This window comes from Colletotrichum scovillei (assembly GCF_011075155.1).
Source record: "Colletotrichum scovillei strain TJNH1 chromosome Unknown Contig00003, whole genome shotgun sequence".
NCBI lineage: Eukaryota > Fungi > Ascomycota > Sordariomycetes > Glomerellales > Glomerellaceae > Colletotrichum > Colletotrichum scovillei.
Genome location: NW_023336261.1, coordinates 1,006,701 through 1,236,254, shown reverse-complemented (window position 1 = coordinate 1,236,254; position 229,554 = coordinate 1,006,701). Strand labels below are relative to the sequence as shown.

Below are 229,554 nucleotides of genomic sequence, written 5' to 3'. Positions count from 1 at the left end.
CTCCATGGCTAAGAATAGTACTTCTTAAATGAGGATCACCACCAACCCCCTCAAAACCCCAAAGCTCTGAGGTTCTAATGTCGAACTAGGAGTCTTGCTGATTATCTGGACTGTGAGCCTCGTCTTGCCCTTCGCCGGCGTAAATGGCAGATGTCCATAGTTGTAGAGGCGAGCTATCACAAAGGCCGCGGTGTTTGTTTACTTTCATTACATTGTGCTCCTCCTTCGCGTCCGTAACTACGCCTCAGGTAAAGACGGTATCTTAAGGGGAAGCGAGAACCACGTGATCGAATTCGGTTATACTCCACGACAAAGTCGGAAGTCACCACGGAGGAAGCGGGTATGCATCCCTCCTTCCCAAGTTCTCGCTCCACGGTGACGCACCTGCCTCACCAAGATCAGACCTTCCTTCCCCAAAATCCACCACCTGAATACAACCCGAAGACGTGGAGAATCGAAGCGCTCATATAGCCCTCCAAGTCAGTCCCCGTCACCAGCACAGCAGGCGCCCTCTAGGTCGGGGGTCGGGTCAAACTGTGGCGTGGGTGGTGGAGTGGTCCAAGGGGGATGGTGAACTCTTTTGCCTTTTTGGATCCATCGATGTTTTTAGTATATGGCTATTAAGATGAGTTTGAACAGCAGAAGGTGGAACGGAAGGTACAGAATTGTAACAGGACACGTGTGTCCAAGTCTATTATTATGAGTGGTGTTGTTTGTTTTCTATTCATCCGCATCCTGCCTAAAGGCATCATGCTCCACATAGCGGCTGATAGCAGGCAAGAAAGCCTGCGCCTGGCGGAACTCGCCCAACTTCACCCTCATCTGATCCCACGCCATCAACACCGCCTGATCAGCACCGTCATCCGTCTTGCGATCCTCGACGAGCGGCAGCTTAGCATACCGCTGCGAAAAGTGTGTAAGCAGCACGCGGCGCGCGCCCATGTTGCTCGCCACCTTCAAAGCCTCGCCCAGCGTGCTGTGCTTCTTGGCCACCGCGTCGCCCATCTTATCATTGTCAAAGGTGCTCTCGTGAATCAGCAGCGTCGCGCCCTTGCCGGCCTCGACGAGCCTCTCGCTGGGGCGGCAGTCGCCCGAGTAGGCGATCTTGAGACCCGACGGCCAGGTCAGCACGCCTGCGTAGGCGTCCTTGCAGTGGTTTACGGGAACCAGCTGGGCGGAGGCGAGGCGCGTCGGGCAGTCGGCGGGGAGGAGCCCCTCGTCGTGGGGGAAGAAGTGGCCCTTTCTGATGAGCTTGACGCGTCCGAAAGCGATGGGCTCGATGCGGCTGTACTCCATCAGGAAGTACTGCATGGCGGCGGGGCCGATGAGGCCGAGTTGAGGCTGGGGAGAGAGGTGGATGGTGGCTTCGTTCCAGGCGCGGAGGAAGCGTGCAGTTCCGAGATGGTGGTCGGCGTGCATGTGGCTGATGAAGATGCAGCGTGTCTCTTGAAGAATCTTGTTTGTTTCTTCGGCTCCGAACGTTCGTTGGAGCTGGCCCAGGGTGTTCTCACCGCAGTCGAAGAGGTAGTTGCCGTACTGGGGTACCCGGACTAGGGTTGCCGAGACATTGCGGTACTTTGATGGCACGGCAGATCCGGTGCCGAGAGGGATGATCTCCGTGTCGCGATTCGGGATGTCCTTCTCCGCTTCCTCAATATCCCTGAGGAAGGCAGGCTCCTTGATCTTGTCTGCGGCTTCCTTGGCGAGTTTGATGACTCCCTCTTCCATTCCGTTGCCCTTAAACTTGTTATAGATTGGGGGAACAATCTCATCCTTGACGAGCTCATAGGCAGGCGACAGCTTCGCCTTCATGCCCACACGCGCAGTCTCCACGTTGGGGCCAATGTGCGAAAGGTCCCGGACAGTGTTGTTGAAGGCAAGCTGCGGGAAGCGGTCAGGGTCGATCTGCCTCAGGTAGCCGTGGAGGATGGCATAGGAATCCAGCGCCAGCATGTTGGGACTGGTATCGGTAGACATGACGAGATGCTGGACATCCGGGCGTTCCTTCATGAACTGTTGAATTCTCGGGTCGTCGATGACGGTCGGCCCAAGGATCCAGTTGAAGACGTGTACGCCATCCATCAAGTTTGCATTTTGCCACTCTGGTCTGCCAAGGAACGAGTCAATGTAGGATGCGTCTGCGATATCAATGACTGTGAAACCCTGAGGCTTGATCGGCGCCTCGAGAACCATCTCGGGCGTGACAGTAATACCATCCTTGCCCTGGACGGACACTCCGTCGGTGAGTTTCTTGTTGTCAGTGGGCTTAACACCCAACTCCTTCGCGGCAGCCGCATTGAACTTGCCTCTTCGGCCCTTGTTCTTTACGATATAGGTGACGGCAGTGTTTGAGATGGAGGCGCTGGGCAACTTCTCAACCGTGGCCGCCGGCCAGGGGTACCGCACCAGAACGTCAAGGTCAGGCACGGGCTCGTCGCCGCCCGGCATGGGGCCTTGGTACTTCTTGATGTTGCCGTCTTCTCTGACAAAGATCGTGGCGGGAAGCTGGACCTGCGAAAGTTTCGTCTCGTACAGCTTGTCCATGGTCCAGCTGGAATTGAACATGCTCTCGACAACACCCTTGATCGCTTCCCGGTCAATGACGGCCTGCTCCTTGGCGGAAACAGCGCCGGCTGGGTTCGACAAACCTTCATCTTCCGCCGTCATGACCTCGTGGCTCCTCTTACGGGACTGGTTGACATGATCGGAGGCGATGGGGACCTTCCACACCTGAATGAGCTCATCCTGCCAGTCAGGAGTGTTGGCGTCGGGGTTGGCGATTCTCGGATCCTCGTACAGTTCGACGGCGCGAATCGGAAGTCCCTTTCTGAACACAAATCCTCTTGCTGTTGCAACAGAGTATGCGAGGTTCTGGGCACCGTGAATCTCGATCCGCTCGGGACCCTTGGCCGCGATCAACTTCTTTCCGGTGCCCTTCCTCGCCTGATTCCTCTCGTGCACCTCTCTCCTGCTACCGTCGAGAACGTCCGCGACTGTAAGCATCATGCCAATCATGCCGCCAGTGTTCTGCTGGATGGTCGCGCCCGAAATGAACATGACCTCCAGCTTGCCCAAGCTCACTTTACGTTGGCTCAGCGCTCGTTGTGTTCCTTCCGCAATGTTGCCGAAGAGGTAGCGGCGCTGATCAAAGTGCAGCATCAGGGCCGGGCCCGTATCCGCCGTCGGCGTCGCTGCGATCTGGAAGTAGTTCGTCATGGCGGCGCGGATGTCCTTCTTCTCTCCAGCTGGCGGTAACTTTGTATACTGTGTCTGTTCCGTCTCTGGCCCCTGAATCAAGTCGGCACAGTAGATCCAAGAATCTGGGATTTTCGCCGAGACCTTGTTCCAATTGGCCGGTAGGCAGAAAACCCTCTTGTTGGGGAACGATTCTGGGTCACCACGGACAACGTCTCTCCTAGCGATACCACCGGGGTGCTTGTGCCCTACGATTGAGGCCAAGAAATCTGCTGTGGGCAGGGGGCGTGTACCGCGTTTGTTGGTGTTCAGAGCGTACTTCTGCTGGAAGGGCTCGCGACGCTCTTTATTCCTGCCAAAAGGCTCGTCGTTCCTACGATAGGGCCGGTCTCTGCGAAAAGGCTTCTCGTCGCGACGAAAGGGTTCGTCTCTGTCGTCCCTGCGAAAAGGCTCGTCTCGGTGGTAGCGTTCCTTATTCCTGCTAAAGGGCTCTTCGTATCGGCGGAATGGCTTCTCGTCTCTGCGAAAGGGCTCGTCTCTGCGGGAGGGTTCTGCGTCTCTGCCAAAGGGCTCGGCGTCTCGTCGAGAAAAGGTGGCGGACGGTGTCCTGGTAGATTTCGGGGTGGCGAGCGGGACGTCCTTATTGTAGGTTCGACGCTTGGCTCCGTTTTCTCTGTTGATGAACCCAGTCTTTGCCTGCCGAGTATCGACGATATTCAGCTTGAACTTGGAATCAAACTTGCTGTCGACCCTGTTCTCGAACTTTGACTCAAAGGCGTCAGCCAAGGAATCTCCAGGCTTTGGTTTCCTGTTATTGGATCGGCTGTGGTAGGATACTCGAGAGGAGACAGCTAGGAGGAACGGAGATGGCAGAGCTCTGGCTGAACCTTTCCGGGGGAGCAGCGAGGTGTATGGGAAACGATTATTCAATGTTTGCGCCACATGCCTTTGGGTATACGGGCGGTACATGAAGTTGAAGGAGTGTGGGGAGCGCAGAAAAGGCTCACAAAAAAAGGGCAAAAAACGGGCGAAGACCAAAAAAAATTAACCGGTGGATATCAACACATTGGAGAAGGGGCAGCGTGCAGCTACGGAGAAAAAAAAAGATCGACTTGACTGGCTGGAATTTTGGTGACTGTTGCGGCGACGTGGGACGGGACGGGGAGTGACTGCAGTCGGCCAGAAAACTTTCCCACAGAAAGGACCCTTTGCCGATAAGAGCTTATCGAGTGCACGTGATTTCTGTCAGATCTGGCTCAGATCTTTGAGGTGATTACATAATGCAATGGGCCATGAACAGGGACATCGTGAATCTCATTCCAGTTTGCCCATCTTGTAGGTATTCTAAGCCCATGACAGTTGATTCCATCAATAGTTTCAACGTCATGGGATGGCGGCAGCCAATCTCTGTCCGCATCGCTCGCTAGAAAGTCAACCTTGCGAAAGTAGCTGTTTTTCGCCAAATGATTCCTTGAACGCCAAGTTCCCTTCCCCTGACCTTGACCAGCAATTTTGATGAACCCAAGTCTTCCATTTAACCACTTTTCAATCTCCCCTCACAGGTCTCGAGGATGAGTATTTTTGATACTGTCGATTCCTTCCGAGAACAACCGCCACAATCACCTCCGCAGAATTATACCGAAACCCAGCCTCCGTACGGTCATCTCTCACCCTTGGCGATAATGGTGCCGCCTGAATCGTCGTCGTAGACATGGTAACAACCTGCGCCGCCGCCCGGGGCAGTCATAACGCTTGTGTAGCTTGCCATCCAAGACCTGAAGCAGCACCGCCGCTACGCTTCGAATTCGCGGCCGTGTGGGTCGTCGTTCGGCTGCTGGCGGGGCCGAGTGGTTGCTGCATGTACCCCAGCTCGGCCTGCTCTGCCGCGGTAGTGGAGACGGTGGTGCTGCTCCGTTGCGGGAACTGGCTTCGGACTGTAGCGGCGCCGGGGAGGGTTGCGACGCCTCCGAGGAGGAGGAGGGCTGATGATGAGGAGCGGATTGCGCTCATGATGTGATGATTTGAGTTTTTTGCGGTTGCCTGTTGTTTTCAAGGTGTATTTGTTCTCTCTCTTCCCTTGAGGGATGGTTCTCTCGAGTTCAGAAGGGGTTTCTTTTCTTAGCTTTTTGGCTATGGAGGTTGAACGAGGGCGTCCTGTCGGCATATACCTTATATATCTTTCGTTTTGACCAAGGTACATACATCTGCACGCACGCTCGGATTGTTGAGGTTGCACATACCTGCTCCCCACGCAAATCAGAGTAGACGTGGGAGAGTAGCGTTCCATTCCTGCAAAGGCGTGGCCAAACACCCGGAGGCATTCCATCGACCGCCGCGGTGCGTCCTTGCATGCGAAACAGAGCCAATGCCCGCTGCGGAGGAGGGCCGCCATGCCACGCGCCCAATTGACGGGAATGGCGGGGGAGGCAGTAATCAAGTACATACAAGGGACCTCATGGAAGAGCACGGTGAGTACCTAGAGATGGGGTTGGAAATACCTGAGCACTCGAGTGTGCTGAGGCGGCTTTCCGTCCCCCCACGGAGCTTCTCCTGTTGGTTGATGATCCATACCAAAGGTTGGTAACCATTGCCTTCTGGAGAGGAATTTCTTGTCTCCAATCCCCTCGTCTCTGCGTTCCTCTGCCCCTCAACGCGAATCTCAATGGAAACTTATGCACTCGACTGCATATGGGCTTTCACCAAACCCATTGAATCCATGTCTCAAGGAGAAATGTCTCGCATCCCATCGCTTGGCATCTCCCGTGCTACCGCCCCCGCGCTCAGCCGTTGAGACACTTCCATCTCAGAGCAGATGCGCACGCGCGCTACAACCAGCCCTCAACAACATAACAAGCCAGCATATAAGCCTGTGCGCTCCAGAGATAAGAAGGAGAGACAAACACACAGCCAAAGAGCCTTGATCCAAACTCAGAATCAGGTGCTTTGAAATTCTTCAAGGTCAGAGTGGATGATTTGCCAATCGATCAAAAACAGAAGAGACAGTGGTGTTTTCGCATTCTCTGGCCTCGAGACATCGCATCATGTCTGGCTCACCTTCGCAGTCAATACCTGTATATACAAATGTTCAGCTAGGTACTCACGTCTCCTCTTTCTAGAAAGTATGTGTTCCATTGGAAAGGTTTATCATGAAAAAGGAAGTATCTGCACCTCAGTGTGCCTGACAGCTGACAAAGAAGCTTATCTTGATAACTCTATCTTATCAGCCAGGCACCTGGACCTCCTCCACACGCTCCAAGGCAAGTCTTTCTTCTCTCTCCACATGCAAGCATCCATCACCCATCACCCAAGACCCTTCCGAGTTCCGATTTCCATCCCCCGACTCTCTTCCGGCCCGGCGGACGGAACGATAGCTAATTACCAATAGCCAATTTGTCAATCGCCATGTGGAAAAAGGATCGGAACCTGCCAAGGGACCTACTAGGTGTAGATATATTTCCAAATACCGTCGTGTCGACCAGTCAAAATTCATCACCGGGTAATGCATCAAGCGACCCCAACCACCAAGTCAATTGCATCATTAGCGACAAGGACCGCCCTCCGATCCCTGCACGTTACCCCTCCAAATGCCCCTCGTTGGCGACTAACTCGACATGGTGAACTTTTGGTGTGAACCTCCACGTCACCCCACTACCGTTCCCTCCAGGCTCCCCCTCGGCATCTACTCCACCATCCGAGAAGGGGGGTCCGGCTCAGGGTATCTATGTATCGGGTGCCTTACGGCAAGGTCAGGTAAGCTAGCAAAGCAAGCATCCGTAAGCAACACGCCGCAAGTTTGAGCGAGTAAAGTAGACCAGAAAGAAAGGGGAGACCAAACCCAAAGCTTCCACATCCCATATCATTATCCCCCCCGTCAAGAAAGTGAAAGTGGATTCCCGCATCCCGCAATCGCAGTTCTGGCTTGCCCCATCCCCCCTTCCTCCACTCCCGTTCCGTAATCCCGACAATATAAAGACCGGCGCAAAACCGCAACCTTCACATCCCGCAATGTCATCGCGCACCGCACTCCGTACCCTCACCAGACCAACCATCACCACCAACCTCATCCGCCCTCCCTATCCTCAAACAGCAGCAACACCGCGAACCCTCACAATGACATCCCAAAACAACTCCAAATTCTCCGGCGGCACCCAAGCAACCCACAACCCCCACCCAGACTTCAAATCCGTAGAATCCACCCGCCCGCCCTTCAACACCGAAGCCTCCATCACCTTCACAAAAACAATCTCCCCCGACTGGTCCTTCGGCTCCGGCGCGAACCCCCTAGGCCAACCCGGCCTCTCAACACCACACGTAGCAATCGACCCCCACGCCGAGGGTCGCCCAGCAGGCTTCAACTACAAACTCCTCATCTCCGCCATCACCCCGCGCCCCATCGCCTTCCTCTCCACCCGCTCCGCAGACGGCACCGTGACGAACCTCGCGCCGTTCAGCTACTTCAACATGGTGAACCACGACCCGCCAATGTTCGTCGTGGGCTTCGCCGCGTCCATCGAGAAACCTAAAGATTCGCTTAAGTGCCTGCTCGAGAGTAAAGAGTGCGTCATCAACATCATCTCCGAGGGCTTCCTCGAGGCCGCCAACTCGACGTCCGTCAACGCGCCGTACGGGAAATCGGAGTGGGATGTGAGTGGCTTGACGCCCGTACACGACTGCAAGCATTTGCAAGCCGCGCGCGTAAAGGAGGCCGTCTTCAGCGTCGAGGGGAAGCTTGACTTCGTGAAAGAGTGGGATTCGCGCGCTACCCCGGGCAAGAAGAGCGGTGTTACTGCGTTTATCGAGGGTGTCAACTTTTGGGTGAGGGAGGATGCCATCAACGAGCAGAAGAACATTGTCGATCCTACTGTAAGTCTTTGTCCATCTTAAACTGTGAATTCCCGAGCTCTTTTGGGTGGGTTTTGTGGAAAACTGGAATCTGACTTGATATCCTTTAGGTACTGCGCCCTGTCAGCAGGTTAGGAGGCATCACTTACGGCCGCACCATCGACGTCTTGGAGATCCCGAGAGCGGACTGGGATAGCAACATTGGTGGTGAGGAAGGCTACGAGAAGCTCAAGAAGAGTAAGCAGTAGAGACTCAACGAAATGTCATTCGAGAACCAAGACGCACAATTGTGTATCCAGGTAAATGTGGTGTTAGAGAAAACCAACAACAATACGATGCGCATACGCCCCCGAGATATAATATATAGAAATTAGGTGGCATTCAAGCAAGACGCGGCAGCCCATCATCATCACGGCTGCCGATGGATATATAGAATGCGACAAATGGTGCGCGTAAATACATGGTATATATATCCCCTTGCCTCCTCCTATTTCCCCATGAAAACTCCAAGATAAACCCCCAATCGCACTCATCCTCATCATGAGAACTTCATGCATATCGTATCTTCGTGGAATCGACATCTACAACATACTGCGCCCAAACGCCACCCAAAGCATTTCAAAGGTAGAGACTTTGCCCCGCGTGGGAGACAATGAACTCGCAGCCCAGCTGGGCGTCGGCTTCGTAGGCCTCGAGTTCTTGCAGAATGAGTTTTCCTTGGTCCCTTCCATCTGGGCGGTCTTTGACGTGGATAATGACAACTTTGATACCCTTGAGAGGTGGGCCCTTGGAGTGCCCATCCTCCGTCTCGCTCCATCCTTCAGCCTCGCGCAAAGACAATTCCTGTGTAGGAGTCGTCAGATGTGGGCTCTCTACCGATGTTGCAGCGGGCGGCAGTGGCGGTACGTGGCCGATGTCTGCAGACACAGCACGCTTGGCCACTGATTTGGGGCTGATTGGGGACTCATCGCCGCCTGCAAGGCGCGAAAAGGCGCCTCCTGTCCTTCTTCGTGGTATCGTGTCGGGTTCTGCTACGCGCTTCCGCTTCCGCGAGGCATGGGCATCTCCTCGCGCCTCCTCAACAGTTTGAGCCAATGCGTGCATCTCTTCCATCACATAGCGGGGTTTTAGATGACCAAATAAGCGATCGTCAGAGTGCGAGTCGTCATATGAACATTCGATGAAAATGGCAGCAAGTTGGCCAGCTACAATCTTTGGAGCAGCTTCTTCCCAAATAGTCAAGTTACGAGGGGAGAGTGACATAGAATCCGGCTCGACGTCTCCAAAGATGAGTATCTCTAGGTTAGTAGCCATATCGAGGATGAAATAAGCCGAGGAGTCGTAAACGCAAACACTGGCCTGCGGCTCCGGCGCAACTGATGGCGCTCGAGGGATAGGCGCGGTGCTCGAGGCCAGGCCGTATGGCAGTATGCGCGGTGACGCCATGGATGCGGCATCGACAGAAGGATATCGTAGAGGTGTTGCAGTAGAGGAGGCCGAGCCGCGATGTGGATGTCGCTCAATGCAGTGACCGTGTGAAACAGAATACGCCTTGATAGCGAGGCGATCCGCAACCTCTAGATATCCTTTAGACTCGCCATCGCCAATGGCTGGCGACCCTCCTTCGACTAGTCGAGTATACGTGACTAAGCCCGCACCGTTACTTTCATCGGACAAGTTGGGCCAGATCACATTGTTAAAGATGTGAGTTTTGAGAGCGTTAACCGTTGAGGGCAACGCGGCAAGGCGCTTGGGCCTGGTAAGACCTGCCGTGTTCACGACGAAGCCGGAGATGTGATCGAGATGAGGATGAGTAATCACATACGTGTCGATAAGAGTACGAGTGATGAATGAGGCGATGGACGATGGATACACTGCGCCTGTTGCGACCTCCAACTGACTGTTTGGTGTAAGCTGCAGGCCTGCAAATGGCCCGGAAGCAAGGGTGTGGGGGAGCGGAAGCTGGGTGCCGAGGCCTGGAGGTGCCGTTTCCTCAAGAATGCGAGTAATAGCCGAAAGATGAACACCGGCATTTACGGCGATGATGGAGCCTTTTGTCCACCCCGAGGCGACTGAGCGGACTAGAAGAGCGGTAGTATTTGATTCCTGGGGACCGCCGCCGGCACCCTAGAGATTTGGGTTAGCGGAAAGGTGGACGTGATGGGGCCACTCTTTGAGGGGATCCCGGCCAAGAAGCGATAGGTCACTCCCGTCGCATTGAAAGATGTGTCTTTCTTCAGTCGCTTGCGCAAAGTCTTGAAGAACTGCCGGCTCTCCCTCGCCCAAGGCTGCTGCACTTGCAAAGGTTTCAGGGGTTGAAGCGCTTGCAGCATGGATTTCCCATTCGGTGCGGTTGGCGCAACCCGAAAAAGTTGACTGCATGAACGACGAGAGGATATGCGCCGGGCGGCCGGGTCGGGATGATCTCGTGGGGGGACTTTCCCTCACTTCAGGAGAGACACACTCGAGACGTCGGGGCCCAACAAGCCTCGGGGATGTGAAAGAGAACACGCGCGATCTGCGACGTTGAAAGTCGGCAGTGAGGCGCATCAAAAGACGTGAGATGTGATAGTGGAACGTACCAAGACAATGACCTGTAAGGCCGGCCGACGGGAATTCTCCGACTTCTCCCCATTTGTGTCTTCCATGGTGGGCTAGCTGTTGATGCGAAGCGAAAGAAGAAGTCGCGAAGAGGATTGACAGAATTAGAATTCCTTCCAATGCCGAGAGCGCAGCCAATGCCGCCTCTACGAAGCCACCACCCCGCCTAGACGGGCTGCCAATGCCACGATGAGGTAATGGGGCCTGTGGTAGACAAGACGGAACGGCACGGCAGATGAGAATTGGCATGCGACGCAGCGACGGTCCTCGTTCTGGGTTGGTGGAAAAGATGCGATCAGTCGTAGTGTACAGAGACGCGCGCTCCGGTGGGATTTGATGGTTGGTTTGCAGGGGCTGACAGATCTGGAATCTGCAATGTGAGTGAGATCGTCGGTGAGCGCGGGGTGAGGGTGTCGTCGGTGAGTGGTTGGTTCGGCGTCTTTACAGACAAGGTAGGTCGGCAAAGAGAGGTAAGTAGGTACTCGGTAGGCTTGGCGGATTGGATGCTGATGTGCGTGGAGACGCAATGACGGGCGTAAGGTTGCCGGGAGACGAAGTATGTAAGAAGGTTGAAAGAAAGATTAAGGTAGACGATGGACGGGAGAAAGACACAGTTTTGCGATCTTGATGGAGGGAGGTCGGAACGAAACAGGGCTGGGGCTTTCGTCAGGTCTGATGTTTACGCCCACCACCCCCTTTGCGGTTTCTGGATCTTGTCTCTTTCAAAGATCCCTTTTTGACAGTCTTTTCCCCACAGTCAAGCCAGAGAGGGAAAGAGAAAAGGCGAAGCGGATGGATCTCGAGATGAGATGGACGGCTTCTCCGAAGGCCGACGTCGTGGCTACCGGGATAGGTGGGTTTGAGTGGTGACCCAGCCGGCGGTGCTTCTGTACGGTATTAATTAGAGAGTGGAGAGCTCCTGGGAGCTGGAGCTGGAGCTGGTGCAGCTGGTCGGGTCTTGTCTTTAGCGGGCGCGGTGCGGGCGTATGGAATCGGTGCGGATGGCAGCGGTCAAGCGTTGTTTAAGTCCGATAGCCAGGGTGATTTCTTGAATGGTTCTGTTGCTTTGGGATTGTTCAGGATCGAATAGATGGGAGACGGAGAGAGTCCAGACCAAGTTGCTTTGACGTGACGACAGAAGGGCAAGACAACGCGGGTGCGCGGTGCAGTTGAGTTGCAGCTGCGAATGCGATGCAATGTGCGAGAGAGTGAGCGTAAGCGACCTCGGTCGGGTGCAGCTGCTGTGCAGTACGCAGTACAGTAAGGTATTATGCGACGTGCAGTGACAATGAGGAACGTGGATGGGTCAGGGACTCAAGGGGAGTCAAGGGGAATGCTGTGTTGGGTGGTGGGATGGATGCCCAGGTGGAGGGATTCGGGGATGGATGGAGGAATGACTTTTGGAGGTGCCCTGCTAAGGTAAAAAAGCGTGTAGGAAGCGCAAAGTGGCCACCAAGTGTTTGCGACGGCGATTTCTTCTCTCCCACAGACAGAAGGAAGATTTGCGCTTGCTGAGTGTTGTCGGAATGCGCGGGAAATGATACCACAAACACCACTACGATAATGAGTATTTGCAAGTACCAATCCTGAGACGTGATGACAGAACACAGCAGCAGCAGCAGCAGCAGCTCTGACTTTTTACTTCTGCCTCCTGCTTCCTGCAAGTCAACCTGGTGAGCCGCTCCTGCTTACTGGCAAGGACCAGAACTCTGTTGCGGCAACAACTCTCGTGTGCCACTGCTCGCACCTGCAGCTTTAGGTCCGATAGGTCGGGTAAAGGTAGGTGCTCACTTGGCTCGTGCACTATGATCGTGCTGCTCTTGCTGCTTGTTGTCTGTTTTCTCTCCCTCAAGGTACCCAAACCCTCTCCCAGCATGGAATCAATAGTCAGAAAGAGGAAAGCACAATGACAGACCTCCTGGCTGTGACTTCCCGAAAGATGTCGGATCGAATGTCGGGCCAATGTCTGGCAAGGTGTCTGTAAATGGGCGGAGCCTTCCAGTTGTAAGTCTCCAACGCGTAATTGCCTAGAGGCAACAGGTTAAGGTGCCGTATCTTGTGAGGCAGGTAGGTTCGTTCCTTTGATGGTTTCCCCAGTCCGTGAGGTGCCTTCCAATCTTAACAACAGGTGCAACTCGTTGCGCAACGTGACAAGTACCTTCCTCGCAAACTCTCAACTCTGCGCAACGTGGTGTCGACGTGTCGTAGCCTTTTTTTGTTCTTTGGTGTCGTCGCATCAATTCTCGCTCGTTGTTCTTCCAAATTCAATCTTGCTCTTCGACTGCACATCTGCCTCTTTCTGTCTTGGAGCCTCTCGTCACCGCAAACTCAATTGCAGCCAATGTGCTCCCTAGGCTATTTTCGTGTCGACAACGCCCTCTTCGGCCAATACTGCCAAATCAAATCCTGTTTCGGCTTTCGTGCTTGTCGAATGTCGGCAAGGTCCCATCCAAGACGCTGTCGAAGATCACCCGATGCCCTCCCTTCGGGGCTAAGCTTCAGCCCAGTGTTCCAGTTCTGTGCCGTCTGATGTCCGATCGCCGACTGCTCGCGGGGATGAGCGGGCTTCGATGCCGCACCAAGACAATCCCAAGTTGCCCCTCGAAGCTCGATAATGGGATGAAGCGAATCAGGCACTCTGAACCCTCTTCCCGACGGCAACCACCGCCGTGCTTCCCGTAGCACGTATCTGGGATCCTAATGCGATGAATCGTGACTGGCTTTTGCCTTTTGTCGCAAACTGTCAAAGCCAAAGAACAAGAATGGAACGATGGAAGAAGAGGGGGAAACAAGGTAACAAGTCAGTCAAGATTTACTTTGGTCGTTGTCTGAGTCAAAACTACCGCATCGAATTCGTCGAGAACAACGCTCCAAGCCGACTGGCTTCCTATTTCGCAAGGATGGGCAGACTATTCTAATCAGCCATGACTGCCTCTCTATTTGTACTTTCACATGAGCTCAATACCATCACACTTTCCCATCCCCAACATTGACTGACATGTCTTACACATCACAGATAGACACCTCTTCGGCCGCCGAGCTCCCGCCCCCGCCAACGCGCACGCAGCCTTTTGCCCTCCTGTCCCTCCCAGCCCTGCCTTACATCCAGAGGAGCACGAGATCCATAAGCCATTCAATAGGAATCGATCCAGCGGCTCTGTCGAGACGATGCAACTCCATGCCATCTTACTTGCACGGCGCCCTCCTGCATCGTAGCATCTCCGTTCAGGACTAGCGCCCCTACTTCCTTCGGCCTCGCCGCGCTTTCGCACGCCAACGTTTCTTACCCGCGGGGCCGCGAGAGCTACGATTCATTCGCACCAACACCGCGGCCCGCTTTCACCTTTGCCGACCTGCCCTTTCTTCATCTGTCCTCCTCGAGTCTGTTCAGCTTCTGCCCGTCTATGGCTACCGGGATACTTTGTACGGACCACGGCGTTGCCAATTCGCTGCCCAAGTCTCCATCATTCACGCAGAGTGGCCTTCACACCATGTCACCGCTTCCGGTCATCCCCAGTTCATTCTGCGGCCCCTCCATCCCGCTTCTCTTAATCGAAACTCTGTTATGTTGAGGGCTCCGCAGCTAAAGTGCCCCAAGCCATGGCTCCTGAACCAAAACCTCATCCGGCTCTTTTGGCGCCCGCTTCCTACCACCTGTGAACAGCACTTGTCCGAACTTTCCCATCTTTCTGGGGTCGATTTGAGGCCCTTTAGCGCGGGCGCGTGCTCTCGGCCGCAGCCTGCCGCCCGACCGTTTGGAACCGTCGCATGGCGGCCGCGCCGGCCCCAGCTCCAGGACCCTTGGCAAGAGCCTGGATTGTGAGTCAGGATTCACGCTTGTCACTTGGGAAATGCACTCAAGTCTCGGGTTAGAGATCTGTTATTAATCATGTTGATACTAGGTTGGTCTGTATCGCTGATTCGTCAAGGCCTCAGACCAGGCCTTTTATCCTCTTCTCCTGCCCGCCTTCTTGGGTGCATCTATATCTAATATGGGGTATCAATCCTATGCTAACCGCAGTCGTGTGAACAAACCCCCTTGCTCCGGTCCAGAAAACAAACATCCCAATGTGGCCACAAATTACAAAGACTTTTTGGGGGGCGCATGGTTCTTCACCTCAGGGTAAGATAGACAAAGGCATCAATGATCAACGTCTTTCAACGGGTGAATAGCACGACTGTTTCACACGTTTGTTCCAAGTAGCGGCTGTCTGGGGCTGAGAGGCGGCGTTGTCATTTTCGTCATACTCGTATTCTTCGCGCTTTCTCTTCTCGATGATACTCGGACGGGCTGCCCTGGCAGCGGGGGTCTTTCGGCCACCTTCTTCGTCGTCGCTGTCAAGCTCCTCAACGATGGCGTGCCCCTTTTTGGATACCTTTTTCTCGTTGACTCTCTCCACGTACCAGTCGAGGTCGCCCTTGTGCTTGTCAATGGAAATGCCGTTTCTCTTCTTCCGCATGTTGCTCCGCACCGGAGTCTCCAGCGCCAGGTGCTTGGTCGTCAGCATGTACCATAGCTTGGCTTCTCGGCCGACCTGGCGGTTCTGAATGGGGAGACCCATCATCTTGTTCGTCTCTGCCGACCTTTGCCATTCTTCGTAAGCGGCCTGCTGGGACGTGCGCCACTCTTCAAACTCCATCACCAGCTCGTCGTGATCACGGGTCATGGCCATGGGATTGCGCTCTTCCTTTTCAAAGTAGCGGGTATCGGGCTTCAGGTCGAATGCTTGGGCAATCTCGAGGAGATCGAAGCAGCGATCCATACACCACAGGTGCATGTAGCCCGCGTTGTGGTACGGATCGTGCTGCTTCCCCGAGGTTTCGGGCCGCTCGTCGAAGCAGACGCGCCAGAAGCCCTTGAGGATGGTGCCCTTGTAGGCCGGACAGCCTGACCAGCGGCACGCGCGTAGTCTGTCGTCGCCCACGCGCGTCTTGCAGCCGTGAGGGACGTTTTGGATCCAGAGGGTGAGGGGTAGACCTCGCTGCTTCCGTTCCCTGATGTAGTACAGGATCTGCTCACGGGTGAAGCGCAGATTCGGCAGCAGCTCGCCCTCCTTGTTGTATTGGAACATGGGCTTTGTGAGGTCGTGGCCGCCCCAGGGCGCTGGTGCCTCAGGGAGGGAGTCATACCAGTCTGATGCGTCCACGTCCTTGGCCTTGGCGGGCTTGGGGATACGCTTGAGGATCTTTCCATTTACCACGGGGGTTGTGAGGTCTCTGGATGGAGTGTGAGCTGGTGTCAGGTATAATGGGGGATTGGGGGTGCCGGCTTCGAAGAGGCCCTGTCTGTTGAGGATACTGTAGGGTGTCACGTCTGTCGGTGCGGTTGACAGGCTGCGGCGGTGGATGAAGTCGGCAGGGAAAGGGGGTGATCTGGGCTTGGGATGCACCAGTTTCGCCGTGGCGACGGCGGCGGGGGTGGGAGTGGTAGCGGGCACACTGCGCGGAATGGACTGTGGAGTGGTCAGAGGGGTGAACAGCGGAAGGGAATAAAGGAAGTTTACCGATTCGTCGTCGTAGTTGAAAGAGACTTGACCGGCGGCCGGAACGTGTGCCAAATCAGGGACCAAGGGAGGGAACTCGGGCTTTGGGGTCAGATGGTGTTGAGATTGCGGCGGTGGAGGGGCGGTAAAGACGTCGGTAGTGGTCTTTGGTGAAGGATGAAAGAAAGCCGTCGAGGAGGCGGGCTCCCGTTTGACGTTGCTGAAGGCGAAGCCGTCAAAGTTGGGGGCTTCTTGCTTGACGTTGGCAGGGCTGAAGGATTCGAGGCCGCCATAGGTAATCGTTTCCCTCTTGGAGTCGTCGAAATCAAAGGTATCGAGGTCAAAGACCTCGCGGGCGTCTCCGAGTACAGAAGATGGGTGGTCACCGCACGGTCGTTGGTAGGCAAACATGTCGTGGGGAGGAGGGGAGGCAAAGAGATCTTCACCACCACCACCACCGCCACCGCCAAGCCCGGTAGCCGGGTTGCTGTTCACGTCCCATGCCGTGTCACCACTGGACTCGAGGCCGTCGAAACAGGGCCAGGGAACGCTCGGCGGGGGAGAGGGCCACGATGTGCCGACGCAGGGTGCTGCTCCTGGGGCCGGAGTCGGGGCCGCTGTGGGGAGTTGGAGGGCTTCGGCGATGGGGCCTTCGAATTCCTCGAAGAGGGACTGGAGCTTCGGGTCGTCGACGAACGGCGTAGGTTCTTGCTTGAAGTCTTGCTGGAAGTCCTGCTGGTATTCTGGCTTGAATTCATGTTTCAATTCTGTCGGCTCTATGCTCGGTAGCACGAGAGCTGTGGCGTCTGTGGTGGGAGGTGTTAGTTGGCGCTGCTCCTGCTTTAGTGGCGGTGGTGTTCCTGGCAGTGTGATGAATAGGACGTTGGGGTTGATCGTCGCGACCTGCGCGGGCTTGGCCTCTTCTTGCTCGTACTTGAGTAGGGAACCATCGTTGGAGTTGCCATTACCTCCAAAAAGCGAACCGTCCGAGATTTGGCTCTCGGAGAGCTGTGATATTAAGACCTCCTCGATGGCGGTCTCTGGGTTTTGTGCAGTCTTCTCCTCCTCAACTTCAGGGACCGGCCCTTCGACGCAAGCGTCGTTAAAGTTGAAAAAGGAGTCTGCGTCACCGTAGGAGTCGCTGCCGTAGTTGAAAAGAGTTCCCGGGAGCTGGTCTGGGCTGAACGTGTCCATTACCGGGGTGGACAGTATCATGGCCATTATGTCTCTGAAATAGTTGTTGTAGCTTTACGAATGGAAATCTGTGGTGCTGTTCGTCCCTTTCTGCTTGACTTTTGCTGCTGTCCTCTTCGAAGATGAAAATGAGAATCAAAGTTGTTCGTGTAGTTGAATGGTCTGTACTTGAACAACCAGTAGTCGAACTTGCCTGTAGTTAAAGGTGAGTATATACGACACAAGAGTGAAAACGAATCGAATGTCTAGATAGGTAGTCCGAGGTCGGGGAGAGTAAGGATGCTGTGGAGGGTGGGAGCACAACACGATATATAGGCATAAATGTGGTAGTCATCCCTTCCACAGTGGCAGAGCAGCCTCGAGGTCAATGAAGAAGGACGTGCATAAAGAGACTCGGTGATGGACAACGGGGACGCGAGGAGACGACATTGTTTGATGTGTTTGAAGATTGTCAAGCTGACAAAGGTTGATATTGCTATTATAGATACTTGATTGGTACGGACAAAGTGCGAAAAGAAGAAAAATTACTAAAACAAGACGCTGGCGGAAATAGACAAGAGGCTCAGCCCTGAGAGAACAAGAGATGGGCAACAAGAAATGGGCTCCTCTTGTTCTTCAACAATGGCCTTCTTGGACTCGAGCCGGGCCAATCCAGCTTGGTGCTATGCATAGATGTTCCTGTCTGAGTTTTCGTCAGCGACTGAAGCATGATCAAGATGTTGAAGAAATGATTTGGTAATGATTTGATATCAGGAGTAAGATGCTCGTTTCTCGACAGTAAATTCCGAACAGGTCTGTGAATAAATGCTTTTCTCATCATTTGATGGGCATGAGGGTGAAAATGAAGGAAATGTTTGACATACCACTTGACTAGGTCCGACGAATCATGAGACGCATCACCTCATGTTTGCCTGTCTGGGTTAGTTAGGCGCAGCGAGACTGGGAGCGTGCCGTCGATTCCTGATAGCCTAGACTCCCAAGCCTCGTGCGTCCCGTGTCGCATATCGAGGAGTCGACCCCACGGGATGCAGACCTCGAAAGGCCCGTCTTTCGTCGAGGAGTTTCGGCCGTAGCCGCGCCGGGGAATGAACCCGTGGTCGTGCGAGCTCCATGACCCTTTACGGCGGGCGGTAAACGATGATCAAAGGCGCCTTTCGCCTGACCATTCGTCATGCCATGCCGTACGGTAAAGGAAACGCCAGGGGATGAAAGAGCATCTCGGTCCCTCAATGGAGACGATGTCTACCGCCGCACGTTTCGAGGTAGGCGTGACTGTGATCCCATGCCCGCAAATGAGCGTGAGACCACCGGCCAGAAGCTGATTGCTGCCTACGCTGATAATTCCATCATGATGCCATCCCGAACTCCCAGCTTCGAGGATGGCAAGCAGATGATGAAAAGGCTGTATGGTGAGCATGGAAAGGAAGAAAGAAGAATTTGTTTCATGGATAAATAAGCGTCGAGGACGACGTTGGCCAAAAAAGGTCGGCGACGAATGAGAGGGCCCCGCAGCCCTGTTTTGGCCCGTGCGCTCATGACGCCGTTGGGAGGAAGGAACGAACCCCTGCTCCTACCTTAGGGGCTTTTTAACGCTAATCCATTCTGGGAAGAGCAGCTACGCTCGATCGGGCCCTCAAGGAACATCGAGTGAGAGAATGATCCTTGATCACGCTTCGTAGCCGGGGAGGGTGTTTATATGTTACCAAACCAACAACGAGGTTGGGTTTACTCTAATTTCATACCCGGCATGTCTATGATCTATCACTCTTCCCTCAAAAGCATCCCGTATGCCCACCTGGAGAACTCTATCGACTTCGCGTCTACAAAGGTGGTAGTGAGATCTGCAATATATATCGCCGCAGGCGCCCAGAGTAGGAATGCCAACAAGATGGCAAACACATAGGATACCTGAGAGTCTCCGCCACCGACAAGACCTACAGTCCAGCGACCAAGCACCAAGCCTAAAGAGTACAGCAGTGGACCATGGATCATGTACAGCGAGAAAGAGATCTTGCCCATGTACTGCGAGAAACGGTTCGTGAAGAGAATCTGCAGGAACTCGGCATGGTCGACGACGAGCACTGTCAGCACTGCACCGACTGGTATCACGAGGCACTCCTGGTATCGTGCTGGAACCAAAGATACGAGCGTCACGTAGCCGGGTGCCTGCGCTGCCTGCTCCATGTCCTCGGGCATGCTGAGCAGCCAGAGCGAGATCACGAATGCAACGAGCCCGACGGCACGTCCGAGAACGCGACGAGACAAAATGCTGCCTCTCTTCGACGTCCGATGCGCGTCCCTATCCAAGGGTTGTGGTTCGGGCCGCGGGGCCAGCCACCGCCATTGCCTTTCCTCGAGCTCGAGATGCAGATCGCACAAGAACATGCCGCTGAGGAACAGGAACATCCCAAAGTAGACGAACAGCCATTCGAGGTAGATCGCCAGGCCAAGCGCGAAGAACATCCTCACTCTGTTGCGTACTCTGGTGAAGGCCGATAGGAACATGAAAACCACCATAGAGCTGATGAACTCGAGCGGGATCGTCCACTGGTGGGGATCGTATATCGGTTCCGGTATGTCGGAATCGGCCCGGACATGAGGCTGGCCGATGGGATCGGTAACCAATGTCTCGGCCATCAGATAATGCCGCAGCTGGCCCCAGAGAGAATCAAAGTGCGGCGGAACCCTCGTCGGGTACGCCACGCCGGGTAAACCCTGATCAGGAAACATATTGAGCCAGGTCATGATGGCGACGACGAAGCTGACCACGGCAGCGGGGAGGAAGAGTCGGGTATGGCGGCGGAAGACGGATGATGCGATGGCCGAGCCTGCCTTGTCGAATTCCCCCCGGCGAGCCAACGTCAGGACGCGGTGCGATATTGTGTAGCCGGACACGACGAAGAAGACGGAGACGGGGGCGAGGCCTGAAACGACGAGCCGGAGGATAGGAAGTTGGTACAGCCACCATCGCCGAGGTGGGTTTGGTGTCCATGCTAGTTGGATGTCCCATGAGAACCACACCAGACCGCAGTGAACAAAGACGACACATAGCGCTGCGATACCTCGCAAACCGTCTTTGACAACACGTTAGCCCGGGCAGGTAGAGATGATGAGGATAGTTCTTGTTTACCTAGCCAAGCTGTAGAGCGAAGCGGCTTTGCCTTGGTTTCTTTTGGTCCAAGGAAACTTGGGACCAGGAGGGAGGCAGCTTTTGAAACTCTTCTCCAGGTATCCTGGCGCCGTGTGTTGATGGGAAGTAGCGAGCCTTCCGCCTCTAATGTTGAGCCATCCTCTGCCTGATCCGCCACGGGCTTGTATTCTTTGCTCGAGTCGAAATCTCCCAGTGGAGCGTACGCGTGCCGGCCATCCATATCGTCGAAGTCGTAGCGTGGCCCGGGGGAATAACAATAGTGTGACTACACCCAACCGAACCTGCTCTAAAGGGGAGCTGAGCTGAAGCTGGGGAGGCAAGGGAGGAAGTCTGAACTTATCACGTCCGGCACATGTGACTGCCGATAACGATGATGAGGGAGGGAAAGCAGGTGGTGTAAGAGCACGGGAATGGTGCTCAAGAACTATCGCAGTGCGAATTGGGCAGACAATGGGTGCAAGTCACTACTCTTAAGGGATGAGACCGAGCTGCGCAGCCACAGCAGCGTGTGATGGGCTTCCTGGACGAAGTAACCCCCACCATGTTTTACTCGTCCGGTGAGAAACGAGCAAGTTCCATAAGCGGTAATTCCAGAGAGGCGTTTCATGATCAGCAGAGTTCGAGGTGATCCTGAGGGAAACGAGTTCAGACGACCCCTGGGAAGGCTGATCGCGAGACACGGGGTGTTCTCATTCGTCGACCCGGAGCCTCGGGATTCGACCTTTGCAGTTTGCACCGCCTGGAAGGTGTCACGACCAATATGAGCGAAGTTGATTCCATGTTGACGGCAGTAGAGAATGCAGAGTTGGAACTTGGGATTACGAGCTTGCGTATTGCAAACAAGCTTTGAATGCCGCGTGGTATCCACGATTGGCACTGGATACCTTATAATATGCTTAAACCCGCCCACTTAGTTCGAGGCAAGATGGTCTACGGTGCTCGGTAGAGACCGAATGATTTGGAAAATCTCCCGTCGTCTGATGTGAGTTAAATGTGTCTAGGTACTTGGCTGGCGCAGCATCCGAATGCGGCCTTGAAACGGTGGTGCGGTCGATCGCCAACGTGTGATTAGTGGGCTGCCGGTCGCACTGACTTGACCATGCTGGGCAGTCGCACTGAGCTCAGAAGATCATAGTAGCTCATGTTATCTGTTATGGATGGAAACAATCTCAATATCTAACAAGTGACTGGAGCTTGATGTTGAAGGAAGCTCAGAGGCTTGGCTAAGATAGTAGCTGGGGACGACGGGATGGAAGAAGTCCAGTCGCGTGGGTCTTTCAGCCACAGCCCATGTGCCACACTTGTCCCAGCCACATAAGTGAAGGTTTTGTACCTGTCAAAGAGTTCTTCTAGGTACTGTACGGATACGGATATCTGATTCTCTCAAGTAGTCCCCAACAAAGAAGAGAAAAGGAAGCTAAGCCAGTACTAGAAGCAACGGGGAAAAAACTTGAGAAAAAAAAATTGGAATCTCATCATATAACCAAGACTCTGGTGACGAGAGCCATTCTACTGACAAGGACTTGAAGACCCGCGCCTTCATCCGTCCGGCGGTAGAATACCTATCAATATTGGCCTGCTTTCCCCAAAAAATTCGTGCCCACCAGCTGGGATAGGACACCCAATAAGGCTAGCAGCGAGACATGCGCGGGCGGACGCTGCACTATACTGCATTGCTGGAGAATTCCACTGGATTAAGCTCTCAAGTTCTGGAGAGTTAAGACGGTCTAATGTGGTCCCTGGATGCAGGCCGACAGAAATAACTCAATTCTTCTTGGTGTTCTGGCTTCTCTCTTCCGATCATCCACTTCTGGCCACTGGTGTTGACCATGGTGGGTGCCACAAGTGTGTGCCATTCCGCAATGGTAGGTGAAGATCACCACGCAACGGGGAGACGGGGAGACTTGCCTTGAGAGCGAAGACCGAAGAGGGGTGGTGAGTGGGTGATGCTCAGATGGGGCATTGGGAATGTTGCAGGGCATGGCAGTTGGGGATTCTGTTCCCGATCGGGTATGCCTCCGTCGAGCGTCCTGGGGCCGATTTCCTGATTTCGGGGGTTCCTGAGCGGCCACATCCCGGGGCCCATGTCGATGGTGCTAGTCCTGGGTTATAATGCTGGGCGATGCTGGGCGTCGATGACGACGTTGTTAAGACTTGCTGTTTTCTTATTTCAGGTATTCGTTTCAAAGACTGGGGTTCGATGAAGGTCTCGATGCTCTCATCGTACCCACTCGTTGCCAGGCTGGGCGTTTGATACATTGAGGAGAGTGAGTGTGATAATGAGAATGAAAATGAGAACGAAAATGAGAATGAGAGTGAAGGTGGGAGTAAATGTGAGAGTGAGTGTGAGATTTGCCTTGCGGGTACCTGAAAGTCTGTTTGGATGGCGATTCCGGGATCTCGATGCTAATTCATGAGTTGACACCCGCTGTCGGACCCGCCAGGATGAACTTGATGCTGCCCGTCTCCCAGAATGATTCTCTCATCTTTCCCGGGCCAGTTGAAATGCCGAACATTTGGACACACACACGCACACTGAGAATAACGGCCACTATGATAGACGGTTCTGCTTGGCCATTCTTGGGATGCTCAGGGTAGATCACCCCCCTCCTTGTTCTAAACTTGGATGAAATACGAAGTACATGCTGCACCGATAATCATTCACCACACCGGGCTCTTACGCCTTCAGTGAGGTGTACAAAAGTACGAAGACCTGCACAGTAAAGCTAAGGTAAAGTGAAGTAGGCGCCCGTGGCCGCACTACCAAATTCCCCGTGTTCCTGCCCGGAACCCTGACTCCCTGAATCGTCCCAAGGAAAGGTGGGAAGGTGGGTGGAAATGTGGTGGAAAGTACCTTCAAAGTTAGCTGTCGCCGCCGCCGCCTCTCCTCTCGGGCTTCCTCTCCCGCCCACCCAGCCCAGCCCAGCCCAGTTGCCCGCCAGCCTCTTCAGGTTAATCTTAACACACAAACTCGACCAACCTTGCCTGACATCCATCCCCTTAGCCCAACCTGGTAAAGCGACCGCACTTCTTGCTGTCCTGGTCCAACCTACGTCACGAGACTTTTCTTTGACTGGGTCGAGGATGCTGCCAGCACCACTACTACGGAATTGCTGCTGCTGCTGCCATCACCAAGACAAGACAGACGAGACAAGACCTGGACAAGACTGGATGAGGGGATCCGACCAAACACAGAGTCAGAGACATCGACAGCTTGCGATCGTCCCTCCTTAAACTCCTTACGAACGGAACCTCCCACCCCTCTCCTCTCTATCTCTCTTTCTCCCCCCACAGTCCCCTTAACCCCGGGGGTCTCGGCCCATTCTACATTCTAGACCCTATTCTCTCCCCTTCCTTTTTGTCTTGTCGCTGCTGCATCCTGCGCTTCCATTGTGCATAGTTACCAGCATTGTTTTCGCCCACCATGGCCGCACAATTAGATCCTGAATTGCAGGACAAGCTCGAGGAGCTGGAAAAGGAGTTGGAGGTATGTTTGCAACCCTCAAGTCTCCGTTTGGCACCGTCCCGTCTGGAATCGCGCAACTTTACGTCTATCTCGAGACGACTGCCTTGCGCATGCGCGCATGTGCGCATCGTGCTCGAGCACCCGCAGCCTTGCCTGAAATGTTTACTGTCCCTTTTTGTCGCACCGACTGACACATTCTCGTGGCTGTAGGAAGGCGACATCACAGAGAAAGGGTTGGTGCTAACCCCTCCATCATGACCTTCCCCTCCCCCGTTGCGAACAACCCGACAGTGGCTAACCGATTCCCTCTGCGTGTAGATACCAAAAGCGACGGACGCAACTCTTTTCCCTATACATGAGCCCTGGACCTGCTGCCGCTCCAGCTGTTGCGAAACCCCGAGGCGGCTTAGGCATTCACGACCCTGACAACCCAGGACATCCTTCGAGCGATGGTCACCGCGCAGCAGCTCTAGCCGCGCTCGGCGGTAGAGACTCCGACCCCAACAGCCCGACCTCTCCCGGCTCATACCGTCCACAGTCGCCATTTGGCGGTCATGGTTCGGGCCATGGTTCCGGCCACGGCTCAGGTCATGGCTCTGGTGGCTACGCATCGCCTGGGTACCAATCGCCCGGAGCTGGCTATACCTCGCCCGATATGAATCCTGCGGGTCTCCTACGACCTGGCGGCCCCCTTGCCGACCAACGCCCGAACATGAAGCAGCACGATTCACTCTTCCTCGGCGCCGGTAACGAGCCGCCCACCCGATCAGGCACAATGGTCTCGACCGACTACGCCTTTAATCCTGACCAGCAAGGACACTACATGGACCAGCACGGGCAGAACCCATATGACAGCCGGACAGGCACGATGCTTGACTCGACTGGATACTTCTCCGGCTTCACCGGCGGCGGACAGAACTTTGAGCAGGGACAAGGCTATGATCAACAGGGCTATGACCAGAACGGTCAAGAAGAATACGGCGGAGGACACAGATATTCGTCAGGAGAGGCCTTTTCGCCAACGGCCGCCATGGCGCCGCCTATGCTCACGGCAAACGACTTGCCCCCGCCAGAAGTGCTCGAGTACCAGATGCCACTGGAACCCCGCGACCTTCCGTTTGCGATATCCGACCCGCACGACAGCAATACCCCAATGTCCAAATTCGATAACATCGCCGCAGTCTTGAGACACAGGGGAAAGACGATGGCGAAGCTGCCCGCGTACTGGGTGCTGGACAGCAAGGGCAAAGAAATTGCCTCCATCACGTGGGACAAACTCGCGTCAAGAGCCGAGAAGGTGGCACAGGTCATTCGGGACAAGAGCTCGCTGTATCGCGGTGATCGCGTTGCCCTGATTTACCGCGATACTGAAGTCATCGACTTTGCCATTGCCCTACTCGGATGCTTCATTGCTGGCGTCGTTGCAGTACCGATCAATGATTTGCAAGACTATCAGAAGTTGAATTTGATCCTCACATCGACGCAGGCGCACTTGGCGCTCACAACGGACAACAACCTCAAGGCATTCCAGCGTGACATAACAACACAGAAGCTTAATTGGCCCAAAGGCGTAGAATGGTGGAAGACGAACGAGTTTGGCAGTTTCCATCCCAAGCGCAAAGACGATGTCCCGCCTTTGACAGTACCAGACTTGGCATATATCGAGTTCTCCCGCGCGCCTACGGGTGACCTGCGAGGCGTGGTCCTGAGTCACAGGACAGTCATGCACCAGATGGCCTGCTTGAGTGCCGTCGTCACGACAGTACCAGGAAACGGTCCCGGCGATACCTTTAGTCGAACCCTGCGCGACAAGAACGGCCGGCTCATCGGTGCTGGTGCGACCAGCGAGACGCTCCTTTCCTACTTGGATCCTCGACAGGGTATTGGCATGATTCTGGGCGTCCTTCTGACCGTTTACGGCGGCCACACGACCGTTTGGGTTGAAAACAAGGCTGTTGAAGTGCCGGGTCTCTACGCTCATCTCATCACCAAGTACAAGGCCACACTCATGATTGCCGACTATCCCGGCTTGAAGCGTGCCGCTTACAACTACCAGTCGGATCCCATGACGACACGAAATTTCAAGAAGGGCATGGAGCCCAACTTCCAAACGGTCAAACTTTGCCTAATTGATACCCTGACGGTTGATGGTGAATTCCACGAAGTATTAGCGGACAGGTGGTTGAGGCCACTCCGAAACCCACGAGCTCGCGAGGTTGTCGCGCCAATGTTGTGCCTACCAGAGCACGGTGGCATGGTGATCAGTATTCGCGACTGGCTGGGAGGCGAAGAGCGGATGGGCTGCCCCTTGAAGCTGGACATGGGTTCCGATATCGATTCCGACGAAGAGGAGAAGGAAGAGGTGAAGCTTGCGCCCTCGAATGGATTTGGTAGTCTCTTGGGAGGCGGCGGCACCACCACCACAGAGCAGCGCGCTAAGAACGAACTGAGTGAGGTGCTCCTCGACAGAGAGGCTTTGAAAACGAACGAAGTTGTGGTAGTAGCAATCGGAGACGAAGCGCGAAAACGAGCTGCTACCGAACAGGGCACTGTCCGTATCGGTGCTTTTGGATACCCTATACCCGATGCCACCCTCGCAGTCGTCGATCCGGAAACCGGCTTGTTGGCATCACCACATTCTGTCGGAGAAATCTGGGTGGACTCGCCATCACTATCAGGAGGCTTCTGGGCTCTGCCAAAACACACGGAGCAAATATTCCACGCCCGGCCTTACAAGTTTGATCCCGGCGAGCCAACACCCACTGTTGTAGAGCCCGAGTTCCTGAGGACCGGTCTGTTGGGCACCGTCATCGAAGGCAAGCTCTTTGTGCTTGGCCTGTACGAAGATCGCATCCGTCAAAAGGTCGAATGGGTCGAACATGGCACCGAAGTCGCCGAGTACCGCTACTTTTTTGTCCAGCACCTGGTCGTCAGCATCGTCAAGAATGTGCCTAAAATCTATGACTGCTCTGCCTTTGACGTATTCGTCAACGAGGAGCATCTGCCAATTGTTGTCTTGGAATCACCAGCTGCATCCACCGCGCCTCTAACTTCAGGTGGGCCGCCCAGGCAACTCGACACTGCGCTGCTCGACTCCCTCGCCGAGAGATGTATGGACGTACTTATGCAAGAACACCACTTGAGACTTTACTGCGTCATGATCACGGCACCAAATTCTCTGCCCAGAGTAGTCAAGAACGGACGTAGGGACATCGGTAATATGCTCTGCAGAAGAGAGTTTGACTTGGGCAACCTGCCTTGCGTTCATGTCAAGTTTGGTGTCGAGCATGCGGTACTCAACCTCCCCATTGGAGTTGATCCCATCGGGGGCATTTGGTCTCCCATATCATCGGATTCGCGTGCTGGAATTCTGATGTCATCAGACAAGCAATACTCGGGTATCGACCGAAGAGAAGTTGTCATTGACGATCGCACATCAACACCACTGAACAATTTCTCTTGCATCACTGACCTGATCCAATGGCGCGTTGCCCGTCAACCCGAGGAACTCGCATACTGCACCATTGACGGTCGTGGAAGAGAAGGCAAGGGCGTGACTTGGAAGAAGTTCGACACCAAGGTTGCCGCCGTGGCTCTGTACCTGAAGAACAAGGTCAAGGTTCGCCCTGGCGACCACCTGATTCTGATGTACACGCACTCAGAGGAGTTTGTTTACGCCGTCCATGCCTGTATCAACTTGGGCGCGGTTGTAATTCCTCTGGCCCCTCTGGATCAGAACCGACTTAACGAGGACGTGCCGGCATTCTTGCATGTTGTCGCCGACTTCCGTGTCAAGGCCATCTTGGTCAACCATGAAGTTGATCACTTGGTCAAGCTGAAGCTGGTTTCCAACCACGTCAAGCAAGCGGCTTCCATCCTCAAGATTGGCGTGCCGAACTACTACAACACTACCAAGCCGCCAAAGCAAAGCAGTGGCCTGCGCGATAATGGCATTACCATGCAGCCTGCCTGGATCCAGACTGGTTACCCTGTAATCATCTGGACCTACTGGACGCCCGATCAGCGCCGCATTGCGGTTCAGCTTGGACACGATACCATCCTGGGCATGTGCAAGGTCCAGAAGGAGACTTGCCAGATGACAAGTTCCCGCCCCGTGCTGGGATGCGTGCGCAGTACCACTGGTCTCGGTTTCATTCACTCATGCTTGATGGGCATCTACATCGGCACCCCCACATACCTACTCTCGCCAGTCGAGTTTGCACAAAACCCAATGTCGCTGTTTGTGACTCTTTCTAGGTACAAGATCAAGGACACCTATGCGACGCCACAAATGTTGGATCACGCCATGGCCACGATGCAGGGCAAGGGATTCACGCTTCACGAGCTCAAGAACATGATGATTTCGGCCGAAAGCAGGCCACGTGTGGACGTGTTCCAAAAGGTGCGGCTTCACTTCGCGGCTACTGGCCTCGACCGAACCGCCATCAACACTGTCTACTCTCACGTGCTCAACCCCATGGTCGCATCGAGGTCCTACATGTGCATCGAGCCTATTGAGCTCTGGCTGGATACAAAGGCACTCCGCCGCGGTCTGATTTACCCCGTAGATCCCGAGCAGGATCCTAAAGCGCTTCTGCTCCAGGACTCCGGTATGGTGCCTGTGTCTACACAAATCGCCATCGTCAATCCCGAGAGCCGACTACTCTGCCACGATGGAGAGTACGGAGAGATTTGGGTCGACTCGGAGGCTTGTGTCAAGGCATTCTACGGCTCAAAGGATGTGTTTGACGCCGAGAGATTCGACGGCCGTACCGTCGATGGTGATCCCAGCATCCAATACGTCCGCACGGGCGACTTGGGTTTTTTGCATAATGTCAGCAGGCCTATTGGCCCTGGAGGCGCTCAGGTTGATATGCAGGTCTTGTTCGTTCTCGGCAACATTGGAGAGACGTTTGAGATCAATGGTCTCAGCCACTTCCCCATGGATATCGAGGCCTCTGTGGAACGGTGCCACCGCAACATCGTGACTGGTGGATGGTAAGTTCGATATCTCCCATGAGTAGAGTCTATCATATTAACAACACACAGCGCCGTCTTCCAAGCTGGAGGTCTCGTCGTTCTGCTGGCCGAGATCACACGAAAGGCATACCTCGGTTCCGTGGTGCCAGTCATTGTCAACGCGATCCTGAACGAGCATCAGATCATTGTCGATATCGTCGCCTTCGTTAACAAGGGCGACTTCCCGAGGTCGCGTCTCGGCGAGAAGCAGCGCGGCAAGATTCTGGCTGGTTGGGTCACCCGTAAGATGCGTACCCTCGCACAGTTCGCCATTCGAGACATGGATCCCAACAGCATCGTTGGTGGCGACCCTGGTGCAGATGACCCCAACCCTCACAGGGCCTCTGTTAGTAGCCAGAGGAGCATGACCATGAGCGGCCTGGCGCCTGGCTCTTCAAGCCTGCGCAATGTCGAACATGCACCGCAAATTCTGGAGCAGGAAGAATTCGAGCATCAGGTCGGACAGATGGCAGCTCTCCCCCCGCAAAGTCACGATGGTATCGCGGAGATGCCCGGTGACGAAGGTCCTGCGTTTGCACAGCCAGCGAATGCGCCGCCGGGCCACGGCTACGTCTTGCCTGACTTTGATTCCTTTGGTCGCGAAGATGGTGGCCCACCGCCTGTGGGTGCCAAGCCAGGCCAGACCCCGCCGACGATCCACCTCCCCGGAGTCGACGGCCGAGAGAGCATGGATTTGTGGAAGAATCAGCAGGGCGGTGGTGGTGGCCAGAGTGAAGAGGACTGGACAGCCCAGGCCCTCATGCACATGAATCTCGCCAACGACCTGGAGAGAAAACAGGGCCAGCAGCACTGAGAGAGGCGGTCTTGTAAACAGAACCATGTCTCTTCTACGCTGATTGTTTTGTCTTCTTTTTGTTACCATACGGGTCTGGGAGGCATTAGCTGCGGGCGTCTCTGGGCGTCTCTGAACTCATGGATACACTGGTTTCGCAGCATAGGAGGTAGTGGTTGGATAGAGGATTCCCTGTGCATATATGTACTCACTCGAACCTCGAGAAAAGATCATTGTTAATTCATTCTTATTAAACTTTATGCCATCTCTCGTACGGGAAAACATGAGAACGTCATGTCGGCCCTAATGCTGTTGTTCACTACCTCGGATTCCTCATACTCTCCTGGATGAAGCTCGATTGAACAACAATCGACCCCCCATTGATGTTCTCCTCGGACCCGGACTCGGTAGACAAATTCTTGGCCCCGCCAGATCCAGCCGTGATTCGATTCGTAAGTCCAATCTCGTCATCCGACTCCCCGCCCAAATTGCCGTCGCCCGCTCCGCCGCCAAAATTAAACCTCGACCCGCCGTACGTGAACAGGGCACCCGTACCATTTTGCGAGCTACTATTTTTTCCTCCGCCGGCGCTCTGCTTCGATTTCAGTCGCCATGGTGCGCTGTTAGATGAGGGCGCTCCACCTCCGGCATTGCCACTGGAGTGGCCCAGGGAAGACGAGATTTTGTGACGAACGAGGCGGCGGAGGGGTGCGAGGTGCGGGAGGCAGGCGGAGACGATTGCGATGGAGGGTTCGATGGCGGACCAGATGAAGACGGGGCCCATTTGCCAGGTTATGTCGAGGGCGCGGGAGAAGGTTGAGAGATGGGTTATGCGGACTATGCTTGCTACGCAGACGCTGGAGGGGGTTTGAGTTAGAATGGGTTGTTTTGTTTTGCGGATTGTAGTGTATCTGTTGTTCAGCGATGGTGAAAAGGGGGAAGGGTGGAGTGACTTACAAACTTCCGAGCAACATGATGCTACAAACAGCAGCCTTTTTCCTACCCGACATTTGCAGGTTTAGAATCTGCGGGATGGGAATCAAGAGGACGATGACGTCGTTGACCATGTTGATGATGGCGAGGGCGAGGTAAAATGTGTTGATGTTGATGCATTTCCCCTGTTCGCCGACAAATTGATTCCAGTAGAACGAGAGCGGGCGACACGCGTTGGCCATGGTGGCCCAGATGATGATGGGGTAGGCGACGGAGAGGACGTACCCTGCGACGAGGGAGAATTTGAAGGACTGGGAGGAGGCGGTGGAGAGGAGGAAGATGCGTTGGTAGAAGAGGAGGATGGAGATTTTGGTGGCGGCGCAGGCTGTGCCGTAGATGAAGGTGTAGGCGTAGAGGATCTATGGTTTAGGAGTTAGTTTGAGTCTGGGGCTTGCTGAGGAGGAATTACTCTTCTGCTGAGAAGGATGCTGATGAATATAGAGTCAAGAAGGGGAAGCTTGCTTTGAAAACTTGTGTTAGGTCTGGAGGTGTGAATGACCAGACGTGGTTTCCTGCGCCGTAGGCTCCGCCCGCGATGCTTAAGCCGACGGTGGCGCCTACGAGGAGCTGTGATGAGACATCATTAACATCTTGAGCCTATTCACACAGTATCTCACATGGGGAAGTGTTCGACTAAGTTCTTACCAGTGAGAGAAGGATCGTCCAATCATCCGCCTTCAGACTGTGACCTTGAAGAAACCTCGCCATCAGCCGCAGCACCACGGCGACGGACGCCAGGACGGCCAGGATTATGACAGTGGCATTGTTGCGAACGACGCTACTTTCTGAAATGTCGAGGCCATCTGGAGGTGGACCGAAAATGGCGATGATGTTGGGATCAGGTTCCATTATCGACGACCAGAGAAATGGGACGGTGGTGTGAAGCAGGAAGGGGGGACCGATATCACCACATTGCAGGAATGCAACGAACTTTCAGTTCCTTGGACGACATCCTCTCCTATGAGATCCTTAGAGTCTACTTTTCTTCATGGCATCTGAAAATTGGGTCGAAGAGTCGTTGCGGCACAGGCTGGCATCCCAGGAGGCACAAAAAGGAAATATGATGCATGTTGGAGGAGTCGAACATGTACCTTCGGATACCCTCCGACCAAGGTAAACCCGCGGTATTCGCAGTTGCTCTGCGTACAATCTCCACCGCGATGCTTCCGTGCACCGTTGCATTCACGTTGGACCAACGGTCTAGTTTCGTCTGCATCCAGAAGAGCGCAGGGTTCAGAATGCTGTTGGTACTGGGCAGACAGGCCCGGAATTCCGCATGGCCTGATGCTTCCCGTTCTGGCTCGCCAAAGAGCCAACAATGTGGATCATTCCTGATTTCTTCCGTTCAAGGATTATATGCACAGACGGGGAAGTTGTTGTTGGAAGGCATGTTTGTGTACTCCGTAAATCCCCTGGAGTCTTGACACTTCATCTTCGTTGGTGCGCGTCTCGTGCGTGCAGGAACAGGAACGTGTTTTGAGCGGGCGTTGATGGCAAACTCGCTTTTCTGGTGAAGTGCCAAGTTTGCCACCATTTAGCAAGACTTTGATATGACAGAATACGCTCATTGTCAAAAAGTCATGCTTGCTTCAAAGCGCAAAACGGTGACTCGAAAATGAGATGGCGCGAGTATCTCTAAGAAGGGAAGACGTGTGAACGTTGTAACGTCGAGGAGCCGCTGATCCTGCCGTCCTTTACCAACGGGCCGTCTGACTGCTTTGTCTCGGGGAACCAAGGGTACGAGTCCCGCATACAAGGATTAGAATATCACATGCGACTTCCTCTTCGTGATCCACTTGTATTTGAATGACGGACATGTCCAGCATGCTCCCTGATGCTGGAAGTTATTTGATATCAAAACACGACTTCGTATCATGAGAATACCTATTGAGCCGTATATAGGCGAGAGCATCAACTAAGTCCGCATCAGATGTCCCTGAGTCTTTGACAGGATTTCGAGTTTAAGATTGTCAAGGTCAAATGAACCCTTTCTCTATGGTTCCTACCACTTGTGGAGTGAGGGAGGCCGATCCTGGTTCTTGTTGGAACCAGGGCTACGAAAGAAAGAACAGGGGCCGACAGTCTACCTCACCCCGTCAAGGCAGGGAAGAGAACACCGGCAGGTTTCTGTCTCTGTTACCAAAACTTTCAAAGGAGCATCTTAATGCAGGTCCCCGGGTGCCAATGCCTCCGTTGCTGGAGGACTGCAACATGATATGACCTGATTTGAATGTATGGGTGCGGCGTGGTCAACATGCGTTGCATGGTGGTCTAGAGCATACGGACAAAGACACAGCGATGGTTTACAAGGGTCAGGTATAATTACAGTCGCCATTCTCGGATATTTTGCTATTACAATGCTCTTCTCAGCTAAAGGCTTTTTTGCAGCAATTTCTCGCACGTCAACAGCTATGGGTTCCTTGTCAGGCTTCACAGAGATCCCGGATCTTACGCCCCTCGAGCGTATCGGACCCAAAGGCTACCTTCGATATGTCTTCCCTTTCCAGCTTCCCGAAGATTACAACCTGGATCAAACTGCTTCTATTCTGCGCGCGGGGTATGAAGCCGCGCAACGGCGTATCGCTGTTTTGGGGTGTGAAGCCGTCCCAAACCCAGATGCAAAGCAAGCCGGCGTCTTGAAGCTTCAGAAACTTCGTCATGGAGACATTGAAGGCATCACCGTCAAGGACCTCCGAGCTCCCGGTGCTTTCCCCATAACGTACTCGGAACTCAAATCCAAGAACTTCCCGGTGGCTTCATTTGACGCAATTACTATCTGCCGGCGCTCGGTATGGGCAACACCAGACGAAAGGCTGACCGTGTCTCTTCCGCAAGCCAACTTCATTCAAGGGGGCCTGATTCTATCCTGGTGCATCTTTCACATGTTTGGAGACGGGAAGACGTTCCTGATCTGGACCAAGATCTGGGCAGAAGAGTGTCGCAGAGCCCAAGGCCTCGAAATCACAGACCCCTTCAAGCTCGATGAGGCATTCCTCAGAGACCGCCAACGCATCATGAGCCCAACCGGCAAGAACCCGGGTCGTGCTGAAAACCACCCAGAGTACACCATCATCCCCTTCACGCCCGAGGGCATGCCGCCAAAGATTCTTTCCGAAGACCACCGCGGTCAAATCTTCTACTTCTCGCCCGAGGCCCTCGCCAGACTCAAGGCCGAAGCCTCTCCAGAAAACGCAACGGAACCCACGAAGCAGAGATGGGTGTCCACCAACGACGCGCTTTCGGCACTGCTCTGGCGCACCGTCATGGCGGTGCAGTCACCCCTCGAAACCCTCAATGGCGACCCGGTGTCAGTCTTCAACATCGCCGTCGACGCCCGCCTGCGTACGGACCCGCCAGTGCACCCGGACACCATGGGCTGCTTCCTCGGCTACGTGGCGGCTTCGGCGCCGATCCGCAAGATGCTCGGCTCGGCATCCTTGGCTGACTTGGCGATTCTGGTTCGTCAGGCGTTGATTCGTGCCGATAATCAATTTGTCGATGATGTAGCCACGCTCATTGACACGGTGGAGGATGTGAACCGTATCATCCCTACGGCTCTCTTGGATGTGCCCGGCAACAACTGCATTCAGACATCATGGGTCAACTTCTCTCTTTATGACGTGCAGTGGGGACCGGTGCTGGGCGACACGATCCAGGCCGTTCGCGCGCCGCATGTTGGTGTGATCAACGGGTTGCAGGTCGTCATGCCTATTTTGCCGGACGGTGGGATGGAGATCCTTGTAGGCGTTGAGAAGAACTGCTTGGACAGGTTGTTGCATGAGCCCTTGTGGATGAAGTATGCAGAGACGAGGTGAATGGAAAACAGGAGTATCACTGGTTGGGTGTGTGAATGAGTTACGTGACAGACTGCGTCAGTTATTTCTATCTTGACTAATAGTGTTTTTCTGCAATGCGGGTTGTCATATGTTGCGGTGGTCTCCCTAGGACTTTCAATGATCTCCTCACCCAATGCGCACTTGTTTCATCTCAAGACTGTACCAGACTCAAGCAAAGTCCGGAACCTTTTGTCGTCGAATTGAAGACAAGCGAAATTTCTGTGTGGTAATAATATTGATCAGCTGTTACACGGCTCTTCTTCGTGAAAGAGTCTCTCAATTCGGGAATCCGCCGCAACTAGACGATATATCTTTGAGGCCAAAAGTTCGCTCAATCTCCATTCCTCAATATCCCTCGTTTTGACACGAGGACTACGATTACATCCGGCTCATGCCACATACATGTTCAACATCCCACCGGCCTCTCTGATCTCCAGAGAAACTTTTCATTCTATAAAAATGGACCAGGGACTTTTACCAAACTTAAATCGTAATGAGATTTACTGAAAATGTTTCAAAACGGAAAGACAAAGACCCGGAGTAAGTATATGGTTCTTCTGAGCCCTTTTCCTTTCTTCACCAGCATTCAGCTAGAAAAGCTCGCTGAAACTCGTCCGAGTCAGCTTCCTCGACTCCTATTTGTCCACATATTAGAACCGACGTGAGTGCGCCGGGTAGAGTATTTGAACCATATTTTGCTGTAGCCGTTTGAATGATGAAATCTTCTGTCATCGACGAATCGGATGGATTACTAACGTTTGGTGTTTGTCGTCTGAAGTTAAACGAAGCATTTCGATTTGAGTGGATGAGAGGACTCGGACAAGACATGGATATGAACTCAGATTTGAGTTCACCGGGGTCCGAGATTGGTACCGCATAAAGCTGTTGATGGCGATAAACTCAAAACCCCCTGACGGCCCCTCAACGGGGAATACCCATCGGCTCCCGCCCCCCAAAGCAGATATTAGAGATGAGGATGGCCTTTGGTCATGTCGATTGAAGGTCTTCATTGATTGTTGTCTTCATTTTCCGTGTAGCCTCGTTAGAGGATTTTTCAAGTCATTCGTTTTTGTCACTCTTTTCGATTATGTTCACCCAAACCGTTGTGGCAGTCATCCTGCTATTTGGAGGCGTTCAATCCCACCGGCACCATGGATTCCACAGCCACGGCGAAATGCGACGCTCGATCATCCATAACGCGAGGGCAGATGGAGAAGCAGCGAGAGGAGGATCAGACAACGTTTTCGTGAAAATTTCCCACGACCGACCAATTCTAGTTCCGTCGAGAGCAGATCACCCACAAAAACCTGTCGGAGTCGATAACAACGACAACCCCATCCAAACCAACAAGTTCTACGCCAACTTCTTTGCCAACAACCAAGACAACGCGACATGGACTCACCCTTACTCCGTCTGGTGGTCCAACGATACCGTCAAGCAGGGCCACGGCTTGTCCATCTCCCATACGGATCGGCGCAACTTTATCTACGGGCCTGGCGAGCCTGTCCAGTCTTTTGAGGATCCATTCTTTGACCAATCTATTGCGCTTTCGGCGCGGGAACTGCAGAATGGAACGATTTTGACCACGGACACATTGAAAGCATTTTCCGCCAATGTCAACCTTGCAACAAGAAAAGGCGCCAAACCGATTGTCTCATTTCCCGTAGTCCAGGGCATGGCTTTCGTCACAGGTGTTTACAACGACGCCACCGTTCTCATCCAGTCTCAAAAGCACTTCTCGAACATCACCGACCTTCATTTGAGTTCCAACGGACTCGGAGCTACAGTGTATGGGTGGGAGGCGCGGTTGGGCGATGGATCAAGCTGGTTGATTTACATCAACCCAACTTCCACGTCTGAGAGACCAACTCTTCGAATGACTGATAAAGGAACCATTTTGGGACCAAAGCAGTTCACGGGAACTGTCCAAGTCGCCAAGAACCCAGCAGGTAAAGCCGGTATCGACATCTTCAGTAAGGCTGCTGGAGCGTATCCGGTTGGCGCCACGCTATCGGGCTCTGTCTCCGGCAAGACTGGAACTTACACCTTGGCGTGGCAAAAGAAGGGAATGAAGGAACGGTCACTTCTCATGTTTGCTCTGCCGCATCATGTCAAGTCATTTGACCAAAAGACCGCCAGGTGTCTTACGAACATCACCTTGGCGAGTACGACCAAGGGAATTGCCACGGCTACGCTTGCGGACGAGTTTACCATGGTGGAGCCCGGGCTCCCGACGGATATGGGTTTCGACCCTTGGTCGCCTCGTCTTGGATCGGTGGGATCCGCGGGCTCAGCGGCAACCGTTTCCGAAGACGCCAAAGCCGCAATCATCAGTGCAGCAAAGATCGAACTTGCTCGGGACATTACAACCCTGACCAACTTGACGTCCAAGTATTACGCCGGAATCGCCTTTTCGGTTTACGCCAGGGCGATTTATGCCGTCAACAACATTGCCGGAGATACTTCATTCACAGCCAGTTCACTCACCAAGCTTGAGGCTGCGTTTGATAGGTATATCAATAACCAGGAGCCGAACCCCCTATTCTACGATGATGTGTGGAAAGGCCTGGTCTCTTCTGGGTCGTACGGGAACAACGACTCTTCGATCGACTTCGGTAACACGTATTACAACGATCACAACTTTCACTACGGCTACTATGTGTATGCTGCTGCAATCATTGCCCATTTCAATCCCTCCTGGTTGACAAAGAATGACGGCCTCAACAAGATTTGGGTCAATAATTTGATCCGTGACTGGTCCAACCCATCCACTGAAGACCCTTTCTTTCCCTTCTCACGAAACTTTGACTGGTTTCATGGCCATAGCTGGGCCAGAGGTGTACTCGAAGCGCCGGATGGCAAGGATCAGGAGTCCTCAGCGGAAGATGCTTTCTCAACGTACGCGATCAAGATGTGGGGCAAGGTGATTGGAGACGCCAAACTTGAGGGCCGAGGCAATCTCCAGCTTGCCGTGACGGCACGCAGTCTACAGTCATACTTCCTCTTGGCCAGCGACAACGATGTGCAACCGCCCAACTTTATCGGAAACCGCGCCACAGGTATTCTCTGGGACAGGAAGATCAACCACACGACGTACTTTGGCGACGAAATTGCCTATATTCAGGGCATTCATATGCTGCCCATCGTGCCGAGCAGTGCGTATGTACGAAAGGCATCCTTTGTGAGAGAGGAATGGGATCAGTATTTTGCCGGCAATAAGTCGGGATCTCTTACTAGCGGCGGCTTCGCAGGCCATGTGTACGCCAACCTCGCGATTGCGGACAAGGCTGGTGCGGTTGAAAGTTATGAGTTCATGAGGAAGCAGACTCCTGACAGCCCCTACCTGAGCGGAGTGAGTTTGACGTGGAACCTCGCCTACACGGCGGCGCTGGGAGGCAGTTTGGGATCGAACTCCACGGTGAACTCAACAAGTCGGGCGGTCTGAAGTGAATGACCAGCTATTCGTCTTGAGGTGAAAGTTGGAGTGAGCTAGATTTGAGTTCACGAGGCATGTCTACGTCCTTGTAAACAGGAAGGGCCTCGTGGAGTTGGGATGCGATTTGAACTGAGAGAGTTAGTCACATCTTCATATAACAACGCAGTAGACAAGATAGCAAGATCTGGCAACCTACGGGCAATTTTCCACCTTCTTGAAATTCGTTCCGAGAGCATCTGAATCACCTCTCGTAACAGAGTCTCGGTGTCACGACCGTAATGTTTCCCTAGTAGAATTGCTGCTAAGCCGACCTTCTTGTATAGAATGACTGCAGTAAGAGGCATCCTGTCGAGTTTGAGAATGTCCGCAGTCTTCTCCATACGCATCAGATCATGAGCAATAGTAAGGGCCATTTCAAGAGCTGCGATGGATGATTCCTTGACAAACAAAGGAAGTTCTTGAGCGACATTCAACGCCAGCCTCTTTTCGTGAAGTTCTATCAGTGCCCTTTTCTTTATCAGCTGCCGCTTCTTGACGTATTATTGAAGAATTACTTGCAAGAGATACACAGTGACCACTGTGTACTGGTGCTCAAGCCGTCTCCAGCTTATGGTCAGGGTTTCTCGGATTTTCTTTTGTATCAGCATGTCGAGCTTCCACAATTCGTGGTCAAAGAGTGTCTCAAACTCGACGGACGGATCTCTGGTGCGCTGCATGACACTCTGCAGCGCAAAGAGCGCCTGAATTTCGCTGGCGAAGACCCCGCAGGTCTGAACATCGTCTGCAGAAAATACAAGCGGTTGAAACGGGCCGCTGATATTGAGGTCTTGACTCCATGCGTCATCCTCTCTGGGAAGCATCGCGCCGAGTCGAGCATCGCGAACAAGTGGTGCGCGATCAGAGTTCCCAGTAGAATAAGTGTCAAGCCGATCGAGAAAGAAGATAGCCCACCATACACGCATCTTCTCCTCACTGAACACTGTAGCAAGATTCAAGGATTGGTATAGGCCGGTTACATGGCCAAGACTGGCACATATCGCCAGCGTGGCATACGCATCAGATACGAAGCCTCGACCCTGCTCGTATATGGCGAGTAGTAGGCCTGACTGGATGGTCTGTAAATGACCTCTCGAATAATTCTGTAACAGTATGAATGCCAACTTGCAATTGTCATAGAGCGACGGTAAGAGAGGTTCGTTGTATGGCGCCGAAGCAGAGGGTATCACCGGAGTGATAAGCAAAATGTGTAAGATAAGACAGGCGAGCTCGGCAGACGGTGTGCTCTGTAACGACGCTGCTTGTCTTCTCAAGCCGAGTGGGTGAATGATTGGAATCCATTCGTGGATCGATCTCAAGTATCCATCAACCACCACCTCTATTCCAAGGTCGAGGACTTCTAGGGTGGCGAACAAGTGCGCTGTTAGCAAGTCGTCATGGTCTTGGCGTGTTGCTAAGTTTGGTCCTAGAAGAGAAGAAGAAATCGGGTGTGTCCCCTTGTAAGAAGAGCCGTAGTGACAAATACTATTGTGACTATGTAGTATCAGTAGTTTGAACGCCTACGCCTTATAAGACAAATATGCTTGATACTTACTCTGTGCACCGGCTACAAGCCGGTAGTAGCCGATCGCAGCCCTTCTTCTTTGTCGAGCACAAATGACAGGCGTTCGAGGATAAACTACTTGTCGACATACTCGCTTTAGTACAGGATTGAGTTATCTTGAAAAGCAACCGATCGGAATGAGTTCTAGAGAAGTTTCGGAGGAGCCCGCAGAGCACTCCATTGCGCGAGTTGTTCCTGGAGAGTCAGCTTGCTGACAAACTGTTTCTGGTAGAATACTGAACTAGTCCGCCGCTAGTCCGCCGCTGACCCGCCACTTGCAGGGCCAAGACCGGGCCAACCCGCCGGAGTAGTGTCGGACAAGTGGTGTGCCAGGGCGTAGCAATGCTACGGTGCTCTTAAGGGGTTACAGCATTGATTCCAAGACCAATTGACTGTCAAAACCATCTCTCGTGATGGATACTAGGAGTCGCTACTGACTGGAAACTGGTCACAACGATTCATGCCGATGGGGTTTCTGAAGACTCTGGGGCCGGTGTCATAAATAGCCCAGCTTCTTCTCACTCTTCCCAACGCATTTAAGGCGGCACATAAACTTCATCAACTACATTATCTGATCTTCTATTGCAATATAAAACCAGCCCTCAATTTCTATCATAATGGCAGTTTCACAGGAGATTCGTGGCCCTTCCCTTTTCATCAGCCATGGAGCAGGCCCCCTCCCCCTTATCCACCCAGGCTTAGAGGATTTCCGGCAGCAAGTCGCCAAATTGGGCAGTAGGCTCAATGGAGTCAAAGGAATCATCCTTCTTTCAGCGCATTGGGAAACCGATGAGCCTGAAATCACTGCCCTCGAAGATCCTGGTCTCTACTTCGACTACGGAACTGTGGCCGCAGCCCAAGCCCTTGTTCCACCTGAGGCCTACGAGACCAAGTATCCCGTCCTCGGAAACGCAGCTTTAGCCGCGGAAATCAACCAACGACTCCAGGATTGCGGCTTCAAACCGGTTCTCGACTACAAGAGAGGCTTGGACCACGGCGTCTTTGTCCCGCTCAAGATTATGCGGCCCAAGGCAGACATACCTGTTGTCCAGGTATCTGTTCTCACTGGAAAAGACGAGGAGGAGGCCACAGACAAAAACCTGCGATTAGGTCGCGCCTTGGAGTACTTCAGAGACTTTGGGTACGCCATAATGGGGAGCGGCGGGTCGTACCATGACTTCATGACCATGCAAGACGTTCTCCAAGGTTCTGGCAAAATTCCCTCGGGGGCTGAGGAGTTTGAAAGCTACCTCGAATCTACGGCGGCAATTGCTGATGCAAACACTCGCGAGGAGGCTCTTAAGCACTGGCGGGATACCCCGTCGAGCTATGTGGCTCATGTGAAAGCCGAGGCTGAGCACTTTTGGCCGTTTCTAGTCGCAGCCGGTAGTGGCGGAGACGTTTCTGGGCAGCGAATCCTCAAGCTTCTGTCTCAGGGCTTGCCCATGAGCTTCTATGAATGGTGGGGTTAGAATTTGAAGCTATCTGGCATATTGAATGCTAAACGGGGGAGCGAATCTTCCAAGGGGGTTGTGTAACTTTGCTCCAAGTCTATGTCACGATATTAGTGTCGTTACGGTCATAGTGTCAGGTTCTTCATCATGTCTTGGGAAGATCCCCGCCTTATGGCCTCCGAACTTCAGTATCAAAGAGAATAGGCTACGATTCAAGGAATTTAGGCGCCACGTTCTTAATGCGAAGTGCTCAGAAGTGACGAATGACTCAAGCCGACCGCCTTCATTTTGTTAGCAGAAAGCGAAGACTGCAATCATATTAGTTCAAGATGCTTTAGTACCTAGTGGCTAGAAATCTGGGCCTTCGTATGGTAACCAAGGAGCTTTGATGAATTGTTGTTTCTCTTTCTATTACTTATATGTAGTCTTTAACCTCCTGGGTCTCAGACTTGGGGGAGGGGGTAGATGTTTCACCCATTCGAAGTCTTGGCTTGCTATCTGAGATACTTAATCCTACTTCCCTCGCAATGAGCAGCACGACTTGCTGTAAGGAACCAGATCACTGGTTCCAGTAAAGTACGGACGATGGGTCGGTGCTACTAGGATTCCTATTTCAGAGAGTTCTCCGAAAAAAGCAGCATAATAATTACCTGTGTGTAGTGAGATAAAAGTGGTGTTGATGGCAAAACCGCTCAGTCTTTGTCCTCAATTCACTGAATGGTCAATGCTTGTGCCTCAGCCCGAGAGAATGGACCACAGACCCACTGGCTTTCAGAGCCCGCCCTGCTGTTTTTCCATTTGTGAACAAAAGTAGACATGCTGTTTGTCTCTTTTCGTGTTTCATCGTCGCTTGGTTTATTAATGTCACGCACGGCTGATTAGGTGCTGTAGCCTGTCTGACGTTTCTGCTTTTAGGAGTATCTCATGGCGATTAGCTTATTTAAATGCCGACAGATCCCACCAGAATGGCATCAACGATCGCAGCAAAGTGACAACGGGAAAAGGTTTCCATACGGGCTGTTGCAGAGGTATTCTGGACGTCTTCGTGAAGTTTTTTGTTGAACCAGGGGGCACCCCTGGCTGTCTGGTTTGCAAACAAGGGGTACAGGAAATGATCCAATCATGCTGCCTGGGTTCATGCAGTCGCCATCTGCAGCTTTGAACTAAAAGCAAACCAACGAGCGCCTCGTATCGCCAAGCTACATCTTGGCTTATTTTGGTGAGTGCTTCAAGTCCAGCTGACGCCGTCTGCCATGTGGAAAGCAAGCTCGCGCCCAGCTGAGTGACTCTCTTCGCGTCACCGTCCATCCGCGGCTATGGCTGCATGTGGATGTGATGTCTATCTGGGACATCGTTGGACGCGTGATTGCTTTGGTGAGCTTGAAGCCTTGAACAACAAGATTACCTTGATTGCAAACAAAAGCAGCAGGAAGATCTTCTGCTCGTTCCAACGCCGTCCCATGCATAATGCGTCTCAGTAAGCCGCCATGCCTATTTGTGACTTCCTTTGGGGGCTAGCTGAAATTTGCATGGCCCCGTCCGACCCTCCCGCCGGCGGCCGAGATTTGATTAACCAGCCCACAATGCAGCCGCCAGATACGGGATAACTAGCTCGCTGTTCAGGTTCTTTATTCTTAAGGATCGAGTCCAATGGATGACTTGCTGGCCCTTCGCTGTTTGTGAGAGTTTTCCAACTTTCTACCTTCCCTACCTCATTTCTTCATGGCTATCAAATCTAAAATGCATTTTTTCCCCATAAGGCCAACGTCCAGGAGGGACTTGTGCATTATCGGAGGAGTCTTCATTACACTTGCATTCTTTTTGCGCAACCCGTTCCTCAGCCAGATACGGCAGAGAAGCGGCGCAGCAACGTCAAGCATACTGAGTGAAATTCAAAATAGCACATTAGGCGTAAGTCCAAACCGTCCAACCCGTGTGTGGCCAATACCAAGAACTCATTCGCATCTCGTCTCTAGTTCGAAAAGATATTCGTCGTCGGCCTACCAAGCCGGACAGATCGCCGAGATGGCATGATTCTACAGGCTGCACTCAGTGACATTGAGATCGACTTCGTCGACGGTGTTCCGGGCAAGGAGGTCTCCGACAAGGCGATACCAAAAACATCTGAGCACGACCGCTTGGGTGACGGCGCCATAGGTTGCTGGCGAGGTCACATGAATGCTCTTGAAGAGTGAGTCTTGCTTATTCACACAATTGTTTACGCCCCAGACATCTGATAAGTTCCCACAGGATCGTTCGTCGCAACTTGACTTCAGCCTTGATACTTGAAGATGATGTCGACTGGGACATCAGAATTAGGCAACAGTTACACGACTTCGCCAGATCGACCCAAGCGCTTACTCAGCCTTTACTTGAAGCGCCTTCGTCCTACGTCGATCGTTCGTATTCGAAACTGTCTCGCGCAGCACCTGAGGTCGCACCCGATATTTCATTTGACCATCTGCCAGCTTCAGTCGCACCAAAGATTTCGCCCTATGGCGACGACTGGGACCTCCTCTGGATTGGACACTGCGGCATGCATTTCCCCTTCCAAGACAGCCAGACTGTGCCCCAAACTCGCATCATTCGCTCCAACGATGTGACCGTTGCCCCACGGAAGAATCTGTGGACGCTCAACATCCCGTTCACCCTGAAGGAGAAGTACCCGGATCATACGCGAGCATATCACCATGCTCAGGAGGGAGTGTGCACCCTCGGTTATGCAGTCAGTCAGAAGGGAGCACGGAAACTTCTGCATGAGGTGGCATTGAAGGATGTGAGCGATGCCGTCGATATCCTGCTCAGATTCTTCTGTGAGGGCGCGAAAGGCAGGAGACCGCATAACTGCTTGACAACGCAGCCGGCTCTTTTCCATCATCACCGCACAGCCGGACCTTTGAGCTCAATGAGCGACATCGGGGACCACGGAGGCGGCTTTAGGGAAGCAAGCATGACTGACATGGTGAGATGGAGCGTGCGTTTGAACGCAGATGCGCTGCTTGAAGGAAGAACAGATTTTGTTGACCAATATCCTGACGATAAATAAACTAAACTTAGATAGACCAAAGCTACACACCTGTCACTTTTCTTCTATATTTTGTAGCAATCTTAGATACCTTACGTTCTATTCTTTTCAAAGCCAATTACATTTCCAGTACCGATTCTTTCGCAACAATTCTGCGGCAACTCCTCAAGTCAAGCTGGCAGTCTCACTGTTTCAGAGTAGAAGAGCTTTCCATGCATTTGTGACCTCGAAGGTAATCAGTCTATTGAGATAGGCGCTGTCATCTAGATCCATGATTGACTATTTACTCTAAGTGGTGTGGACAAGATTTCCTTCGGGACGTGATAAATGACACCGTGATATCATAAAATTACCAGTAGAGAATTCGTTATGAAGCCATTTGGAGAAAGCATGCTAGCCAAATACATTTATGGACGGAAGCCATGAGGCTATGCCACACAATCTCAAGCTCCAAATCTTGGCAAGAAGAAAGTTCATAAGATGCGCAATAGTTTTACCTGACGCCTAGATGCGTGTCAAATCGCATCCTCAAACATCTGTCGGCGATCCACTGTTAGAGCCCTAACCTGAAATGCGAGAAGCATGATCTACCTAGGGCGTTGTAGACGAAGGCGCCTCTTTGAGAGGCTTTTGTCCGTAAACAACATGGCTTTTAGACCGTCAGTAACAGCTCGAACCTTATTCCTTGGATGGTACAGCTAGAATCATTACTCACAGGTCATAGATACCGTGGTAGGCACCTTCCTTCATCTCCTTCCGAACTTGCGCGGTCTCAACTAGCACCTCTTCCTTGGTTCGGCCGAGGACGCCACAAAAGACTCTCAAAGTAAATCCCTCGAGACCTTCGAGCATTTGAGCCAAATTGAGCATACCCAAGTCCTTATAATGTGGCTCCTTAGGCCAGGGGCCGAGAGGTGCTTTGAAACGCTGGTGGAAAATGTTTTCAAAGCCAGTGTCCGTCACCCAGCCTTCCAGCCTCGGACCAGGCGAGGGTTCCCGCCCGATGTTCCTCATTGTCTTCAAGAAAGTCTGGTTCCAGGGCCAAGTGGCATGCTTTTCAGTGTAAGTGCCATCGTCTGAGTAAATTTCAGGGTCCATCTCGTGGAACTCGGCCCAACCTCCCGGGTTCAAGTGACTTTCGATCTTTGTTAGTTCAGGTGAACATGTGGCGATTGCAAGGAAGAGACCCTTTCCCGCAAATGGTTGGATCTGCTTGGTGCATCGACTTACTCGTATATGTTCTTGACCAGCTTGGGCCAGTCTGCTATAGACGCAGCCATGAACCGGCAAAATATAAAGTCGTACTTTGTTTGATGGACCCACGGGCTCTCGACGTCATCGATTTCGAATCTGACATTGACAGGAACCCTGGGACAGTGTCAGCGATAAAGTGGTCATAATCAGCTCGGACAGTTAGCCATGAGCTTACCAAGACGGCTGGATGGCGCTGAGATCGACTCCAACAACCTCAGCATTCTCAAAGATATCGCCAATCTCAACAGCCCCTGCGAAAAGGTTTGTCAGTCTTCCGAAAGAGCGCCGAGAGTAAAGAAACAGAACTCGGGCCTTACAGATACCAGTCCCAGTGCCAACATCAAGAATTTGCTGAATCTTTTCTTTCTCGAGCGGAGCAAGGAATAGCCTATTCTTGATGGCCTTGACCATCATGGCATGTGTCATGTCAAGTCTTTCCATTTCTACCTCATCGTTCGGCATTATGTATGCTACATTAGTTAGCTCATTCAGAATTTCCCAGACATTGAATACTGGCAAACATACAGCCGGGTCTGAAGGCATGATATCGTCGGCCATACTCCATAGGATAATCAATGACACTTGAAGATAGAGACGCAGTGTAATTAGAGCTGTGCGCGCAGAGGGAGTCAGTCATGCTATCTCTAAAGTGATCGTGTTCGAACCTACATCCGCTCATCAATGGTTGATGCGTTGTCAGTCTAAAATGTGGTTAGCAAAGATCTCCTGCGGAGACCGGAAGCTTGTGGTGACCGCTATGATCGACTTACAGTCTCTCCTTCATCTGCCTCAACTATCACATCGTTGGCAACTTGTTGCGTATCAACTGGCGAACCGGTGGGCGGACTGGCTTGGCTTTCCGCTGGAGGCGACGTTGCTTGCACAGGTGGTGTCGTTGCGGCTGGTGCAGCTGGTGCAGCTGGCGCCCCCGGAGCTCGACTCTGGTTGTCCGTCTCCTCAGCCATTGTAGGCGCAGACGCCACGAGTTTATAAGGTTTCGAAGAACGAGCTCACAAGGCGGCGGGTTTGCAGTCGACGAGAATTAGACGACACGGAAAGTTCCCCTTAGGTGTTTCGGGGGGCCGGGCGATTGTCCAGCCTTTTTGTAACTACCCCTCCGTTGTTTGTCGTCCTCTCTTTTGGTTTAGCGAACTTGGCATGTTTGCTGCAGACATCTCTGTTCCTTCTCGTTGGTGCTGTGCCTCCAAGATGCATTAAAATGGAGAAATCCTGCAGCTTGAGATCTTCAGATTGGTTGTCATTCGAGCTCGCAGAAAGCTGTTTCGTGTCCTGTCAGGGTCCGCATCGTCGTAATAGGCGATCAGGCCAATTAGATATAAGCGCTTAGTTCTCGCCGGATATCCGGCCAAGTGTGAGCACCCAGCCGGAATAACTATGCAGCAAGTGCATGGGCAATCAACATTTCACATGGTTTTTCAAACTTGCGCTTGGCCAAAAGATCCATCAGATCTTCTCAAATTCACAGGGCCCGAATCGTTCTGACTAAGGCCACAAGAAAGGCACATGGGTTAAAAGGAAGAAGTCATATTAAAATAGACCTTGTTGTCAAGCCAGGAAGCCATATAGGGGCAAGACAGCAACAGTTCGCACTTGCTGGAGCAAAAGCATACATGTAACTCGACGTTGGCCTGATTCGAACAGACGCTCCCGAAGGAACAAGATTTCTAGTCTTGCGCATTAGACCACTCTGCCACAACGCCGTGATCCACTGGAGGTGGAGTTGAGATCTCCTCCTCAGATGCGGATCATGATCGGTTCCGGCTAGCAACAACAGCTTGATTATCATTCTGCATCGTGTGCCGAGGCCTTCAAAAATACCGTAGGCGCATCGCTTGTTTGTGATTGGATTTGAACATCATGAGGTTTGAGGGTAAGCACCTACTTTAGGTGACTAAGTATATTGTCCATGACAAGATGTCCTTGAGGAGTTGCCCCCATAATCGCTAGTCAATAAACTGGGTCTGCTCTGACGAGCCGTTCCAACTTCCAAGCATCCTCGACCCACCTTCAGTCCCCCAAAACCCTCACTAGAAAACATCTCGATACCTTCTAGTATCCACATGAAATGGCTGGTACAGAGGCTCTTAGCGCCCAAGAGTCCAACTTCATGGTCGTGAGTGCATTGAATGCCAAGGTATCGTCATGGATAGTCTTGGAGCTCGCAAGCCGAAAAGATTTGACCATCTTCATCCACTGGGTCACTTATCACTTGCAAAAGCCGGCAAACTCACTCTCAAAGGCCAAGAGCCTCCTCATGATACTTGGAAATGGCTAGATGATAGTGATTGATATCCATAAACTCCACGGGTTTCTATTCCAATACCAGCTTGTAGTATCTCATGTCGCTCACGGTAAAAGTGACGCCAGCGCTGCCAGTTCCCATGGCCGTCCGAATACATGCGAGGGGGCGATAGCAGGTTGCACTGTAGCAAGCCCTTCGCCCCCTTGTATGGAAAAAGGTAGCATCCAATTGCGAAGTTATCGCGAATCTTGATTGCTAAACACAACTTGGGCTCCCGGCTCCTTACCCACATAGTATTTGCACCGAATCCTCATGGTCACGCGGAAATGGCTCATTAAGGACTTGCGCTGGATGTTACTTTTCTCTGAGCTCGCCCGCAAATGAACGCTGTAAGCTGATGTTGCTCTAAACATCAAGATGGCGATAGATAAGACATGTGTACGGTTAGCAAAGACGCAATGCGCATGTCAACGGTTGTCCTTCGCTTCCAACTGATTGTTGGACTATGTAAACATATCGTGTATGAAGTGACTGGCTTTCTTCAGGCTATCCAAGAACTGGGGCTGAATTTCTATTGCAGATAATAATCCTCAGGGGCATCACGTAAGGTGAACCTAACTCACAGGGGATATTTGAGATTGCGTCCGGATCAACTCGCCCCCGATCGGATGAGTTTTACTCACCGCTGCTGATGCAAGATCCAAGCCGGAATGCCAATCACCCATGCCCTAATCTCCGAAGTGATGACTTGCACCGTCCAAGTGAAAATACGGCAACAGCTGGATAGCTGAGCCAGTATCGGGAGGATAGAGAAGATCGCCCCAAGGAAGCCCTTCGTATCAGGGTTTGCTCCTCATTATCTCTGTTAGCAGCTATGCTTCCCTCACTTGAATCAGGCCTGTCATGAACGAAGCAGCTTTTCAGATGTTCAAACGAACGCTGACTGTGTGGGGAGGGCAACACCACATGACGGGATCGCGCTTATCGGCACCATGTATCCGTATCAGCGCGGTAATCGTTCAGAATTGAGAGAGCTACGGGAGTGGCCACCGGAGCTCTGTTGCGATCCAAGCAAGGAGTACTTGCAGTATTAGTTCGTCTGGCTTCTTTTCACATATTATCTGTGCAATAGCAACGAAAGCCGGCCGATAAAGTTTCATAAGTTCTTCCCTTACGACGCACCAATGCATGGTCCCCCAAAAGCTTTCGAATTATTCCGTGGGGGTATGCAGGTTGCAGCTGTGCAGGTATCAAGGTGCGTGCGCCATGCCAGGGGTAAAAAGGGGGATCATTACGAGATACATACTGCGTACCTCTGCGCACATAACGACGCTATTACCAGAGATGTTTTACCCAATGGTCTAAACCACAAGAACCCGCGGATCGCGGAAAGAATTTTCTTTGGTACTGTTGCCTTTAACTGTGTTAGTTCAGAATGCTTGCCTGTTTCTGTGACCAAACCATTACGAACGTCCAACCCGATAGCCATGGCTCCGGAACCAATGTCATTTTGACTATCGATCATCCCAAGTTGCAAGAGTCTAAATCACTGAGACTCATCTCGTTCGGCGGCAAACGGAAAATCATAGGCAAATGTTCTGCTCGTAGCTCTGCCCACTTCAGGAACCGGAACCCGAAGGGAGGGTAATTAGAGTTCACGGTATTTCAACCCCCGGTACCCCGGGGGTCAATCACGGTTTTCTGTCACTCGCCGTGCCTCTAGACAAGGGAACGAGTGGGGCTTCAAGAGTTCGCATTGCAACGTCACGGCCTTTGGCCACGCTCACTGGGGTAATTGGGGACAAGGAACCTGACTCGGGTCGTCCGAAACACAGAGCATGATAACCAGTTCTTGCTGTGATCAAGTACGCGCTCCCGCCTGAGAGAACCTTGAGTTTTATCAGTGGCAGATAACTTCCTACCCCCTGCGGCACTGCCATGAATGCTTGAATGCTATCCTGTTTTATCATGGTAGTGCTACTACCATTGCAACGCGGTAAGTGCCACATGCTACGCCAGCACACTCGATGGAAGGGAAAAGGTTGTCTCTCGCGGGAAGGCGACTGTAACAATCTGCACTTTCTTCACTGCACCTCCGCTATCATCATGAACAGGATGACCCCTCAGATCTTTGTGATACATATCTCTGAGCATCTCCAGTGACATTCCCGCATTTGGATTGTCTGCTGTGCAGATTGAATACGCTCCTTGCTTGCAGCCTCGACTTTTCCCGACCATCTTGCGGCGGCGGCGATCGAAATTCGGCGGAAGTTTGTGTTTTTAACATCGCGCAAACAGTCTCAAGTCGCCCAACATGGTGACGATGAACCATGACTACACCAAGGGTCAAATGATCGGCCTGGCGATTGGGTTTATGGTCATTCCTACAGCGTTCTATGGACTTCGAGTCTGGGCGAAGCTACTCGTCAAAAGATTTGCATGGGACGACTACCTAACGGGAGCAGCGCTCGTAAGTCTACAGATGGAGCTTGGAGCCATTGGTTGAATGATATCAAATGCTGACCGATGTCTCCTTTCAACAGCTGGTATCAATCACCTGCTGTACTCTGCAACTAGCTAGTATGTCTGAAAATGCCATGATCACTTAGCAGAAGAAGGAACTGACGCGAAGGCAAGCTGCGATTCACGGTCATTTGGGACAACATCAGCCCACGTTCCCCGACGGCTCCCCAATTATGGACGATCCAGGGTTGATCTTCTTCGAAGAGGTGAGTTTATCTCTCCAGCTCGCCGGCGTCGCATCTGGCACATAGCTAACAAGCTTTTCGCACATCAGACAAAGTTTGCACTTAATATGATTTCAATCCTGGGCTTAGGGCTCGTCAAATCATCTATTCTCTTGTTGTATTACACCCTCTTCCCAAGCCAAAGGTTTCGATACGTCGTCTTTGGGATACTAGCCTTTGTGATCGGATGGACAGTCAGCTTCTTCTTCTCTCATCTCTTTACTTGTTTTCCCATCACGGTGTTCATCGAGCCCTACTATGGCAACTCGTGTGTTCAGACGGTACCGATGTTCCTCGCGCTCCTATTCACCGACGTCATTGCCGACTTTGTTATCCTCGTACTACCTGTCGCGATGGTTCTCAAAGTCCAGATGCCCCTGAAGAAGAAACTTGCAGTCATCGCAATGCTAGGACTTGGCGCTGCGTAAGTTTTCCAATGTCGTTGGTAAGGGCAAAGGTTGCTGACAAAAATGTAGCGTCTGTGCCGTGAGTGTCACGAGGGTGGTAGCTACTTTTGCTATCGCCGAAGAATATGTCAAGCATCCTAACGATGTCATCTGTAAGTCACACTTGAACTGATCAACTCTAGCTCCTTCTCTGACGATGACACAAGATTACACCGCTCCCGTCTTCTTCTGGACCAACATTGAACTGTCGCTGGCCATTGTTTGCGCCTGTCTCCCAACACTCCGGCCAATCTGGGTGCATTTCTTCCCCAAGCCCATTACGACAGGAAACGATTCTTACGAGTACGGATCATCACGACGTATTGGAGGGAAGAACAGTATGAGAACACCGAGAACGCCATATGAAGAGCTCGATGAATTAGAAATGATTCGAAACGACGACAAGACGCGCTCAGGCTCCCCAGAAGGACGAGAGATTCTGAGGGAGACGACGATTCATCAGACGATTGAGCCTTCTGACAGCTCGAGTACTGCCAACTTAAGGACTAATGGTGTTGGATTATGAGCAGGAGGACTAATTTGAGGGAGATATGTGTATGAGTGTTGATTTTTTTGACAGTCGTTCATGGTTCTAATGAGACCGATTCTTGTGTGTTTCCTTGATGATACCTCATTTGTACTTTTGCCGACTGCTATCGAAACTCCAGATCTGAGCTAGACTTTGGCACTTGTCTTTTCTTCTCAATATTTGACCTAATCAATGGTATCCGAACCAACTTGCAAGCGGCGATTTTCCCTATCAAATGTCACACAACCACGATTCTCAAATTTGGTCGTCAGTTGCAGGACTTTGTTAATCAATAAGCCGCGTGGCTTCGAGAATCATACGTAACCCTAGCGAATTGCTAAGATTGCGCTTTGGAGAGCAGCGTTGCCGCCCTGCCGAGGACTTACGGACCTGACCAAAGCACAGTTCTTGGTGTGCTTCAGATGTCCAAATAACCTCTCCATCCACAACCTCCACAGTACGGGCCAGCGGGGGCAAAGAGGGGATGATTTTCTCGCCAAGGGGGTTTTTCTCTTTCGACAATCGGTGCAGCGGACCCGTTTGATATCGTATGTCCCGCAAGACAAGGTCGAACCCAGCAACAAGCTCCACCTGCAATGCCAGGGTAACCGGACACGACCATGTCGCGGTCGGGATTCCGTAATCTTTTGCCAAGGATGGGAACGCTTGCGTCGTTTTTCTGCAATGGAATTCCAGCGCCCTTGTCGTATGATGGTAATATTCGCCCAGAAGTCCGCTCGTTAGTGGCCGCAAGCTCCGAGATGCGACGGTCACATTGGAGATGGGTTGACTGATGGAGAGCCTGGAGAGGATTTACCCCTCTCTCTCCTCTTCCCCCTTTGATAGTGGCATGGTGTAGACCCTGACCAAGATGGAGAACCTCATGTCCGTTTGATCCCTACCAAGACTATGCGACCTGGCAGAGACCAACACCAACGCAGCTGCATACCATGGTAACCGGGAGAATTAGTCGGCATATGCCTCTTCTATAACGATCCAGGATTTGACGCGTGGATCCAAGGGGGTCATGTGGCTGGGAGTCTCATTGCATCCTACATCATACATGTAGACGCAGACATGAACTCGTGCACGTTCGCAGACCCTTAAAGAATCTTGTCCTGCTCTGTGGTTGTCCATGCACAAGCTTCTTGGCTATCACAGCTTCTCGCCGACGATCACCTGCCACTGCTACCCCCGGACGACACCATGCGGTCCCTAATCGTCGGTCTGCAGCTCATCTCAATGGTAGCATCTGCTGCCATTAGCATCAACGCCCGTTCCGTAGCCGAGGATTTGCAAAACCTTGTCTCGACTTCCTCCGTGGCCGTCGAAGTTCGAGAACGTTGGAGTGACTTCGATGTACCTCTGCCATCAGTCATTGTCAATGCGACATCCGAGAAGGATTTGAGTGCTGTGGTAGGTTCACCGATGTTCTCGGCCAAATCGGATCACTCACTACTGTGCACATTTATGCTAATGTTTATCTGCCATACAGGTCAAGTACTGTTCGACAAACAACATCGCTTTCCTCCCCCAGAATGGCGGCAATGGTTGGGCGACCAAACAATTCAACCTGGGCAGCAATGGCGTCCTGATCAATCTCGCCGGCTTCAACCAGGTTAACATCAGTACCGACAAGAAAACAGCTACGATTGGTGGAGGAGCGCTCATTGGCGACGTCGTTGCTGCTGCTGACGCTGCAGGTGTCTTGGTCCAGACAGGCAATTGTAATTGCGTCGGCGCTCTTGGGGCAGCCCTGGGCGGTGGATATGGCAACATCATGGGGGAACACGGCTTTGCTGTTGACAACATCTTGTCTATGCGCGTAATCACTGCCACCGGAGAGGCTCTGACAGTTTCAAGCTCATCTAACCCAGATCTTTACTGGGCTCTGAGGGGCGCAGCACCCAACTTCGGCATCGTCACTTCCGCGACAGTGAATGCATGGGCAACAACGAGTCGTACATCCTGGATCATGTCTCTGACCTTTGACTCCTCAAAGATCGCCGACGTGGCTCAGACCATCCAAGATCTTCCGTTGCTTCCGGAACAAGTCGTCTACCTGGTGCTGACAAATTCCGGCGACTCTTTGAATTCGCCAATGGTTCTTGTCACTGGCTTCCTACGCGAGGGAACCGAAGAAGCTGGTCGTGCCGCCTTTGCGCCTCTGTACAACCTCGGACCCCTGACCAACTCCAGCGTGGTTACTCCTTACCAACAATGGAACGCCGCCAACGACAACTTCTGCGCTCGCGGAGGCCGCAAACCGGCATACAGCACGACCATCAACAACATGAAGTCGGAAACATGGCCTGAGATCTGGACTCTATACACCGACTTCCAGAAACAGACGGGCTCACAGAATTCAGCTGTGTTGATCGAGAGATACAACCTGACCACGGCAAAGTCGGTTCCTTCTGGGTCCGCAGCGATGCAAGATGAGCTCCGTCAAGAAGCGTTCGCGCAGGCGATTGTCATCCCGTGGTATGAGGACGCGAGCCTCGATACTCAAGCTCTGGAGTTCGGCGCAAAAGTCCGAGATATATGGAGCTTCTCTTCAAGTGCCACCGTGAACCCGACGTAAGTTAAATATTCAATCAAAATTTCTCTGTTGTCGTTGTGGTCAACTAACGGCCATTTCAGGTACATCAACTTTGCTCACGGGGATGAAGAGCTGCAAGCTATCTACGGCTCAAGCTTGGATAGACTCAAGACCTTGAAGAAGCAGTTTGATCCTTCAGGAGCATTTGGTCAGTGGTTCAAGATTGCGTAAGCATTTCTCGATGACTGTGTTTTGAAGTATTGTAACATGCAGAGAAGCACTGTATCTACTCTATAATTAGTGCACACTGGACGATTCACAAGAGATTCAGAGAAGGTACGACAGGTATGGTCCCAGCCGTCGTCTACTCGGTTCTGCATTTTGACTATTGTCCATCGGTATCGAGATGTATATAGTAAGATACCGATCAAATTTCACAGAGTAAAAGTGCCTTAATCATTTCCAACTACCTTTCGTCTTGTCGTTAACTCCTTTCGATGATGCATAGGTACCTGACGTGACCGAACTCGATCATTCATCTCGAAATAGCTTGAAGTGTCATCTGAAAAGTGGTTCGTCTTGGGGAGAGTGTATGTCTGAATTTTATTGATGTATGCGCTCTCATGCCTTCATTAATAAATTGCAAGAACCTCTTCGAGGACGCCGGGGGCTAAGTTGAATCCTCGATTTATCAAAGTCCGTACCCATGCAATAATGCTAATGCGCCGTTCCAAAGTCATTCCAAAAAGGCCGCTTTTCATTGGACACCAATCCATATTAGGCTGAGCAGGCAAATGAGTACGAAACACCACTGAAGTGATCGCTGCAAGCTCCGTATGTAGACTCGCCGTTAAGCGAGACGGGGACGCAAGTCTCCACAGTCTTGTTCGTCTTCGTGTCGACGACGGCGGTGACCTCGGGATTGGCGTACAATGGAATATTGTCGTCCACACATGCCAGCTCCAAGTTGTAGTATGTGGTGTTTGTCACAGCGTCAGTGACGTTGAAAGGGTTGCGGCAGATGGGCTTGAAGACGTATGTGTTATAAGCGCGGATCGTGGTCCATGTCGCGGTGCCCTTTACGGCGCCGCGAGTGTCGCAGACCTCAGTGACCTCTTGCGTCGTTGTGGGAGTGAAGGGGGACCACGCGACGAAGAGATTCCCGTGGGGGTAGCTGAGGTAACCCAAGTTGATGGGAGGGAGGGCAGCTGAAGCAGCGGCGACGAAAGAGGCGCCAAGAATGGTGGAGAGCTGCATTTTAAGAGATTTGGGTGGGAAGAATTAGGTATTACTAGTCAGTTCAAAAACAGTTCAAATCCGATGGTAGCTGGTTCTGGCAAAAACGAGAGTGGCCTGGCTCATCGGATTCCGGGACGATCGGTCTATCGCACTGCTGTTAAATACTCAGGACAAGAGCCATGGCAGCCCCTAGTAGCTGCAGGTCTAGAATCTCGTTCCTTGCAGTTTAGTGGTCCGTTTGGATCGGCCCTCACTTACCGTCCGTGCCGTCATAGTTTCCATGGACCTTTGGTTGGCATAGACAAGGGCGCTGCAGGAAACATTTCAGCCGTTGCGCGATCATACCTTGTCCTAGGCCCGTTGAACGACCCGCGCTAGAACCAAAGTCCCATTTGATCCCATCAGGTTTTTTCGGGCAGTCGGCCAGAGAGAAAATCTCTATCGCTAAACTTCTGCCTGGTAAAACATGGAGAACTTCCTTTCCCGTGCGGCTTGAATCTTTGGTGAGAACTGTTGGTATTCAAACAGAATCAGAATGCAAAACCCGTATTTGAAAATCATGAAGAAGAGATGGCCAATGGCAGATACATCGTGACATCATTGCTGTCCATTTGAACCCTTAGATCGCACTAGAGTGCGGCACAGAGGCGGCAATTGTCAGGCGGAACAGGGCTGCAGATTCAGCGGTCAAATACGAGCTGTTTTGTTGCCTAGACGCGGAAGCTGACGGCACTTAGTGGGGACCTCATGCAATCCTTCTCGTGTTGTCGCCCCGATGGTTCCACAGAACGCATCGAAGTACTTAACTCTTGTAAAAAGCGGTAAGGACAATTTGTCTTTGTTGATAACAAACTCGTACTTTTTATATCGAAATTACTGTCGATGGACTTGAGCGCGTCCTTGGGGCACATTGCGCGTACCGTACAATCAACAAGTATAACTTATCGTGTGATTTCCCTTAGAAGTCTGATCCCGCCAAGATCGATCTTTTGCGCCTGTAGAGCAGGGGGGGAAACGACCATATAGCCACAAATCCTGACCGGCAATTGATCTCTTCGTGTAACTACCGTATGTGGGTACTGGAAGATAGACTCGAGCTTATAGGTTTTTGGCCTATTCTAGCTCCCTATCATTGCTGAGAATGGAGGTTGGCTGGTGGAACTACAACTATCCAGTTGTTAAAATCTTGGGCAGAGACCGGGGTATTTAACATAGTGATGTTCATCGAAGTCTGCAGTCTCTGATGGTGTGATCCGACTATCTTGGGAAGTGATTGCTTAGAATACACGAAAGAAGCATAACAAAAAGAGAACTAACATACCTGATTTTGCAGAGCACTGAGTTTGACAAATAACATAAAGTGAAATGAGGCCAATGATTGATAAGAAGGATTACTTCTGTCCAAAATCTAATCAGGCTACAGCTGCAGCTGGTGCAGCCGATGTTTGCTCATCGGACTCTTCTGGCTTACGTCCGTAGACAACATGCCTGGTGAGCGTTGTTAGTTATGATCTTGAGCTAGTGGTAGGTACGATAGCTTCGAGGGCAGGCAATTCACTCACAAGGTAAAGTACGTTTGAAGTTTGAGGTCCCTCAGGGCCTTGCGCATCTCGCTCATGAAAACAAGAATCTCCACATCCTCCCATCCCATCATTTGTCTCAAAAGGAAAGTTCCAAAACCTTCCAGAGACTGGTCGATGTACTGCAGGTTGACAGCCCCGACTTCTTTCAGCTTGGGGTCCGAAGCCCATCCTCCGATAGGAATCGGCCAGCTTTTCTCCACGATATCCACGAATCCAGCATCTCTCATGCCGTTCGCAACGCCATGATCTCGAGTCTGTTTCCCAGTTTTGCCGAGCCTGTCCATTGACTCGAACATGATTTTCGCCCACCTTCTGTAAACATGATCCTGGGGCAAATTGTCGCCGAGTGCTTGAGAGTAGTCTTCAAGATCTAGTTCGTTCACCTCAACATAACCGCCAGGTACGAGGTGCTCAAATGCCTGAGAATAGAGCTTCGGCCAATCAGAAACACATCCTTCCAGATGTCGGATGTGAACGTAATCGAAGAACTCAGTAGGCCATGTCCAGTCCGCCTCAATGTCGTCGATCTGAAATTTGCAGTTGGGTGGAACCCAACTAGGTTGTATAGGTGAAATGTCAACACCGATGACTTCTGCCGATGGGAATTCGTCGGCAAAATCACTGACAAGAACATGTGAGACCGTTATCTAACTATTATCTTGACTCAATAGCAAATACATTACGGACAGCTGAAAAGAAATAAACTCACATAGCCCAGATACCCGTTCCGGTACCAATGTCGAGAACTTTCTGTTTATCGTTTGAGCGGCTTGTGAACACCAGGAACTTGCGTGCTAACTGACATGGGGGCTGTCTCCTATAGGCGCCAAGAACAGCTTATCGTCAAAGAAGACGCATTCCCAATAATGGCTTGATGTATATGTCAGTAGTGTGTTCGATTTTGGAACAAACCGAGCCGCTTTGTGAAGAGAAAAGTACTTGATGTGTACTGGAATAGACGATGTTTACGTACGCAAGATCGAGCCCTTCATTCTGCTTCTCGTCGTTTGGCCCCCAGTAGTCAACCTTTTGCGTGTATGTACGCCCAAGGATGCGCCGATACTCTGTGATACTTTCGGTCAACGAAGCCGTTGAGGACGTGTGAATGCTATTTCACGAGTCAGCTTACACCCCAAATCCACTGACGTGCATTCTGTCAGTACTCACCTCTCTGTCTCGGCTTCAGTCAAATCATCATGCTCGAAAGCCGGGTCCTATGGAAAGAAGGGTTAGCTGTCGGATGTTCTGAGATTCACCTGAGCTACGTATGTATGCAGGTATCAAGAAGTCGGCGATTCGACTCACAACGACGATTGGGCCTGCCTCGGTCCCATTTGCATTGCCAGCAGGTGAGCTTGCCGCCGCTGGTGGCGATGAACTTTTCGCGGACGGGCTCTTTGCAGCCGGTGTTGACGCGGAGACCTGCGGCCCTGAGCCCTCAGTTGATGCCATGTTGTAATTCGTAGAATTCTCCTGACAGATGATGAGATCTATCTGTCGGCAAGACGTCGCAATGAATAGCAATGATCTGGAGTTTGTGAGGTTCAAGACACGAATATGGGCTCAACCCCTCTTTTCAACGAATTTTCTTATTCTTCTGTTGGTTCTGCGACATGGATGCTCATCTTACAGCCGAACAGGCGTTCGGTTGGTCTGTTGGTGGCTGCAAACCGGGGCTGGAGCCGCCAAGTATTCTAGCGAGAGCCCGCCTCCACGGACGAATAGGATGATATCTTTCCCAATATCCGATGCGTATTCATGGCACTCTAGGCTATGTCCGGAAGGTATGGAAGGTGCCGGGTAGGTTTTCGACACGGACATAGCATGCAACCATAATCTATTGTTCTCACAATCCATTGTTCAACTTCCAGCAGACAGGCAAAGTCCGAGGGGGTCAATTCATTGTCAGATCCGCTCAACTGCAATGATGAATCCTCGCACATACGGACTTGAGTCAATGGTTTAGGGCTGATGTTGCGATCCGCACATATTTGGCTAGTCTTATTGCTATTCGATTTCTCGAGTCTCGCACTAGATGGTAGTGACTTGTGATCCACTCGAATTCCAGCCAAAGGCTGTTGTGTTCCATGATGAATAAAGACATCAGATGCCTCTCGAATACTGATATCTGATAAAACATTTTATCTCACGTCGCAGTGGGGTTAGCCTTTTGGCACAGGTTTCTAATGTAACGGTCAAGTCGCTCGTACATGTAGAGACCTGTTATTCCGCTTCCATGGCACAATCAGTCGAAATACACAGGCTATCTGGACTTGAAGCGGCCTTTGAACCCGGATTTAAGTTGCTTATTACTGACCTCATGTTGCCTGCAAAATTCTCATCCGGCCTGTTATCCCTCCTGCCTGTTGAGAGGTAACCCCCATCGTCGTCGAATGTTCCATCAACAGTGAAGGGTCTCGATGTTGAAGTTCAAACCTAAATCTTCAGTGCCATCTGGACTAAATTGACTCTGAAGCGGTTCCCATCAGTTCTCAAGCTCAATCATACAGTTCATCACTGCATCACCTGGTTCAATCTTCATAAGTACTTAAGTCAGTATACCTAGCATGTAGGAATCCAAGCTAAAATTGAAAACTAGGATCACGAGGGCAATAGCAAGTTGTCGGGGAGGATATCTATTTGTGTATACAAGGGCAATGACTATGATTCTCCTAGCTGTGATGCCATACACTTACCTCCCCCCCCCCCCCCCACATCCCGAACGGCGAAAGCTAATTCGTGGTCTTCTATGGCTTTCTCGCATAGACAACATGCCTAAAGGTGATACATTCAGTCAGGCTGACAAAGTATTATTTTGTCTCCAAACAATTGAGTGGAAATGGCAACGAAACTTACAGCTTGATGTAGGATTGAAGTCTTAGGTCTCTAATGGACTTCCGCATCTCACTCATAAACACCACGATCTTAGCGTACCCCCAGCCCATTACCTCTTTGAGTAGAAAGGTACCAAAGCCTTCAAGCGATTGATCGAGGTACTGTAGATGGCACGCACCCACTTCCTTGAGAGTCGAATCCTATGGCCAAGCACCAATAGGCGCAGCCCACTGCTGCTCAACAATGTCAACAAAGCCTGCAGCATCTAAACCTTTGGCAATACCATGATTGCGGCTTTGGGTTCCCGTCTTTCCCAGTCGATCCATTGCCTCTAGCATCACTTTGCCCCACCTTTTGTAGACGTGGTCTTCGTTCAGTTCAGGAAGTACTTGAGAACACAGTTCCACGTCTATCTCCTTGACCTCGACAAACCCTCCCGACTTGAGGTGGGCAAACGCCTGGGCGTATAGCGCGGGCCAGTCTGCCACGCTACCTTCGAGGTGACTTAAGTGCACATAGTCAAAGTGGCTGATGGGCCAGGTCCACGGCTGTTCGATATCATCGATCTGGAACTTGCAATTTGGTGGGACCCAACTTGGCTGACTCGGCGAGATGTCAACTCCTATCACTTCGGCGGAGGGGTACATATCCGCAAAGTCTCTGGAAAATCTCGTCAACTATGTGCTCAAGCAACGCATGCACACTGCGCAGACTCATTTTGAAAGCATTGAGTAACACTCACATAGCCCAGATACCAGTCCCAGTGCCAACGTCGAGAACGTCCTATGGCAATTTTAGGATATCTCTTCGAAGTTGACATTTGGTAATTTGAAAACCTACGTACCTGGGGGGAATCACCTATAGGTGCAAGAAATGACTTGTCATCTAGGAGGAGTGTCTCCCAGTAATGGCTATGGGAGCACACCATGTTAATTACATGTGCGCCCAAAGCAAATGAGTTTTAATCGGTGACTATAACGTACGCAATATCAAGTCCCTCATTCTGCCTTTCGTCGTTTGGCCCCCAATAGTCGGTTTTCTGAGTGTAAGTACGCCCGTGAATACGGCGATACTCTGTAATACTTTCACTCAAAGAAGCGGTAGAAGAAGTGGAGATACTTCGCGGTGCCGTCAGCTCGTGGTCTCTACCAGCAGCCATCCTCAGTTGTTGTCTCACCTCTCAATTTCGGCATCAGTTGTTTGCTCATTTTCAACAATGGGGTCCTGGAAAATAGTTAGATCAAGGCTGTATATAGTAGGCAACACCTTTCATGAGAGTAGACTCTCTAGACCCTTGACATACTACAGCAATAGCGCTTGTTGCAGGCTCATGGCTGCTCGCAATGAGAGGGCTCGCGGCTGTCGTGTCGTCTAGAGACACAACCATGGTATTGTCTCCGCTTTCTGTGTTTGGCTAAAGCGATTTAAAAACTAAGCAAAGGTGAAGTACTCAGACTTGTAAATGACTGTGAGACTCTGTACAAACGAGCGGTCACACGAGTTTTGTGGCAGAAGGTCCAGCAGCCCCGACCCCTCACTTGATTCTGTTGGTTTCTCTTCCCATTCCGGCCTGCATGTTGTTCTGCAGGCTGTATTGGAGCAGCCCAGTTCACTCGAAGACTCCTGTTGTCACCCGCCCAGACGAGTGAAACCAGCCAGATTCCTCAACTGTCATTGTGGACTTTAGGCCCGTTCCGGAAGGTCCAAGAAACATGCATAGCGACAACAGACGCCCCCATAGGGAAACAAAGAAAGAAGCGGTTGTACCTTGCCCAACCAGCCGGATGGACTGCATCACATCGCGTGTTAGTAAATCACAGACAAAGAATGGAGGGGAACGTTGACCCGTGTGCGGATCGCGCCGAAGACCCATTCAGAACGAACGGAGCGCTGGCCAATGAGAAGCTTTCGAATGTTATAGCTTCTTCACTCCGCATTTCGGAAAATGGTCTGATAGTGCCCGATCATGAGAGGCGCCCAGAATATCATCGGCCTTGAACCACATTGACTGCAAAGTGGGCTTCGATCTTGGCGTTGGAAGGTTGATGACAGACGCAAAGACGCACGAACATGTTGGCACCATTGAACCCCATATTTTCCATTAAAACAAGCCGTTTTGTGCAACCTCTGCCATCTCGTAAAGCTGCCGGTCTGGCCAAGATAGGACGGATGTTTTCAACACAGGCCGATGCTCGGAACGTGATGAGGCACCATCCAAACGCTTATCTTTCCTCAAAAGCCAAGAACAGTTGTTTATCTGTTGTAGATCTACACGTGGAGATGTCTCCAACTCTCCGCAAAATATGACGTTCCGAGGTCATCACAGCTGCTCAAGAGTCGATTTGAGTCATGAAGGTCCTCATTCACACAGTGACCTGATTCTGTCAGGAGTAATTTTCTAGAGTCTATTCTCGAGAGACCAGACCATCAAACAAATAAGACAACGCGAAACAAACAACGAAGCTTGGCCGGATGATCCCCCACCAGCCGTTGAATCGCGGTCTCGGTCTCTTTCCCGCTGAGAAACGCAGTGGTGCCGGACGGACGATTTGGAACGAACTCTTTTTTAGGCCCCATTGCCTGCCACTAATGACGACAATGCAAAACCCTGACTCGCATGCAGCACCGAAACTTCTGCACCCTCGTGCTGATCTCGATTGGAGTGACGCACGTTCCTGCGGACTAAAAGTCTATTTTGTGTGGGTGAGTGAGGGGTCCCATTACCTGAAAAGAGTTGAATCCAAATGTCTGTGTTTTCGGGCCGGCCATGTTAGAGGTGAGAAGGAAGAGCACAGAACGGAAGCACACCGCTCTCAAGGCTTAGGCAAAGCTATGATTGGAATCTCTCGCGGCTACGGTATATGCCGCTACTAGTTGCATACTAGTAGCCGCGGCTGCGTAGGAATCGAGGACTAGCTTGAGGCCGGTCGCCCCGGCTTCTAGTCCGATCATCGCACCGTCGGACAGTCCACGGCATTTGCCTCCGCGCCATTACCAATTTCAAGACCGTGCCTTGTTCTCTATGGCAGTCTCCATGTGTGGTCCAGGGGGCCCTGGTGTAACTGCCCGGAGATCATCGCTACCACCCTCGAACTCGCGACGGCGTGGCAAACCCCCAGAGTGGGAGCCGGCAACCGGCTGCCCGGACAGAGGGAGTATCTCTGCTGCAGCGAGCTTTCAAATGCCGACCCCTGCGTAAACAGGCAAATCTACGACGAACTGTGGTCTGGCAAACCGGGTCCAACGGATGGAGAAGTAAAGGGTCGGACAAGTTGACGCCTGCAGGGTCCAAAGGTCAAGAGATTTGGTCCCAGCGTCTGACGTTCCCGAGTCGGGGTTAGGACATGATGGCTATCCCAAGCGCTTGTGTCGCTCTGCCCTCCACCCAACCTTCAAAATAACCCTTCCCCCGTGCTGCCACTCACCGTTGCATGCGTTAGCTTCCTACTTGCCCGCCATCGCGACTAGTGCGGTTGGTGAAGTTCCGACGAGAGCAGCGGTCAATGGGTCACGTTCCTCATATTGGCTGCCCTGCCCCAACATTTTGCCAAAAGCTTGTCAATTTTCTCCTCCACCTCTCGATCACACCCCTACCGCCGGGGATGAAGGTGGAACAGCAACACCAGAGAATCCACCGTGACCGTCGACGTCCGATGAAAAGCGAGACATAGCATTACGATGGCGGGAACACTTATACCCCCGTGGTATGTCGGCTCGACACCAACAAACGATGAACAGAACATAGCGAGCATGTTTTGGGGGTTCACGCTTGGAGTCGGCCTATGGAGCGGAGTCAAGGGCTATCGACAAAGTAGGGCCAGTTGGAACAGGACACACAGAGTCAACATCTACATATGGTTGATTTGGGCGGAATGGATCGCCAGTATAGTCATCGGCATCATATCCTGGTGCTACTTGACATCCATCATTGATCCAAGGTAGGCTTCTCTCCTTCTTCTGAGTAATCCCCGCATCTAATTTCGAGTAGCTTTGAATACTTCTTTTTCCTACGTAAGTATCGTGAAACGTCAATTCGCATGCCTTTTCACACACTAACGGCAATCGATTGAAGTCGTATTGTGGACGATCCAGGTAAATTTCCAGCAGGTTCCTAACCATCATTCACTGTGGACATTAGCTGATCAGTGCTTCATCAGGTACAATGTCTCATGCAAATCATCGTCAACCGAATCGCAATTTTGATGCCGATACCTGCACAAGCCACAAGACTGAAATGGGGAGTCTTTGGCATCCTTTTGGCGGTCAACATCAGCGTCTTCTGTATCTGGATTCCAGCTCGACTGCAGATCAACGAGACTTACATTCACATCAACGAGATCTGGGACAGGATAGAAAAGGGCATCTTTCTTCTTGTGGATGCTGGACTGAACCTCACCTTCATCTATTTGGTCAAGTCGCGGCTGATTGCTAGCGGCTTGACCAAGTACACGGCGCTCTTCAGATTCAATCTAGCCATGATTGCAGTCTCAATGTCACTTGATGTAGGTTTGATCGTTTTCCGACTGCATTTGATCTGGTGGCTTACCATTCACACTGTAGGTCATCCTCATTGGACTCATGTCCCTGCCGAATACTTTGATGTATGTGATGCTGACTCTTGTGGGCTCGTGTCATCGCTAACAGCCACAGCTATGCCCAGTTCCACCCGCTAGCCTATCTACTCAAACTACATATCGAGATGGGCATGGCAGATCTGATTGCAAAGGTCGTCAAGGCCTCAAACCCCATGCGCCCACACGCCGAAACGAGGAGAGACAGCAACGAAGGAGCGCCAGACGCGAACAAGAACTCATTGTCAAAGTCGAGATCCAGACGATTCTCGATGCCCTACGTAGCTGGCAGGTGGATGTTGAGCTCGGAGAATGTGCAGCCCAAAAGAAACACCACAGGGCCAGAACTCGAGCTCGGTGTACAGGCCAATACATTCTCAGGAAGAGCGACAGAGCCAGAAACTACGCCCCGCCCTCGTTCGCTCTCTCGTCACATAACTGAACCGAATGGTATACCTGGGCTGGGTATGACTCCACAGTCAAAGACTAGTCGCCAGGATTCTAGTAGTACTGTGAGGGAGCAGGACCAGGATGTTGCGTGGTATGTTTAATTGAAAAGCCCGGAATAACATGATACCCAGGGAGTTCAAGGAATCAAAAAGACGGCGGTCATGCGGATTAGAGCATTTAGCGGAGTAGGAGCATTGTCACACAACTGTGAAAGCGATTTATCTTTATCAACAAAAGTAATTTATGTAGAAAACTCAAGGCTTCTTACCGAGTACTCTTCACAACTTGAGACTTGGAATGTTTATGCATGCTTTTTCTTTCATTTATGACCTGTCAAATGATTAGGACTTCTCCATCGTTCGCTCCTTGAGGAGAAATCCAGGAGATATGTGCCCCCTTGCTCAGAGCAGGAACCTCCACCAAGTACATCATCTGTCTTTCTTTTGCGTATGCGAAATTACTTCAGTTGGTAGGTGAAAAGTCGAATTTCAAAAGATGCTGGAAATATGTTTCGCGCTGGTGGCAATTCTCCTCATATCATTGCGAGTCGCGATGGGCGCCCTGCAAGGCTTTCACTGCCAAAGCAGTAATGGCCCCTTCGCTTCCAATTAGAATCCCAGAAAACCCATACCGGTATAAGTATCCCATCCAGCTGCCATCACTTCTCTGCAAGTCCAGTAGGACCCTTCTGTCCAATGTGTTAGTCAGGCGCATGTTATTCGATGCAAGCAGACGAAGCCCGACACTTGACGCATCGTTTGTAGATCCCATGCGGTCTCTCAACCGCTGACAGAGTAGATCGCGCAATATGTCAAGCTCACTGGCATTAGGATTCTTGGAACACAATTCACTGAGATAGTAGAGCAGGAAGTCTGGTAGGTGGTAGTAGCGAGTTCCATGCTCGAAAGCGCCTGTGCGGAGCATATCCTCCATGAAGTGTAGCGCGGGCTGAAGTTGATTGCCTCGTCCACTGGCGTAGAAAACTCGCAGTACATTGGCTGAGATAAAAGGATCAAGCCTCGGCCTGCCTGGGTCGAAGTAACACTGCACAGAATCAACTCTTAGTTGGTTTCAAGAGTGCATCCAAGGGGAGCAACCTACATATGCTAATCCATCTGGATTCAAAAATTGGAGAATATTATCCATAGCCTTGTGCTTGACATCAACATCAACATCAAGCGTGAGAAGAGCGATAGAGGTAGTGTCGAGGTCATCAGGAAAGACTTCCGTTGTCAGCACTGGAGGCCCGTAAGGAAAGCAGTTCCATTGGCCTGAAGGAGGATTGAGTTGGGCGATATCGACAAGTCCCCTAGGAAACATGGAGTAGTTAGTATTCCAGGCGAACTTATTGTCCGGGGTGACTTCGTACCAGTCGTTCGTCCAATGCAACAAAAGAAGCTGCTGGAACTGCTCCCGAATCTCAATGCCAGTGTTGGATATACACCACATGCCCTTTGCGTGAGCTCGAAGCCAGGATTTACCACGCTCAACGGGATCACCAAAAAGGCTGTTCAGCTTTTGGATCACTCTGTCCGTATTGTCAAATAAGACCCCTTGCATCCCGCTACATTGGGCGCAGATGACATTCTCCGGTCGATCGTCGACAAACACAGTTGATTTTGCATTCAAGCCTGCATCTTTGAGAGCTCGATCAAAAAAGCCTTGCTCCGGCTTTCGTACACCCAGGCTGGCTGACGTGTAGACATCATCAAAGATGTCCCAGCCTCCAATCTTGGAGCGAACTATGTTAAAGCTTTCGGTAGACATATTGGTTGCAGCAATCACGCGGAGTTGGCCGTCGGAGTTCTCTTTGAGGTTCCTGACGGCTGCAACAAAGTCTTGGTTGAGTGTCAAGGTCGACGATGCCAGCTGGATGGTATGTTGCAAGGCACCGTCCGCAAGGGCGAACCTCTTCGTCAAGGCTCTGAACACCTCTGATTGCGTCGCCTTGCCTGCCTCCAAGCTGTGCCATTCGGATGATTCAAGGATGCGCTTGAACACCTTTGTTGGAATTGGAGCATCTGGGACGGCGGAGAAGTTGCAGAAAACTCCGCCAATGTCCAGTATCAACGCAGTAGGTCTTCCATTTACACTACCCTGCTAGCACAATGATTACGAAATTAGCGCGCTACTCTCAAGATATCCCGCCACGTTACGCATTTTGGTCATACCTCGGGTGTGCCGTGATAGCTCTGGAAAATTGGGGTGGGCGATGAGTGATGCAACTTAGCCATGGTGAGAAGTATAACGAAAAGAAGAAGTGCTTGGTAAAGGAAATTTGGTGTTCTCGACAAAGATGAGAGGTCTCAACAAAGAGCAGACCTACCCTGGCAGCAGTATCATTGAAGTATATATATTCTTTGCCATAAATTGCCCACTCTAAAGACAAGACATTGCGACTTCGGAGGCAAGTTTAAAGCTTGAGTATCGTTCGTTGGGATCAGACAATTGATCGAGATGACCCGGGTAATTACTTCGAAGATTTGGAGGATCTTGCCAAAAGGTCCTGCATAGCTTCCTTCAATAAACCCCTGTTAAAGGCTCTTCATGGAGCTGACGAGACACTACTAGCGATCTTCGCTCAACCCCCGCGCCAAGTCGAAGATCTAACGTAAGCGTAAGTTCAATCCTACGTGAACTCTGACATGATGTGGGTTCAAGACACAACGGTCTGGCTTCTCTCAGTTCATTAGCTGAAGATACGAGGAATAGGAAGCTAAATCAGACATCCATGCTACACCTGTTACAAGGGGTCAATCAATAATGCCATTCTGAGTGATTAGGAATTTAATACACAAGTTTTCAGCAAACAGCTTACCTGTTTATAGACAACATTGACTCTCAGGATGTATCGGAGAGGCTGGCAGTTGGCCAGGTGGAGTTCACAGAGCAACCCACTGCTTACTCGGTATCGGACGATCATGCATTGAGCGTTCTCTTTAGCTGGAACATCTCAGAAAACAACCTATGAGATGCCCAGGTAAGAAGGACGAAGTAAATTGTGTATTCAATGACAAAAGAAGGTTCACCTCAGTTCACAGAAAAGTCCATGCCGTATATCTGTTTGATCGGTACTTAGTAAGTATAAAGCAAGTCAATACGTTGAAACATGAAATTACAACCAGCCTTATATAATCTCTCCTTAAGTACACATCGGACCAGAAAGTATTAAGAGTAAGCACGGCAAAGCAGGAACGTAGCGTCAGATTCAGGGGGACTAAGCCTATCCTCCAAGGCCAAGGGGATGAACATAGTCTCCAGGTTCTCACCGTCTCACAGCTAACATGAAGGCTTTGTCTTCGTAGCAGACATAGTACTTCAGTGAAGTAGTCCCTTGGTCAGTTTTCAAGTTGAATTCGTCATTTGAGATGCCGAGGACACAAGGTGGAAACTACAACAGCGGCCTTCTCGGCGTTTTCAAAGTCCAGGTAGGTTGCACCTAGGCATGTTGTATGCATGCCCTTTCAACTCGTACATTCCCTCCCAGAAAGCAATCAGATTGAATCAATTCAGCAAGACTTGACCACTATGATCTCTCAGCTTGTAAGATGTCGGTCACATCGGCCAATAATTCCCAACTCTGGTCATCAAACTCCGCAATGCCCTCTTCCCTCGTGGACCAGCTGCGCGACATGCTGAATTGTGACCCCTCGAGAATGGATTGAATTTCATGACCTGCTAGTGGCCCAACCATCTCAAGTCCAGTGAGAAAGCTGTAGTCATCTACAGACTCTTGTGCCACAGGCGTTCCCGATACCAAGGCACTTTCGCCTACATGGGCAAGATCGACTGTTTGTTGGTCCTGCTCACTCGTGTCATAGCTTTGAGTTTTAGTACCTGATTCTGAAGTTGGGGTCCTCTCCGGAGCTGATGACGCCTCGTAACGATTACGACTCGACCGAGACAGACTCGCCGCGATTTGTACCCGGCAAGACGCCAGCAGCTCTTCCACCACAGATTCCAATGTCTCGGCCAGGAAGCTCTCAAGCTCCCCTTCATCGTCTGAACCGTTTGGCTCTGGTATGAGTCCTCGCTCCCGCAGAGCATCAGAGACCAGAGCCTTTCCGTTCGCATCCCAGAAGTCATGGATCATGACCATAGACTCCTCGATTTGGTTTCCCAAGTATGCTGACTCTGGACGTGGCATGTCAGGGAACACGATATCCCAGACACTGAACCATTGCTGCTCCTCGGATAATCGTCTGTCTACCTTCCGAGTGAGCTGTCGGCTTTGATCTTCGGATAGTCCCTCATAGTTGACTTGATCTTGTAGAGAGCAGCCGCGTTGAGAAATGTGGATGTCTCGGTCGGTTGGCTGGTCGAAGATTATCCAGCATGTTGGACAGTAATACGACGGTTGACGGTGTTTTCGATTGAGGTGCTGCTTGACGTCTTTGATTCTTTTAAGTTCGATTCTGAGGCACTGAAGATGCTTCAAAGGATCCTCCTTATAGAAGGGGCAAGCAAGAATGATGCTTCTGCTCTTATTGGACGGAGTCATCGTCGAGCCGCTCACAATATTTGCGTTGGAATCTTCACCCTCCTCATTTCCTCCATTACCCTCATTGTCGTTCTTGTCGTTTGGCTTGTCATATTTCCTAGATCTCTTGCTTGATCGCTGGGTTTGTGTTGCCGGAGGATTTGCTGTTCGCTTATTCGAATTCTGGGGGCAGGTTTGCCATTCCAAGAAGTTGCTAAGACAGTCTTCTACTAGCAGCTTTTCGATCGACCGAAACCGATGGTCTGACGGCAAAGCATATATAGGCGCTACTTCTGAGGTTTCAGAAGGCGATGAGCTCTTGTCTTCACTTTCATCGGCGATCGGTGGAAAGGAAAGCTCCTGATCAGTATATCGTAGTGGGGAGATGTTGCAAGGCTTGGGTGTTTTGGAAGAAGACAGGTACAGGTATGCTAGGTCTGAGAATGGACTGGAGCGCGATAGTAACTCGTTTTCGTACTTGCGGGATGAAGATTTCTCTGTAGGAGCAAGCTGTCCCTCATCACATGCTCTTTTTTCCAGATCCTCAAGCCTTCTCTTCAGCTTCTTCCCTATATGTTTGTTAATACATGGCTTACTCTTCCAATGACTGATTAACTTCTTTAATCTACTTACTGTAGTTCCTTTGAGCTATTCGGTTTTGTATTCTTCGGCGCTCTGCCAGATCTGAAATCTTTGTCCAATCTTCTTCGCCTTTCATGACCCTGCTCGCCTTGTCCAACTCTTCTTCATCGGTCTCTCCCAGAGGGTTCCGCGGACGAAGTGGGAGCGCTGAGCTCCGCGCCTGGAAGCTGCCCTGTTGAGAGGCACTAGCCCGATCGTCAGAGAGAGCAGCTAGCATGTCGACCTTGTTGTTGTGTTCTTAGACTCTGGGCCCTTCGTATGACATTCGCGTCTTCGGCGTAGCATATAAAGTCGATCTCTAGTCCAACGAGGAGCGATTGTGAGTCTTTGTTCTCAACGAAAATGCAGCCTGATTTCTCGACGAAAAGCACGAATGTGCCCTTGGGTCTTATTAGTGGCCACTGCACAGCCACACATATGCAGCAACGTAGCAGATTTGCTCCAATCGCTGGGTGGTAGGTAACTGTCGATGACCAATGAACAGCAATAACGGTGAGCCTGCATGTAGAAACGTCTGCATGTAGAGTATGGTAGGGTACGTGATTTATGAAGGCGTTCATCCCATGACATGCTCTTCGAAGACAGGTCTGTAATTACCCACAGAACAAATATTCAGTCATTAAGTGGTACGCTCAGTATTTCTACATACGTCGGCCCTATTGCACGGTAACTTATGTACATTATTCTAAATCTCCTTTCCTTGCATTTATTTATTCAGACGAGGAGCTCTCTCGGGATCTCTCCAGTAAAGACACGCCTCTCTGCGAATATCATCCTTCTCAACCTTGGTTCCATTATTAGGCTGGACGATAAGCTGCAACGCAGGCTCCGACTCAAGTCCGTACCCAGTGGGCTTATACTGAGGCCACTCGGGGCTGCCAGGGTACCTGAAAGTGTTGGGATCGCCGGACAGAACGAAGCTGGACAGATATCCGTGGTAAATGTGGCTGACCTCGGGGTACTGTACCACCGGCTCGTCCCAAGTGTACTTGGTGTCGGCGGTATGCGGGATACCCCTCCACGCAGGCCACGAGTTGTTGGTGTTGAAGTGCAACTTCCACGTCGGCACGCCCGCGATCGAAGCGCGGTACGCCGTCTCCTGTCCAGCGCAGATGTATGCGTAATCGCTCCATGCCGCCGAGAGGCGGTTGTACTGGGTGCTGTTGGGGGAGTTGGCAAAGGGCGAATCCGGGTGTGTGGCGGGATCCGGGTAGAGGTCCTCGAGGAGCTGGAGGTCGGTGCTGTTGAGAGCGGGGGAGATATTGTGGAGGTAGTCGAGGAACTCCTGGTTAGTCTCCTTGTCGCCGGCCATGTAGTACTTGGCCTCGTCGTTCACGTTGGAGGTGATGACAGGGACTTTGAAGAATGTGCCGTCGTAGCCGGACTGCGAGCCAAACTTCTCCAGCAACGGTCCGCCCTGCGTAGGCTGGAAGGGCCAAGTCAGAGCCGGGTCGTAGTCGTTGTAGAGCTTGGTGCTGATGTTGCGGATCGCGTCGATGTCCGCGGCACGGAGGCAGGCCAGAGTCGCAGCGTTGTCGGCATCAAGCGGGCAGGAGAGGTAGTTCATGTACTCCTCATACTGCTTAATGTAGAGCGGGTATGTGGCATTGGGGAACGCACGAGCGGTAACGGCACCGGACTGGTGGATTGCTCTGGCGAAGAGTGGTTTGCCCTCATCCTCGTTGTAGTTATGGAAGTAGAGGATACCGACGGAGTGACCGCCAGCAGAGCGCCCACCGATGGTGACAGCCTCCGGGTCGCCGCCGAACGCGGCGATGTGCTTCTGCACGAACTGGAGGAAGAAGTGCTGGTCGCGCATGCCGAGGTTCAGCAGACCCTCCTCATCGAAGAGTGCAGACGGCAGGAAGCCCAACGAGTTGATGCGGTAGTGGAAGTTGACGACCGTGATGGGCTCCTTTGACGACGCGGCAAACGCAGCGCCATCGAAGCTCTTGTAGCTACCCGCGTAGAACGCGCCGCCATGAATCCAGACCAGGACGGGCGTCTTCTGGTCAAGCGGGATGCCGCGCGTACGGTAGACGTTGAAATTGAGGCAGGCCTCATCTTGTGTGCTGACGTCGGTCGAGGTCGGGTCCTGGACGCAGGTCTTGCCGTACTTTGTCGCCGCCTTGGTGCCGTTGAAAGACGCAGGCCAGGTGACGGGGTTGAAGCGGCCTTCGCCGACCGGTTGTGTTGAGTAGTCGATGCCGAGCCAGGCGTCCACGGGGGCGGGGAGAGCGCGTCCGCTATAGGTCGAGTTGACGACGGTGCCGGTGAACTTGCCGTAGCCCTTGAGTTCAACCGGATTGTACGCGGTGGCAGGCGAGATTGCTACCTGCGACGCCGCGAAGAGCGTGTTGAAGGACGTTGAGAACTTCATGTTTGGCGACGTGCTCAATCCCTCGTCTCCGAATGGGGCTGCTGCTGCTGCTTGAGCACAAGGAAAGATGGTAGCAAGAGAGCACACCACCGCTAAGAGGCAGGGCCGGCCATCGCAGAGCTTTAAACGCATTTTCGAATCCCCTCGTCGGTGTTTTGCCCCTCCTTTCTCTCTTTGCTATCGAGTAAACAATTTCCCAGCGACCCGCCCAGAAAGCAACCTCTCGCCGCTCGACAGAGACGGCGTTAACCCATTCGAAGCATTGTTCAGTGAAGATGAGAGGTTTAACAGAGCTAGAACCCTTGACTCAGGTACCCGCGGAGCCCTCAGTGCGGAGAAGTCCCGAGCGACTGGGGCAATGAGCACGCTAGAATGGCGCAGATCGATGTCATTCAACGAGGGAAAAACATGTCGGGGTCGCTCCGATATCGTCGGCCTTTACATCTGGGGTCCGGGATCCCTGGGGTTTTCTCAGTGAATTCAGTGTAAGCAGCCAGTTGAAAGTGATTTAATGTGATAAGACGCGTGAATGACTAAATCAGCTAACGAAACATTCACCTATGGGCCCCGCAACGTTATCCTTGATTGATGGGCCCAACCTCCCCGTTCAAGATGCTGGTCAACGACACAGTTGGAGAGCTTCAGCTGGAGTTTGTGGGGTCGAAGAAGGCTGTGTTGTTGAGAGAGAATAGGAGACAGGACATGATAACATCGTCTTGATACGAGAAACTTCCGTCACCCGATCCCATCTTCCGCGATCCGAGATCTGTTATCACTGTTCTCGTGGGTTGAGGAAGCCACGCACACTCTTGAGTTCAGCTAGCTATCGCTGCGATCGAACTTGGGCTCAGGAACGAACATCTACCAGCATGGCCGTGCGCTAAAAGAAAATCGTCAATAGGTCTCTATTATTGGCCAATTCGTTATTTCGTGTCTTCAGACTAAAACCATGTCCAGAAGTCTGGTCCATCTAGCCCGTCATTTCATCATCCTCGTCATCATCTTGTCCCAGCCCAGCCTCAATAAACGCCGCCCGAGTTCTCTCGACGGCCTGAATAAATTCTTCTCTACGAAAAGCATTGGGCCATCCGTGTTCAACGTACAGCCGTCTGATCTCCTGTACAACACGAGGAAATGCTTTGATCAGTCACGAGTTTACATTTCCTGTTGCAGATGAACTCACCTGGCCTTCCTCGGTATACTCCTCGACAACTCTCGCCTCCCACTTCCCAGAGCGGGGCGCTGGCACAACATCCAAGTTGCCGACCTGGGCATAGATCTTGTCAAAGTAAGCCTGGATGGGGACCGGGTCCACAACAAGCCACTGCTTGTCCGCGGGAACATCCTCCTCGCGTTTGTCGAACTCGGTCCCGTAAGGGTAGATGCATCCTGTGATGGCCTATGCGTCAGCTTCACAGAGCACTTTTGAACCAAAACAGCTCTGCGCATAGTCCAGCTAACCTTGATTCGTATCGATCAACCACCAAATTCCCTCGTCCGCATGCGTCAACGAGACCATGTCCGCCGGCACGGGCCCATCAAACGGCGCAAAGCCAAGGTCCAAGAGCGCCGTGTTGGCAAACACTTCCGCGCCGTCGCCGTGAATCCCATTGGCGCCGCCGAACCACCGCCCGTCTCGCAGATACCGCAGCGGGAACGTCTCGGTATAAATCTCGACGGGGTCCGACTCTTCGTTCTCGTGGACGAAGGGGATGTGCCGCAGGAGATCAATGACGGTCTCGGAGCGGCCCATGGCCCGGAGAGCATCCACGCGGAGCTCCGTGTCGCTCCAGCCGGCGGCGGGAGGGAGTTCGACGGCTGAAACGTCCAAGTAGCCCATGCGCACCAGCAGCTCGTAGTGCCGCTTGAGGCAGTTGACGACGACGTCGCGATCGTAGCTAGTCATTTTTTTCGAGTCTTGCTTATTCTGCTTTTGCTGAAGATATGAGGCCGATGCAATAAGCAGACGATGAGGAGTTGGAGAGCCTTGCAGATGAGATTTTCACTGAGCGGTCCCTGTGTGGGGCATATCATTCGAGGCCCAAATGGACTGGTCCCTCACTGAGCCAATGACTGGATTCGGCGATTATGTTTGATCCTGTCTACATGGTGTTTTGGCAAATCTCCTCGAGCAATTCTTCATGTTTTGCCTACACAAATTGAGTTTCATCATGACAACTACATTGTACTTTTTATCTCAACTGCGCAGAAAGTGGGCTTCCGGCTGTACCACGACGAGAAGAGGGACATGAGTAATGCCTGCAGGCTTGTTCTTTGGGTAAAGAGAGGGAGCTGAAGGCGAACATATTTGAAAAAGACCCGAACCTTCACCAGTCCACGCAACCAGCAAAGACCCGATCGCCGGGTATGAAGATGACATTACCCACACTGAATGTGACTTACTTCGGGCTTCTCGTATTTTCCAGGCTGTGACAGAAGGGTGGATGCGAAATTCTGTTCCCTCGTAATTGCACTTGCCCAGACACTTCAAAGGGTCATGGAGTTTACCTCTTCATTTCACATTACTTATTCACAGCTCATTAGCTCGAAGACACATTGTAGTTAAATTTACCCCTTCCCATTTGCGACACCGTTATCAAAGTCCGTATAACCAACTTTTATACTCTCGGCGGCACCTCTCATGACCTCATTCAATTTGAATCAGCCAGTGGCTCCACAGGAACTCAGCCGAACTATAATATGATAATGAGAGTGAAGTCGCGTTGATAGGAAGGCATTCGTATTGATCATGAGTTTTCCTCCTTCGGTTTCGTTTTACGGGTGGTGTCGTGAGTCGAGTCGCGAATATGAGTCACCCTCAATCGCAAGCTATCACAGAGCTGCAGCGCTGATATTTAATGCACTGCAGTTACTAATAGCGGATATTTAATCCGCCGATTTTAGCACCTCACATATCTCTCACATCATTGCTGCAGCATACCACACCATCACACACAAATGTCTCAAAAAGGCACTCTACTTTACATCACATAGACAGGTATTGAGACTCATCAGTTATAATGGCAACGATACACACCTCCGTCCCGGAAGGTCTCATCCCTCTCCTGGAATTTCACCTCCCAAATTCCCTCGTCCTCCTCCGCCGCCTCCAGTTCACCCGCTTCAAGGACGGCATGCGCCCAACAGCCCGCATCATCCTAGCATCAGACGCACCACTCTCTTCGACTACCTCACAAGGAGAAAATGGCATGGCCTCTGACGAACAGCCGCGCAACTTCTGCGCAGCATACCTCGACTTCGGCAGTACCAAAGAAACCCAACTCTTCATGTTCTCAACACTCGAAGACGCCCCCAACAAAACTTTCACGGATGAGGACAAGGAAACAGCTGAAAACCAAATCGCAGCAGTCCTCAATGCTGTAACACAAGTAAGCAAACAACAACCAGACAACAGAACGCTCCCTGGTGCGTGCCTCGTCGGAACCCTCGCCACACCCACGCGGGACGCCATGCTCCGGGCCGGCGTGCGCGTGACACCTCGCCAGGACTATGAGTACGAGAAATGGCTGTTCCGCGTCGATGACATTCCGGATTTCGAGGGCCGTGTGACGCTGCCCGAGGGAGCTACGTGGGGTCCGGCTACGGAGAGGGATTGTGAGATTGTGATTTCCAGGACGGACATTCCGCGTCAAGTGTGAGTCGTCATCGTCCTCCCTGTTTATTTGTCAAGTTAATTTCGAACTTTCCAATGATGAACACAACGGCTGACAAATAGATAGAAAGACGTTGATGTCGTGGCCAAGTTTGTTTCTCAAACTAGAGGATGGAACGCCTATCGCATGGTCATTCCTCGGTGAGTATTCAATGTGTTCTAGATACACAAGGCCTCTTACATCTATCGCTCCCGCCACGATCTGTTTACCTACATCAACCACCGATCCTCGACAGCATCACAACTCTCTAACTCCTGCTTAGGCACCGATGCATCGTTATCAAGTCTCCACTGCGAGGTAAGTTATGCAAAATATCGACCCAAACCCAACACGAAGAGAATACTTCGATACTCTGCAATCATGGTCTTTCAATCTAACACACAACCCCGCTCAGCCACCCTACCGACAGAGAGGCTACGCAAAGGCTCTGGCATCGAAGTTGATCAAGAGAGGTACGAGCGAGTACGGCGCCGATGGTTGGGCGTCCGCCGACGTGGCGCCGTATAATACGGGGAGCAAGAAAATGTGCCAGAGTCTCGGTGGGAGACATACCTGGAACGTTTCGTGGTGAGTCGTTATATTTTCCGCGTAGTAACAAGGTTTATCTAACAGTGAAGCGGCTAGGAATGTCATTCATCTTCACGAGGTATAGATGAAGATGTGAAAAACATCAATCTAGAAGTTTGCTTCATATTACCTATTACATAGTAGATGTACATATCAGCAACCTTATAAATTGCATTGATGTAGTCAAAGATTTACCTAGACAACCTGATTGGTAGACAAAAGCTGCGATTATTCCAAATGAGATCGAGCTTTTTTGCGCAGTGATAAGGCAGACATTATTCGCAAAATACTCAGTCAAGAGTTAGGGTGATGGGTAATAAAATATTATTTTTGCGTTTTCCCTTGATATGTCCTACTCCGAAAAGACTGCCAGCTCCAAGAATCAAGTCTTTTGGCTTTGTGCACCTCATTTCTTCACCAAATCTGCTCCGATCCCCGAGGAGCTCCCGCATTCCATTGAAAAAAACTCGAATCCTCAACTCCGGTACAATCCCGCCGGTGACAGCTGTTTGATAACCAATCTCTACCGCCACAACCTCTCAATCTTTCCTCCCTCGGAGATGCACGGTAGTGGGGTCCCCGGCTCGTTGACAGCTCCAGGTTCCCACTAAGCTAAACCGGATGAACGGTTGTGGTGGGGTGGCATGTCTCGGTCAGAACCTAAGAGTATTGCCAACCAACCCCATCCGGATCTGCAACGGGTGTGGAAGATGCCGCCCTCAACAAGAAAATTTTCCCCATGTCGCGATGGGCGCCATGCAGCGCGCGCACACAAACGGTAGCCGTCGAGAGCCGAGACTCCATCCGTGAGTCACCCGTGAGCAAACGCTCCGGTCCACCCCTCCTCATCCCATCTCGCCCGTTCCGTTCAACCCCGCACTGGGACAGCGTATAGCTTCCCAGGGTAGGTCGGTCGATCGGTCAGTCGCGCTTAGAAGTCGGCACCGGGGAGGTGGTAGAGCTTCTGAACGTCGTGCAGCATCTTCTCGTGATCAATCTCCAGGTCCTTGAGGAGACCGTCGTTGAAGCCAAAGACCCAGCCGTGGACAATGGGGAACTTGTTCTTGGCGTACGACTGCTGGATAGCGGCCGTCTTGATGACGTTGCGGCACTGCTCGAGAACGTTGAGCTCGACGAGTCGATCGTAGCGAGCATCCTCCTCCTTGATGGCGTCGAGCTCGGCCTCGTGCAGGCGGTAGACGTCGCGGATGTTACGCAGCCAGGGGTTGAGCAGGCCGAGATCCTTGGGTGTCATGGCGGCCTTAACACCTCCGCATCCGTAGTGGCCGCAGACGACGATGTGCTTGACCTTGAGGTGGCGGACGGCATAGTTAATGACACTCATGACGTTGAGGTCAATGTTATTGACCATGTTGGCGATGTTGCGGTGGATGAAGGCTTCACCGGGCTCGAGGCCGGTGATTTGCTCGGCGGGGATGCGCGAATCGCTGCATCCGATCCAGAGGTACTCGGGAGCTTGGCCCTGGGACAGGCTGATGAAGAAGTTGGGATCCTGCTTCTTCTTCTCCTCGGCCCATTTGCGGTTGTTCTCGAAGACGCGGTCGTGCGTCTGCTTGAGGTACTTCTCAATGTCGCTTTCAGCCATCTTGCGGTCGGGTCTGATAGAAGGAGGGGTAGACGATGACGATGACGATGATGGTGGTGCGCGTTGATAGGCGATGTGGGAGAAGCTGGAGGTACGGTGGCTGTTTAGGTGTTGATGCTGAGATCCAAAGATGGTGTTGGTGAATCTGAGAAGACGACGTGAAGGTTGCGCAGGGGAGGAGAAGAGGCGGAAAGGGAGGGAGCGCGGGAATGGGCTTGCTTTAAACATTAGAGGAGATTTATTTATGGAAAGATCGAGAGAGAAAGAGTGCGGTGCGAAGCTAATGGAGGAGTCCTAATGGAGGATGTAGCTCGGTGTTTGCTGCAGGTAAGCGGACCTTTGAGCTGGCGGGCGGGCGTGGAGGTTGTCAGATCGGAGCAATGGCAGCCAAGGAAACCCAAGATGAAGGAAATGTCGCACCTTTCCTTCTTCCCACGGAAGATTTGTTGGGAAGCTCCGGCGATCGCGCACCGTTGGCGGCTGCACGCGCTACCGCTAGTTAACAGAGGAACCACAGAGACCACAGAGGAACCACAAAGACGTCACTGCGCGCACCTCAGCGTTCAGGACGGTGTCGCGGACGGTGCGTGGACGGTGCGGCCTCCTTCTCGATAGTCCGGCGCTCCGGGCGGGTTGTTGGGGGGACGGGCGGGCTAATTGCTGTTCAACTTGGGTCAAGATCATCGTGGATGGGGGACCTCAGCCACGGTGGATGACTCAATTCCTCATTAGACATACAGTGCAACATGGAAAAGAGCCGGGGGAGAAATGTCAATGCCGGCAGATGCGATAGTAATCTTGGCGAAACGGATGAGCAAAGGTTGATCTAGCTTCTAATTGCCCATGTACCCAGTCAAAGGCAAGGAGCAACGGGACGGGAATGATCGATCTCAGGTGGCTAGATCTGATTGATTATCTTCCACTTATCCTCGAGTGCCTTATGATGGGATGCAGAGCAGCGATGATCCCACCAGACTATAGAGCAATGGCCACACAAGTTTCAACCATCTCGACCGCTAAGTTTCAACTGCCACTCTCGATCTCTTGGCTTATAGCACCCGACGGGATATTATCCAGTCTTTACTCCAGCCAAGACGGTCAATTGTCCTTACCTAGGCTGGCCTCGATCGAGTGTTTGAGCTACAATTGGCATGTGCAAATACCTGGTCATCTTTCGAGTTTACCTGAGGTAGATAGAAAAACAAACACTCGCAGGCTACTTCCCGGCTAACCAAGCCTAGCCGTGCATCAGTGCGGCACGATCCCGAAACCCCGGCACAACGGCCCCCGAAGAATGCCCGGAGTGTCTCCACAAATCCCGATGACCCGGCACCAAACGCCACCGGCCGTTGCCTCCCTTGGCCCGGTCGCCAAACCGTTCCATCTGAAGCACCAAGTCGCTTCGCCAGAGAAATCCCATCAAAGTGCCGAACCTTGCAGGTGATACCCCTCCATTACCTCAAAACTCAACGGGTCGCCGCGGACGTGTGAACGAGCGCATCAAGGGGACCCAGCGGGGTGTGCAAGCGCCAGGACCTCCATGGGCACAGTGCCGACTCATGTTGCCATCCTCCCTTCATCACTCAAATCCCTCTGAGCAGCTCAAGCCCCAACGGTCCCCGGGCTCTGGACCATCACGACGGCACGCAACCAACACGCCCAAGGGTCACGCCAGCAGAGCCACTCTGCGCACCTAGTCTGATCACTCAGTCCAGTGAGAAACGAGACTGCTTCTCGCTCTTGAAACCGGAACCAGGGGGGAACCCCTGCATTGTCAGTGTGCCGGCGCCGGTAAGCTTGTTACCTTTCTCGGCCGACGCCACCACTGGTTCGTCTTGTCATCCACCAAGAGCCTCACAGAGCTACGGGCACATCCCTCGATCCTAGGCGGGTATTAGTAGCTATCACGATGAAAGACAGCAGCATGTACGGCAGCCAAAGAACCACCATCGAGCCATTAAGAACCCAAAAGATGTCCACTGCCTAGAGTGACAGAACATTGAAGATGAAGTACTTCACCTTACTCGCAGTACAGTTGCCACGAAGTTTCCTGGTTGCATTGCAGGTCGCTCAGGTTGAAGGCAAACTCATCACCGTTTCAAGACGTGGAAACAAGGCGTCCCGTGAGCGCAAGTCACGCATGATAAGCAGTCGTCGCATTCTCGCATACCAGTGTCCAGTGCTGATTCCTGATACATAACCATGGCAATCCCTCACTTCCGCTCCCTAACTCTGACTTGCTCCTCGAGTGAATCTTCATTTCCTTCATAGATGCCACCAGTTGGTACATTGTAATACAACCTTCGTTCTGGTAAACGAGTCTTTTCTCTGGTATACGAACAAAGTCATGGTCGCTTTGGACTACTCAAGAGGCCTCGGCCTGGCCGCCACAGTCTTGGCTCTGTCACAAGCAGTCAACGCCGCCATCCTTCCTCGGCAGAGCAATGATGCCCTTCGACCTTGGGTGACGGTCCAAGCCGACGGCGCAGCCAAGACCATTACCCCGACCGTCAACGATGGCAAGACCACGTCCGCCTTTACTGGCAGCTCTACTCTCCCCACGGCCGATGCCAACGGCGCCGGATCATTCCTTTCATGCAACCAGGCTGCGGGAGCCAACGGCGTCAACCAGCCCTTTTGCTCTCCCAAGGCCGATACTAAGGTTGATGGAGGCAAGACCTACTGGAGTAAGCAAATCCTTCACGAAGAGTATTCGACTTGCGAACAAACACTAACACGAAATCTAGTAACATGGGACACGAGCCTCTTCCCCTTGCCCAACACAATGGTCCAGGTCCAAGGTGACTACGGCGTCACAAACGCCATCGACCCAGGCCACGGCTTCACCTCCCAGATGCTCCCCGCATCCCAAGGCCACTTCGCCTGGGCAGCGGTAGGCTACAACATGGCCGCCAACGAATCCCTCACCGTCCAAATCTTCCTCGCGCTCCCGCAGACCAATGGCTCCATCACCGCCCGTCACCCAGGAGCCAAAGTCAGCATCGTCAACCGGCCACAAAACGACAACAACAACCAGAGACGCCGTGGACCCAACGTGTTTGGCATCGTTCTCCCCATCGTCTTTGGCGTGCTTTCACTGGTCGGCATCGCCTGGTTCGTGTGGTGGTACGGCCGCAGAAAGGGCATGTTCTCATCCCGCGGCGGAGGCTACGGCGTTGGCAAGAGCCGTGGCCAGAGAACGGCTGACGTTAAGATTGGGCTTGGAGACAATGCGTTCTCGTCGCCTGATCGGGGCGTTGAGATGATGCCGCCCCCGCCTAGACCGCCTCCGCCTTCGTCTTCGGAGGGTAATGTCTTCCGCAATGAGATGAGCAGGCAAGAGAGGAACGAGAGGGCGCAGACCATGATGTGAGGCTATAATTGTTGTCACTAAAAGAATGACAGATACACAGATCGTACGGCTGTTAGTCCTGTACACACTCGCTTAGTTCTGCTTGAGGTGTGGATGGGCGGCAAACCATACTTAATCCAATGTAATAATACCCATGGCGAAAAAGAACAACCAAATAATAAACCAAGAAAATCACTGGAGAGGTTCCTTAAAGCAGAACTTGTATTTCAAAGACATAATAGTGAGATGAGAGCCTGGCTTATCACGTATTGTCTTCAAATTCTGAATTCGAAGCCAGCGACAGAGGAATACTCCCTATCAAACGCTTTCCTGTTGCATCTTATGGTTGTGTCTCACAGGCAGGCATTAAACAGTCTTCACCACCAACGCCACAGAGCCAAGATGTACGAGAGCAATGCTTCAAGAGTTAAAGTACTTCCAAAAGTGATTCGATCACTCGTCTCATATGGAAAGCTCTAATGCAGAAAGCCGAGTTGGGCTATGGGAATCATCACCCAAATTGATACTTGAGATCTCACCGAGCCCTTTCCTCGGTGAACAATTCACCGAAGCCAAACGAGGACTAGCGCAGTTCTGAGGGTGGATACAATGGCGGGTTGGACGGTCCACTCAGAGGCTTCCAAAAACCTCTGGGATATGCTGATAAGCACAGACTATCTAAGGGTTTTCAAACCCCAATCACCCGGGAGGATCCACCCACCGGAAATTCTGACGGCGCATTTCGAATTGCGTGTGGCCTGCCGCGATCGACTTTGTGAACTTTTTCCTCTCGTCTTGACCCCGTCCGTTACAGCATCGACTAACCCGACCGTCAACCACCCATCGACAACAGTCAAGATGTCCGCCGCCCTGAACAAGATCGCTGCCAACAGCCCCTCGCGGGCCAACCCCTCCGAGCTGGAGCAGAACATTGCCCAGGCTCTGTACGACCTCGAGAGCAACACCGCCGACCTCAAGGTCGCCCTCCGCCCTCTGCAGATCGTCTCTGCCCGCGAGGTGAGATTTACCTGAAGCGACAACCCCAAAGTCCTGAAGACTTCCGAACCCGCGAATTCTCCGGAATCGAAAATCCTGTTCCCAGCCGCCACGGAAAGCCCAAGCATGAACAACCCCGAACATGGGCGACACCACCCAATTGACGAGCGCGATGCGAAGCAATGGAATCCCCGAAGCCTTTCTCTCGATTGAAACACATCAAGATTGAAGAGGACTCAAGGGAAAGAAGTTGCTGGCATTGGCATCGCGCGTTCCAGTCTTGGGAGGTGCCCATCGTTGGTGTCTTCGGCTTCACCGTGGCGGCGGAGATTTGAACGCTGAAAAGAATGATGATCTCAGGAACAGGACGGGAAGCGGTCCAAGGCATCGTCCTGGAGCTCGCATGCTGACTTGTGATCTTCCTATAGATCGAGGTCGGCCACGGCAAGAAGGCTATTGCCATCTTTGTCCCCGTTCCTTCCCTGCAGGGCTTCCACCGCGTCCAGCAGCGGTAAGTTTCTCCCTCTCTCTTCGCAGACCTTCTCTGTCCAATACTAAGACCATCCCCAGCCTCACCCGTGAGCTCGAGAAGAAGTTCTCCGACCGCCACGTCCTGATCCTGGCCTCCCGCCGCATCCTGCCCCGCCCCAAGCGCTCCGCCCGCTCCCGCAACAACCAGACCCAGAAGCGCCCCCGCTCCCGCACTCTCACCGCCGTCCACGACGCCATCCTCACCGACCTCGTCTACCCCGTCGAGATCGTCGGCAAGCGCCTCCGCACCAAGGAGGACGGCTCCAAGCTCCTCAAGGTCATCCTCGACGAGAAGGAACGCGGCGGTGTTGACTACCGCCTCGACACCTACTCCGAGGTCTACCGCAAGCTTACCGGCCGCGGTGTCACCTTCGAGTTCCCCCAGTCCGGCTCCGCCGAGTACTAGATTATCGTATCTAGTGTCTTGCGCATTGGGCGGGTGTTTGGTGAAAAATTAAAAAAGGAATCATGGTCAATGATGGGTTTGGCATTTAGTCTGCTGCAATGAAGGCATGGCAATGACTGGTTGATCAAAAGGGTCTGGCGTCTACAGGGATATAAACTTGGGCGATTCCATTACAGGCTGCCCAAAAAATGCATATACCAAAACACTTGACCGCTCCTTCTTAACTATTTGTTCCCGCCTCTCCGTGATTATGTTCACTGTGCTTGAAGCCATCGTCTAATATGTAAAGGAATTGGGGGTATCATTTTTCATTTGACATAAGTCTAGTCCTGGTTGATGCGTCCAACTCCCAAGACACACCAGTAGGCCAGCTCCCTCTTCTCCCTCGCCTCCTTCTCCCTGCTTGTCGCAGTACCGACATCGCCTTGAGCTTCCGTCTCCCACTCGATACGCACAAACATGGGTATCTCCAACACATCCTCATCCTCCCGCAAAGCACTGTCACCACCTGGCTGCTGCTCAAGCCTTAACGAAGCCGGCACGACCTCCAGCACGATGCTGACCCAATTGCGGCCGCGGTCGTAAATCTTGCCTACCTCAGCCTGCTGCATCCCGCCCTCTTCCCCTCTCCTGCGCTCCTTATCGCCGTCGTCCTTGAGGGCATCGTCCCACATGTCCGTGTTGGCATCAATCTCGAACTGCGGGCACAGCACCGTCACAGTGCTGGCGAACCGCCCAGGGGTGCTCGACGGTGTGGCCAGCGACACCTTCACCGTCTCGAAGATGGGGTTCTTGAAGGTCAGGAGATACTGCACGGGCTTGAGTGGCGTAAGCCACAGTTCCTGGGGTATCGGCGGCCGAGCGGTCGAGGGGAGGTTCTGGACCTCCGACTGCAGCGGTCGGATGGTGATTGTGGGGATGTAGCTGCCGGCCACGAGGCGGATGCGGAACCGGGTGTTGGAGATCTTTGCTTCCGGCTTGCTGATGATGTGTCTGCACAGCGGGCATCTCTTGGATCGTTTGGTCCTGAGGAGATAGGGGATGGGCCGGAGCTGGTCACGGAAGCGTACGTGGTCTTGCTGTAGGCAGTTCTGGGCTAGAGTCGTTGTGTCGTCGGGATGCGTATGTCTGAGTTTCTCAATCTCTTTTGACTCGTCCAGGTCGGTGGTCTTCAAGCCCTCGTCAGGGCTGACGGCCTCCCTCATGATCTGGACCTTACCGCGAGCCTGTTTGTTGCCAAAGTTGTTTCCGGTGTATAGGCTCATGATGCGTGACAATGAGCCAGGCGAATTGATGCCTAGATCACCTAGTGATGATAGACCGCCCGCCGAGGGGTTCGAGCTGGCCATCTGGTTCTGGTAGAAGGACTTGAGCTGCGCAAACTGCAGTTCGGCATCCATGTCCTCTGGGTTCAGGTGATATTCTCCATTGGTCTCCTTTTTCCTCTCCTTGTGCTCCTTGGGAGTCAGCTTGGGTTGGCCTCCATTCTGGAGCTTGGCCAACTGCCCGTGGATGCCATTCGGTCGGTCGAATTTTACTCCAATCTCGGTTGAGCTCCAGTTACAGTATGAACATGACAGCACGTAGGAAGCGCCCTGAGGAGCCGTTCCATCAGCCGTGAGAAGGTGGCTCTCGGGCGGGGTATCGAGAGCTGTAACAGCGAGGGGACCAACGCAGACGGGACATTGGAAGCAACTTCGTGTGCACCTGCGATAGTGTTAGTCAACGCCGGAACTCTCAGCCAAAAGCAAACCTTGCGCATACCTGTTGCCTTCGCTTTTAAGGTTGCTGCTTGGGACCTCAAACAAGCAATTGGGGCAGTAGTAGGTGACAATCTCCTCATTGACGCATCGCGGGCACCGGATCTGGTGACAGTCTTCGCAGTACATCAGATGCTCCAAAGGATAAAGACTGAAGTTGGCGCGCGGGGCGCGCGGGTCGAATGTCCGCTCATCGTCCTCTGGGCTCCCCGGCGTTGACGACCCGTCCTCGCTGGACTGGTGAGTCTCGGAGCAGGGGCAGCGGATGTAGGTGTAGGGGGTCAGAGGTGCCATTTTCGCTCCGACATAATGCTTTGCGGAGTGGATTCCGGGATTGAAGAGTATGTGGTTTACCACGAGGAGAGGAGGGCGACTGTGCCGCGCAGAAAGGCTCGAGGAAGGGCGTTTGAGAGTCTGCACGGAGCTGTCTCCCGGACGCGACAATGCTCCTCCTCACCGAAATCCCGCGCGGCCAGAGCCCAGGAGGATGGGCTGATAAGACCGATAAGAAGGTGAGTCTCTCGTTATCGATAAGATCAACCCTTAGCAGATATACCATTACCTAAGCGGCCTCGAACGATCCCACCCTCCATTTCGGCATTCCAGACTCACGACTTACATGGACTTCAGCTTGGTCCCTCCGAAGGCTGCTGTTAGCCCTCGGTCCATCGCCTATTATTGCGCTCGACTGCATAAGAAAATCGCCTATTGAACCGAGAAAACTATCTCTATGGACGGACGTTATTGATCAACATGCCTCAAGCTTGTCAAACCCACGCGAGACTGAGAACCGGTTCTTATCAAACCATCGTCGATTTCTCGCCAAGAACGCCCTGGGGATGCTGTCACGACTGTCATCTCACTCCTCGCCACGGGCTTCATGTCTTCAATGATAGGCTTCGGTGTCTCCGGTTGGGGACTTCGAGAGGCTTCCCGCATCTGGATTACAAGACTTGCACTTGTCTTAAGCTTCTCTCTGCCGTCCGCCATGCCGGCGGCCAGCTTCGCTTGGCGCACTCCGACTCGTCTGCGGTTTCCTTTTACCGTTCACCTTGGTCCCACCGGGCTGGGTCTTCTTTCTTCAGCTTCGACGTTTTCGTTGCGGCCCGGCGCTGCGCTAATTTATGGCGGTCCAGACTTCCTCGAGTGCGACAGGACGCCAAAAGCCAGCCGCGGGGGTCTAGGTCGTGCAAGCCCTTCCGAAGCGAGCGAGGGCTGAGAGGACATGGATAATGGCTGGGCCTGTCTTGCCTCCGGTCCGGTGGTGGACGGGAGACCTTGCTAAGCGGTGGGATCCGCCTCCGGACCTCCTTTGTGCCTCATGACCCTGAGCCGATTTCTGGAAAGATGACTGTCGCCCCGCATGAGGGATGGCTGGACTTGGACGAGTGTGGTCAGCGCAGCTTCTGCCTTGCAGATGCCCTGCATCCCCTCTTGGAGCCGCTGTTCCACGTAGGGCAGAGGCCCGTCAAGGCGTCGATGACTGTGCATGTGTGTAAGTGGCCATGTCCTTCTTGCAGAATGTCAACGCCAGTATTTTGGGTCCCGAATAACTTGCAGCTTTCGTCGAATCCGTTACGCGAGGCACACCGACGATGGAAATCTCGGGTCGGAAAATATCTATCTGAAGTCGAGAGAGCGCGGCCAGCAACAGTCCTGGGGCTGGCCCCAACCACGGGAAAGAGGGTTTTTCTGTCGGCCGACGGCATGAAGCTAGGGAACCCGAACGCACGCTCATCGTTCCATGGCGATGGTTCTCTAACTTGGTCTATCCTGGTAGATCCCGAGCACCGGCCATCACTAGCAACCGTCTGGCTCGGTAGCACAATATCGGTCGCAAGTGAGAGAGACGGAGAGGCACGAAGTTAAACCTATCTGTACTACAAACAGTAATTACGGAAAGCGGACTGATCTAGCGACGATGAAGCGTCCATGGCGGCCGACCTTTCAGAACTCCCCATCCACATCATGGAGTTTCCCGCCGTGATGAATACCCTCATGAGGTGTGACGTTCTTTGGTCCCGATGCTGTCTATCACCAGGCCTACGTGGGTGCAAGACCTAGGTTCAATGTCGCCTCTCGACAAGATGAAGACGGTCAAATCCAGTCCACACCTCCCGGATGCGATCGTGGCCGTTATATCACCTTGGGATGACTTCACATCTTGGTCGCCGTGTGACTGATGATTCAGCAGAAGAAAGCCGATTGCGATCGTCCCAAGACAATTAGCAAAGGGAAGCCCAGCTCCCGGGGGTTTAGTCGCCAATTTTCATGAGACATTGCTCAATCGAGCAAGCGGGACGCGATTCTGACCAATCATTGAGCTTCCTTGTCGATGCAAGCCAACGCCGAAGGATGCATCGAGGACGGCGATCCCCAAAGACAAGCCCCCGGAGTTTGGGCTGAAGGTGGGCAGAGGCAAGCCAGCATCGACGCTTTGCATCACCACCCTATCACTAGCATTCCCCAAATGTCACAGGGAGAAGGGACTGCATACGCAAGAATGCTCATACCAGCGAGGAAACAAGTCACATCTGGCGCCATGCCGATCACTTCAACGTCGACTACCTAGGCTTCCGTCACAACAGCGTTTGTGGAGACGCAGAGACTGTTTGAGACCTCCAGACATCATACGTCGCCGTTGAAAGGCAAAATGATGCCTCTCGCCGTCCTTCTTTGCGAGAGGTCGGCTCACGGACGGGGAGCCTGCAGTGGCACAGCCTGGAGCTGACGGATGCTGCAGCAGCAGTGTTCCTCAGGAACAGACTCACTACGCCTGTATGCGTATGCTGCTGCTGCACAGAGTCTGAGAAGTCTGAAGAGACTGCCAGCGCATCAGAGCTGTGGATGACAGGCACATTCGCTTGGCTGTCCTCGAAGAAGCTGCAGACCAGGGTAGGGTCCGGACTGAGGGGTTCACCCATTGCTCTAGTGGCGGCCCGGTCTAAAACATGGCTTGGAGCTATCCCTCTGTCTCCCGCCGCGTCACTCGACACTCTACGACAGGCAGCTCGGACCGTGGGCAAGCTGGCGGGTCTTTGCCAGGACGCAGCCCAGTCCCGGATTCTGGGTCAAGTCAGTTCTTGATCCGGGACAAGTGACATAAAGCCATCTAGACGCCCACCCGAAGACGTTTTGTAAGGTTTTCGGCGTCCATTTCCCCATCCAACCACAGCTCTCTCGCCCATCCGGACCGGCTGTTTTCGACCAGGTTCGACAAGGCCGTGGACAAGTGACGATCTCAAGTCATTGTTCACTGCTACGGGCGTACTGGGTACATCCGCTAGCTACCTCAATCACTTCAGTGATCAACGCAGATCTGACAGGGGTTTTTGTGGACTATTGGCGGTCCGGAACATCTCCTCTGCAGTCATCGGCGCCATCCACTCCTGTCAGCTTTCAATCTCAGTGAAACTCTCTGGCCGCATTTAGCTGAGGGCTAAGGCTTCCCGTCACGGGAGCTATTCAACGATCGCCCATATCAACGTCCTTGATCCCGCGACTTGTCTCGCGCTTGAAGTCTCACAATGTACGGCCGACGAGATTCTCGAAAACGAATGTCTCTACCGCCCACTCGCACAATGTCAACAACATCAACACAAGGCTGGACGCCTAAGACGCTTGGGAACCCTATCATCGAGGGAAGGATGCCTCAAAATTCAAAAGTCAAGAGGTGGGACGGAGCGGCAAGGTCTTGCAGTGATTGGGATAATCTGAGAAGAGTAAGCTGATCCTTTTCATCGTCATGAGAGAATTCCGCTGGAGCGATGTCTATTGACCTGCGATTCTTTGCTAACGTTGTTGTCTCAGGACCCTGAATTATGGTTCCGCGGTGGGAACTGCTTCGTACACTTGTACGGCAAGGGGCAGTCCCGCAGAGGACCTGCATTCAAAGTACCATTCGGTGCTTTACTTTCAGCAAAGTGCCATCCGTTTGTCAAGAGATTTATGGCCCGCGATATGCCTGAGACGCCAGGTTCATTCCATGACCAGTATGATGATTTGGACCGGTGGAATGCTCTCAACCCCAACGAGCGGATCGAGCTCTACATTCCAGCACCCCCAATGGCCGACAAGGAACAGGCATTTTCCTACCATCTCGCAACGAGAAATTTCTTTGCATGGATCTTCCGTCGCTCAGTGGTCGGCGAGCATCTCGGCACCGCGCTCATCGGCCTTCTCAACAGCATGGCGGAGTTCAGAGGCAACGAACAGGATAACGTGTCGGATCTCACTTCTTACTTAGATGAAGAGGGCTACTATGACATCAAGGGTGTGCCGCAACACGCACTCGCTATGCTACATCTGGCTGAAGTCTTCCAATTGAGAGACTTGTACGTCGACGCATTCAGCCACTGCGTTGGAATGAGCGAGGAGCTCTTCTACAGTCCAGAGTATCAGGTATGTTTTGCTCATCTCTAACGGCTGCACGTCTGACTCACAGAACATAGCACATTGGCTCAGTCTCCAAGACGCTGATTCGACGGGCGCGGACTGAGATGAATTCTAGACTCAGTCAAGCTGGTGGCATGCTCAAGAACTTCCTGGAAGAGGAGCTCTCTGAGACACATCTTGGCCTTCCAGCAGGCGGACGTGCCCACCTGGACCGATTCCGATCCTTTATCCAATCATTTTACACAACAAAGTTTGGCTATTATCCGCCATTGTCCTTCGACACTCGCAGTAGCACCATCTTCGACCCTGAGATTTTCAGTACCATGTGCAAGGACTTCAAGGCCGTTTATGACTTGCTTGTAGACGAGGAGTTCACTTCAATCGAGAGCAGCCCGCTACTGGCCCAAGGTGGGATCTGCGCCGTGCAGAGTGTCCAGGAATTCGATGAGCGATGCAACTTCAAGTCTCTGAGGCATCCGCTGCCATTACTGCCCGAGACTGTCAGTGACAAGGCATCCCGTCGCATGTCACTACAGTGGTTGGCGAACACCGCACGAGGCGATAAGCTAAAGCCTGACCAACGCCTAGTGGCCCACAGTGCCATGATCAAGGCAATGAACATGCGTGACCCAGCACTCTTGGACAACGACTTTGTCCGCGCCTACCGCAAGTTCGAAGAGGATTCCGTTTCACCTCTTATCCGCGTCGACAAGGCCGAGAAAATTAGTCTCGTGGACGCCCGCAAGGTGCGCTGGATTCTGATTTACGCGGTCTACCAAGTGCTCCTCAGCTGCACGCAGGCACCATCAGAAGTTCGCGACGCTGCTGGTGCGGACTATCACCTCGCAGTGTCGTGTGAGAAACTGCCGCCCTGGAAGGAGGGGCGCCGATTGCAAACCCTCCTCCGCAAGCAGACAGACATCGCAGTCGATACTAAGCGATCGCAATCCGTCACGGACTGGGCAACGGGCTGCCACGGCACACCGTCTGTAGTTGTGTCGCCGACCATCGAGATTCGACCAGACGTCGACTACACTGCCAGATCCCGCCGTGACGAAATAGCCACCCGTCGGCAGTCAACATGCGGGATCCCAGCCGCGGCGGCCCCGGCCCGCTCACGGAGCAGGAGCTTGTCCCGCAACAACCCGTTTCGACGATCTCTCAGTATCTTCCGCAAGCTGGAGGAGCAGTGCGCTCCGGCACCCCGCAAGGCATCATACTGTGAGATCGTGGTCCACGGCTACGGCAACGGCACTAACGCCGTTAAGAAGTGGGAGGGCCCTCCCGCGGAGGTCTCGCCCCGGACTCATGTCGCACCGCGTTCCTTCTCAACTTCGTCAGAGTCCAGCGGCGCCTCTGAGGCTCCCTCGATGGGTGGTCACAGCTACGCGACCGTGGACTCCACGGCGCCGCCGACCTCGCCCGACGCGCCAAGCAAGAACTGGCCGAACCAGGAATCGCCTATGCTGAGCCCTGTTCCTCTACGTGGTCGTCGGCGCATGAGAAATGTGCTTTCCTTTGCGGGGACGCCGCCCCGCGCCAGTTCTTCGGAGTGGACGGCAAACAACCGGCGTCACAGTGTTATCGGGGGCGGCGCCGGTAGCTATGCTCATGACTATGAGGAGCTGATTAAGGAGCAGGAGGCGGACTTCCACCGCCATGAGCTGGAGCCTCTTCCCCTGCAGATCCGCAAGTCTTCGGTGCCGATTCACGAGTCCCCCGTGTTGGGCCAGATGGATGTGCAGCCTGTGTGGGAGCAGTTCAAGGACCTTGGTGGTCTTACTAGCTGCTCGCCTCTAAATATCTAGACCGGCTGAGTGTACTGAGTACTACTTTGGCCGGAATGTACGAATGGTAGTGGCACACTACCATTTGTGTTGTTTTCTTTGTATGTATTGGTTTGGAAATGACGAGATACCCTGTCGCACCCTCCTTATATAGGCCTGCGCATGGCGATGATTGAAATGAAGGTTGGGGAAGGAGTTCAAGCCTGGATTGTCATGGCACACTGTACAATATTCTTACCGGAAAATCGAAGAAAAGAGAACGAGATGAGAACCATGGGCTTCGTACACTTGAACGGTGACTTTCATATCACAGATGACGTCCGATGACACGAGGCGATTTTTGGACTGAATACGTCTACGCTCCACTACGTTTGTAAGGAATCAAAAGGCTGCTACCGGCTCGTCTCTTCGTAAGCTGTGTGTATTCTCATTCGCCGTTCACCTGTAAAGCAATCATCATGTAAAATGGGCGTAAGTGCTGACAGCAGTGACGTTTCTGCGCATGGTACCTGCAGGAATGCAGCCATCGTGGAGTTGGATGTGCACATGTCAAAAAATGCGCGACCTATCGCTCACACGCTGCATCGAATCAGGCTCGACACCCACTCGGGAGGGGTGTAAACGGGGCTGTTATCATTTCAAAAATTACTGCATATGTCCATTTATCCTTGTCCTATATTTACCGTTGCCTTACAACTCAGGTTCCGGGCCTCCATCTACGGCTGGCATGCTCGCGCAATGCTCGCGCTTTTTACAGCGCTGAATGCACAGAATAAAGGCACCTGGTTGTGCCTGTGCGGATGCGATCATACGAGAGTCTGAGATTTCAACGCTGCGTCGCAAATACCAGCAAACGGCTATTACTCAGTCTTGGTCGTCTTTGACGCGAGGGCCAGCCCGTCGACGATCTCGCCACCCATGGAGAGGATCATGTAGCCTGAGCCGAGGAGCCATGCGCCGCTAGAGTTGCGATATAAGTCAGCTTCCTTCACATATTGCGATTAAGCTTGTCTGTTTCAGGGAAGAGCTTACTTGGGAATGATCCAGAGGAAGAGGAGGTCCAGAGGGGGGTTGTGGCCAATGTTGTCAAAGCCAGAGAAGTACTCATTCGCCCCTGTGGCATCATCGTCGTTAGTACATCATCGCTTCACAGGGCTCCAGGAGCAAAAGGAAAGAGAGTCGCGCTCACAGTACAACACCGTCTTGCTCAACGTCATAACAGCCGCGCTGAACCCAATAACAATAGCCAACGCGCCCGCCTTTCCACCAACAACCTTCTTCAACCCAGCCGGCCCGTCAACGGCGCGTCCCCGCGAGAAGTACAGCCAGTAGTAGGCGAGATACATGATCGTCTCGACGGCGTTCAGCGCGCCCTGCGCAGAGGTGAAGCCGTTGCCGGCGTTGAACGCCTTCCACCCGTACACGTGGTCGACCTCGCCGTAGAGCTTGTAGGGCGCCCAGACGGGCCAGTGGAGGTGGCCGCCGGGCATCGTCCAGGGGCGGAGGAGGACGTAGCCCGTGTCCCAGATGACGAGGGGCAGGGAGACGAGGAGCCAGAAGCAGGTGAGGGATGTCGGCGCGTGGGACCAGCCTTGCGGGGTGGACTTGTTTTCGGGCGTGGTTGTTGCGGCGGTTACGACGGCGCGGGCTTTTGAGGGGATGGTTGGGGAGGCTTCGGGGCCGGTTGAGAGGGCGCGGGAGGAGGATCGTGTTGAGACCATCTTGTTGGCGGCGCTGGGTCTTTGGATTTGGGTAGCTTTCGCGATGTGAGGGTATCGTGGGGGAGGAAGCGTTGGCTCGGTATGGTCCGTCGAGTCTTTGACGCGTTGTTTATCGGGTTGTGTGTATGTGTCTTCGTGTACGTGTGTCTTCGTCGAGAAGTAGTAGGAGGGAAGCTTCGGAAAGGTTAATTGGACCGAGAAGGACAAGGACAGGTAAAGCAACCGGGATCAAGTCAATTAGACTGCCCGTCCCAGTGTCCCAGGGACCAGTTCACAAACGGCCAGGGGCCACAGAATAGGTGATCCGTGCCGTTACACTCTCCACACAGGAACCGACCGGCAGTCCTGGGGCTTGAGGCTTGAGCAACGGTGGGTGGCACCCGAATACGACAGACGGGCTGTTGTGTCGCGACACTCGCAAACCTTCTTTGGCCCCTCGGAGTGGTCTTGCGCAGTCTTCCCGAAACGGTTCGCGCCTTCGCAGTACGTACATACATACATAGTGTAGAGGGGCAGCGGCGCGATTAGTCAACCCGAGTGCCGTGTCCCCACTCTTTGGACGGATACTCGGTGATCCGTGCTTCTCTAGCGAATTGCGGGGGAGGGGCAGACATGTCAAGATACAAAAGGAAACATCGCGAAGGTCTAGCTCATCTTTGCTTTTAAAAGTCGATTCCTGGCCTGGATGCAGCTAACGACTTTAGCCAAGCCTGGGGGCACCTGTATCGATGATCGAAACTTTGCGAGCTTGTGCTGATGCTTTTCCATTGACTAGCACACATTTGCTTTTATGGGTTTCTCCAGTTTGGCTGACGAGGCTGGACGAAACGAAGAGTGCCCCGTGAACTGTGTGTCGAGTGATCTGACAACGGTGCCTACGGAAACCAGAGCCCTCGGGCTAATTGTTACTAAGACATGTTTTCATTCCTTCAAGTCCGATCAGGCGAGTGCCTTCCGCTCTTTCTCAGCTTCGACGCGTAATCTGCACGAGATGAGCACCAGTGTGCTCTTCTTTGGTGGCCTCTCTTCACCGCGAGGCCTCGACATGGCTTGTGGGGGAAAAGACGCGCTAACACTAGCTCGTTGGGAAAGAGGCGAAGGGAGAAATGCAAAATTGCTGACTAGGACGAACTAACTCGTCATGGGACAATTCGTCTACCTTGCCTTCAAAAGTAAGCCGTCTGCCCATAGCACAAATCAGGCAACCCTTTCTTTCCAGAGATCCAAATATTTACCAACCACAGAAAACTTCTAGAACCCGCAAACTCTGTTTCCAGTTGAAGCCTCAAGAAGATGGACATCCAACGGATGCATCACTATCGCACAGGGAGCGGAAGCTCTTCACGCACAGAGAATGGCTCGGAGAATGACTGGACGAAGATAGACGCGCAGAGCGACGCGCAGAGTGACGCGCAGAGTGACTCGGAGAGCGGCGACTTGGAGAGCGACTCGGAGACCAATTGTGGAAATGACTTACTCCCCGAATCGTACAAAAGCAATCAAGTGCGAAGTTTCACACCGACTTACACACCGATTTGGGGGTTGGCCCCGACGGTTCAAACGTGCCCCTTTAAGAATTGCGGCAAGGAATTCACCTCGAATGCGATCTTCCGAAGACATTGGGTTGTCCGACACGGGCCACTACCCACCTCGCAACGTGCGAAGAGCAGTTCCACCAGTCGTGATATCACAGTGCCTGCATCTACCAAGGAATTGTCTGATAGGTTGTCGGGACTTCAAGTTTCGGATGTCCCTCAACGTTCTCATGACCCTCATCCAGCACCTTCGATTGCGTCCACTTCGGATGCATTTGCCGGATACCCTGGGCCGGAGATGAGGGACGGCCCTGGGCACAACATCTTTCCAGCAAAGCCTGGATTCGAATCGACAAATTCTGGACACAAGCTTCGTCCGCTCGAAAATCCACAAGTTCAACTCGACGAATCAGACGCACGTCCACTGGCCACTGCACCTGGAGGACCGTCGATGGCAAAGCAGGGAGACCGAGATACCCATCGCATCATGAATGAATTAGTCTTTAGAGCTTTGTATGACCTTGAGGTCAAAGTGCAAACCACTTGTTACCAGAAGACCACGGTCCAAGGCGAAGGGAAAGTGCCAACAAGGAAACGCACTCGGGGTCCTGCAAAACAGCAACAGCCACCGAGCCGGAAGCGGCAGGCATTTTCTCAAAGGCAAGGTGAAGAATATAACCAAAATGACAACGACCAATCAAGTGACGACGATTTGGACGGCCACGGTCCTGAAGACGGGAAAGATGGTACGGGTGTAGGTGATATGGACCTGAAATATCTGGCCTGCCCTCTCTTTCGAAAGGACCCCCGAAGATACGCGGCTTGCGCGAAAAGCCGACTCAGGCGAATTAGAGATGTCAAGCAGCACATGAGAAGAAAGCATACCAGACCGGAGTACTACTGTCCCACTTGTTGGGAAACATACTCGGGACCCGACGAGCGGGACAACCACCTTATTCAACGCTCTTGCAATGCCTCGGAAGCATCAAGCCCACCATGGATTTCACAAGAGCAAGACACTCTACTAGAAGGAAGAGTCCCAAATGGATCAACGGAGGAGCAATGGTTCAGGGTGTGGGACATTGTCTGCCCTGACCGTACACGCCCGGAACCTCCATTTTGTTTCTTGGGCAGGATGGTCGAGGACATCAGCATCATGCGGCGAGAGCTCTGGGAAACCAAGGGTCCCAAGATCATCGAAGACCTCGTATCTCAGCGAGAGGCCACGCTCCGAGAACCTCTCACAGAGGAGAACAGGAGTCTGCTTCAGAGATGCATCATGGAAGCTGTCCGGCATGTGCTGGAGCATCCTGATGTCACGCAAGCGAGAGAGGTTCAATGGAACCAGGGCGACGGTCTTGCTGTATCCGTCCCCGATATCCCTGAAGACGTTTCCCACGCAGTTCATTTTCAACCATGTGGGACGCAAGATACCGGTAACTCCTTCCAGGATGGTTCTTCTTCCATTGCAAACCTCGGGCAGGCATTCCAGTCGGATGCCGCTCAGCAGGTCGAGTCATTTTTTACGAATTTCTGGCCTTCCAGTTTGTAGACATCCGAACATGAAGGATCCGGTGCGGACAACCGCAACGTCCTGGATACATTTTCGCCAAAATGGATATGAAACTATTTTCGAACGCGTTGCGGATTAGTGCATGAAGCCGCCAGATAGGATGGTCTTTCGTTTGCTATTTGTTTGCATCTAGTCTCAGCATGCAATCTTGTACATGTAGTCCTGTTTCCGCATGGCGGCTGGTACAACAAGGGTTTGTTGTTGTTGTGGTCGTGCTGTTTATAAGGCAGGCAGGGCAACCTCTCACGAAGTTTCAGTACTTAGAGCAAATGTAGATTGTCACTCGTTAAATGAACTGGAACCGATTCTATCGCTGGGAAGCCCTTGTCCCGAAGGCTGAGTCCCTATGGCATCTAATATCACTCTAAGTATTGCTCGATGAACAGACCAAAGTCTCGCACTAGCTGGTGCGGGTATGAGGACAAAGTTGAAAGTATTGGCGCCTAATAGATTTGAACTCCCGTCCATTTCCCATGGTCGTTACGATTAAAGCAAGAAATTGAGAAAACAAGTAGACAATGGAAAGGACAAGATGAGAAAGACCAAGCCAATTGTGTAAAAAGCACGTCTTTGGAGGCTATCCTGGCTCGCGCTGGCATTTTCAGTGTTCTGGCGGGAGGAGATTACTTGGTGACTGGTAACCTTCTTCGTTGGCCGCGATTGTATGTTCGTCAAGGATACGCGCCCAGGTATCGGTAATGACCGGGTTGATGGTTCGTTGTCGCTGGTTCAGCCCTTGCGGAAAGAAGTTGACGCCAGGTTCTGGCGAATGAAAAGGCGTTTGGGCTTGTCCGATGGCCGTGTAGTGCACTCGAGGGAAGGTGGTGTTGAGCATGGGATTTGTTCTGGAGCCAGACCTGTTGGTTTGGTAGTGCTGCTGAGCACCGGGGCTATGGTGATTCATTAATGCCAAATTGTATGAGATGTGTGCTGCTCGAGCCTGATGGGAGTTCCTCGGAGCATTGAACGGTTGATACGGGCTCTGAAAGGGGTCAAACGTTGAGCGGGGTTGCGATTCATCGATGTAGGTTATGTTTGTCGGACCCAATGAGCTTGGGGGAGACATAAGAGAAGCCGCCGCCGCGGGATTGGAACCGGGAAACACCTGGCTTTGGACAGAGCGCGAGGATGGACTGGAGGGGTGGAATGAAGCTGAAGTTGGTGGCCCCCGAGTGCCGTTGGCAGCTTGAGAATAATTGTGCGGCTCGATTGGCCGTGGTGACACTACCGGGCGTGGACCCCAGCTGTTGTCCAACACGCGAATAACTGCTTGGACGACGTGATCACTCAACCCAAGCTGTAGCCCAAGCTGCTGCACGCCAACGGCCATTCTGGGAGCCACTCGTTGTCTTGTCGCAAGCTCTTCGACGTCGTCAGAGTAGGGCGACTCAGGTCTCTGCTCGCCCGGAAAGATAATGTCCCAGATCTTGAACCAGAATTCCTTCTCATCTCCACCGCGAGGCTTCTTCAGGTCTCGAATAGAGGCTATTTGGTCTTCATTGAGACCAGAAGCATCGAATTCACAGACACCAGGACGGCATGTTCGTGCCCTTATATGGGCGCTACGTTCTGCGAATGTGGTGAATAAGGAAAAGCAAATGACACAATGAATGGGTTGACGGTGATTGCCTCTCCCCTCTTCTGTCAAGTGTCTCCTGATGTCCCTAACTTCGTCAAATTTGTAATGGCGGCAGCACTCATGGGCGACAGTGTCGTGCGCGTAAAAGTGGCACGCGAAAAGCCTCCCCTTCCTGACTGCTTTGGCTTTGGGGGCGACTGCGACACGCGGGCGTTTTCCACTACGCCCGCGGCTCGTGGTGCTAGAAGCAGCGCTCCCGCCTGACTTTGTAGCTCTCTTCCTTCTTCGACGTTCATCGGTTCCAGAGGCCACGCCCCCGGATTCGCTAGTCTTTTCTGAATTACCGCCTGTAGTGCTGCTCTTTGGTATGCAAACTAGATGCTTAAGGTACAGTCCAGGCGCGGTGTACAGTTCTCGAAGGAGCCGTGGAATTGGCGGGCGACCGAGTAGATCAGTAAAAGCTCGCCAGCCTGTGGACAAATGTCCACTGGGCTGGGAACTTGGATTCTCGTTGGGGCACAGCGCTGCTGGCACCCACTTGGCGAACAGAGAGACGGCAACCGGTTTCAGCAGGTAAAGACCAGTGCCACAGACCGCGAGTAAGTTATAAAGGCCATGGCGAATCTTGACGTCGTCGAGTCCAAAGACTGGCCACTGAGAACATGTATGCTGTGCGAGGGCTGGACCGAGGTGACGGGAGGGTGTTTGCAGTACTGCAACGCCGGCCGGAGAGAGTTGAACGTAGGAACGGTTTAGTTGTGACGAGTCCGAGAGAGAACCAGAGAGCGAATCAAAGGAAGTCAGACAGCCTCCCAGGGCGTCTGCAGCGGTGGAACAAACGTCGACTACGGTACACTGGCTCGATGACTGGCCCAAACTGTTACCCCCGACGGTTGACAATCGGTTGGCTACAGTGTCTGAATAGACGATCAAGCCGCTTGAGAGCCTCAGTAGCAAACTCATCGACAAAGGTTGTTGGAAACGAAAACGGAATGCTTTCAGGCTGTTGGCTGAGAGCGTCTATGAGGCAAAAGCTATATGATATGCTTGTGGAATTGTAGGAAATGAGAAAGGAGGAAAGAAACCAGCAACGGCTTCCGTCTGTGAGAAATCCTAGACTCCAGTCGCCTCCTCAACCAACTCCTCCCTTTAGCGCGGCTGCCTTCCCGTCTCCTGGTAATCAACATCTACTCCCAAGTTCTCACACCCCGATGAGGACATCCGATGAGGCTCTTCGGCCGGGCAGCTTGTATTCTCAATGTACGGAGCTCTGTACAGCCATCGTGATTTTGCCGGGGCGGACTCGGAGGCGTACTGTTCCGTATCCATTCCGTCGAGTTGCCCAGGATCGCGCTCTCCCTCACCGCTGCCGTGCTCATGGTGAGGCTGTTCCGCCTTCTGACTCCTGATCCAACGATCTAGACTCTCTCTTGATGTGATCTTGTCGTCAGTCATCTGATTCGCCAGGCCATCGAGACATCTCTTCCGAGCCGCCCAACAATCGAGGTCCATGCACAAGGCAAGCCGTTGCCTCGCGCCACAACAAGCCCCTAAGGTCTAGAAAACCTGATCCGGATGCGCGGAGTTACAGGACATTTTTCTACTTTGATCCCCCCGTAGACACGATTCTACGTCACTCCTGAGCAGTTGCGCATGACAAGCGAGCGGATTTACTGATTGAAACGCGCGATTGCTCGTTTCTGCAATCTTGGAAATGCGCAATGTACGTACAATAACGACACACCCCAAAGGCGAACCAATTCCCACAGTACACACCAGTTCGCCAGGCCACAGTTAGGAAAAGAAGCGCAGCTGCTCATGGAATTGCTTTCAATTGCGCACAACTGCGCTGCGCGATAGTCTGGGGAATTGCGCAGTGAAGCAGAGACTCCTGATATGGGCCACCTAGAAAGACGTAGAAAAGATGGGAATGAGCGCTCTGAACTTGAGCACAAGGTGTTCTCTGGATGTGTTTGTCAGTCACAAAACTTTCGTCAAAGTAAGAACAAATCAAGTAGTCTTGAAGAATCAGCCAAAAGAACCATTTCAGTTAGAAACTCGAGATGCCGAGCAGCGATGCACACTCCCTCCGTACAGGAGACTCGAAGTGGGTGCTTCAGTCCTCCACCGACTTTCGTCATGCTCATTGTTTAGCAGGTCGGGCAAAAGCGGCCAGCGGGCTATGCGAACCACCAGACTTGAGGCGTGGATGACGGAGGAACCACCAATCCCACTCGCAGCTTACGGTCTCGCACAGACAACCGGCAGAAGGCAGGGTACACAGTCAGGGATTGAGAAATTTGATCAGACGTGGGATAAGGCTGCGAGGAAATAATAAAGATACCCAATACATATCATACAAGCAGCGAATGCTGGCTTCAAGTTTCTTGACTTTGACTTGAGGCCTGAAAGTTGGTTCGCCAACAAAGGGACCTGGGCCAGGTGCTCTCAGACAGTTTCTTGACTTTGACTTGAGGCCTGAAAGTTGGTTCGCCAACAAAGGGACCTGGGCCAGGTGCTCTCAGACCATCATACGGACACTGTGCATTTTCTGGCTGCAAATGCCTGCCCTAACCTAGCTAGGGAGGCTTGTCTAAGGTTGCACAGCCCTGAAGCCCTGAAATCTGCAACCATCTCGCTCCCTTTCAGTGGGGGAGACGTGCTCCAGTCCAACTTGTCACACCCACTGCATCTCAATATAGGCCTGGTACTTCTGCGCCGGAATCTTTGACACGGAACTAGGTGGTGTGGGATAGATAGAAAGGATAGTTGGTCATTTGCGCGTCTGAAAGTTCCGAGAAAATAATGAATCGAGGGCTGAAATTGACCTATAAGTTTGGAAATCCCACCCACCATTTACAGAGGCCCCTGAATCGCGAGAAATGTTCTGGGACTTCGAAGTAATCGCCTTAGCTCTGCTAGTACCTAGCTCGAGGGCCCGATCATGGACCTAAATCCTCACCATCGAGAGGTTCTCAGCGACGTAGACGAGACTTCCCAGCTATCAGGCTCCTACTTTGTCGTTCCCTCGCCCGCCACGATGTTTTGGGATGAGCTTGAGTCGTCTTGGCCCTGGCTTCCTTCTCTCCAGGACCAGCCACAGACGTGTTACGGCGGTGAGAATGAGTAATGCGTACAGAGATTGAACATCGCTAAGAGCAGTGTAGAGCTACCTGGAAGTCACTTTCTGGGCGATGGGATACAGCTGCCGCTTGCAGAGTTACCATGCTTTGGCCCTGTTCTCTCGCAAGACTACGTTTTGAAGTCACAAAATGAGACATATATTGAGCCAGCGGATCATCAATCTATAGCAATCCCTGGTGTTCATGGCCAGAACTACTTTTATCAGTTCTCACAAGGTGGGTGCTTGAAATACCAAAAAGAAGATAGGCTCGTTCCTAAATCGCACATATACTGATACAGCTTAGATCCTGATGTGAAGACCTTTTCTGAACCAAGCGTAATCCGACCAATCCAGTCCCAGTGGCCACAAGAATTCACTCACGAACGGAATGACACCTCGTCTATTCAAGAGGGTTTTCTTTGTGACGAAAATGCGGATTCAAAATCCACGTCTGGCAAAATACCCAGCCTAACTCCCAACAGGGCCAGCCATCGCAAGCTTTTCTTTGTGACGAAAATGCGGATTCAAAATCCACGTCTGGCAAAATACCCAGCCTAACTCCCAACAGGGCCAGCCATCGCAAGCGAGCGAGAGTCCAGGCAGAGTCTCTGGGGAACGGAACCTCCGATGATATTGGCGGGGAAACCGCAACTGCAAATGATGGCGGACAGTTGAGAGATGAGCTTCACGTGGACGCAGAGTCAACGCCTAGCAAAAGACTCGCCTGTCCTTTCTACAAGTTTGATCGGGTCACACACCTCCACTGTGCTCGCTTCCACCTGAAGAGGGTGAAGGACGTTAAGCAGCATCTTCTCAGGAAGCATCGGTTCCACTGCAAGGGCTGTCACGAAGGCTTCAAGGACAAACAAAAGTGTAAAGCTCACATTGATGCCCAACAATGCGATGGCAGGGCTGGTACGAAGTCAGCCGGGATGGATGAAGGCATTTCGGAGCACCAGGTAACCGATCTCTTGCAGAGGATGAATAGCGGCCCTAAAGGAGATGAGCATTCCTGGTACACTATCTGGGACATCTTATTTCCCGGACGGAGCTTTCCAGCCTCGCCGTTCCTCAGGACTGGAGTGGAAGAAGTCATCTCAACTGTCTGCGATCTATGGCAAAAGAATGGTTTCAAGGTCATGTCATCCCTTAAGAACGACTCATCACAGACGGACCTGGTAGCCGGCACGGAGCTGCCCAAGACCGGATCATTCTCTCCCTTGAACTCTTCTACAGGTGGAGATTTGTTATTGATTTTGGGTCAGCTCGCGAAAGTGAGTGCAACACAAAGCGAGACCGATGCGGTACATCTTCCAAGATCGCGGCTCTGCCCTTCGTCAAATGCAATTTGCTCACCGCTCACGCCATTCACGACTCTAAGCACTGTCGACGACCAAGAGAGGTGGCAGCTTGGTGATACAATAATATCTTCTCCTGTAAAGATTGACGACTCGGACAATGTAACTCTGAGATCGAGAAGGAACACAGAGAAATTACGAAACTTGACCAGAGGGATGGAAAACTAAATCGAAATCCTCTTAATACAAGACATTTGATCTGGTGATGTACTCGAACGCCGAACCAAGAAATTTACGCGTTTTTATCGCCAAAATATTAGTACTCGATCCGTGTCTGGGACGATTATACTCTATATTTAACTTTGTCAGTGACACAAGTCTGATAGCTTGGAGTAGCTCTGTAGGTCCCAATACTTCAATACTTTACTTGGACTAGGACTTCTGCCACCGACCTTTCATCATCTCTCTCTCGATTTTCGCATGAAAATAACCATTGATCTGCGTAGCTTTAAGACGAATGTAGTTTGTGAATTTTCATCACTTGTGGCAAAAATGTGAGACCAAGTTGGACGGAGGGTATCACCGCCAGCATATACTCACGAGTAATACATACAGAGGCTTTGTAGTATTGACATCTTTGTGTGTGTTCTTTAGAATTGAGCTGCAACCACTATTTCCATTTTTTCAGGATTAAAATATTCTACATATCGAAGCAAGATACCATGTGTCAGGTTGTGTCAGAATCCAGCCTTGACTTCTGCAACAACCTTCCGAGTCACTATGGCAACTACTGGTATTTCACCAGTGTCAACTAAGTTTGGAGCAATCTAAGCCTGGCGGGTGCTTTTAACATTTCGTCCACCAAAATATTAATAACCTCCCGAAGTACCGCTTCATCGAGCCTGATTAGACTTTCACTTTCTACTCCGATGGCTTTCTTTCCTCTGAGCTTGTAAGATTGGTAAAAGTTTTTGAAATAGGCCACCTCAGATCCCATTGTGTCGCTCAGAAAAGGAGACTTGGGTGGCTGTTGAGTTGTTGACGGATTCAGAATCTTCCAGACTGCAAACCATTGCTTTTTGCGACCAGGAAGCTGTTGAGTGTGTGAAATGAGACAATCCTGGTCCTCTGTCACACCCCCATGAACAGCTTCGCCTAAAGGTTTACACCCACGATCGATAATATGTTTGTCTCGTAGACTAGCGCTGCAGAATGTATGAGCACATACTGGGCAGTTGTAAGGGACCCGGTGCGCCGTCCAAATATGATCTTTGACATCTGACATCGTATTCAAAGCATTGACTCGCAGACATTGAAGATGCTCCCAAGGGTTCTCGACAAACAAGGGACATGCAAATTCGGTAGATCGAGCGCGAATGTCTCTTCGTTGTGAGTTACGTGACCCGCGTCTACGCGAAGTGGTAGGAAGTGTGTTTGTTTTGCTTCGTCGCTTCTCCCTTCCTGTGTCGTGATTGACAATGTGCTGGTATGTCTTGAAACTCTGATGTGCCTTCCTAGCTAGACTTTTGACAACTATTCTGTCATTCGCAAGAGCTCTGTGACTAGCAAATGACTGCTTTGCTGATGTCGCGTGGGCCGCCTTCGTGGAACTGCCAGCGGTATTATCGTCAAGAGATTCTGGGGTGACAGCCCTAGCGGACGATGGCTCGACGTAAGTGTCTGGATCGAGACCAGTTGGTATAGCATCAAGAATGCATTCTTTCTTGACTGATGTCTGATCTGCTTCCTGGGACTGGTTTCGTTGATGTTCGCTCGTTGGAGACTTTCCTTCACGCATCGAACCTGCACAATTCTTTTCAGAATCGTCGACGGGGGCGCGTTGCTGCAAAGGACTCCCGGTATTTGAGGGATTATTCTGAGTAGGAATGCCGTCTATCGAAAGTACAGTGTTCTTGTTGCTAATCGACTGTGTGCGAGTCTTCGAGTTTCGTAGGTGATTGAATCGAGTCGCTTTGACAGCGCCGTTGGTGAAGTCACCCGCATCAACCGTGATTCGCATGGATTTCGCGCGCTCAGTTGCAGAGGCTGTCTGTATCGCGCTAGGCTCTACACGATGAAATACTCCAGAAACGCCTCGGCGGATCAAGATGCCGCATCTCTGTGCGAATACGAAGTCGTAACTGCGCAAGCGTGCTCCGTTCCCAAGGTCAAGAAAGATGGTGTCCTCGCTTTCAACAATGCAATTACCTTCCACTACGACCCCGTCGCGACTCCTAGAAATAGCGATGGTTCTGGCGTCTTTGAAAGGGACAGCGGCAAGTTTCGTCTTCCCAAACCAGCCAAACTCATCGGCTGAATTGGCAAAAATGCCGCGAGGTATCGAACCGTCGAAGCTGGTCCAAGCGAACAACGACATATCGCCTGTCTTGTCTAGAATTGCCCCCTGAAGGTTCCGGAACGCTAATTGTTTACCCTCGCCGTAAATGATTGGCAAGGTGACGCCAAAGATGCCAAGAAGAGCGTATGACGAATCCTCGCCACGAGTATCCTTCTTTCCTGCTGCCCAAGACATCTTGCGTGCAACTGAAAAAGAATGTATAGGTCGTGATGTATCTCGGGGCATATCTTCTATGCCCGTGACACGCTCTAAGAAAGATTGGAAATCGGGAGAAGAAGTGTCCCCTCGAAGGTGCCAATTGCAGTCATAGAAGTAGATCCTCTTGGGGAATAGTAGTTCTTGAAGACTCCAGGATCGATTCCAGAACAGAGATTCTTTCCAGGTTTTTTCACATTCGTAAGGTGGGCAGCAGGGCAGATCGAATAGGTAAACGAAGCAAATGTGCGCATTTTGAAAATATTCCGAAAGGGAGTTGATCGCATGAGAGACCTCATCAAATGAGTTTTTATCGATGCACAATGAGTCGATCCAGATGTAGTCCAAACCATTCTGGCGTGCAAGGAGACATGCATTGTCGATGACTGCTTTGCGGCTTATGTTATCTGGCAAGGTAGCCGAATCGTATGCATCCCACTCATCATGTCCAGGGGTCGAGTAAACATGAGATAAGATGGCATAGTCAGGTATTGAAGGGAAGATGTGATTTTCTACCTTTCTGGTCGTGCAATGTACGAGCTTCATTTTCGTAGGTGTTGGCGATAGAGATCGTGGCCCGAGGTTGGTGGGAAGGATGTGTTTGGAGGCGCGTTACATATGAGCTGGACAGAAGTGAGGAACTGGGACCCAGAACTTTTATATGACAGCGAACGAGTGCGTCACTTTCCGATGACCGATGTAGCCTTGTGGACGTGTAGTTGTGTGCACAGCTGTGCGCTGGGCTAGTGTAGCCTGATGCTGCAAGAGGCATAGAAACGCCTCGCGAATGGCCCGTTTGAAGTGGTTGCATGCCGTTCTGGCCCGCATGGAAATACTGAACAACTTCGACCGGGGCGTCTTTGTGGTGCGTCAGCGCCATATCGGAACTCCATACGTGTGCCTGGGAACATGTAGTAACTACATGTACTGTTTGCTTCCCGGCCTGTTCAAAACGTTGTGAACTCATAGCATGCACTACCCAGTCTTATGAATGAACTTTTTGCAAACTCGCAAGTGTTACCATCTGATTGGAAGTGCGACATTCATATGTCGAATATCATTGACACAACACTGTTTGGCAGACAACGAGGCGGAGCAGTCCACAGCTAATGAATCAAGATGACAAGCTATTCGCAGATAAGCCAGCCAGAAGTTCATCGTCAACAGATCATCCCTGTTCCTTGATTCGTGAACCCATATGCAAGGTCTAGGCTTCAGATGGATCAATGCCATAGACGCCTTGCACGCGGTAATACTGGTTGCATGTAGTCAAATGACACACAAGACTGCCCTTATCGGAATGCGACACACATGTACCGTTGGGTAGCCCATGTACTTTGCTGAACAGAGAAGAAAGTTCTACGAAGGCGTCTGTTTATATCATGGGGAAAGACAAACCTATCAAGTGGATGACGCAAAAGAAAGAGCTGTTCTGGTTCAGAGCAAACCTGTAGTATCGGACAGCATCTGTGCCACATGCACAGTTGAAATCGTATTGCAAGATAGTGCGGACGATAAGGATGCCTACCCACACCGAGGGTCTTGTGATGTGACCTTGTCCGCGGATGGCCGGGAGATCCTACGCTGAGAATCCTCAGCCCTATGGCTGAACCAAATGATCATGAACACCGGCTTTGTGCAAGTCTCAGGCAAGCTTTGTGGCCTGACTGCAGTTGACGCCCAATTGGAAAGGCAATTGAGGCGGTAAGACAAGGACTGACAGGTCGGCTAAACAGCGAAAACAAAGAAAATGATAAACCCTGTTTCGCCGCTGGAACCCGCTATTGCCAATTCCGCCAACTGTTGCAAGTGTCTGAGGCCAGGCTGGAATGCTCTGAAACAAAGCCATAACGACAGATTGTGTCCGAGAGCACGATGAAAGATCCTCAGAATTGTTCATCTAGCTCTAGGAGATCAAAAGATGCCGAGGACAGGCGGGCAATGTGAGCAGTCAACATGGTACATGTTGGTCGAGATTATGTCTAATCCGCCCGACGCGCAATACCCGACTTGAATGTCCAAGAATATTGCCAGCTGCTAGTACCTCTTTAGTAACCCAAAATCGCACGGATCTAGGAACTATCAAGGATCATGTTTTGACTCCCACTCAGAAATGTATTATGGGCAGTTTTGAGCCAGGCTGAGGCCTCATGCATACGCATGGGTCCAATCTCAGCATCCCATGATGACACTAACTACTGTGTCTTTGGTACTGGCGCAACGGCCGCAAATCCATGTAGCGACAATTGGTTTATTGAAAAGCCAAACTTTCGATATGAAAGATGGTGGTTAATGTCGGCAGTCTGAATAAGAGGTTGATAGGGCGCATCCATGGAGGGCCTCTGTGAAATGCGACGCTGGTGAGGGGCATGTGAGTGGCATGCCTGCGCAGGCACAGGCGCACGTTTGAGTCGAATAAGACGTGCAGTTGAGGGTCTCATCCTCTGCCCATCCCATCTCTTCTTACCCTTCACTCCAGCTTACTCTTAATCCCCCCAGCTCACTCTTACTTTCTCATTCTAACTAGACTGATCACATTATTCCATTGCTAATCATCATTCTCTTATAACCCTCACGGCTGATGACTGAAAACGTCTCATTTAAAATGAGTTGAGCTAGCTGCGGGTCTCCGAGACATCCCCGAGGTCGGAGGGGCCCTGGAGACGGAGCTGGTGCCCCGCGGCTGTTTTTAGTGTTTGACTCATCGCTTTCAGGAGTGAGAAAACCAAAGGCTACTAATGAGAATTTCTGAGTGAGAAAGAGTCAACATCCCTTCAAGTTCGACCAAACGCCCCCTTTCAACCCAATCAACCAACCCATAAATCAGACATTCAACATGGCTCCCGCCTCTCACGACCACATCCTGACGCTCTCGTGCCCGGACAAGTCCGGCATCGTCCACGCCGTGACGGGGGTGTTTGCGGCCGAGAAGCTCAACATCCTGGACCTCCAGCAGTTCTCCGACCCCGTATCGGAAAAGTTTTTCATGCGTGTGCACTTTGGGCCGACCGAGTCCGAGTCGACGGAGCACCTCAAGGGCCCGTTCGACGCCCTCGCCGCCGATCTTCAGCTGGACTGGTACCGCATCCGGCCCGTCGCCCGGAAGCTGCGCACCCTGATCATGGTCTCCAAGATCGGACACTGCCTCAACGACCTCCTCTTCCGCGCAAAGTCGGGCCAGCTGCCCATTGACATCCCCCTCATCGTCTCCAACCACAACGAGTACCAGGGCCTGGCCGGCAACTACGGCATCGACTTCCACCACTTGCCTGTCAACAAGGACACCAAGGCTGAGCAGGAGGAGGCTATCCTGCGCCTGGTCAAGGAGAACGATATTGAGCTCATCGTTTTGGCCCGCTACATGCAGGTTCTGTCACCCAAGCTGTGCGAGGCCATGTCCGGCAAAATCATCAACATCCACCACTCCTTTCTGCCATCTTTCAAGGGCGCGAAGCCCTACCATCAGGCCTACGAGCGCGGTGTCAAGATCATTGGCGCGACGGCCCACTTCGTTACGGCCGACTTGGACGAGGGCCCGATCATCGAGCAGCGCATTGCTAGAGTTGACCACTGCATGAGCCCCAAGGACCTTGTCGAGGAGGGATCCAATATTGAGAGCCAGGTTCTGGCTGCCGCAGTCAAGTGGACTGCCGAGGGACGCGTGTTCCTCAACAAGACCAAGACGGTTGTTTTCAATTAGGTATCAAAAAGGACAGGGCATTCTGAAAGGAAATGATAAATAAAAGTTGGTCTTTTTTCCTGCACCTCGCAATATCCATCTATTTCACATTACTCTGCTCTCTTGTCTCCGTCTCTCTTCTCTGACATATCTCCCTTCTCTCCCTTCTCATGACGACCCCAGTTGCCGTCAGGTAACTCGAAAACCAAGTCGCTGAAACCAGGGCTGCTATTCATCGGCGAATTGAAAGGCGACGGTAACTCTTGAGGTTGTTGCTCGCCTAAAGCGGACTTCCGATCATGGTGCTCTAGTTCTGATATTGGCACCCCTTTTCCATCCATTTCAGCCTTGCCACCAGTGAAGATATCTGCATCATGTAAACCACGCCCGCTTCCATTTTCGTTTTTGTGTTCTTCGTCGGAATTCCTCCTTCTCCGAGCCCGCCAGCAGAAGAACCATAGCAAGGCCACTAACGCGACCAAGCCACATCCCGCCGCGACCGCGATGCCTGCTATTGCGCCCGTTCCTAAGCCGCTTGTGGGAGTGGAATTGTCGCCGGTGGCCTCGGGTGTCGTGCCTGGTGTTCCTCCAGTACCGCCAGTCCCTCCGGCTGCTACTTCAAGCTCCGTCCAATATTCCCGCCAGGTATCGACAAAGGTATCCGCAGGTCTCGACCGTAAGTCTTGGGAGTTATCCGGAACAATGAGCTGTTCTGACATTCCTGGTCCGGGTGCTTGTGCCATGAAAAATCGCTCTCGGTCATAGTTGAAACCGGTAAAAGCACCTTGCAGGAAAGCTCGACCCAACGTATATCGGTTCAGTGATGAGGAAGCCACGATGTCCGATTCAGTCCATGGTTTGCAAGGCCAATAAGTATCCACCCCCCAGTTCACATAGTTCTCTCTGGCGGGCATACGATCTATTGTGAGATTCAATAGCCTGAAAGGAATCTTTATAGTGATGTTTCGGGAATTTTCGTCTGTGAACACGAAGGCCATGGAGGCCGGAGAGTTGACGAAGCGCGTGGTGCCGACCGGATCTGAGTGAAACTCCCACACATACAATCCGATTTCCGGCACCCAGCGGACGGGTAGGTGAGAAGCAGCAGCCTCACAAACTTCCGGAGGAAGATACAAGTAAGGGGCGGCCGCATTTGGCAGGACCAAGGCAGACCCCGCAGGGCCACCGTATTTGTTGGCCATACTTTGTACGGCGGCAGGGAGACTTTCGCTTTGCCATACGCTTCCGACGGTTGTGTTGTATGGCGATGGTCCTGCTTCGAAGTCGAGAAGTACATCCACAAGTATCACCCGAGGGAGAGTGGAATCTAGGTGAAACGTCCCCACGTCTCCTAGAATACGGTTTTCTTCATAGCCCCCCAATATCAGCGACCCTGTCTGGCCCAATGCGACGCTTCCCAAATGCATGTACCAAGAGCTATTGGCGATGAAGTTTTCCGACGTCATTTGGTCGGTGATGCTGTAAATGTAGTTAGGATTGGTATGGTCGTAACTAAGCTCATCGCCCAAGCCAATCGTTCCGACGGGTGCGGTTTCATTCGAGATGTTTGAGTATGCCGTCGGGTACAGATTGGGGTTGTAAATGTCGATGGTAATGTCGGCCCAATAACTCCTTTTTACGTCGTTCATGCGTGAAAGCAGGTTCGTGCGCTGGCGATATAGCTTGCTCATGGCATTCTTGTCAAGTCCGAGGGGCCAGTCATCCATGAGTGCGACAGCGCTCGCGTTTGATTTGAGGACGCTTTCTCTGGATGCAGTACCGTTGTAGTTTCCTCCGTCTTCCACAGAAATCATCATGCTGTCTGTTGAGCCCGTCGGCCAGAGGAAGTAAGCAATAGACCAGTAATCAAGAGACCCCGGCGTGTCCGAAAGCCCTATCGCTCGCCATGGTCCATCTGGGCCAAACGAGCTTGAATTGGCCCCCAATTCAGGGTCCGTCGACCAGTAAAGGCGCCGGTATTGGCTCCTGACGCATGTTACCCACGAGAGAATAACTAAGAAGAATATGCCGACGCGCATCTCGATAGAGAAAGTCGATAGTGACGTCGGAGTAAAAATTCCAATTACCAGATAACAATCGACGGCTGGTAAGAAAGAAAGGAGAGACGGGTGAAGTCCTTTGACAATCCCAGGAGGGGGTCGAGAGGGCGGGCCAACGAAGCAAAATAGAAGTTCCCTCTTAGTCTAGAAGAAATTTCTGCAGGGATATCTGTATTGCGTTGTCGGGAAACCGAGTAATCTCCCTTAAGCCTCGGAGGCCATGTAGCTTGGATGAGTTTGAGTTGCATATGCATGTTGGAGCAGACAAAGCTGTTGGTTGGGCGGAGTAGGCTTGGCCGCCCCGTCACTGTGGCTGGGCCTGCGCATCGTGTGACAAACATCACGGGTATCAGGAGGCTTCCGTGGAACGTAAAGAGTACTTGGTGATCAAGTCTACAGGCGCAAGGCGGAAAAGCAAGCTGATAGTCAGGCGGTCGGTATCTTGGCAGGCTGCGGCGTAGAGCTGCATGTTGGTCCAGGGGTTCATACGGAGAAACATAGACGTAAGTTGCCCAAGTTAGCTATCTTTTGGGTTCGATGGCATCATAGGAGTCCTAGATATTTCTATCAAAGGCCAAACAAGTTCTCCTGCATGCCCGTACCCACCCAACTTTGTCCTGTGCCCTTCCGTGTCTGCTCAGCTCTCGACCCAACACCTCCGAGACCATTCTCAAATAGTCCTGTTTTCCGAGGATCATCTATATGTCCATAATCTATTCGGAACATGCAAGAGATAAGTTGCGTGCTGCAGCTTCCCGCGCTGCAGTGCCTCTTAGTCTGAGGATAGCGGTGGTATTTGTATCACGAGGCTGGTGGGCAAACGGGTAGGCACGCCGCACAAGTGATCGACGTCGCCGAGAGAACAGAAAGGTGCATGCAGCCAACCGCGCCGCAATTGTACTTATCAAGAGAGTTTTAGTGATAATTCAACAGACCCGGATGCTCCGAGAATAGAATCAAATTTGAGCTAAGGGTACTCCTCCCTTTCTTCTGCATATAGGCATGCAGCCGAGAAAGCCGTTATGGCCGATGAAGGCGGAACTCGGCCGCAACAACGACTGGCCTCCAAGTCCGACACTCCGTCTCAAGTACTTGAGGGACTGTTCGTTGTACGCCTATCATACCCGCTACTATCATCAAACTCAAGAAGATAATAGAGTAGCGGAGTTACTACCATCAGAAGTAACGGATTTGACTATTGGTCTGGAGCAGGTAAATTATATCACCTATCCTAAAGCAAGAAAGCACATGCGTTGATCTCAAAGTGGGCAGGAAACAAGCGGCTTGAATGTAGGCCGCAGACGCCTTTGGGGTTGACCTCGCAAACCTTCACTTGCTTCGTCAATCATTACTCGCGCAACCAGAAGTGGTACTTTAGGGACGGTTCACTGTGGTAGGATATCCATGTTGCCGAAGACCGAGTAAGGAAGGTAATTGATCGGATGGGGATAGCAGCAGAAAGTCTGCTAGCACCTTAAAAACACGACCACTCATCTTAGGAATCGTGGTAAGACGAGTGCCAAATGTTGTTTTTCTCTTTGCGCGTGACGCCTCGTTAATATTATGTTGTCATTAACATTGAGAGTGACTGAGGTAGGGTGTAGCCTCATGACAGGAATCCTGAACTAAGAAATAGTAATTCCCTTAATCCTCCCAAAGTCCCATTTTTGGAGATGCTATCAGTACAATGGCTTACGCAACCAGGCCAGCAACGAATGCAGCCGCGGCCGGTGCATCTTGCTCGTAGTTCCTGTGGTCGGCAGTGATGATGATGCCACCGTCGCAGATGTTGTCGCCGTCGTGGCAAATAACCTTGACCTTGGAGGCAGGGATGCTGCCAACAGCCTGGCCATCGAACGGGTCGCCGAAGATAAGGACTACATAGTACAAGCTGTCAGCAAGCGGATCTCTGGAATATTTAGATGAGGAATTCTGTAGACATACCAGCAGAGACACGGGCGGTCTGAGCCGCGGTGAGCTTGGACGCAGCGTTGTGGACGAGCTGGCCACCCTGGCTGTAGCCGGACATGACGATCTTGGTGCTGGGGCACTGGGTCACAGCCTGAGGAGAGCCTGTTAGCTTGAAGAAACACCCTGCATGAAGGGTATTGAACTTACGCGAGCAACCAAGTTGGCCATGGTGGTGCTGCCAGCTGCGTCGCCGCCGGCGAGGAAGCCGAGAATGCTTGCGGAGTAGTCGACACCCTGGACAGCCAAGTTGGAGGTTCCGACGAGACCGGCAAGGGCGTTGAAGAAGACGGGTCCCTCGGAGCCGGCCTCACCAACGTTGCCGGACTGAGTGGTGCCACGGGCCCAGATCAAAGTGACCTTGCGGCAAGCTGTGCCATCGGTGAGCTGGTTGAAGGTGTCGCCGTTGTACTGGCGCTTGGAAATCGCGGGGCTAAGAGCGGCGGTCTCTTCGGGCTTGACGGAGTAAGCGGCGTTGTAGTAAGCCTCAAGCTCGGCGATGGGGAAAGACCCAATCTCGCTGCGAGCGACGGGGACGCTCTCGAGAGGGGCAGCGAGGGCCGTGGAGGCCGCGAGGAAGAGGAGGCTGGCCTTCATTGCGACGGTTCGGGGACGATGGCAGCTGCTGGACCTGGGTTGCTTTGAGGAGCAGGAGGGACTTGTCGGGCTTGGGAGTCTGGAGCTCTGAAGATCTCTCCTGATGCTGAATGTCGGGGAACAGGAGCTACTTTATATGCCCTCAACTCCATCTCCCGCGACCACCTTATGGGGAGCTTCGCACCTATCCATGATCGAGATGGGCGCGCCTCACGCGCCGGGAGGGTTGCTGGGCCAAGCCTTGGCTGTCGTTGTTTGCTTCAGTCCCTCTCTCAGTTTGCAATGCGTCGCAGGGCCAGGGCCAGCATCGACCATTGGTGCCCACCAACGGTGTAGCAGTGCGACTCGAAAGCTTGGCCCGAGCCCCATATCGGCCAGTGCATGGCTTCTTGACGCCTGCCATCCAGTGCCATTGACCAGTCAGATGAGTGCAAAACCAGGAACGTCGGTCTTCGAAGAGGAAGCTGGGATGGCTGAAGCAAGTTTGCCCAATTTGTCCTGCAGATTGACTAGCCCACTATAGCACCTCGGCCCGCACCGGTCTCCGTTTGTGCAGCTGATATTGAGTTGTCAAAACTCTTGGATGTCTTGAGGGAATCGTCGAGGGGTCAGCGACGGCCACGGCCTACGCGGATGACAGCTGTAGGTGAAGTCTGGAGTTGGAAGTGATCATCCTGACTCTGATAGTGACCCCATGGCGTCATGATGCAACCTGATAGGCCCGGCAGTTCGCAGTAAATCTCGGAACCGGGGGGGCGCCTACCAAGCCACCAACCTGTCATTGAGTCCCGTGGCAGCTGAGGGTTGCGCTGACCGGCTCCCAGACGGGGCCAATGTGACATCGCCTCGGGGATATCGGCCGATTGAAGGTAAGCATATCGGCGTCGAATCCTGAATCGTAACGGAGTTCTGCCGCTCATCGCGGGGTAATCGAGGCGCTTGTGATAGGAATTTGGGGATTGGGTGTCACGAAGAACACGTGGGTTGCGAGCCGAACATTGACCTTCCACTTTGATGGTGGAGTCCCGCCCCCAAGAGCTTGAGGGTGGGAGCTATGAATAATGATGTATGACCGCCGGGCGGTAAAGCAGCTTGGCAATAGGAATCAGTTGCTCAACTGGCGTAATTGATGGCCTCTTTGGGAGTTAGCTGAAAGTTAATCAGCGGGACCCGCCGAAAGCTTCGCATTGATTACATACTACAGGACAAAAAAAGAGTAATACGCGGTTTTAATTATGATATTGATAAGTTGCGCAGTAGACAAGAGGTGGTTTTATTGAGTTTCACCTCATAGTCTTTGCGAGTTGCAAGTCAGATTACGGTGGGGCTTTAATGAATCCGGAACCAGACAAGAAGTTTCTTTGGTGGAGGTTTCACTCATCCACAAAGAATCCATAGCAGCGATGTCAATGTCGAGTAAGAAATAGTCCTCAAATAGCTCGCTACCATCAACAATTAGAAACCATATTCTGTCTCAGTGTAGTAGATGTACTTCAACACAACGTATGCTTCCAACCCTACTTCAATGGCTCTACTTACCCTTAACCAATGATACTCTTAATGTCGAGTTCGATTGATGGAACTGCACTCGAGTCACTAGGCATCACAAACGTAATGTTCCAGAATTCAAATCCACTGCCTGATGTCAGTACCAAGTTCCGAGGGACTTTGGGAGATTGAGGGAACTCACTGAATAATGGGACAGGTACCGCCAACAAGGCCACAGAATCCAATTTCCGGCTGTGGATTCACCGAGCCACTGACGCTAACTTGTATACCTTCAAGATCGTCGAACCCAGAGATATCTCTCTTCCCGCCAAGTGGATTGGAGCTCACAAGAAATGTAAAAATGCTGGTGGAATTACCGCGCGGGTATGACAAGCTGAGATGCCCAGGACTAACATCCACATTCAAAGCCTCTTCAGTGCCATGGAGAACGGCATAGCCGACGCTGCCATCGTTCCTAGCCCACTGCACCACCGCAGTAGACCATTGAGAAGGATCTTCGCGAGGACCACCGAGTGTATCCTCATCATAAGACTCGGCTCCAATAGTGAGGTTGGCCGACAGCCAGGTCGTGATATTTCGGGGAACGGAATCGTGAGGGGGCGAGAAAGCGGCAGTCTCATACATGTGCTCACCAGGGAAAACGCTAAGCTTCTCCACAACGTCCGATGGTACAAGAGTATCATGGAAAGGTGCCAAAACAGAGATGAGCGGCGCGTATTCGAAGTCGTCTGCATGCGCCATGCTCCAGGTTTGTGAGATGCCAGGGGCCCTGTCTTTACCGACGAGAGACCAAATGTAGATGTTGATTATGGCAACATATTGGTTCATGTCGAAGCCGTAAGTCCTATCCCATGGTCCGGCGACGTTGCGGAGATTGGCGTTGTACATGGAACCGATGGAGTCCCAGATGGATTTGATCATGCGAGCACCGTGCTGGCCCATCAGTGACGAGTCAGACGGCATGTACTTGGCCCATAGTGTAAGCGAATATATGCTGACGCCTGCGTACGTTGGACTGTTAAACTCAGAGAGCGTGTTGTTTCGGTCAAATAAGTCCAAGATCTCTTGGGCGTACAGTTCGCCGGCAGCTGTCATATTTGAGTCGTTGAGAGCGCGACCTGTCCATCCGGTAGCAACGGCGCGCATGATGGCCGGGTTGCTGTAAGAAGGATAGAGGTTGTCGTCATCAACTCCACCAACACGGTAGCTGTCTCCGATGGTGTTGTTGTACATGCTCTCAAGAATGAGATCCTGGACGTCGCTTGAAAGAAGATGCCTGAACTCTTCATAAATGACGATGAGAGTTGTGCCAATGAAACCTCGCCAATTAGGGTCCCAAGTATTGTAAATCTTCAGAAAATGATCAGCATCACAATCGAGATTTGGTATGTGCGCGAGGAGAACGATACTTACGCTCTTCGGATACGCCGCTGTACCAACAGTTGGCTCCTCTGGATAAACAGTGTAGTCGCCATACCTGGATAAAACTTTGTTGTAAGTTAAAATTCATCTTGAGACTCTTGATAGTGGAGGGCACTCACCATTGTTCCTCGGGAATTTTCTTCTGATCTCGGATTACGTTCTTGATGATCTTGGTGGCATGAGCCACATCGTCGCCGATGTTACGCTGCAGGAGACCAGTTGCGTACCAGACTGAGGATCGTGTCTCGTGCTTTCCTGCCGCAAGTGGGTAGTAGAAGAAATAAAGATAGCCAGCTGCAGGGTCATAGATCTTATCCAAGAAGTCCATGGACTCGGTGAATAAGTCCTTTGTGAAGCCGGATAACTCAACTGCAGTGGCCCGCTGCTTCAGGCCCAAGGCGCTGAGCAAGCCTACCGCAACGAGACTCTTTGTCGACAACCACATTTTGATTTGAAGACAAAATCCCAATCTCTTTTGGGACGTGGATGAGAACAGTGCGTTGGAATATTATCGCTACAAGTCCATTTAACTTCTCAACTTCACTTCTAAATAATGTTTGAATCCGGCAAAGACCGGTACAGCAGTATCACAGCCCAGTGCCGGCTTCGGCGAGAGCGAGTGGTCCTCATGAGCGAACATCTCGGATCGTCTCTTCATAGTACATGCCATTGTTACTCCAGAGAGGGGGTCTTGTGGAGGCGTAGTGAACGGTGGGGGATCGTCCTTGGCTGGTGACGTGCCGATCTCGACGTTTCGACTGGCCTCTGTGTGCGGTTCGTAGTGCGATTGAACATGCATGCCGTTTAACCGAGAAAGCCATGATAGTAATCATGGGGTTTCTCGTCCTAAGGTAGCTTGGAATCCTGCGATCGGCAGATAATGCTCAGACTCCCGCATAGAAATACCGGTTGATACACCGGGCGGTTCCGGCCCGGTTGCCCGATCGGTGGGAAGCCCGAACCAGTCTTCCAACATATACCACTACCGGCATTTGATAAGCCGGCAGACGGAAACCCCTTGGATCAGAGATGGACCTATATTCAAGAACAATGGGATGAATCGATTTTGTTAATTGATTGCACCAAAATGGAAAAGGAGGAGATATCTGGCAATCTTCTTTTCGCCGACCCTGAGCAGGCCAATGTTCGGGAACGCCAAGCTGTCGAGTCGGTCTCTGTGGACTCTACTCAAGTCACTCAACTGACCTGATCTAAAATTGCCAGATTTGGGAGCGATCCGCTCAGATCTGCCCTTTCCACCGTTCGTTCGAGTATTTATCTGTCACAAGAATAAGGTTAACTGAAGGAATTGCCAGACACGAGGAGGAGTAATACGACTGATTATAGACGTCCTACTTTGATGGCATTGTTATTCATCATCGACAATCCGCTTCATTTTCTGATATAGTTTAGGCACCTTGCAGTAGTATGAATGACTTCAGATACGGATACAATAGTCAAGGCTGGGAAGTTGGAAATTGCATTTCGTTATATTTTTTATCTGAGATGGTTCTGTGTGCGCTTCGGGGTGGTACGATTGTGCATGTAGAGATCACGCAACTCCCCACTATTCCGAGAGCAAGAAATACGCAAAACCTGAGCTATTTAGGCAATTCCCTCTTCCATCATTCACCCAAAGACATATCGCTTCAATCATGGACGTTGATCCCGAATTCGATGCTTTTGTCATTGATGACTTCGGGCCGTCGGTACGGGTACAGGTGCCGAGCACCGTCGAGGGCCTCGCTCGATTCAACCAAGAATTGCTAGACCCACAGGAAAGAGCCTATGTGCAGCATATCGACTTCCATATCGTTCTACCAACGATTAGTTACAAACGTGTCAAGAAATTCCAGAGCAGCGAGGAGGCAGCGGAGAATGACGCGATATTCACAAGAGCTATTGTGACCTTTCTTGGCCGGCTGGCTAAGTGGGAACGTCGAAAGTACGGCCCTGGTATCAACCTGAAAATTGCGGTGGAGTCGCCAACGGACAGGCTAGTTGAGGAGATGGAGGAAAACGGCGAACTGAAGAACACTCACAATCACCGGGTTGCGCCGATATGGCAAGTAAGAGACCACTTTCGCTACCTGCGTTTTGACTACAGCCTCTTATCACCATCCGACTCGGGCCTGGAAAAGCTATCGCAGGTGCCATGTGTGTCTGAGTTCAAGTTTGACGGTGGGCCTGGTGGACGGAACTTTCACCCAGACTCAATTTCCGCCATCTCGAGTACACTTGTATCGGCTAGAAAGATGGAATGGAGTTTTAGACTACCGACTCGCCGATTGACGCGTGCCCGCAAGCAAATCAGATCTTCCCTCGGAAGCGCTCTACTCAACACATCGTTCCCGAGCCTCATGGAGTTCAGGGTCAAGGTTGACGACAAAGATCCCACGGACGAGACTTACATTGTCGAATCGTTGATGGGCGAGGATGAAGAAGACGATACCTTGTCTCTAGGCGTTCGCCGCTTGTGTCAACTGCCAAACCTTCGGCGATTACACTTGGAAACACTCTGGATCTTATCACCTGCAGCGTTTGGGTCTCTTGCAAACCAGCCAGATATCCATTGTCCCTCTTTGGAGTATCTTTACGTCGACTGCTCAATAACAACACCCGACGGTAAATACTTGCTTACTGGGGACCAAAGTAAGGCCTTGGCTGATGATGGTGGGTATGGCCTCGAGCATGACGAGAAGATCGCCGCCTTCGATTCGGATGACTCCGACATCTCCGATTTTCAACCAGATTTTGAATGGTCTAGACAGGATGGCGAGTTTCCGGGAAGATGGTTTAGATACACCCCCGAACCAGAAATATTTGTAGCCTTGGCTACATCATTTGTCGGCGCTGTCGATAGGATGCCGTCATTACGTCGGATGGACATTCACTTTGGTGGTACGTCAACGACAACGAGAGCGCCTCTAGATATGTTGTATTTTGCACCTGGTGAGCCAAATCCAGGTGCAAGTCAGCTCAATGGTCGCAAAGCATTTGACGAGGAAAACGCAGGCCGTCCTAGGTGGTTCTTCCTTGGAGGCCGCAAGTTTGACAAACAATGGGATATCTCTGAAGAGTTACAGAAGGCGTGCAAAGGAAAGTCTGGCCTAGGGCGAGTTCATTTTGCTACGAATTGATATGAGCAGAGCTAAGGCCACAACACCTATCTCCATCTCCTAGTACGTCAACCGTTCTGCTACTACCTTGAATATTGTCACTCCCATGTTAGAGTGTTCAAATTGATTCTAAAAGCGTGCCGGTCATCTAGACCTCTCACGGCTCACTGTGATATGTTGCTGCCGGAACCAATCTGCATGCCCAGGTTCGTATCTGGCTCATTCCCAGGTGCGATGACCTACGAGTCTCTCTCAATAATTCAGGGAGCTTATTTCACTCAGTGACAACTAGCCTTGAATGCAAGAAAATTAAGTTTATACCCTTCTTGTAGCGAAAGATAATTGGCCGTTATTAGCCACTCGTGCCACTGAGCTTTTACCAAAGTGGTGGCAAGATGGCCAAGACGTTGGAACAATACCCGCCACATTGATGCATATGCGTGAACGCCCGTTAGTGGAACAAATACCCACTGGAAATCTTGGAAATGGCATGATTCTGTACGCCACGTTGTGCCTTTGGAAGAAGAGGGGTAATGAGCAATCGAAATCTCGTGGCTCGTCACGAATCGAGGGAAAGGTTGGTGGGTGTTTGCAATTGAGATATTAACAGCCCGCTTCCTTTCACACCAGCGACACTCACCAACAGTCCACAAATGAGTGAGAAAAGGAGTCCCACTTGCCTGCCGTATTACAATGCCAAATACCATGGCTCATCTTACAAACGCCGCCCATACCGGGTCTTCTAGCCAGCAGAACCCAACACTCCGCAGTATGCCTCCAGTAGACGATAACGAAGACCTGGTTGTAGACTACCAGGAGGTATCAATAACGCTTTGTGATCGATGAAATTATACCTTTACTGAAAATTTGTTTGATTCAACAGATCATTGAAGATGTCAGCTCAATCTCTGAGAGTACCATTGCATCATCCAATACAAGTGTGGCAAGCTCAGTGCTTGATTACCGCCTCGAAAACGGACGAACATATCACAAGTATAAAGATGGCAGTACGCGCTAAGCGAATATACTTGACCTGAAGCATGTTTATGCTAAGTATTGGTAGAATATTACGTCCCCAACGACGAAAGGGAGAAAGACAGGCTCGGTACGGTTTTGGGACTTAGAAGATTCATCAAGTCTACTGTACTAACGGACAGTAGACTTGCAGCACAACATGTTCCTCCTCATGCTTGAGAACAAGCTTGGGTCCGCCCCGCCGAATGAGAGAGGTACAAAAGTTGGACGGACACTAGATCTCGGCACTGGAAGCGGGATATGGGCCATGGAGTTTGGTGATGAACATCCTGAAGCGGAGGTGAGCGATCCGACTCTCTAGTCGATCTACATGGTACTTGAACTCACAGAAATGCTCGATACCAGGTCTTTGGAGTCGATCTTTCTGCAACCTGGCCAAATTAGTACGTCACCAAGCCGTTTTGGATTCGATTCTTCTGTTAAAGCATACTTTAGCTGACTAGCTTTCAGCGTGGGACCGAACGTGAAATTCGTGATAGATGACGTCGAGGAGGCCTGGACTTATGACAAGCCGTTTGATTACATCCACAGCCGCATGATGGCGTCTTCCATCGGCGATTGGGAGAAGTACATACAAAAATGTTTTGAGTTAGTCAGGAGCCGGCTTCCGCTGTTGCCTTGCTAACAAATTCTAGCAACCTGAAAGCTGGCGGGTATCTAGAACTCAATGAGTTCGACATCATTCCCACGTCAGATGACGGATCGTTAAGGAAAGATTCCGCGATGCTGAAGTCAGCTAAAATGATCAAACAAGCTGCTGCGATATTTGGACGCCCATTCCGGGATGTTGTGGGACTAGCAGACCTGATGAAGGGGATTGGCTTCACGGATGTCTACATCAAGCGATTCAGATGGCCGACCAACGCATGGCCTAGAGACCCTAGGCACAAGGAGTTGGGACTTTGGAATAACGAGAACATCACATCTGGATGGGAAGGCTTCTGTATGGCGCCGTTCACGAGGGCGCTGAACTGGACGAGGGAAGAAGTTCTGCTGCTCATGGACCAGGTTCGCCATGAGTTCAACGACAAAAGTATTCATGCATACTTTAACGTGTAAGCAGAAATTCTTAATCGCAGATAGACCCTTGCTAATAGTGCTCAGATGGTCGATCCACGGCAGGAACCCTACGGCAGAAGCGATAGGGTTTGGGGGTGGCGACTGTGCAATTTGGGTTGAAAATGATTGATTTGCCAATCCTGGTCTCTTTCCGTTCTCATTTTCGGACTCATGATCACTCCCTCAAGTGGAATTCCGAGTTGGGACAGATTCAGGCCATGAAAGCTGGTGCTTGGATTGCTAGTTGAGATTAAATTTAAGCCTGCATCTATAACGCAGTTCTGTTACATGTTGCACCGTTTCAGACGGAGTTCTGACGAAGTTCTTCTGATGATTAGGCGGAAATTTTTCTTGAACTTTCTTTTCTTGCTCAAGTATCAGAATCCATTTGCGATCTTTGCTCGCTGGCCACTCTGTTCGCTAGCTGCACTGTCCGCATTGTCCACCTACAGCAATTCCGATACTTGAGGTTGAGTGCTCAGTAATATTGTAAAACTGAATCCCACATGATTCTGGAGCATTCTAATTCTATCATACCCATTGATTTATTAGACTTGTATTGTGTGGCTCTCTGGAATATCTCTCTGATTGTCTTAGAAACAGAACATATTATGGCGCCTTTCTGTCAAGCTTGAATTAAGCATCTGGGGATTGAATGGTCTCGGTTGAGACTGCCGTCTCGGAGGCTTGGCTGTCTAACCCTTATTGGATATATGCTTTTCGTCCAGTGTCGCAGCCTTGGCGGTTTCTTCCCATCTAGGATGCGATATGTTCCCGACTCAAAGTATATTCCGTGTGTCTCTTCTTCGGGGAATTTGAGCAACCCCCCTTTCGATGTCGACATGCTCACGCGGGCTTTCTCTAGTCCCAATGCTGTGGTTCCGATACCCTCGGATCCTCCGATTTTTGCTGGGAGCGATCATTCTCCAGCTTCCTGTAGCTGGTCGTCCTTGCAGCTCGACGCCCGCCAATGACATGCGGTCCTCGGTTTCATCCTAAAACAACTTGCTCTGCTATCATCTGAAGTCAATTCCTCTTGGGCGTTCCCCACCGGACATTAGAGTTGGTGATTTTCCGCTGATCGCAGGGAATGTCTTGGCATTGGCATACCCCCGGAAACTGCAGGCGAGTCGGAGTGTAAGCCAGATGACTCGCCTGATGCTGCTGACGACAGCTTCGTTGACTAGATGAGCCCGAGACTGCATGATCAAGTCAAGATTACAGTATCACTGATTGTCGGAACCTTCTAGCCAAATGAACTAGGTTTGACTGCGACGTTTACATCGTCTGAGATGCCGCTTCACCAGGGTCCACCTCACGAGGCCAGCCACTAAGCACCTGAGTTGCTGACTCTTCAGCATCTTTTGTCGATCGAAGAAGATGAGTATAAAACCGTTGGTAAACCCAACGGCATTCACTATTCTGTCCCGGTCATCGCACCACTCAATCATTACTTTACTGTTTCTTCCACAACATCCGACAGGATTCGGATCTCTATCACTTTACTTATTTAATCTCATCAGACAATCATTCAGCCTAACTGCTTGAATCGTCCAAAATGCGTCTTACACTCGCTTTCCTTCTCTTCTTGGTTGCTCTCACTGTAGCTCTTCCAGTAGCCAACCCCGCCAACAATAAATCCTCTACCACCAAGGCAACTACTAAGGCAACCACTAAAGCACCCACCAAGGCAACAAACACAAAGCCCTCTTCTGATAAGAAGAAACTTGAGAAGGGCATCAAGGATAATCTTAAAGCCGGCGACAAGGAGATCTCTGCCACTGAGAAGGCACAGAACGCTGCGAAGAAGAACGACGCCAAGGGCCTGAAGAAGGACGAAAAGAAGATCAATAGTGCGTTGGATGAGGCAACTAAGGATCGCCAGAAGAACCAAAAGATTGCTGGTAACAAGGACCCTGCCCTGACCAAGGGACTGGGAAAGGTCGAGAATGCGCAGAAGGGTGCGAAGCAGACAGTCAATGGCTTGACTGGCGACCCTAAGAAGGATAAGGGGTCGTTGGACAAGCTCGATGCTACTTTCAAGAAGGGCAAGAAGACTAACGAGGAGAACCTGAAGGAGGTAAGTTATACGGATCATGATACCTTGGCGTTTCTGACTAACAACGCTCAATTAGGCCAAGAAGAACTTCAACTAGTCCCATGGCATTGACTCTGATAGGTCCAAGTGCCTGGTCCATCATTGCAGAAGACATGGAAAGTCCCTGGATTATTTAGTTCCTAAGGGGATCACAGAGAATCATCAGTTGAGAGTCAGTTGGATCACTTTTATAGGCACATTAAATCCACTAGACACTCAAAGAAGATCCCTGAAGAATGATATTGAAGCTGATTCCATCCATTACCCAAGCGCTCCTGGATATGACGCAAATGGCTTCCTATACGAAAACCATCCATCTTCAACTGCATTGATATCCCGTGGGAGCTATTCAAAATGTGCCTTGAAAGTACTCCGCAACCTGGGGTGGGAGCTGACGATACGCTCCAAGCTTTCCATCGACGATGAGATCTTCAAGAGTTGCCTTTTCGTATCCTTGGACCTCCCAGATATCGGTCCCAACCATTTTGGCTTGCTGGCCAGTGCCCCATATCTTACGGCAGTACCAAGCCAGGGTGAAGAGACTACCTGATTTGAGCCCTGCCTCGACTTCGGAATTGACTCTCTCAAGACTCAAGGAGGAGAGGCGAGGAGGAGCGCCGTGCTTCTTTTCCAACGTAGTAGCAACCTGTTCTCCAGTGGCCTTCAACTCCGAAATTGAGATTGACCTATTTTGAAGCTGAGCAATTGGTGTCGAAGCGAAGATAGCAGCATATGCCGCCGCCACGTAATTTCTAGTGCTAATCATCACATCGTTAGGCATTCGAATTTGCTCAGACTTCAGCATCAGCCGCGACTTACCATAAGTCCACAACCTCCTTGGCACTGTTTCCCGAGTATACAATTCTGTTACCGGGCAAGTCTACACCCATGCCACTGTTATGTCGATGTTCTAGTTAGCCAAGATGAAGTTCAAAGGTTGAAACGCAAGCAGTAGAGGGTAATCTTACGGAGTGTTGAGTGCAAACTCTGCAAAGTTTCCAAGCAGTACCAGCGACGTTGGTATACCAGCGGCGATAGAAGCTTCCTCAACTTGGCGCTTAGCCTTGTTGACGCCGATCTTCAACCCTTGTTCGTCGTATCGACCCGCGAGCTTTGACGGCGAAAACAACTTGACTGCCGTCTTCGGTATGGCCTTGATAAAGGCATGCTGTCGCCCAACGCCTTCGTGCCCAACGAGGGAGCTGGGAGACTGTCAGAGCGTCTGGTCGGGATGGGCTGAACCCGAATGGTACCTCGAGACCGAGGAGTACTTACATTACGACGTCAATGTCATGTAGGGCATCAAGGAGTGCTTTCTCATCGTTGACATCCACCTCCACACTGGTGACGGAGGCGGGCAGGCTTGAGATATCGGATCCTGGTCGGTAAATGACCCGAATTGGTGCCCCCGAAGCGATCAAGGCTTCGGTTATCTTCGAGCTTGCCCAGCCTCGATGCCCGTAGATGGCGATACGATTGAAAGACGACATATTGGGACGGAAAGATGAGAACTGCTAATATTACTTCGCTGAGTAGTTTAAGGAGGTATGTGCCGGGGTTGGTTGACTGGATAGACGCACTAGAGGCAGCAAGGCCAACTTATCTATCACTTTACCAACGTATATCTGTGTTTCAAAGCATCGACTTGAGGTACCATCTGTGAGACCTGACTACTAGTACCTATAAGCAAGATTGGTCATTCTTGTTGGTGGGACTATGGAGACCTTCCCGGTCTCTTTTTAACGAAAACGAGGTGCACAAGCCACCGTGCCACCTCCGTCATGGTAAATGATGATTCCCATGCACCCGACATCCCCGCTCACTGTGTCACCAGCAGGAATATTGGTTTCCCAATCGTATCTGTGGAACAACACTGATTCAATTAGTCAGCTTTGGGTGGATATAACGATAGTCGTTCCTGAGCAGATTTTGCCTCCGAATACTAATGGGGAACAGTGGGTGCGTTCCGTCCATTTATAATTTGCAGGTATTAGTCAAGATGACACTACCCGGGCGTGTTTGCTTCCGATGAACTGAAGTCTCCGTCTCACTTGGCCGAAAGGAGATAAGGGTCATCACAGTCTACTTACTTTTGTTAACAGCCCGGGATCTGTTCAGTGAAAAGGGCGTTAAATATTCAATATACTGAGATTTGTTTTACCAAGATCATCTGCTTTGATAATCACACATGCGTCTTATGAAATGGGCAAATGGGCGGACGAACGCCCAAAACCTTGTCAAGTCAAAGCGTCTGGGAACCCATATCATTGAGTCGGCCTTCGGGGGTCGAGTTGCTGTCAACGTTATGATGCATGTAGTTTGAAAGCGGAGAGCGTCTGCAGCTAAGTACTTCAGCTTTCGGAGCCTGAGCCCCGGTGACATAGCTTAACATTTTCTGACTCTTACATTCGAAGACAAGCGACTTCTACATGGGGCAGATATCCGGTCCTTGGGGCCCATATTATAATCTATCAGACAGATCCTTATGATATAGGAGCTCAACTGGACGAACAGCATACATCGTCTTAAAATGAGCTAAGCACTGCTGGAGACGAAGCCATTCAGCCAAAACATTCGGGCTCAACAGTAAGGTTTTAAATGTTGTGTCATAGTTGAACTGATTGTTGCCAAAAGTATGATTGATAGTTGTATGATTTGTCTATTACGATTCAATACAGGTGCACAAGCACAATGTAATCATAGACGCTTCGTATCTTGCTCCCGGAGTGCTGTGCCCACCATCCATAGCACTTCGACCAGGAATTACGGCCAATGGATATGCCGTGCCTGTTCCTGAACTCATGGAGCCTGCGCCCGTAGGGCTCTTTGTAGCGGCGAGCCACGGCTGAGAGTTACATTGCCTGCGTCATCTGTGTCCTTCTGGTAGAAATGCAAACATTAAGAGGCTAAGATACAAAGAGACTCAACGACAACTGCAGTATAGTACAAATGCAAATGACTTTTATGCTGTGTAGCCCATCAGTAATTCACGTAGAATCAAAGTCGGCCGATAATCGGGCTTCCAACGTTGCGATTTCGGTCGTGCAAGTTTCACGAGCCACAAGAAGATTACACATCATGAAACAGCCCTTCACTGTCCGCCGAGGTGAAACGGCCACGACTAGAGTCTTCTCTCACCGAGCCTTTTTCCTGAGACGGTACAGGAAATCTCAGGTGAGCATGCTTGGTACGTTCCGGACTTTCTCCTACTCAGTCTTCCGCCCGGCAGCGGCAGCCGAGTGTAGGCGACGGCCGCACTCGGATCGCCGCGGTCCGCTTCGCAAATCAGCGGAGGCCGCGCACGAACGGTTGGAGGAAATGACATCACATGGCACCCTGGGACTCGGATGTCCGTTTGTCGTGCCAAGGATAGCATCTGATTCAGCGTCTCTTTGCCAATGTTTTCGAGTTGGCATTTCATGAAAGATCAGATTGTGATCATGCATTTATAAGGGGTCTCCCCTCGTTTCCTGACGAGAAAGCAAGTGCATCGTGATAGTATCCTATGCAATCAATTTGACGTCTATACTTCAAGATGAAAGAACCACAGCGACGATTACGATACAATGTCGCCATATCACTCGATGGCTTCATTGCACCTCCAGATGGATCAACGGATTGGATCGTACAAGACGACAATGTCGACTTCCTGGCACTTTATGCCCAGTTTGACACGTTTGTTATGGGCCGCAAGACGTATCAGTGCATGTTCGCTATGGGCGAGCAAAATCCCCTACGACAATATCCAAAGCAGAACCTGGTTGTTGTTAGCAGAACTCTGAGGAGCGACGATCACCCGGCTGTGACTATCGTATCGCACAACTTCACCGGCTACGTGGCGGACCTCAAAAACGCGGAGGGCCGGGACATCTGGCTCATGGGCGGCGGGCAGCTGGCGGGGCCGTGTCTGGATGCGGGGATCCTAGACTCCGTCGAGACCGCGATCATGCCTGTGATGCTGAGGAAAGGGACCAGAATGCTACCGGACTCAGTGCTCACGCCGCTTGGGGGATTCAAATTGGAATTGGTGGATTGCAAAAAGTTAGACACAAGTGGTATTGTGAACTGCAAGTACAATGTCAGCAGAGGAATGGCAGCGTCTTTGGGTGAAGCATTATCATTCTGTTGAACGGGGGGGCAGTTGATATGAAGAAGAGGCTCCGAGATACCCTCACGTGGTAAAACACACCCAGCCGCTGTGCAAGGTCGTTTAAAAGTTACTTTATTTACCTAGAAGAGAATAACTGTTGACTTTATCCACGATTATCCGATGGAACTTCCGCCGTCACCTCTGCAGGGCTTCGGCGCGTATATCCCCTTTGCTCAAGCAATAGATTTAACTGGCCGGCATGTATGCATGAATTCCATTAATAGGTTGCGAAGCATCCAGAACTGAACTGAATCTCGTGACCAAATATTCATCATCTCAGCTAGCTAGGACATGCCGCTTGAAGATGGAGAGGACGCGTCGCCGAAATTGGTGACCAACACGTCGCAAGTGACGCAGACGTGCAGCGGATCTACGTAGGACGTGGACAGAACCCCTCAGCGCGTTGGTAGCTCTCGTCCCACCATGATCTCTACACAGGTAGGCAGATCAAACATCAAGAGAAAAAGCGGATTATCAAATCGCAAATTTTCAGAGTCTAACGGCAGAATTCCAAAGGTCTCGAAGGATTCGACTTCGCGTCTTGATGCTTGAGCGGCTTAAATCCGCGACGGATTCTTCCCTTAGCTCCGCTAATCCCCTGGCGGTGATCATAAACATTGAGCTGTGGGCTCATAAATAACGCTGAGCCTTAAGTGATCTGATTGTTCCCACACATCTTTCTTTCTGACCAAAGATGGCGACAAGAACAACTCAAAACATAGTGATTCTCGGCGGCACCGGCAAGGTTGGTCGCCAGATCACGAAGCTGTTCGCACAAACATCGACCCCCGTCTACCAAAGTTCCCGGAGCGGGGCCTCCACAACGGAGCCGGACGCCGAAAACGTTCATGCCGTCGCGTTTGACTGGGAGAATGAGCAGACATGGACCACGGTCCTAGGCGTCGGCGCTGCTAGTATCTTTCTTGTAGCACCGCCGGTGATGGATATGCTTCCGCCGATGCGGTCATTCATTGACCAAGCGAGGATGCAGAGTCGCAAAACGAGATTTGTGCTGCTGAGCGGCAGCCCAGTTGAGCCTGACATTAATGGGTATGCGATGGGTCGGCCGCATGCGTACTTAGAGGAGCTCGGCGACAAAGGCGAGGTGGAATGGGCTGCATTGCGACCAACGTGGTTCCAACGTGAGCTTTTGTGTTCACCATCCTAGTTTAATGCCAGTGAGCTGATATGAGAGCAGAAAACTTCGCAGAGCAGGAACATCATCGCCTGGCGATTATCAACGAGAGCACCGTGTATTCCGCCACCGCCGACGGCAGGATTCCCTGGGTGGCTACAGAGGACATCGCTGCCTGTGCGTTCCAGCTACTCACTCAAGAAGACGCGCCGAATGACGAATATCTCATTCTTGGGCCTGAGCTACTCACTTACGACGAGGTGAGCGCCGGTGACCCTATTCTTAAGTAATATGCGAAAATGTTAATTGCTGATCTTTCCGTGGCAGGTCGCTGGCATACTCTCCGGCGTTCTGGGACGAAAGATTGTGCACAAACGTCTTTCATCACAGGAGCTGGTGGACCGTTACGCCGCTCAGGGCATGCCGCGGGATTACGCGGAGATGATGGGTGGGCTGGATACGGCCATCAAGAACGGGAGCGAGGACAGGACCAACAGCGTCGTCCTTGCGGTGACTGGGAAACAGCCAAAGCAGTTCCGTGACTTTGCTGAGAGGAACAAGGCAGTCTGGGCGCAAGATGCCTGAAAACATGGTCACAATAGGCGGCTCTTCAGGCTTGAAGCGAGTATTGGCTCACCGAACTCAGGTGAGAAGGATGAGTGCATGCGGCAGTGACGCTGTGAGATGCCTCCCACCCTTGCTCATACTATCTGGTCGCTACACCAGACTTTCTTTCTCGGCGAGCGTTCCATGTCGCCTGAACGTACATAAAAACGAGCAGAAGGGAAAAAAGGTTTCGTTTTCAGTCAGCAAACGCCGCCGTTTTCAGCCGAAAGCTAATACAGCTTGTCCTCGCGTGCGGGGATGTGCGCTAAGGTTGAAACAAGTCATGAGATCACAAAGCCTCCCTGCGTGCCTGAAAGTCTGCGACATGAAATGCAAGCTCATTATCCTTTCTACAACATCTATCTAATCAGATTGCCCAAGCTCCGGTTCGAATGACTTGTGCATGAATCTCACGATATGAACTCATCATTTGTCGCGATTGAGGATGAAATGCCGGGGAAGGCCGGCGGCCGGGGTGACGCCCGGAGCTCGGAGGAGACGGCGAACCCACTGACGTACCCCAAGGCGGCTGAGCCATTCAGTCAGGACCTCTTCAAGAACCCAACGTCGGAGTATCGAGGATGCCCTCTGTGGTCATGGAATACGAAGCTGGAAAAGAAGAAGCTCCTCCGCCAGATTGATTATCTCAGTGAGATGGGCATGGGAGGTTTCCACATGCACGTCCGGACCGGACTAGATACCGAGTACATGGGTCCGGAGTTCATGGATCGTGTACGAGACTGCGTGGAGTATGCGGAGAGTAAGGGGATGCTCGCTTGCTTGTAGGGAACCGCAAATCCCGACCATTCTTCAATGAGATTGCTTATGACACTCATCAGATATGACGATGATCGATGGCCCTCTGGCGTTGCTGGGGGCAAGGTAGTCAAACAGTACCCAGAGCATAAGACGAAGCACATTCTGTTCACGCCGTATCCATATGGCTCAGTTGAGCTCGGCGGGTAAGTCCTCAGGCTATCTTTCTTGAATCCATCTGACGCGAGTTTTAGTGGATGCGCCCCAAGTTCAGCACAGGCCTGCCGGAGTGAAGAGGGATACCTCTTGGCACGCTTCTCAATCACACTTGATGAGAATGGACGACTGAAATCGAACAAAAAGCTTGAAGAGGGTGAGGATGCTGAACCAGGTGGAAGAGTCTGGTACGCATATGTCGAGATCAACCCCCCTTCATCTTGGTTCAACGGGCAGACATACATCGATACAATGAGCACCGAGGCCATGAACCGCTTTTTGGAAAGCACCCACGAGGTTTACAAGGATAAGATTGGCGACAAATTTGGCACGACGGTGCCCTGTATCTTCACCGATGAGCCTCAGGTGGCTATCAAAACACAACTCTCCAGTCCGACTGGAGTGGAAGACGTCTTTCTTCCATGGACAGCAGATCTGCCCGACACATTCAGAGCGACGTATGGCGAGGATGCAGATCTCGTCACTAGCATCCCGGAACTGCTCTGGGATCTCCCGGGAGACACACCAAGCTTATCCCGCTACCGCTTCCACGATCATGTCAGCGAAAGATTCGTTACATCGTTTCTCGATCTGCTGGCAGATTGGTGCAGAAAGAACAAAATCATTCTCAACGGCCACATGATGGAGGAACCCACCCTCCGTTCTCAAACAACTGCCCACGGCGAAGCAATGCGCTGCTACCGAAACCAGACGCTTCCGGGCATGGACCTTCTGAACGACTGGGTCGAGTACAATACCGCGAAGCAGTGCACGAGCGTCGCCCGCCAGAACGGTGTTCGCGGCGCCATGAGCGAGATTTATGGATGCACCCACTGGTACTTCACCTTTGAAGGGCACAAGGGCTGCGGAGACTGGCACGCGGCTCTAGGCATCACGTTCCGCGTGCAGCACCTCAGCTGGGTCAGCATGGCCGGCGAGGGCAAACGCGATTATCCCGCCAGCATCGGATATCAGAGCCCATGGTATAAGGAGTACGGCTACGTCGAGGACCATTTCGCTCGTGTTGGTGTCGCGTTGACGCGTGGCAAGGCCGTCACGCGAGTTGGTGTGATCCACCCCATCGAGAGCTTTTGGTTGTGCTTCGGTCCCAATAACAGCGGCGACGATGAGATTGGTCGCCGTGATCAGGCTTTCGCCGAGCTCACAAACTGGCTGCTGCATGGCTTGGTTGATTTTGACTTCATCTCCGAGAGCCTTCTCCCGAATCAAATCGGCGAAGATGTTTCGAAGCCTCTCAAAGTTGGTCAGTGCGAGTACGATGTTGTCATTCTGCCGAACCTACGAACTATTCGGTCATCGACCTTCGAAGTAGTGAAGAGATTCGCTGCTGCTGGGGGTACCGTCATAATCGCTGGTGACGGGCCGGTTCTTATTGATGCGCAGGTTGCGCCACCGGATCTTAGTCTTGACATCGAGCCGTCGGTCAAGGTGGCTTGGGGTCAAGGCGATATCCTCTCTGCGGTATCTCAAAATCGTGACTTGAAGATCGACTTGAAGGACGGAGGACCGACCGATACCCTACTCTATCAGATGCGCCAGGATGAGGAAGAAAGATTTGTCTTCATCTGCAACACGGATAGAAATAATCCGTACGACACGCTGGTCAACATCAAAGGCGACTGGGACGTGGAGGTTTTGGACACCTTCACCGGGTCAACTCATCAACATAAAGCTCGTTATGAAGGTGGTTGGACCATTTTCGATCACAGATTTGAAGGTTGTGCAAGTCTGCTCTTGAGACTTTATCCCGTGCCAGGGGAAGAACTGTCTTTTGTCAGTATCGAGGAAGCAGTAGCGCTGGCTCCAGCCCAGCACTCTTCTGCGGAACTCAAACTCGAAGAGGTCGTGCTCTCGGAGCCAAACGTCCTGATGCTCGACTACGCTCTGTACAGAATCGACGATGACCCCTGGGAGGACTCTGCACGACAAGAAATCCTCAAGATCGACAATGAAATTCGAGGACGTCTGCGCATCCCGGCTAAGGGTTCCGCCTGGAAGCAGCCCTGGTCCGTCCCGCAGTCGGAGCGAGCAGCAAAGGTCTATGTTGACCTCAGGTTCGAGTTTGATTCCACCGTCATTATCAAGACTCCAGCCTATCTCGCGATGGAAAACCCCGAAAACGCGAGAATCACCATCAACGGCAACAAACTCTCAGTCCAAGAGAAAAGGCTCTCTTGGTGGGTCGATGAGGATATCAAGACCATTTCGGTGCCGAAGAGAACGATTCGCAAGGGGAAAAACATCATCGAGCTCAGTATGCCCTTTGGTGTTTTGACCAACCTAGAAAGGATATACTTACTTGGCAGCTTCAGCGTCGAGCTGAAGAACAATCTGCCTATACTATGTGAACGAAGACAGAGCTTGGGTTGGGGCGATGTGGTTACACAAGGTCACCCATTTTATGCTGGTAACGTGACGTACAACTGCAGCTTCTCACTGAAATCTCGCTCGACTGTCACCCTCTCGATTCCAAAGTTTGCGACGCCCGTCATCAAGGTTCAATGGAAGGGGAAGAGTGGGCATATTGCCCTGCAGCCAAGGAAGCTAGATCTTGGTGAACTAGAAGCCGGCAAACACGAAATCTCGATTACAGCCTTCGGTTACCGGTACAATTCATTTGGCCATATACACCTCACAGAAGGTGTGTTTGGATGCTGGCCTGACCTGTGGCGAAGTAAGTAATCTAGTGGTAATCTTTGCATGGCAGCATGCTAACGTAATTCTCAACAGCTGGTGGATGGGCTTGGAGCGAGGAATACCTGTTGAAGCCTACCGGAGTCCTGGAGAAGCCTTCCTTGATTGTGGAATCCAAGGCCGGCGAGGGGAGTGAAGAATGGGTTGTCTTGGTTGAATAGGTACCTCAGCCTTCATCTTGTTCAACCGCAATTGAGGAGAATCAGCAAAATTGTACGGTCATATGGCCATGAGCGCTACTGTAAACGTTTTATTGTAATACTACTCTTCTGTACAGAAAATGAGAACTGAAAAGTTTGGTCAAGAACTGAGGAGGGGCATCCCATTGTACCTCTGAGCGTCTTTCAGCTGAGTATCGTGTATCGCAGTTGTATTCATCCAGTAAGACCCCTAACCTGGAGAGCCATGGGAACGCTTCCATTAGCACCGACACCTACAGGAACGCCGACCCTATCAGATGTCTGTGGAAACGAATCTGCCGAGAATAGTGTACCATTGCCGATAAGATCAAGGTCGGCGCCGGTGAGCTGATGTCGTCTGTCAGAATGCTATTTCACAGAGAATTCAGGCACATGAAGCGTTGACTTACACCAAATAGGGATGACGGGCCAGCTGCTTGATAACAGACGAGACTGCCATTACTTGCGCTGCAGGGCTCGTAGCCACGGATGGCGACATTTTCGACAGGGGTTCCGACAGTGTTGAATGGATAGCATGCTAAACTGCCCGTGATGAAGTTGCCGTACCCGTTAATACAGCCAATTCTTTGGCCGTTTTCGAATGCAAGAAGCTCAAATGTCCTGGGGAGTGTTGCAAAAACACCGCAGATCGAGCCGAGAGTCAGGGCAATGAACTTAGGATGCATTTTGAAATATCTGATGAGATGTTTCTTCGAAGGAATATCAAGAATCAAGCTTCCTCTAGTGGTACCTAGCCTCCCATACCCGACATTTGTACTTGTATGCTGCCTTTGTTCCCTGGGAATCAATGAGTGTGAGAATATTGAAGGCAAACAGTAGCGCCACCGTCGTACTACAGGCGGAGTAAATGAATTAAGCTTAACATTCTACTCTGAACGATGTCAACGAGCAAACTGACAATTTTATGACAAAGGCCATGTATTGCATTCATTGATAAGACTTTGAGTTTCACATAAAATGATGGAATGTCACGATGGGTCCTTGAAACAAGTAGGATTGATGCCATCAAATGGAAGCCTGGGCGTTGAATGTCATTTCAAGGTCCACGAAATTGTATCTAGTTTTCCAAGGATTGGAGATATGAAGAAGGAATCAGTATGCCACTCGAGTTTTGGTAGCATGAAGGGCATGCAAACGAAGTGCGGTGGAAATGAGATTGATCCCTATAGCTAGTTTGAAACTAGGCTTGACCTCCTGGATGTCGTTTGTCATGGACCAGATGTAGTTGGAGGCGCTATTCAATGAGGTTCTTGGCACAAGTAGGATCCTAATCCATGTAGGATTCATTATCTCCCAAGACAAAGGACGTGTACTTTGGTGCCTAGGTGCTGGATGATATCCTGTGATGAGGTAGCTCATGGTGCTCTATGAGGGACCTGACGCAGCCCGAGGATTGTCACGCAGGCATCATTTCAAGTTCGAACTACAGGCCAGCGCAGACTAGGGATTTGATGCAGAAAGCCATCATGGTCGTACACCGTGGAATGATCCCTTCCGCGCCTGGCCTGAACAGCATGTACGAAATAGAAATCAGCGAAGAGTCTTATAAGTTAAACGAGGTCACATCTCTTCTAGATTCTTTCTGCACCACCGGTTATCTTTCATATGAAGACAAATAACATGAATCAAATGTAAGATGATTGTCAGGACCCCGTGAGCGCATTCGGCTTTGGCCAACGACAACGGCCGCTTCATCGCTCAATCTTCAAAATGCGCGCGCAAGGTTCCTCTGGGAGTTGCAACCGCAGCGTGCTGTCAGCACCGGCCAATTCCACCTTCGTTGTAAACCTGGACGGGTAAAGCACACTGATCCTGCTGTCCTTGTGTGTCCTCAACCCTTTTCCAAGCGAGAGATTCATCTCAGTCGGCCCATCTCGTCTCCAGACAGCGAGGTAGGTAGTCTTGCCATCTGCCGAAGTTAAGGCTAGAGCCATCCAATCGTCGTGCCATTTGGGTAGATCCAAGGGCCACGCGGCGTGCGCATGACGCAGGTCTCCTCGCATACTCTTGTAGACTTCCAAGCCCTCTTTGACGATGGCCAGCTGATTGTCACTGAGCAGGTCGACGCGGCCGGATAGGTAGACGCGACCCATCATACTATTGACGACACTCAGAGCATTGAGCTCATCACTCCATCCGGGCTGAGGGTAGGCCCAGCTGGCGCTCTGCTCCGGAGTCACAGCCGTGGGACATGCGGCTGCGATCGCCGCGTAGAGCTTAGGATCCTGCTGGTCGCTCGTGGACTGGATTGAGTGGACGGCCAGCATGGCGTAGTCGAGACGGTTCGCCCCTCCAGAGCATGTCTCAATGACGACGCCGGGGTAGTTGTCCAGAAGTGCCCTGACCCAGGCTAGATAGGCGCGCTGGTGCTCGAGATGGGCGGCACCTGCGGTACCTTGGCCATCCACATCGGTGCCCTGCACCACGTCGATGTTATAATCGAACTTGAAATATCTGACACCATAGTGGTCGATGAGGTTATGCATAACCTTGTTCATCCAGGCTATAACTTCGGGGTGGCGGTAGTCAAGTGTCCAGCGTCGTTTCTCCACCACACGATGACCATCCTCTTGGAAGAAAGCCTCGTCGGGCAGCTGGCTGCCTACAGGGCTCCGGACGCCGACTACCTCTGGCTCGAGCCATAGGCCGGGAATCAGTCCCTTGCTTCGGATGTCGTCCATAAGCTTCATGAAGCCTGACGGAAAGCGCTTGGTGGACGGCTCCCACAGACCCACGTCGTCCCACCAGTTGCCGTCGTCGGCGTACCAACCAGCGTCTATCACAAAATACTCGGCGCCGAGCTGCACGACTGGATCCAGCAGCGCGCGTACTTTGTCCTCATCTGGGTCTCCCATGAGACAGTTCATATAATCATTGAAGATGATTGGCATTCTTTCCATGTCGTCGTGCGGCCTTCGAATTTGCCTCCTGTAGTCAGTCATAGCTGCGAAGGCCGCCTGTTCGTCGCCCTGGACGCGACAGCAAGCAACTGGAACAGTCGTGAAAGACTGGCCAGGTGACAACCGCTTCTTCCAGCCGTGGCTGCTCAGCATAGGTCCGCCGGCGGCAAGGTAGATGCTATCTTTGAAGTCGCCTAGGTCCCATCTCCACGATCCATTGTGCTCGACCTGCCACATCCATGTGTCCTCATTGTTTTTGTGTTTGAGAGCGCCCATGGGAAGATGACCACCCGTGGAAAAGGATCCGCGGGAGCTCAGCTCGAAGTGGGCAAGCGAAGCCAGGAGGCCGTCTCCCAGCTCCAGGATGCCGTTGTTGTCGAGACCGACGCTTGGGAGGGAGCGCTCCTCCCATTGCCCCTCGCGGAACCAGGTACTGTTGGCGTAGAGGAGTGAGTAATCCTCAAACCATCGGTAAGAAGTGGACGTCATGTTACCCACCGTCAGAGTGGATATGTTGGTGAGGACGATGTCTGCATTGCTGGTGGACTGGTTTGTAACGGTGGTTTGGGCGCGCACCACGGGAATGCTGCCGTAGATGGTGAACCTAGCTTCCACATGAATGTTTGTGGCATCGTCGCTACACTCGATAATCAGCGTCTCTTGAGAGCCGTCGTCACTTTTGATGATTCTGTGGCTCTGGTACCGCAGTCGGTCAGAAAGGGTGGTGCCAACGAGCGTCTTGGCCGTTTTGATGTCACCACTGCCTTCGCCGCTCACACGGATGCTGACGAGCGGAAGCTCAGACGATTCGAAATTAGGCGAAGAATGTGGAGATGGCTCCACAGTGGTTGGCAAGATACGATCAACGCAGATGACGCCGTCCTTGTTAATCAAAAAGTCAATTCTTAGGGCATTAGTATGCCATTGAATTGTCCGTGTCTCCTTTTCACCCATCTTCGGCCTTTGGATACAAGTTTTAGTAGAATTGGTCTGCTGTGTGGTGTGGTGTCGCGCGGTGCCACGAAAGAACAACGCAATATCAACACAACAGATGAGAGCGGCTTTGGGATTGAGAAGTGACTACGACGCATTTTACATTTAGTAAGCCTTTCTTAATGATCCCTTATGTAGCTCGGATGATGAACTGTGGCAAGTAAGGCTTGCTTGATGAGATATCACGGGCTCCTGAACCTGTGCATTGTAACAAGCATCACGCCAAAGGCTCGTATCGTCAACGAATTGCATTGAGCGGCCATCGAGCGTCGCGGAGACGGCGCCGAGATTAGCCCCACCTCCACCCCCACACCCGGACCCGAAAGTCGATCGCGGCTCCGGGGCTGTGAGTAAGGAACAGCACTGTACTGTTGGCAGCGTTCTGCAGCTTGCCGCATCGATCGATCCTAACAACGCAACTTGCCTGGATGCAGTCCAAGGTGATAGCCACGAACTATCTCTCTTCACATTAAGCCAGTATCTAAGGCGCCCATCACCTCGTGTAGGGACGGGGGCTGAAGGCAGGTGGGGGTGGGGTTTCACTCAGTGAATGCATGACCGTCACCATTCTCGTCTTCCACCTGCAATCTGGCAAGGACTCTCATGTTTATTCCAGACCCGGTCTATCCAAAGGTCTCCCCAGTAGTCACGCTTCATTGGCACAGTCCACTTCCAGAGCTTGCAGGCCGATGCTGTGTTCTTGTAGATGAAAGGATAAGAGAATCATTGAGTGAAAACGTATCTCCTCCATCGGTCAATACTATGAACTTGTATATCAATGGGTAATTCTTAACTATGGTCATTTGCTTTAACTCCCTGTTAGTCCATGTATGTTGCATAGTTTCCCAATTCCAGAACATGTCGCAAGAACCATAGCCAGCTTCTAGCCCATCACGAGAGTTTATTGAACAATTTCATTGTGTAGTGGCTTTGCCTCATTGAGTTCAAAATCTCTGTTATTGACGGACTACTAGCTTCTATCATCACCATTCTACCTCACCTTGAGCCTTGGCGTCCAGACTCTCATGGCGCCGTTGCCTCCACGATTGGCGCGTAGAAAATAAGGAATAGCTGTCAACTGCAGTGGCTCGTGGTCGTATTCCCACGCCTTAGAACCGTAAAGCCGACTCGGCTCGCCCGTGACAACGCCCACCTGGGCTAGCTTTCGGCCTGTGACCTGGAGGGGAACGACGTTATGAGTGGTCGCAACAGACACAGGCGATCCCTCCTGGGGTGCTTGCTCATCTTCCAGGGCGATGTAGTCAATGTCAACGGCCTCGTTGTCTACATCCTCCAGACAGTACACGAACGGGCCCCGACGGAGGCAGACGGCGTCTTTGCCCGTCTTAGGGTGCGCATACAGCCGGTGAGCCGGTGTTGGAAGTGAGAGGCGTATTTCGGTGTCTGCGAGGACGTTGGTGATGTGTAGATACCCCTGATTGAGCTCGCCTTGCTCAGAGCATGTGTACCCTTGGTCCTGCACCCAGTCAGGAATCCGCAATGCGAGACTGGCGGCACCATCCATGCGGATAGTGACCTCGCCGGACCAGGGCATCTCGGTTATGACGGATAGCTTGACCCCTTTGCCTGCCAGCGTCAGTTCTACCTCACTCTGAACGTACATGTGAACGGCCACAAGGCCCCCAGCATCATCGGTCGAGTAGAGGAGTGAACCCAGCGATCCAACTAGCTTAGCTACGTTGGGTGGGCAGCAGGCGACGCCGAACCAGCGCTCACGATCCTTGGACTGTCCGGTCTTGGTTCGTAGGACGTTCTGGTAGTAGAAGGCCTCGCCGTCAGAGCTGATGGCGCCGAGAAAGCCGTTGTACAAGCAGTTCTCCATGACATCCGCGTACTCTGATTTGAGCTCCATCTGGAGCATTCGCTGACACCACATAATGAGAGCAAAAGCTGCGCAAGTCTCGCCGTAGCACCCTTCCATCTCTAGGTCGTTGAGGATGAAGGCTTCCCCGAAGCCCTCGTTCTGGCGGTACGAGCCAATGGCGCCCGTAACGTACATTTTGCAGTCTACCATGTTCCTCCACAGCCGCTGAAGCGCCTGCTTGCACTCGGCCACTTCAGGATCCGACGCGGCCTCGAGGCGAATGAGGTCCGTGACGGCAGTGTAATAGTACATGGCGCGCACGGCATGTCCCTTTATCTCAGTCTGCTCGCGTATGGGTCGGTCAGCCTGGTTGTAGGCATAATCTCTAGGACCATGAAACCAGCCTTTAACCTCGCTGCCCAGACCGTCATACGGATCGGCACCGCGTGCAAAGGCTTCGTGGTCAAAATATGTCTCGCCCTTATCGTCTGATGTGCCACGCTCCAGGATGAAGTACTTGGCGAGCTTCAGGGCCAAGGGGTCATCCGTCATATCGTAAAGGCGAAGCAACCCTAGCTCGATCTCCTGGTGGCCGGGATATCCGCGCTTTTTGCCCTCCTCGCGGCCAAAGACCGAATCGATGTGATGCATCGATTTAGTAGCCACTTCCAGAAGGCGTCCGCTTTTGGTGAGAGTCTCGTAGGCTACAGTCGCCTCGTATAGATGCCCAAGGCAGTAGAGCTCGTGGAGGTCGCGCAGGTTGGACCAGCGATTCTCGAGGCCACGGACTGTGTAGAAAGAGTTGATATAGCCGTCCGGATGCTGGGCATTGCGAATCATGTCGACAGTCTCCTCCACAACGCGCAACATATCCTCGTTCGGGTGAACGAGTAGAAAGTTACAGGCTGCTTCTGTGGTCTTGTAGATATCGCTGTCCCAAAAGGCGTGGGGCTGCGGTTGGTGGCCTTCTTCCCATGTAAGGCAATCCCAGTGACCCTCGGTCTTTTGCGCCTTGATGATAGAAGGCACCGTGGACTCGCGGACACATCGCTGAAACTTGGCCCAGAACGGTGATGTCACGCGAGCGCTCTGAAAGGACACGCTACTAAGTGGCATGCTGGGTGGCGGAACAAGAATCCTATGTTCGATGTCCTGTAACTCGGTACTTTTCCGAGATGAGATGTCAGCTTCGGAATGGGCGAGGTTGACTAAGATGTGAGAAGGCAGAGGGAAGCGTCAATGAGGAAGAAGCCAGAAGAAAACAAGGATAAGAAGTCCTCACCTTCTTAATTATTGATCCTTCAACTCTGGAAGTCTTGTGGCCATTTGAAGTGACAAGCCAGACTTGGATGAGGTTGGCGGCAAGGGATCTGCGCTTCATTAAGGGGAGGGGGCCTAGTTTGGTCCAGTGTCGAGCGAGGTTTGTTCAGACCCATTCTACGTACGCTAGAGATTTTCTGTGTTCGAGTAGTCATGCCAATATGCCCTTGCAAGCTGTAGACACGATGGCGTTGATAACAGTGCACCAGCCTAATGCAAAGTACAGAATCGCGGCTTTGAGAGAACCCTACTCCCCCACAGTCTTCCGAATAAACAAACGGTAGTCTTAGTGCATGGTAGTCTGACCTAAGTCCCATTCCTATTGGCGTGATAATGACTACTCCCCCTCCTCCCCCTCCCCCTTGTCCTCTCTGTCACTCCCCCACCTCATTCCCGCGAACTGCTCCACTCCTGGTATCGACAAAACCACTTCCATCTATCTTGAGCTAAGCCCCAAAGAATGGTACTCGAGGAGCGGTGTCCCATTTTCCAAGGCGGTTCGACGATCTCAGCTCGTGTTCCAAAATCCCACTTTTCACTAAATGCCATTATGATGGAGACCACACGTCTTTGGTGATATATAGCAGCCTAGAAATGACACAAGATTCTCAATCATCTATAGTCTTCATTACCACACCGTCTACGAAGGCTTCAGAAGCTCAGAGGCACGTACGCCATTTACTGCTTGGTGTCGCGAGATCAGATGGCGTATAAATACAGTTTTTTATTTAAAAAAATAAATGCGGCATATTTTTGCATCTGGATAAGATTGAAGTAGGAATAGCTCTCTGACAGGCACCGTGTTTACATGCTGTTTTGCTTGCGTGTAATTTACCTTTACCTCTGCCCTATCTAATCACATATGCGCGCATGACACGTCCATTCTCTTCCAGATATTGAGTGTCGATGACTTTCCACTGCTGTCTTCTTTTCCATCTATCAAGCTCTACAGCACATGGTACAACAAGTGTGGTTCAATGTTCTTTCTGGCGGTTTCTCAAGCATTCTCGATTGTGGTTGTGGTGACGATGTCGTGTTTCTCTTTCGATATGTGACGATCGATGTCGGCAAACTCTGTACGCAGGATTATTAATACACTTGCCAGTTGAAGCAGACCCTGGGTGAGTAGATAAGGAGGTGGTATGGCTTCCAAGCATAGGAGCAGACTTACGGTCGACATTGGTATACTTCCACTTGCGAGCGGGCACTTTGTTGTCAAAGAGTAGATCGATCTCACCAAAGGGGCGGTCCTTGGTTTCGGGCAAACGGAACCAGCACCATATGTTGCAAAGGAGATTAGTGCCGGCGTAGAAGAGAGCAGCTTTGGCACCCCAGTTCCAATCTGTCATTCACGTTAGCCTTTCCGGACTTCCAATTTGTGTAGGGTCCTGAGAAAGCCATGAACGGAGATCTACGGAGACATGAATAGAAGAAAATATGAGCAGAGAGAAAATGAGAAAGAACTAAACATTGCCTACCATCAGGGGAAAGCATTCGTGGGGTGATGATGTTATTGACGATACCCGTGCAGACATATGCGAAGCGACCAATGGTGATGGTTTTGTAACGTAGCTTGCCAGAAGGCGTCTCGGCCACAATTGGGTAGGCGACAGGGCCAATGGTGATGACGTTCACCAGCTGGCATACAATCATGACAATGCCTATGGCGAGACGGGCCGCGGAAGAGTGGGCAAAGCCCAAGCCACCGATAACGATGAGTGAGAAGAACATGTACGTCAAGCCGCTCATGTAGATGGTCGCGCGACCAAAATGGGGGAAGAGCAGCCAGCAGATGAAGCCACCGATGATGAAGCAGGCGTTGAGCGAGATGTTGAGATCAAATGACTGCTCGACGCTGAAGCCGGCAGATTGAAGAAACAGGATAGCAAAGCCCTGGATCGCGTTGCCACACAAGATTTGCGCACACCAAACGACGATGTTCTAGCGACACGATATCAGCGAACCCTGCCAGTTGAGTCGCCCATAGCATACTGCAAGCACGCATATCACACCGCAGTAATGGTTGGTGAAGTGGAAAAATACTCACGATCTCAGTGCGGCGTAGATTAGTGCCCTTGAAGCAGTCGATGAAATTTGCGTTTTCCGTTTCTGCGCGCTCTAGCTCAGTTGTGTAGCGGATGTAAGCCAGGGTAGCCTCGACCTCGTGGTCGTTGTTTCCGTCGGCATTGCGCAGACGTTGTAAGCTCTTGCGAGCTTCCTCAATGTTTCCTCGGCGAACCGCATTCCAGGGCGACTCAGGCGCAAAATAGGCGGCGATGAAGAGAGGTAACGGCCAGATCCACTGGAGTGAGATGGGCAGCCGCCAGCCCCAGTCACCAGGAACGGTAAGGACGACGCGAAGAATTCCGGCCGAGATAGTGAGACCGAAACCCCAGCACATGCAGACCCATGCAGTGACGTATGGCCGTAGGACGGTCGGTACAAGCTCGGAGGCGTACGATGTGCTGAGCGTCTGTATACGATGTCAGCTATTTCAGGAGACTACTTCATTCGGCAAGAAAAACGAAGGTCAGGTCACATACCTGGAAGACACCCCAGGGGATGCCGCAAGCAAATTGACCAATGGCCAGCATCGTTAGACTGGTGGAGAAAAAAGGGATGAAGATAGCAAGTGCCATGATGACCATGAAAAACATGAGTGTTTTGCGCGATCCGAATCTGTCTTGTGCCCAAGCGTTGATGACGAGACCGACTAGCTGGGAGACCGCGGATGAATTAGACAGGCCTGTCTGCCACTGAGTCGGGATAAGATTTTTGCCTTCTTTTTCACTGTAGGTGCCGAATCGAGCCTGGAATTGCGCCTGTCCATAGAATGAGCTCATCTAGGGAAGAGCGTGTACGTCAGTCAAGCCCACGACAACATGAGTAGAGAATAGGAATGGTGGGGGGAGAAGTTGTTCCTATGGAATAAGTACCATGTTGCCGTCAAAACCTTCCATGATCAAGGCCACAGACAGAAGCATGGCCCAGAACATGGCAGCCTTGTATTTCTTGAGAGCCTCGCGAACTTTTAGCTGCGCGTCGGCCTCGTTGCTGGCCTTGGCGTCCTCAACCATTTTCTTAAACTCAGGGCTGACAATATCGGTCTTGTCAAGATGCCCTTGAGCCACCGTGACATTGGATACTGCCATGACGGCTGATACTGGCCTGTGAGAGGCTAGGAAGTGGAGGCGAGTTGAATTTGGCTGCAATATCAAGCTTTTTCGAGACGATGACTCTTCAAAGGAGTTCAAGGGTCCAGTCCGAGTAAGGGCCTGGGCGATGACGTTCTCAGCGAGCCTTATACTCCTACCTCATTCGCACGCGACGTAGCCAAGTGCCAGTCAGGCAATATGTAGGCGTTGGATGGCTGAACAGAGAGCCACGTGGAATGAGAAAGTACGTTTCTACCATGTACGTGTATGCGTGCTCCAGGATTAACATGCTATTCAGCCCTCCACCCCCACATTTTCCGGCTGGCGAGTGAGAGTGATAGCTTCTTCATTTTAGGCTGATCCGTATTCTTCAACCATTGACGGCTTGGATCATAGTATTCGGGTGATTAAGAACACGAAAAGGCGCCTAATGAAGCCAGATGGTGGAGCTTTTTTGTTGCATGGTAAGCTCAAAGGTCAATATCCGGGGTAGCGCTGGGCTCATCAGTAGAGAGACAATTCATGCGAACATCACGCCTGCATCGCGGGGAAAGACACAAGTGTATACTCAGGACAGGGTGCCTCCAATGCCAGGGATTCGGCGCAATGGCGTTAGACTCCACCTCCACAAATCGTTCCTAGCTCTATCCTCGTCACTTACAAGGAATTTCTGGGGAATGAAGACGCACTAGCTTCCAATACGAGGGGACCCTGCCACTGAGGCTTGTTGGAGCAGATAATCGGACGACTAACTGGCCATGTGCCTAGAGCCAACATGGCTAGTTCTAAATGCCTAATCCCGCAGCAAGAAGCTGAAAGGAGAAAGATCCAACCCCAAAATTCTCTTTAATAATGTCATATGATTGGCGCGGTAGGCTGCATTGAGACATCGACAAATCGGCTTCGCGGGGGTAGCGGACGGGGATCTCCACATATCCACTCTGCAAAAGACCAGACGGAAAGGAGTGGGGAATCGCAGGATGATGGGCCGCGATTGAAATGTTTGCGGTCTTGTAGCTCGATTCGAATCATTGCTAGAACGTCACAAAATGACTGGCATGGTTCTGCGAGCTGACAATGTGCTCCATGCATAGAACGCGAGAAGTGCGATAATATGTTTCTTGGGCCGGATGAGCTCGGCAAAGCATATCTAGGTACACAGTGACTGGATAGACAATGCTCACTTACTTGTATGCCCAAGACACTCCAAGCTAACGTGTTTGGTCATCAAGTTCTGGCTTTGACATTCAATGCATCATCAAAATATTCAATAAGCCCTGTGGAAGACTTGCAAGGTTTGTATCTTTGAGTAATCCTGAACATCATCAAGACTGATATCAGTTACAAATGGTTTAGTTACTTTGAGTACATTCATTTTGATCTACTCGAAGCCGCTTCAACTGCGTGATCATGTTACACAGCGTCTTGTACTTGATTGAGAGAAAGATTTTATTCGTAGTTTTTGTCTGAATAACAATCGTAAAACTTGATGTTGCTTCTGCCAGTCAAATAGAATTGAAGACTGCTTTGTCTTTGAGGATTGGATAAGGAATTTTCACAACTTCTTCAGCAGCAACATGCAACAAGCAGTTGTCGCAGAAAACATCAACCATTCCTTGCAAAGCTTCTGTTGATGAGCCTCATACACGAGGGATGCTCCCCCGAAAATGTTCATATAATTGAACATACCCATAGGCCCTTTACCGAGATCCAGCAATCTCAAAGGCGTAGGCAGTGAACTCATCACTGGGCCAAACTGGGAACTGGATGAAGTTATCGTTGTACGATACATCAAAGGTGCCCACATCGACGGGCTCGTCGACAGGTGTAAAGCGGCCGTTTTCGAGACCGCCAGGGAAAGGGAATGCCAAGACTTTGATCTTGGTCTCGCCAGAAGATGGTAGACCGATGATGTCGAGGTTGTTGACACGGATGGCGGACTCACCAGTCTGACGGCGAGAACCATAGAGCATCTTGAGATGGTTGCCCTCGACGGTGGCGTAGACATCAAAGTCCTTATTGGTAGAAAGCAGTGTCTCAACACGGTGACCCTGCATTCCGGTGCCGTAGTACTTGTAGACGAGATACTGACCAGTTGCTCTATAATCCTGGTTCTTGGGATCGTAGACGTTGGGATCACCACCGCCGGGCTTGGTGAGAAGACCGCTCAGCATATCGTAGGCCTGGAAGGCGGGAATCCAACAGCTCCGGGCCCCCTTGGCATCGATCCGCTCGAAGCTGGCAATGTACCAGGCGCTGAAGACAGGGGTCTGCTCGCTGTCAAGGGCGTACTCGTTGATGTTGATGGGCTTGTGGGGCAGGCCATACTTGTCGAGAAGTTCCCACAAGAGGTTACGGGATGTCTCAAAGTCCGGGTTGCCCAGGACATGCCACTCCCACTCGTCGGGGATGGTGCCGTTGACCTGAAGGAAGGAGGCAAAGTTGGTCCACCACTCGTTCAAGACAGATGGATCCGTATTGACGGCAGGACCACCAATCTTAGTGTCGGGCAGCTCCTTGCGCAAGTAGGCATAGGCATGGGCCCAGGCTTCGTGGTACTGAGCCTGAGGTCGGTCCCAGTAAACTTCACCGTTGGGCTCGTTCCAGATATCGAGTGACATGCCCTCAAGAGCGTCGTTCTCGCGCAGATCCTTGACAACTTGGGCGAGAAACCCGTCCCACTGGGTCCAGTCGCCGCCATCACCGGGGTAGGGCCCGTCTGTCTCACGCTGGCCGCCATCGGCACCCCAGAGGTCACTCATCATGGTGGTGTATGTGCCATTGTACTTGCGTACGATTCGGTAGTTGGATATAACGCCATTCATGCGGACCTGTCGTTGTTAGCGCTCTCTCTTGAGGTACATGGTATGTGGAGGTACAACAGAAGCGCACGTTACCTACCTTGTAGTCATCAAACGAAGTAATCCATGCGTGGCCTCCGGCTGTCAGCGAGGAGCCGCCGCCACGCGAATAACCGTAACCCATGTCGATAAACCACTTATCAGGGATCTGGTTCAGGTCCAGTGGCAGGCCGTAGAGGACACCCGAGGCGCCATGTTGAGACTCCCCACGGTCTACTGCTAGGTTAACAACAGAGATGGCGTCCGGACTGACATCACGACGCGTCAAAGTCATGGCTGTCACACTCGTGACCAAGCATATAACGGCGCGGAACATCATGGTGAAAGCTCGAGCTGTGAACGAGGATGTGTCTTCAGATCGTTTGGAACATGAAAGAAGCTTGACTGGCGAGATGCTGCTATTTGCTGATGCACGAAGAGAGAGATTGCCGTGATCCCCAGAAATCAAGGGCTTTTTATAATGCTGCTCACAATCATTTCACTTCAGTGCTTGCCTGTAATGTAGCAGTAGAATATCGTATCATCAGCTCAGCCCCTCTCTGCCTTCTCTTTTGCCTAAGTTCCTGCCTTCCCTCGATCAAGTCCTGCGCCCAGCTTGGCCTCTCTTTGCCGCCATCTGAATCAATAGCGAGAGCGCAAGAGTTGTGATTGCGGGGGAATCGTTTCCAGATCGACATAGGCACATGGAAAAAATCTCATGTATGGACGGACTGAATTCCGCTTCACCTCCCTACCTGGCGGAAGAAGACTGTGCCGGCGTGATACTAAGGTGGGGTCTTGGTGCTGGGCCGAGCCGCCGGATCTGGGGTCCGATTCAAGCTCATCCGCCTGGTCTAAGGGCAGCACCCTGGCTTGTGGCAATATTGAATCCACAATTACCGAAGTCCGACCTGCATTGGCTCACTGGCCCTGACAACTTAGAGCCAAACGGTAGTTATCATGGTCACATGTTCGTGAATCTAGGCACCCGAAATGCTTCGTACCCATGTTCAAGATGCAAGATGTACCATCTATATCGAAGGTGGAGGTGGGGGTGGGGGTGGAGGTAGAGGTCAGGCTTGGGGACTGTAGGTAGGACCCCATGTCATACTATTGACCCAAACGGGCGACTTGACGAGCAATTGCATCCATGGTCTGCTCCGTAGTCGAGGAAAACATCGCTTAGCGGGTCAGACTACAGTTAGGATCCTCCGCACTCAGAACATACTAAGCAGTTTCGGATCAACTTGTCTTGCCTCGCTCGCTCATGGTCGTAGAAGAATATCCCGACAACCACTGACGATTTTTGAGGTTCTCTGACGCACCAATAACCCTGCGACGCATTCCGACAAATGAGGCAAAAATTGTGCTCCCGCCGCCGCGCCATTGGCAGGGTTCTTGCGTCTGAAGTGGAGAACAATATTGCTACCCTGAACTTACACAGGGCCATGCCTCTGCAGGCGTCGTCTGAGTCTGGAGGTTTGCTTGTTTGGCACAAACGGGACAGCATGCGAGACGTTGTTTGGATACTGGGCATGCTCAGTTCGGGCGCCTCAACGACCTCCGTCTTGAGCAGGCCCGGTAGATACGAATGGCTTCCGGATCAGGAACAAGGGATAGTGAATTCATTTACAATCGAGCTAGTATTTAGAAATTCAACTTTTACTACTTCAAACATTCAACCAAGATTGGCGCTAATCCCTTGCTTCTGCCAAGTGCATGAGAGTTTGATTTGTGAGATTAACCCTTCGCTCATGAAAGAAGTTCCCTTACAATTCTTCAGTAGTAGTACATGTAGTGTTGGCTGAGATTACATCCAGCTGAGCCGCATACCCCGCCGATATGGTCCAGAACATGGGCTGCTCAATCAAGATCCTTGATGCCTCTTGCAGAATCTGGGCGGGACCCTCCTCAGAGCACAGATCATCGACACCTTCAAGAAAGAGCTGAGTATTACCGCCATATCGGATGAAATATTGTACAAACTCATCGTCTAGCGGGCGATCAAGCTGTAACATGCGTGGCATGCGACGCTTTGTCAAGGATACCTCGCGGCGTGTCGATGCAGGACGACGATTTTGTGACTGATTCATATTTATGCTGGAGTTGCCAGTCGCCGGTGACGATGTGTCAGATGAATCTGTGCAAGGAGATGGGCCGATAGTCGAAGGAGTCTCGCCCGAGGGAAATCGCTCCGTGTGTTGGCTGCAGGTCAAGCTGGAGCAAGTATGTTCACGTCGAGGACCAAAGTTTCCGAAAGCCCAGAGGGTCAACGCTGCCAGAAAGACTGCGAATGGTTCCACGATGGGGTGGGAGGAGAATCGCCTAACGTGCCAAAGGACAGCACCAGCGTGGATAACAGCTAGGCGGGCTTTATACATGTCCTCTCGAACCCAGGAGAGAATTGTAGTATGCCATGTAGTCCGATCTTCGGATGATGCGTATATCGAATGAGGCAGGCTGTCAATGGACGTACTAGCTGCGGTTGTCTGAGCGCACCGCAGGAGGGCCTCGACAGGTGCCAGTATGAGTAAGCGGGAAAGGTGCAGATGTAGGATTGATGGACTCTCAAACATGGACTGCTGTGATATGAAGCCAATAGCGTCCCAATGAAGAAGGTCCAGGCAGTCGCAGGTATAGTCCCTCCACTCAGCGTACTCAGGTATGGAGCCTAGGTATTGTTGCTGCTGCGCCTCTCTTCCGCCTAGTTTATGACTGTAGGTAATCTTGAGGTGTACTGCTTCACTGAAATACTGTACCATATCCCATTTCCGGCGAAGCAGCATATGTATCATGATGATGACTCCTAGTTGATTCTCAGGTTGAGGAGAGCTCTGGCTGCTCCAGAGCTTGCCGAATGAACTTCGCACACTTAGTCGGAGAGACTCCTCCGACAGAATTGCGTCCACTCCACTCTTCGTGATGGTAGGAGAAGCGAATGCTTTAGACCAGCTTTGAGCGGAGTCTGCTTCCCACAAACCTTCGGCGCTGGGCATTTTGAGCGTCAGTTTGCTAGACGGTATACTTGGAGGACGGTTCGCAGCTAATGCAAGCCAAGCATCGAGAAGCTTCAAACATCATATATGTCAGTCATTTCCGGCCAGACAAAGGGTGGTAATAGCAGGTATTCTCGCTATTCTTACCCATATGAAAAGTCCAGTTCGTCGTCTTGTTTCACGAAAGCGCCATGCCAGCCACACTTGCTCCACGCTCTGGCCTTCGACATAGAGCCCAATTTTGTCATCCTCTTCAAGGAGCTGTAGTTGAAGACTGGAATTGTATACGAGAGAGATGGCGCTATAGCCACATTTGACCAGCGGAGTGGTACGGCTTTGGCACATACCCACGGCAGCGAGTGTTCGAGCCTGTATGTAAGGAAGACAGTCTTGTACACGACCAAAATCTAACTATGAAACCGATTTCATGTCAGCTATGACGTGGATTCAGCAGACTACTAATGGAACTGTAGAAGACCTACCTCACGTAGCAGCAGGTCGTGTAAAGCGCTACAGAGTTGCTCGCCAAAGTCGGTCAAATTGGGGAGACTCAGATAACGGGATCCAATAGCTGCAACCCCAATGCACAGACTCCAACCCCAGACAGGAATGCTGAGAAGGGACCTGTCGACGAATGGGTGCAAGTGATGGAAATGTTCAAAGTACTGCTCAATAAGGTGTTCAAACGTATCTCGGCCAAGAAGAACATCCAAATCTGCATTAAACCTTTCGGGCAGCAAAGGCCTTCCGGCACCTGATAGCAGCTTCGTTTGTATTTCCTGGTATACGGACTCTGGAATAGTGAAGCGAGACTTTTGTTGCTGAGTTTTTGTTTGTTTGATTTCCTCCAGAAGCACCGCCAACCAAGAAGCACCAGGATGAGAGTCGTGGTCGGGTACTCCCCGTCGCAGAACGGTAGCATGTCTTTCTTGAAAGCCACGGTCGGCCTGCGACTGGCGAAAACCACGGCCATTTACGTAGAGCTGTCTGTGGCTGGTCGTATCATAGCTTCTATCAAGAGACGAAGTATCTGTGGCTGTTGATCCATCGCGCATGTATGTGATGAACGCTGACATCTGATCTTGATGATTCAGGGAGGATTCATCCAGATCTGAGACCAAGTTCGAACCTCTCGGGCTGGAGGTACTATTTCCCGCAATGGATCGAATGTCTGTTTGTGAGGTAACCGTAATCCGAGATCGTGCAATGGAATCATTGGTCGTAGCGACATCTTGGGGCACGACTGGCTGATGAACATGAGCGTGGCCTACGTTGACAGCCGGCTCCTCCCATGGCGCCATGTCGCAGTCCTGGAGGCTTATATCCATCTCTATTCCAGCATCATTCTCGGTCTCGTGACTTCCTTCAATGTCCTGGATGTAAGAACTCGCGTCTCTGTCCAGGTTCGAGCCTGTGCTCTGCTTTTCATTCCAAGTACCATGATCAGGGGATTGCCTTGACCTGGTTGGATAAGATTGGGAACTGCGCGAGCAACCAGTTCTTTGAGAGTGATATCGCTCGCCGCGTTGAAACGCCGGCAATCCATCATCTAGTCGAGGGTGATATCCTTGCTGACTATGGCTAAGAGTCCCCATTGATAATGTTGTCTCATCCTCGTAGCTAGTATATCTACGTTGAGGGGGGTTATATTGACACTGGAGACTCTTTTCCTCGCAGCGACTGCATGGCAAATCGCCAGAGCACCTGATATGTGAGATGGCGCAGAATGAGCATGTTTTGAGGAGGCGAGATGAGGCCGTGGAGCCTCTCAAGCCCGGTTGCTTTGGGCCGACGTGAAGCTGCTCGTGACGTCGCGCTGCGTCTCTATGAAAGAATTGTTAGGGATACGACCAACTTGTACAAGGGACATAAGAACATAGGTCGGACGCTTCTCAGTCGTCAACTGCACCTGGCGTGGAATTGGACAAAACGATTTCAGGTGATAGGGTCCGGGAAGATGGATAGCTGTCTGGAAAAAACGAGACAACGTTACCTGCGCGCGAACTTTCTCCCACAGTAGTTGCATTCGATGGGCTTTTCAGTGATGTGAGTCTGCTTATGACGCTTCAGATGATCCCTTCGCATGAAGCTCCTATCACATATGCTGCACACGTGCAATGATTGTTCTGTCGCCGCAGGTGTCTCGGCTGATTGGGAGGCCATGGGCAAGGATGACATGACGCTTTAGAAGACAGATTGCTCGTCAGATCTTTGATATACAACGTGGATGAGTATGACTATGAAACGTGAACTTCAGACAGGTGCCTGTCCGCTTGATTGTGTCTAGGGAAGCTTTGGGCGGCTACGGAATCCAACATTCCCTCATCTTTATGTGCTCGGTTGCATGAGCCGATTGCCGCACCAATCCGCACGCGGCCACTTTGTCATCAACCCCGCGAATTATCTGAACTAAAGAATCAATTTCAATGTTCGAAATCCGCGACTTGATTAATACTTCCTTCTTCTCGTTTCGCCTGTCAAGTGGCTACAGTCGCAGCCCCTGCACAGAATGTTAACGTTGGTCTACTATCCCAACCAATAAGTCCCTACGGATGAAGGGCATTTACATCATGACCTAGCTACCAGCCGGGGCTTTAACAATACTTACACCCCAATGTTTCCAAACGTCTCCCTTATTTCCTGAAACTATTTGGCGTCTCCCCTCTCAATGGCCTCTCGTCGCATGACCAAGTAAACCGCCGAGGTCCACGTGTATGACAGGTCCCGCAACCCCTCCCCCGTGATAGCATCAAAGTTCTCTGCAAATCCTGACTTCTCGCACAACCGCAAAAAGCGCGTGCTGATCTCATCGGCCAGATCAATTCGTCCAGCATCACGCAGGCCAGTTTCGACCAGATGAGTCGAGGGAGCCCAGATGGGGCCTCGCCAGTATCCGTCGCTCTCGTAGTCCGGCGAGGCGAGCTCCTCGGTCGCGAGACCCCATTCGCTCAGGTGCTTGGACACAATGCTTGTGACCATCTTGTCAACGACTTCATCTGGTAGATGTCGCGCGGCAGCGAGAGGCATAAACTGTAGAAGGGAGGTGGTTTTGAAGGTCTCGCCTGTTATAGCATTCTTGAGGAGGAAAGACTCGCCATCCCATAATTCTTCGATGAGAGCATTGACCAAGAAACTTCTCATATTTGCCCACTTCTCGGAATCATTCTCGTGTCGTAAGCGTTTGACGACCTGTTCTAGGCAGCTGGCCTGGAGAAGAAGGTAAGCCGCCAGGTCCGGCCCGACGATCATTGGCGTGCTGTCGAAAGCTGTGGAGTTGTCCCAACCAGAGTCGTTACCATGAGCCCAGAACGGAAGACGCGAGGTGTCGCCTCTACGTGTGTCCATCCAGAAGTCCGTCAGTCTGGCGGTGGCATCGTAGAGTGGCTGCACTTTGTCGTCACTCATGCCCGGAAATTGGGCAAGGAGCCTGGAAAGAGCCCAGCCCTGGATAGGAGGCTTTGTAAACCCCCACTCGACGTTCTGCCAGTCAACTGAGTCGGGGAGACGACCGTCCGGCGCTTGGTGGTCGAAGACGACGGTGAGCTGGTCAAGGCCCAGCTGCTGATCGAGAGCAGCTATAGCCAGCGCATTGAAGCAGTGATCCCAGCTCCAGACTTTATTCATCCAGAGCTTGGACATCAAGACAGCTTCTTTTGTAAACTTGTGCTCTGCGCGGACCATGGAGGTCCAGGTCACATAGCTAGCAAGTACTTCGGCCTCTGTTGGCTTGCCCTCTGCCCAAGGGCACATGGCGACAACGAAGTCATCGAATTCCTTGGCCATCTTTTCTCCCATCCTCTCAAATGTGGTATTTTTGGCTTCCTCAAGTGCCAATTTGCACGAATTCTCTTTCCACGTCATTTGCGGCAGATTTTCACGCACATCGAGCTCGTGAATGATGAGCTCCCACTGCGGATCGTCATCCGTGCCCTGAATCTGGATACGGCGGTTGACTCGGAAGGCGTTGGTCTGGCCATTGACAGTTGTCAAGTTTCCCTTGGTGGGAAGAAAGCGGTAGCCAGGGAAGGTCTTGTACGTGACCTCAACGCCAGCTTTGAGCCCATCGTATGGTGGACGCTCGAAGACGTACATCCCCATATAGACACTAGGGTCTGATCGAGCGTCGCTATCAAAGGCTAGAGGTACATTTCCTCTGAGTCGAATGGAGCGCAGGTCCTGAAATCTTGCCTCACAGACGATCTTACTCTCATAGCTCCATTGGATAGACGATATTGTGGCTTGGATGGTGGTCGGCGACGGCGAGTCGTGGAAGCCGGGAGGTTCATTTAGGCCAAGACCCGCGGGCAGAGGCCGGAGAGCAAACATGGGTACTGACAAAGCGACGCATTGAGATACAAGGTAGAGGTCGGTCTGTGGCACGAGATTCAGAGGAGGCGCAAGTCGAGTGGTGCGGCTGAGGCTTAGAAACGACCCTCTACGGCTCCAAGGCAGCATCTTTAGATCTGGCTGGAACGCAGTTGAGGGGGTTGCGGCATCCATTGTAGCAGAATTCCGGCAGTAACTTGAAGAGGATTGATAAGTATCAGTCGCTCTCTGAGAGGAAGAAGGGGTTCGTCATGGATAGGTGGGATACTTAAACATCTCATACCGGAGGCATAGTGGTGTGACAGTATAAGTCAAGGAAGTCGGGAATGATAGCCAGGACCTTTCCGCTAGCTTGCGAGCTTCTTCAACCGTCCATCATCTGCAGCTCTACTCCCTCCGTAAGGAGTACAGTTTTTAGAATGGATCCTGGCTCGGTATTCTGAATGAGGAAATCAGTAGCGTAGACGCGGTAGATTCACGTTGCAGCAACACGTCCACCTCCACCTCCATTACCCACCCCCACCCCACAGTCCGATTCCGATGCAAGGGCAGGAATCTGACTACACCCTGCCGAAACCTTCCTGGCTTTGAAAAGTTCACTGCCATGTTACAATGAAGAAAGGGACTGAAAGCTCACAGATGTTCTAGGCGGGTTGGAATTGGTCGAATCAAGTATAGTACTCACCTCTGACACTTATCTGGGCGCTCCTGATCACCAGCTGTCTGGTCTCTCTCATACGATACTGTGGTGATGTGTCAACTGATAAACCTTCCAGTCTATGAGATTGACCCAGCTACTGTCTCAAACAAAGCGGTTTTCTACTATTGCGTCTCTTGTCCTCATACCCTCCCGTCTGGTCGCCAAACTGGAAAGATAAAAGCCTACCAATCTTGAGCTTATCAATCTGTCATGGCAGTACCGTTCAGTAGCTCGTCCTAAGACGAGTCCCAATTTCCTGACCTCATGTTGTCTTGAATATGTCTCTGATCGCGACCGGCGCGTTCGCTCTCATAATCATAAGAGACCGTGATGTCCTGTCTCCTCGTGATCCCTACAACTCTAGAGCTCGGTCCAGTCTCCGCCCCGACAATACTATCTTGACTACTCGTGTCTTCCATGTCAATTCGCGAAGCTATAGTTGTTGATGTTTTGCCGACGACATTTCCGTTCCTTGGAAATGATTGAGACCCGTTCATCTCAATTCCACCCGACCGCAATCCCATTGGGTCACCTTGCTTTTGATATTTTCGATCTGTCGAACTTAGGACGCGTCGCCCAAGAGCCAATTCTACGAGAGGCCCGAGAATTGGGATACAGGTAGCGATGATAAGAGTATTGCCCTCTACACTACCAAGATTGTTAGCTGGACATATCTAATTAAACAATCCAAATCTTTTCGTTACTGACATGGTCCACACAACAAGCTCCGCACTGTCATCTAGTCGGTTGTTAGTCAGCACGAGGATGCTTGTGAAGTGTCTCTTACACGTGAAGTCTTTGCTGGCGAGAGATGGTAGTCTTGTGCTTTTGTAAATGGAGATGAAGCAAGAGCTGAGGGTTCCGTCAGACATGCCATAATGAAAAACAGACGCATTGAACTTTGCCGTCATACATCGATCCAATCCCAAGAGCAGCACTTTCTTCTTGATATTCATCTGAAGTCGCATCAAAACCGTCGCTGGATAGACTGCAAGGTATAAGTCAAGCGCGGCGGAGTATGCTTAGTCGGGTTGCAGTCAGCGAAAGCCACGTCGAAAGCACCGTGAACTGGACCGAACACTAACCTCCTGTCAAAATCGCGACGTTTACGAGAACCCACGGACTCCAACAGCTCTTTTCAGTCACTTTGAAGTCCCATTGAGCGCGAGTAGGGGTGCACTGAGCAAAGAGAATGATGGTGCAGAGGGACACCAGCACCAGACACCCCGTCGCCATGCCCCAGAGCATTACTTGGTGTATCCTTCCTGGATTCAATATCCTCACGAGGAGTGCCACGACGGCGAACTTCGGTACAGTGTATGCGAGGACGTTTGGAGGAAATCCTGATATTGTGGACAGGATTGCCGCGGATTGCTGTTCTTGAGAGAGGGTGTCCGCATGCCGACCATTACCGCATCGAATGGCCCAAATTTCTAGAGCTATCGTCGTGTAGCTGAGGAGCTAGCCAAATTGCGATGTGTCAGCTCAACATTTGGCCATCTTATGAGTCAGGCATTGCTTCTTGGAAGGGATTTATTGAACGAACCAGAGAAAGAACAGTAAGGTGGTCATCTAAATGGGTTTGTCCAAGAATCTTGATGCGAATAAACAGCCGCATGGCGACGAAGATAGTGCTGATGCCGACAATGATACATATCGCAAAAATGATTCCAGGTCCTTTATTTTCTGTTGAGTAGGACGTTGTAGTCGAATCCGGACTTGTCATCTTGAAGAACTGAGCTGGGTTTCCGGCCAAAAGATACTAGTAAACTGGAAACTTCCCAGTGCCCCCAAACATGGGATTCGGACTCACTCCATCGGAAGTAAGATTCTGGTCTGGACGCGAGACACAAAAGACAATGCTCCAACGTCTCCGCTAAAGGTTTCCTGCGGTGATATGGGCCAAGAAACAATCGGATCAGGCTCGCAGAGTGAGGTGCCGCGGTTGGGAAAATGTTGATTAAGGGGGATCCGGTGGCGACGTCCACTGCCTCATGCAGATGCAAGTATTCTCACCTGAGCCGGTCCGTACATCCTTGGTCCAAAATTCAAGAGAAGAAGGTCGCTTGACAACATAAGTACTAATGATCCCAACAACGTTCCAAGGGTTAGGTCAAGTACACCCGAGGCTTTTACCCATTTGCAAGTTCGAGACTACAGTAATCGTAACCAGTTTGCCGTCCATTTGGTGTGGGTACTACCGTTTTCGATATTGATTGCCTTTTTCAATCAGGAGAACCTGCTTGAAAGAAAGGTATCGTATTGGTTGGACATTAACCAACGAGGTATTGTGGGCTGTTAGTTGCGCAACGTCGGCCCGGACTTGGTGCAGAGCATCTAGCAGCTCCGCCGAATGTTCAGGGGTCCCTCGCTCCTCTCCACCCGGCATGGATTCCGTTGCCAATCAGGCGATCGTGTCGAAAGACTCCAGAACCAACAGCAAACAACAACATCTGCTGCTTGGTGTCTCTGACTGGGGTCCTCATAGATAACTTACGCAGCATTTTGAGTGATCTCATCTTTCCATGCGCTGACCCAAAATCTAAGTCGAAAGAATCCGCGTTGAATCTTTGCCCGCTCCTCCCGGGCAGTTTCATTGGCTCGAACGCTTCCACGAATTAGGTTCATTCGACAACAAAACGTAAATCGCGTGAATTCTAGGGATTGGATCTCGGTCGGTGTTGGAACAGGGTTAAGAGCACGACCATCCAACAAACATACGTACGCCGATGGGTCCTCAGTTCCTGGTGCTGGGGACGGAGTATCAACCATTCATGGACACACGGTCTGCAAACTCACTGTGCCTATCTCAGACATCTGCTGAAAGTACCTACTATGTATACTTTATCCATGAAATATTGATAGTAAGAGGAAGGTTCCGGACACTCACATGCATACCATGTCGCGAACCCATGTTGAATTGACTCTTCGCCCCCGCCGTGTCGTGCGGGACTTCCTCAACTCATATGTTCGGCCTTGTAATTCTATATGGTTCCAGACCAACGTCGTTCTCTCATGCGGCTTTGTCACAACTAGAAGGTGCCTCTTCATTTTGCTGTGCTGGATAATTTGTACTCCATATATCTACATGGCCAACAAGTGTGTACAGCGAAACTTAACCTTGCCCCTTTAGCCCTCCATCCTCCTTCGATTCCTCGATTCTTTCCATCTCTCGGCTTATACCTAAACCCAACTCTCTATTGCATCATCAATCTAACATCTGAACTCATTACCCTGCATTTTGGTCATCATGGGCTCTATCCCAAGCGATATACCTCGCGAGGTTGGCATATCTGTTGCCTTGGCCGCGTGCGACCTTCCAAGCGTGAATTAACATGTGAAGAACATTGCCAATCTTACCAGCGCAGTTGCTGAAGGTGATAACACTGCACGCCTGAGCATGCTGCAGAGCGCTCGTTTGTTGGTGCATGCATTGGAGACACCGCGCGAGACCATTATCAAGCACTGCTGGGCGCAAGTAAGATGGCCTTCTTTTTGAACATCAACGCACTAGCTAAACATCGCCCATTAGCCAGCCGCTTTCACGGCCCTTACATACGCAGTTGACTCGGGTCTCTTTGCTCTGTTATCACAGAGCAAAAAGTCTCAAAACGTGTCTGATCTAGCTCTGAAATTAGGACACGATCCTGCTCTTTTGGGTGTGTCATCTCCCACAGGACGTTACTCCCTCACCGAGTCTATATTGACTCCCTTTCTCGTAATCCAGGACGAATAATGCGACATCTCGGCGCGACGCTTTACATCACTGAGACTGGACCGGACGAATACAAGTCAACAAACTTCTCAGATGCGCTCACTATCACCAGCATGGGCGCTGGCTACCCGTGTGTGTAAGTGATCTATACCTCTCGATTATCCAATCCGTTTGAATAAAGACTAGATTCTTTTACCCGTGCCTTTCTGCGAATCTACAATGTAAGCTGACCCTTGTCATCGTCAGCGCCGGAGCCTGCATGGAGTCCCTAGCCAAATTTCACGAGTTTGCTAAGAAGACCAAATACCGCGAGCCCAACGATGTCTTCAACGGACCCCTACAATACGGATACAAGACCAAACTCGACTGCTTCAGCTGGCTCGCAGCAAACCATCCTTACGAGATGCAATTCGCACAGCACATGGGCGCATACCGGCAAGGCCGACCAAGCTGGATGGATGAAGGCATTTACCCCGTGAAACACCGGTTGGTCGACGGCTTTGACGACTCTCAAGACAACGTGCTCCTTGTTGACGTCGGAGGAAGCTTTGGCCATGACATTGATGAGTTCCGCAGAAAGCATCCCGAGGCCCCTGGTAGGCTTGTGGTCCAGGATCTTCCAACCATTATCAATCAGATCGAGAAACTGGACGCAAAGATTGAGAGGATGGGACATGACTTCTTCACTGAGCAGCCTATCAAAGGTGAGACCGCCCACTTCATCTATTGTACAAGATATCCAAGACTAATGCGCCCCGCACTCAGGTGCCCGAGCCTATTATATGCATTCGGTCCTTCATGACTGGCCGGACAAGAAGTGCGAAGAGATTCTTGCGCGAACTACAGCTGCGATGAAGCCTGGATATAGCAGGTTGTTGGTCAATGAGAACTGCATCCCCGACACCGGTGCCGACTGGCAGAACACTGGCCAGGATATCATGATGTTGACGCTAGTCAGTAGCAAGGAGCGTACTCGGGTGGAGTGGCAGAGTCTCCTAGAGAAGGCTGGTTTGAGAATCTTAGGTATCTATGGTGGCGGCAATGGCGTCGAAAGTTTGATAGAATGTGAGTTAGCGTAGCACGATTAAAGAGCGTTATCGTATCAATCGATGCTCCACGTTAGTTCTCTCATACCGATAGTTAGGTCGTTCACTTATCGGGTCCTTGTAGATGCCTGGACAATGTGATGAAGACTCGAGGTAGTGTCATTGCTCATATGTGTATCTATCTGTTGTTCATTCTATCCTACTGCTTTGCATATTTATCACAAAATTGAATCATTGGCCTTCATACATGTGTTACTTATTTCTCGGGCACCACCAGGATGTCATCGACATTAACAGCTTGTCCGGTTGCCAGTGACCGATTGGCAGCAATACCAGTCAAGATTGATGCGGCACCATCAATATGACTAGCCGCTCGCATGTACTCGTCAGACACCGGCTCACCAAACAGATCCGCAAGCAGAACGAGATCTCCACCTCCATGAGCACCCTTCGCCTCGCCCAGATCGATCTCCTGGGGAGGACCGAACAGCGGCCGAAGCAGCATCGTCCGTTTCTCAATCGCGCCCTCCAAAGCTTGGCTACCTCCAGAGTTCACGTAGCTCTTCTCCACGACCTCGACCTCAAGGCGACCACCCGTGCCGTTGAAGTTGACGCGGAAGCCCTCCCACGGCGCGTATGCCGTGAGGGAGTATGTCATCACCGCGCCGTTGCGGTATCGGATGAGCAGGTTCATTGTGTCCTCGATGCTGATACCATCGCCAAACACGCTCTGGTCTCTGTAGTAGCTATCCTCATGCTCTGCGTCGAGGTACATCGCCTTGAGCTGCGGGTTCTGGTCCAGTTGCAGTGCAAATGGGTCGTCCTTCGCCGCTTCGCTCCCGTGCGCCCTGGTATAAAACTTCGTCACGCCCCTCGCCTCGGCGTTTTCTCGTCCGTAGAACTTGAGGTCGCCCTGGGCGTATACCGTCTGTGGTCTCGTTTGAAGCCAAAAATTGACCAAGTCAAAGTGGTGCGTCGACTTGTGCACGAGGAGACCGCCCGAGTTGCGCTTGTCGCGGTGCCAGCGGCGGAAATAGTCGGCGCCGTGGTTCTCGTTGAGCATCCACTCAAAGTGCACGCTCGTCACCTTGCCAATGGCGCCTGACTTGATAATCTCAAAGATCTTTGTGTTGTGCGGCGCGTAACGGTAGTTGAACGTTACGCGCACCTTTTGGCCTGTCCGCTCGACGGCCGAGAAGATCTCCCTGCACCGCGGCGCGTCGATGGTCATCGGCTTCTCGGTGACGACGTTGCAGCCTAGCTCCATTGCTCTGACGATGTAGATGTTGTGTGTACGGTCCATGGTTGTGACAATGACCTCGTCCGGCTTGGTGTCTTTGATCATCTGGTCAAAGTTGGCTGCGATGTAGGTCGGGACCTCGCCGTGGCCGAGTTCTTTCAATTTTGAGTTGGCATAGTTCATGCGCGTCTGGTTCGTGTCGCAGAGACCGACGATGACTGAAGTGCTGCTGTAGTCCTTTGCAATGGCTGTGTAGAAGAAGCCCGATCGGCCGCCGGTGCCTACGATGGCATAGCGCTTCTTTTGCGTTGACTCGCCCATTGTAGAGGTCGGTTGTGTGCTTAGGTCGTGTCGATGGCTTGAAAGAGGCCGGGTATGGGAACGTCCAGTGCAAGGAAGCGATAGATTCAAGTACACTGCGGTGTCCTTTGTTAAACGATGAATCGTAATGGGCACGGCGAGTTTATTGAGAGACAGACGCCCGCGTTATTGGAGTCGTCAATCGTCATGACTTCGGCAGATGGCACTCAAAATCCGCGAGATCTCATGCAATCGACGGCCCCCGTCAGGAATCCTACTCGGGATCAGATACCCCAAACGCCCGAATTTAGCCAAAATGGCAACCCGTTTCTGGGCGCGGGGGTTTGAATGCCCGACTCATGGACCAGTCACTCGACACTCACGATCCCCACACTGCGGGGAGAAGATGTAGCGGAACGCGGGGGCTCTCCGCTTCAAATGTCGGAAATGTCGGGGATACTGGGGTAAGCCGAGGACTAGACATCTGGAGGGAGTAGCGTGCGGAGAGAGTTTGGGGAAGAAGTGGGAATAAGTGCAACGTCAGCCCAGATGAACCCCCTTGTTGTGTTCTCTCAATTTGGCTATTCCAGCCACCCGCTTGTAAACGGTAGATCGTTACCCCAGACTCTATGGCACTAAGCCTGGATTTACCTGGCATGGTTGCGCACGACTCGTAAGGTCAACGACGGTCCTCAGGCGTTGAGCTGGGACTTGATTCGACAGAGACCCCTGATGTCTCGGCTTCGCAAATAGCCTGGAGTTTTCCCTCCAATGGGAAGCATTATTCAAAATTGGACTGGGGGCGTTTCCGAGGGATCTCTTGGGTTCTGTCAAGCACCCGGCAAGCAATCTTGGCAACGTGCCATCCGACTTGGAGGGCAGACTTAATCTCCGGATATTAGCAAAGAAGACCAACAGAGACCATGCGATGGGCATACGCAACACGGGAGTCAGGTGTTGCCAAGGTAGATCGATGTTGAGCCTCCACGCTCGGCTTTGCCGTTCGTCTCCGGCGGAGAGGAAACCGGTTATTGGGGGCGGACAAGGGGCCATGTTGCATGAGGGTATATGACGGATAAGATGAACGAGCCCGAACCACGTCGCTGGGTTTCCGCTACTCTCCTTCTTTCCATCAGGGTGCTACAGTGTCATTTTTCAGAGGTGTTCTCGACATCTGTGTCACTCCTACGGTACTAGCACGTCGTTCTCGAACTTCAACGGCACCTATCAGGGTCATCTTTGTGCGCTATCAACGATCCATCATGGCTTCTCCAACTCCGGCCGAGGAGCGAGCTGGCGGTCCTACCGTCGACGCGATCGAGCCCGTCCCCGAACCATCAGCACCGGCGAACACGGTCCAAGAAAAGGCGGCAAAGTTCCTCGCAGAGCACGGAGGCGGTGACACGACTTTTACATACGAGGAAGAGCAAGCCGTTCTCAAGAGGATCAACTTTCGCATTCTTCCCTTGATTCTCGGAGCGTATTTTTTTCAGCAGATGGACAAGAGTTCCCTCAGGTGAGTGAATCCCGCATCTAGGACGTCAGACATAATTGGGTCGCTGATGGATCGACCCCGACAGTTATGTTTCCATCTTCGGCATCAAGGAAGACGCACACCTCGTCGGCAAGCAGTACTCCTGGCTCGGTTCCATCCTGTACATCGCCCAACTCGTCATGCAACCCGTCGCTGCCTGGATCCTCGTTAAACTCCCCAACGGAAAAGTCATCGCTGCTGCCATCTTCCTCTGGGGCTCTTCGCTTGCCATCATGTCCTCGTGCACCGACTTCAAATCCCTGCTCGGCCTAAGATTCATGCTCGGCTCTTTCGAAGCCATGATTGCGCCGTCGTGCTTGGCTGTTACGACTACCTGGTGGAGAAGAAGCGAGCAGACACTTGTCACTAGTTCCTGGAACGCCATGAACGGTGTAACGTTCATCGTCGGAAGTCTCTTCACCTATGGTCTGGGCCACATTAACAGCGATAAGCTCTACAAGTACCAGATCATCTTTTTGTAAGTCATGGACCAACGGTGTTGAGGCGGACAATATTGAGGCTGGAAATGCATTGCTAATGCTGTGCGTACGATAGGTTCTGCGGCTTGCTCACCGTCACATACTCCGTAGTTGTTCTCATTTTCATGCCCGACTCGCCCATGTCAGCCAAGTACCTGACCGAGAGAGAAAAGGTCATCGCCGTTGAGAGACTTCGTGCGAACCAGATGGGTATTCAGTCTGGAGTCTGGCGCTGGGACCACGTCTGGGAGACGTTCTTGGACTTGAAGACGTGGTGCTGGTTCATTCTTATCATTGCTATCTCGTACGTCCCTCGAACCATAGTCTACATATGGGCTGTAATACTAACAACTTTTGTACAGCATCGCTAGTGGTGGCATCTCGACCTTTGGTAACTTGATCGTCCAGTCGTTTGGATACAGCAGTTTCACTACCATCCTGTTCAATATTCCTTTTGGAGCCATCCAGATTATCGCCATTATGGGAAGTGGCTGGATCGCCACTCGGATCCAAAAGAAGGGCATTGTCATTGCAGGCGTGGCAATTATTCCCGCCATCGGTACCGTCCTGATGCTAACCGTACCGCGTGAGCACAAGGGTGTCTTGCTGTTCGGATACTACTTGGTAAGCAGTTGATGATATTCACAACAAGATGCACAATGTACTGACTTACGACCCTTAGGTTTCTGCATTGGCCGCCATTACTCCTCTCATTTTTACATGGCAGGCACAGAACACCGCCGGTGACACCAAGAAGAAGACCACGTCTGCTGTCGTCTTCATCGGTATGTGCACGGGCAACATCATTGGACCGCTGTTGTACTCCGTTGATGACGCCCCCGTGTACCGCCCTGGTCTGATTTCCAACCTCATCATGTTTGTCCTCGTTGCCGTCATGGGAGCGTAAGTAGCCATCTCTATCCTGTCTCCTCTCGCACAATATTGACTGACTGGTTGTTCAGCCTGATTCCTCTTTACCTCAAGTACCTCAACGTCCAGCACGCCAAGCGCCGTGAAGCACTCGGCAAGAGCACATTGATCGTGGACGAGTCGATGATGCGCAACAAGGATAAGCAGGAGGGTAAGGCGGTCGAGATCGAGGAGGACCCGCAACATCAACACCGTGCTATTGAGGAAGATCACGGTCTGCAGGATATGACGGATCTGAAGAACGAGGACTTCATCTTTGTGTACTAGAAGGTCGATGAAATACTGACGCGAGAAAAAAAAAATGCCTGTATAGCGATTTTGAGAGGCAAAACACCTACCATTCTGAAAACTGTCCAGTCGAATGCGTTGAAATTGTGTGAAAGGAATCATCGACTGCTCTGGCGCAAGCCACCTGGCTGTGGCTTGTTGCTTCTTATCGCCCGTGACTGCTTATCTTATCGCCGGATGGAAGATAAGACCGATCCTTCCAGATTGGTGTCTTCGGTGAGACTTTTGTGAATGTCAGCTGACCGGTGCACAGATGCTCCTCACCACCACGTCGCTTCCGCATTCGGCTAGTAGGCATGTGCGACGTTTCCCACCCTGTTTCTCTGTAGCCGACCCACTTCTCTCGGTGACGAAACGAGCACGGACGACAAATGTTCCAGTTCCTTGAGAATTAATCTTTTCGTTTATTCAAGTTGTTTTGGCTCGAAGGCCTCTGCTGATATCGGGAGAAAGGGAAACGCTACGGCTAGTGTGTCTTTTTGCCTCCACCACGAAACTCCATGCGTCGATCATCAAGACCGGACTGAAAATGCTACTGCAGCAGAAAGGGACAAAAGAAGAAGTTTATCGTCAAGAATCGTAAAAACATTACCTCCCCTTCGTCTCCACCAAAATCCATTCTGGGTGGCTGGCCTGTTCGACAAGCAAGCCCCGAGTCGCCAGCTTCTCGGTTCCCGATGCTATTATCGCCATTTCATTGATTCAGACCTCTACTTGGTCTGCTGCACGATGAATGACGACGCCTGAGCGACGTAGTCCTGCTTTGAGAAGTAGCCGAGATGGACGGTCAAGTTCTGGCCCGAGGCGCAGAAGAGATCCGTGTCATCACAGAATGATGCGAACTTGCTCGTCAAACTCTGGCATGGGCCAAGGTCCATACGAGGGAAGATCTGCGAGGCAATGGTTAGTCACGCGAGAGCGGAGACAAGATCGAGGTCTGAAGGACATACGCCATTCTTCTTTGAGGTTCCCTTGGCGAAGGGCTGGCCGGCGATGAAGGTTGGGTCACCGAACAAGACAACGGCAGCGACTATTGGAGCATATCAGCAACCGGATCACGACTATCACGCGGCATCGCAGATCTCTAAACTTACTCTTACTTCCGACCATGGGTGCCTGAGCAACAGTCGTGTTGAAGTTGGGGCCATCCGTGGTACCGCAGAGGGTATCCAGCGACACTTGTGCGCCCTGCAACATGTTAGACACAGAGCCATCACATCTGGTCTACGAGAAATACGCACCTGAGAGTATCCCATCAAGACAAGCTTCGACTGCGGGCACTGCTGCGCTTGCTGGTTCAGAAGAGTCGTCATGTTCATCACACCAGCCGACACGGAGGGCGGATACGGGTCAAGCTGTGCCGGGTACACCAACGGCGTGATAACGGAGCCGGGAATCTGCATCGACGCATTCATGGCAATGTTGCCCAACAGACCGGCACCCTGCGCCTCGAGACTGCCACGGGCGACGATGATGTTGACTGGTGCACAAGCAGCTGGTGGGCCTGGTGGAGGAGGCTGCTGTTGAGGCAAGGCTAGAACCATGGGAACAAGGGCGGCAAGCGCCGACATACTAATCTGAGGCTGCATATTTTCGACTGTGAGGTGTTCTTCTCTTTGGAGAAGGTGGACCAGCAGGGAATGTGAAAGATGTCCGTGTGTTTTATTGGAAGGATCAAAGTCGAGAAAGAAAATCTTGATGGAGTAAACAGGTTGGCTGGCCCGATCCGTCCAAGTTCGTGGGGTCATGACCGTCTTCTTGTACTGACCTCCATCCAGAGTCTGGGACGAGAGAGAACGACACGTCCCTCGGCATCTCGAGAGGAGTGGGCCACCACCACACCCTCCATGTGCTGAAATGGGGGTTTTGACATCCGCTGCCAGAGCCTCTTTTGGAATCTCTGATATCACAGACATGCAGAAGAACACAGGATGATCCCTGTCTGAGGTTTGGTGATTTGCCTGTTGGCAGGCGCCCTTCTCTTTCCGAGAACACCCTTGACGTGCTCACCCACGTCCGAGCCACTCACGAAGAACCCCTGGAGAACTTCAGCGCGACTTTGTCCCGAGTTGGTGTGGATTTGCAACCTTTCCCCGATCGGGGCATCGTGTGAGAAGAGACTGGGGGATTGTGGGATTTGGGCCTGGGGGGAGGGCTGGAGAGCGGCCAGTGCCATCTTGCCGCAGAGCCGGAAACACGCACGAGATGGGATGAAACTATTCCCAGAATACTGCGCCGGCTGGCATACTGACACACTCTCACACGCACGACTACTACCTTACTCACACAAATCACACTGACTTGCGTTCTCTCTTTCGCATACCGACACACGCAAACGCACAGCACACACACACATACACATACGACAAAAGTACACACGAACCTTTATTTACAAATATCTGAACATGTCATGTGGGAGCCGACAAATAGTTGTACACGAACACCACCAATTGGTTGGGCTTTGTATTTTTGCCTCTCGACTGCATATACTGGGCGTATGTACTGAAATGCAGCAGTCGATAGCAGCGACCGCGGCACAACAAAAAGTGTGATTGTCAACATGAACGCATGGAGGAAAGCAAGTCTTCATCTCCCGAATAACACCCTACGCATCGGGAGACGGCCACACCCTCCGCCCGTCAAACCAGGTGGCCTTGATCTCACCCTTGAGCAGGCCCTGTGGCGTCCAATCCATCTCCGCCACCACAAAGTCCGCGCGCTTGCCAACCTGCAAAGAACCCGTCCGATCCTCCGCAAACACGCTCTTTGCAGTTCCGAATGCGCCCGCCGTGATGGCCTCGCACACACCCAGCTTGAAGTGCTCGTTGACGACCACGTCGTACCCCGGCTCCCTGGCGGACCGCCGCGTCGTCGCGACGTAGGCGTTCTGCAGCGGCGCCCAGGGGGCCGTGGGGCTATCGCTGCCGAGTGCGAGCAGCGCGCCGTGGTCTGCGAACTCGCGGTAGGCAAAGGCGCGCTCGCAGCGGTGGGCGCCAATGAGGCGCGGCCAGGCGCGGAGGATGGCCGGGTCGGCGTGGACGGGCTGGATGGAGGCCGTGAGGCCTAGCTCGCCCAGGTGCTTTGCGTCCTCGGGGGATGCCATCTCAATGTGCTCGAGGCGGTGGCGGCGGCCAGGCGTGGCGTGGTTGGCGAGGGCGTTGACTGCGTTCTTGATGGCTGCGTCGCCTATCGCGTGCAGGGCGATTTGCAATCCGGCGGCGTCTGCCCTCGCGACCACGGGGCCGAGCCACTCGGCGCTCCAGAAGGGCGGGGGGGAACCCACCTCGGCATAGGGCTCTGACAGGTGGGCAGTGCAGGCGTCGATGATGCCGTCGGTGATGATTTTGATGCCTACGATGCGCAGGTCGGGGGAGGTGGCCTTGTTCAGCTCGTTGTGGAGTTCGATGGCCCGATCGACCTGCTTGAAGCGCTCCTCTTCGGATTCGGATGGTTTGATGAGCCAGTAGGCGTGGGTGCGCATGGGCAGGTTGGGTTCTTCGGCGCGGAGCGAGCACGCTGCGTCCCATGCCGGCTCGTCCATGGCCATCTCAATCAGCCCAGTGTAGCCTGATGCGTTGTAAGTCTGCACGGCACCCTTCATGGCGTCCATCCGATCTCTCTTGGGGGCTACCTGGGCGAGATGAGGCCACACGATGGTGAGCACAGCGGCCTCGCTGAGGAGACCCGTCGCTTTGCCCTCGGCGTCGCGGTGGATCTTGCCTCCTGACGGGTCCGGCATGTTCTCGATACCGAGCTCCTTGATGGCGGCTGTGTTGCACCAGGTCGAGTGGAGGTCTTTTGTGTCGATGAAGATTGGTCGGGGGTCAATGTCGTCGAGCATGGTCTTGTCGACGCCGTCGGGGGTCATGGAGTGCATCCACAGCTTGCACATGATGCGGGGGACGTCCGGGTTGGCGACGGCGTACGCCTTGATGGCGGCGCGGATTTCTTCCAGTGATGTGCAGTTCTCGAGGCTCACTTTGCGCAGCGACTGGCCGAGGAGCAGAAGATGCACGTGGCCGTCGATGAAGCCCGGCAGGACTGTCCTGCCTTCCAAGTCATGTGTAGTGACCTCTCCCGATGTGTGTCTTGCCTTGAGGTCCTCTGTTGTGCCAATGTTCTCAATAATGCCATTGGCGACGAACATGCTCTCGGCAAAGGTGGGTTGTGTCTCAAGGCCGGCTTCGGCGTTGTGCAGAAAAATGCGCCCATTGACGAAGAGCTCCCCTGCGCCCGCTACTTGATTCTCAACTGGCGCCATGATTGTGATGATTCTATCCTTGCGTTTGCGCCCAGTTTCGTATGCTCAAGATGTTTTGCGACAGAGGAAATCCGTTTGCGCCTGCGTGTGTCGTGATGCAATGTGTCGTTATTGACTCGGGTGGTGTGAGGGAGGGATATGGTCGGCTTTGCTGGTGAGGGGCAGCCCGCCTCGGCCTGCGTCGCTGCGGGTTGCGGACCGCGGGGTTCGCATGGTGGGGTTGCGCTGGGAAGGATCTGATAAGATCAGATATGAGTTCTTTTCCATGTCGCGCCCCTCGTCACTTATCTTTGCTACCTTATCTCGGTGGATTCGGTCAAAGTGGGGTGACGGATTTGTTTCACCGAGGTGAACGCGTTGTTGCCATCCTCATCCAGCAATGCGTAATAGTTAGGAAGGACCTGGGAAGGGAAAGAACCACCGGTAGTAAAATCAAACCGCACAGTGAGCCAATCAAGAGCCAGTCGCGGCAACCTTCCTCATGGTCCATATTCGAATTGAGGCTATTCCCACTTAAGCCCTGGATATCTTGGACAATCGACCTAACACTTGAGCTTCATCTTCTACCGGAAGACGACCTCGCATCTTTTGACATTATCTTTCAGATCCCTCTTGGTCTTTCTTCGAACGTCGGTCGAACCTTCCATGCCTCTCAAAAAACACTTGAGAATCCTTGTCTCTTCGGGGTGAGGTACTTGCCGCCCACACCTGCTTCTCATCGCTCCTTCGTTCTCATCCTGCCAGAATTTCGAAGGCAACTCCCTGCGACAACGGGTATTTAACGCCACTGATTCTCTCATTCTCACTTCCCCCGGACAACTTCAACCCACCCACTTCGTCAACTCAAGTACCTTTCGCTAAATCCTTCCAAGTTCAACATTCTCTTCTTCTTCACTCTTCATTCAATCATACTACCTTCCAATTTCTTCATCATCGTCAACATCTGGCATCGCACCTTGGTGTCTTAGGCGCGCCAATTCTATATCAACTTTCTGATTTGGCACCTACCTTTATTTGGACAAGCAACTTTCTTTTTCTTCTTTGCGATTCTTCAGAATTGCGAGGCGTTACGTCCAGCTCAATTTAGCTGAGAGACCTTCTTCACAGTCGCGCAATGGATCCCAGTCAGGCAGTCGTTGGAGTGAAGGAAGAGCAGCATGATGACATCAAACCAGATGCCCCCTTCAAGGAAGAAATCAAAGTGAAAGAAGAGAGGCAAGAGGATATCAAGGCAGATGCCTCTCTCGATACAGTGTCAAAGCCTTTGGAACAGCGAGCTCTACTGACGTTCTCATACATAGAAAAGATGAGAAGAGTCAAAGATCCGGATCTCTGGCAGCTGTTTTACGAAAAGGTTCTGCCGCTTTTGGACGACCTCCAGCCAGCTTGCGAGACCATTTCTTCCTCTCGCAAGCTTCAGCCTGCTCTAAAGAAGGCAGCAGCTCACTGGATTGACCAACTTTCTGATCTTCGTGATCAGGCGACTCGGTCCCATCAAACTGTCATTGGTGTCCTGGGCAATACGGGAGATGGCAAAAGCTCAACTATCAATGCTCTACTAGACGAAGAAAGGTATGACCGAACACTCATCTCGCAGGATGGAACTCAGCTGATTGTTATTAGCTTACTTCCCACGAACTGTATGCGCGCGTGCACCGCTGTCGCCACCGAGGTTTCTTACAACCATGATGAAGACGAAGAGAACCCATACCGCGCGGAAGTCGAGTTCATCTCTAGAGAGGAATGGGCCAAGGAAGTCAACATACTGCTCATGGAGTTCCTCGCTGAAGAGACTGACGAGAGAAATGATTTGGACCCGGAAAGCGACGCAGCGAAAGCTTTGGCAAAAGTTCAAGCGGTCTATCCGTCATTGAGCCTAGAAGACTTGGCAGTCAGCACCTCGGCTCAGCTAGCTACTCATCCCAGCGTGGATCACCTTCTGGGGACCACCATGACGGTGAAAAGCGACAATGCGCAGGATATCCGCGAGCAACTCGAGCCCTACGTCGATTCGAACGACAAGGATGATGAGACGGCGGCATACTGGCCTTTGGTGAAGGTTGTCAGAATCTTTACCAAAGCCAGAGTGCTCGCTAACGGTGTCACAATTGTAGACTTGGTATGTTATGCTTTTTGTGGAACTCTATTTGATGGAAGGTAGCTGACATCAGGTCTGGTAGCCCGGTCACCAGGATTGGGATGCAGCCAGAGCTGCAGTAGCAAGCGAGTACATCAAGTGCTGTTCAGGAGTCTGGGTAGTGGCTCCAATCAACAGAGCTGTTGATAACAAAACAGCCAAGGACATCATGAGCAACTCTATCAAGCGTCAGCTCAAGCTGGATGGAGCGTTCTCAGCTTTGACCATCATTTGCTCAAAGACTGACGACATGACGCTCAGCTCCGGAATAGAAAGCATGAAGTCGAAGTTGGACAAGGATACCAAGGCAGCATGGGGCCGGGTCCAAGCCCTGGGTCGCCGCACCACGGCTCTGGAAAAGGAGCTTATGGTTGTCCGAGGTCGTCGCAAGACATCCCGGGCCTCAACCAGCAGCCTCGACACGGGCCGCGCAGCGAAGAGAGCGCGAACCGAGCCGCCTAAGAAGCAAGTGGACAGAGACTCATTTGATAGTTCCTCCGAACTAGCCAATGAGGGTGTTGTTGACTCCGATCCGAATGCTGAGAAGCATGAAGAGCTTGCAGAGTTGAAAGAAGAAAAGCGAGAGCTGATGGATGAGGTCCATGCACGTCTGATTCGGAGACGCAACCAGCTTTGCCGAGATGCTGTTAGGAAGCACCTCGCTAAGGGATTCAAAGAGTAAGTGAGAAGTCACGCCAGAAAGCCATTGAAACTAATTGATAATCGATTTAGTCTTGATCGGCAAGATTCAGCCAACACGAACGGGCATGGGCAAGCTGATGAGGAGTTCCGAGACTACGATGAAATGTCCGCTTTGACTCCTATCTTTTGCACTAGCAGCCTCGTTTATCAAAAGATGCAAGGACTTGTGGCCGATAACGATGATGAGACTCCTGGCTTTGACACCGAGCAGGACACAGAAATTCCTCAGCTTCAAGCTCATGCTCAGAAGTTGACCGAAGAGCTTCGAATCGCGAAGTACCAAGAGATACTTAATAGCATCTGTCAAATCCTCAACTCCATCGCAATATGGGCGCAGGACACGGCAGAGACTACAGCTACGATTGACGGGGAGCGTCTAAAGTGGATGTTGGCACGCTTCAATGCAGTGAGTATTGCTTCCATCTTGGTTTAGTGGAACAAGGAATTAACACTCGGCAGGAATTGAATGGTGAGGTCGAGGATTGCCGCGACAAGTTGCACATGGCAGCAGAGACTGGTCTGTATGAGGAGATGAAGCGCCTGAGCTCTGCTGCCAGTCGCGCCGCAGTTCCTACGGCAATTGGCTGGGGCAACATGAACTTCTCTACGCTAAAGGCAACCTTTCGCCGCGGCGGCATATGGAAGAAAAATAATTTCAACGAAGACTTGTTGCGACCTATCACTGATAATATGACGGAGACCTGGCCAAACTTCTTTCAGTTCAGTATCCCAGGTGTGCTCGACAACTTCTCTGTCTCTGCGACTCACCGACTAGGCGCGTTTCACGAGGATGTCATGAAGCAACTTGGGATCCAAGACTACGATCACGATGAATCACCTGCAATCGTGCAGCTCAATAGGCAACTCGAGCTTCACAAGTCAAAGGTTGTGAGACTTGCCGCTCAAAGTCGAATGGGAGTCGATGAGGCTCAGAAAGACGCCAACAGAGCGTTGACTACGCCAATTGCTGAAGCAATGGCTCTTGGCTATGAGGAGTGTTCTCAGATGCATGGTGAGTGTGATTCCGTCGTGCTGGATATCTTCCGGAAGCCTCTGGGAGAAGTATTTGGGTACCCATACTAATCACGTTTGCAAACCCATATAGGAAAAGGATCAGTCAAGAAGGCCAAGGCCAAAATCGAGGAATATGTCCTCAACCGGAAGGTCAAGATGTTCCGCGACGCAATTGGAAACGTCAAAGACGTTCTTGGTGAGGGCTTGAAGATGGTGGGTGAAGACATGGCGGCCGATATCAAAAATATTGGAGTTACTATGGAAGGTGACTACATGCTTGCGCTGGCAGAGAAGCAAGAGTCGGCACGTCTTAGAGAGGAGGCGTCTAAGCGGGAGATGCTCAAGTTCTTGGAGCATGCCGCGGAGCAATTCAAATAGATTGGCATGCGGTACTTCCAACTGAGTCGGGGAGATGATTGGACCGCGAGGCGTCACTGGGAATCGTCACTGATACAATAGCATTAGACTTCATTTTATCTTAAGTCGCTTGATTCACTTCGATCCAGAAGCCGATGTCATTCAAAAGTGTTTGATGAATCGATCAATAGAAGCTTCTACTAAACTCAAATACCAAGAGCGAAGACGTTAGGATCGCCAATAGTCGAAGAGTAGCTCTAAGTTGTGGGCGCGGTAGATGAAGTATGTAATCTTATGGAATTGACATAAAAGGTGCGTTTAGGCACCGTACCTCAGCCACAGAACGTGGTCTCATACGGAAGGAGAGAGAAGGTAGCCTAAAGGAGAGATGTAGAGCCATATAGTAATACCTGTGTTCAACCTTCGCTACATGGTCTCCCTACTGTCTTTGGACAAGCTAGTCATGGGGGAATGTTATGGAGCGACAATATGATGGTGACATTGTCTACCAAGAATAGAATGGTCATAAAGGCCAACGACCTAAGGGACGACGGGAAAGAACCCGGAAACCTTTGCGGTCACGACGATACAAGGCCTGAAATGGAGAAAGTAAGAATGCTCTTTGAATGCAGAGAGACAAGGCAGAAACAACACTCTTTTTATCGTGTAATTACTCAGCCGTATTCTTTAGAGTACCCAAAGCGATGTAGGGCCCTGAGCGTCGCAAGGTTGTCAAAGTTTGAAGTTCCGAAAGCGGCGCTGTGTAGGAATTCGAACGAGATGGGGGGTACAGCATATTCATAGCTTTCAGGTTTTCTTGTTCGAGTGCACTGATGGAAATTCTAACCGATTTGTGCCTTACCTTTGACAGACAAACATAAGGCACCAGCATTATTCCTTACGCCACCCGCCATCTCCGATTGTGCCGTTGAATACGCCTCCTCTTGACATCGTGTCACGTGACACTTCAGCAACATAATTTCTTGCTGACCCCCATCTGTCGAGGGCGCGCTTTGCACTCTTCCCAAGGTGAACTTTATCCTTTTTTCCTATCTCCGACCACGAGCTCATCTCCATTCCATCTCTCGACGGCCAAAGTGCGATCATACGACAGGTGCACCATTCTTTGCATCGTATGCTCAGGTAATACCCATTCAGTGGTGTCTCGTTTACTTCTATTTACCGCATCTTTCTAACTCACTCCGGAACAGAATGTTCAACGGCGCCAGTAGTGCTACGACGGCACAACTGACCATGGACGATGGCACGGACAACGAGATGCAAACCAGGCTCAGCTTGATAACCAAAATTCGGAAGGAGCTTGATTTCAAGAGACGAACAGGCTTTTTCGGCATCTATAGAGCAGGCTTTTGGAGTCTTCTTATGGTACTTGATATCAGTCTGCTTCAGGACCTCTTGCACAAACTACAAACCCTTCGGCCCCTTCCAATGAAGGAGAAGAGAGAATACATACGACATCTCGAGCATCTCACATACGCTTTTCCGCGATTCATCAGACTATGCAAGTAACCCTGTGATGCTGTTTGAGTAAGATCTTATTTCAGCATGCTAACAATGAATAGTTCTTAGTCAGTGGGTTCCTGACGATAGATCTAGCACCATGACGACTGAAGCACATTCTCAATTCGAAATCGAACAAACAAAAGTAAGGATAGGAAATTTGCTTCACTTGGAATAACACTAATGACTACGTGTCAGGCACGGGGTCGCGATAGGGGTCTTTGCATTGCTACTGGTGTTGCAGACCCGGAAATCTGTTACATCGTTGCTCCAATTATTTGCCCTCCTGAAAGTCTGCTCCTACTGGTCACCATCGTACAATCTGCAGAAGTGATCGGATGGGATGAAGACTTTTGCTCCAGGATCAAAACAAAGCTTTCGGCAAGGCACAAGGGCATTACAACCCTGATGACGAACATGCTGTGTCTAAGCCGTCAGCTAGAGCCCAGCTGGTCCGAAGGGCTCTTCGCCTTGGAGCCCCTTGAATCACTCGACGACGACTCATCACTGGCCATAATTCGACTAAGGGTTCATTGGCTGAAACGTACTAGGATTGCGTCTATGGCTAGCAGGATTGCAAAATCCTTCTCCACAGACCCCCGCGATGTTTTTCTCGAAGAGGAATGGAGCCAGGTCAACTCCCGCCCGATCAAAGATGGATCTGTCATTGAGATCTCGGCTGAGAGCCAGGATCAGCTCCCAGATCGAGACTTGCTTCGCCTGAGGTGGCTTCTGATGAGGCTCCATGCTTTATCTGGGGCGCCGGACCCCCGTATATACCCTCATGGCCATGGTGAAATTGGTGACATGATGGCAGTAGGGGGGATATACGATGACGACCACTCGGAATATTATGAAGAAGAGGATTCTATGTAACGTGATCATCGACAAAGAAAGCGCTCATTTCTAGTGGCACGCAGTCTTGGCGGTGTAGGGTTTGGTTGAGTGGTTCTGTTCGGGCTGGGAGAGAAAGTTTCTGTGAAGCTCTTGACGGCCAGGAAGGTAGTCTAGAATACCAGGACTGTGAGAAGAGAGGCCGAGCTGTGGTCTTTGCAAAAGGTCGTAAAGAGCAAGAATTTTGTATCGTTGATCCTTTCGGTACATCAAAAGTAATTAACTACTCTTATTCTTTGCAAAATGTTTTTTTGTCCACGATACACAGTTGGCAAGTGATAGGATATTAAACAAGTCCTATACAGACTTTTCACCTCTCTAGTTCTGATAGAAAAGAGACCCTATTAATCAATACATGTACGTTAAACAGTGCTAGTAATTCCGTCGTCAGCCTTTCTCGAATTATTCTTCAATCCTGCTCTAACTATTGTATGATTGGCGATATAAGGGTGAATAGGCGGAATAAATACCACTTGTTCTTAAGGACATGGCCTTTGTAAGATATGAGGTCTAGGGATATAGCAAAAAGGCTATGCGGTAATTCAATTGTCATTGTTGCGGTACATTCATGATGTTCTATCAAACGTTTGCCAAAAGATATTTCATGCCATTCCACTGCTCAATGGCGCTGGGCAAGATCTGAGCTGCGGGAAGAACAAAGCCACCACCAGCAGATCCGGAGGGTCTCAGCTCGATAGTCCAAGCGACCTCAGCACCAGCAGCGCCAGTAAGGTAGTCAGGAGCGCTGCCAGTGGTAGCATACAGAGTAGAGCAGCTGGGTCCGTAGGTGAAGCGAGTGCCGTAGGCCTGGGCAATGGTGTTGGCAGTGCTGGTTGCGAGAGTCATCTGGCGGGCGTGGTTGGAGGCTCGGGCGGAGCAGTCGTAGCCGTAGGGCAGGAGGATGTACTGGCCGTAGCTGTGCCAGTCGATGAAGAGCTTGATTCCGTTTCCGGCGGCGAGGCGGTCGGTGTAAGCCTTCAGGGCGACCATCTCAGGGGTGTCGCCAGCGGCCTGGCCCTTGTAGGTCTCGGAGCAGTAGTTGGTGGAGGCGCCGCCGGGGAGTTGCCAGTTGAAAGGCCAGTTGCTATCGAGCGTCAGTTCTGGCTCTCGTAGTTAATGATGTGATGAACGCACCGGTTGATGTCAGTACCGACGCAAGTGCTGCCGGATCTGACTTGACGGTTCTTGCGCCAAAGGCGGTCGTTTGTCTGAGTGTAAGCAAAGCCTTGGCGAAATCAGTTACTTGGTCAAAGAGTGATGGTTTATTGGTCGATGCTTCTTACCGTCAGGGTTGACAATGGGCAGGATGTAAAAGTCGTACTTGTCAAGCAGAGCCTTGACAGCGGCATCATTCTTCTGGTAGCCATCGATGAGCTGGTAGGTGAGGTATTCGACAACCTGTCGCATATTGATTAGCACATAACATAAATCATATCGACATCAAATTCCGACAACGTACCATGGTGGTGATCCACTCGCGAGCGTGGACGGTGCCGTGCCAGTAAATGGCAGGCTTGGAGCCCTTGCCACCGCTACCCCACAGGTGAATACCGAGGAGAGAGCGTCCACCGTAAGAGTTACCAGCGTTGATCAACTCGGAGTTGGATGGGAAGTTGGACTGCAGGTCGCGGATAAACTGCTGGTGGTCGGCGAAAGTGTGGTACGAGTCAAACCACGTCAGGCTAGGGAGAGCCTGAAGAGAGATATCGTCATTGCCTGTTTAAGGTCAGTTCAAGTCCTCTTCACTCAATCCTTTTCGAAGGTCGACATGGAGGGGCTTACTCTTGTAGGGAGTAAAGGTGCCTTCTTCGGCGATGTCAGCACCAAGATCCTCGTGCAGGATGGACGTCTCGAGACCGAGCTCCTCGAACTTGGAGACATCGCCAGCGGGAATGGCGACGTCAAGGTGCTCGCTGTTGTCGAGATTGAATGGGATCGCCGCAATGTTGGCAATCTTCTTCTTAATCGACGCGGGGTCGTTATGAGTGGAGATACGGAAGGCCTTGAAGCCGTCGTAGGTGATCTTCTTCTCGAGAGGGACCACTGCCGCGGCGGATGCCAGCGGCAGGACTAGGGACAGACCAGCGAGGAACTTCATTGTCAACGGCAGACTCCAGAAGCGGTTTGGCGGTGCAGTGAGTTGAAGGCTGGAGTACGGGAGGAGAGCTGGGATATCGGGAGCGATCACCCGTCCCTATTTATGGAGATCAGATGGTAAAGCAAACTCCTGATGTCACCAGTTGAAGCCTTCCAGTGAGCCATTTCGACGTAGTGTCACCAACGGCCCTTTGCAGAAAGTGGTAGGTGTGATTGCCGCTGTCTTGGTCGTACCCTGATAAGCTCTGGGGTTGCGGTCTAATCCCCAGCATCCCCGCGAAACTACGACCCCAGTCACTCGGCTTACAACTCCGTGGTCAATGTCACCAAAAGGTTGACTGTATTCTTACAGGTTAGGATCATCAGGTACTCTGCCATTCGTCGCTGGCCTTCCCGGAGACATGGTCTGACCAGCTCGGGTGCCACAAACCGGTCGTCAAGGGTCCGACCAGCCGCTGCCGAGACGACAACTCCACCTCGAAGTAGGGATGAACAGACTGGGGCTTGCATACCTAGCTTGGGCAGCTGATATTTCATTGAAGAGCTATGAACTGGTCAGGCGGCGGGCTGTCAGTCGAGGACCTGTGGTAGCTTAGTGCAAACCTTGAATATTATCTGAGTTTGACTGTCAATGTTATCTGATCACCTTCCTTACCTGGATATGGGGAGAGATTAGCGAACCTCACTCAAGGCCAAGGCATACACAAGTCCATTATCCAGCACACCCGACAGATGGTTTGCAGACAAGTTTGAACAGAATGGGGAAGGCGGGTAGTTGACATGTTCGACTTCACCAACCGACCCGGGCACGCAACTAGCACGCAACCCTTCGAAATCCTTCTCACCTGCCCTTAAGGTTTAAGCTTAAAGCTCCCTCAACGGCAACGATTGGTGGCCAGCGTGCTAGTGGAACGAGCCGATCTGCATGGCCCGGGGTAGGCCTGGCTAGACCCTCGAATGTCACCCCGCGCGGCGGTAAGGACCCTGTTCAGTCCGAATAGTGCCCTGAGGGCTTACAGGCGATAGTTCGACTTTGGCCATGGAGTTCTGGAACATTTGGGAAGCCGCAGGGACCTTTGAAGCTATTCATGAGTACAAAGAAATCCGTCGTGTCCTTGAACAACAACTCATGGGTTGATGCATGTGGCTACCGTCGGCCACTCTACCAAGAGGCAACAGAAGGTTGGGGCGGAAGCAACTCCGCAGAGAGGGGGAAGATTCACAAAAGGCAGCTCGATAAGATGGTGATTAATTGCCAAGGCTCTAAAACGCAGGCCCCTACACGGGGATGCCCGGCGTAGGCCAGCCCGGATCGGGGGTAGATCCGCGATATTGGCTTGGCCACTCCAAGCTGGTGTCAACCAGCGAAATCTCTCCGATGGTCGGGATAGTTTCCACGGCTCCTGAAGCCATCTCGCGAATCGCTTCATTGCGACTGGCTTGCTGTCCATCATCATTTCCACGGCCAAATCTCTCCAGCAGCTCGCGTGACTTCAAGCTAATCTCGCTCATTCTCCGCCGAAGGGTTCCCTGCTTCGGACTAGCTGCAGGCGTATGCTGCGAGACACGAGAGTTCGAAGGAGATCGCTTCCGATTGGGTACCCAGCGTTTCCAGAACCGCTGTCGTTCTCCATTGTTCGCACCATTCTCAGCCTCTTCACCAGGCACATTCTCCAGCGTTTTCCCTTTATCGGACTGGATGTTGATGTCTCTCATTCCAATCTCTACATTCGCGATTCCATCCTCACTGGTATTTGTAGAGGAAGACGGCGAGTCAGCCCTTGGGCCCGCTGCACCGGCAATGCTCCGGATCCGCCCAAGAAGCACCAACAGCTTCAACACTTCATATCGAGGCAGATCGTTCTTGTTGTCCGAGACCATCTCGAAGACATCGCCGGTAACGAGTGCGCGTCCTTTATGGACACTGAATGCCATCAATGGGCCTTCATTAGGATTCGCGTCGAGCAAGTCCTTGATCTTCTTATTGTCGATGGCTGTGTTCTGATCCGTGTTCTTTGGCTGCATCAACCACTCAAATCTCAAGCGGATGAAGTACTCCAAATCCTCGACTGGGTTGATCATGGACCTTGTTTGGCGATTGTTCGGGCTGGGTGCCGGCTTCTGGGCGGCCTTCGCAGCTGGTGCTGGCCGTTGCTGGATTTCGCTCACAGGATCCAGGACAAAATAACCCCGCCCCATCCAATCGTGCATTGTAGGACTTAGGCAAATCATGTTTGACACATGATCAATCATGTCTTTCTCTGCAATGAGGTTCGTGAGTTCGAAAAAGTCATCTGTTGGCAAGAACATTTCCAATTCCTCCAATTGCCTCCTCGTTTTATCGCACACATCTTCACGACTTGCGGAGTGTGGCCAGAAATGGGCACCCTCAGGGTTTCGTATGCCAAGGAGAACACAAACTCCACCATCACGGTGGAGTGCCTGCTGATGATGAGTGAATGTCAAGTCTCGTGTCATTTTGGTCACTGCTCACCTGTTTCTTCGCTCGGTCGCTTCTGGGTTCACTCGCGGTCTCATGGGTTGCAGTGTTATGACCTATTTTGACGTAGGTTAAATAAACCAATTCTCCAAAAGACTGGTGAGCCTCCAAAAACAATATAGAACGTACAGGTTTGGCTGAGAGGGGTGATTGCTCCCGCGGCAGCGGTCAATTCTTGTATCACTGCAGGTTCGCCTCTCCTGAGCTGACGTGCGATGAGTTCCAACTTCTCCCGAGGTTGAGACACAAGCAGGCTAAAGAACGCGGCTGATGGGGCTTTGAAATCTGGTTCTAAGCCATAGGCAGCTGTATATCCTGCCAAGATTTCGTGTGCCAACGCTTCGTTGTCTGCGAATTGAGAGATGTACGCTATCGGTTTCTCGCGGTCAGGCTTGGTTTTGAGATACTTGCTCAGAACTTCGATATCAAGTAGCTCCATATCTTCTCCATTGTTGAAAAATATCTCAACGTCTTCGTGAATGGCAGAGCGTTGATTGGAACTACTCAGTGTTGCCATTTTGGTCGATAGTATGCCAGCGGCGTCATCAGGAGAAGAGGAATGTTGTAAAGTAAGCTGTAGTTGGGCGGAAAGAGAAGAGGCGAGAAATGATGTCGAGTAAAACCCGTTGATTCAGACAGGACATAAGGCCGCTTCACAAGCGGCTGGCAGCTGCTCGAGAAGTGAAGATGGAGGATGGAGAAAAGATTCTCTGAAAAAAGAGTGCAAAGGTGAACGCGAAAAAAAAATTGATATTCAAAGCGGGCCAAGAGTCTGCTTGTCAATGCCGGAGGCAAGCACGATTCACGGGTGTCTCCTTCCATTTCAGACTATTAAGAATAAGTGGTATTTATTCCGCCTATTCACCCTTATATCGCCAATCATACAACAGTTAGAGCACAATGTTTTGGTGAGTCATTCGAGTGAACGAACACCGATTTGGTCTTTAAGATTTTAAGAGCTCTAGATGAAGGGGTTCTAAGCCAATTAAACCCCGGTTCGGATGATTCTTAAATGCTACTTGGTCACTAGTATGCTTGTCGTTCATCACTGATCATGTTTCCATGACTAGAATTAGCGTGTTTTAGGTGGGTGGACTATCTTGAAGACAACTTCATCTTTGAGTCTTCATGCATGAATAACTCAATGTTCCTCTTGTCAGCCTAATGCGGAAAGAACCCATTCCTCCTCAGTCATCGCTTCGACGGAAGCCGGCAGACCTCCGTCATCCAAGTTGACATAAACACACCCACTCAGCCTGGAAACATCGAATTCAAAAGTGACACCAAGTGAAACAAACTGTTCCCTGGCCTGCCGCAGCTGGTCCAAGAGAACTTGGGACAATGGCCCATCAAAAAGCAGTTTGTTGTGAATTAGCCGTAAATCGGGGCAACAATCCGTGAGATGGCACGCAAGGGCGGGCAGGGCATCTTGAAAAGGCCTCGAGCTCTTATATGTGACCCGCAAATCCCTTACAGAGCTTGGTAGAAGATTTATGAATATTCCTTCCGTCCCTTGTTCTTCTTGATTCCCGTCTGTTGACTCATTGTTTGTGTCTTTCCACAAGCACACACTGTCAAGCTGTAAACTGGTCAAGGCCGTAAAATGCTTTAAAGAGGCGATGAGTCCCGAATTTGGTTGATCTTGATCCATGGGCGTTGACCCTCTTCTCCGGCCTGTCCATGTGTTGGAGGAGAACTTCAAGGAAAGTCCTTCCAATTGCGATCTAAAGCTTTCCAAAGCATCGACCACATCTTGCGGAGCACACCTCTCGTCTCTGAGGGAATAGTAGTCGTACTCAAAGTTCGTCAAAGAGGGACATCCTGTCAAGATATTCTTGAGCTCTGAGCCAGTAAAGTTTGATGAGGTAAGTCGGAGATCCTTGACCCTCTCAAATCGCCAGCCCTCCATCGGTGCCGTTACGCCCTGAATACTGAGCGTTTGAAGATTAGGAGCCATCTCACTTAGTAGCCGAGTAAAGTTGCCGGGCCCGAATAGCCGCAGGTGAACCTTTCTCAACAGAGGGAACATGGGCTGGCGGTGGAAAGAGGATGAGTTTTGAATTGTCGTTAATACTTGGAAGGCATTTCGGTAGCGGCCTATACTATAGTCGAGTGTGACAAGGTTGGGCGTATGTGCGATGATGAGTTCTGCAAAGAAAGCACGCACAGTGACGAGCCGCTGCATATCGTCATCACTGAGAGCCCAGCCCCGCCTACCCTCGAGAGATGGGTGAGCGCCGCCGAGACGGAGTAGTTCCGGAACCGGGACATCAAACTTGGAAGCTGTCTCAAGGACGAAATCCATGTCTTCCTCGTTTATGGCAGGCACGGCCCCCCGTGATGATGGACAGCGGACGCTGGAGACATGTGCAGCGATCGTTGGCCTGGTGACTAAGGTGCGTAGTAAGTTCGCTCTGGTATCGCGAGTCGGACGAGGGCTAGATCCTCGAGGTCGACGTCTCCCGGTACTTGTCGTTACGGTGATATGTCTAAAAATGATGGGGACTGAAATCGTCCGCAAATATTTTGAAGCCAGAGAGATTGACAAGAGTCCCGCCTGATCGTCTCCAAGTGATGTACAGATTGCAGTCAACACCTCCGGGGGGAGGTTTTCGAGCTTGGTGGCTTGCATCCTGTGTGAACGCAGTCGTTCTACTCATACAAAGGTAGTGGAAGTGAGATAGACTATGACCGTGGATTGAGGACGGTGGCCGTTAGTTGGAAGTTCGTGAGATTGGAAAATAAGCTACTAGTCTATTGAAGATTGCTGCCTGTCTACCCCACTTTGGTAAGCAGCTAGCCGTGGTTGGGCAGATTTAGCTCCCATGTGCAACTCGACGATGTGATGCAACGCTGATTCCTTGTCGTCTTATATGTGAGGTCCTTGGCTCTCTTCGGCTGGCTACTACAACCAAGGGCTTTGCACTCAAGTAGTACAAGCTGGTATGCATACCTCTCATACTTTCGCAGCCTGGATTGGCATCCTTGATTGGAACCTGCGCTAACTTCAACGGTCTCTGAGTCTTGACCTCCACACGAGAGATGGATTCCTAAGTTTAGGGCGAGGTCAAAAGCTGATCGAGTGAAACGAAACGAGAAAAAAAGTGGTATTTGATTGAAGATCTGATTGTCAAATTTAACGTGATAGAAACTTGAAGTTATTTAGAGACTGTTCTCCTGACGCCGACTCCGTGTATGTCCTTACTCCTCTTCCCGGTGTCCAAACTCCATTATTCCCAATCCTTTTCTACTTTCCACGCATCGCTGGGCCTCAATCCAGCAGCTCCAAAATCGCAACCTCGATGGCCCCATTTCCGGCGGAAAGTTTCTCGTCCGGCCTCCGTCATGACGTCTATCCCGATCTGGAATCCAAGGGCATCATATGAATAGGGCTCCCGTGGATCTCCTCCCCTCTGACCCAACTGCCAAGTATTCCTCTCGCGATCCGCATGCTTATGGTTGAACATATCCTGGCTGATTCTGTGCAGCCTCCTAAAAGACGTCAAAGGATCGACGGCCGTCGTTGAATCCTCCTCCGTGCCATCAGCCGCATCATCCACCGGCGCCCCCGTCTCATCCAATTCCGGAACAGCGTCAGGCACCGGAAGGCTCCGCTTGTCGTCTTGCAGCGGGACCTCGCCTAAAACCTTGCTCTGTGGTGGATTCGGGTCCGTGAAGCCAAACCCCTCGGGAACCTCCCCCTCGCGGTACAGGACGCGTAAGTCATCCAGCACTGACGCAACATCCTGGACTATACCCGCCTGCGCCTCTTTGATGCTCCATCCCGCCTCCTCGAGCCGCCAATGCATGTCGCAGTCCGTCATGTAGTACGGGATGAACGTGTCGAAGCCACCGACGTCTTCGTAAGCGCGCGGGTTCACCAGGGCGAGGTGGTCGTATGCGAAAAAGCGTGCGCCCCACTTGTGATCTGATCGCATCGTCTCATTCAGCTCCTTGACGGCCAGCTCGTAGATGGTCTGGTACTCGGGCGTGCCGACCGCGCCAGAGACTCCCGGGATTCCTTCCTCGCTGGAGAGGACGAAAGCGTCCATGTGGCTCCAGAAGTAGTACGACCACGGCTTCTCCTTTGCGACTGTGATGAAGAAATTTTGGAGCTGCGCAAAGTTGAGCAAGACCGGCGTGCGCATGACGTGGACGCCGAGCATGTGGAGCTGCGTGTAATTGAGATAGAACGGGTTTTGCAGCGATAACCGGCCCCGGGCATTCGAATCATGAACACCAGTATTCTCCACGACGTAGATCTGCTCGGCTGGCCATCCAGCGGTGATGTATCCGACCACTGTCTGCAGCAGCATCGGCCAACTCCGCGTGAATCCAATCATCAACGGTGGCGCGGTCGTCAAGGAGTATTTGTGGTAGACGTTGGGCTTTTCGGGTCTATTCCACGAAGGAACCGGCGGCGGCATGCCCGAAGAGAGAAGCGGGAAAGGATCTTTGACGGGTGGTGGTGTCCATGTCGGCTGCGGCTTGTATTTGGGTTTCGGAGTCGGTGTCGATGTCAGGCTGTTGATCTTTGGTGGTTTCGCGTCAGCCACCTTCTCGATGACTGTGTATCCGAACTCGGTTTGGACGAAGAATAGTAAGAGGCAGACTGCCAACAAGACGTAGATGATGGGGACATTCCGACTTGATCTCGGACCAGTCATTGAGAGCATCCGAGGTGCTGGCATCGACAACATCGTGAGTCTGTGGTAAGTCAAACCCCCCACTTCCTGGCACCCCCCTGTTTCTGGCACCCACAAAAACGATGGGATCACAACCCAACCTCCTCATTACTATTAACTATTGATCCTCAACCACACCCACTACAATACAACTGCCAGCCTCACTAGGGCATTCAGAGTCGCTGGATTCAGCCGTAATAACCTCCTTTTCACCCGCTTCGATTTGAGCCCGATGGATATCCCTGATGTTCGCAAACTTCGTGTTGGGATCGATCTGAACAGTCTTCCTCTTCCTAACTGCAGCGTGGTAACTTGAGCCCTCAGGTGAGCCAGCTGCTGCTGGGCAGCTGCCAGTTGCCAGGCCTGCTCTGTGAAGCCTTTTTTCACCTTCCTGAACAGCAGCCGTTGAGTGCTGGTATCATTGTCGAGTTGGGTGTATAAGTGCAGTTGACCGCTGAGCTCTGCCAGCTTCCTGGGTGTCGACCAGACCACTGCAGAGGAAGCAGAATCCCATGGCTCAACAGGGGTAGTTTGTTGACCATTATGGCATCGCTTTTTGCCCCGACTGGTTGGTTTGGGTGTGGTGGGCTTAGCAGAAGGCTCAGGTAATACCATAGGGTTCATCAGGGGCTTAACCATCGCTACAGGGTGTAGACCAGTCCACTTCCAACCACTTCTGATGTTCGAGACTGATAGACCAGCAAGTCGAGCCTTCTGGTAACAGTCCAGGAAGTTCCTTTTACCTATAATGGTAGAGTCGTTCCATTGAGACAAGTAACCGAGCTCCTTCCGATAGGCTGACTTAACAGGGCTGAAGACAGACTGGTCAAGTGGCTGGAGGACAGAGGAGTGTGGTGGTAAGAACAGTAAATGGATATTGTTAATATAGCAATTCCACATGAAGTCTGTCGTCGTATGACTCCCATGCCCATCCACAATCAACAGTCGAGCCTCGCCCTCAGCCTCGGGCATAGTCTGTGGGATAAACACCTTCTCTAACCATTCAATGGCAGTTAAGTCTGTAGTCCAGCCATTATCTGTTGCTGTAAACTCCCACCCATCGTATGGAACCAGATGTAATGGAAACCACTGTTGTTGGACCGTCTTCCCTTGAAAATGATAAGAGGACGAAGTGCCCTACCCAAGGCTGAGATACACTCAATGATAGAGACCCATGCCCTCGACCCAGGTTGTTTCTTGCGAACAGACGTCGTCTCAGCCATGCCCAGCACTAACCCATTAGCTCCTGACCCTCGAGGATGCCAGTCTCATCCATATTATATCTGTTGGCTGGTTTGATGTCCTTGATCTCAGGGGGAGCAAGGAACTTAAACCAGTTCCTAATGACCTCAGTAGATGCCCCATTAACGCGTCTAGAATCGATGGAACGACTTCTCTGAACCTTAATGATAGGGTTCCTTCTCACGAAGGCATAGATCCAGCCTTTCCTAATGGTTTGGTATCCCCAGCAGCAGCCAGAACTCGCTCTGCGAATTCCTTCACCTGTTGGTGCGTTGGTGCGAGGCCCAGCGAAGCCTGAATGCGAACCCATTGTGCCAGCTTACTCTCCTGGTCAGGAGACAGCCTCTGCCAGTCAGCAAAAGCCACTTTCCTAGTCTGACCACCTTGGAGACGTAGTTGGAGGGTTGATCGTGGTATCCCATACTCCAATGAGGCTCTCTTTTGACTCTTGCCGTTTGAGATGTCCTCGAGAGCCTGACGAAGCTGATCTTCGGTATATTGAGGCATTAGATATAGAAGAAGGTATGTGCAAAAAATGAGCCCATTTGGACTCGAATTGAAAATGTTGTGATAAAAGGAGGTTGGGGGTGGGCATTGCGTTGTGGTGGATTTTCGCGTTTTTGTGGGTGCCAGAAACAGGGGGGTGCCGGGAAGTGGGGGGTTTGACTTAATGTGCTATCCGTGTTGGTGAATTCGATGTGAAGAAAGGGCGAAATTCGAAATGCCGTGGCGGAATCTAACGACCGTTGAGCGTTTGGTGGGAAGCGGGCGAGACGGGTCGAACTCGCAGCTAGTTGCTCTAGTGTCCTGTAAGACACGAAGGGTGACGTGTTCGCGTTGCCCAAGATAAGTGATACGAAATGGACGGATATGCGGCAACAAAGGCGTTGCGCCTCATTCGCTGGTTGGAAACAAGAAGCAGAGACGTTCCCGTTTGTGGTTGGTGACGTCGGTCTGAGGGCCGGTCTGTTTGACGTCGTGATACTTTTGTGTAAGGGAGCAATGCGGTTTTCCTCCTCGGTTTCTTACACGTCGGTTCCACGATGCCTTGTTTGCGTTACACGGTGATTCGGGTCTCTTATGAACAAGTTGGTAAAGGATTTCGCTCGCGTTGAAATCGAATTGAATGCTGCTATCCGCTACTTTTGGAGGATTGAATACATATATGTGGTGAACCTGACGTAGAATGCCGTTATGCACAGAGTTGTAACCGTATGGTCGAGGGGAGTGTCTTTGAAAAGTATGGGACGAAGGAAATCAGAAGCGAATTAGATAATAACACCTGACATTATTCAACAGGAAATTGAAAAAGAGTTCCTTTGTCTGATGAGCGGACGGAAAACGGAAACCAACAGAATCACCCCCTTCTCGGCAAAGATTGCAAAAGAAACGCTCCGGGCGATAAGCAAACAGACTTTTAAGTGAAGGAGAGCATGTGTTGAACGGGGTTTGGGAGAATGTTTGTAGACGTCACCGCCACACAAACAACCCATACCCACACCAACACTCACCACTTCCAACGCCAACGCTAAGCTCCAACACCAAAACCAGACTGCTAGCGAAGAGCTAACATCAGATGTTTCAAAACACCAGAGCCACGCGTTTCTCTTCCCCCCCAAAGCCCCGGGGTTGGACCTTGGCGGGTGACGCTTTGACGGGCCCGATCGACCGACGACGGGGCACGTCCCCCCCAAGCTACAGGCTACGAGGATGAAAGGGGCTCTCGGCGGGGACCCGAGGTGGGAGGACGTACGGCTCTTGTGGGCGCTACCGTCTAATCTTAGAAAAGCTTGTTTTCGATCGTCGCTAGGTTGTTCCTCGTCGGGAAGAGTGGACGGAGTGAATGTCGGGCCACGAACCGCCAGACGAATGGGAAGCTGGGTTCGTTGGAGTGATGTTGTGCACCCTTTTTTCCCTTCCCTTTTTCTAGAGTTCTAAATTGTAACGAGTAGCTTCCTTTTTCGAGAAGGCTTCTCGTCCGGTCTGTCGCACTCACTGGACTTACGAGAACGAGGCGATTTTGAGGCGGAGGAGAGTTAGCTGAGAGTTCTATGACTTGAGGCGTCAGCTACAGGTAGACCATTGTAAATACTGACTCAGGACATGGTATCTCTATATAGTGGACCAGTTACCACAGAACACAAATGCAACTCAAATGCAAACCCAGTTAAAAAGTATGTTGGTCGCTCTTTACAAGACTCCCGTGGGCCCGTTTAATGATCAGCCGCTGTGGCGCTCGCCACTCGACCTCAACGCTTAAACTCATGGTCCCAACTTGAGGGGACTACGCCGATTTTGATTGAGGTTGCCTGCTGTCAACACCTTGACTGCAAATGAAAGCAGTCCCTTTTGTCCCTGAAAGAAGACGCCGTATGCTGGAGGCTCGATAGAGAGAATGGGAGATAAAACATCCGAACACTGACGTCCAATGCTATGAGATCGTCATCGATTACCAGTTGATAGGTGTCGTAGATTGAAGTTGAGGGGTATCAAATCTATTAAGAATCAACCAGCGCCGAAAACTTCTACTACTCATACATGTAACAAAGCGGTGCTCCAGAGACCGTATTCATGAGGTTCTTGATCTTCACTGGCGAGTTGAGAGGCGTGAGATCAACATCATCCTCGACAGTGCCCTCAGGGCTCTTTGGGTTATCCTGAAAAGTCATCGTACCAAACACTTCCTGACGATTCTTGAAATCAAGGTTCTGCCAGATCCAGTATACACGGTCGACCTGGGCTTGATGGACCCAGAATGCCGGATCGCCGGGGGCGATGACACCATCCGCTCCAGGGTCCCCACCGATGATGAAGTGACCACCGCCGTGGATTCCCAGTGTACTGGGGAAGAAGCGATCGTCTCCTTGTAATAGCGAAGAAAAGTTTTTGATATTAGTCTGCTCAAGAATGAGAGTCGTCGTGTTCCTGAATGAGTTGAACCGCTGGGCAACGTCCTTGTTCAGGTCCCGCTTCAGACATCTAGGTAGGTCTTGTAGGGGATCTGTGACGTTGAAGGGCTTCGTGGTGCCGTATTGTGCGAGCGCGGCTGGACCAATGTGGACAGTCATATTCTGGAAGGGGCCTGACTTGATGCAGCCACCTCCGGTCCCGGGTTTGAGTTTGATGGTATTGTTTGAGAAGGGCTGACGTAGTTGCAGGCCATCGTGGGGGATGAATTCGCCGTCACTTCCTAGTGAGAGCTCGGTGCCGTCAAAGAGGGGTGAGGCGGCTGGGTTGTTTACATCGAGTCCCCATTCCCAGTATGGAAGAGCACCTATTGAAGTAAGCCTTGAGAACGTTGTCATGGTAAAATGGATATCTCGAAGTGCAAACCTTTGTATCTACATTGCGTACGCAGTCTTTGCTCAAAGCTAGCCAAGTAATAACGATGCCATGCAAAGAAGGAGGCCTAGGGGTATCGTCAGCACCAATCACAAGGTACATACTTACCACGATGCCTGTCGCATCATGGAAAAGACTCACTGTAAGATGTGTGTTGCGGAAGCTAGTGTAGTGAACAGCTACAAAGTCGTCATAAAGAGACTTCGCCATCGGCACTCTCTTGGGATCCGATACGACCGGCTCGCTCATAATGCATTGCACGGCGGTTATGAAGGACTTTCTTTCCGTGACAGTCAACTTCCGCCTATGAAGAGATTAGTAATCGCCCCTGGGAACCCAAGAGACGGAGTTCTTTTACTCACCATTCTTTCCTCATCAATACGCCTTCTCCCTGACACAACCTAGTACCGTTGGTTGTAATGTTGGATATTGGATGTTTCTGTGGCACATTGATCCTCCGCACATTCTCGAGTGCCCTTTTGTTGAGTTTTGCCAGAGCCGTTCCATTGTTAATCTCCTCCTCTGTAAACTCGGGCTTTGCCTTTGGGGGATTCGGCTTCGGCTTAGGCGCCGGCGGTGCGATGGGCACCGGTGCAGGAGGTGCTTTTGGTATTGAAGTTGGAGTTACCGTTGGCTTCGGCTTGGGGCCTGGTGGTGCGATCGGAACAGGCGCTGGGGGAGGCCTTGGTCTTGGCCCTTGAGATACAGATGGTCTCGGTATTGGGGCCGGCGGCGGGGCTAACGTGTCCGGTTTCTTCTTGTGATGAGCATTTCCGGACGTAGTGAGTGTTAGAAGGACGACGATAACCCCAAACAGCCAGGCCCAACGCTTGCAGGAAGTCATCACGCCTGGCGACTGAGCTAGGAGGATGCTGACTACTGATGCTGAGCAATATTCACCGCAAACGAAAGATTATGGAATCAGAAAGACATCACGAAGCAGTCCCCCAGAGGCAAGAGACAAAAAATTGGGGCAGGAAAGGTTGACGATATAAGAAGACAAGAGTGCAGATCCTGGCCATCGGCTAGTTTCAAGCAGCAGAGACTAGGCAAAGTATAGGGAACTACCTTATTGCGATGAGACAGAGGTTATTTGTGCATGGATGGGTAGGCTGACCCCATCTCAGCCTGAGAACTATTGCCTATGATCTGGTGAACGGGTGTCATTGGCTGTGCGTAGCGTTGGGAGTCTTGGTTGGCAAACGTTATAATAACCTTTTGCTCCCCGCTTAAGGGCCGTGCCTGGAGATGGTCGCTTCGGCGGCGGCACCAACGCTCTGGTACCATCTCGCTTACCCGTTGACAGCTGCCGGTGGTGCATAGTGACTTTCGGCAAAAGGGAACGGCATGGGCTCGATCGGCACACTTCTCGGCCGCGCTGGTTCCCGAAGGGATGAATGGTGAAGGGGCTGAAGGCTAAGCTACGAAGCCAAATATGAGCTTGATGTCTGTGGTGTTCATCGTACCTTTGAACGCATGATGTCAGCTCGAAAGCAGTCCCCTGGAAGTTGCAGTAGTTGAATTGAAGCTAATGGGCGAAGTGTGCGAATAGAGCTCTCTCGTTGCCTGTCTTGGGCAAACTAAGTTGAGGCCAGAGATTGTTCCGGATTTGCACGCAATATATTTCGGCAACGCGAGACAACATGCCCAATACTAAAAGAGCGCCGTTCCCCGCGAGACTTGACATCTTGGCGAGAGTTTGTGCCCAAGCAATTGAGAGGTTCGGGCGGCAAATCTAAATGCCTCTCAGACTGCTTGAGCGAGCTCATGATCTTGCGGGATTCAGCGGATGAACAAAGTTGTTGTGACTAGAACAATAACCCGCATCAGGCGATGACGGTAGGACGGCAGTGCCATGTGTAAAGTGGGATGATGAAGACCCAAGCGCAAACAGATGCCCAGAGCGTTAGAACGATGGGCAAACCCCGACGAGGTTGCGAGAAATCATGCCCGGCTGAGGTATAGAACACGGGATATCTTGAATAGTTCATCAGTCTCTGCCTAGTAGAACACGAAGATAGAGAGTCGGGGAGGGTTCGGTAGAGTTTCTAGGACGATGATGTATATTCCGAACTAGCCTGGATTGCACCCTAGAATACCCCGCCTCGGTCTCTGTTGTGAAAGCGGACGCCTTCGTATCGTAGAATGAGACGCAATTGGTGAAGCAAAGATGATAGCTTTACGCGTACACGGCTTTCATAACAGCTTGTCTAGACCAGACGATCCGGCCGAGACTTGAAGAACCACATCCGAGGCGACATCTCGGAATCCCGTTGGCTTGTTCGTGGACCGAGTCGGTCACTTTCGCAAGCCGCGGCAGACGCAACCTTGAGACGATCCATGATGAGATGCGTTGTATGCATGTTGCATGCTGCATATAGGTAGTCAGGCACCTTGCCGCATTGAGGTGATGTCGAGGTGGAGTTGGGCGTCCATTTCTCAGCTCGCGGTGTGTTGTCTTGTCACGAGTTGAAGTTGGCGGTCAGCGCCTGAGGTGTCTCATCACACCCGGAGAATTAACGGGAGGTGCAGGTACTCCGTACCTCTTCGTACCTGACTTAGAACGCAAGTCAATTGGACCCACTTGTCGGATGCGGCGCGAGCTTCGCCTATTTCTTTAGCGAGCGCGTTTTTAGTGCTCACCTTCTCAAATTTCCAGCGGTGATTCACCTTGATTCACTGAGAAACCGCAGTCACTCGCCGTGGTGTTGACTCATCATTGGGCACGGACCCCAGTTGCACCCCAAAAATGAGTCCAACGACCCCGCCACGCCCGCCACCGCTGATAAGATAAAAAATTCGAAAATCCCGGGCGACGATGGAGGGGCAGAGGGGTACTCAACATCCATGTTCTAAGCACCTGCTTCTACCTTGAACAGCCTCTTGTCAACACCAAGACACCGATCTACAAGTCACATCACGAGCGCCGCCAATCCAAAGGAGAAGCGCTCAATATGGCTTCCAACGAATCTCCCGCTGCTCCCCATGAGCCCCCCTATACATACCGCCCCAACCAGGGCTACGAACAGACCGAAGACATCCCCGCCGAGCTGAGAACCGTGCCCCACGATGCCGCAGGCCAGGAAGAAGACGACGACGACTTGGAGGACGTCTTTGGCGAGGATGAAGAGATCGACGACGAGGACTGGACTGCCGACTCTGGCGATCTGACGAAGTCCTACAACCGCCAGCGCATGTTCAACAGCAACGACAACGCCGTCCCGCGTTCCAACGTCCAGAGACCGACCGCCAATACCAAGTCGAGCGTCGACGACCAGATCACAGCACTCTCCAAGCATGCTGCCAAGATCAGATTGGATAGTGTCAAGGATACCGATGAGAAGAGTAAGGACAAGGCGGATCGCGCGACAAGTGAGCAGGTTCTGGATCAGCGTACGCGCATGATCCTCCTGCAGATGATCAACCGCGGCATCGTCAGTGAGATCCACGGTGCCATTAGCACTGGAAAAGAGGCCAACGTCTACCACGCCATTCTGCACCCCGAGGGAGACGGTCCCAATGTTCAGCGCGCCATCAAGGTGTACAAGACTTCGATTCTCGTCTTCAAGGATCGCGAAAGATACATCGCTGGCGAGCACCGTTTCCAGAAGGGTTTCGACAAGAGCAGCAACAGAAAGATGGTCAAGCTGTGGGCTGAGAAGGAGTTCCGTAACCTGAGGAGAATACACGCTGCGGGTATCCCGTGCCCAGAACCCATCAGCTTGAAGCTGCACGTTCTGGCCATGGGTTTCCTCGGTGACAAGAAGGGATGGGCTTATCCCCGTCTGAGGGACGCCAACTTGACTGGTGACGACGTCGAAGAACAGTGGAGGGCACTGTACGTTCAGCTATTGGGCCTCATGCGTCGGATATATCAGATTTGCAGGCTCGTCCACGCCGATTTGAGCGAGTACAACATCCTGTACAATGCCGGAAAGCTGTACATCATTGATGTATCTCAGAGTGTTGAGCCCGATCACCCGCGGGCGTTGGAGTTTTTGCGCATGGATATCAAGAATGTTGGCGACTTCTTCAGGAGAAAGGGCGTCGATACGCTCAGCGACCGCAGCATCTTTGATTTCATCTCCGCGACGGACGGTCCTGTTGAGGAGCCTGCCCTGGGCGAGGCTATCGAGCAGCTTTACACTAACAGACCCGCGGACAACGAGGAGGCTGCTGCCGAGCAGGAGGTTGACAACGAGGTCTTCCGGAAACAGTACATTCCCCAGACCCTCGAGCAAGTCTACGACATTGAAAAGGATGCCGCCAAGATCGGGCAGGGTGATGGTGATAAGCTTGTCTACAAGAACCTTTTGGCCGATACTGTCGTCAAGGATGAAGAGAAGGAAGAGGAAGAGGAGGAAGAAACGTCAGAGGACGAGTCGGGCAGCGGAGCTTCTCTGGCCAGTGGCGAGGAGGACGATTCCAAATTTGACAAGGGCCGGCCTAGGGGGCGCAAGCACGAGGACAAGGAGGAGAAGAAGGCAAGTCCTATCGCGTGGTATACGAGAAGTAACGTGACTAACACAACATAGCAACACAAGCAAGCGGTCAAGGAGGCCAAGCGCGAGAAGCGCAAGGAGAAGATTCCCAAGAGCGTCAAGAAGAAGCTCGTCTCTGCGTCGTCAAGAAAGAAGCACTAAACTGCTGACTTGGGGACTAGAGCAAGCGAGCCGCATGGGCTCCAGCGAGGATAGGTCTGGCGGCGGAGGAAACATTCATGTGTACGCAATCGGGTGATGAAGACTCGATCGGCCACGGACGGGTGGGATGCCGTGTTTTGGCCCTTACGCCGTAACCGCTCCTTGCCCGTCATCACTGGCTCTAAAATGCCCTTGGAGGTTTCACACACCTCGAGGGTATCATGATGATCAAGGAGAGCTCTGACGGTTGCTAGCATTCTGCGGCGGTGTTGGAACTTAGGAATGGAAGAGCATGGGCTGTTCAGGCCGAGCCCTTCCATCCGTGACAAAGTAGACCGAGCAGAGAATCAAAGGCATCTTCTTCGCCATTTCTTCCTTCGAATTTTGTGATGTCAACTCTGCCCCATCTTTGATATGTCTCTTTCCCGCGAGCTAAGGTAGGGCGGGTGCCTACCTGCCTCCTATGGTATTAAAGTACGTATCTGTGAAGGTGAGGGGGGCCCGAAGGTGAGGAAGGCGCGTATTCCCGTCTTCATGTACCTTACTCCTGCCTTCCACAATTTCACGTTAACAGAAGAAGGTTGAGGCATCCCCTTCTTGCCTCTTCTCACGGATCCTTAGGTCTCGCCTCTTTTCTCCCACAAATTCCTCCAACCCTCCACAGAATCACACACTTCGGACACTCTTTCATTCCCAACTCTGAGTCCATCATCACTCGTTTCTTGCACCTTCACTAAGACGTTGCCAATTTCCGACCTTTTCAAGGCGAAACTACCTCCACTCGTTACTCCCGACAACCGCGCAATATGTTGAAGCCTCTCCTCATCTTGCTGGTGGCTGTCATGGTCGCGGCTCAGGCCAACCATGTCATCTACGGCTTCGAGTATATCGGATGCGTCAGTGTCACCTCGGACAAGTTCGACGCCTTTGTCGACTTTGGTAAAGGCTACACCCCTGAGCAGTGCCAGTCTGCTTGCACCGGTCGCAACTACGCTGCTACTTTCCCCGAGTAAGTCATGTTCCTGGGCATATGCTTGGACATTCCCTACACTACCATCACGATTGTACTCTAATACTGATGTGGTGTTCCTCCGCAATAGTGGTTGTCGTTGTGGCAGCAGCATCCAGAGCTTCCCAGTCGTGAACGAGGCTCTCTGTAGCTACCCGTGCAACCGCAACACTGCGCTCGGCCAGTGTGGATTTTTCAACCCGCCAACTTGCAGCTATGCCAATGTGTACAAGGCTTGCAACGAGATGCCGCCCCCCTCTGATCCGTCTCCTGCTGGCCCGGCCTCGACTGGTCCAGCTGGCAGTGATCCGGGTTCAGACATCACGTACTCCACGATCCGACTCCCTCCCATCACCCGTACCGTGAAACTGGCCACGAGATCTACCGTCATCATCCAGAGTGTCACGCCTGGCAGTGATGGTCTGACAACTTCCTGCACCGTGCTGTCGGGTACTCCCACTACTCTGGCGCCAGCATCTCCTTCAGCTCCCACAGTTGTCGTTCAGACGGTCGTCGTTCATATCCCGCCGAAGAGCACCCCTGGATTGCAGAGTTACGGCAGTGTCCAGTCAGATCCTCCTGTGGCTACCGCACCGCCGGCTGCGCCGATGACTGAGACGTACACCAACCCGTCCTCGCCATCTCAGACGACTCCCAGCGACCCCGGTGTCACCAGTCTGACCCCGTACGACGACCCTCCCGTGGCCGTTCCTCCTCCCGGCAATGTCACTGTTCCCGTCGCTACATCGACTCCCGATGGACCGATGTTCCAGACTCTCATCCTGACGGACGACCCTCCTGCTGCCACCGCGACACCCACTCCAGCCGTCGTGACTCAAAGCCCAGCGCAGCGGCTCACAGTTTCGGGCATTGGCATCGTCGTTGGGGTTCTGATCACGATGGGTTTCTAATCACTTACCGCTCATGTATGAGCATGTACAAGAAAGAGACAACGAGAAAACAAAGGTGGACGGGCGAGAATGTTACTTGCTTGGAAGATTTTTGGAGGCTCTGAGGCCTGATAATCACCGACAGCCATTAGTTCAGGGGCGTGATGCTGGGGAAAGTTGCTAGCATAGTCTCAGGCTCTTGTCATGACGCGAACATTAAGAGAATCATCTGTCTTATTCCCGAGGCTGACTCGCCAGTGATATTTTGACAAAGTTGAGGTTGAGCCCTCAAAGATGCGACGCCAATCCGGGTTGCCTTAGCGATTGATTTATTCCAGAGTTGCCTTCATGGCTGAATCCTCTCACACGCATCTGCGTTCTTGACTTGAGGCCGCTTGCGGTTGCTTCAGTGGCCGGATTCAGGGGTACAGTTCGAACACTGTGAGGAAGCCACCTGTGGTCCGCCTAGTTGCTCTTTCCCTCCTGGCTTTCACACTGTGTAAGAGACCCACCTGAGACTGGGACCTGATGAAAAATACGTACCGAATACCGCCTTATCGCCAAATTCAGGGCAGTCGCACCGCTCCGGGACCTTCTCGGAGTCATGCCCGGCGTCCAGATGGTTCATTTAGGCGGTACTTCAAGTCTGCAAGACCACCTGCTGCCTTACCTTCGCGGTCTCCTTACTCCTGCAACATCTCTCGCTCTCTTAACTTCCACAAGTACAGCAGATAGTCGGGCAAACTGATCAAGTTCTACGCCGCCATCTGCTCTGCCATTACGGCGCCCAGCAGCCATGTCGGAACTACCCCTCCAAGTACCAACCCTGGGTCGCGACACATTACCGCGGGCCATGCCGCGCGACGCGCCTCTTACCGCTCCGGATGCGGACGCAGTCCCGGCCACGTCGATCAAGGGAGACGACCGAGCCGAAGCAACTCCCGACGCCGAGGCCGTCGCCGGGTATCAGATTTCCCTGCCCATTCGGACACGGCAGCCGTCCAGGGAAGCGAAGAAGCGTGCGGATGGCTCTGCGGGGCCGTTCTTTGAGGTCCTCTCATCCGACCTCCGCTACCAGATTTACCAGCTGGCTTTTGGCCGCAAGATTCTACACCTCTACTTACTGTATCGCCGCAGCCTCCAGCCAGATGTGAGATGGAGGAAAGGCCATCAGCCTGTGCCGGCTTGGTATCCCCATTCACCGAGCGTGTCGCCTATGGATCCGCCTTTTGCCGATGCGAGTATGACACCGCAGTGGTACTGGTGGAGCTGCGTGTGCGGCCCCGAGGACCGGAAGCTCGAGACCAAACTGTCTGATCAGTGTCCTAGAGGGTTCTACCAGACGTGTGGTCCTAAGGAGACATACCTGGGTATACTCCCGTGGCTGCTGACATGCCGAAGAGCGTGAGTTTGTTCTCCGCGCCTGGGCGAGTTCATCGTGACGCAAAGAGATTAGGCCAACAGCGGTTGTGTCACATCAGATGACCAATACTGACTGAATTACAGCTACGAAGAGACGATACAGGTCTTGTACGCGAGCAACACATTCAAGTTCGAGCAGAGGCTTGAGGCTATGTATTTTCCGTACGCCATCGCTACGCCGCAGCTCAATTGGATCACATCGCTAGAAATACGCATACCGGACCGTGATGAGTCCCTTGTCGACAAATCGTTAGACAAGTCCCCGCGGCCAGCACCTGGAGCACCCACAATCACTGAGCTTCGCGCACTGAGCCCCCGAGATCAGTATCTGAACATCATCAAAAGCATCGCGCCAAATTTTCCTGCCCTCCGTCGGTTACACATTTCTTTTGAGGGCTCCGTTCGTAGGGTCCCGGTTCCTCGACCAAATGTGACAACACTCCTCATCTCCACTCTCGGTGAGGTGGACACGGATGAGCTTGAGTCTCTTATCTTGGGACCCATTGACGCGATGCCAGTCGAGATCGAGAAGCAGGTTCTGTTTTATCAATCACTCTATACCGCACTTCTTTCAGCAGAGAGCCAAAAGAGCGAGGGCGAGGTCAAAGAAGTGGAATACCTGCGGAGCGACGGACGCCCTGGATGGACCAAGTTCTGGCGGTCATTAGAATCAGCAGAGGGGAGCAAGACGGGATACTGGGTTTGCAAGCATGGCTGAAAAGCCGAGACCGAAGGTTGACAGCCTGAAAGGCAGGCTTGTCTCGGTTCATGTATAGGCCCCGTCACACGTCACGGTTCGTCTAAGGCTCGCCTCGTTCGGCCGGCGCATCACATTATACCAAGGCATTTTCAAGTTCCAAACAGACGTCTGTCAAGTTAGTTCACTTCTCTGATCACGCAGAGCTGTCCTGGAAGCAAGCTTTCTACTTCGCAAGTGCTGACGCTTTGCGGAGGTATCGGAAGTGGGGAAGGCGAGGGCACCGCGGCCGAGCTGTGCGCCGTGCAGAGGCTGTCCTTCATGCTCCTGTGCTTCTCCCCCTCATCCGATACCCATGTTCTCCCCTTCCGCGCCAGCGTTTTGTAAAGTAACCCTCCTTCTTTCTCGGAGTTTGTAGGGATGGTTCATGCAATCTTCCTGCTGCTTGCTTGCTACTTATTGTAGCAGGAGAAGAAACCAAAAAGTCAGCTCTCCAAACGCTATGACGGCACGATGGTCTCCAACAAAACGTTTCCATTGTCTGTGAGCACATGTCTCCTGTTTCTTCTCGGTGGAGTGACCTTACTGGGGTTGAGAGCTCTCTGCTGTTATATAACACGAGAGCTGTCGCACGTTTTGATGTCTGCGGCACGAACATATGCACGCTCGGTTGTGGCTTCTTTTCGTCTGCAGCTCAGCTCATCTTCGGTCTTTGGGAATCTTGAGATCACCGGCGCCCAAAGACACTCAGGATTCATAGCGAAGACTAACCGAACGAGACGAAATACCCGCGAGAAACATCGGGTTGAGCTGCGGGAACAACTGACAGACGCGGGACTAAATTAGTGACCGCGGGAGACGAATTTACCGCCAACGAAACGAAACGGAACGAAACAAAACGTGCCGTGCCGCCATGCATTCGCCAATGTCAAGTCTCGACCATTGGTGGTGGCGCTTCCTAGAGAACCACGTCTACCGCATCCCACCACCGCCGAAGCGCAAGCGCACGAAGCCGATGCAGGTTCTCTGCGTCGGTCCGCCGCGCAGCGCTACCGAGTCCCTGCAGCAGGCCCTACTCGCGCTCGGGTACGATCATACCTATCACGGCTGGGATATCGTCTACGACGACCCGCCGATTCCTGCTACGGGATGGGTGAAGCTTGCTCGGAAGAAGTGGTACGGCGGCGGCGGGTCATCCTCGCCGAAACGCAAAGGAGGAAAAGAGATTGATGACACATCATCAGAAGGCGACTGCCAGATTACGGCCGAGGAATTTGACGAGCTGCTGGGCCACTGCGTCGCGGTGACGGACGCGGCGGCGAGCTGCTTTGCGGCGGAGATGATCCGAGCATACCCTGAGGCCAAAGTTGTTCTCAACGTGCGGCGGGACCTTGACTCGTGGCACAAGAGCGCGGTCAAGACGTTGGTGCACGTGAACGAGAGCTGGAGCTTCTGGGTGTCGAGTCTGTTGGATCGTGAGGCGTTTTGGGCGTGGCACGTCTATGAGAGGTTCTTGTGGGCCTTGTTCTTCCGGGCGCCGGATGGGGACATGGCGAGAGCGATTAGGAGGAACGGCAAGTGGGTTTATCGTGGTGAGTGTTTTTCTTCTTCTCGTCTCGGCTACTGCTTTGATGTTGGCTCAATATTGCTTTTGGGGGGATCAAGCCTTTTTGTTTTTCTTTTTACTGCGTTCAAGCCTTTTCTATTCCTTTTTCCAAGCACAAGCCTCTTCAGCACGTGCGTCACTGGAGTCTGGTCTGGCGGCAGGAAAATCTCTCATGGGATGACGGGGACTAACGTCATGGAAACACGCATAGAACACTGCGATATGATCCGAGGCATGGTGCCCGCTGACCGCCTGCTCGAGTGGTCCGCCGATGAAGGATGGGAGCCCCTGTGCAAGTTTCTGGGTAAAGAGGTGCCCGATGTGCCGTTCCCGCACGCGAATGCCGCTGGGCCTGGGGGCGGGTGGAAGGCAAGGGAGGAGATGGCGATTAAGAGGTGGGTTGAGGGAGTATTGACGAATTTGATACTGTTAGGGATTTTCTTTGTGGGAGGGTGTGCTGTCTGGATCAAGTATGGAAGGTGAGGATGACATCCTATGCAAAGATTGTTGTTAGAGTAGGCTGGGTCGGACAGAGTACCTATCATGGTGCGGTCCTATAATGTGGATGGTGCGGAATAGGCTATCGAATGCCGGAGGTGGCTGTAGAATAGTTGCCCTTGAGGTCGTCACGGAATGAGAATAGCCATCGTAGTACGAGACACCAGGCCGTGCCTTAATCAGATGCTATCGTGACAACTTGTCTTGCAAAGTTCAAGTTCTCGAGAACGGCTCACATTCTTGTCCCTTGTCTGAGTAGACTTACTTGTCAACAACATTGCCGCGATATTGTGACACTCACCTCACGCTTATTCTGTCGCGGGTTGAGTACCTATGTACCCGCGGCCGGCCCTGTCTACTCAGTCGTACTATCACAGCTTGATCAAACTTGATCAAACTACAAGTTCCGAGTCGTTCCTGGGCCTAAATTGGACAACATTTGAGCCAACATCTTGCTTCATCCGTATCCGGTTGCTTTGTTGGACATGCGACGAGGTGGTAAATGAGATGGCTGTGGTATCAGTCATATCTGCGTTGAGGACCTAGTCGGAGATAGATTTGTTGGGACAGACGTTATCCAGACCATACATTATGCCGGCAAGGTTATTCTGACTCTGTTGTGAAGAGAAAAATGGTTTTGGCGAAGAACATCATGGGAATTTCGGCGGCTCCCATTGTGTGGCATATGGTTGATTTCTCTTGGCTTTATTGTTTGAAGGGGGCCGCAGTTTATGTCACGCTCGCTCCCATGGTCGATGATAATCTAGGAAAGCATGACGGCAACCTCAACGGTCTGATTGACTGAAAATGTTTGTGATTTGAACATATCGATGATAGCGTAGCCATCTCCGAAACGCCACCAAAGAGTTCCTCTTACACCTGCAAATCAATTCCGTCGAGGTAATGAGACGGCAAGTATCTCCGAAATGTCAGTACAATGTCTTTATTAGATCCTCCAGAGCCCGCGGCAACTAGTCCATCTTCAACTTCATGATCAAGCTATTCGATCTGAAAACTAAATGTCGCCTGCTTTGTTCACCTGTAAGAAATTACATTCCCGCAAGTCGCCTTTTAGAAATCGGAACCGATAATACCTTCACATGCATCTTACCACTTTCAGCAACATATTGGTTACCGAATCAACACATTCCGACAAGAGAAAGGATGGCAGCAGAGCATCTCAGTGATGCTCCCCTTCAAGTTGAGACAGCGTCGTCGGCCTCGGCCGCGACGTCAATGTCCACTCTTCCAACAGAAATCATCGAGAGGATTGCTCATTGCGTCGACGTTCGAGTAGTAGATGATATATACGCACTATCTCGAACGTGCAAAGGCTTTTATAATTGCTGCATCCCCATTTATCACAAAAGGGTGGTTGACAGACACCCTTATCTACTCCATTGGGCCACCGTACTCGGCAGACTGGATCTCATGAAGAGATTCCTCAAGGCGGGAGCAAACCAGAATGCAAAGATTCGCGATATTCAACCTGCCAGTCGACTGCTGTCCTATCCACCGTCTCTAATTAGTCCAGCGAACATCTTTAGGCGCTTCTTTTTCCAAGAATTTGATGAGATCTTCGTGACACGTTGCTACACGAAACCGGCTGCAAAAGTACACCGCCTCCGACGAGCAATGCCCGACGAGCTTTGTATGACACCGGTCAGTATCGCGGTCCATCAAGCCAACTACGAAGCCCTCACCTTACTATGCAACCACAAGCCCAACTGGAAAATACTACTCAATCCTGAACTTCTCGACGCAGAAGGAAGGACACGTGGGGTATATTGGCGTCTCTGCGACATGGCTCTTGACCACGACGACGAAAAGATGCTGCTGAGAGTCCTGCCGACAGCGCTAGCTATGAACTTGGGTTACCTTGCTCGATTTTACACGAGACTGACCCTGAAAAGTCTCATAGACCATGATTTCTTGAGGGTGGCGGCGTTCTTCCTTCGACACTTATCCTTCCACAACCACAACTACTACATGATCATTGACAATTATTTTTTCTTTGGCGCCGACGTCAATGTAAGATGGATGCACATGGACGGCCGCACCGCTCTCATGCATGCCTTCTCTCTGTCAATCGACGTGAAAAGACGGCCAGACTTCTTCGCGGATTGGGCTGCCTTGCTCGTTCTTCACGGGGCCAACGTTGACGACGACCGCGGCTTGGGGCACACGCTTCTCATAGAGGCCTGCTACATGGGCCTTTTCGACCAGGCGCGTGTCCTCCTCTCGGTCGGGGCTTCGCCAACTACGGCGTTCGTTGAAGCCGGCGTGCCTGTAATGGTCCAACAGCCTCTCTGGCAGGGTGGCGTATACCACATGAGGTGCAACGGCAACGGTCTTCAGATCCAGGACTTCACGCCCCTGGAGATCGCGTGTCTGCCGAGATTGCACGCCTTTTCATATGGGTTATTACGTTATTCGGCGAGAGGCAACGCCCAAGCAGAGGCGAGAGACCAGGCCTGGCACGCGTCGCGGTTGGCGTTCGTAAAGTCCATAGCACCGACTTTGACTGACACCTTTGGTCAGATGATCCTGCGGACGGCACTGTCTATCGCAGCTGAGGGCCGGGAGGTAGACGTTGTCCGCGCCCTGCTGGAGGCTGGTGCAGGCCTTACCGGTGGACGTTGGCTGTCCTTGGGCAGGATTGGACACTTGCCTCCACTTGTCGTTGCTCTGCGTACGTCGGAGGTCTTTAGGTACGAGCGCGGTGACGCCGAGAAGACGGCCAGACTGCTGCTCGAAAGCGGTGCGGATGTGAGGGATTTGGACGAGTTTTCGGACGCTCTGTGGAAATTTGATCAGATCTTCAGGATCACTGCCTCTGAGTACAAACGTCCGGAATGATAGCCAGATTTCTTGAAGTCTGGACGTCAGGAGATTTACTTGTAGCTCACCCAGTTTTGAATAGGAAGTGCGGAAACTTGCATAAGTAGTTTAGGCAGGTCGCTCGTTCATACAACGGCGTTGAGAGGTGTCTATAAGACGGAGCGTGAAGTATTTATTAGTACTAGATATCTAGTAGGCCGGAAATTTCAAAAAAGGACTTGGCCAAATGATACTATCCAGTTGAGGTCCCGCGCATGATCAATCTACCATCTCGTAGAAACATGGTTCACTATCCAACCTTGGGAATTTGGCCCTGTCTCAAGACTTTAAAATGGCTGCCCCCCACCTTTCGAAACTTGAGAATTTCTCTCTCGGCTTGAAGAGGAGTCTGGAGTTCCGGTGTAACGATGAAGCGCCTTAAGCTCTGGAACGGTACCCGCTCATCTTTAGACATTTCTTCCAGCTCGTCAAAAAGATCCAGTTGATCAATCCGATAAAGCTCCTGACCCACCGCATCGTACGTCCCTTCGAACCTCTTGTCGTCCAAGTCCGACAGCTTCACCTCTAATATCGTAATGTTAGGGAAGTGCTCTTGTAGAAGTCCAAACACAAGCCGCCAAGACACCTTCTCTCCTTTATCAGCATTCTCGGAAGGGGCGTAGCGTGCGTCGACCTTGACGTGGTGAATTCTATCGCACAGATCCTTCGGCATCGCCCACTCTTCGGATGCGTTCCATCGGCGAGTCGTCAGTACGGGCCCGGGGCTTCTGTGGTTGCCCGTCCAGCCGCGCTCAGCCTGCTTGGAACTATCCCAATCCAAGAGGATAGCGTCTTGAGCCGGGTTAAACGGTATAGAGAGCGGATCCGGTTCGCCAAAGAAGGTGATGGCCATCGCTCTTGTCTCGCGGCTGACGGCGTAGAGAGGTACTTGATGCCAGGATCTGTACGAGCGAAAGTGTGCTTGCGGGCCCCCTCTCCATTCTTGGTCCATTACTGAGAAGCCCTCCATGACGATCGGGGCCTGTGATGATAGCAAAATCTTGTCTCTGAGCTCTTTGGGTAGTTCCGTGAACAGGGGGAACGTAGGCGGTTCGGATATATCGACTTCCTTTCTTGACCTTTCGCCTTCGTCGTCTGGAGAGTCCACGACCATGCGGAAAGGTTGATAACCTCTAGGGAGGCGTTTTGGATGATAGGGGTGGCATCTCATATGCCTTCGGGCTTGCAAGATGAGGCTAGGCCATCTGTCGCGGTTGGTTGCATCTATAGGTATATCCAAGTCGGTCTTGATCCATGGTTCAACTTCGTCATACGCGCTCTCAGGAGTGTCATTGCTAGAAGGTTGCAACCCTTGTGAAGCCGCGTTGGACCAGATCGGTTGGAAGAGTCTTGCAAAGAATGATCTCGCCATTTCTTTCAATGGTAAGGTTGGATTGCTAGCGTAGATGTGGTGATGACTTTAGAGAATCCACGTTACGGTCCACGGACTTTCTTTCAGGTTTTCAATGATGCAAAGAACACGATTTCCCATGCAAAGAAACAATAAGCAGATGTTGACTTGCCCTCCTATGATGTATCTCGACACGTATGGTTCCCGAGTCAGTTCCAGGCAGTCGTTGAAGGCAAGGGGTCGATTACTAATCGACCGGCTCCCACCGAGTTTCAACGGTTATGGACCATATGACCATACGACAGGGATTCAAAACATGAAAATATGTAGCACGCCCCAAGTTATAACGCTTGCTGTCACAAAAGGGAACTTGCAGCCATGCGGGTTTGCGGATATGATATAAGATCGGCTCCAAAGACTCTACACGTAAGATCGTGGCTAAGAACAACTGAAAGACTCGATATTAGTGACCGGGTGTTGATTCTGGGACTTCGCGTTTTGAAGCATCAGCATTTTGTCACTGTCTTACTTGCACGAGTCTGTCGAGTGACTGATCCAGCTGGAGACTTATCGTGAAAAGTTTTCAAGATTTGTTGCTCCAGAGCTGACTGGTAAGTCTGTGGGCGACACAGCGCTGGAAGGTCACTTATAAAGAACTCAAGATGCAAAAATGGGCTGTCTGTCGCATTATGTAGGACCACTGATCTTGAATTCGCAACCTTTCTAGGGCCCCATCACTCGTCAATACTTCCACCACTAGATCATGTACACTTCAGACGCTGCTCATACCAGTCTTCAGAGGGTTTACCCTATAGAATCTTTGATCGTGATTTATTCGTAGACGTTTATTCCGAGAGGTAGCTTGGCTGCGGCGAGGACCTGAGGGCACAAGGCGGGCTCCACCCAATTACAGGTGCCTGCTTTCGCGGTGGTGCTTTAGGAGTGTCCACATTATTTAATGCAGTCAAGCATGCGATCAAGTGGACCGAGCTTGTGAAGAGAATATGAGCCATGCCAGTAGGAACATTGCATTGAGGATGTATTACATTCGAACCAACCACTGCTCAAAGGCAGCCAAACCTGCAAGATCTGTTTGGACGATTGATGGTGTTAGTGTCACAAGCAGGGTTGGGAGTGTGAAGCAGGTTCGACCAGTGGAAGCCTCTCGTCACGATCGTATGGGGAGACGAAAGAGAATTGGACAAAATGTTCTGGCTCCACATGATAGTCCACACCGTCTAGAGATTTCATGGACAATCGCCCGAATGGCTCAGTGGTAAAGCGTCTCACTAGTATCTTCGTCGACTTCAGGATTATTTCAGTCTTGAGGCGATCGTTTCCGACATGAGAAGATCGCCAGTTCGATTCTGGCTTTGGGCAACTTCCCTTTTGTCATTTGCGGCAATCTATTTGCAGCTCACCCATGATGTTGTGTTGCTGTCAAAAAAGCAGATTTTGATGTTGCTATGTCGATGCACAGCCACATGTACTTTTCCCTGCTAGTGTGGCTAGACGTAGATTTTGCCGTTCATAACTTAATATAAAGTCCTACCCCTGGTCACCGGGTCGCGTGTTGCACCAATCAACGCCTGAATTAGATATTAGGGGTCATCAATGAAGAGATCTCATCAAACCGTGAATTCAGAACGCAGTGTCTCACAACCTCCTTTTTACACCGCCATCACTTCGTCCTGATTTCTTGACAAACGTGCCGCTCGCACTCTTCCTCTCTCGCGCTTAAATCAATCACTTAGTCAATAGGTAGCCGGTGGAAAAGCCCACATCACCAGCTGGTTGTCGTAGGGTCGGCAGATTCGGCCATGACGAACCTGCATAACCTCCCTCCGGAGGTCAAGATATTCATTGTCAATGAATTGGCGCGGCAAGAGACCCTTTTCCCAGGAGAAGATCCCATCGGCTACGAATATGCCGACGCTCAGCTTGCTGCACTTGCGGCGCTAGCCCGGACGAACAAATTCTTCAATGTCGTCGCAACGCCATTGCTGTACGAGAACGGCGTGCGCCGCCATCCATATCTGTTATGCTGGGCAACCGACATCTCTCACGTGGGAATCATGAGAAAGGTGCTGCGCACTAGTCTGGCAAATCCTAATGTTGCAATGATTCGATTTCAAGCCGAGTATAGTCCATGGGACCCAAAGGCTGAATCGTCAAAAGAGCTCTTTTGGCGATTTTATCGACGTGACGGGCATCGTTTCCAAGACCAGGCAATGTACCAGGGACGACCAAGTCGGAGGCATACTATAACGGACGAGATGTTGGCCCCCGGTGACCTCGAAGCTGAAACAGACGAGGAGTTGGCAGACTTACAGGGGTTCTTATGGGGAGGGATCGAATCCGATAACGATTGGAGCTCCTCGTCTGATAACTATTCTTCGTCTGATGACGATTCAGCGTCTGATGGTGAGGAATCGGGGAGCGAAGAAGAAGTCGAGGGTGAGGAAGTTGCGCATGTTGTTGCAGATGACGGTCTGGCGCCGGTAGCCTCCTCCGCTGACAATTCCGCCGATGACAATTCTTTCGAAGACGGCTCTTCAGAAGACGCTTCGGTCGCTGATGACTTCTCGGAGGGCGAAGACGTTGGAAGTGAAGACGGCCCCGATATGGCTGCGGCTCCTGAACCTGTGGCATCGTTCCCTCCATTTCCTCTGCCGGATGTTGCTGAATACGACTCAGACTCAGACTCGACCGACCCCGGCAGGCGCGAGATCGACGTTAGTCACGTCATGCACGAAGGGTATCTCGGTTGTCCGGAACACGACGACGAGGACATGGACAATATCGACATCCTGGGCATGTATTGGATGCCTGTTCATATGGCTGCCAGAATGGGCAACATGGAAGCTCTTGAGCTGCTTTTGGAATATGGCGCACTTGTGAATGTGTCTTCACAAGGCTTCTGTCGCAGCGAGTGCCACCAAGTGCCGGGACCGGCTTTATACTGGGACCACTATACGGTGGGATATCCTGCGTGGACCCCACTGCATATTGCCTTGTGCCACGGACAGATTGATGTGGCTAAACGGATGATGGTGCATTGTGAACACCTTCAGGAACGACTTCTCAACAATTCAGCAACAACAGAACCATGGCAGGTGCTCCCTAGATTCATTTCCGCCATTCGCCACGGCCACATGGACCTTGCAGAGTGGTGTTTGCAGCAAGGGTCGGGGAGAGATGCTGTCAATGCTAAGCAACCAGGCCTCAAAGGTGCGACGTTGCTCTGGAGGGCATTCTGGGAGGCGACTGATGCGAAGAACTTTGAGGCGGCTCTGAAGGTGTTGCTGCGCAATGGAGCCGATATCAACCACGATCTCGGAAAGGGGCATACCATCTTGATGGAGGCATGCCTCTATGGACTTTTCGACGAAGCCATTGCTCTCATCAAAGCTGGGGCCAAGGTCGACATCACTTTTGATGAGTTCAACAGACGTACCCTAGTCGGATTGTCATATCATGAGAGGAGCATCCGCATGCCCTTCGGAGTGAGGAAATGCGGCTTGCTCGAAATTTGCTGCGGTCCTACGCCCGTTATACGAAGGCCTGATGAATTTGCGCGTCCGACCATGGATTCACGACTTCCATGGCCTAGGAGACGCGGTCCCGATTGGAAGACAGATTCCTCAGCGCAACGTGAAGTCATCCGTCTTCTACTAGACTCACCAGCGCGAGCGGTCGGAAAGCGAGACCCGATACAGATCGCATGCTACTCGCACAATGTCACGACACTGTCGACGCTACTTGAACTGGGCATGGATGCCGCCGCCGCTAGCACCGACAACCTAACGCCACTTGAGTGTGCGACCCTCACGTCTCGCTGGTTCAAGAGCAGGGAATGGTTCGATTCGTACTCGGAATGCATAGATTTGCTGCGCCAGCATCTCATCAAACGTCCGAAAGGCAATGATAGCTCCAGGTGCAACCAAGCTCTACAAAACGTGATGAGCAGCGGTATTCTCGACCTCAACACGGACTATAGTCGTCGTATTTGGGTTGCTTTGGTGGGCCTCGTCACACATGGACTTGCCGATGGAAACAGTCAGGACGACCAACGTTTCAATCTCATGACAAGACTATTCTCTCATGGGTTCGATATGTATCAGCTCGCACTGCGACTTTTAAAACACGGCGTCAAGGCACCGACGAGGAAAGAGTGGTACGCCATCTGGGGAAATATGAACATCAGGGTTCAAGCGGCACGAATCCATCCCCGCGACAGCTTCGGCAGCAGCGAAGAAGCTTACAGGTTCTGTAAGGCGATGGATCCGAAGGAAAGTTTCCTGAAGGATCCCTTCTTCCTCGCTGTTGCAATGGCTGCTAAAGAACAGAGCCTCGTGGACGCATTAGTCAAGCATGGCCAATATAAATCAGTGTGGATCTCATACCCATCGTGGGTCGGCTCACCGGAGACCCCATACGTCCCGGAAGCGGAATTGACGTTCCTCAGACAATTCGAAGATTTCGAACCGCCCAAATCAGTTGAGGCTATCGATGATGGCAGCGACATTGAATGCGAGTCGGACACCGAGAGTTGCTTGTGTGCTGGTACCCACAAACCCGATTGTTACTTTTCTCCAAACCCCAAAACTAGGAATTGTCTCATGTTTCTCAGTTTGAGACATGCAGGATGGTCACTTTTCCATCTTGCCATTCGGTTCCGTCAATACGGTGCCATCAAGATGCTCGTCGAACAAGCCGCGAATATAGTACACGAAACGACGGGCAACGGTTGGAGTGCGGGTTACATCATGTGCGTCAAGGAATGGTTCGATAAGAAGATTGTCAAATTCCTCCTCGCCCATGGAGTAGATCCGCATGTTGGAAGAAGTGGAAGATGGGCGTCGCCTTTGGAGTATGCTCGTGAAAAAGGCTCAGACCCCCGTGCAGTCAGACTGATGCTGGAGGCATATCCTATTGCAGAGAACCAGGCCACAAAATAGCATACAGCCCTCCACCGCCTTATATAAGAATCAATGGATCCAGACAGTCTCTTCAGGAACGTGAAACTGGACCAGATGTTGCCAGGCTTTGTGTGTTCTGATGCTGCAATTAATACGGTTGTCACCTTGAACGATGGTAACACACCTCTCGGCAATTCGTTGACCCTCACCCTCAATATCTAAGTAAATGGCGAGCTTCACAGGCATTATGCGAGGTGCTTCGAAACGATACTTTCTGGACTCAATGAGCGTTGATCTTGGCGACACTCCTACACTTCTTGTTCAGACTGCGAGCGTGGCCGATTATGGTACATCTCTGTTTCTGGTGAAGGCTGGAGCAAATCCCAACGTCATCTTTCGGAAGGCTTCATCGGATGGCTGCTTGAGACACTTCTCCACATGGAATTGCGCCGATACAGGCCATCCTCAGTTCTGGCTGTGCAAGTTCCTTGGCAATGGTAATCGATCCGGGCAATTCATGCACGAAAGTGGACTGGAGCTCGATGGGTTGAGACCCATCGATATACTGTGCCTCCCATACTTCCACAAAACACCAATATATCATAGTCAAACATCCGGATTTAAGCTGAAGAAATACTTTAACAACTTGATCGACATACACCACATGTCAAAACTCATGAAGGTCTTAGTGTAGACCACGCGAAGCATCTCATTCAACCCACTCCGCAGTTACATCACAGTTGTCTGCTCTCAACTCGACCTCCTGGAACTCTTGCATTCCCAAGGTTTTCACACCAACACTTTGACCACTTCAGGTAGAAGCATATTGTTCTTTGCTGTCGATTCATGGGCAAGCAAGCGAGAGAAGGACCCGCTCTTCTCTGGCCCTGTGTGGGCTATCAAGCGCGAGGTCGATCTGGCACTGACAGACATAATGGGATTACTAGCCAAGCATACAAAAAAGCAAGGGTTCAGTCTTGCTGGTAGTGGTTCGGCCATTCTGCGCATCTGCAGGATCCTATATGATCCTGAGACCTCTCCATCTCGCCCGGTGATACCTCGTGCTTTGGATGTCAGGCCGCGTGATCACCCAGTACGTGAGCCAACAGAAAGTGAGCGACTTGATGAGGAATACTCGCTCCTCGAGAGACTGGTCCAATGTGGATTGGACATCAGCCCTCGAGATGGGAAACGACGAACGCCATTGATGATAGCCTTCGAGAAAAATCGACTCGCTACTTGCAGGATTCTCATCAGGCTCGGCGCCAAGCTCAGTCGCCCGGGAAACAAGCAACACCACAGAAGAGTGGCTTGGAGAGACGACTTGGAGTATGTTTGGATGCAAATGCTGAATAAGAAGACATGGGACGGCCAGGCATTCCATACTGAGACCATTTTCGACCTCTTGTCTAGCGAGGACCTTGACCCGGAGAAGCGCCTCCTCCGGGACGCCTTCTATCAAGACGCAGCTCCAGCCGCCGGTAGAGACGATGTCGTGGAATGGCTGGAGAAGCGAGTTCTGGAGTATGGCATGGAGAATGATGAGTGGATTGATCAAATCTGAAGAAACATGAAACGATTGGAGAAAGGAGGCTACAAGATGCACTTGATGAGGTGACGGTTGTGTCTTTGCAAGATGTGAAATTCTATGAGGAGAAGAGCTGAGATAGGAAGAGAGTGTCCCATTATCAGATAGAAGGTATCCAGACATTCCCGAAAGCCTCGAAGTTCTGCGTGTAAGTAACCGCTTGGCTCTACATAGTTTCCCGCGTCCAGGTCTGTCGGTGAAAAGCCTCTTGTGAATCATGCGGACGTTTCGCCTGAAATCTTGGAGAGCTTTGGGACGGGTGCGCCTATTTCATTCGACGACCTCAATGCTCGGCGTGCTAGGTTACGACCAAGAGCATGGCGTGGAAGTCGTCAATCTGCTTGAAGAGTCTCATGGTATCAAGGGCCATTCTGATCATGATATTGCTTCGGGTTTGTAGAGCATCCGCATACTGAAGTACCTTTAACAGAACATGGGGTGGGGAAACGTGTCCAAGAGTCACCCGCGCTTGCGACCCTTGCCTACGCTTACACTTATACACTGGAGCTGGAATAGATATTCCAGTCTACATTAAAGTGAATGCCTCGTAGCATCAAAATCTAGCGAGCGGCTGGCGTTGCTACATATTATCCATTGAGTAGAACGTGCTTCGGCAAACGGCTCTCCATCTCTGCCGCCCACCTTAACGCCAAACCTGGCGACTCTATGGATACTTGCGGATGCCTTGCAGAAGCGACTTAACAGGCGAAACTGCGGCGGAGGGACCTGACAAAACGATGGAGAGACGAGATAGGCACCCGCAGAGGAGACCATGGACGAGCGGGAAGGAGATACTTTACAGATCATCTTGGGCAGTAAGATGTAGAGCAATGTCTGAAAGTGGAACCCAATGTCGTCTGCAGATTCAGCCAGCCACGAGCATGCATGCAGGCTTATAAGTGGACGCCGAGCATCGTAGATCTAACCAGGTTCGAAGTCGACCCCTGGGGAGCTGGTTAATCGTGGTAAGGATGAGGCTGGCCTGAGTATGGGAGTAGTAAGCGGGGTAATCACCCGACGGTACGGCAGACTACAAGAGGCACTCCGCCAAAACACCTTTTGCCAATAGACCTACGGTAAGTATACAATCAAATACATTAACGTATTATATTTATAAATAAATAAAATTATTAATCTTATATAATATAATAAGTAATTTTATATTATTAAAAGTACTATAAGTTATGTAAGGGTGGTTAAGTAGTTAATAAGTAGTTAAAGTAGGGCGCCCGGGTTTATACTTTTTTATTAATTTTTATTACTAATCCTTTTTTTTTTTTTTTATTTAACTTAATATTTTTTAGAGAGGTAAGTAACCTACTTATACCCCTTAATTACTTATATATAATTATATTATATTATATAATATTGTTATATATTATTTTTTTTTATTATTTTTATTTTATTTATAGTATAATTATTTAATTATATACGCAATTATAAATATAAATATTTATAATTTATTAATTAAAAATATTAATTAGTTACTTTATATAATTAGGTATAGTTACGTAAATTAATTACGTAATTTATAATATTATTTTTAAATTAGTAATTATAGATTTAATTAAGCTAAGTATATATAATTATAAATATAATTACGTATACTTATCTTATTTAAAATTTAATATTTTTAAAATTACTTATAATAATTACTTAAGTATATATACTAATAATTTATATAGGACCTAATAATTCTTTATATTCTTATATATTATATATATTATAATAATAGCTAAATACGATATTCTAGCTACTATTTATAATAAAGAATTACTAAAAGCTCTTATATATTAGCTTAAAAAATACTAACGACTTTATATTTATAAAAATAACTATTTATTTTTAAGAATATATATATCCTTATATAATAACTTTTAATTATATAGTTTTTATATTATTTATAAGCTCTTTATTTAATTTTTTAGTTACGTTTTATAAGCTTATTAATTTTAATACTATTAAAATAAGTTATATATTATCTTATAGTTCTTTATAACGTTTTATTAACTCGTATATTCTAACCTATTTATTAGATTAAACTTAATTTAAAGATTATTAAAAAAATTATATTATACCCTAGATATAGGTATAAGTTACTCGTAATATATTAATACTATCTAAATTATAATATATAGAGTTATATAGTCCGCTATAACCTCGTATACTTATTATAAAAGAGTAAAAGTATTTTTATTAACTATATAATATTACCTAGTAAAGGTTATAATAATTATAACTATATTAATAATATTTATAAATATTTACTAATTATTAGTACTATTACTATATATATATTATCTTATATTTCTTAATATTTATTTATAATAAGCTAATTAAGTATACTAGCCCGTATAATACTTATTAAAGTTACTAAGCGTTCGTATATTATTAAGTAATATAATAAGAGAGTTATTAATACTTTAATAAAATTTCTTAGTAATATCCCTACTAAATACTTTTATATAATAATAAAGGCCCTTAAGAACGTTTAATATAGTCTCCCTAACAAAGGGCGCTCTAGTAAAAGGGGTAAAACTACAGCCTAGTTAAGTAGTTATATAACTAAGACGTATTATATAAAATAAAACTATAATTAAAAATAATATAAAAAGTAATACGGAAATAAAAATAAGTAATATAAAACGTATATTTTTATAATTATTCCTCCTTATAAAGAGGGATATAGTTAAGCCGTTTAAATATATAAGGGTTACGTATTATATATAATTATTATAAAATAATTAAGGGAATATTATAAATACCTGTATAAAAATAACCGTCTTAGTTATATTTAAAACTAATATTTTCTTTATCTTAACTTTTTTTATTTATATATTCTAACCTTAAAACTCTATAATATACTCTTTATAATATACTTTATTTATTATTATTTAATAAGTTTAGATAAGTACTAATCCTTTACTTTTAATTTTAAAAACTTACGTTAACTATAGCTAAGCGTTTAGGATAATTTTAAATTTAAGGGTAGTTATTTTAGCTAGGTACTAAGTAGAGGTTTAATAATAATTATTTTATTAACTTTCTTTTTAAGCTAGCGAGCTCGTTTATAAACTTAGTTTTAGTAATAGTTCCTTTATATAATCGTTTTTAAACTTTTTATAATAATAATAAGTTAGTTTTAAATATAATTATTAAAAATAATAAGCTTATTATAAGTCCTTTAGTAAAGGATAGTTATTATACTCGCGCTATGTACTACGTAAATAATATTTTTTAAATTTTAGTTATAATATATAAAATAATAGCCTTTACGTCTTAGTATTACTAATTATATTAATTACGTCTTAAAAATAGTTATTTTATATACGTTATTAATTATATTAAATTCGAGCTTACTAAAACGGATTTTAAGCTTAGTAATCTTAATAATATAATCCTTAATATAGTAATAAAAGTACTTAATTATTATAACGGATGCTTTATTTTTATTAATATACTCGATTTTATAAAATATAAATAAATTAAAGCGTTTTAGTACTATAAAAATATTTATAATAATATTATTAATATAGTTCTTATTACTTACGTAAATATTACTAAAAATTAATACGTAAGAGGGGTACTCGCTCTAAGTTTTTTATTTTTATATTTTATAAATTTTAATATAGGCCTCGGTAACTTTATAATATATTATATTAAAAATAAGAGCTTATTTATTATTAAAGCCTATTTTAGCTTATTTATAATAAGCTTTAATTTATATATAAACTTTAGTTTAAAAGTAAGATTTAATACGTTCTTAAACTTATATTTAATGCGCTTTAAAACTTTATTATAAATATTTATAACCTCGGGGTTTTTATAAGTATTATTAAAAATTATAAAGTTTTTTTAGGTAGGGTATATAATAACTCTTTATAAATAATACTTATAGAAAAGAACGCGTCCTAAATATCTCTTTACTTTTTTATAAATATTAACAAATTTAAAAAGTTATTATAATTTTAGTAATTACGCTCGTTATTATTATAAATTTTAAAAATTATTTTTATATTAATAAATTTATTTTCGTTATTAAGGTATTCTTAGAGCTACTAAAAGACCTCTTTTTAATATATTTAATAATTTTAAGTTTATATATAATAGTTTTAGCAGGTCCTTTATAAACTAAAAGAGCTCTCTTTTATTAAAAAGAAAAATTAGGATATAATTTTAATTTTATTATCGTTTTTATAGCGCAGAACGGGGCATTACTAACTATTAATAATATTATAATACTCTATAATAGTACTATTATTATTTATAATTTTATAAAGAATAATATAATTATCGAAAAGATAATAATTACGGTTTTAATATAAAAACCTCGCTTATAATATTTATATATAAAATATATTTATCGAGCTTAATATTAGAATTATTAAAAGTTTATATAGAGGGCTATATATAATCTTATTAAAACTATTAAAACTACTATTACTAAAGTTATTAATATTAGAGGCCTACGTAGCTAAAGATTACGAGTTCGTTACTATTTATTTATTTATAAATAATAAGAGGCGTTTTAAGTTTATTAGTACTGAGCTTAGGGAATCTTTTAATTATAAAAGGAGTAGGTTAATATATTATAGGATTAAGTATATTAATAATAAATTAGTTACGTATTTTAAGTCTTATTTATTTTAAGTTTTATATAAGAGTAAAGTAATATAATAAGTATTCGTAGCTCGTAAATAATATAAAATTTATTATAATTAATAAGAGCGCGTAATTTAATAAAGAGCTACGTAATAAATTAGGATAATTAATAAGGGAGGGCTAGCTAGTTGTTACGAATAATTTATTTAAATTATTATAAAAGGGTATACCGCGTTATTATAAATAAAAAAATTAAAAGCTATAAGTAGTTAAGTAAGTAAGTAAGTATAAATATAAGTAGTAAGAATACGTAAATATAAATACTAAAACTAGTAATATAAGAACGGTAAGTGCCCTAATAAGTACTTTTTTTTTATTTTACTAAGCTACGGTCCCTATAAATATAAGGAAAATTATAAAAGAATGTACTAAAAGGAAAATTATTTTTATTTATAAAAGAAATTAAAAGCCTTTATTAAATTAAAGCTAGGTCCTAGTGAGTATTTTATATTTTATAGTATATTAAAATTATTTATAAAGAGGTTAAAGTTCCGTAGCAAGTAAAAGAGGGTCCTTTTATTAATATTAAGGTTACGTAATTACGTTAAGTAGCTTTTACCCTTTTATAATATTCTCTTTTTAATTAAGAAAGTTTATAGCTTTAAATTCCTTAATAAGGTTACTAGCGTTTAGTAAAAGATTTTTATATAGTTTTTATATATTATAAGTTAAGGTCTAACCTACTTATTTAATAAAATATTCGATTAATAAGTATTTTCTTTATTATATAACCTTATACTACGTAAGCTTTTTAATTTTATATTTATTAGCGCCGTTAATAACTATAAGATTAGATAATAATTAGATTTTTTAAATAGGTCTTAGTCCTAAAGTACTTTTTAAAACTACGTATTAAAAATTATAAGGTATATATTTTATTAAAATAAAAGTTTAATTCGTAAATAAGCAGGTTAATTATATAAATTACGTAAAAAGGCTTAGTTCGTTTAGAGGACTATTTTTTTAAGTTTACTTAAAAGTAGTATCCGTTACTTAGCTTTAAAAATACTTTATTTTTTTATAAAATATTATATTTTAATACTTATTATTATACTACTATTTTTAAATAGCTCTAGTAATATTAATAAGTACTATAGCTTTTATTAATAAATATCTTAAAGTATATTAACCGATTTTATTAATAATATTACGGTTTTAATATAGTTAAGTACTAAGTATAGTTTAAACCCGAGTATTAATTCGTTTAATAAGCGGCTAATTATAATTACTAGCGAATTATTAAATATATATTATAATACTAATAAAATATTAATTTATAATATTTTTAGGGAAGTAAAAATATAAAAACGAATTACGATTTTTATTATTTAATTATTCCGTTCGCTCTACTCGTCTATTTAAGGGTAATACGTAGTTAAAATAAATAGCTTAACCCTAACTACTTAAAATATTCCTTTTAAATTATAAAACGAATTTAGGTCCTTATTATTAATAATTTCTTATAATAGTCCTTAGTTATATAAAAGTAATACTTAGAGTAGTATTCTAGCCTAATAATATATTTTATATTATACGTTCTCTAATATAAATATTAGCTTTTTAAGAACTTATATATTATTATTATTAAAATATTAAGTATTTAAAAATCGGGTAGTGATTAAAAACTATACTCCATGGGTTTTTAATATATTAATAATAAAATTAATAATAATAGTATTATACAGGATACTAAGTAATATAATAAAAAACTCTTTATTAATAAGGTATAATATATTTAGTTCTTATAATATACTAAGTAGTATTATATATAGTTCGTTATAAAACGCTTTTTCCTATAAAATAAAATTATTATAGCTCTATAAAAGTTTTTATCCTTATATAAAAGTTCTTATTATAAGCAAAACGGATTACGTTTTATATAGTTAACTTTAGAATATATAACTTATAACTATTATTATTAATAATATAATAGAATAACTTATTATTATTTAAGTAAAGTACTATAGTAAGACTAGTTTATATACTCCTTAGTACTATTTTTATAATATTTTAAAACCGTAATAACTTACGTAAGTATATAATATTTTTATTTAAGTTACGTATTTATTATATAAAATCTCGGACCCTACGTAATTTTTATTATTTTAATAGCCTCAAATAATTTTATTAATAAGGTTTTAAAATACGATTATAACCGTTCTTACGGCCTATTTTAGTTATAGTCCTTTATTAACTATATACTACATAACTACGTTTAATACGTTTACGAATTTCTCGGGGCTAATATCCTCGAGCTCGTTTTAATATAAAAAGCGCTATATAAAATCCGTACTTAATATTAATAATCTAAATAAAGCGTTAAGGATAATATTAAGTTTTTTAAGTACGTAAATAATATAGAATTTAAATTATAAAAATAGTTTACTACGTTAGCAAGTTAAAAATTAGCTTTATTAAGGTTTATAATACGTAATAACGTATAAATAATAATACTTTTAATTATTACGTAATTAATAAAAATATTAATCTCATAGTAATTAGACTATATAAGTTTCTAAGCTTTTTATTATCTAAATTATTATTACTACTTTTACTTTTGTAACCTGAACCGCTTTTATTATTATAATTACTTAAAAAAATATTACGGGCTTAACGTACTTTTATATAAGGTCCTTATTAAGTATTTATATACCGTCCTATTTAACGTCTAGTTAAAAATTATTAACCTAAATCTTAAAAAGTACGTATTAATTTTAAAAATAATAGCCTTTTAAGTTATAATAAAACTATTTTATTTATATATAGAGTAAATATTATAGCGAGTTTTATACTTTTATTTTTTAAAATAAGTTCGAACGCTTTTTTATAATAATTTTTATTTAATAAGTACGTACTTACCCGTCCTTAAGCTACCCTTAAGTTTAGAAATTAATATTAAGCTAAGTTTTTTTATTAAGAGGGTATATAATTATATTATATTATAATATACCCGTATAGAGCTAGCTTATTATTCTAAAATATATTTTAAAATTTTTAAAAGTCCGTAAGAATATAAGTTTTTAAAAACTAAATATAATTATTTATTTTTAGATATTATTATTATTTATAATATATCTAAGTAGGACTACTTTTAGAAATCTTATAAAGGATTTAGCTACGTTAATATATATGCAGTTCTTATTAAGGATATTTATAATGATTTATAAATACTTAAGGTACTCTCTTTGTTATTACTAAAAATTATAATATTATTAATATATACTTAAATAAAATATTAATACTTAAAAAGAGGCGATTTATAAAGTATTAGGTATATACTAGCGCGTTTTTAAAGCTTATAAAGACTACGTTAAAATACTTAAAACTATGGGCTAATTATAATTATATAATTACACTTAGAATATATACCTAGCTAATAAAAGAACTTAGAGGTATCAAATATAAATATAACTTTTTTATTATATAGTAATTTTATAATATTATCTTAGTTTAGTAATAAGTAAATATTTAGTATCGCTTATTTATTAAGTAGTTTTATATTAATTACGATTCGGCTTTTTATTTTTTCTATTTACGTTATATTCTTATATTATAAATAAGGGTATATAATAATTACTAATCTTATTATTTAGCTAGCCTTACTTAAAGCATATTACTTTCTAAGTTCGCTATTTATAAATACGCAATTTACGATACTAGGGAAATTTATAGACTATTTACTTTTAGTTTTACTATTTTTAAGTAAGTTAATCCGTATTTTATTTTCGTTAAGTATAAGGATAATTTTATAATTATAATATAAGTTTACTTAGTTAAGTATTTTTATTAGCCTCTACGTACGTCCTATTTTATATATATACTTTAACCTCGTATTTATTTTTAATTATAGGTATTAATTTTAGTTTTAAAATACTATAAGCGGGTATATTAGTATAATATTTATATTTTATTACGTCCGAGTCTTTAGTAACTACGAAAATATATTTTTAGTAATATTATATAGCTCGTTCTCTACTACTTTTATAATTTAGTTAAGGATATTATTATTAATTATCTAAGTAACTTTCTTCGCTTTTTTATAAAGGATAAGTTATCCTAGGTATAATCCTTATTTAAGGAGTATAAGCCTATTAGAGTAATTAAATATTAATAGCTTATATAGTTATAAATTAATTTTAAAATTATTAAGTAGAGCGGTTATAATATATACGTTAGGTTCTTATTATTATTTCGTTTTTGTAAGGGTAAGTTAATGAAGTTTATTAATATAATTTTACGCTTTTTAAAAAATAGTATAGTTATTTTAATAAGTTATTTGTTATATAACTAAGAAACGTTCTTTAATAAATATATTAAGGGCTATACTATATACTAACTATAATATAACTATTTACTTATTAAAATTAATAACGAGGCTATAAATATTATAAAATAGGTACTAAATAGTACTCGTATTACGAAGTTATTAACTATCCCTACTATAATTAATACGTAGGCCTTACCTCTACTTTATAAATAAACCTTAATAAATATAAATTAAAAATAGCTTTTTATTAACGGTAAACTTTCTATTAATGCTTCGTATTTTCTTAGTTTTAATAGGGCGTATTACTAGTTTTTAAATATATTATAAGAGCTATTATTTATTTATTAATATTACGGATACGCTAGTATTTACGTAAATAGTATAATTTTCTAAGCTCTTATTAGTACGAGCTTAGATTTAAAAATAAGTTTTTTTTATTTAGCCCTTTAATAACGGGTTTTACTATAGCTTTTATAATTTAGTTCGTTACGTATATAAAATTAACTTTCCTTATTATAATAAAGACTTTATATAAAATCTAGTTAACTTCTTTATTCTCCTCTTTACTATATAAGAGGTGCTTAATATACTTTTTATATTATTTTATTATATTACTAGGTTAAGTATTATAGTTATAGTAATACTTATTTTTTTAAGCTAGGTTAGTCCCTCTTAACTTATATTTTTATATATACTTAGGTCTACTTAATTAGTTACTGCGGTAATTGTTTTTTTATTTATATATAAATACGTAGTTAAGGAAATATCCTTTGTTAATTAACTTATTAATACGGGCCTTCGTATCTTCTTTATTTTCTTAAATAAGTTAAATATTTATAAAATTATTAAGTCCTTATTTAGAATAATAAGCTATAGCGCTTTTTATTACCCTAGGTTAAGTTTTAAAATAGTTACTAGGCTTTTATCTAGTAATAAGAGTTATTATAGTTATATAGTCCGTCCTTTTTAGGGTATTTATTTCTATTTTAAGTAAACTAATTATATTACTAATAATTATTTTTAAGTAGCCGTGGGGGTCGATTTACGTAATCTTATATTTAATAACTAGCCCCTTAGTAAGTTAAGTTTTTATTTTTATTTTTTTTATTAGCATATTAGTACTTAGTATATACGTTATAAATATACCCTAAGCTTTTATTATAATACTGAGGGATTTTCGTAATACTTTACGTTTTTTTGCGAGCGCTATATATTTTTAAGTATATTAGTTTTTATAAGTTTGTAAAAAAATCGTAATTTTAGAGCGAGGTTTTATAAAATTAGGTAAGCTATTATTATAGCTATATATTTCCTATACTCTAATATATTAAAAATAATCCTAAATAAAAGAGCGAATTTTATTAACGCTATAGACTTTTATAAAAGTAAAATAGTTATAATTAAACTATTTTTTAGTTTTTATTAATATAGTTCTAAACTATTTACGGAGCTTTTATAAATTATTATTTACTTAGTATTTTATAGTACTACTTTTTTAGTTTAAGGAGCTAGTAATCTTATTAGTTCCGTATTATTTTTTATAAATTAAAGTAAAAGCTTAGTATAATTAACCTCGTAATATACGGATTAATTATAAACTTTTATAACTTAGATTTATATTTTAATATTATAATAAAAATTACTTAGGCTTTATTAAAAATAGGTTTTAAACTATATTTTATTTTTAGAGAATCGGGCTAAAAAAGGCCTATATCCCTTAATAAAAATTACGTAACTAGGGGCGTCGTATTACGCACTCTTAGTATACTACTTAGCGCTTATATTAAAGCCCTAACGAAGTTATTAATAATTTTGTTATTATTATTTATAAGTAATAGCTTATAGTTAGTATTAGGAATAAGTATATATTAAGGGCTTAGTCCTATTAAGTAATTTAATAAGTAAAGGGGGTATTATAATAAGTATATTATATACTAAAGAAAGTATTATTATAGTTACTATTATTAGTAGGGTTAATATAGTTAGCTATATAAGTTCGTTTATAAAAAAAAGGGATAGGGTCCTAGTTAATATAAATAAAAAAACGGCTAGCCTGGGTACTAACCTAATTTTTAATATAGTCTCCTTAATAAAGGGCGCTCTAATAAAAGGGGTAAGATTATAGCTTAGTTAAGTAGTTATATAACTAGGACGTATTATATAAAATAAGGCTATAATTTAAAAAGTAATATAAAAATAATATAGAAATAAAAATAAGTAATATAAAACGTATATTTTTATAATTATCCTTCCTTATAAAGAGGGATATAATTAAGCTATTTAAATATTATTATACGTAACTACTATAAAATAATTAAAGGAAATATTATAAATACCCTCGTATAAAAATAACTATCCTAGTTATACTTAAAACTAATATTTTCCTTATCCTAACTTTTTTTATTTATATATTCTAATTTTAAAACTCTATAATATACTCTTTACTTATTATTATTTAATAAGTTTAGGTAAGTACTAGTCTTTTACTTCTTAGCTTTAAAAACCCGTATTAGCTATAGCTAGGTATTTAAAAATAATTTTAAGTTTAAGGTAGTTATTTTAGTTAAGGTACTAAGGGGGTTTAGTAATAGTTATTTTATTAACCTTTTTTTAAGTTAATAAGCTTATTTATAAACTTAGCTTTAGTAATAATTCTTTTATATAATTATTTTTAAGCTTTTTATAATAATAATAAGTTAGTTTTAAATATAATTATTAAAATAATAAGCTTATTATAAATCCCTAATAAAAAGTAATTATTATACTGTATTATGTACTACGTAAGTAGTATTTTTTAAACCTTAGTTATAATATATAGGCAGCGGCCTCTACGTTTTAATATCGCTAATTATATTAACTACGTTTTAAAAATAATTATTTTATATACGTTATTAATTATATTAAACTTAAGCTCGCTAAAATAGATTTTAAATTTAATAACCTTAGTAGCGTAATCCTTAATATAATAATAAAAATACTTAACTATTATAACGAACGCTTTATTCTTATTAATATACTTAATTTTATAAAATATAAATAAATTAAAGCGTCTTAGCGCTACGAGGGTACTTATAATAATATTATTAATATAGTTCTTATTATTTATATAAATATTATTAAAAATTAATGCGCAGGAGGAGGTACTTATTCTAAGTCTCTTTTATTTCTTATATTTTTAAGCTTTAATATAAGCCTTAATAACCTTATAGTATATTATATTAAAAATAAGAGCTTACTTATTATTAAAACTTACTTTAACTTATGCATCCTTATAATAAGCTTTAATCTATATATAAACTTCGGTTTAAAAATAAAATTTAATACGCTTTTAAACTTATACTTAACGCGCTTTAAAACTTTATTATAAATATTTATAACCTCATGGTTTTTATAAGCGCTACTAAAAATTATAAAGTTTTTTAAAGCGCGGGGTATATAATAACTCCTTATAAATAGTATATAAAAAAACGTATCCTTTTAAGTATCTCTTTACCCTTTTATAAATATTAATAAATTTAAAAATCGTTATAATTTTAATAACTACGCTTATTATTATTATAAGCTTTAAAAATTACCTTTATATTAATAAATTTATCCTTATTACTGGGGTACTTAGAGTTACTAAAAACCTTTTTTAATATATTTAATAACTTTAAGTTCGTAATAATTTTTAAAAAACTCTATAAACTAAAAAGCTCTCCTTATTAAAAAAGAGAACTAAAATATAACCTTAATTTCGTTATTATTTCTATAACGTAAAACGGGCGTTACTAACCGTTAATAATACTATAATATTTTATAATAATACCACTACTATTTATAATTTTATAAAAATAACGTAGTTATTAAAAAAATAATAATTACAGTCTTAATATAAAGGACCTCGGAGCCTATAATATTTATATATAAAGTATATTTATTAAGCTTAGTATTAGAATTATTAAAAAGTTTATATAGAGGGCTACGTATAATCTCGTTAGAGTTACTAAAACTATCGTTATTAAAATTATTAATATTAAAAGCCCACGCGGCCGGGGGGATTGCGAGTTTATTATTATTTATTTATTTATAAATAATAAAAAGCGTTTTAAATTTATTAGTACTAAGCTCGGGAGATTTTTTAATCATAAGAAGAGCGGGTTAGTATATTACGGGATCGAATATATTAATAATAAACTAACTACGTATTTTAAGTCCTATTTATCTTAAGTTTTATATAAAAATAAAGTAGCGTAGTAAGTATTTATAACTTATAATATAAAATTTATTATAATTAATAAGAGCGTGTATAATTTAATAAAAACTACGTAATAAATTAAAATAATTAATAAGAGGAGGGCTAGTTAATTATTACGGTAGTTTATTTAAATTATTATAAGAGAGTATACTACGTTATTATAAATAAAAAATTAGGGCTATAAATAATTAAATAAGTAAATAAATATAAGTATAAGTAATAAAAATATATAGATATAAATACTAAAACTAATAATATAAAACGGTAAGTGCCTTAATAAGTACTTTCTTTTTTATCTCGCTAAGTTACGGTCCTTATAAATATAAAAATTATAAAAATATATTAAAAAAAAATTATTTTTATTTATAAAAAGTTAAAAGCCTTTTATTAAATTAAAACTAGGTCTTAGTAAAAAGTATTTTACGCTTTATAATATACTAAGGTTATTTATAAAAAGTTAAAGTTCTGTAATAAATAAAAAGGGTCCTTTTTTTAGTATTAGGGTTACGTAATTATATTAAATAATTTTTACCCTTTTATAATATTTTCTTTCTTAATTAAAAGGGTTTGTAACTTTAAATTTTTAATAAAGTTATTAGCGTTTAATAAAAATTTTGTATAGTTCTTATATATTATAAACTAAGGTCTAACTTACTTATTTAATAAAATACTTAATTAAGTATTTTTTTATTACGTAACCCTATACGCAAGCTTTTTAACCTTATACTTATTAATATTATTAATAATTACGAGATTAGATAATAATTAAATCCTTTTAAATAAGTCTTAGTCCTAGGTACTTTTTAAAGCTACGTATTAAAAACTACGGGGTATACATTCTATTAAAATAAAAATCTAATTCGTATATAGATTATATAAAAAGCCTAGCTTATTTAAGAAACTATTTTTTTAAGTTTATTTAGAAAATAATATCCGTTACTTAGTTTTAAAAATACTTTATCTCTTTTATAAAATATTACGTCTTAATATTTATTATTATATTATTATTTTTAAATAGCCCTGTAATATTAATAAGTACCGCGGCTTTTATTAATAAATATCCTAAAGTACGTTAACTAATTCTATTAATAATACTATAATTCTAATATAGTTAAGTATTAAATATAATTTAAACCTAAGTACTAACTCGTTTAATAAGTAATTAATTATAATTACTAGTAAATTATTAAGTATATATTATAACGCTAATAAAATATTAATTTATAGTATCTCTAGAGAAATAAAAATATAAAAATAGATCGTAATTTTTATTATTTAATTACTCCGTTCGCTCTAGTTATCCGTTTAGAGGTAGTACGTGATTAAAATAAATAGCTTAACCCTAACTGCTTAAAATATTCCCCCCTAAATTATAAAAACGAATTTAGAATCCCTATTGCTAATAATTTTTTATAATAATCCCTAGTTATATAGGAGTAGTACTTAGAATAATACCCTAGCCTAGTAATATACCTTATATTATACGTTCCCTAGTATAAATATTAGCTTTTTAAAAACTTATATATTACTATTATTAAAATATTAAATACTTAGAAATTAAGTAATAACTAAAAACTATACTCTGCAGGGTCTTTAGTATATTAATAATAAAGTTAATAATAATAATATTATATAAAATACTAAGTAATATAATAAGTTAGACTCTTTACTAATAAAGTACAGTATATTTAGTTCTTATAATATACTAAATAATATTATATATAGTCCGTTACGAAATACTTCTTTTATAAAAATAAAATTATTATAGCTCCGTAAAAATCTCTTTATCCCTATATAAAAGTTCTTATTATAAATAAAATAAATTACGTCCTATATAACTAACTTTAGAATATATAGCTTATAACTATTATCGTTAGTAATATAATAAAATAACCCGTTATTATTTAAATATTATAATAAAACCGGTTTATATACTCCTTAATACTATTCTTATAATATTTTAAAAACCGTAATAACTTACGTAGGTATATAGTATTCTTTACTTAAGTTATATATTTATTATATAAAATCTCGGATTTTACGTAACTTTTTATTATTTTAATAGCCTCGGATAATTTTATTAATTAAGTTTTAAGGTATAATCGTAACTATTCTTATGGTTTATCTTAATTATAATCCCTCGTTAACTATATACTATACGATTATATTTAATATGTTTACGAATTTTTCGAAGCTAATATCCTCGAGTTCGTTTTAATATAAAAAGCGCTATATAAAATCCGTACTTAATATTAATAGTTTAAATAAGGTATAAAAATAATATTAAGCTTTTTAAATATATAAGTAATACGAAGTCTAAATTATAAAAATAATTTATTACGTTAATAAGTTAAAAATTAGCCTTATTAAAATTTATAATACGTAATAATATATAAATAATAATACCTTAGTCGTCGCGTAGTTAGTAAAAATATTAACTTCGTAATAGTTAGATTATATAAGTTTTTAAGCTTTTTATTACTTAAACTACTATTATTATTTTTATTTTTATAATTTTGAACCGCTTTTATTGTTATAATTATTTAGGAAAAAATATTATGAGCTTAATATACTTCTACGTAAAGTCCTTACTAAGTATTTATATACTATCTTATTTAATATCTAATTAAAAACTATTAACCCGAATCCTAAGAAGTACGCGTTAATTTTAAAAATAATAGCCTTTTAAGTTATAATAAGACCGTTTTATTTATATATAGAGCGAGTATTATAATAAGTTTTATACTTTTTTTTTTAGGTAAGTTTAAATACTTCTTTTATAATTTTTATTTAATAAGCGTACTTACTTATTTTTAAATTATCTTTAAGTTTAGAAATTAGTATTAAGCTAGGTTTTCCTCTTGTTAAGAAAATATATAATTACGTCGTATTATAATATATTTATATAAAGCTAATTTATTATTCTAAGGTATATTTCGAGATTTTTAAAAGTTTATAAGAATACGAGTTTTTAAAAACTAAATACGATTATTTATTTTTAGATACTATTATTATTTATAATATACCTAAGTAGGACTATTTCTAAAAATCCTATAAAAGATTTAGTTACGTTAATATATATATAGTTCTTATTAAAGATATTTATAACAATTTATAAGTACTTAAAATACTCCTCCTTGTTATCGCTAAAAATTATAATATTATTAATATATACCTAGATAAAGTATTAATACTTAAAAAAGCGATTTATAAAGCGTTAAATATACGCTAATATGTTCTTAAAGCTTATAAAAACTATATTAAAATACTCGAGATTATGGGGCTAATTATAATTATACGATTATAATACTTAGAATATATACCTAGTTAATAAAAAACCTAAAAATATTAAATATAAATATAACCTTCTTATTATATAATAATTCTATAATATTATCTTAGTTTAGTAATAAGTAAATATCTAGTATTACTTACTTATTAAATAGTTTTATATTAATTACGATTTAGCCCTTTATTTTTTCTTATTTATATTATATTTCTATATTATAAATAAAAAGTATATAATAGTTACTAATCTTATTATTTAACTAGCTTTACTTAAAATATATCGCTTAAGTTCGCTATTTATAAATACGCAATCTGTAATATTAAAAAAATTTATAAACTACTTATTTTTAGTTTTATTATTCTTTAAATAAGTTAATCCGTATCTTATTTTTATTAAATATAAAAATAATTTTATGGTTATAATATAAATCTACTTAGTTAAGTATTTCTATTAGCTCTCCGCATACGTCCTATCTTTTATATATACTTTAACCTTATATTTATTCTTAATTATAGGTATTAATTTTAGTTTTAAAATACTATAAGTAGGTATATTAGCATAGTATTTATATTTTATTATATCTAAGTCTTTAGTAACTATAAAAATATATTCCTTAATAATATTACGTAGCTCGTCTTTTACTACTTTTACGATTTAACTAAAAATATTATTATTAATTATCTAAATAACTTCTTCTACTTTTTATAAAAATAAGTTATCCTAAGTATAATTTTTATTTAAAGAGTATAAGCTTATTAAAGTAATTAAATATTAATATTACGTAGGGGCTTATATAATTATAAATTAATTTTAAAATTATTAAGTAGAGCGGTTATAATATATATATCGGGTTCTTATTATTATTTTATTTTTATAAGGGTAAATTAATAAAGTTTATTAATACGATTTTACGCTCTTTTATAATATAATTATTTTAATAAATTACTTACTATATAACTAAAAATATCCTTTAATAAACGTATTATAATATACTATATTAATTATAATATAATTATTTACTTATTAAAATTAATAATAAGGCTATAAGTATTATAAAATAGGGTACTAAGTAATACTTATACTGCGAGGTTATTAACTATTCTTATTATAATTAATACGTAAGCCTTTATTTTTACTCTATAAATAAACCCTAATAAATATAAGTTAAAAATAGCTTCTTCGTTAATAATAAACTCCTGTTAATACTTTATATCTTTTTAACTTTAATAAGGCGTATTATTAATTTCTAAGTATATTATAAGAGCTATTATTTATTTATTAGTACTACGAATATACTAGTATTTACATAAATAATATAATTTTCTAAGCCCTTATTAATACGGGCCTAGACCTAAAAATAAGTCTTTTTTTATTTAGCCCTTTTAATAACGGGTCTTACTATAGCTTTTATAACTTAGCCCGTTACGTATATAAAATTAACTTCCTTACTATAATAAAAACTTTATATAAAATTTAATTAACTTCCTTATTCTCTTTTTTGCTATATAAGCGCTTAATATACTTTTTATATTATTTTATTATATTACTAAATCGAGTATTATAATTATAGTAATACTTATTTTTTTAAGCTAGGTTAGTCCCCTTTAACTTATATTCTTTTATATATACTTAGGTAATAATATTACTTAGTTAGTTATTATAGTAATCGTTTTTTCTTATTTATATATAAATATATAGTTAAGGAAATATCCTCGTTAACTAATTTGTTAATACGAGCCTCTATGTTTTTCTTATTTTTTTAAACGAACTAAATATTTATAAAATTATTAAGTTCTTATTTAAAATAATAAGCTTTACGGTGCCCTTTATTACCCTAAGTTAGGCCCTAAAATAATCGCTAGGCCTTTATTTAGTAATAAAAGTTATTATAGTTATATAGTCCGTCCCTTTTAAAATATTTATTTTTATTTTAAATAAACTAGTTATATTACTAATAATTATCTTTAAGTAGTTATAGGTTAATTTATATAGTCCTATATTTAATAACTAGCTCTTTAATAAGTTAAGTCTTTGCTTTTATTTTCTTTATTAGTATATTAATACTTAGTATATATATTATAAATATACTCTAAGTTTCTATTACGGTACTCGAGGATTCTTATAATACTTTACGTTTTTCTTTAATAAGTACTATATACCTTTTAAATATATTAGTTTTAAGTTTATAAAAAAAGTTCGTAATTCTAAAGTAAGGTTTTATAAAATTAGGTAAGCTACTATTATAATTATATATCTTCTTATACTTTAGTATATTAAAATAATCTTAAATAAAAAGCGGATCTTATTAGTACTACGGACTTTTATAAAATAAAATAGTTATAATTAAATTACTTTTGATTTTTATTAATATAGCTCTAAACCGTTTATAAAACTTTTTATAAATTATTATTTACTTAACGTTTCGTAATACTATTTTTAGCTCGAGGAGCTAATAATTTTATTAGCTCTGTATTACTTTTTATAAATTAAAATAAAAGTTTAATATGATTAACTTCGTAATATATAGGTTAGTTATAAATCCTTTTATAACTTAGATTTATATTTTAATATTATAATAAAAATTTAGGCTTTATTAAAAATAAGCTCTAAGTTATATTTTATTTTTAAAAATTGGGCTAAAAAGGCTTATATTTCTTAGTAAAAACTACGTAATTAGGGTATTATATTACATCTTAATATACTACTTAGCGCTTATATTAAAGCTCTAATAAAGTTATTAATAATTTTATTATTATTATTTATAAATAGTAGCCCATAATTAATATTAAGGGTAAGTATATATTAAGGGCTTAGTTCTGTTAAATAATTTAATAAATAAGGGGGGTATTATAATAAGTACGCTATATACTAAAAAAAGTATTATTATAATTATTATTATTAATAAAATTAGTACGGTTAGCTATATAAGTTCGTTTATAAAAAAAAGGGATAGGGTCCTAGCTAATATAAATAAAAAGGTAGCTAGCCCGGGTACTAACCCGATTTTAATAACGCTCTTAGGAATATTAATATTATAGAGCTATTTAATAATATTACTATATTAATTTATAAACCTAGGTAATAGCTTAGTAACTCGGGGGCTAAGTTTATTTCCTTTTAAATTTAGTAAATAAAAAGTTTATAAAAACGAACCTAATATAGCTATAATATATATTAATATCCGTTATTATTATATAATTTCTAAATATTTAATTTATAAATACTATAATTATTAATAAAAAGTAGAGGGTAATTATAATAAGTTATTAATAATATAAATTTTTAATCCTTATTACTTACTTCCCTTTTAAAAATTCTACTTTTACTATATTCGAGCGCTTACTTAGTATATAATAAAATATTATTATAATAACGTTTAGTATTACTAAGAGTTTACGTAATAGTCTTAGTAATATTATTTTT

The 229,554-nt window shown here is 49.2% G+C and overlaps 65 protein-coding genes across 65 annotated transcripts; 31 read left to right on the top strand and 34 right to left on the bottom strand.

Annotated features, from left to right (window-relative positions):
* Positions 1-720: 720 nt before the first annotated feature.
* HER10_EVM0008909 (metallo-beta-lactamase superfamily protein) lies at positions 721-4,270 on the bottom strand (the record flags this gene model as incomplete). Its single annotated transcript, XM_035478414.1, has 1 exon — positions 721-4,270. Exon 1 carries the CDS (start codon positions 4,162-4,164, stop codon positions 721-723), a length of 3,444 nt encoding a protein of 1,147 aa, XP_035336337.1. The 5' UTR covers positions 4,165-4,270.
* A 2,790-nt stretch (positions 4,271-7,060) lies between these two features.
* HER10_EVM0003108 (nitrilotriacetate monooxygenase component B) lies at positions 7,061-8,491 on the top strand. Its single transcript, XM_035472794.1, has 2 exons — positions 7,061-8,058; positions 8,148-8,491. Exons 1-2 carry the CDS (start codon positions 7,201-7,203, stop codon positions 8,283-8,285), a joined length of 996 nt encoding a protein of 331 aa, XP_035335810.1. The 5' UTR covers positions 7,061-7,200; the 3' UTR covers positions 8,286-8,491.
* Positions 8,482-13,525, bottom strand: HER10_EVM0003667 (cAMP phosphodiesterase class-II). The gene is made up of 2 exons (XM_035473333.1): positions 10,620-13,525; positions 8,482-10,164 (listed from the first exon to the last, which is right to left on the bottom strand). The coding sequence occupies exons 1-2, from the start codon at positions 10,683-10,685 to the stop codon at positions 8,656-8,658; spliced, it is 1,575 nt and encodes a 524-aa protein (XP_035335851.1). The 5' UTR covers positions 10,686-13,525; the 3' UTR covers positions 8,482-8,655.
* A 1,157-nt stretch (positions 13,526-14,682) lies between these two features.
* Positions 14,683-17,342, bottom strand: HER10_EVM0006106 (uncharacterized protein; the record flags this gene model as incomplete). The annotated part of the gene is made up of 2 exons (XM_035475701.1): positions 14,683-16,091; positions 16,143-17,342. 2 exons carry the CDS (start codon positions 17,340-17,342, stop codon positions 14,787-14,789), a joined length of 2,505 nt encoding a protein of 834 aa, XP_035336094.1. The 3' UTR covers positions 14,683-14,786.
* A 1,734-nt stretch (positions 17,343-19,076) lies between these two features.
* HER10_EVM0010220 (hard surface induced protein 3) lies at positions 19,077-20,382 on the bottom strand (the record flags this gene model as incomplete). The annotated part of the gene is made up of 1 exon (XM_035479687.1): positions 19,077-20,382. The coding sequence occupies exon 1, from the start codon at positions 20,058-20,060 to the stop codon at positions 19,077-19,079; it is 984 nt and encodes a 327-aa protein (XP_035336459.1). The 5' UTR covers positions 20,061-20,382.
* A 3,108-nt stretch (positions 20,383-23,490) lies between these two features.
* Positions 23,491-30,174, top strand: HER10_EVM0001227 (acyl-CoA ligase-like protein). Its single transcript, XM_035470982.1, has 4 exons — positions 23,491-23,953; positions 24,143-24,165; positions 24,251-28,930; positions 28,982-30,174. The coding sequence occupies exons 1-4, from the start codon at positions 23,891-23,893 to the stop codon at positions 29,763-29,765; spliced, it is 5,550 nt and encodes a 1,849-aa protein (XP_035335632.1). The 5' UTR covers positions 23,491-23,890; the 3' UTR covers positions 29,766-30,174.
* On the bottom strand, positions 30,064-31,586 carry HER10_EVM0001565 (uncharacterized protein; the record flags this gene model as incomplete). Its single annotated transcript, XM_035471309.1, has 3 exons — positions 30,064-30,601; positions 30,702-31,096; positions 31,383-31,586. The coding sequence occupies 3 exons, from the start codon at positions 31,584-31,586 to the stop codon at positions 30,064-30,066; spliced, it is 1,137 nt and encodes a 378-aa protein (XP_035335661.1).
* Positions 31,587-33,148: 1,562 nt separating this feature from the next.
* On the top strand, positions 33,149-34,552 carry HER10_EVM0010289 (uncharacterized protein; the record flags this gene model as incomplete). The annotated part of the gene is made up of 1 exon (XM_035479753.1): positions 33,149-34,552. The coding sequence occupies one exon, from the start codon at positions 33,149-33,151 to the stop codon at positions 34,550-34,552; it is 1,404 nt and encodes a 467-aa protein (XP_035336467.1).
* A 1,108-nt stretch (positions 34,553-35,660) lies between these two features.
* Positions 35,661-38,018, top strand: HER10_EVM0003158 (glycosyl hydrolase family 81; the record flags this gene model as incomplete). The annotated part of the gene is made up of 1 exon (XM_035472843.1): positions 35,661-38,018. One exon carries the CDS (start codon positions 35,661-35,663, stop codon positions 38,016-38,018), a length of 2,358 nt encoding a protein of 785 aa, XP_035335814.1.
* Positions 37,462-38,978, bottom strand: HER10_EVM0011716 (uncharacterized protein). The gene is made up of 3 exons (XM_035481139.1): positions 38,568-38,978; positions 38,206-38,516; positions 37,462-38,138 (listed from the first exon to the last, which is right to left on the bottom strand). Exons 1-3 carry the CDS (start codon positions 38,969-38,971, stop codon positions 38,032-38,034), a joined length of 822 nt encoding a protein of 273 aa, XP_035336607.1. The 5' UTR covers positions 38,972-38,978; the 3' UTR covers positions 37,462-38,031.
* Positions 38,979-40,226: 1,248 nt separating this feature from the next.
* On the top strand, positions 40,227-41,081 carry HER10_EVM0006315 (uncharacterized protein; the record flags this gene model as incomplete). The annotated part of the gene is made up of 1 exon (XM_035475904.1): positions 40,227-41,081. One exon carries the CDS (start codon positions 40,227-40,229, stop codon positions 41,079-41,081), a length of 855 nt encoding a protein of 284 aa, XP_035336118.1.
* Positions 41,082-42,721: 1,640 nt separating this feature from the next.
* Positions 42,722-44,224, top strand: HER10_EVM0010984 (uncharacterized protein). The gene is made up of 3 exons (XM_035480427.1): positions 42,722-42,974; positions 43,040-43,254; positions 43,314-44,224. Exons 1-3 carry the CDS (start codon positions 42,786-42,788, stop codon positions 44,107-44,109), a joined length of 1,200 nt encoding a protein of 399 aa, XP_035336521.1. The 5' UTR covers positions 42,722-42,785; the 3' UTR covers positions 44,110-44,224.
* Positions 44,225-44,621: 397 nt separating this feature from the next.
* Positions 44,622-46,389, bottom strand: HER10_EVM0009838 (UMTA methyltransferase). The gene is made up of 8 exons (XM_035479311.1): positions 46,113-46,389; positions 46,012-46,043; positions 45,868-45,953; positions 45,660-45,812; positions 45,518-45,593; positions 45,319-45,456; positions 44,804-45,223; positions 44,622-44,737 (listed from the first exon to the last, which is right to left on the bottom strand). The coding sequence occupies exons 1-8, from the start codon at positions 46,305-46,307 to the stop codon at positions 44,680-44,682; spliced, it is 1,158 nt and encodes a 385-aa protein (XP_035336431.1). The 5' UTR covers positions 46,308-46,389; the 3' UTR covers positions 44,622-44,679.
* Positions 46,390-49,919: 3,530 nt separating this feature from the next.
* HER10_EVM0004883 (uncharacterized protein) lies at positions 49,920-51,324 on the top strand (the record flags this gene model as incomplete). The annotated part of the gene is made up of 6 exons (XM_035474511.1): positions 49,920-50,075; positions 50,149-50,185; positions 50,243-50,334; positions 50,403-50,776; positions 50,829-50,911; positions 50,966-51,324. 6 exons carry the CDS (start codon positions 49,920-49,922, stop codon positions 51,322-51,324), a joined length of 1,101 nt encoding a protein of 366 aa, XP_035335981.1.
* Positions 51,325-52,533: 1,209 nt separating this feature from the next.
* Positions 52,534-54,100, top strand: HER10_EVM0004826 (FAD binding domain-containing protein; the record flags this gene model as incomplete). Its single annotated transcript, XM_035474457.1, has 3 exons — positions 52,534-52,743; positions 52,823-53,907; positions 53,971-54,100. The coding sequence occupies 3 exons, from the start codon at positions 52,534-52,536 to the stop codon at positions 54,098-54,100; spliced, it is 1,425 nt and encodes a 474-aa protein (XP_035335975.1).
* A 216-nt stretch (positions 54,101-54,316) lies between these two features.
* HER10_EVM0007058 (uncharacterized protein) lies at positions 54,317-55,225 on the bottom strand. Its single transcript, XM_035476624.1, has one exon. It carries the CDS (start codon positions 55,124-55,126, stop codon positions 54,647-54,649), a length of 480 nt encoding a protein of 159 aa, XP_035336183.1. The 5' UTR covers positions 55,127-55,225; the 3' UTR covers positions 54,317-54,646.
* Positions 55,226-56,520: 1,295 nt separating this feature from the next.
* HER10_EVM0004676 (UMTA protein) lies at positions 56,521-60,913 on the bottom strand (the record flags this gene model as incomplete). Its single annotated transcript, XM_035474312.1, has 7 exons — positions 56,521-56,596; positions 56,671-57,312; positions 60,269-60,309; positions 60,371-60,437; positions 60,510-60,644; positions 60,704-60,750; positions 60,830-60,913. 7 exons carry the CDS (start codon positions 60,911-60,913, stop codon positions 56,521-56,523), a joined length of 1,092 nt encoding a protein of 363 aa, XP_035335961.1.
* Positions 60,914-62,709: 1,796 nt separating this feature from the next.
* On the top strand, positions 62,710-64,776 carry HER10_EVM0012681 (uncharacterized protein). The gene is made up of 6 exons (XM_035482071.1): positions 62,710-63,464; positions 63,515-63,537; positions 63,599-63,618; positions 63,684-64,028; positions 64,087-64,127; positions 64,177-64,776. Exons 1-6 carry the CDS (start codon positions 63,205-63,207, stop codon positions 64,646-64,648), a joined length of 1,161 nt encoding a protein of 386 aa, XP_035336691.1. The 5' UTR covers positions 62,710-63,204; the 3' UTR covers positions 64,649-64,776.
* Positions 64,777-65,618: 842 nt separating this feature from the next.
* Positions 65,619-66,781, bottom strand: HER10_EVM0012284 (uncharacterized protein; the record flags this gene model as incomplete). Its single annotated transcript, XM_035481682.1, has 2 exons — positions 65,619-66,644; positions 66,719-66,781. The coding sequence occupies 2 exons, from the start codon at positions 66,779-66,781 to the stop codon at positions 65,619-65,621; spliced, it is 1,089 nt and encodes a 362-aa protein (XP_035336651.1).
* A 1,292-nt stretch (positions 66,782-68,073) lies between these two features.
* On the bottom strand, positions 68,074-69,886 carry HER10_EVM0002936 (uncharacterized protein; the record flags this gene model as incomplete). The annotated part of the gene is made up of 2 exons (XM_035472627.1): positions 68,074-69,596; positions 69,661-69,886. The coding sequence occupies 2 exons, from the start codon at positions 69,884-69,886 to the stop codon at positions 68,074-68,076; spliced, it is 1,749 nt and encodes a 582-aa protein (XP_035335793.1).
* A 489-nt stretch (positions 69,887-70,375) lies between these two features.
* On the bottom strand, positions 70,376-72,191 carry HER10_EVM0006253 (para-nitrobenzyl esterase; the record flags this gene model as incomplete). The annotated part of the gene is made up of 1 exon (XM_035475844.1): positions 70,376-72,191. Exon 1 carries the CDS (start codon positions 72,179-72,181, stop codon positions 70,376-70,378), a length of 1,806 nt encoding a protein of 601 aa, XP_035336111.1. The 5' UTR covers positions 72,182-72,191.
* An 828-nt stretch (positions 72,192-73,019) lies between these two features.
* HER10_EVM0000778 (uncharacterized protein) lies at positions 73,020-73,955 on the bottom strand (the record flags this gene model as incomplete). Its single annotated transcript, XM_035470546.1, has 3 exons — positions 73,020-73,166; positions 73,233-73,438; positions 73,511-73,955. The coding sequence occupies 3 exons, from the start codon at positions 73,953-73,955 to the stop codon at positions 73,020-73,022; spliced, it is 798 nt and encodes a 265-aa protein (XP_035335591.1).
* Positions 73,956-74,956: 1,001 nt separating this feature from the next.
* On the top strand, positions 74,957-76,491 carry HER10_EVM0007740 (acetyltransferase). The gene is made up of 4 exons (XM_035477285.1): positions 74,957-75,704; positions 75,790-75,863; positions 75,986-76,020; positions 76,118-76,491. The coding sequence occupies exons 1-4, from the start codon at positions 75,070-75,072 to the stop codon at positions 76,292-76,294; spliced, it is 921 nt and encodes a 306-aa protein (XP_035336243.1). The 5' UTR covers positions 74,957-75,069; the 3' UTR covers positions 76,295-76,491.
* Positions 76,492-77,221: 730 nt separating this feature from the next.
* HER10_EVM0003159 (carbonic anhydrase) lies at positions 77,222-78,124 on the bottom strand (the record flags this gene model as incomplete). Its single annotated transcript, XM_035472844.1, has 3 exons — positions 77,222-77,551; positions 77,615-77,716; positions 77,768-78,124. 3 exons carry the CDS (start codon positions 78,122-78,124, stop codon positions 77,222-77,224), a joined length of 789 nt encoding a protein of 262 aa, XP_035335815.1.
* A 2,119-nt stretch (positions 78,125-80,243) lies between these two features.
* On the top strand, positions 80,244-81,269 carry HER10_EVM0004643 (uncharacterized protein; the record flags this gene model as incomplete). The annotated part of the gene is made up of 2 exons (XM_035474279.1): positions 80,244-80,583; positions 80,644-81,269. The coding sequence occupies 2 exons, from the start codon at positions 80,244-80,246 to the stop codon at positions 81,267-81,269; spliced, it is 966 nt and encodes a 321-aa protein (XP_035335959.1).
* A 744-nt stretch (positions 81,270-82,013) lies between these two features.
* On the top strand, positions 82,014-83,396 carry HER10_EVM0007573 (40S ribosomal protein S7). The gene is made up of 3 exons (XM_035477126.1): positions 82,014-82,265; positions 82,673-82,755; positions 82,815-83,396. The coding sequence occupies exons 1-3, from the start codon at positions 82,107-82,109 to the stop codon at positions 83,179-83,181; spliced, it is 609 nt and encodes a 202-aa protein (XP_035336231.1). The 5' UTR covers positions 82,014-82,106; the 3' UTR covers positions 83,182-83,396.
* A 78-nt stretch (positions 83,397-83,474) lies between these two features.
* HER10_EVM0003280 (dynactin p62 family protein) lies at positions 83,475-85,376 on the bottom strand. Its single transcript, XM_035472962.1, has 2 exons — positions 84,946-85,376; positions 83,475-84,888 (listed from the first exon to the last, which is right to left on the bottom strand). The coding sequence occupies exons 1-2, from the start codon at positions 85,233-85,235 to the stop codon at positions 83,505-83,507; spliced, it is 1,674 nt and encodes a 557-aa protein (XP_035335826.1). The 5' UTR covers positions 85,236-85,376; the 3' UTR covers positions 83,475-83,504.
* Positions 85,377-88,104: 2,728 nt separating this feature from the next.
* HER10_EVM0001079 (uncharacterized protein) lies at positions 88,105-91,320 on the top strand. The gene is made up of 3 exons (XM_035470840.1): positions 88,105-88,663; positions 88,752-89,342; positions 89,393-91,320. The coding sequence occupies exons 1-3, from the start codon at positions 88,469-88,471 to the stop codon at positions 91,142-91,144; spliced, it is 2,538 nt and encodes an 845-aa protein (XP_035335620.1). The 5' UTR covers positions 88,105-88,468; the 3' UTR covers positions 91,145-91,320.
* Positions 91,321-91,749: 429 nt separating this feature from the next.
* HER10_EVM0002644 (uncharacterized protein) lies at positions 91,750-93,250 on the bottom strand. Its single transcript, XM_035472347.1, has 3 exons — positions 92,313-93,250; positions 92,156-92,237; positions 91,750-92,083 (listed from the first exon to the last, which is right to left on the bottom strand). The coding sequence occupies exons 1-3, from the start codon at positions 92,842-92,844 to the stop codon at positions 91,984-91,986; spliced, it is 714 nt and encodes a 237-aa protein (XP_035335768.1). The 5' UTR covers positions 92,845-93,250; the 3' UTR covers positions 91,750-91,983.
* An 887-nt stretch (positions 93,251-94,137) lies between these two features.
* On the top strand, positions 94,138-95,931 carry HER10_EVM0008102 (uncharacterized protein; the record flags this gene model as incomplete). Its single annotated transcript, XM_035477636.1, has 1 exon — positions 94,138-95,931. One exon carries the CDS (start codon positions 94,138-94,140, stop codon positions 95,929-95,931), a length of 1,794 nt encoding a protein of 597 aa, XP_035336276.1.
* An 11,112-nt stretch (positions 95,932-107,043) lies between these two features.
* Positions 107,044-108,271, top strand: HER10_EVM0009332 (formyltetrahydrofolate deformylase). Its single transcript, XM_035478822.1, has one exon. The coding sequence runs from the start codon at positions 107,344-107,346 to the stop codon at positions 108,205-108,207; it is 864 nt and encodes a 287-aa protein (XP_035336384.1). The 5' UTR covers positions 107,044-107,343; the 3' UTR covers positions 108,208-108,271.
* Positions 108,272-108,296: 25 nt separating this feature from the next.
* On the bottom strand, positions 108,297-109,913 carry HER10_EVM0000092 (eukaryotic aspartyl protease; the record flags this gene model as incomplete). The annotated part of the gene is made up of 1 exon (XM_035469887.1): positions 108,297-109,913. One exon carries the CDS (start codon positions 109,911-109,913, stop codon positions 108,297-108,299), a length of 1,617 nt encoding a protein of 538 aa, XP_035335543.1.
* A 1,900-nt stretch (positions 109,914-111,813) lies between these two features.
* On the bottom strand, positions 111,814-113,788 carry HER10_EVM0002462 (cutinase). The gene is made up of 3 exons (XM_035472171.1): positions 112,365-113,788; positions 112,191-112,308; positions 111,814-112,123 (listed from the first exon to the last, which is right to left on the bottom strand). The coding sequence occupies exons 1-3, from the start codon at positions 112,809-112,811 to the stop codon at positions 111,939-111,941; spliced, it is 750 nt and encodes a 249-aa protein (XP_035335748.1). The 5' UTR covers positions 112,812-113,788; the 3' UTR covers positions 111,814-111,938.
* Positions 113,789-114,133: 345 nt separating this feature from the next.
* On the bottom strand, positions 114,134-117,254 carry HER10_EVM0005336 (uncharacterized protein). Its single transcript, XM_035474957.1, has 4 exons — positions 115,862-117,254; positions 115,734-115,797; positions 114,502-115,670; positions 114,134-114,446 (listed from the first exon to the last, which is right to left on the bottom strand). Exons 1-4 carry the CDS (start codon positions 116,185-116,187, stop codon positions 114,353-114,355), a joined length of 1,653 nt encoding a protein of 550 aa, XP_035336020.1. The 5' UTR covers positions 116,188-117,254; the 3' UTR covers positions 114,134-114,352.
* A 128-nt stretch (positions 117,255-117,382) lies between these two features.
* On the top strand, positions 117,383-118,889 carry HER10_EVM0005052 (uncharacterized protein). Its single transcript, XM_035474677.1, has one exon. The coding sequence runs from the start codon at positions 117,398-117,400 to the stop codon at positions 118,880-118,882; it is 1,485 nt and encodes a 494-aa protein (XP_035335996.1). The 5' UTR covers positions 117,383-117,397; the 3' UTR covers positions 118,883-118,889.
* A 556-nt stretch (positions 118,890-119,445) lies between these two features.
* Positions 119,446-121,085, top strand: HER10_EVM0009619 (TAM domain methyltransferase; the record flags this gene model as incomplete). The annotated part of the gene is made up of 8 exons (XM_035479103.1): positions 119,446-119,680; positions 119,745-119,868; positions 119,925-119,966; positions 120,022-120,176; positions 120,242-120,279; positions 120,347-120,484; positions 120,532-120,951; positions 121,001-121,085. Exons 1-8 carry the CDS (start codon positions 119,555-119,557, stop codon positions 121,083-121,085), a joined length of 1,128 nt encoding a protein of 375 aa, XP_035336410.1. The 5' UTR covers positions 119,446-119,554.
* A 1,428-nt stretch (positions 121,086-122,513) lies between these two features.
* HER10_EVM0013083 (uncharacterized protein) lies at positions 122,514-123,111 on the top strand (the record flags this gene model as incomplete). Its single annotated transcript, XM_035482452.1, has 2 exons — positions 122,514-123,035; positions 123,091-123,111. 2 exons carry the CDS (start codon positions 122,514-122,516, stop codon positions 123,109-123,111), a joined length of 543 nt encoding a protein of 180 aa, XP_035336726.1.
* A 291-nt stretch (positions 123,112-123,402) lies between these two features.
* HER10_EVM0012456 (uncharacterized protein) lies at positions 123,403-124,543 on the bottom strand (the record flags this gene model as incomplete). The annotated part of the gene is made up of 4 exons (XM_035481851.1): positions 123,403-123,811; positions 123,873-123,947; positions 124,022-124,255; positions 124,329-124,543. The coding sequence occupies 4 exons, from the start codon at positions 124,541-124,543 to the stop codon at positions 123,403-123,405; spliced, it is 933 nt and encodes a 310-aa protein (XP_035336670.1).
* Positions 124,544-126,588: 2,045 nt separating this feature from the next.
* HER10_EVM0005300 (riboflavin biosynthesis protein RibD domain-containing protein) lies at positions 126,589-127,182 on the top strand (the record flags this gene model as incomplete). The annotated part of the gene is made up of 1 exon (XM_035474922.1): positions 126,589-127,182. The coding sequence occupies one exon, from the start codon at positions 126,589-126,591 to the stop codon at positions 127,180-127,182; it is 594 nt and encodes a 197-aa protein (XP_035336017.1).
* Positions 127,183-127,783: 601 nt separating this feature from the next.
* On the top strand, positions 127,784-129,086 carry HER10_EVM0000413 (AFUA_2G17970 family ergot alkaloid biosynthesis protein). The gene is made up of 3 exons (XM_035470196.1): positions 127,784-128,345; positions 128,402-128,598; positions 128,666-129,086. Exons 1-3 carry the CDS (start codon positions 127,898-127,900, stop codon positions 128,921-128,923), a joined length of 903 nt encoding a protein of 300 aa, XP_035335560.1. The 5' UTR covers positions 127,784-127,897; the 3' UTR covers positions 128,924-129,086.
* A 194-nt stretch (positions 129,087-129,280) lies between these two features.
* On the top strand, positions 129,281-132,910 carry HER10_EVM0011479 (glycoside hydrolase family 2). The gene is made up of 4 exons (XM_035480911.1): positions 129,281-129,726; positions 129,784-129,906; positions 129,955-132,611; positions 132,668-132,910. The coding sequence occupies exons 1-4, from the start codon at positions 129,362-129,364 to the stop codon at positions 132,790-132,792; spliced, it is 3,270 nt and encodes a 1,089-aa protein (XP_035336586.1). The 5' UTR covers positions 129,281-129,361; the 3' UTR covers positions 132,793-132,910.
* Positions 132,911-134,522: 1,612 nt separating this feature from the next.
* Positions 134,523-136,685, bottom strand: HER10_EVM0004921 (alpha-galactosidase; the record flags this gene model as incomplete). Its single annotated transcript, XM_035474548.1, has 1 exon — positions 134,523-136,685. One exon carries the CDS (start codon positions 136,683-136,685, stop codon positions 134,523-134,525), a length of 2,163 nt encoding a protein of 720 aa, XP_035335984.1.
* Positions 136,686-137,715: 1,030 nt separating this feature from the next.
* HER10_EVM0009160 (uncharacterized protein) lies at positions 137,716-139,665 on the bottom strand (the record flags this gene model as incomplete). The annotated part of the gene is made up of 2 exons (XM_035478659.1): positions 137,716-139,422; positions 139,495-139,665. 2 exons carry the CDS (start codon positions 139,663-139,665, stop codon positions 137,716-137,718), a joined length of 1,878 nt encoding a protein of 625 aa, XP_035336359.1.
* Positions 139,666-140,721: 1,056 nt separating this feature from the next.
* On the bottom strand, positions 140,722-143,021 carry HER10_EVM0013046 (MFS transporter, SP family, general alpha glucoside:H+ symporter; the record flags this gene model as incomplete). Its single annotated transcript, XM_035482418.1, has 6 exons — positions 140,722-140,786; positions 141,041-141,211; positions 141,348-141,810; positions 141,917-142,342; positions 142,413-142,712; positions 142,806-143,021. 6 exons carry the CDS (start codon positions 143,019-143,021, stop codon positions 140,722-140,724), a joined length of 1,641 nt encoding a protein of 546 aa, XP_035336723.1.
* Positions 143,022-144,724: 1,703 nt separating this feature from the next.
* On the bottom strand, positions 144,725-146,204 carry HER10_EVM0001990 (uncharacterized protein; the record flags this gene model as incomplete). The annotated part of the gene is made up of 2 exons (XM_035471721.1): positions 144,725-145,855; positions 145,926-146,204. 2 exons carry the CDS (start codon positions 146,202-146,204, stop codon positions 144,725-144,727), a joined length of 1,410 nt encoding a protein of 469 aa, XP_035335703.1.
* Positions 146,205-151,506: 5,302 nt separating this feature from the next.
* Positions 151,507-153,186, bottom strand: HER10_EVM0000429 (uncharacterized protein; the record flags this gene model as incomplete). Its single annotated transcript, XM_035470212.1, has 2 exons — positions 151,507-152,996; positions 153,066-153,186. The coding sequence occupies 2 exons, from the start codon at positions 153,184-153,186 to the stop codon at positions 151,507-151,509; spliced, it is 1,611 nt and encodes a 536-aa protein (XP_035335562.1).
* Positions 153,187-154,122: 936 nt separating this feature from the next.
* On the bottom strand, positions 154,123-155,612 carry HER10_EVM0003739 (uncharacterized protein; the record flags this gene model as incomplete). The annotated part of the gene is made up of 6 exons (XM_035473403.1): positions 154,123-154,534; positions 154,595-154,625; positions 154,674-154,738; positions 154,787-154,907; positions 154,972-155,347; positions 155,433-155,612. The coding sequence occupies 6 exons, from the start codon at positions 155,610-155,612 to the stop codon at positions 154,123-154,125; spliced, it is 1,185 nt and encodes a 394-aa protein (XP_035335860.1).
* A 1,524-nt stretch (positions 155,613-157,136) lies between these two features.
* Positions 157,137-158,680, top strand: HER10_EVM0012045 (uncharacterized protein; the record flags this gene model as incomplete). Its single annotated transcript, XM_035481449.1, has 6 exons — positions 157,137-157,195; positions 157,250-157,364; positions 157,419-157,545; positions 157,614-157,737; positions 157,848-158,305; positions 158,367-158,680. The coding sequence occupies 6 exons, from the start codon at positions 157,137-157,139 to the stop codon at positions 158,678-158,680; spliced, it is 1,197 nt and encodes a 398-aa protein (XP_035336632.1).
* Positions 158,681-158,903: 223 nt separating this feature from the next.
* On the bottom strand, positions 158,904-160,208 carry HER10_EVM0003381 (oxidoreductase; the record flags this gene model as incomplete). The annotated part of the gene is made up of 2 exons (XM_035473059.1): positions 158,904-159,354; positions 159,421-160,208. 2 exons carry the CDS (start codon positions 160,206-160,208, stop codon positions 158,904-158,906), a joined length of 1,239 nt encoding a protein of 412 aa, XP_035335831.1.
* A 1,241-nt stretch (positions 160,209-161,449) lies between these two features.
* Positions 161,450-163,397, top strand: HER10_EVM0012818 (major facilitator superfamily transporter; the record flags this gene model as incomplete). The annotated part of the gene is made up of 6 exons (XM_035482200.1): positions 161,450-161,703; positions 161,768-162,199; positions 162,277-162,504; positions 162,563-162,824; positions 162,883-163,103; positions 163,163-163,397. The coding sequence occupies 6 exons, from the start codon at positions 161,450-161,452 to the stop codon at positions 163,395-163,397; spliced, it is 1,632 nt and encodes a 543-aa protein (XP_035336702.1).
* A 731-nt stretch (positions 163,398-164,128) lies between these two features.
* On the bottom strand, positions 164,129-167,679 carry HER10_EVM0006912 (amidohydrolase family protein; the record flags this gene model as incomplete). The annotated part of the gene is made up of 6 exons (XM_035476484.1): positions 164,129-164,308; positions 164,369-164,448; positions 164,513-164,606; positions 164,660-164,990; positions 166,064-166,530; positions 166,582-167,679. The coding sequence occupies 6 exons, from the start codon at positions 167,677-167,679 to the stop codon at positions 164,129-164,131; spliced, it is 2,250 nt and encodes a 749-aa protein (XP_035336172.1).
* A 1,114-nt stretch (positions 167,680-168,793) lies between these two features.
* Positions 168,794-171,910, top strand: HER10_EVM0004526 (uncharacterized protein; the record flags this gene model as incomplete). Its single annotated transcript, XM_035474168.1, has 6 exons — positions 168,794-169,251; positions 169,303-169,798; positions 169,860-170,494; positions 170,549-170,924; positions 170,978-171,530; positions 171,624-171,910. The coding sequence occupies 6 exons, from the start codon at positions 168,794-168,796 to the stop codon at positions 171,908-171,910; spliced, it is 2,805 nt and encodes a 934-aa protein (XP_035335948.1).
* Positions 171,911-172,920: 1,010 nt separating this feature from the next.
* Positions 172,921-174,325, top strand: HER10_EVM0004657 (uncharacterized protein). The gene is made up of 4 exons (XM_035474293.1): positions 172,921-173,032; positions 173,101-173,411; positions 173,473-173,555; positions 173,609-174,325. The coding sequence occupies exons 1-4, from the start codon at positions 173,025-173,027 to the stop codon at positions 174,284-174,286; spliced, it is 1,080 nt and encodes a 359-aa protein (XP_035335960.1). The 5' UTR covers positions 172,921-173,024; the 3' UTR covers positions 174,287-174,325.
* A 558-nt stretch (positions 174,326-174,883) lies between these two features.
* On the bottom strand, positions 174,884-176,402 carry HER10_EVM0004344 (zinc carboxypeptidase; the record flags this gene model as incomplete). The annotated part of the gene is made up of 5 exons (XM_035473993.1): positions 174,884-175,388; positions 175,439-175,529; positions 175,588-175,702; positions 175,764-176,020; positions 176,087-176,402. 5 exons carry the CDS (start codon positions 176,400-176,402, stop codon positions 174,884-174,886), a joined length of 1,284 nt encoding a protein of 427 aa, XP_035335929.1.
* A 1,277-nt stretch (positions 176,403-177,679) lies between these two features.
* Positions 177,680-178,830, bottom strand: HER10_EVM0000921 (uncharacterized protein; the record flags this gene model as incomplete). Its single annotated transcript, XM_035470686.1, has 2 exons — positions 177,680-178,545; positions 178,749-178,830. The coding sequence occupies 2 exons, from the start codon at positions 178,828-178,830 to the stop codon at positions 177,680-177,682; spliced, it is 948 nt and encodes a 315-aa protein (XP_035335605.1).
* Positions 178,831-180,057: 1,227 nt separating this feature from the next.
* On the bottom strand, positions 180,058-181,206 carry HER10_EVM0011414 (uncharacterized protein; the record flags this gene model as incomplete). The annotated part of the gene is made up of 1 exon (XM_035480847.1): positions 180,058-181,206. One exon carries the CDS (start codon positions 181,204-181,206, stop codon positions 180,058-180,060), a length of 1,149 nt encoding a protein of 382 aa, XP_035336574.1.
* A 925-nt stretch (positions 181,207-182,131) lies between these two features.
* HER10_EVM0012886 (uncharacterized protein) lies at positions 182,132-183,601 on the bottom strand (the record flags this gene model as incomplete). The annotated part of the gene is made up of 1 exon (XM_035482266.1): positions 182,132-183,601. The coding sequence occupies one exon, from the start codon at positions 183,599-183,601 to the stop codon at positions 182,132-182,134; it is 1,470 nt and encodes a 489-aa protein (XP_035336708.1).
* Positions 183,602-187,356: 3,755 nt separating this feature from the next.
* On the bottom strand, positions 187,357-188,546 carry HER10_EVM0012332 (uncharacterized protein; the record flags this gene model as incomplete). Its single annotated transcript, XM_035481729.1, has 4 exons — positions 187,357-188,102; positions 188,162-188,237; positions 188,312-188,474; positions 188,533-188,546. The coding sequence occupies 4 exons, from the start codon at positions 188,544-188,546 to the stop codon at positions 187,357-187,359; spliced, it is 999 nt and encodes a 332-aa protein (XP_035336656.1).
* A 2,316-nt stretch (positions 188,547-190,862) lies between these two features.
* On the top strand, positions 190,863-192,909 carry HER10_EVM0011665 (RIO1 family protein). The gene is made up of 2 exons (XM_035481089.1): positions 190,863-192,654; positions 192,706-192,909. Exons 1-2 carry the CDS (start codon positions 191,125-191,127, stop codon positions 192,811-192,813), a joined length of 1,638 nt encoding a protein of 545 aa, XP_035336601.1. The 5' UTR covers positions 190,863-191,124; the 3' UTR covers positions 192,814-192,909.
* Positions 192,910-193,409: 500 nt separating this feature from the next.
* On the top strand, positions 193,410-194,733 carry HER10_EVM0004290 (uncharacterized protein; the record flags this gene model as incomplete). The annotated part of the gene is made up of 2 exons (XM_035473940.1): positions 193,410-193,822; positions 193,914-194,733. Exons 1-2 carry the CDS (start codon positions 193,620-193,622, stop codon positions 194,731-194,733), a joined length of 1,023 nt encoding a protein of 340 aa, XP_035335925.1. The 5' UTR covers positions 193,410-193,619.
* Positions 194,734-195,410: 677 nt separating this feature from the next.
* HER10_EVM0002438 (uncharacterized protein) lies at positions 195,411-197,118 on the top strand. The gene is made up of 2 exons (XM_035472149.1): positions 195,411-196,116; positions 196,219-197,118. The coding sequence occupies exons 1-2, from the start codon at positions 195,509-195,511 to the stop codon at positions 196,850-196,852; spliced, it is 1,242 nt and encodes a 413-aa protein (XP_035335746.1). The 5' UTR covers positions 195,411-195,508; the 3' UTR covers positions 196,853-197,118.
* An 87-nt stretch (positions 197,119-197,205) lies between these two features.
* On the top strand, positions 197,206-199,009 carry HER10_EVM0010420 (uncharacterized protein). The gene is made up of 2 exons (XM_035479880.1): positions 197,206-198,423; positions 198,649-199,009. Exons 1-2 carry the CDS (start codon positions 197,745-197,747, stop codon positions 198,918-198,920), a joined length of 951 nt encoding a protein of 316 aa, XP_035336478.1. The 5' UTR covers positions 197,206-197,744; the 3' UTR covers positions 198,921-199,009.
* A 1,729-nt stretch (positions 199,010-200,738) lies between these two features.
* On the top strand, positions 200,739-201,794 carry HER10_EVM0004034 (uncharacterized protein; the record flags this gene model as incomplete). The annotated part of the gene is made up of 2 exons (XM_035473693.1): positions 200,739-200,808; positions 200,857-201,794. The coding sequence occupies 2 exons, from the start codon at positions 200,739-200,741 to the stop codon at positions 201,792-201,794; spliced, it is 1,008 nt and encodes a 335-aa protein (XP_035335897.1).
* A 271-nt stretch (positions 201,795-202,065) lies between these two features.
* Positions 202,066-203,187, bottom strand: HER10_EVM0008627 (uncharacterized protein; the record flags this gene model as incomplete). Its single annotated transcript, XM_035478142.1, has 1 exon — positions 202,066-203,187. One exon carries the CDS (start codon positions 203,185-203,187, stop codon positions 202,066-202,068), a length of 1,122 nt encoding a protein of 373 aa, XP_035336318.1.
* A 1,799-nt stretch (positions 203,188-204,986) lies between these two features.
* HER10_EVM0011933 (uncharacterized protein) lies at positions 204,987-208,127 on the top strand (the record flags this gene model as incomplete). The annotated part of the gene is made up of 1 exon (XM_035481343.1): positions 204,987-208,127. The coding sequence occupies one exon, from the start codon at positions 204,987-204,989 to the stop codon at positions 208,125-208,127; it is 3,141 nt and encodes a 1,046-aa protein (XP_035336623.1).
* Between the last annotated feature and the right edge of the window lie 21,427 nt (positions 208,128-229,554).

Excerpts from the sequence above, each read along its gene's own strand:
- HER10_EVM0002438 (XM_035472149.1), top strand. The coding sequence starts at position 195,509 with ATGTCGGAACTACCCCTCCAAGTACCAACCCTGGGTCGCGACACATTA. Across the intron at positions 196,117-196,218 it reads CTGCTGACATGCCGAAGAGC|CTACGAAGAGACGATACAGG; the intron begins GTGAGTTTGTTC and ends ACTGAATTACAG.
- HER10_EVM0004657 (XM_035474293.1), top strand. Across the intron at positions 173,412-173,472 it reads TCCGCGATTCATCAGACTAT|TTCTTAGTCAGTGGGTTCCT; the intron begins GCAAGTAACCCT and ends AACAATGAATAG. Across the intron at positions 173,556-173,608 it reads TCGAAATCGAACAAACAAAA|GCACGGGGTCGCGATAGGGG; the intron begins GTAAGGATAGGA and ends ACTACGTGTCAG.
- HER10_EVM0009838 (XM_035479311.1), bottom strand. The coding sequence starts at position 46,307 with ATGGCTGAGGAGACGGACAACCAGAGTCGAGCTCCGGGGGCGCCAGCT. Across the intron at positions 46,044-46,112 it reads AGGCAGATGAAGGAGAGACT|ACTGACAACGCATCAACCAT; the intron begins GTAAGTCGATCA and ends ACCACATTTTAG. Across the intron at positions 45,594-45,659 it reads TGGCACTGGGACTGGTATCT|GGGCTGTTGAGATTGGCGAT; the intron begins GTAAGGCCCGAG and ends ACCTTTTCGCAG.
- HER10_EVM0002644 (XM_035472347.1), bottom strand. The coding sequence starts at position 92,844 with ATGGTCTCAACACGATCCTCCTCCCGCGCCCTCTCAACCGGCCCCGAA. Across the intron at positions 92,238-92,312 it reads GAGCAAGACGGTGTTGTACT|GGGCGAATGAGTACTTCTCT; the intron begins GTGAGCGCGACT and ends ATGATGCCACAG. Across the intron at positions 92,084-92,155 it reads TTCCTCTGGATCATTCCCAA|CGGCGCATGGCTCCTCGGCT; the intron begins GTAAGCTCTTCC and ends TCGCAACTCTAG.
- HER10_EVM0005052 (XM_035474677.1), top strand. The coding sequence starts at position 117,398 with ATGGACGTTGATCCCGAATTCGATGCTTTTGTCATTGATGACTTCGGG.
- HER10_EVM0001079 (XM_035470840.1), top strand. The coding sequence starts at position 88,469 with ATGTACGGCCGACGAGATTCTCGAAAACGAATGTCTCTACCGCCCACT. Across the intron at positions 88,664-88,751 it reads ATTGGGATAATCTGAGAAGA|GACCCTGAATTATGGTTCCG; the intron begins GTAAGCTGATCC and ends TTGTTGTCTCAG. Across the intron at positions 89,343-89,392 it reads TCTACAGTCCAGAGTATCAG|CACATTGGCTCAGTCTCCAA; the intron begins GTATGTTTTGCT and ends CACAGAACATAG.
- HER10_EVM0002462 (XM_035472171.1), bottom strand. The coding sequence starts at position 112,811 with ATGAAGGCCAGCCTCCTCTTCCTCGCGGCCTCCACGGCCCTCGCTGCC. Across the intron at positions 112,309-112,364 it reads TGGCCAACTTGGTTGCTCGC|GCTGTGACCCAGTGCCCCAG; the intron begins GTAAGTTCAATA and ends GGCTCTCCTCAG. Across the intron at positions 112,124-112,190 it reads GACCGCCCGTGTCTCTGCTG|TCCTTATCTTCGGCGACCCG; the intron begins GTATGTCTACAG and ends TGTACTATGTAG.
- HER10_EVM0010420 (XM_035479880.1), top strand. The coding sequence starts at position 197,745 with ATGCATTCGCCAATGTCAAGTCTCGACCATTGGTGGTGGCGCTTCCTA. Across the intron at positions 198,424-198,648 it reads CGGCAAGTGGGTTTATCGTG|AACACTGCGATATGATCCGA; the intron begins GTGAGTGTTTTT and ends AAACACGCATAG.
- HER10_EVM0007573 (XM_035477126.1), top strand. The coding sequence starts at position 82,107 with ATGTCCGCCGCCCTGAACAAGATCGCTGCCAACAGCCCCTCGCGGGCC. Across the intron at positions 82,266-82,672 it reads AGATCGTCTCTGCCCGCGAG|ATCGAGGTCGGCCACGGCAA; the intron begins GTGAGATTTACC and ends ATCTTCCTATAG. Across the intron at positions 82,756-82,814 it reads TTCCACCGCGTCCAGCAGCG|CCTCACCCGTGAGCTCGAGA; the intron begins GTAAGTTTCTCC and ends GACCATCCCCAG.
- HER10_EVM0003280 (XM_035472962.1), bottom strand. The coding sequence starts at position 85,235 with ATGGCACCTCTGACCCCCTACACCTACATCCGCTGCCCCTGCTCCGAG. Across the intron at positions 84,889-84,945 it reads CTTAAAAGCGAAGGCAACAG|GTGCACACGAAGTTGCTTCC; the intron begins GTATGCGCAAGG and ends ACACTATCGCAG.
- HER10_EVM0003667 (XM_035473333.1), bottom strand. The coding sequence starts at position 10,685 with ATGGAAGACACAAATGGGGAGAAGTCGGAGAATTCCCGTCGGCCGGCC. Across the intron at positions 10,165-10,619 it reads CCTTACAGGTCATTGTCTTG|GGTGCCGGCGGCGGTCCCCA; the intron begins GTACGTTCCACT and ends CCAAATCTCTAG.
- HER10_EVM0011665 (XM_035481089.1), top strand. The coding sequence starts at position 191,125 with ATGGCTTCCAACGAATCTCCCGCTGCTCCCCATGAGCCCCCCTATACA. Across the intron at positions 192,655-192,705 it reads AGGACAAGGAGGAGAAGAAG|CAACACAAGCAAGCGGTCAA; the intron begins GCAAGTCCTATC and ends AACACAACATAG.
- HER10_EVM0011716 (XM_035481139.1), bottom strand. The coding sequence starts at position 38,971 with ATGCGTGTATGGTGGGCTATCTTCTTTCTCGATCGGCTTGACACTTAT. Across the intron at positions 38,517-38,567 it reads GTGGTCACTGTGTATCTCTT|GGCACTGATAGAACTTCACG; the intron begins GCAAGTAATTCT and ends GATAAAGAAAAG. Across the intron at positions 38,139-38,205 it reads AAGAAGGTGGAAAATTGCCC|TTCAAATCGCATCCCAACTC; the intron begins GTAGGTTGCCAG and ends TAACTCTCTCAG.
- HER10_EVM0009332 (XM_035478822.1), top strand. The coding sequence starts at position 107,344 with ATGGCTCCCGCCTCTCACGACCACATCCTGACGCTCTCGTGCCCGGAC.
- HER10_EVM0007058 (XM_035476624.1), bottom strand. The coding sequence starts at position 55,126 with ATGCAGCTCTCCACCATTCTTGGCGCCTCTTTCGTCGCCGCTGCTTCA.
- HER10_EVM0007740 (XM_035477285.1), top strand. The coding sequence starts at position 75,070 with ATGGCAACGATACACACCTCCGTCCCGGAAGGTCTCATCCCTCTCCTG. Across the intron at positions 75,864-75,985 it reads TATCGCATGGTCATTCCTCG|GCACCGATGCATCGTTATCA; the intron begins GTGAGTATTCAA and ends ACTCCTGCTTAG. Across the intron at positions 76,021-76,117 it reads TATCAAGTCTCCACTGCGAG|CCACCCTACCGACAGAGAGG; the intron begins GTAAGTTATGCA and ends AACCCCGCTCAG.
- HER10_EVM0000413 (XM_035470196.1), top strand. The coding sequence starts at position 127,898 with ATGGCGACAAGAACAACTCAAAACATAGTGATTCTCGGCGGCACCGGC. Across the intron at positions 128,346-128,401 it reads GCGACCAACGTGGTTCCAAC|AAAACTTCGCAGAGCAGGAA; the intron begins GTGAGCTTTTGT and ends ATATGAGAGCAG. Across the intron at positions 128,599-128,665 it reads AGCTACTCACTTACGACGAG|GTCGCTGGCATACTCTCCGG; the intron begins GTGAGCGCCGGT and ends TTTCCGTGGCAG.
- HER10_EVM0012681 (XM_035482071.1), top strand. The coding sequence starts at position 63,205 with ATGGCGGGAACACTTATACCCCCGTGGTATGTCGGCTCGACACCAACA. Across the intron at positions 64,029-64,086 it reads CAGTCTCAATGTCACTTGAT|GTCATCCTCATTGGACTCAT; the intron begins GTAGGTTTGATC and ends TTCACACTGTAG. Across the intron at positions 64,128-64,176 it reads TCCCTGCCGAATACTTTGAT|CTATGCCCAGTTCCACCCGC; the intron begins GTATGTGATGCT and ends TAACAGCCACAG.
- HER10_EVM0010984 (XM_035480427.1), top strand. The coding sequence starts at position 42,786 with ATGGCTATCAAATCTAAAATGCATTTTTTCCCCATAAGGCCAACGTCC. Across the intron at positions 42,975-43,039 it reads TTCAAAATAGCACATTAGGC|TTCGAAAAGATATTCGTCGT; the intron begins GTAAGTCCAAAC and ends TCTCGTCTCTAG. Across the intron at positions 43,255-43,313 it reads CACATGAATGCTCTTGAAGA|GATCGTTCGTCGCAACTTGA; the intron begins GTGAGTCTTGCT and ends AAGTTCCCACAG.
- HER10_EVM0005336 (XM_035474957.1), bottom strand. The coding sequence starts at position 116,187 with ATGTGGTTGTCGACAAAGAGTCTCGTTGCGGTAGGCTTGCTCAGCGCC. Across the intron at positions 115,798-115,861 it reads AAAATTCCCGAGGAACAATG|GTATGGCGACTACACTGTTT; the intron begins GTGAGTGCCCTC and ends AGTTTTATCCAG. Across the intron at positions 115,671-115,733 it reads CAGCGGCGTATCCGAAGAGC|ATTTACAATACTTGGGACCC; the intron begins GTAAGTATCGTT and ends CATTTTCTGAAG.
- HER10_EVM0001227 (XM_035470982.1), top strand. The coding sequence starts at position 23,891 with ATGGCCGCACAATTAGATCCTGAATTGCAGGACAAGCTCGAGGAGCTG. Across the intron at positions 23,954-24,142 it reads AGCTGGAAAAGGAGTTGGAG|GAAGGCGACATCACAGAGAA; the intron begins GTATGTTTGCAA and ends TCGTGGCTGTAG. Across the intron at positions 28,931-28,981 it reads AACATCGTGACTGGTGGATG|CGCCGTCTTCCAAGCTGGAG; the intron begins GTAAGTTCGATA and ends AACAACACACAG.
- HER10_EVM0011479 (XM_035480911.1), top strand. The coding sequence starts at position 129,362 with ATGAACTCATCATTTGTCGCGATTGAGGATGAAATGCCGGGGAAGGCC. Across the intron at positions 129,727-129,783 it reads AAGGGGATGCTCGCTTGCTT|ATATGACGATGATCGATGGC; the intron begins GTAGGGAACCGC and ends GACACTCATCAG. Across the intron at positions 129,907-129,954 it reads GGCTCAGTTGAGCTCGGCGG|TGGATGCGCCCCAAGTTCAG; the intron begins GTAAGTCCTCAG and ends CGCGAGTTTTAG.
- HER10_EVM0003108 (XM_035472794.1), top strand. The coding sequence starts at position 7,201 with ATGTCATCGCGCACCGCACTCCGTACCCTCACCAGACCAACCATCACC. Across the intron at positions 8,059-8,147 it reads AGAACATTGTCGATCCTACT|GTACTGCGCCCTGTCAGCAG; the intron begins GTAAGTCTTTGT and ends GATATCCTTTAG.